At 38.9% G+C, this 210,143-nt stretch overlaps 15 protein-coding genes and 2 non-coding genes across 42 annotated transcripts; 9 read left to right on the top strand and 8 right to left on the bottom strand.

Annotated features, from left to right (window-relative positions):
• The first annotated feature begins 43,312 nt into the window (after positions 1-43,312).
• On the top strand, positions 43,313-60,048 carry PlexB (plexin B). The gene is made up of 9 exons (XM_014357807.2): positions 43,313-43,637; positions 44,435-44,968; positions 45,261-45,643; positions 45,724-46,127; positions 46,630-47,137; positions 47,247-49,235; positions 53,188-54,291; positions 54,932-55,594; positions 59,263-60,048. Exons 1-9 carry the CDS (start codon positions 43,313-43,315, stop codon positions 59,368-59,370), a joined length of 6,018 nt encoding a protein of 2,005 aa, XP_014213293.2. The 3' UTR covers positions 59,371-60,048.
• A 22,509-nt stretch (positions 60,049-82,557) lies between these two features.
• Positions 82,558-94,747, bottom strand: LOC106647598 (integrator complex subunit 12). 5 transcript variants are annotated; one of them, XM_089589432.1, is made up of 6 exons: positions 84,219-84,596; positions 83,908-84,098; positions 83,482-83,829; positions 83,271-83,364; positions 83,128-83,145; positions 82,558-83,031 (listed from the first exon to the last, which is right to left on the bottom strand). In XM_089589432.1, the coding sequence occupies exons 2-6, from the start codon at positions 84,064-84,066 to the stop codon at positions 82,880-82,882; spliced, it is 771 nt and encodes a 256-aa protein (XP_089445558.1). In that variant the 5' UTR covers positions 84,067-84,098; positions 84,219-84,596; the 3' UTR covers positions 82,558-82,879. The 5 variants fall into 5 exon arrangements, with proteins under 5 accessions (XP_089445558.1, XP_089445557.1, XP_014219558.2 ...); XM_089589431.1 differs by lacking the exon at positions 84,219-84,596 and adding an exon at positions 94,462-94,747 and having other exon boundaries at positions 82,558-83,145; XM_014364072.2 differs by having other exon boundaries at positions 82,558-83,145; positions 84,219-84,591.
• Positions 94,748-94,984: 237 nt separating this feature from the next.
• On the top strand, positions 94,985-103,670 carry lgs (BCL9 domain-containing protein legless). 3 transcript variants are annotated; one of them, XM_089589428.1, is made up of 7 exons: positions 94,985-96,654; positions 97,148-97,389; positions 97,461-97,746; positions 97,888-98,243; positions 98,306-98,891; positions 99,687-99,891; positions 100,110-103,670. In XM_089589428.1, the coding sequence occupies exons 1-7, from the start codon at positions 96,354-96,356 to the stop codon at positions 102,250-102,252; spliced, it is 4,119 nt and encodes a 1,372-aa protein (XP_089445554.1). In that variant the 5' UTR covers positions 94,985-96,353; the 3' UTR covers positions 102,253-103,670. The 3 variants fall into 3 exon arrangements, with proteins under 3 accessions (XP_089445554.1, XP_014219556.2, XP_089445556.1); XM_014364070.3 differs by having other exon boundaries at positions 98,318-98,891; positions 100,110-103,669; XM_089589430.1 differs by having other exon boundaries at positions 97,888-98,245; positions 98,422-98,891; positions 100,110-103,669.
• On the bottom strand, positions 103,623-107,210 carry LOC106647526 (uncharacterized). Of its 4 annotated transcripts, none has more exons than XM_089589434.1 (8): positions 107,010-107,201; positions 106,252-106,942; positions 105,359-105,411; positions 105,182-105,263; positions 104,549-104,912; positions 104,336-104,472; positions 104,229-104,267; positions 103,623-104,154 (listed from the first exon to the last, which is right to left on the bottom strand). In XM_089589434.1, exons 2-8 carry the CDS (start codon positions 106,380-106,382, stop codon positions 104,151-104,153), a joined length of 810 nt encoding a protein of 269 aa, XP_089445560.1. In that variant the 5' UTR covers positions 106,383-106,942; positions 107,010-107,201; the 3' UTR covers positions 103,623-104,150. The 4 variants fall into 4 exon arrangements, with proteins under 4 accessions (XP_089445560.1, XP_089445559.1, XP_089445561.1 ...); XM_089589433.1 differs by having other exon boundaries at positions 107,015-107,201; XM_089589435.1 differs by having other exon boundaries at positions 107,032-107,201.
• Positions 107,211-109,467: 2,257 nt separating this feature from the next.
• Positions 109,468-112,594, top strand: beta-PheRS (phenylalanine--tRNA ligase beta subunit). The gene is made up of 11 exons (XM_014363995.2): positions 109,468-109,747; positions 109,862-109,917; positions 110,051-110,272; positions 110,344-110,610; positions 110,689-110,868; positions 110,929-111,104; positions 111,183-111,387; positions 111,466-111,546; positions 111,617-111,709; positions 111,785-112,064; positions 112,143-112,594. The coding sequence occupies exons 1-11, from the start codon at positions 109,690-109,692 to the stop codon at positions 112,292-112,294; spliced, it is 1,770 nt and encodes a 589-aa protein (XP_014219481.2). The 5' UTR covers positions 109,468-109,689; the 3' UTR covers positions 112,295-112,594.
• A 692-nt stretch (positions 112,595-113,286) lies between these two features.
• Positions 113,287-116,399, top strand: LOC106647576 (uncharacterized). 2 transcript variants are annotated; one of them, XM_089589341.1, is made up of 9 exons: positions 113,287-113,374; positions 113,461-113,708; positions 113,801-114,198; positions 114,274-114,921; positions 115,012-115,306; positions 115,386-115,614; positions 115,698-115,956; positions 116,023-116,219; positions 116,287-116,399. In XM_089589341.1, exons 1-9 carry the CDS (start codon positions 113,287-113,289, stop codon positions 116,397-116,399), a joined length of 2,475 nt encoding a protein of 824 aa, XP_089445467.1. The 2 variants fall into 2 exon arrangements, with proteins under 2 accessions (XP_089445467.1, XP_089445466.1); XM_089589340.1 differs by having other exon boundaries at positions 113,287-113,407.
• Positions 116,400-116,440: 41 nt separating this feature from the next.
• Positions 116,441-118,156, bottom strand: RpL6 (ribosomal protein L6). Of its 3 annotated transcripts, none has more exons than XM_089589342.1 (4): positions 118,085-118,156; positions 117,456-117,632; positions 117,086-117,359; positions 116,441-116,849 (listed from the first exon to the last, which is right to left on the bottom strand). In XM_089589342.1, exons 2-4 carry the CDS (start codon positions 117,630-117,632, stop codon positions 116,503-116,505), a joined length of 798 nt encoding a protein of 265 aa, XP_089445468.1. In that variant the 5' UTR covers positions 118,085-118,156; the 3' UTR covers positions 116,441-116,502. The 3 variants fall into 3 exon arrangements, with proteins under 3 accessions (XP_089445468.1, XP_014219427.2, XP_014219428.2); XM_014363941.2 differs by having other exon boundaries at positions 118,082-118,106; XM_014363942.2 differs by lacking the exon at positions 118,085-118,156 and adding an exon at positions 118,023-118,046.
• A 1,531-nt stretch (positions 118,157-119,687) lies between these two features.
• LOC106646502 (uncharacterized) lies at positions 119,688-122,616 on the bottom strand. The gene is made up of 5 exons (XM_089589668.1): positions 122,528-122,616; positions 122,318-122,433; positions 120,876-121,024; positions 120,277-120,786; positions 119,688-120,188 (listed from the first exon to the last, which is right to left on the bottom strand). Exons 2-5 carry the CDS (start codon positions 122,328-122,330, stop codon positions 119,895-119,897), a joined length of 966 nt encoding a protein of 321 aa, XP_089445794.1. The 5' UTR covers positions 122,331-122,433; positions 122,528-122,616; the 3' UTR covers positions 119,688-119,894.
• A 1,266-nt stretch (positions 122,617-123,882) lies between these two features.
• On the bottom strand, positions 123,883-133,387 carry Trf2 (TATA box binding protein-related factor 2). Of its 6 annotated transcripts, none has more exons than XM_089589665.1 (2): positions 133,294-133,387; positions 123,883-125,535 (listed from the first exon to the last, which is right to left on the bottom strand). In XM_089589665.1, exon 2 carries the CDS (start codon positions 125,521-125,523, stop codon positions 124,684-124,686), a length of 840 nt encoding a protein of 279 aa, XP_089445791.1. In that variant the 5' UTR covers positions 125,524-125,535; positions 133,294-133,387; the 3' UTR covers positions 123,883-124,683. The 6 variants fall into 6 exon arrangements, with proteins under 6 accessions (XP_089445791.1, XP_014219419.1, XP_014219420.1 ...); XM_014363933.2 differs by lacking the exon at positions 133,294-133,387 and adding an exon at positions 129,849-130,473; XM_014363934.2 differs by lacking the exon at positions 133,294-133,387 and adding an exon at positions 129,854-130,473.
• Positions 126,590-127,958, top strand: LOC106647505 (ubiquinone biosynthesis protein COQ3, mitochondrial). Its single transcript, XM_014363936.2, has 4 exons — positions 126,590-126,804; positions 126,895-127,375; positions 127,438-127,618; positions 127,694-127,958. The coding sequence occupies exons 1-4, from the start codon at positions 126,743-126,745 to the stop codon at positions 127,825-127,827; spliced, it is 858 nt and encodes a 285-aa protein (XP_014219422.2). The 5' UTR covers positions 126,590-126,742; the 3' UTR covers positions 127,828-127,958.
• LOC106647596 (uncharacterized) lies at positions 130,634-139,523 on the top strand. 5 transcript variants are annotated; one of them, XM_089589658.1, is made up of 11 exons: positions 130,634-130,753; positions 133,867-134,010; positions 134,093-134,268; positions 134,715-136,690; positions 136,792-137,080; positions 137,155-137,300; positions 137,367-137,831; positions 137,896-138,193; positions 138,303-138,465; positions 138,554-138,813; positions 138,886-139,523. In XM_089589658.1, the coding sequence occupies exons 3-11, from the start codon at positions 134,169-134,171 to the stop codon at positions 138,969-138,971; spliced, it is 3,783 nt and encodes a 1,260-aa protein (XP_089445784.1). In that variant the 5' UTR covers positions 130,634-130,753; positions 133,867-134,010; positions 134,093-134,168; the 3' UTR covers positions 138,972-139,523. The 5 variants fall into 5 exon arrangements, with proteins under 5 accessions (XP_089445784.1, XP_089445786.1, XP_014219554.2 ...); XM_089589659.1 differs by lacking the exon at positions 130,634-130,753 and adding an exon at positions 133,778-133,791 and having other exon boundaries at positions 133,891-134,010; XM_089589660.1 differs by lacking the exon at positions 130,634-130,753 and having other exon boundaries at positions 133,428-134,010; positions 134,736-136,690.
• A 3,845-nt stretch (positions 139,524-143,368) lies between these two features.
• LOC106647416 (solute carrier family 41 member 1) lies at positions 143,369-168,820 on the bottom strand. 3 transcript variants are annotated; one of them, XM_089589663.1, is made up of 6 exons: positions 168,712-168,820; positions 149,959-150,478; positions 149,363-149,542; positions 145,169-145,608; positions 144,678-144,898; positions 143,369-143,839 (listed from the first exon to the last, which is right to left on the bottom strand). In XM_089589663.1, the coding sequence occupies exons 2-6, from the start codon at positions 150,361-150,363 to the stop codon at positions 143,496-143,498; spliced, it is 1,590 nt and encodes a 529-aa protein (XP_089445789.1). In that variant the 5' UTR covers positions 150,364-150,478; positions 168,712-168,820; the 3' UTR covers positions 143,369-143,495. The 3 variants fall into 3 exon arrangements, with proteins under 3 accessions (XP_089445789.1, XP_089445788.1, XP_089445787.1); XM_089589662.1 differs by lacking the exon at positions 168,712-168,820 and adding an exon at positions 160,276-160,506; XM_089589661.1 differs by lacking the exon at positions 168,712-168,820 and adding an exon at positions 152,357-152,538.
• Positions 168,821-176,486: 7,666 nt separating this feature from the next.
• On the bottom strand, positions 176,487-180,687 carry LOC106645739 (solute carrier family 41 member 1). 3 transcript variants are annotated; one of them, XM_014361659.2, is made up of 7 exons: positions 180,371-180,687; positions 178,393-178,821; positions 177,844-178,315; positions 177,584-177,731; positions 177,269-177,462; positions 177,018-177,166; positions 176,487-176,950 (listed from the first exon to the last, which is right to left on the bottom strand). In XM_014361659.2, exons 2-7 carry the CDS (start codon positions 178,783-178,785, stop codon positions 176,765-176,767), a joined length of 1,542 nt encoding a protein of 513 aa, XP_014217145.2. In that variant the 5' UTR covers positions 178,786-178,821; positions 180,371-180,687; the 3' UTR covers positions 176,487-176,764. The 3 variants fall into 3 exon arrangements, with proteins under 3 accessions (XP_014217145.2, XP_089445515.1, XP_089445516.1); XM_089589389.1 differs by having other exon boundaries at positions 180,361-180,381; XM_089589390.1 differs by lacking the exon at positions 180,371-180,687 and adding an exon at positions 179,059-179,112.
• Positions 180,688-189,294: 8,607 nt separating this feature from the next.
• On the top strand, positions 189,295-203,973 carry LOC106645736 (uncharacterized). The gene is given in 4 exon segments (XM_089589511.1): positions 189,295-189,373; positions 193,451-194,320; positions 194,804-195,162; positions 203,652-203,973. Coding segments are annotated over 3 exon segments (1,476 nt in total). The 5' UTR covers positions 189,295-189,373; positions 193,451-193,482; the 3' UTR covers positions 203,931-203,973.
• On the top strand, positions 195,805-195,876 carry TRNAE-UUC (transfer RNA glutamic acid (anticodon UUC)). Its single transcript has one exon. It is a non-coding gene; the product is annotated as a tRNA-Glu (tRNA).
• On the bottom strand, positions 198,908-202,676 carry LOC106645741 (uncharacterized). Its single transcript, XM_089589510.1, has 9 exons — positions 202,126-202,676; positions 201,575-201,886; positions 200,825-201,188; positions 200,662-200,722; positions 200,384-200,560; positions 200,034-200,234; positions 199,729-199,869; positions 199,486-199,668; positions 198,908-199,377 (listed from the first exon to the last, which is right to left on the bottom strand). The coding sequence occupies exons 1-9, from the start codon at positions 202,547-202,549 to the stop codon at positions 199,147-199,149; spliced, it is 2,094 nt and encodes a 697-aa protein (XP_089445636.1). The 5' UTR covers positions 202,550-202,676; the 3' UTR covers positions 198,908-199,146.
• A 4,006-nt stretch (positions 203,974-207,979) lies between the features above and the next one.
• TRNAE-UUC (transfer RNA glutamic acid (anticodon UUC)) lies at positions 207,980-208,051 on the top strand. The gene has a single exon. It is a non-coding gene; the product is annotated as a tRNA-Glu (tRNA).
• Positions 208,052-210,143: the final 2,092 nt, after the last annotated feature.

The raw sequence follows: 210,143 nt of genomic DNA, 5'->3' as shown, positions 1-210,143 counted from the left end.
AATTACCAAGTCGAGAACGTCCCTCTGCTGCTTAAGCTCACCTTGATTTTTTTTCTCTACTTCCTTTTCAGCGGAAACGTACGAGACAAGTCGGCTTCTTCGTTTTTCGCCTTTCCTGCTTTGGCTTCCACTTTGTTGGGTCTTTTTTTTTTTTCTCTTAGTGTTCTCAAGCAGCCGTCACGATATTTCTCGTTTGACTTATTGGGTGGAAATTCGTCGTACTTCCGGCTGTCTACTTTCACGGAGCAAAAAAAAACTTTCGAATCCTGTTTACACTTCTCGCCGTTTTTTAATACTATTTTTTTACAGCCAGCTCCCAAATCCTGGGTGATTTATTGCTTCTCCTTTTTTGGCTATTAAAATTCCGAGCTGCTTTTTTTGCGTTGTACTACTAGTATTCGTTGAAATGTTCCACATTAAGACTTGTTATTATACAGCTCTTTTAAATTTCAAGAGAGAATTTTACAGTTCATATTTAATAATTAATGATGAAAGGAAAAAATCTTAATTTGTCACTAGTCGATTTTTAATTAACGTTGACGTTACTATATTTATTGAGATGAATATTGGAATGATTTTTATTTTCATCGTGCATACAGGATTTTTTTTTTTAACAAAAAAATAAAATTAATCGAATTGCACGATTCTTGTGTGAATTTATGCAAGTAAAATCAAGATCTTTTTTTCATTTATAATCCAGCAAGGTAATTTTTTTTTTTTTTTAAGTAACACAAGTTTAATGATTCCTTAGATCAATGGTTTTATTTAGATTTTTCGGTAACAAGAAAGAAGTAAAATTATCATCAATTTAATGTCATTATACAATGGAAACGAACACGTTTCCATGTGTTTATATTCATGAGCGTCGGAAATAAATCTGATTTCCCATAAAATGTACATACTCCCTGAGCTTCGAAATAAAACAGTAGAGAAAAGTTTTCACCTGTACCGGGCGTGTATAAATTTTCCCTCGAAACGGAAGAAACAGGAGCCCCACGAAATGAATATCATCTTCGGGATGCCTATAAATTGTCAAAGCCTCGCAGCCGCGTGAAAATCAATCGCAAGAACTCCCGCGGTGTGCTACAGGCGGCGGGTCGAGAGAGAGGCGCCGTGCGAGGGTCATTAATTTTGAATTAAAAAACTCCACACGTTCGGTAATATAATGTACGTGGTTTAAATGCATAGTGGCGCATCAAAAGTACAAGCAGCACCGTATCACCGGTAACCACGTTTGTTGCTTACTCATCTGCCTACGTGACGCGACTGATTATCGGGAATCGGATGTGTATTTTTTTTTTTTCCATTATTTCGTTTTGTTTCACAAAACCTTTTTAAATAACCCGTTTCTTTTCATTCATTGTCAATCACAACGAGCCGTTATTTATCCCTTTTTTTTATTCATAAAGTTGTTTGGACTCGCTTAAAATTTGGCAGTGGATCGATCCATCATCGGTAAGGTATTAATATATGTTACATCTACCAATGAAACAGATTTTTTTCCGATATTTATTTATTGTTATTAGTACGTACCATATTAATGGACACTCGAACCCGATGCTATTGAATCATGCAATTGCAAATGTACGCCAACAGAATGATATGGTTAACTAAAATCCATACGCAAGTAACGTGTGAGAAGATGAAATTAAATGACAGTAAACATGAAAACCTCAACTGAAATGAATCGATTAAAAATATAAAATTTTTCAATTAACAAAACACATTGCAAGCAAGGATGACAACTTGGGTGTGGAGAAGCTTTGGAATTTTTTGTACATCTTTCTCGTCACTTTTTTCTATTTTACAGAAGTAGAATCAAAATTAAGCACAGTTTTCGGTGACCAGTAAAAAAAGCCCGCTTGGTCATAATAAAGCATACGTTAATACTTACCCACCGGGATGAAAAATGTAAATTTGCGAAGCTCAAAGTAGATAATGGAGTATAATTTGGACGTGACATCCCAAAATTTTAACTCTATTGTGGTTCGTGGAAAACTTAAAAAATAGCATACTGTATAAAAAAAACTCATTTATTATGCCCAATCATCAATTTTGCGAGACTCGTCATAAAAGCCGAGATTACACATAAAAAAATCGAGAAGTTGCCGTCCTTGTTAGCCAGTGCTAAAATTTCGATTCAATCAAAAATACATAAAAATGCTGCGTTTGCTTATTTTATAGCTTATTAAGTGTACAGTTTTTAACTTTAATTATTTGCACTTGAAAGTAAAATTAAACTCCACAGCATCAGCGTATTTGAATGTAATTTCTTAATATGCTTGTACTTCAAAGGTCAAATTCTCAGTTTCGATGAGTTTCGAGGAGGAAAACTTTACCCGAGTGGTTATTTCATCATTAAAAGCTTACAAAACTCGAAACAGTTTGAGTTTCGGAAGTGGAAGAGAAAAAAAAAATTCTTGGGCAACAACTCTTTTCTCTTCTTTGACACAGGACTCTTGAAAAGAAAACTTTAATTATGTTGCGCTATTTCGGAAATATCACGGTGGATAGAAAAAAAAAAAAAAAGAAAAAAAGTGAACACACTTTGCTCCTAACAAAGTATACGAAAACTATTAAAAGTTTCCAACTTGATTTCAATTGCTTCGAAAAAACTTTATTTTTCAATATACCGCACCCACCTTTGGTTGGCCATCACTTTGATTTTTCAAAAGAGTTTGTCGATTGCGAAAAAATTTTTCATCCCCGAAAGCCACAATATATCCTTCATCGGCGAGTATCTCGGGATTTATTTTTAAAATGTTCTACCGCGCGCTTGCGGAGGCCGTCGCTTAACTTGTATATTAATGAGAAAAGTTGCAGGTAAAGATGAAAGTTGCAAAAAGGCTTATCGCGGGAGGGTACGAAGAAAAAAAGAAAAAAAAAAAAAAAAAAGGTACGACTCGTGCGACGTCTTTTTTCACGGCTTTTAAATTTCCTTATCTATTTGGTGCGCCACATCGCATGGAAAAATATGACATAATTATTGTTTTGCCCAACGGCGCTCGGTATACCTCGGAAACTTTTTATCGCACCCGCCTTGTACCAGCAGTTAAAATAGGTATGAAGTACGTATACACGCGTTGATGAAATTTGCTCGTCCCGTCAGGTGTAAAGGTGGTGACAGAGAAAACACGTGTAAAAGTTGTTTTTTCTTTCATCCAACTGGTGCTTATGCGGAGGGCGAAAAGCTACTGTAACCCTCGTGGCGTCACCCAGTCCGAACTCTGTTTATGAGGAGTGGGGGGAGGGGGAGGGGGTAAGAAAAAACACGTGACGCCAAATTTGCCCGATGAATTTTTCCGCTCGCAAAGATCGGGTCGTAAAAATGTCTACGAAGGGTAAAAGCGACGTGTGGGTGTACTTTTCGACCCAGATTTAACTCGAGGAAAATAAAAGACACACACCGGCTCGGTATGAAATAAATAACCCTGGAGCGGTGATGTCATTCGAGCCGGAGCGGAGAGATAGAGAGAGAGAGTATAATCAAGGAGGGCGATAAAAAAATTAAAAGCGTCTCGCGTAAAAATTTTCGCAGCGAGAGAGAAGTGAGGGGAAAAGAGGAGGTGTATGAATGGGGCGAGGATGGTTTAGTGCACCCCGTGGAGTACAATAAAAAAAAAAAAAAAAAAAAAAAAAAAAGTTAGCGAAAAATGTGAGTATAGTGTATACGTGTATATTTATGTACTTGCTCGTGGGATGGAGTCAACCCCCGTGCGCACGAGTGCCCTCCTTCCTCCCTCCTCTTCCGCAGCTTTTTACAATCTCCTGCCTCTTCTTTATATACTATACCTAGGTACATCATACAGCCGTAGTTCACATAGAGAGGGGCAAAAACTAAAAAATAAGAATTCTCATGCATAATGTACATGCGCTCATATAGATGTGCCGATGTGTACGTATGATACACAAACGTATATATATATAAACGTATATATATATGTACATGTATATGCGTGGTCCAAGGTATGCGTAGTATTCGCACGCGCTATTTGATTTCGCGCATTTCAGTTTTGATTCGAACCGACGCGTGAGGTATGCGTGCTTCCACGTGTACGTAATATGCTTTGAGCCGCCGAGGCTGCTCTATGTATATATGTATATATATATATACACACCGGCTTGTATAAATACTTTGACTTGCTTCCTCTCTCGCTTGTCGCCTTTGCACGTGTACGCGTAATTTTACTGAATATATGTATATTTATTAATTAATTTTTTTTTTCTTCTTAGAAAATGCATATTCGTCCACTTGTTTGTTAATTTGGTCTTCTTATCCGTTTGCTAATTAATTTATTAAAAAATTACTTATTTTATATTAATTTACAGAGACATACACGTGCTTGAAAATGTTTGTGCTGAAGGGGAGAGAAACTGTATAGGTACGCATGCTTATTAAAAAATGTATGTTTGTCTGATTTATTTATCAATTAGTTAATTTATCATTTATTTTTATTTTCAATGATGTCCAAATAACTTTGTGTTCGTTCTGTAGCTGTCACTGCAGTCGCAAGTAATTTTTTCCCTTTACAATTAATTTATACGTTTAGTTACTTGATACTCAGGATTTAATTTACTGCTTATTCACAAATTCGGTGATTTTGACAAGAGTTCGATGATGCTGTTGTTAAAAAAAAATAAATAAAAAAACCAAGGATGTTTTTTTTGTGTAAAAGTCTAATACCTCACACACACGCACACCGAAGCAAGCAAGTGTTATGTTTTGACTCGACTGACTCGGGGCTTCAAAGCTCCCGTCTTCTGAAAAATTAATAACGAGCGCGTGGGTATATCCCGTCGTGGGTCCATTGCCACCGCTGACTTGGAATTTTCCGAGCCCCACCGACACTGATGTGTCCAACACCGACTACTGATTCCAAGCATATATATACACACACTCGTGAGATGCAATTGTTCGTAATACCATTTTAATGTGAGGGAATCTGCTGTACGTCACGTGCTTAAATATTTTTCAAAAGTTCCGAAATATAAGACTCATGTTTTATGAATGGCCGTATTGTGCACATGGAAATTCCCCGCAGGACGGCCCTTCACTTTCACTCTGCGCTGGAGAGACCGATGGCATCGTAAGAACCATAAAATCCATCTTTTCCTACAAAATTTCATTACCATTATATACACACGTGCATACATAAGTAGGTATATGCCCTTGTTTGTGACTAAGCTCCGAACGAAAATTGAAATATATCGGCTGGATGGGTAATCGATGACGCTTGGGACAATTTGATTGCTCTTTGGAGCTTTAAATACTTAACAGGTGAAAAATTGACCGAAAAATACAGATTCATTTAAGGACCACCCGTTGTTCATTCAAGCGTATATTTATTATTTCACGCCGATCTTGTAGATCATAGGCACGGCTTGAGACGAACGGTACAGTGGAAGAGCTTTCAATTGAGACTTGAAAAATAACAAACCGACACTTGAGCGCGACTTGTGGATTTTTCACCTCGAAGCAAAAACCTGAAGCTTGTCGATAAAGAAAGTTTAATATGAATCAAATTTTACGTAATCAGTAATTTTTTACGTTGTCAAACACAAATCATTCAATTCAATCCTCAGAGTAAATAAAACGTAGAAATGTAAAATCCTCGGTAAGTTAAAATGTGGTCGTCGAAATTTTTCCCAATATTATTCTAATGCTAAAAAAGTATAGTTTAAAAAATTGTATTTTTCGATATTTTCGCTGCCTGATCTTCTTCACGTGTGTATGTATTTGTATACAGAATCAGTGTACGCTTCAGGTGCGTTAAACTAAAGAAGCGGAAGATAGTAAAGCGAATCCTATTATGAAAGTAATTTAAAATCATATAATCTCATAAAAATCAGAGATTATTTTAAATAATCTTACCTCACAAGTTTTCTTTTTTTTCGTTGACGTACAATACGTAAAAAAAAATTGTTTTTATACCATCCATATTATTTTTGTAGTACCCTTTCAAGGAAACATATTAGTAGTTCATAAGTAAGTCGTTCTATTTATTGTGCACTTTGTTATAAGATTTGTAATTATGAACATTATTCATGTGTGAATTCAAACAAAAGTCATTGCTTTTTGTTTAACGTTTTTTTTTTTAAATTAATTATCTTTGAAATTTCAAAACATCTAGAAATTAAGAAACCATGTTTTTTACACCAATCCCATGATTTTTCAAACGAGTTGTAATAAAAAAACAACTAAACGTTGATCTCACGACTCCTAACGAGCCCTAAACGCACCTACCATGAAAATTCGTTACCGTTGAACATATTAAAAAATAAGATCCTATCGTAATATTATTCCACGGAGGGGGCAAAAAAAAAAAGATACCATAAAGTAGAAAACCCCACCATCTCCCGAAAAAAACATGCTAATCAGCCCGGAAAAGGGTTTTTTCGTTAGAAAACCCGTCGCTCGCACATCAAACACTCATTCCCACGCTAAAAATTAAACCTGTACCTATGTATAACGAACGCCATTTATTCAGTTATTATTATGATATTAAGAAGCAAAGGGAGGAAACGAAAAAAAAAAAAAAAAAAAAAAAAAACAGTGGCTGAACCGTGAACGCGCATCGGAAGAAAATGTGATGGAAAAATAAGGGGGACCGCGAAAGGAACGGCAAGGCGCAACTCGATTGGCCATTTGCGCTGACGCGCCGTCGTCGCGGGTGATGAATTTCGTCGGAGGTGCTGCACGCCACGCACACCCCATCCCACCCTCCGACTGCACCTCGACGATAGGGAGGCACCTGCGTCCTCCCCCTTGCTTACCTCGTACAGACTCGAACTGGACGTAATTGTATGTGTGTGTGTGCGTGTGACGACGGTACGACGGACGGAGTTTCGCCACCGTTTGTCAGTCTTAACTGCCGATCTAGGTATACGTAGTCTTCGAGGAGAATAATCAATTTTCCCGACCCCCCGGGCTTGAGACGAGCCGCCCCCCCTCCCTTCCTCTGTTCTATTACCACCATACCGAGTGCTCGTTCTTTCTCCTATACTCCTTCTCGGGCGTATACATGTTTATAGATGGTAGGGAAAAAAAAAAAAAAAAGATTCTTGATGGATTTGGCTCCGGGGATTTGGGAAGGAGAAAAAAAAAAGTTACACGTGTATGTGTTTATACAAGAGTAAAAAAGGCCACACGGGCGAGATCTACGTCTCATTATGCTGATATGAATTAATGCGGCGCGAGTGATCGAGAGGAAAAAAGACACGACGGGTCACGGGTCTATGTGTTATTATTATTAGTATTATTCTTTTGTGTCGAATTTTTTTTTTTTTTCTTTTTTTCTTTTTCATTCGCACGAGGGTAAGTCATGGTGTGATGGGGGGAAGGGGAGGATATAATATCATATACGAGAGATGACACGGGTATATCTTGCAAAATCAATGGAGCATACATGTATGTATGTAATAATACACCCTAAACGTACACCTTTTTTTCACGTATATGATTGTTATTACTTTGGTTTTTTTTTTCGTTTTACCTCTTGACGCATCATATTTTCATAAGTACCTGTATACCTACCCATCATCAACAATGATACAAAGGAAGTACTGTTTGTACACTAAGTAACGCGCCACGACCGTACCTTGATTCGTCGAGATATTTGGCGTTCCATTCGATCGACTATATCCATCGTAGAATATACCCATATACATACGCGTGTACAATAATATATAATATACGTGTGTGCTTATGGTTAACCGTTACAAGCCGGAATTCCATATTCATCGTCGAGCCATTACCATCATGTATGGGGGGCAGGGGGGGAAGGTGGGATATCAAAACTCACAACACGCGTCCCGAGGATATAGGAATGCGTGCGTATACCGGCTATTACAATAACTTACGTACGTGTGTACACGTGTTTTTTTTTTTTTTTTTTTTTTTTTTTTCCTAAGAACGTATACCCGAAGATCAATCAAACTTTCCGATCTGTTGGTCACACGAATGTATAAATACGGGTACGACTAATAGAAAAAAAAAGAAGAAAAAAAAAACCTGAACTTTTCGAGAACCCCTTCTTCGATGGAGCGCGTGCGTACCTATGCGTGTATGTTTTATGAGCTATTTTTTTCTTTTTTTTTTTTTTCTTCAAGCCTCCGGCTATACGTATATAGTATGTAGATATTACCGGCTAAACCGGCACATCATCGAATGAACGAAATTGTATATGCGTATACAGGCATTTGTATACGTAAGCGAGATACGAGGGATCAATTTGAATGATCGATACGTAAAAGACACCACCATATATATATGTACGCGGAGGTGCTCTTTGGCGGTGGCGTATTATTAGGCAATAAGTCAAGACTGTAAAATGCAAAAACGTACCAACGCCGCGAGCGCCCGCTATACGTATATATATATATGTATCGTACGCGTGAGGCGTATAGCTAATCCCCCGGCGTCTGATGGTCGCACTTTTCAAAATTGATCCGGCACCCCCCACAGTGTCCTCGCCCACCGAGACATTTAAAAGTCGTATACGTGCAGGCAGCTCTAGCTCCTCTCATTCGTATATAATATTATATAGCCTCGTGCGTGCGTGTGCACATCTATATACATATACACGCATTACGTATGCGATGCACGTACGCGCGCAACCACCCGCAGTATAGACGTGTGTATATAAATATATACACCCTCCCACAGTGCCCGCACGCATTATTTCGCGTATGTGTATATATACGTAAGCCCCTTGGCGCCCTCGACCAATACATATATATGTATAGCTCTACTCCGCCCTTTTGGGTACCACCACCACCACCACCACCACCTCCGTTATAACTACATACTCCATCCCCCATCGTCGTTATCCCTGTGTATTGTACTCGTGCGTGTGGGTGTGTACCACCCCTGCACCGATGCTTCAAAGGTCTTTCACACAAATCCACTCTTGATGAAGAGAGGGGGTGTATACGTACACGTTGAGCACTGCCGCTGCGAAAAATCATATACAACAAGAATATAACTAAACATCTATAGTCGGAAAAACAGAACATCTCGTTCTTTTTTTTTTTTTTTTTTTTTTTTTTTTTTTTTTTTTTTTTTTTTTTTTTCATATACGTGAAACTTTTGGACCTTCCTCTCTCGGTTCTCATTTGTTTGACGTGTATACGATTGTGGATCAAGTGTGGGGCTAAAAGCGCCGATCAGGTACATGTATATACATATGGTTTGTATCGGGGATTTCCATTTGTTTGCAGCCAAGGCGCGAGCTCGCATATCAATGCGTTTCCAACTATATGATTTTAAGTTCGCTCCGAACGAATAGTCGTGATTTTTTGTTTCCCGATCGAGTTAATATTAGGGGTCGAGTTAATATATGTATATATATTTTTTTTAGGGGCAGGACGGGGGGGTGGGATCGGTATTGTGTAGTGTGTTACACTTTTTTCCTCCCCAGGGTATGAGAAAGAGGGGGAAGGGGGTGTGTGTCGTGAAGTATTTTTTACGAGGCAGATTAAGCCGGAAAGGCGACGACCGCGCCCTACAGGGACGTGGATTTTTCGGGGCTTAGGGATGGTAAGAGATGCAGGTGATGTTTGTCGAAATTTCGATACCTCCTGTGACTCGTGAGTTGCCGGAAAGGGGCTTGGATATGCTTGCATCATCGAAGTTGGCAAAAAATCACATATGTACGGTGCTCATGAAAAAGGGGTTCTCGTACACTTGTCGGTCATGGAATGGACACCCGTACTTTTTAACCCTGGAAAAATGTGCGCCAAGAAGAGTATATCGGTATGAAAAAAAAAAAAAAAAAACAACTTACTAGAGGTGAATAAAAAAAAAAAAAAAAGAAAAAAAAAATTTACATTTCTCACGCAACTATATCAATTGAATTGGCCAAACCTTGGATCACCCCTTCGATGGGCGGGGATATTATTTTTCAGAGATCCCGGCGTATACACTGTATACAAGCACTTTACCCGTGCGCACACACGTGGAGGCAAATTTCGAGGAGCTAGAGCCTACGAGGAAGGAGGAGGAGGAGGAGGAACGCTGGCAATGTCGGCGGCGAGCTTTTACAAGCTGGGAATCGCTGCAGCTGCCACCGATGCTTGTATATATATATATACACGCATTGCAGCGGTGAAGTGTAAAAGAAAGGAAGCGAGTAAAGAGAGAGAGATAAACCGGAGATTTCGAGATACGGTTGTTGTGCATATGAGTGTATTTGTACGTAATACGGTACGGTGCTGGGGGAAGACGGCAACAAAGCCGGGGTCACAACTAACTTGAGGAAAGCTCTCCCTCCCTCCCTCCCCCCCCCCCTCGTATGATAAAGAGGCACTCTCTTTTGCGTATGCACGTATACATACACCCACGGGGAAATATTAAGCGGCAAGAGAAAAAAAGATGCATATCTCGTTCTCTCGTATCATCTCTTGCGGGAGACACGAGAGGAGTGAAGTATGCGTACGTGTACGCGTGAAGCAAAGGGTGGCATTATATTGCACATATATGTATATATATATCTCTCTCTACACACTGAAACCCCTACATACGAAAAATAGGTATAAGGGAGGACAAGTGATGCGTGCACGCTGGGAGTACCCATCACTCGGGGAGGAGAGGTCACTGGGTGTATCATGTTATATATGCATACACCCACATCCACGCACATATTATACATATATAAGTATAATATACGCGATCAAATTGCAAAAGAGAAAGAGAGGAGCAGTGACCGTCGGAGTTACGCGATAACGGTATAGCCAGGCCCCCAACGGCCCTTTTCGCGTCCTCTTTCGCATCCTCTATTCGCCATATTATATATACCCTTTCCCTTCTTCTATCTCCCATCACTTTTGTGCCGTGTACATGTATATATGTACACATGTGCCCGTTATTGCCTTTTTTTTTTTTTTTTTTTTTTTACCCTCTGATGCACGTGCGTTATATGTACGCGGTGTGCCATTACTCTGCGTGTGCGTTACGTATATGTACAGAGAATTGCAACTAGGAATAGATAGGGGGAGGGAAAAATAAAAAAATACGAGATCCAAGCTGATTTTTTAGCTGAGAATTGTGTGTAAGCACATTTTTGCGATTCAACCCTCCCACGCGCATCCAACGAGCGGAATGGGAATTTTTCCTATCCGCAGTCCCTGCCTCTCGGCTGTCGTTATACCCCGCGAGAATGGGATTCGTGCCTATACACCTTCCACCCTTTTTTCCGTTTCCCCCTCCCCCCTCTCCTTCCCTCTTCTTCCCTTTCCCGTTTTTTTTGCATTTACATTTATTTGCCGTGTATTTTTATTGGATTCCCCCCCCCCACCAACCCCCTCCTCTACCCTTTCTCTCTCTGATGACGGCGACAGGACTGAGGTTTTTCCTTTCCCTGTCTCCTCTTTCGAATCGCATTGGGATTTTCCTCGATTGCGCCTCATCCATGACCAAAACGCTCTCGCGAGCCACGAGCCATCGTTACCGCGCTATCAACGCGACACGCTCGATTCCAACTAAAACCAAAATTTATAGATCCAACGAAAAAAAAAAAAAGGGCAATGGACATATACGTGACCCGCTCAACCAAGTATATATTATACGCCCCTTAATGAAAGTTAAGGGTTGCGACCCTCAATAAGGATGCAATCGAGCCGATTGATCCTTACACATCCATAGCTTCGAGGGTGTGCGTGTACGAAAAAAAAAAAAAAAAAAACTCGAACTCTGTACAGACGAGTGCATAAATATAATGCTTTTAAATATGGTATGGTGGGGTGTTATATACTATATATATGTATATGATGTTGAGTTTGTTTGTTCGTTTGTTTTGCCCATACGTGTGTACAATCTTTTTCAATTAAATTCGAAAAATTTTCCTGCCCACGTACACACACAACGCTCCCATCGTCGAACTCTCTGTCCGGGCATGAGCAAATAAATATCATCCACGGAGCCGGCGCACACAGGATGAGAAAGAGAGACGAAATCAACTCGTACGGTGTTGATTTTCCAAGGGTACATATATATTTGTGTAACATATACACATACGACTGGGTGCGTCGTGGCTCACTAGGTGTGTGCGTTCTGGCCCCGCTGCTGTTTTGCCGCATCACAGGAGACGCCGGCTCCGAGGGAGAAAAAAAAAAAAAAACAACAACAAAAGCTCCGCGAATAATAAAAAATGAAAACGTTTCTCGTACACACAAAAGAGAAGGAATTCGTATAAAGCTGGGGTTGGGGGGGGGGGGGTGGAGATAAAAATTCGCGCGCCCGAAAACGGAAAAATATTTTCAGAGGAAACTTCAATTTAAATCGCATAAAAGGCGGGCAATTTCGCGCGCCCCCACCCCACCCCCCGTTCTCTCGCACTCTCCTCCGTAATATTGTTTGACAAAACAGTTGCCCTCTCGCTCCTTCTCGTTTTTCTTTCTTTTTTCCCTCTTTCGTTTTCTCTCCATATTATATCCATCCATTGCACGCACACTCGCGCACGTACTACCATATAGTTTTCGCGTCGTGTGGAACGTGCACGGTGCCACACGTGTGCGTTATAGCAGCGAGAGAGAGAGAGAGCAAAGAGTCGCATCAGGACTATCGATTTTTATTATTTTCATCCCTCGGGGTACTTTGGCTACGTACGCGTGTATAGGTACCTGTATATCTCGAGGAGAAGAAACCGTAAAAAGGGGGACAGGGCGCTAACGCGTACTTACACGATGTACGCGTATATCCGTGTATTTATATTTGCGATGCCGAACAAAAAACAAAATTGCCCACGTATCTTTACTTCTTCCAGTCTACGTTTTTATTATCACTCGCTTGACTGTTGCGTACAACTACACCTGTATGTAAAGACTCGATTCCGCGTTACTCGCAAATACCCATATACATATATATGTATATGTAAGTATATATATGAGGAAGGGGGATGAAAGTGTACCTTTTTTCTTTCTCTTCTCTCAAGTGGATATTATTGATATAGTTGGAAAAGAAGAAAAATGAGAGGTATGAGAAAGAAAAAAATAGAAAGAAAGAGGGAAAGATCTGTTTTTGTGCGAGCATGAAAGAAAAAAAAAAAAAAAAAGCACACACGTACGATAAATCGCAAAAGTGTAGGGTTGGGGGGGGGTATAAGGGCATTGTTCGCGATAAAGGAGCTCTTATCAATACAAGAGTGTGGTACGTACGTACGTATATACCTACATACGGGTATGATGTATGTATATCTGCACTTTGCTCGCTTCTCGTCCTCTTTGGCGCCTCGTCCTCCGCAACCCTGGGGGTTGGAGGGGGAGAGTCCTTGTGTTGATTTTTTTTTGTTTATCCTCCTTCCTTGCGTCCATTTAATAAAAATAGAAGGGAGAGCCCCGAAGGAGATTATTTATTAGCCTGACGCACGCGTTATACTCTCGGAGAGCTGCGTCGATGGGGTGTGTGTGGGGTGGCATGTGGCATATATATATATATACATATACATGTACGTATGGTTGTTTCGTTTGCGCGCCCTTTCCACATCATTCATTAGTAACAGGTGCGCAATGCGTATTAGGTATATAAGTACTGCTGGTGTATATCAGCACTTCATCTCTCTGGTCTTCCATTCTCATACTCCCTCTCTTTCTGTTCCCAATATACCACCACTGTTGTGGATCTCTCTGCTTGTATATATATACCTTAAGTGTACTACACGAGAGAGAGGGTGAGCGAGCATATATTATAACAATAGCGAGAGGAGGAGAGATGGAAGGAAAAGCTTTGTATATAAAATAAGGTATATATCTGTGTTAAATCTAGGTATGTGTGAGCGCGTGGTGGCTCAGTCGGCTGGGTCGTGTACACGGGAGACCGTGTACCTCTGTGATTTTTCACATGTGCTTTTTCACCACGCAATGCTCCTCGAGGAGGGTTTAGGCGACCTCCTCGCAGCAAAAATTGCCTAATTTCCCCCTACCCCCCTCTCAGTAATGGGAGGCCTCCCATCCCTTTCCTTGTCCCTCTCCCGAGTGCTAAGTGCCCATAGTAGTACCCTTATTAAAAGGAGCCGGACGTAGAGCACTATAATTGAAAAAAAAAAAAAAAAAAAATCTAGGTATGTCTTGTACATATATGTAGCAAGGGCTACACGCGGCCCGTGCGTATCTCTCGTTACGTAAGATGGTTGGAAGAGAGAGAGAGAGGGAGGATCGGTTTAACACGTCGGAATCTTTGAAAAATCACGAGAAAAATGCCCTTTGTTGTCATTTTATTTTTTTGTTTATTAGTAAAATATAAATGATGATGATTGGGGGGGCTTTGATATTTCATCTCTGGGTATGGAGGTTTGGGGACCCTGCGTTGTTTAAGACTGATCATTATTACGTCCATCGCGTATAGTATTTACAATCTATACGAGATTATTAAGTGTGAGATGTTTTACGTTACATTACAAAAGTGAGCTTTAATTGACTCTAATCGTTTCGAGAGCCGCAGCCCTCGAAGCGAAGACGTTTGCCAGACCTCGTCTCGTTAGGTAAGGGTAAACATTTTTACTCTGTGTTGACAGAAAAAAAAACATTTGTAACTTTTTTTCTACAATTATTAGGCTTGCTTGTGGGCCATTACTACTTACTATTTTTTTTTCTTCTTTCTTTTGGTGAAAAATTTCAATATTTTCGCTCGGGCAAACCGGCTTGGCCGTAACAAGATGATGACCAACCGTGTTTACGGACACAGCGTAAGTACATTGAATTTATGCTTATGTTGAAATATCGACTCCCGTAAGATAAAATCGTCCAAACTTTTTCAAAGACTCCGTCGTATGCGTTGAGAAGGGACAGCGGCCCTCCTCGAATGCAGGTCCCTCCCGGCTCGGCCGCTCTTTGAAATATATATACCAGAGCGGGCGACCTCTCTCCTTTTTTTTCCCCCCGATTCGATAAAATCGTCTCTTCTGCTCGACGCTACACACATGTACTTACGTGCACAGCCCCCGACGAAATTCAATGGATGCCTATACGCGCACACGTGCACCCATCAGCCGACGAGACGTGTTTTTCTAGCCGGCGCGGGTTCCCATATCCTCTGTCCGTTACGCGTATATATACCCACATAGAGGAGGTGGAGTCGCCCCGGCCGGCACGGCGTCTAGGCTATACGTACATGTGCGGGGACTAGGGCTGCTTGTTTAGCGAGGAAATGTATGCACGCACGACAACCTTCCGTACATACTTACCCTCTGCGCGCTGTAATAAATATGCGCGCGTTGTGGATACTTTACATGCTGTGGGGGTACGACGGGCAGCTTCAAACCGAAAAGTTCGGAGCCCGTATTACATATTTTCCGGACTGTTTGCGTAGCCCAGAAATTTCATGCGGAAAACCCTTTTGGTTTCGTTCGCACGGCCACTACAGTACAATATAGGTATAGTTGATGCGTGCTCTTCGCTATAGGGGTTATTGTCACAACTTGTTCGATTGCACGTTTTCACGGCTTGTTGTTTTTTTGGGTGTGTACAACCATTTCTTTTCTTTTTTTTCCCCACGTACGAAAAAACACTCGCACGATTGTTGAAACCTTGGCACCAAATGAGTCTCGAAAAGCACACGCTATTATGTTTATGTATGTATTCACGAGAACATCAATCGAGCCTTTGTTGCGTGACATACAGTTTTTTGCAATTGGAACGAATAAACATTTGTTTTTCCATTTGGCGGGTGAATTTTTTTTTTTTTTTTTTTTTTCTTTCCGTACATTTTATACGTCCGTATACATTACTCTTCCAGCACAAACTTGCCGGTGTATGGCGAATTCATACATAACTTGTGTATATCTGCACAATAACATCGGGCAATATCACAGAGTGCTCGTACAAGATACATGTGTAAGTATAGGGGTATTCGGGAAAATTGACGTCCAAGTGAGTATATATCTATCGTAAATCGTAAGTGGGAACGGGGCAAAAGTTTTTCATGTTATTTTTCAATTACGCTCGATTGAGCTGTAATTCTTTGCGCGGGGGAGTTGCCGAGAACTTCGGGGACTCTACGCGTGTGTATTATATCCCAACATTTTTCACGTACACCTCGTATTACATATTATATATATATATATGTTTCTCCGGTTCTCTTTTTTTTTTCTTTTTCGAGCATGCTCGAAAAAGCATAATATATACTCGAGAATGATGGAAAAGAAAAAAAAAAAATATGAGCGAGGGGGAGAAAAAACTCGAGTTCAAAATTTACTTCTTTCCGCGTTGAAAGTGCCCCTTGAATAAGATAAAACTTCCATTTCACGGTAATAAAAAAAATGTTTGTGTGTGTGTGGGTCTATATAACGCGCATAAAGTCCGAAGTCGGGGGCTTTCGTCGCGTCGACAAAGTTCTCGATGGTGGGCACTTATCCCGAGCTAAAGTATACTTGGGATAATCGGTAATCAACCCTCGCGGAATCGATGCGAATCGTCATTGCAAAATTAAAAAAAAAAAAATAGTAATCGTTTTTTTATTTTTTTTGAATAATCGAAAATACGCGTTGTTATATTCAAAGTTTACGAACCTTTTTTTGTGTACAATATTTCTAACGAAACACCAATGTTTTGAATAATTAAGTTAGTTATAATACATCGAACATTTAATTATAATTGGTAATTAGTAATATAAAATTGAACTGCTATTATTACGTTTTATTTTTTAAAATTTCATATTAAGTTACAAAAAAAATGATTATATTAAAAAATAACGAGATTTTTTAACAGGATGGTATTGATAATTCGAGCTTGAGTAATCCCTTCCAATAAAAATTGAAAATATAATAATATCCAGGTGTTCTTCTATAGACGCACGCCCGAATAAATACACGGTTCCAACCACCTAGCTCTGGCCCTCTTTTGCGATGCTGAATTTTAAAAATCCACTTTTAAACGTATATACGTATAAATTATACGCGCAGTTTTTGAATTAAACGCGTAAGAAAAAAAAGACAATTGTGTATTATTTTTCCATATGTTTTTCATTTTTCCATGAGAAATAATGCATTTAGAGCCCGAGGCTCGGGATACCGTGTGCTCTATTTTTCTTGTCTCGGTCTTTTATATCTCGGAAAAATAAAAACCCTCGAGGGTTCGGCGAATAAAAGCTACGCGAATTTTTTTCTTTTTGATAACACGGCTCGCGAGTCCACCAAAGTATTTTTATCTTTCTGTACATGTACATCGTAAAAAGAACTCGAGAAGCATTAGCAAATCAGTTAGGAGAAAAAAAAAAAAACACATTTTTTCTTTGCCCGATTTGTTAAAAAATGAGTGATTCAACCGGAGTATCACATCATCTATTTTGGTTTGACTCTGATTCCGCAGATTCGATGTACAGTCGACTGCGGTGTCACTGTCGTTCAAGGAAAACATGATTATGTATGGAGCCAATTAATCGAGCCGTTTTACGCTATATTAAGTTTACGAGGTATTTGTACAACAGGTATGAGAGAACAATCCTTTAGATGAGTTTGACTGGCGCAGTTAAAAATTTACGGGGAGCCAAACTTTTTTTTAGCTTCGAATCGATCAGTGTTAGCACGACGATACGGTACCGCACGGGACAAAGCAGAAATGTATATTTAGCGGGTTCGAGGGTTGACACTTTTAGCAATGTATATAGGTATCAGTAAACTCGTGAGTCCATTTCGGCTTTGGAAAAAGCCAGTGTGTATATTCATCCAACACATTTTTGGAAATGCAGATGCTTTCCTTGCAAGGAACCATAGAAGAAAAAAATAAGAAAGGAAAGCATTGACAAATAGGCCACATATACGTGCCATCTATACATAAACAGTAAGGGTAATTTGCCCTCACATTTGCTCTTTCCGACGAACACGCAAACGCAACCATTACCCACGGGCTCTGCCAAGGATTTTTTTTTTTTTTTTTTCCTCGTGCCAAAAGTTATGTATCTCGTTCGTGTGTGCGTGAAAAAGGGCTTAATCCGCGTACAACAATTTTTCACGCGCAAAATCGAACGAAGGAGTCACGATAGCGCGATAAATAAACAAGTGAAAAAAAAAAAAAAAAAAAAAAAAAAAAACAACCTATAGCGAGCATCGGCGCTTAATGAGCGCGCACGTGGAGGTATATGCCCTCGGAATGTATATTACACGAAACACACATTTCGACATTTCGTAATAAGTATAAACGTATGGATGCAACGAGCAGCGAAGCTGGGGCCGTCTGTTAATTTTTAAATCGTGTGCATACCTACCTCCAGTACACCCGAGCCATATACATAATATTACGAGGCCGGCAGCGGGGTCTCGAAAACTGGTTTGTCCTCTTTTCTCTCTCTCTCGTTCGCTGCGCCACGAGCATATAAGCATAGCGCGGACACTGCGCGTTTCGTGATGCTTAATGGCATCGAATTACGTTTTGATTGAATTAATAAGCACCGATTAAGCCCGGCCTCTTTCTCCATCGCCGATGATTTTCTTCCCTCTCTCTACCTCTTTGACAAATGGACACGGGGACAGTGAAAAATCGGGGCGCAAAACTGATGCATCTTACCTGCCTTTTTTCCGTGGCACTTATTACGCGCGTATAAGAGTATGCTCCTTCCATTTACAGTTATACTCTCGCGACTCGGTATAAGTGGGGGAGGGACACTCGACGGATCGAGAGCGAAGAAAAAGCACAAATCGGTAACTGCGATGGCGCTCGAATACACATTCCGCCGTCCCGAACGAGTTAATAATTAATACTCACGAAGCGCTGGCCGTCTCCCGGATTCGTCAGATGTACATCGTTCGGAGAGATAAGTACAGTTTTTCTCTCCGCGGGCACGGGTACGCGCGAGACGGAACTGGAAAATGTAATTTAGAGAGCTCCCTGTGCTGAGGGACATTGATTTATCCGCTACATATATACAAACGCGTAGCTCGGCTTTTTTTTTCCGAATTCCGCTACCGCCCTCAACGCCACTACCAAAGTCAAAGAAAGAGCCTACTTTGATCAACATTCGATAAGACCGGCAATTTTCGTTTACCTCGCGAAATCATCTAAAGAGGTATACAGTCGAGTATAACACGCCCCGAAAGCACGAGGATATACATTTATATTTTTGGCTTTGCACGTGACCGATTTAACATTGCATACGATTAAGTACGTTTTAATTTAGAATTTATTCTCCGATGTTACGAGACGTCGCTCATCATTCGCGAGTCCACATGCACCCACCAATCCGTACTTTCAACGCTTGTACAACAATGTATCTGCTGTAATTCATCATGTCAAGCACTATACAGGACCTCTGAGTCCTTAGACTCCTTAGTGCCAAATAAAGACTTACTTACTTACATGTAATCAACGCAACGTGTAATTATTTTCTCGTACACGCACGTACGCGTGGCAGTATATAGTTCACATGCAAGCACGGGTGTATATTATACCTATAATCGCGTGTCAATTGTGTAAGCACACACATTTTCCTTCGTACGGACACTGCCCGCGTGTACGTATGTATGCGTATTAATCACGGGCATTTATTTTTAATTTTTTTTTGTCAAGTTGTATACATTCACGAGAAATCGGTGGTTATTAAAGAGATGACCCTCAACAAAAGGGAAACGTTTAATTTGGCGTTTACGTCCCTTTGTGCGCGGTGACACGATAATTATGTAGCACACCTTTGACGCAACCTGCACGTGAATCGGTTCATCATCAACCCTCTGTCCATCCCATCACGTGTACCTACCCACGTGACACGACGCTACTGCTCGATTTTGAAATGGCGTTCAATATTTGAATGTTTTCCAAAATCGCTCGCAGTGTGCACTCGATACATCGCGTACGTTTTTCGACGCTATATCCCGATGGTATATATAAGTATAGGAAAAACTTTTGGCCACAACATTTCTATACTTGTAGAGATTTACGGAGCACAATATAATATACAGTTGCGTAGTGTCGAGCATGAAATTGCATCGCATTTCGTTTCGTTGAAAAAATAAAAAAGTACAGCGTATAAAACACGCGCAGACAACGCACTCCGGGTCTGATGGGATTTTCGGGAAAAATTGCGATTAAAACCCCGCACTGGGTTCACGCGAGGGTATTTTACCGAGAATAAGCAAGCAAGAGAATAAGTAAGTATATCTAACCAACGCAGCACGGGGATTACGAAAAGCTCAACGCGACCGTTCGAGCGCACGTAACAATGTACATGCTCGCAGCAACCATAAAAAAGTTATTTTTCTCCGAATTCTGTTATACGATATATTATATTACATTAACGAGAGAGAGAGAGAGAGGAGAGCGCGCGAAGCTCAGCAACTGTTTGAACCGAAAGGGCTGTGTGTATATAATATACACAGGTGTGCGCGCAACACTGCACCCGTTGAGAGATATCAGGTGATGGGGAATACGTTCCCCGAAAGAGCTCCCGCGGTGTAAAATCTATATCGATTATCGGCTACCACTCCCGGGAATAGAGATTTTTTGCTCACCACCACCACCACCCCCCCCCCCCCTACACCCAATCCAATCCTCGAGTTTACGCGTTAAAATATCAAAGTTTGCAATTGCAAAAAAGAAAGAAAAATAGTATTCAAAGCCAAAAGCTGCACCGGTGAGCTTCAAAGTTTCCCAAAGGGTGCTGGGCGTCACGTGGAGCGTGTATTATACTGCAGCTCGTGTAACGAGAGCGCTTGCAATGATTTTATTTCACGCGCGCGCCGCCTCTCTTGCTTTTTCCTTTTCTCCGACGCGGAAGCGCACACACGGGAGTTTCGTCAACGAAACAAAACAAAAACAAAAAAATAAAAAAAAAATAAAAAAATCAACAGAAACGATACGAGAGAACCGAGTGAGAGGAGGGGTTGGCGGTGGTGGGGGGTGAAGCCCGTGAATTTCGGGGTAATTTTTCTTTCATTGCCATTACCCGCTCAAACGGCCTGCCTCTTAACGGGCCCAACCCCCTGCAGGTACTCGTAAACATGAAGTGCAGCAGCGTGTGTACCCTCTATGCGTGCATACGAGAGAGAGCCCTTTCACCACTCCTCCCCTTGGCTATTTTCGCCCCTTACTCTCTACGTGCAGCGCGGGGAGCACCCCGATACACGAGTATAGAGCCCATGCGACGAAGAAAAAAAAAAAAAAAAAAAAAAAAAAAAAAAAAAAAAAAAAAAAAAAAAAAAGAAATCGTCGATCGTTCGCGTAGTATCTGCGCGCCCGCGTTGGCAAAAATCTGCGCCAAGAGCAGCTGCTGGCAAGGGAGGGAATCGGCCCAACTTCTTCAGCATTTTCGGGTCCGGAAACACGTAAGCACCGTATAAATATACCCATCGCGACTACCGATCTTTTAGATAAGCCGCTATATACATATGTAATTTTCTCCGCGCGCGCGCCAATAATGAGACGTGTGGGTACCCATACTCTTTCCGGGATAAATTTTTCACATTTTTCATTGCACGCAAGTAACACGTTTTTTAACCGCTGCGGCTCCCGTGTGATAATTGCAAAACTTTGACTCGAGCGACGGGGGTGTATTTTCGTACAGCTCATATGTATTCCACGAGGCAAAGGATTGGGGAGGCGGGGCAGGGCAAAGTTAAATAATACCGGCACACGGCAGCTTTGAAGTCTCGTATGTATACCTATACGAAACGATGGATTTTAGCAAACTGTAAATTAATCCACTCGCGCCCCCCCCCTATTTTGCATTTAAAAAAGTGGGTGGGGTGTCAACGATCGCGCCCTCTCGCCCCGCAACGTGTATATATACGTATATAATATAGATGTGCTTGGATAAATAATTGTCCCCGTCCGTTGTTTACACAATTAAAGAGCAGGAGCCCAAGTACAATATTTTTCCTGGATGGAGTGACGAGAAAGGGGGGGGGCGTGGGGGGGTCGCGTTGAATTATTCAAAGCAATTTTCATTAGCCCGCGAGGAGAGAGCGCAACTGTCATAATATACGCGACGCCAACGAGCCGAAACGAGCTCGAGAATAAGAATAAGAGAGAGAGAGAGAGAGGGAGTGTACTTTTAAATCACGCGGGCGGAGGATTGCCTCCTCTCGAAACTCGGGCTCGCCCTCCAATTATTCACTAGTTTTCTGTTTCTTTTTTGCTTCGTTTGTGCTTGCATTCAAATTCAAAAGTCGAGGGGCTCGTTCGTACACATGCACGTACGAAAAGTCTCGAATGTAGCAGTTATCCGCACGTATAGGTATACTTATACGTAACGCACACGCGCGTACGTTCAGCTGAGCGTTAAAAATAGAGCCGTTTAAAGGAGGAGCTGAGGAGCTTAGGGAGGATATTTCGAGCTCGTCTGCCTCGAAATCAATTTTTCAGGGTGGGAATCTCACAATGCCTGCGCTTTGAGAATATAAGCGTGCCTTTCACCCCCCCCCCACCACCACCACCACCCCTCCCTCTTTGACCCCTAAATAAGCCGTTTTCTTCACTTTTTTTTTCTTCTTCTTCTTCTTCTTCTCACTTGACAAGCGTTTCCGGCTGCGCACAATAGCCCTCGGTCACGAATACAATGTACGTACATACACGTCTGTCGCATGAATTATACATGATGGACGTGTGCGTATACGTATACACATACGCGGAAAAATAAACAGTGCGCTAACGTTTTTTCTCCGTGGCTATATTTAATATTTTTTGGCTAGTCGCTTCCTTTTTTTTTTTTTTTTTTTTTTTTTTTTTTTTGACATGTTTATCAAAGCACATTTTATCGTTGCAGGGTGTGATGAAAGGGAGAGTCAAAGAACGTACATCTCTAAGTATGTATCGAATGGAGTCTGTCGCGAAATGAAAGAGGTGCTCTCACAGGTGGTGCACATTTTGATATTCATGTACAAACGAGTTCCACCACGCATAGTATATGTTTACCGTAGAGCAGAATATATAATTATGTAAGAATAAAAAAAAAGTTGGATGAAAGAAAAAAATAAGGAGGACGGGTTGCCTCTATTTCATTAAGTTTAAAAAGCACGCAATTCACCGCGAAGACGTCGACTGGGAGAAAAAGAGGGGGGGGGAGGAGGAAGGGGCACTTTAATTTTCCAGAACAAAGTTTACTTGGGACGGTGTTTTCTTTATGAGCAGTTCATTCGTTTAATGAGGGCGTTAGCGGGAAAGTAAATGTCCCACTCTCTCTCTCTCTCTCTCACTGCGGTGTTTAATGTTGGGTCTCGAAAGTGTAGTCACTTTTCTACGTAACCGTATCCACGAGCGAAGGAAAAACTGATTGACAAGAGCACACGTAAGTTGTACCTATACTCACGTTGGGGTGTCATCTCCGAGTGAGCCGTTAAAAAACCAAGGGGCTTATAGGTACATAGCGAAGCGGGCGTGCTCTCTTGGACAAATAAGCCAATCGGAAACACCATCAGCATCGCGGCCTATCAGCGGATAATTTATTCAAAAGTCTCATGTGTCGGCGATAGGAGAGTCGAGATAGAGGCGTACATAGAGAGAGAGAGAGAGAGGACCAAAAGGGGCAGGAGGAATGGGTAATAAACGCTTGGGGGGTGTGTATGGACGCGGTGGTGCGTATACAGCCACCCGGTTCGGGTAGGTCCCGCAGGTGGTGGTATACGTATAGCCGGTATCTAAATATTAATTACCAAATAATCGCTTCGTATAGGTATACATATACATGCGTGGAGTATACGGAACGACGATGCCGACGTGCACGTATCACGCAGGGCACGCATCCAGGGAGGGGTAGATCATCAGAGATGGGTGCGGCGCATCAAAAGGCCTCTCTCTCTCTCGTCCCGTCACATCCGCATTCAATACGCCGCGCGTCGTCCTCCTCCAACCCTTTCACTAGGGTTTAGGGTGTGCATATATATATATGCAGGCAGCAGAGCATCACACATCAGAACAATCCATCCAAGTTCAATCGGCAAGCTCCGGAAATTTCGGAAGCACCGGCAACTAGACAGCGGAGCAACAAGCTGATGTGAGGATACGTGTACTCTCTCTCTCTCTCTCTCTCTGCATATGGACCCTATAATCCCATCTGTTGTTTCTATCTCTCTCGCGGTAAAGCTCATCGGGAGTATAGTAGGTATAGCCTGGCAGTCGTATTAGAGAGAGAGAGAGAGAGAGAGTCCGGGCTCCCGCCGATATAGTGGGTGTGTATGGGTGGGCGCGCGCGCGCGACTCACCGGCTTTGAAAGGCGGCGCGAGAGCGTTACGTACTAAAGCCCGTCGGGGGATATATTAAATGTGCATATAATTATACGCACCTATAAAGATATAGAGGCAGTGGATGGATGATATGCGGCATTGAGAGCTGCCTATACATGGGAGATGTTTGGGCGCTTGTGTCCTCAATCCTCAATAATTGTAATACTTTTTAGTGATATTTATTGCTCATAGCCGATCGATCGTTGTGTATATTATGTGTACATGTATTGTGATCGTAATCGTAACTTGTTGATGTGAAGATTTTTAAACGATTTTTCACAAGGTCACAATGTACAGTAACAACAGGTTGCCGAAAAATAATACACTAGATTGTGGTATAAATACAAGTTCAAGGTTCAACCGTGAATCAGTGAAATCGACAAGTATATATGGTTATCGCAGTTGTGGGAAACATAATCAAGATTGCAGCCTAATCATAAGCCACGGGGGGGGGGGCTCTTGAGTTGGCCTTTTTTCCCAAAGAAATCATTACCAAGAATTCTCATCACACGCTCTTTCCTATACAATAACTATTTATAGTTATTGAAAAACAACTTTTCCTTCGGTTTTTTTTTTTTTTTTTTTTTTTTTCTTGTAAGAAGTACTTTTTAATCCTGAAAACTCTCAGACCAATCTTGTCGCTATATTTGATGCCAGGTACATTGACACATTGCCCAAAACGTAAAAACTATACATGGATATTGAAGTAAATGCTCGAGTAGAATACAATTGCATGTAAATTGAATATTTTGTAACAAAGGACGTGAAAATACACCTTGGCACGTAAATAAATAATCCAGAAAAGAATCCAAAAAAAAGCACGAATTATACGTGCTTCCTAAAATCGTTAACGATGGTACACGCGCGCGCACCTTCCCTCGATATGAGGGAGATGCAGTTTCTGTGCCGAGCCGATAGCTCCTCTCTGTACCGCAATACAAAGCTTTGAGTGCATCGTGATGAGCGCGATAAGTACACACACACACACACGGTGCGCGAGAAGAGAGAAGATGACGAGAGAGGCACACGATATATATTATAAGCCGATCGAAAGCAGCTGGGAGAATCATTAGGCTCGCACATGTGCATGTATGTTATATAATATGTGTATGCACACGACAGCGAGGAGCCAAAAGTTCGCATGTATATACGTATGGAGCCAAGTATCACCCCGTACGGGTTGTTGTTGGGTGTACTTATATATTGGGGGAGGGGGAGGGGGGGTACCTTTGCCAGTCTCTGATACTAAGTGCGCTCGTACACTCGGCGTGTTATATCCAATGTGGGGGCTCAATTCTCTCTCTCTCTCTCTCTCTTTCTATCTGACTTTGTAGGTGTATATATATGGGTATGGGTACACGCCAAAGCTCCAAACTCCGTGCAAACACGAGATGTGTGACGTCGACGACCCGAAAATACACACTCTGCAAGCTACTGCACTCGCAAGCAGCTTGCACCGGGAATACATATATTTGTATTGGGATACACCTATATATACCAGTGTATCCAGAAGTGGCGCGCATTCCTTCAAAACCGTCCATCTGTATATATATATGTGGAGCCTAACTTTTCTCCAGCTCTCGTGTGTGGATGCAGCGAGAGGGCACTCAATTATTTAAGGGCCCAGCCCGGGATGTACGTATAGTATATCTGTATATATAAAGGCGCGGGATAAAAGAGAGAGAACTGTGAACGACTTTGAGAAAACAGCTGCGGCTAATGGGAAAACACCATAAATATATCGTGGGGGGTGGAAGATATCGGATGCGCGCGACCCGCACACCCAACGCCATGTGCGTCTCTGGCTAGTGTCCGGTGTGGGATGAGTCAATGATTCCGTGGATTTTGGGTTATTTATAATACGTATACGTGTATAATCAGCTCGTCACCCGCGAAAAAGAGCTCACGAGCTCGTTCGGTGCAACGTATAGGTGTACTTACTTTGGTGGCGACGAGAGGGAGCGAGTTTATTGGGTTCGGAGGGAACAACTCTCAGCTGTGGCGTTTTACAGCCTTTTTTTGATGATTTGGGAGCTGAGAGATGGCACATTCTATATTCCCTTCTCCGGCCCGGTGTTTTTTTTTTTTTTTTTTTTTTTTTTTTTTTTTTCCATCGAGGTGACGATATACATACCTACACACATTCTATCCACTCGGGGCATCCCAAAACTTGTTGGGAAAGAGGGATGGTTCTCATTGGCTGATGGGAAATTAATTTTATGTTGCGTCAATGCTGATGTTTTATGGTTTGGGTGATAAGAAATAACGATTTTCCAGAAAGCTCTTTATTTCATTACTCAAAACGATTTTCAAAGAAAAAATTGCGCTTTTTTTGTACGACAGCTGATAGTATACGTTTTTTGCTTATCGTCACAATGATAACAAAATTACTACTTACAACGAGTACAGTACGAGGAACCGCGAGTTTTTGTTTCTTAAAAGGTTTTCAAAGTACAAACGATTTTCATTGTTGAAGGCTCACGATTGTGTATTGTAAAGAAGTATGTTGGTACATTTCGACTCGTTTTTTACCATTTTCGTACCTTATTCTCCTTTTCTATACGAAATATTAAAATCAAGACTTTACCTGCACAGTCTTTTGGTCGTTTCGTCGACTTTTAAACTTTATTTGACTTATTATGCGACGTACAAAAAAAAAAAAAATAATAATAATAAAATTCGTTTCAATTGTGCACTTTATTTTTAAAACAACAAGTCAAAGGAAAAAATAAAAAGAGAAAACAATGGAGCTCACATTAAGTAGTAAAAGCAGGGTTGGAAATGTTCTCTCTTTCTCTCTGATGATGATGAAATATTCTATTTGTACCAATTCACAAAGCCGAATCCAATGGGATGAAAATTACTCGAATGAGCACACCTACCTACATGAAAAGTTGATTACGAACTTGTGTGTAATGACGTAATGAGTAATGTAAAAATACCCATTTGTTTCAGGATCATTTTCATTTGTTCCAAATGAGAGAGTTATGTTCATCATCTTTGAGCGTATACTTTCAAAAATAGCGTTCACTTCCCAACAGATTTGAGACATCTCCTTCTCAACTCGAAGCGTCGATTAGTGTACATTTATTGAGACATCGGACTAGGATGAAAAAGGATAAAAAAAAAGTAATAAAAGCGTAAGTAAGTAGATACAAGACGAAATGAATTTACAAAGAGGCGACATGCAAGGGGTAGGTAAGTAGGTACCGTTGCGATACACTTACCTAAGTATATACACTCGAAAACTTTATCGGCTGGCTGTATATACGATGTATAGGTGTACAAGAGACGTACAACGACGTAAAGGATTGAACCCGTAGAAGTTGCAGCTTCTCTTTATTCGCTCTGCCTCTAGGTAAGCAAGTATATCCCTATATCCCGCGAACGCGTAAACTCTCGAGTGTGCAATGCATTCATTATGAGCAAAGGCCCTTTGGCACGCGCACGCACAAGAGCTCCAGCCCTTTTCCTCCTATACTCTTTCGCTCACCCCCTTCAAATGTATATCATACACACGCGCATACAATTTTTCGCACGTACAATATAGTTACATAATACCAAATGCCGAGTGAATATAAAAATACTAACGCATGTAAATACTTACCTCGTAACATGTTACAGTCGTCATTTCATCCCTTGAGCTTCCCCACGTCCAACTCGATGTGCTGGTACGGATGGTTAAGCTGGTGCTCCTTCTCTGATGCCGCCGGCGGTGCCAACGCGCGCATAGATGAGCCACTGCAGCGCACATTCCCCGACCTCGTCCCTTCCCATAGAGAGTAGAGTAAGTATGTACCGTACAACCGGGCAAGAGAACGGCGATATGGCAGTGGCGCACGAGTGCACGCGCGGGGGCTCCACGACGAAAAAGCACGGCACTGTAAACCGCACCAGGGCTTAAAGCACCAAGGGCACGGCACTGGAGCAGACCGCGGCCGCTGCTGCCGGCGGTGTAGCGGTCGAAGACCGTAGCGCCAGTCAGTGAGCACGGCGACGCCGCCAGGGAACGACGTCGTGGCTTCGGTGCGCGGACCGGCTCTGTATCCCCGCGAATGCCGGACTCGTGTAAAAAAAAACCAAGTACCTACATACACAGTGCATGTGTACAAAGGTCCTTGCTCCTTTCCCTCTCGAGTGCAGTGCTATATCTACGTCCTTTCCTCGCTCGCTCCAACCTTCAACCATTAAAGCGTACTTACCCTTATCGATCAACGATAGCTCAATACTCATATTTCATATACTTACTTACTTACCTACTCAATCTAGTCGTGGTTAATGGTGTGATAACGTGCTATGGTTCTTGTTTTTGGTTCATCACAGGCACTTGTACATCAATCTGCAGTTATCTAAACGGGAGAAAGGTGCGCAGTGTGCTGTGACTCTGTTTTTGTTGTCCTGTATATTTATTGGTTCAGAGTGGGCGCGATAACCGGTGCAATTATACACATACTCGATCATTGTAAATATTATAATTATAGATCTGCATTTGACGAGAACAAAACAAACGTCAATTAATAGCCAATTACACTGCCGTTAATCGTAATTTATTATAGCAGCAGTTTCTTTTACAAAAGTGAACATCAACGAGATTGATGTACGGTGCAGGATAGGGGAGTAAAATCGGAGCAGACGGAGCTCCTATTGTTGTCTTATAAGTATATGCCTGACGTAAACGGTTTGCCAGCCAGTCGAACCAAAAAGGTGTGTTACAACGTCGCTGGTTGATGCAGGTTGCAGGGAGGTGGAGGAGAAAAGCGTATAGATTTAGAAGACGTCGACGACGACGACGACGACGACGACGAGGAGGACGAGGAGGAAGAAACGAAGCGAAGGATCAGCAGAAAAGCAGGAGTGAGAGAGAAGAGAGTGTGTAGCAGCCAGCAGCAACGGGAGTATAGTGAGCATCAGGAGACGGTGGAGGAGGAGGAGGAGGAGGCGAAGGGCGAGGAGGAGGCATCTCCTCTTCGTGTGTGTGTATGTGCTTTCTCTCTTTCTGTCTGCATCCTCCATCTCTATTTCTCTCGTCGCCGCTCCTCGGCACATTGTATACAGTTATATATGCCTGTACAACAAAGTCAGCATCATGTCTCGGTGTTGCTGCCGTCGCTGGCTCTGTTACCGCGACCCCGGGGATCGTCGTCATCCTCCTCTTTCGTAGTTGCCGCTACTGCTGTGGCCTATCCTCTCGACGGTTGCTCCGTTACTGTGACGAATATGACTAGTGCTAGTAACACACCCGGCTTAGCGTCCCTTGAGAGTTACGAGGTAGGTACGTGTTTGTATATATACATAAAAAACATATACCTGATACACTTTACCATACACATGATCTGTCCAATCATACAGCATCACACGCATATATCTTTGTATACAATATATATTATACGCAAGAGTCCTTGATACATGTTGTATGTTTCGCGAATATACTAACTCTCTCGCGCGCCCGCGTTACCTCTCTCTCTTTCTCTGTTCGATTCCGCTTTGTTCGGAGGCCGGCCTCTCTTTCTCCTCTCTATACTCACATACCTCATTTATAGTTAGCTTATACATTCGCACGATTTGCACAGGACTTTGCGCGCGAGAGGTATATGAGCAAAACTCCTGGTATACACAGGTATACCTATACAAGAAGCATATAGGGTTGAAACATAATACGCAACATTCTTTCCGCGATTTCACACGTCATTACGCACAGGAGATTCCAGCCGAGAATATCAATCTCTACTCCGAGTCGTCGTTTGTGTAAATGCTTACTCTCTTGTACCTTTGTCCTTTTTTTTTTTTTTTTTTTTTTTATTACAACAACTCAGTAGTACCTATACAGTTGGCTACAACGCGTAACTGTTTACTTGTGCGTTTCGGAGTCGCCTCCCGTCGCAACTTGTTGTCAAATGCCCCTCCTCGTGTACCAGAGGTGGTAGCATTACCCTTTATCCACAAAAATCACGCACACGCTTACGAAATACTTACCAAGCGAAACACCGAGATATAGTTTCGCGGGGGCACGTTTCAGCGTCACAGAGATATGCTTGATGCATATTATATATTATATGCAAAAGAGGGTATGCGAGAGAGAGGAGTCTCACCCCCTTTGTGCGCGAAAACCGCAAGTATTATACAGCCGCAACAGTACGTGTGGGGCTCATGGGGCACCTGTCACGAGCGGCGCGAGATTCCTCGTCCTCGGGAGCTCTACTCTTGTATCCCCCACCTTCCTCTTTCCTTATTCTTTACTCCAAAAGCAACAACGCTCCGATCTGCAGGTCGCGAGTATAGAGGTCTGCATACCTCGGGAGCGCGGAGCAAAGGAACGAAAGAGGGAGGAGAGAGCGGGGCCTGATCTTGGCGTTCTTATGGGCCCCCGCGCTTGTTGGTACGACGCAGCAATGTATATATGAGTGTGTTTGTGTGTGTGTGTGTGTATTATAATCTCTCTGCAGACGAAGGAGGCGAACGGAGAGCGCACTGCAGCATCTCGTGCTGTGCTTTTAGCTGTTTTTTTTTTTCTTTTTTTTTCTTTTACATTATAGGCAGGTATATAGGTACCTACCCGCGCTCTGAACTCTCTCGGCTCCCGCTGCTGATCCCTCTCTCTCTCTCTCTCTCTTGTACACCACACATATACAAGCTGTAGCAGCAGGAGCAGGAGCCCCGGGGCCCTCTTATTTTTTTTTTTTTTTTATTTTTCTTTCCCTCGGCCATCATAGTCCTTTTTCACTCTCAGCTGCGCTGCTCCGATGCAGCAAGCAACTCTAATATCTATACCCCGCGCCGCTCCTCTCCTCTATACTTCTTCCTCTTCTTCTCGCTAAGCTCTTCCTTGTCCTCTATATACACATAGCCAGCGCGTGCAGTGTATATCATCAGATGAGATGAGAGAGGGAGGAAGGGCGCGCGTGCGAGACCGAATTGAAAAGAGCTGCCCGTGGAAAACTGGAGGCATGTGCATAAGTATATACATCACCTTTTACGCTGCAGGTAGCTGGTGCTGGCTGGAAAACTAAGGGGGGGGGAGAGAGAGAAAAGCGGAGCGTGTTTTCCAAATAAACGTCAACTATAATATAATATATATACGCGGGGGTAGTTAGCATATAGAGGGACACACGGGGATGACGTACAACAAAGCAGAGAGAGATCAGAGGGCAATGCCTTTCTTTCGGTCCTTCGGGGTGGCTATACCGAGAGGGAGAATATAATATAATATAGAAGCTACCGTGCGGGAAGGAGGAGGATGCGAGCGGGGACCCTGTATATTCATACACACATCATTATACACGCACAGTGCGTGTCCCTTTAGGCACACGTTTTGCCTATATAATATATTTAATAATACACATATACACACACGTAGGAATAGATCATTGGGTACCATTGTATAGGTACGCGCGAAAGGAGAGAGAGAGAGAGATGAGAACGCAGAAGGGACACGGGAGAAAGAGAGGGATGATTAGTGTGGTGTATACGTGTATACCTATATGCATGCGTGTGGGCCGGATGGTGGTGGTACCTACACGGCTGTTGCTCATTTATCGCGTGCGCGCTCCACTCTCGGCACTTGAATGCCACTGCCTCCTTCTATGCTCTGCTCTGCTCTGCTCTTCCAGTTTTACCTACCCTCTTTCGCCTTATTTACCACCCTCCCTTCGCCTCTTTCCTACAACTCTCTGTACTCGTCGCACCCCCTTCTTTGCGATATCCCTCTCCGTTGATGCTGCGTCTTCTTCTTTCCTTCCGTCGCCTTCGCCGTCTTGTATCACCGTCATCTCGTACAGCTAAACTCTTCTACCCGGCTTAGGCACGAAAACACACACACACTCCCCGACGGAGACGACTATACGGTGTAGGCAGAGGGATTAAAAGCACTTTGTCAAAATCTTGGCAATTGCTCGGAACGACGACTACCCGAGTCAGATACGTACGTATAACATACATATACATACATAGACGCGCAGGAAGGTGGCAAAGGGGGAGACTATATACACGCCGAGTGCGCACCAGTAGCAGCGCCGGCTCTGTTTTAAGTATACACCGGCGCTTTAAGCCGGCTATCAAATATTGTACTTTGGATTAGAAAATAATGTTTAAAGGGGAGCTAACCGGTCTCTCTCTCCCCTCCCCCCCCTTGCGCAGCTTCGTTGCATTGTATACGGGGGAAAAAAAGCCTTTGCGAAAAGTGGCTCATTTTTTGGGGGAAGGGGGGAGGTTGCTGTACGACAGAAGTGGGGGGTGGTCCCCCCCCAGAGCCGGTACAGAGAGAGGGAGAGATCCAAATTGTTTCGGTCCTCCATCACCCTCTGTTACAGATTTTGCGCGCGCGCTTGCTTGTGTATATATATATTATATGGGGGGAGGAAAGTTGAGAAGTCGATTGTAGTTGTGGCGACGGCGGTGGGCTTGGTTTTATTAATGGCATCGCTTGCCCGCCGCCACAGCCAAACACTCTCTCTCTCTCCTGACGTCTAATAAAACTTTACTTCCGCTTCCACCACCAACAACGCCCTGCCTTTTCTCCTCCTCCTGTCTGTCTCTATCCCTCGCAAGGACAACTATAGCCGTTTATCTAGAATCCAACGCCACCCCGCCGACCCCCCCGAAATACAGCGAGTGCGCAGCAGCTGACGGGGGGAACAACAGTAGCCCAGGGGATATATAGCCCTCCTCCTCGTCGGCTCGTCGTCGATCTTGAATTTTTCATGCCCCCCTCGCCGTGTATGGTGGCAATAGTCTAATGAAAAGAGATATCGTCGACGCTAAAACGCTGCCTCTCCCGGGGATGTCGAGCAAGTGGTGGGGGGCAAAGGGGGGGCAAATCTGTTGTGCCCAATTAGCCGCTCGTTTAATTCCATCGCGCCGAATTTTTCACCGGAGAATAGCTGCGTATACACACTACTCGTAATACGTGCATGGGCATATGCAGTTTTACGGAAGCGTGGAATTAAAAGTGTCGAGGGGGGGTGATAAAAAAAAAGGAGAAAAAAATTGAGCCGATGAAAAAGCCCGCCAAGGGGGGGGGGCGAGGAAAAAGGGCGGGCTAGCACGTTCATTCGTCAAGTTTTCGCGTGCAATTTTAAAAACACGCGCCGCGCGAAATGTATATGTGTACCCCCACGACCCCACGAGTGATGAGCCCTACTGTATGTATAGGTGTGCATGGAGAGAGGACCTTTTTTTCACGCTTCCTGCTCCTCTGTGAGTATATGTGTACGTGTACGCGTGTGTGCGTGTGGGGGGTGAAACTTTGAAAAGCCGAGCGGACGTTTCGGAACCGCGGGGGCTTGCGTATAGTGTACTTACACTGTATATATTTATACGCGCGCGTCTCTTTTTTTTTTTTTTTTTTTTCTCCTTCTTTTTTTCAATTTTCCACCTATACGGCGCCGCGTGAGACTGCTCGTATTTTCATATGCCCGGAGAGAGAAATTCGAGACGCGGGAGAAAAATATCCGACGCTAAGAAAGCGAAAAAAGAAAGGAAGAGAAAATAAAAAAAAAAAAAAAAAAAAAAAAAAACAAGGTGCGTCGTAAATAGCGAGTGCCCTTGTATATATTATAATACCAGGAAAGGAAAAAAAATACCTTTGTATTGTACTTATAGGGATGCGCATACATATTCATATTTTTCGACGAAAAGTAGAGAAAAGTACCTCTACTTGTTGCGGAATCCGTGCCACCTATACACTTACCTGCACCATTTTCCGATATAAAAACAGAGCGTGATCCTTAGACACTCGAACGAGCTTACGTTGGAGGCCCTATGCGGTCTGGCTCGAGTGTGTATATACAAGTGCGGTGGCAGCTTAGCGGCTGCAAAAATGTCACTCCTGCCCTCGAGGTTTTAAAACTGTCGAGACCTCAAATAAACCAATAAATCAGCTCCTGCCTTTTTTTTTTTTTTTTGTTTTTTTCTTTTTTCTTTTTCTCGGCTGATGTAGCGCTCGCGGCGATACTCCTCCTCTGTTGTATATATATATACACTCCGCAGCTTGAGCTATTTCGAAGGAAAGCTGCAGCGACGGAACAGAGAGGCCCGTATTGCCGCAGCTATTTTCCCTTTTTTTTTCGCCACTTCCGACTTTTCTTCTTTTTAGTTTTTGCCGTGCAACTTTTCCGGGCCCTCCCCAAGAGAGAGAGAGAGAAGGGAGAAAAAATTGGGGGAGGAGGCGGAGCGCGCTCGAGTGGGTATGGTTACTTTGAATTTTTGATAAAGTGATTCATGATTATGCGCCCAGTCACTTACTCCCTCACTCCCTACCTTCCTCTTCTCTGTGCTGCTTCCGCCTCTCTCTCTCTCCTGTGCCCTGCAGTCCTGAAATTCATTTTGGAGCGCCACCGGGCGGCGGGCGTCCCTCCTCTTTCTCCTGCAACAACGCCGCGGCAGGTTGGCTGGCTTTTGTCGGGAGGAATTTAATTTTGCATTTTCGTGTTTTCTGGTTACGAGGAGAAAAGCGCCCCCCTTTCTGGTGGAAACTCGAGCCTTCTGTTTCCTCTCTCTCCCCCCCCCCATCTTTTTCTTTCTTTCCTTTAATTAATGTGGCGCTAAAAAATTTACATCCTAATGCGCTCCCATCGAACAACTAACGGGGCAAGTCCAAAGTTTTACGTGTATTCCGGTTGCCGGGAGAGAGGGAGACGCTTTTAAAAGACCATAAAATTTGTTATGCTCTCTCCTTGTACACACGGATGGTAGTAATTTTTTTTTTCTTCTTCTTTTATCTTTTTCCCAAAATCGATACGTGTATCCGTTTGGATTTCATCAAGTCGGCGCTAATGTTATGGAGGACGTGGCCGTTAGCCACCCGAAAATTCTGGCGTGTGTATACAAGAGTACGGGCCATTTGTACGGAAGAGAGTCGGGAAATGTATTTTTTTTTTTTTTTGGTCGCGTTCCAACTGTATGTTTGTGTGTGTAAGAGAGAAAGAGAGAGTGTCGAGAGAATATTATCCTGCACCGGCTCATACTTTTAAGTAGTTTATCGACGTACATGTTATACACCACTACAACCGATACACGACAGATTGAACGGATTTATTTAGTAAAAAGGGTTTTTCCGGGTTTTTCCTCTCCACCCCTACCCTCGTATTTTCTCTTTGAAATCCTCTTTTTCATTATACCAAATGTTTTTTACCAGCTAATGCGATTTCATCAAATACAAATTTATTGCATTCCGCGATATTTCGTAATACAACAATTTGTTATTCAGAGTCTCCGGATCGTCTCCGTTTTTCATATTTATTCGTTCATACGAAGGCCTTTGGCGTGCATTTTACCCTCCCGTATAGTATGGTATACGTATCACGAATTTTTTGTATGGCTTATTTGTATTTGGCTTATTTAATTGCTCCCCGTGCACTGGATTCCTGTATCATATTCCCTCTGAATCGGTTTTTTTTTCCTCCAATATATCCATGTAAATACGTGCTCCGTATAGCGCAAAAGTTTTTTTTCCCCGAAACGCGTCAATAGTGTTTTTTCTCTGGGCTCAGCACACGCGCAAAATATCTCGCAAAATATCGCGCTTTCATCGCTCCACATCAATTAGAGCCGTTTGCTCGTTGCTGCTAGTCGTTTATATATATTATATTGTGTGTGTTTTAGAAAAATTGTGGTACTGGAATGTAAAAAAAAAAGAAGAAAAAAAATTCGTTTGTTTGTTGTAAACCCTTTTGGGTTGTTACTGGAATAACATGAATTCCGCGTCCTTTTTTAACTTTGATTTCCTTCTTTCGACAGAAATTCCAGAGTCTCTCCTATTTTTTTTAAGTTTTTTTGTGTTTTTTTTGTCCACCAAAGCAATATTTGATGAAATATATGTTTCTCCCGTCGCACACGCGCGGGTATCGCGAATAATTTGCTAAAAACATTTCACGAGGACGCGTCTCATGTTTAAAACATACACGCCAACTGATAATTATTATTATTTTTTTTTTCCACCGCGCGCCGTGTCACGCGTATAATATATACATATCTCCCTTCTTTTTTTTTCCTCCTCTCGCGCTGCAGTTTCGTATACATTAACAATGTTTTGATTTTTTTCATATTATATATGTATGTATAATATATATATATACACGCACACCGGACTGGATATAAATATACTCACATATTTCAATCTTGACTCTTTCTTTTTTTACCGATACTCGAATACACGCGAGAGTCGCTTTCGAGAGAGGGAATGAAATAAAGTAAAAGAGACTTGGTTTGTCATTTAAATATTTATACACTCACGTCTCGTTGTATCTCTTGTTTTTCGCGAAGAAAAAAAAAAAGTATACGTAAGATACATAGTTGGCCAACAGTGATACCTCCTCTCTCCCTCTCTCTCTTTCTCTTCTCTCCCAAGTACATAAAGCTCAGATGTATAGAGCTTATTTATGTTACACTGCCACACAGTGAGGGAGAGCTCCATTTGGAAATATTTACCATCGCTATTTTCTCATTACCGTCCGGTAATCGTAGCACATACACACACATATGCAACGTGCACCGCAAAGAGCGAGACCATCAGGCAGACGTCTCCTCGTGACTCGTAACAGTTTAGACTCTCTGTATCCTATATATATATACACGTAAGTTAATGTACCTACCTGCTGCTGCGGGGCAAAATGGCTCGTAAATGAATAGTTGCCCACTCTCTCGTAGGTTGTAAGTGTGTGTGTGTGTGCTGGTGGTAGTAGATAGTGGTAGTATGCATATACACTCGAGTGTAATCAACCGGCCCATTTACAACTCATTCGGGCGCTAAGTCGATTGCCGATCGCTTTCTCTCCACCCCAGCCGTTCTTGGAGAGAAAGAGTCGGCCCGGGCGCATCAGTGTTATAACTCCTTTAATTGATTTCATTCGCCCCCTCTCTATCTCTAATCCCTTTTCTTTCCAGCTCCTCCCCGTTGGCGTGCGCCAGCGCGTGAATTTGCATATTTCACAATTACCCGCCCCCCCCCCCCCTCCCTACCGGCAATTTCTCTAACTGGATGATGAAGTTGCCCCGTTATTTTTTCACCACCACTACTTTGACGCTAACTTTTTTTCCCTTACCCCCCGCCCCTTCGTTCGTTGTTCTCCTCCTCTATAAGAATTTTTTCCCCATTAGCAGCCGCCTACGCGGCGAGCTGTTTTCATATTTCGCGCAGATGCTTTTCCGTGTTTTCACCCCCGTCTTGATGCTGCAAACCCTTGGAATTTTTTTTTTTTTTTTTCTCCTCCATCCTCTGAGAGAATAACTTTGCCGAGAGTTGAGATTTTTTTTTCCCCAGACCTTCCTGGCTGTAATTGTCAAGTGTCACTTTTCCTTCTTCTTCCTGCACTCTGTCTCGTAGGAAGATAACACGTCAGCTGGTGGCAACGATGGTACTATTTTTTTTTCTTTCGAGTTTGAGAGCAAAATGAAAACTCTTTGCTCTTTTTTTTTTTTTCGTGGCTGCCGAGAAACAAAAAAAAAAGAAAAAAAAACTTTAGTGCGTTGAGTCCACTATATTTTTTTCATGAACATTTTTCCGTTTTGAAATTAAAAAAAAACATGCATCTTCTTTTTTCCTTCGTTAAGCAGCTGTCCTCCTTCGTTTCCACGTGTGTTTCAGGAGAAAATGGAAAAGGCCGGAAAATGTTTCAATTACCCTTTCGCGGGCTGCTGAAAAGCGGAGCGCTGAAAAATGATGTTCCACGTATATAATATCATCCCATATGCTTTTCCGTGGGGCAGAACAGCGAATCCCGCGGCCACGCGAGTCGCATAAATATTCATAAGTAGGTACTTAAATATGTGCCCCACACCCCTTCGACCCTTTTTTTTTTTTTTTTTTTTTTTTCTTTTTTTTTGTGCCAACTGAAGTACAGGAATAAAAAATAAAAAATAAAAAAAAAAGTATTTCGTATATATGACGTAATAAATCAAGAGTATGGGCGCGCGTATATAGCGCATCGAGCAAATAAACGAAATTTGTTTTTAACATTTTCGAGCGTTTTCGAGTGTATATGGTAATTACCCGCTACATACGACGGTACACGTGTAGGGTTTTTTTTTTTTTATTAATCCTCGCTCCTCGCGCGCGCACACGCAATTGGCTCGTCTGCTTTATCATCATCGCTTGGGAAGTGGGAAAAAAGGAACGCGAAAAAAAAAAAAAGCTCGTCGATAACGATCGTGTGGGAGGGGGGGGAGGTGCTATGGACTGTGTGTTAACGAGTTCCTCTTGCGCGCGTCGTTGGGATGATGAAAATGGCAAATGTGACTTTTTTCCTCTTTTTTTTTTCTTTACCCTTTTTTTAATCATACGCGCAAAAGTTAAACCTATAATACCTTCATCAAGTTGAGGGTGAATAGTGTGGCACAGCACATTCTCCTACACAGTTGGAGGATCTGTAAAGATTCCACCTACACTCAAAAGTACACTGCCCGTGAGACGGTGTTTTAGTCTTTGTTTTACGAGCTGAGGCAAGAATAATCTGGTGCACATAAGCGTAATAGTACAAACAGCCTGATGGACCAGGCGTGACTTGTCCGCGTCGCTTATATAGGGCTGGCCACGTCTTCTCATTGGTATCGAAAATCCTCATTACCTTTAATACAATAAAAAAAGGTCCTCACGTGTATAAAATGGCTCTTACGGCAATGCAAGTGTATAATTAATTGCTAATCGAAACGATGAAAAATAATTAGTACATTGTGATGATGAAAAGAGAGGGGTGTACGTTACTTCTTCCTGGGGCACAAAAAGCAGTGAGAAGATAATTTTTTTTTTTCCACGTTCAAGAGCGCGTCTGCACATAAATTTCCAGCACAAAAAGCTTGATTTGTCAAAACCCGCGAGGATTTTGATACCATGTTCCTCCAGATAAACAACAATTTTTCAAAAACTATACACAAACTTGAAACTATGTATTGTTGGAAAAAGAAAAAAAAAAAAAGGAATAAAAAGCCGAGAGATAAGCTGATTGGAAACTCCTTCCATTTCTCTCTGGCTCAAGGGAGCTATTTGGCTTAGGAGAAAAGTTGGCGTACGTGCGCCTTCGGTAAGTGGCTGAGATAAGGCCCCACGAATTTTTCGAGTTTTTTTTTGTTTGTTTTTTTGTTTTATTTTCGCAAGGAGTCATTAGCGGCTTACAAAGTTTTCTTACTGGTGGCGGGGCTTTATCCCTCGTGTGCATCTCACCAGTACTATATACTTACTTACCACAGTGAAAATGAGCATCTGGTTTCGGTAGTCGCAGTCCAGAGCACGTTTCCGCAGCTTCATGATGCCATTACCGCTTTTAGTCGTCATTAACTCATCAAAGTCCTATGTACTTGATCTGTTGAAGTGAATGCGTGTCTCGTTAGAACTTGATTTTCTTGTAATAAGTATCCATTACCCCTTTAAAAGAGACAAATAAACACTCTGCGAGACACTCTGTATGTCAAACAATACTTGAAATTGTTACAGCAGTGTCACATATATGGCGATAGCCGAGGATACCATTTGTATGCGCAGAGCTTCTTTTTGTTTTCCTCTCGCAAAAGGTACGTGTGTGTTTTGTTCTGCCCACGGGGGGTTCAAGTGTGCACACGCTGTATCTACCCATGCATGTCCTCCTCCTCCTCCTTTTCCGCATAGACATGAAAAATAGCAGCATACACACCACAAAAACATGTTTGTCACCCTTAGATTCGCCTCGGGGAACTAATAAGCACGAAAACCAAGAGACTGCACGCTACTTCGCTTTTGCTTCAACGTGGATGTGCAATGTGCTGTTTGTATCCACACCTCCGTTAAAAATACTGTACGCTTTTCCCGTGATTGTAGATCGATAGCGTTATTAATACTTTCCCGTGAGCAGCCGATGCCAAATATTGTCAACCAAGGGAAGGCGTATACTTTCCACCCCTTGAAAAAAGTGGGAAAAAAAAAATATATATATAGTTTTGCAGAAGGTATGAGGAGAAGAAAAAAATACTGCAATCGTTTACAGCTAGATAATTTGCTATTACTCAGGGGATAAACGTCGAATTAAATATATATATACATATACATATTTTTATCGATCAGGTATGAATAAATCCAAGCCGCCGTGTCGTGTTCCCATAAAAGCCGAACAATCAATAGTCGTCCTAATTTAATTAAGAGGGACCGCAAGTTTAGCCATAAATAAATTCTCGAGCAACGGGTTTCACCCCGAGGAATTCGGACAAGACCCACGGGAAAATCCCTTCTCGCGCGTATACATGTACACAGCTTGTATAGGTCTTCTCATTAGTTATCCTTATACTGCATCCCCCCGTACTATATTCATACATACACTTTTCGCCGTATGTATATGGTTCAATCTCAACTTTACCACGAATATCCATATTGAGCACGTTTTCGTGACAATGACAACAACACTTTTCGCACATGTTTCGATCGTCGTTTCGTGACGGTTTTTTGTCCCCCCACACCTCTGCCTTGTTTATAACGGGGAAATTCGAAAATTGATGAATTGGTAATGTACGATAACTGAAAAAATTTTTTATCTCTTTAGACGTCACTTTACGGGATAATTTTTATAGTGATGTAGCAGAGTTTACCTAGTACAGTTAAAAAAAAAAACAATCACTCTGTCTTTTCTCATCCACCATCTTAGTGTAGGTATCGTGGTAAGGATAAAATCAATAATGGCACTCAAACTTGTACGAAATAATAACACGCCGTTTTGTCAAAAATTATTATCTCGGCATCGTGCGAAAACACACACGAAGAAAATCATTCCTGTTTGCCCAAGCGATGGGCTTTTTTCCGAGTGTTTATTGTTACACTGTGGCCGTCACCCTCGCGTGCACATGTTAACGAAATCGGACGTATACAAATGACCGCGCGTGTGTACGTTGAGTGGAGTACGTAATGTATATACTCTTACGTCGAAAGAAATGGGAAAAAAAAAAAAAAAAAAATCACAGGAACTCACAAACAAGTATTTTTTTGTTTACCCCATCTCCTCCTGTCGTGCGCGTGATTGCATTATTGACGCGACAACACACACACACACACACACACATAAATTATAATAATTCCCTCATCAGCGTCCCCCTTTTAACTCTCGAAATGTTTTTTAAATTGATTCCAACAAATGATTTCCTTACGCCCCTCCCCCTGCTTTACGTGCCATTTTTGCGTGTGTACGCACATACACACACATGCGAGCTCGATTACCGGCGATTTGTTTCAATTAAGTCAGTGTGTTGCCGCTTAGCTGCGAGCTCTGTGTGTACTTGTACCATGTATGTACTTTGAAAAGAACTCGCTCTCGCGCGCTTCCTGGACAAGAAGAGAGAGAGAGAGAGAGAGAGAACACCAAGCGGCGTTTAAGTTTTTTTTCTTTTCTTTTTTTTTTTTTCTCTTATCCGACCAATTTGGCGCGTGAGCGGGAGACCCACGCATACATATATACATACATTTCCACCTTTCCCTTCGAGTGGGGAAAATCGATGCGAAAGATACACACATGTATGCACGTGCAGTGGGCGTACAAGCCAATCGGGTGCATTGTTTTTGTTTTTCAATCGCAAAGTATAAATGTACATACAAATATTACGTATGAATAAATATATGCGTGTTTTCGTGGTGACATATAAAGAAAACGTTTGTCGCGCCGAGCTCGGGCGCCAAGTTACATATGATTTGCTTACCCCCCTCCCTCCCCCCTCGTAATATTTTTTGTTGACGCCCATATTCATACGTATACATAAATATATGGGGGCCTGCACCATCGCCCTGCTTCTCGGAGGTCAGCTCTTGTCCGTTGCGTGTATATGTATACATACTATAATATATCATATTATCCACTTGGTTTTTACTTAACTGCGGCTTTTAGTGCCCGCCCGCACGCGTTTTTAACGCGATGTACATTATTATTCTTACATTCTTCGTTTTGTTGGATGACACATACACGCGCGGTCGCGCGCGCATGCACGATAAGATTGTACCTATATCTTTCATTCTTCGCGTCTCGAGTGTGTGGACGTGCGAGTGCTTCCCGGTACGTGCACGGTGCTCTATCAGCTTGGAGAGCGACTGCAAAAAGCACCATAAGGAAAAGGAAGAAAAGAAAAAAAAAGAAAAAAAAAGTTTTTGTTAAAAACACGATTCGTTAAAGCGAGCGCGCACATCTGCACGTATACACACGCACAATAATTGATCGACTACAGTTGGCGAGAGTAGGGTAGAGTAGAGAAGAGGGGGGGGGGGTACAAATGAAATTTAGATTAAACGCTCTTGGACTCGGTCCAATTAAATCGTATACACGGACTCGCGAAATCGTGATTGATCGATCGCACCCGGGCGCTTTGTGTATATATACGTGTATACGTCCATCCGTGCACGGCAAGGGGGGGGGAAGAGGGGTGGAATATAATTGATTTATTAAACGCTAAAAACGTCAGTCGGAGTATACACATCTTATTGATGGAACGCGCCAACCCGCGTGATTGCGTGATTGATAGTCCGATTTGTATATATACGTATATATATGTATATACCTGGTCTCTTTGGTCTTTCGCGCATAATCCACACGATGATTGCACGCGCGTATTATACATATACACGTAGTCCACGAATGACCTCTCGACACCTCCTCCTCCTCCTCCCCCCCCTTTTAAGGAAAATAATAAAAGTACGCGCGTGTATAATAAGGTGGTACCCCCTCCCATTCTTCGCACGCATGTGTAAACGCCCCCGCGAGTACTAAAATTTCCATCGGCTCGGTGAAGAGCGCGATAAAGAGAGGGAGGGGAAAAAAAAGTAACCATATATAGTACCCAGCAAAGGGGGAGGAGAGAAGTAGAGATTTAACACCTACGTGCATGGTATATACAACGCAACACACACACACACACTCGTACACTTTGTACACGTACTCTAAGTGCTTTCTCTCTCATTATATGTTTTGCAGCCGGTGGCGCACATGTGAACAATGACAGGAGGAGAGCCGCACCATCACCAGATGAGCAGCAGCAGTGGTAGCAGTATAGCAACGACGACGACGACGACGAGCAGAGAAGAGCCGCGCCGGCTCGACAATTCTACGACCCGCCGGCAGCTGCTGGCTCCGAGAGAGCCTGTCACCCGCACAACTCCCATCCCCTGTAACTCAACTCCACTCCCCACCCTTTGCAAATATAATCCATGAGGAGGGTGCACACGCGGACCCAAAAGCAGAGACCAATGAAGCCCCTACCCCCGGCGAGGCCGCTCGTGCCTCCCCCGCCGCGGTTGCCCTTCTCCCTTCTCTTTCCCCTCCTCTACCTCCTAGTCTGCGCTGTCGTCCGGGCCGATGATGGCTCGACGAGCGGTCCACCGACGACCGAGCCCCAGCACATCGTCGCCCAGTTCCCGGCCGCGCCCGACACTAACAATGCGACCCGCGACGAGGAGCTCCGGTTCAACCACCTGGTGCTCGACCCGAGGTCCGGGCAATTGTACGCGGGCGCCGTCAACAGGCTCGTGCAGCTCGACCCGGATCTCCGGCTCAGGGAGCTCGTCATCACCGGTAAGATATTTACCACCCCCTCCCCCCCCCCCTATTTCTTTTTCTCTTCCGCGACACACACCTGTATACTTTTTCAACTGGTGCAGTTGGACGCGGGTGAGGTCAACAATATACCTAACTAATGAGTAAAAACACCGTGAATCAATTGCCTACCGAAAGGTCACACATGCTCCTGTTAAATCTACCTTGCAGTGTACGAGTTTCGCATTGGGGAAAATTGCGCGCCTAATCTCGGTATTGTGGGTACATAGAGCATATCACCTGCCCGCCGTATCTTCAATTGACGGACATTAACTATGAAAATTTCAATCAGGAGGATATTATACGGTAGCGCTGCACTGGAGGTTACATAATATATATACATACATGGTACCACCACACCGTCATCAGCTGGCGGTAATCCATAACTCATTTGCATTTACAAAATCCAGCGGGGCAAAGTCCGCTCTAATGCCAAACAGGGCCCCCGAATGACCTGTTGATTATAGTATCGGATGGATAGCTATAAGCCGCTTATGTGCTTGCGTACACATCACGGAGCCGGGCTCTCTCTCTCTCTCTCTCGATTACGTAAACACGAAATGGCCATTTAAATAATAAATCAGCCGACGGGAACTTTACCCGGTGCGGGGTGTGTGTATATATATATATGTATATTGTGTACGCGCGCCCCGTTTGCTTGGTCTAGTGCTCCCCGAGCTCAATTAGCCCAACGCGGCGTCGACGACGAGAAGCATGGGTATCGCAGTAGACGAACAAACAAACAACCACAATGTGTGTGCCTCCCTCCCCCACAGGTCCGAGGCACGACAATCCCCAGTGTCACGCCCGAGGTTGCAGTTCGGCGGACATCGAGACCACACCAACGGACAATGTGAACAAGGTCCTGGTTGCCGATCCCGACAGCCGTAGCCTCATTGTTTGCGGCTCGGTGTACCAGGGTGCCTGCGAAAAGCGCAACATGACGAGCATCGAGCACCAACCGGAGAACTTTACCTTCGGCGTCGCGGCCAACGACGAGACCTCGTCCACGTTCGCGTTCATCGGCCCGGAGCGCTACACGACCTGGCAACGCTCCAACATACTCTACGTCGGCACGACCTTTACCAACAACGCCGAGTACAGGCACGACGTGCCAGCCATATCCGGACGGCGCCTCGACACCCTCGACATAGCCGAGTTCACGTTCAACAAGCAGCCGGTCCTGCACATCGACGTCAAGTATCGGGATCACTTTATCGTCAAGTACGTCTACGGGTTCAACGCCAGCGAGTACGCCTACTTTGTCCTCGTCCAGAAATCCTCGTATCTTTCCGAGGAGGAAGAACTAGGTGGGTTTCTTTTCTTTTTTCTTTTCTTTTTCCCTTCTTAAAATACCAATACAATCCCCATACAATTTTATGATGTTGTTGCAAGTTAAACGTTCCTCTTTGCGCCTTGCAATTACAGATATCTGATGATTAAAGAGGCAGCGCGTTCGCGTGTTTGCCCACCGTATAACATATTATATACGTACCGTGTCGTGAAAGTTGCCCCATTGCGTTCCATTCGATACATTCTTCAATGAGAGAAAAAAAAAATAAAAAAAAATAAAAAAACCTCTCCCAATGTTTCATCTTCCAGGCTACATATCTCGCCTGGCGCGCAGCTGCATCAGCGATCCAAACTACGACAGCTACACGGAGGTGACGCTGCAGTGCAACGTAGATGGTGGCCGCAACAACGAGTCGTACAAACTGGTCCAGGACGCGAAGATCGGGCCCGCGAGCCGCGAGCTCGCCTCCCAATTGGGCATACCTACGGGCTCGCCCGTCTTTGTCGCGACGTTCTCCCCGAGCAAGGGCATAACCAGCGAGCCCCTGCCCCGCTCGGCCCTCTGTGTCTACAGTCTACAGGAGATCGAGGCCAAGTTCAACGAGAATATACACATGTGCTTCAACAGCAGCATCAAGTACCGGAACATGAACTACATCAGCGGCCCCATCCAGGACGGCAAGTGTCCCCAGGTAATGAGAGCCTATCCCCCTCCCCCTTAATTATGGCGTTCCCTTTGAAAACTCAACCATTTCTGGGTCCCCGTGTGCAGTCGAGCGGCAACATTGGCAACTTTTGCGAGGTCGGGCTCAAGATATCCGGCGTTGCGCCGATAATCGGCCAAGCGGTGCTTCATTTCCCGGACACGTTCGTGACGTCGGTAGCCCTGGCGAACACCGAGAGCCAGAGCGTGGCCTTCCTCGGCACGGACAGCGGTAGCGTGAAAAAGGTCCTGCTGTCGGCGAGCGAGGCTTCGGTCTACGAGAGCGTGCTCGTCGACAAGGGCCGGCGCATCCTGCCTGACACCGCTGTCGCGCCCGCCGGCGACTACCTCTACGTTCTCTCGACCTCGAGGATATCCAAGGTCCGGGTCCAGCACTGCGGCAGCTACACCAACTGCAACAGCTGTCTCACCGCCGGGGATCCCTACTGCGGATGGTGCTCGCTCGAGAAACGGTGAGTTACTTCCTACTCACACGCAATTACACCCTACTCCTCCCCCGGGCTCTATAATCTGTACAGAGGACACGCATTTGTATGCTAATGCAACGCTGTGTTTTGTTCAAGTTTTTTTTTTCCCCCCTCCTTCTCCCACGTTTTAATGTGTATTTTATGCTCGCGCGCAATATAATTGATTTATTTCTATGACATTCAGCGCGTGAGTATTTACTTTGAAAGCTAGTCAATTATAAATGAGCTCGTTTATATTCGCTCGTCGAATGAATATTTAATGACCGCAGCCCGATTGCCGTTGTTGCATCGTGGGAGAAGATAAATTTGATAAAAGTTTAACGAGCGAACCGACACATGCGCGGAGACCGCTGCCGGCGAAATCAATGCCCATCGGTTTGCTCCATCCGTGTCCCGGCTGCCTCTCCCCCCCCCCGCCAAAGTATCAGACTCGGAAACCTCGAAACAACTTTACGGTATGTGTGTGTGGGTGTGTGTGTTTCTCTAGGTGTACGGTTCGCCGCGAGTGCAAAAAGGCCGATCGAGCGGACCGCAGCAGCCCGCGCTGGTTGTCCCTGGGCAGCGGCCAGCAGTGCATAGACTTCGAGCAAGTGTTGCCCGACCGCATACCCATTAGGCAAATGACGACGGTCCAGTTGACGATTCGCACCCTGCCCGATCTGCCCTCGGGCAACAACTACCAGTGCATTTTTGGCGGTGCCGATCCCATAGACGCCGCCATGACCAAGAACGGCCTGTCCTGTCCAACGCCACCGGTCGACGCCCGGCCCAACATTCCCAAGGACGCGGACCACGTGCTCGTGCCCCTGTCGGTCAGGTCGAGCGAGATCAACAAGGACTTTGTCTCGCGGAATTTTGCCTACTTTGACTGCTCGAGGCACAACATTTGCTCAGAGTGCGTCAGGGCGCAGTGGAGCTGCAGCTGGTGCGTCTACGACAACAAGTGCACCCACAACACCACCGAGTGCCAGGGGAACATCATATCCAGCGAGAACGTGAGTCCTCTTACCAGTATATTGTTCCTCCCTTTTCGTTGCCCCCGCCCCCCCCCCCCGGCTTTGTTTGCGAAAATCGTGTTTTTTTTTTTTTTTCCCCCAATTGCAGAGCGTGCAGGCGAATCTCGCGGCCCACGGCGTCCAGTACTGTCCCCGGTTCGTTCGTCGCGAGAAGCCCCTGATGCTGCCAAACAACGTGCCCAAGGAAATAACCCTCGAGGTGGAAAACCTACCGCATCCCCAGGTCGGCCACACCGGTTTCCAGTGCTTCGTGAAGATCGAGGGCGCGCACTTGCGAGTGCAGGCGCGGGTCAACAGTAGCCGGTACATCGTCTGCGACAAGACCGTCTACTCGTACGAGGCCCAGAAAGGTGAGTACGAGGCCGAGGTGATGGTCATGTGGAACACCAACCACTACGTCGACCGCACCACCATCATCCTATACAAGTGCGAGGTCCTCGGCTCGCACCGCGAGCACGCCGATTGTTCGCTCTGCGTGACCCGGGAGCGGCACTTTGAGTGCACGTGGTGCGGCAACAGCTGCGTCTACCGCGACTCGTGCCTGAATCAACTGTCGAGCGAGTGCCCGAAGCCCAGGATCGACATGATCAAACCGCTGAGCGGGCCCATCGAGGGCGGCACCCTCGTCACGATAGAGGGTAGCAATCTCGGTCTGCGGGAGGCGGACGTCGAGGGCAAGATAAGAATCGGCAGCGCTAACTGCACCCTCGTCGACTACAAGATCTCGGTGCGCATTGTTTGCCGAACGAGCCGGCACGAGCCGACGGACCAGGCGGCCGTCATAGTCGGCAACAAGGCCGGATACACCAAGAGCACCGTCTACTTCAATTACAAGGACATTCGGCTGACGGGCGTCCACCCGAAAGTCGGGCCCCAGAGCGGCGGCACGAGTCTCGCCATCACCGGTCAGTACCTCAACATCGGCAGCACGATATCGGCCTACCTCGACGAGCTGCCCTGTCTGGTGAACGCGACCCAAGCCAGCAGCACGAGGCTCACCTGCGTGACCAGTCGCTCGGGCCGCGTTCGTCCCGTGTCGCGGCTCACCCTCAGCATTGACGGGGCCAATCGCACCCTCGAGGGCTACCCGTTCAGGTACACGCCTGACCCGACGATCATGGACATCAAGCCGCTCGAGAGCTTCGCCACGGGGGGCCGCATGATCACCGTGCACGGCACAAACCTCGACACGATCCAAAAGCCCGAGATGTTTGTCTACTTCGAGAAGGAGAGCGTCCCGGTCAACCGGACCGTGTGCACGGTCCTCAACCCCACGCAGATGGAGTGCCCGAGTCCCAGTGCCGTAGGCCGGTTCTACAATGTGGCGCTCGACGGGCAACGCAACGATCGCCGACGCAAACGCCGCTCCGCCAACGGGCGCAGCAGCCCGAGCCTCGCCTTAAAGATCGGCTTCGTCATGGACAGCGTCGACTCGGTGCGCGACCTCGACAAACACGCGCCCCAGAGCCTACGCCGGCGGCTCGTCTACGTCGAGGATCCCAAGTTCTTTCCGTTTCCGCGCAACGTGAAGCTCTACAAGGGCGACACCCTGGTGATCGAGGGCGAGAACCTGAACTACGCGAGCGACGAGTCCGACGTGAACGTGACCGTGGGCGCGCAACTGTGCAACGTGACATCGCTGGCGACGAGCCAGCTCGTGTGCACGCCCCCGGACCAGCAGCCTGCGGGAACCGACGAGTACGGCCTCAGGACCGAGCAAGGCTTGCCTCTCGTGGTAGTGCGGGTCGGGCGTAGTTTGAGGTTCCCGATCGGCTACCTTCGCTACGACGTGATCAAGTCGTACCCCATACCACCCGAGGCCATAGCCGGTATAGCGGCGGGCACCTTTGGCCTCGTCTTCATCTTCATCCTCGTGCTCGTGATCTACCGGCGCAAGAGCACGCAAGCCGAGCGCGAGTACAAACGGATTCAGATACAGATGGACACGCTCGAGAGCAACGTCAGGATGGAGTGCAAGCAGGCCTTTGCCGAGCTGCAGACCGACATGACCGACCTCACTGCCGATCTCGAGTCCTCGGGCATACCAACCCTCGACCACAAGAACTACATAATGAAGGTACACACCTACTTATATACCCCTACGCTATTATTTTGTGTGTGCATTGTTTGTTTTGCGCGTGAGTGAGAGCCGCGCTCAAAATTCAACGATTCGTGCACGCGCGACTCGTTTGTTTTCGTTTGCCCCGCGTGCACCATCACGTATTTAAATCCAAAGTGCAAATGGGCTCTCTCGTAAATTATAGATTCAGAGCAGAGTGCCTTCCCCTCGCCTCTTCTTTTCCCACCCTCTGCTTAAAGAGACTCGCATTTAAATACACGCAGAGTTTGTCGCGCGCGCGTTAATAAGGAACGAGGTTTCTCGCCAAAACTTTTAAAATGTAATTCACTCGACGAAACTATCTTGCACGCGTGAGTGGGGTCCTCCTTTTTTTTTCCTTTCATTTTTTTTTTTTTTTTAATCATCTTAAAAACTCGGGGGCAGGGGGTGAGCGCATATTCCAACAACCACAACCCGGCGACTTGGTGATGATAATTGAAGAGGAGCGGAGCCTGCTTTTGAAAACATTGGTATACCATTATTCCGCGGCCCGCGTGGCACCAGCATCGATTTCGTCGCAATTAATTCGAGGAGACAGAGCCGCGGCTTTGGAAACCCAATTCTTTGCTCGTTAAAACTTTTCGCTCGTCTCGATCCCTCGGCTAATCCGGTTATATTTCCCTTCTCGCCACCGGTGGGTCATCCCTTTATTTTTCTTTTTGCAAAGACGTTGAACGCGAGATTGGCCCACATTCTACCCCGACGCCTCGGTTTAATTTCGCCAAGACACCGCTCAATAAAACACATCAAATTCCCTTAGAAGGGGGGTGGGGGTGGGGACTCTATGGTCTTGAATTTTTGAAAGCGCGCCAAGTATCATTCGAAGATGAAACTTTTATCCGTTTCGCCGATACCTCCCGGGCCAAAAGGGATGGGCACCGAACCGACTTGTACATTATATACGGTGGGTCCATAAAACTTTAATTCCATATCCGAGTGGTGGAGGGAACATAATGATGAAAAGTGTCGCGCGCAGCTGTTGAAAAAAGCTCGCGGGGAGCGAAGGAAAAAGAAAAAAAAAAAAAAAAAAAAAAAAAAGAATTAGAAAGTCGGGAAAAGTTGCTTCCCGGAGGAAGGAAGAGAAAAAAAAAAAAGGCCTCCTTCTTTCCCCGACGGCAAGAAGATTTTCCGGAGGGGGAAAGGGCGGTAAAGCGCATCATCTCCCCGGTTCCTGTGTACACACAACCACCACATATGTTGTCCCGCACTTTATACACATATCGTAACGCGTTGTCCCGAAGAGATTTTTGGACGCGCGTTTGGTTGGAGCGGCGGCTCTAAATTTCCTCGGCCATACCCCAAGTTTCGATTTATGGCTCCTCCGGGAGAGAGAGTGGGTTACGTACTCACATACACAAACTCTTTTCCCAAGTTATTCCAATTTGTCAGCGTCTCGTTCGCCACTGCCAGTGATGCTCGTACACAAGGGCGGTCGCAAAAGTTTTGTTGTTGAAAAATTTAAATAACCTGCCGTATATATATGGGTTGGGCATTATTATCGTCATCGTAGGTCGGAGGAGGGGGATTGGGGGGGGGTCAGCTCCTTTTTCGGTACACACGCGTGCTTTAATAAAACAGAGCTGCAGAGATTGCAGGGCCTCGAGAGTCCGCCCTCGGGGTTACATGTTGCGCTGCGCTCCCGCTCGAGCGATGCGAGGAGGGGGGACGGGGAATTTCATAAAATTTATTAAAATTTCTTTTTCCCGGAAATCGCGAGGTTGTTGAGCTCTTTAGCGGGCGAAAGGGGCATCAGGGATGATTTAATACGGGGCCGTTGTTTCGCCGGGGAGAAAATTTCCAGGCCGGGCCGGAATGAAAGAAAACAAAGAATTAGCTGGGTAAACTAGGAGGGCCGGGGAGAGTCCAGCTCATTAGCGAATTGTCCGTTACGTGCGCTTTCAGCTGATTATTGTTGGCCGATCCTTCTCTCTTTAACGTGTGTTTGTACATCTCTACCGCTAAAGGGAAAAACGGCAAATGTTTTTTTTTTTTTTCCCCTCGCGAAAACCTCGTTTAATTTGGATTTCCTACCTTTTCAAAAAGGTTTTTTCTTTTCCCGTGTCGCAACTCGTCCTTGTTAACAGTGTACGCATGTATAGAGAGATTGAAATTGCAATCTTTGAAAAAAAAAAAAAAAAAGGGGGGGGGGAGGAATCTGGAAAACCAGAGAGTCGCGTTTCAATTACAAAATACTCGGGCGTGGATGTTTCCTTTCGCGAGATTCCAAAACAATTTTCCATCGCCGGCGCAAAGATCGCCGGTCCCCGATACGAGCGGCTATCATGTATAAAGGCCGAGCGAGGCATTTCCCGATAATTGAAGCCTCGAAAGGGAGATGGGCGGTTCGAGGACGGGGGAAGGGGGCGAAATTAAAATTTAATTGCGTTTCGCCGTGAAGATGCCGGTTTTTCCTCCCGTGCATTCAACACAAAAGGGGGTTGGTTGGTTGGTTGGGGGTGGGGGGGGGAGGAAGACAGAGAGCCACTCGAGGAGGAGGAGGAGATGGAACAAGAAGAAGAGCTGCTATCATGGTTTATGAATTACAGATCATTAGGCCATTAAGCCAGAGAAAGAGAGAGAGGGAGCGTCATAACGCCAGCAGCGTCTTATCGTCGCCGTGTTTAACGCTTTTACGTTTTTATTTCTGATAAAAAAATTTAAAAAAGTTACCGTGTATACACGCGTACATGTACCTGCGATGGTACGAGACTCCAGAGCGAGCGGGACGCTGGTACACAAGTAATGCTTGTATGAAAAAGTAACGAGGCATTAAAATTCCACTCCCTCCAGACGTACATACTATACGTATACCTGATGCGCATAAAGGCACTCACGCGCAACGTAAACTCTGCTTTCCCTATATACACACGAGCCGAGCATCTTTCATTCTCGACAAGACGCGATTAGATAATTCCAAGAGAGAGAGAGAGAGAGAGAGATTCAAAAATTAATTGCCCTCCCTCGATAAGAGTATACGGACGTTGCTCTTCTTCTTTTCCGCTGTACACGTTGTAGCCTCTCCTACTCTCCGTACCTACACACCATTTACAAAATCAACCATCAGCGGCTCCGCTTACTTACCGAGATACGTATCTCCGAGCTCTTTTCTCCGCCTGTGTGTGACTTGCCGGGCCGGCGTCGTTATCTCGCGCCACTAACTTTCCCCAAAACGCCTTCCTTTCCTCTCACAAAAATCCCCCCTCTTGTGTATACACACACACACACACCCTTCCTCTTGGCAAAACTAATAATTCTCCCTTTCCCGCGGTGGCTCTCGGCAAAACAACCCGGCATCTTAATTAACCGCGTAATTCTTTGTTCTCGATAAATATTAAAATCTCCGGCAAGTTGTCGCAAAGACCGTCCCCTACTATACGTTGTATATTATATACACACCTGCACACAACGCCACAGAGATAGCGAAGAGACGGTATGGGGTATTGTACGCGGGCAGTGGTCGGGGGTTTTATACATATATATTATGCAGCCGCGATAGCGACGACGAGAAAGATGGCACACCATCTGGGTGTATACGAGACATCGGCAGACGGAGCCCGGAGGCGGGATACCTTTTTCTTCCACCGCCACCGTTGCACACCGCCGAGTCACGGGGGGCTTCTAAACTCCCTCCCTCTCCCTTGCGAAACTTTTGAATTTAAATGTGCGACTATACACAAGCTTGTAGCCACCGCCGCGGAAGTTATACCCCCCCCCCCGCCCGGCTCCCGTGCGTCTACGCGCCGAGTAAAAAGATTTCGGTTTGTTTGCCGCTTCTCCTAAGCTCGGCCGAAACTTTTAATAGTATATACACCTACAAAGGACGCATCAAAAACAAATGTATTCGAGGGGTTGTTTTCACATGATTGTTAACCACAGATGCTCTGTTTTGTTTTGAATGGACCGTGTGTAGGTGTTTTTCCCGGGGGTGATAGACCATCCGATTTTGAACGATCCGAGGACGCGGAGCAACGTCACGCGGACAAACTACGACGCGGCGATGCTGCAGTTCGAGCAGCTGTTGAACAACAAGTCGTTCGTGCTGAGCTTCATCGAGACCCTCGAGTCCCAGAGCGACTTCAACATCCGGGACAAGGTGAACGTCGCCTCGCTCCTCATGATCGTCCTCATGGGCAAGATGGAGTACGCGACCGACATACTGATGCACCTGATGCTACGGCTGGTCGACAAGTCCGTCAACACGAAGCACCCCCAGCTGATGTTGCGCCGGACCGAGTCCGTGGTCGAAAAAATGCTCACCAATTGGATGGCCCTCTGCATGTACAACTACCTGAGGGACTACGCGGGATCCTCCCTGTTTCTCCTGTTCAAGGCGATCAAGCACCAGATCGAAAAGGGCCCCGTCGACGCCGTCACCCACGACGCCCGCTACTCCCTCTCGGAGGAGCGTTTGCTGCGCGAACAGATCGACCACTCGCTGGTCAGCCTGCACGTCGTGCAAGACGACCTCGACGAGAAGATCCAGTGCAAGGTCCTCGACTGCGACACCATCGGCCAGGTCAAGTCCAAGATATTGGACGCCTTGTACAAGAACACGCCGTTCTCCCTGAGGCCCGCGATCCACGAGGTCGACCTCGAGTGGAGGCACGGCCGGGGTGGGCACCTCACCCTCCAGGACGAGGACCTCACGACCAAGGGCTGCGGCGATTGGCGCAAGATCAACACCCTCGCCCATTACGGGGTCAAGGAGTCGGCGGTCGTGTCGCTCATACCGCGGCAGAACGACGGCTTTGCTCTATCGTGCAAGCAACCCTGCCACACGTGCGCGAAATCCGCGAGCCAGCAGCACCTGCACGGCCAACACTACAATCATCAGACAGCCGGTAGGCACCATCTCCACATGCCGGGGACGCCGAATCACGGCTTGCTCAGTCCCACGAGCATGTACTCGACGGGTAACGCGATTTACTTTGACAGCCAGCACTCGCCGCCCATGATTATTGCCAACGGGGACATGGATACGGGCCACGCGGCCAGACAGAGGCTGTATCACTTGGTGAGTGCTCGTTGTTGTCCATTGTATACCTATTAACACTGCGACAAGGTGTCTTTTTTTTTTTCTTTTTTTTTGAACTTGAAAATCTTTTTGGCCCAACATTTTTGATTTATGACAGTTCTTGTGCCTATATCCTCGGAGAGAGCGTTAATTTTTCAGCGGCAAAAATAAATGGACCTCGGGGGGCTGCTACTGTGCTCTCAGCTTAATCCTTTGAAGCTGAATAATAATAAGCCCGACAGGTGAATAATTACCGCGGAAGGGGGGCGGGATTAAAAAAAAAAAAAAAAAGAAGTAAATCCCCTTTCTCTCGTCAACGCTCTTTTGCGGACGACAAGGAAGGGGTGGGCATCAATTTTTCCGGGCAATTCTTCCGTTATTTTTCATTTAGTTTTTTTTTTTTTGTTTTTGTAACATTTAATCAAGAGCACACGAGAAAATTTTTAATTAAAACTTCAACGCACCACGATATTAATTAAAACCGAACCTTTGAGTAAGACGTTTTTGCCAAAAAGTTTTTTCTATTAAAAACGCGAATTCCTTTTAAAGTGTATGTATACATATTTTTCGTTGACACACGGCCCTTTGAAAAGCATCGGATAAACTAGAGAGTCGGTTTGTGTGTTTTTCTCTGTTGCAGGTGAGGCCGATAGAGGACAGCCAATACGCGACGACGGGCATGGGATTCGCGAGTGGCAAACTACCCCCGGGCCTGCACCTCGAGCGGACGCACAAAGCCATACCCGAAATCTTTCTCACGCGATTGCTCTCGACAAAGGGGACCGTGCAAAAGTTCGTCGACGACTTTCTCAACACGATTCTCACGGCTAACGAGGCCCTGCCGAGCGCGGTCAAGTGGCTCTTCGACCTGTTGGACGAGGCGGCCCTCAAGCACGGGATCCTCGACCCGGAGGTGCCGCACGCGTGGAAATCCAACAGCCTGCCCCTGCGCTTCTGGGTGAACTTTATCAAGAATCCAGACTTTATGTTCGACATCAACAAGTCGAGCACCGTGGACTCGAGCCTGTCGGTCATCGCCCAGACGTTCATGGACGCGTGCTCGACGTGCGAGCACAGGCTCGGCAAGGACTCGCCCTCGAACAAGTTACTGTTCGCCAAGGACATTCCCCATTACCGGGAAAAGGTGGGACGGTTTTACGCCGAGGTCCAGCGGTTGCCGCAGATCACGGATCAGGAGATGTCGAGCGCCATGCAGCAACTCAGCTCCTCGCACGCCAACGAGTTTGACGTCATAGCGGCCCTCAAAGAGCTCTACATCTACGTCAGCAAGTACTACGGGGAGGTGAGCGACGGACCTTTCTTTCCCATCATTTCAATTATCATACTCCCGGTTCGGCGTTTTTGCGTGTCGGCTTTTTTCGTTACTTAACAATACGGGGCGAACAATGAAGCGCCAACATGAAATATGCAATTGCTAGGTTTTCCCTCCTTCGCCTTTGGCGCTAATGGGATAATTGTCCGTTTGCCGAATGCGAGGGGGAAAAAAAAAAAAAAAAATCGGTCGATCATCTCGCTGGCACAATGAGCCCTATACTGTATTACGCGTTCTGATTGTCCCTCTGTATTCATACTCTGTACGTGAATTATAAATGGCCATTGTTCGGTGCAGAGCGACGACGACGACGAAACATTTATGCTACAATGGATGAGATTGCGAAAAAAGCTTCGAGGGAAAAATCTTTAATATTTCAAGCTCGTTGATCGCGTTTTCTTCTCCCCCCCCCTCCTTCTCTCTGTAATGTAATACGATTGTTAACTCGTGTATTTTCGTCCTCCGGTTTTCTACCCCCCACCCCCACCCCTTTTCGCTAGCTCGGGAAATAATCTGAATAATAGAGTCGGGATGAAAAAAAAAGGAAAAAAAAATAACAGTAATAAAGTTTCATCGGAAAGCGCGCAGATTGTCATCTGCATTATTATTCAAAACTCGCGCTTAAAAACCCAGGGAAGCGAAGGGGAGAGAAAAAAAAAAAAAAAAAAAAAAAAAAAAAAAAGAAAATAGTTAAAAATAACGATGCTACCCACCCCCGCTCTACCCCTGGTAATGACCCCTTCGTCGATCATTAAAAAAAAAAAAAGAGCGAGAGCCATTTTAATAATCCGCTCACGCTAAGGTAGCCGTCGCGCGGTGGCTAAATCGTCCCTCGCGTGAACTCCCCGTATGGCCCTAAATTACGATTTTTACCATAATCGGAAATTGATGAGTTTTCGACGATATAATTATAGGCGCGCCCAAAACGAACGTCGGCCTGAATTAATTTCAAATTCGAAAACACATACAAGTACCTTGCACGCGCGCACCCGCTCGAATTTTCCGCGCTCAAAATCACATTACCAGCGTAATCGACATGGACATTCCGGGGAACAGGAACTGCGGGGGTAAAAAAAAAAAAAAACAAAAAACAACGTATTTCGCGCGCCAGCGACGACAATAATAATATGTTGGCCGGTGGTGCTCTCAAACGGCGGATTAATCAAATTAGTTATCGGATTTTTGATTTAATTACGACTCGGGCGCCAATTAAAGCTATTACGCACCGGCCCCTCCGACGCGCTGATACGCCCACTGCACCGTACGAGAGAGGGGCGCGCGATATATACCCATGCACGCATCCGTCGCAAATTTTAAAAGGTCCATCGACGATCGACTCCTTCGGGTAACAACTCACTCGTGTATGTACATTGACGACACTCGCGGTGGCTTAATTGCCCGCCCAACAGACCGGAAACCTCGACCCGTGACCCCTGACTTTACCCCCCATTCACCGGGATCCCCCCTCGTTTCGAGTGTACACATACGTGTGTATTCTCTCTCCGGTTATTCGTGCGCTCTTCCGGCGTCTTGTTATTTCTTGCCCCGATGGAACGAAAGGAAAAAAAAAAAGGAAGACTCCATAGAGATACCCATTTGTTCGCGTCTCGTCGAGCGCGCACAATTAAAATAATGTAGAGCACGAGGGGGTCGTGGCACCCGTGGTTTCCATGACAAACTGTGTCGGTCGATCGCGTAAATATTGTTGTTGGTGTATTTGTTGTTCGTTGTTTTGTGGATGATGATGGTATAGATCGGGTGTACGGCTGCTGCTGTAATATTAAAACTCGATTCCACCGAGGTGCTCTCTATTTTTGTACGGCTTGTCGTATAGGCAGCAAGTATTCGTGTCACTTGGTGTGTTATTTTTGCGATCCGCATGAATCTAGTGTACGCCGTAGCGTATACAGTTGGCGCTATTACTGTACCTTTTTTTTTTTTTTTTTTTATTGGTTTTTCGGAAAAATCGCAAAAAGAGGATTCTTTTCGCTAGTTTTCTTCTTTTTTTGGTTTCGAGGAGCGATAACGTGGCGGGGGTTTTTATTTGGGCTGTACACTTTTAAGTGCGCGGACTATTGGGTGGAAAAAAGTTGCAGCGAACTCCATTTCGGGGTTTTGGAAACGAAGAGCGCATTGTAAATTGAAGCGCGAGAGAGAGAGTATACATGTATATCATACACTGGATTTTCGGTATCGGGTGATGAAACTTTAATATCCGAGAGAGAGTCGAGAACTCGCTCGTTTCGCGGGCGCGGATTTTATTAAAATACAATTTTCGAGTGAAAAATGAATACAGCTGGGGGTGGGTTTTTTAATCGAGTGATGATCAAATTCCCTTTTTTTTATTCCTGTAACGATGTTAGCCAAATGGTGTTGTAAATGAGCTTGTAACGGCTAGGCAAAACAAGCAGGGAAAAGACGAGCTCGCGTGTCGTGAAATTTTTAATTATAGTTAACTAAAAAGATTTTTTTTCCTCTCCCTTCCTTCGGCAAATAAAACTTTGAATTATTGTCGGATAAAAATAGTACCTATTCGTCCTGGAAACGTATCGAGCCATTCGCGATTCATTTAAATAATAAAAACCATTGGAACATTTAAAATAGAAGCGTTCGAGTGAAATACCGCCGCGCACTTAATTATCGCAACTTTACCAAAGTTGTTCAATCTGAATCTGTTCTGGGAAGAGAAATTAATGTAAAGCATCGGGTTTTTTTTTTTTTTTTTTTTTTTTTTCAAAGGGCATAACGTTACGTGGGTATAATCAACGCTCTGTACGCGTAAGGAACTTTCCCAGGCCACAATTCAAGTAAATTAAGTTTTTGTTGATCCAACTGTAACAGGATGATGGTTCATTTATTTTAAAAAATTGTATAAAAGTGCAACAGATTGTCCATACTTTCACTATACTCCTCTTTTTCGCTGTAACTTTTCTCTTTGACACTTTACACAACCGTTTTGTCAACGAGCAAAAGTTGTAGAACTTTTTCAAGATTTTTTTTTTCTCACTCTCACCAGTCAAATTAATACTGTTGCACAGAAAACATTTTCATCTGCGAACGAGTTCTTAATCGGCAATCGAGTGGATTTATTTCTGTCCCAATCGACAGTACCGATTATTTAACCGTAAAAGGAGGAAGATTAATGAGATTAACGTTCCGACCCTTCCAAGATCAAGAATTTCCAAAAATAATCATCCCTCCCCCACGAAAAAAATGACCATTACAGTAATGAAAGATGAACCGAGGATACCGTGTATTATACCGCGTCCGGAATGTTTATCAGCTCCCTTCCAGCTCGGAGATTACCTCCGCGAATATTAAAAACGCGGAAAAATTCGATAACCCGAGTATCCGATGCTCCCGTCTGCGTGTGACTATATATACACCTACAGTTGTACCCCACAGTTCATCACATCACGTGCTTGGGCTCCTCAACGGAGAAAAGAAATATTGCCCGATATCGATGAAATTCTGTGGGGCGAAACCACCCTCCCCCGGCAAAAAAAGGCTCCGCCGAGCCGTTTAATTACTCGATGAAAAAAAAGCAAGCTTCCCCCCTCCCCCAAACTAAACAACGCGCCCGCAAATCATTTATTATTATTATTTTTTTTTTTTTTCCCTCTTCTTTGTGCTCGCAGATCCTCGAGACCCTGGAAACAGATCCAGCCTGCCGGAAGCTCCACCTGGCCCATCGGCTCGAGAACGTCGCGTGCACCCTCGAGGGCGAGGAGACGAGCGCCTGCTGACAGCAACACCGAGCCAAGGTGCGCGACCCCGAGGAGGACGACAACGACGACGGTAACGGCGACTACATCGGCTACTACGGGCCGGCTTCTTTCCTCTTCAACAGACACGCCGTCCTTCGCGAGCCGGCCTCGCTCTTTCACTGAGCCATACCGTTATTATATTAATATTATTATTATTATACACGTCTCATCGTCACTGAGTCCTAGTGTGCCTCCTCCCGCTGCCGCGATATTTTTACTCCCCCCCCCCTGCCCCTGACGGCCTTCGTTGTTGAAGTGCTATCCGGAGGTATATATATATATTTGTCCTTGTAGTGAAATATTGTATGCGCGTGTAATGGATATGAGCGTGGCCCTATAGCGCCGAGTGGAGAGATATACACACATATATATTGTACAAACGCGATGGGCGAAGAAGAAAAAACGAAACACTCGTGCGTCGCTGCAGCTGCCGAAATTAAGTATATCAACAATTTATAACACATGATTTACGGTTGCAGCGATTAGCGTAGCCTTTGGTATTAAGTTCGAAAAATACATATATATACATATACATATTATATACAACACGAAAGCACAGTGTTTTCCGTCTTTGATGAAAATCAACGCAAAGTGTGAGCGTGCGTGGGTGTGTAATTATCGTGCGAGATGAGCGAGATGAGGAAGTGGGGGAAAAAAAAAAAAAAAAAAATGAAGCGCCGAATCATATTTAGAAAGGAGAATGATGACGATGATAATGGAACGGCGTAATTTTAGCTGCGCGATTACGCACATGCGACAAGTCTTGCGTATATATACGGTGTAAGCGTGCGTGTGCGTGTATGTCGGATGAGAGACAGCTAGGAGAGGAGAGAGGGACGCGCGGGAGATGGATTTGTACGTAATTATCGGAAGAGCGAGCGTGTGTATAGTATATACACGTAGGTACCAGCTGCGTCGTCGAGCCGCCCGGTGTTATAACGGAGCGCCGTCGAGGGACGACACCGACGAAAGGGGGATGTTTGTCGCTTCTGCTCCACTCGTTAGTTTTTTTTTTCCTTTTTTTTCCTTTTTTTTTTTTTTTTTTTTTTTTTTTTTAATTTTATCAGCGCGCTCGTAAGCTCCTCGTGTGCTCTACCGGCGCGTACACGTAGAATGACAGGAGAGACACAGACGGATGCGCACGTTATTTTTTGGCCCGTGCTACATCGTTCCTTGGTTTTTTTTTTTTTTTTTTATTTGTGTTTGTTTTTGTTTTCTTTGTTTTTCATTACTATTGCTTTTAATTAAGCCCAAGTCGAGTGCGATCGCGCAAACGGTTCCCCTGTTCGTTCAATCGTCCGCGCGTGAGCGAGCGAGTGTTTGTTTGTTTGTCGTGTACGCGATGGGGAGGGACTGATTAAAAGGGAGGAGGATATAAACGGAGGGACAAAAAATTAAACCCACAAAGCTGAGGGAAGAAACAAAAGAGCCATAGTGTCCAACGGAACTGTCCGTGCGCGCACGTACCTATATATGTATGGGTATCGTATGAGCGCGCGGCAGCTAGTAAGTCTGTGATCCGAGCACGAGTGGCTATGCCTATTATGTATAAAATATCGTAACAGTAACGATATTATTATTATTATTACTGGTCGATATGTTGAATAAATAAATAAATAAATATGGAATATAGATATTTAAATACATGAAAATAATTATATACACATTCACACGTACGCACGAGAAGTATAAAAAAAAATAGATGATTAATGGATATAAAAATAAAAATAAATATCGTATGATGACGGGATCGATGACGATTACGTAACAAATAGGAAAAAAAAAAAAAAAAAAAAAAGAAAAAAAAAGTTAAATAAAAATTTATACGTTTATCTGTGTGGAAAGAAAAAAGAGAACGACGAGCTATAGGGGTTTAGAGCCGAGATGATGGATAAAAGCGAAGGAGGGAGGGAGAAAAAAAAAAACAAGCGTTAGTTGGCGCATATAGCGAGTAATGGAGCCGAGTGTTGTGGACGGATATAATCGTATGTATAGCGAGAGTTGCGGGAGAGAGGGTTTATTATCTTATGTGCGTTGCGCGTGCAGTGTATGAAAGAGCGGAGAAGGAAGGATAGGAGGGGCAAAAAAAAAAAAAAAAAAGAAAAGATAAAATAAAAAATAATACCAAAACCCATATACGCGCGCGAGAGCCCCTGGAGGTAGAAGGTCGAGATTGCGAGTACTTATATATATATATATATATATATATATATATATATATATATATATATATATGACACGCGCGTACACGTATAGGCTACACGTGCATATTATGAATGTATACGGGGAACTAAAAGCACGGGCCGTTTAAGTTTTAAGCAGCGCAACGAGCGAGAGCCGAGTCCGTGAATGAAGTAGTAGCAGGAAGGGCGGCGAGGGGCGCAGGAGGCTCCGCGTTAATGGTCTACTTCGGGGAGCGTTGCACGCAGAGTACAACAAGGTGTGCTTGGATGTTTGTTTGTATGCATGATGTGCGTATGCGCGCTAAAAACGTACGTGGGGGGAGGAAAAAAAAAGAAAAAAAAAAAAAAAAAGAAAAGAGTGGAGTAAAAGGAAGAAAGAGAGCGAGAGTTTGTGAGCGCGAAAAGCACGTGTATACCCCTCGTACGTGGTATAACGTACGCGCGCGCGCGTTTATTTTTTCAACCGAGTGACTGAGAGCGAGGGACCGGAGGTGAAAGAGAGAGAGAGAGGGCGAGGATTAATTAAGTTTCATTAAGAAAAAGGCGAAAAGAAGGAGGAGGAGAGCCCCCGAGCGTGGCAGTCCATGTGATATATATACATTACTCAAGAGATAGAGGGAGAGAGAGAGCGAAGATGCGTGCGGAAGGAAAAAAAAAAAAAAAAATGTGAATGTGATACATATATATAGTTTGCCCTTTGGGCGTATATGACGCCCCCGCGGTTACATTCCCTCGCTCTCTCTCTTTCGTTTCTCGTTCTCTCTCTCTCTTCCTCGTCACGCGCATATATTATTATTATTATAGATGTACCTATATGAATATACGTATGCGTGGGGTAAAAGGGGGGGTAGGTATACAGCTCCTCGGCGTGTCGTTTCACAGCCTCGCGCGAGCTCTTGATAGTACAGCTGCATCATATATACGTATATATTATCTGCAGTTTCACGCTCGCAAGCTCCACTCGTTTGCTCGCTCTCTCTCTCTCAATTTCCCTGAGCGCGCTTTTCATCTCTGGCCTGCGAATTTCGTTTCCCGCATATTACACAAGCGATCTCCGGCTATGCATATGTTGTGTGTGTGTCAAATACGTACGAGCGCGTATATTGCCGGTCTACATGTACATATATATATATCTTTGCGAGCGCGAGCTTACGCGCTTGTAGGTGTATACATCAATATTTTTGTGCGTATACGCTACGATACCCGACGATTGCGCGCGATTCCTGCTTTTTTTTTTCTTTCATCATTTTTTTCCTACAATTTTCCTTTTTTGTACTTTTATACGATGTACTCTGCGATAATTATTTATATACGCGCGCGTTTCGTACACATCGTGAGCTCACGCGACACTCGTGTGTGCCCACAATCTTTCTTCTACCGCCGTACATCTATACGGATGCTGTTGCTACTATTACGCTACCACTACTGCTACTGCCACTGTAACTATATATAAAAGCAAATATACTTACGGCATGCGCTATCGAGATTTTTCCACAATTGTCTCTTTATATACACTCTCTATCGTATTACATTTATATATACATATATCTCGTGTACGTATATACAATGTGCTTTTGCTCGTTTTTCCCCACTTTAACGTGTATCTGTATAATAAAAGTCTGTGTATCTGCGTGTGTATATAATATATACATTTATAAAGTTCAACGACTGATGGTCGGTGTGTTTACGCACGTGCGAGGGCTTGCACGGATATGCACACATCACCGAGTGATGGAGTGACGAGGGGAACGGACCCATACGGCTCCCCCCTTACCACACACCCCTATACTGCCACTGCCGCGCCTCGATATTTACAAAAGCTTTCTCTGTATCACGTATTACACGTTCGATCAATTATTTTCATTGACCTTTATCGTTATCATTAATTTTCTTTCCCCGTCTCTTTCCTGCGTCCTCTGCAGTGTCTGACTTTTCTCCCCTTCGTCTTTTTCTCTCTCTCTCTCTTCTTTCCACATACGTATATACATGTGTCTGCGCGTTTTTGCGCCCAACGATTCGTCCCGCGATTTATTTATCCGACACGACCGATGTTGGCGCGATCGAAGCGAAAGAAACAACTGTAACGCCACGGCAAAGCGCATTTCTCCGCTCGCATCTTCACACATTGTGGTTTATTTGTATAAGTTACATGCATAAGTATAATATATTGTGAATACGATGGTGAAAAATTATTATTCATATTGCCGATCGATTTCGCGAGTATATAGGTATACTATTAAGTGTATATAATAACTGTGTTCAGGTGATGAAAAAAAAAAAAAGAAAAAAGGAAAAAAAAAAAACAGAGAGAAAGGGAGGAAATGTTGAGTATACAAATAAAAGAAATATATTAATATACGAAACTAAACGAGCAAGAGCGACGTCAATGCACTTAATACCCCGACTACTCCGTACATGTACACCACCACGATCCACCTATTCTTCTTCTTCTTCTTTTCGCTCCATTATACTCCTTTGTACGCACACACTGGCGCACTCGTGAACAGATGTATATGTGATGAAAAAAAAAAAAAAAAAAAAAAAAGAGCAGGCGAAATCGGGCAAAAAATAAAGAGAAAATTGGAAAAGACCCGCAGGGCTCTCGAGCGCAGCCGCTGCCACCCACCCGGCGAGTTTCGGCTGGAGCCGCGCCTCGTCCACCGGCGTCTGTGTCTCTTACACACCCCCCCCCCCTCAGCCGATCCGCGCTTTGTTTCCACTCCCTGCTTGCTTTTACAATGCTCCCTCTCAACATCTATTACTTCTTTTCTTCTTCGTTATTTATCCTCCACCCCCTGCCCCACCCACATCTCTCTTTTTATTCGTTACTTTATTCTCCACTTTCACTGCGGCCCCTCGTCATGTTGTACACGAGCCTGTATATCCTATATATGAGCCACCAGAGTCGTACCACCGCGAGTGATAATGCTCGCACCCACGCGACACACGAGAGGACGGGAAATTGCATCGCTAAACGGAGGCCGTGGAGGGGTAAAAAACACAATTACAGGGAAGCCAAAAGGAAAGGAGTGAAACAATAAAGCGTCCGCACACCCTCGTGTAAAAACACACGCGCGACCGCGAATGTATACAACACATATATAATTAATACACTGTATATACATGTGTAGGGGGTTGTGGAGTAATTCATGAATATAACACGTACGCAACTCCCCGTGGCATCTCAATTCTCGCCCTTTGATTGTGTGATTAAATTTTCCTCGTCCCGCCGCATCAAAGCGTTCCTTCGTACGGTCGTGTGTATACCCTATCGCGATTTTCGCGGCATACGGCGCCCACATAGCCCGAGTGGAAAGGGAGCGCATACATATTACAGGGGCCAGTCCTGCGGACGCGCTTCGAATGGCAATCCCAGCTTTGGCAAGGTACATATATATGTATAGAGAGAGAGAGAGAGGTAGGTAAGGGTGGAAAAGAAGCCGAGCACCCTCTTGACGTGCATGCAGCGGAGTAACTGCGCGCGCGTGTGTGTATAGACGTCTTTGATATTTCATTATTTCGCCAGTGGCAACCGGCCCGAGCTTTCTCCCTTCCAAAGAGAGCAGAGTCAGCTCCATACACGGGGATTTCGGGGGTGTGGAATACATAAAGTGCGCTACAGCTGCTGTGCATGATTATGCGGCGCTTATTCTATGCCTATATATATGTGCGTGTACGTGCGTGGGTTTTTATTATCTGGCCTTTTTTTTTTTTTTTTTTCTTCTTTTTTCCTTCTTCCTTTGAGCCATACGTATGCCAGGATTTTCTCTTCTCATTTCTGCGCGATTACGCGATAATGGTGATTCGCTCGTTGCGACACTCTCGACCTTTTCGTTTGGACGTGTGTAATTGGTATTTTTTGCGGGGCTAACCGGGCGCCAAGGAAATCAAAACTCAATGGGCCATCGGATCGTTGGAATTCGATGGATTTTCATTTCTCGTTCCGAGTCATGACATTTGGCCGATTGAGAAAATACCCGTGTCGTCACCTTATTCCGATCGACCTGTAAATGTCGTTACAGGCTTACATTGCTATTCATTTTCAAACAAAACAAAAAATGATTAATTTAAAGGCTGCCCTGGAATACCCTTTTATCGATTACTCCAATAGTTTATTGTCTTGACTTTTCTTTCAAATAATAACAACCCACACGTTGCAGCAATCGCAAAACGGAAACAGCCGGATTGCATGAGTACTTGGCGAGTGAAAAAAAAAAAAAAAAAAAAAAGAAAATAACAAAGAAAATAAAAAAATGAAAAACGACGTTCGCTCGCAGCGAGAGTGTAAGTATAACGAGTTTGACATTAGGCTCCCCGTCGTCTTATTTTCCTTAGGCAAATATTGTTAGCCTCGCGTGCAAGTGGCTTCAATTTTATATTTTTCGCGCGAACGACTGCGTCCTTATATTTTTCTGTTGACTCGGCACACATTCGCATCGTGGATATATGATATTATTTCGAGAAACGCAAGCTTGACTTTGCTCTGAAAATTACCCCCCCGCCCGCGTTTGACGAAGACCTATCGCCGCAACTATGTATATGTATGTCACACGTATACCTCCTCCCCAACACGCGTTACTTTCTCTGTACTCGTGGTCGGCGAAAAGTCGATTTATCAAAGCAAGAAAGGCACAAGGTGTGGTATCAAAGGAGCTGCCTCCCTCGCGAATACATAATACGCCCATTCGCGCGCCCTCCCTTTTCTACCCGCACGTAACTATACATATGGTGTACACACAGCCGCAAAGGCTCGAACCCAATGAAAAAGTCTTGAAAAATAGCTTCCGTCTATACCGTGGCTGTACTTATACGCGTATGTTACAACATTGCGACTCTACGGAAGGGGGGGGGCATTTACGACGCACGACTCTCGGCCAACTTTTCGAAATGGCTTTAAAATTCCGGGATCCGCGAGTTGTACCGCGCGAAAACAGCCCGTAACAGCAAAATAAGCGCATCGAGTGTACACACGAGGAAAGTTGTTGATCAAAACACCGACTCGCAGATAAGCAATAACGAACTATGGCAAATTTAAAATCATCAATGCCCCCCTCCCCCCCCCCCCAAATATACTTCCCTTATCGGCGTGTGGGTATACCAAGTTCCGCTCGTGAAGTGCACGTGAGTCCACACGGGAAGACTCTTCGCTTCGTCAGGAGAGTAATCGCGTCCGGACTCTCCGGCTCGCGCTCCACTTACGTAAGATTTAAAGCTGTGGCTTGTTTAAATATTACAAAGCAGGCCGCGGAGCTAAAGGAAGGGGGTACGGGGGTGGAAGAAGATGAAGAGGAGAGAGTATAGTCAAAAACCACCACCTGGGTGCTCGTGGATTATATAATACATGTACATGTGCACGTGCACCCTCTCTCTGGAGAAAATAGAGCCCTCGCGTCGTCTTCCGGCTCTCGCGTGCACCGGTACACAAACAGACGTACCTGCATGGAGGAGGTATGGGTATCGGCGACTCTGCTTCTTCAATTCTGTCAGCTACGTTATATTACACCCCTCGAGTGCAATACAGGTATACCTGCTGTACATCTCTCTCGGTGGAGGAGCAAGTCGCCCACCCACGCAACACGCTCCACAAGGTACACACGACAGCGTGTAGCCGAGCCCGCGGACCCTATTATGTGTGACTATATATATTTTCCGTTTCCTCTTTTACTCACCGTTTATATTTGTCTACTCGCGGGTCTCGTGTGCATACAAGTATACACATACACCTACCGGGTTGTTCTCCGTCGTATTTATTTATATACCTATGACCCTCGGATCCATGTAACTCGACGTTTCCTACTTTTTCGTACAATCTGCAAATAAAACATGAAATCAGTTTCTTTTTTTTTTTTTTTTTTTTTTTTTTTTCTTTTTTCCTTCGCGTATCGAACATGCTTTGGAAATTAATATACTGCGCGGTAGATGAGAAATGTGTGGAAAGAATAAGATACGGGCAGTCAAGAAGATTCGATGAAGTTTTTAATGGAAATTATAACCAAATTTTCTAATAAAAACACACGTGCCACCAAAAATTTTACTGGCAAAAAATGAGACCGTATAGGTACATACAGGTTTTCGCAAAGTAGCTCGACACACATAATATGTACAGAGTACCAACTTCCTCTAATATGCAAAAAGGTAGTACGAGTGTTGCTTATTGTACATATACATGGGTGCATGTAGAAAGAGGGTACGAAACGCGTGGGTGCAGTCACAGTGAACTCACCCCACATACTTACACTCCGGCGCACCCCACTAGGTACACACGGCCTTTGAGCGATGATTCGCGTCCTCCCTTCTTCACGTAAAGGTGTATATTATATATATACACACGTGTATGTATGTATGTGTTACTCGTGTATACTTCATAAAACACACCGAAGCATGTATGTATATCTCTGCACATGTGTATATGAATGATTGTTCACCCATAATAAACATTTGTATGGTGTACGGGTGTACCCACCTATCTGTCGTTTGTCCTCGATCGCGTTCTATATCCTCCGCGCTATCTCTATCCTCGTATATATATATGTGTCTGTCTCTCACGTGTACGTTCCAAATATAGATTTCTCTACACACCTCGTAATAAGCATAGGTGGTGTGTGCATATAATTATGTTCTTCGACATCGCTTTACGTATACCAACGACGCGACACCCTTGTCGTGGGCAATCATTCCACATCAATGTTACACTGAGATATAATATGTACCACGCTTCCAAATGTCATATATAAATACACACCTATACGTACTATCTAACTTGCTGTGCACTCTATAATTATGTACTGTATACTATAGGGTATACGGATAAATCTTGATGACCAGAGCGCGCACATCTATATCTATATATTGTTGTGATGCTGTGCAATTTGCGACATGGGTATTATATACAATTATACATTACGTATATATTTTCGCTTCCTCGGAGGTGACCCACTGAGAGCCGAGGAGGAAGGATGTATATATTTTTCTTATCCGAGGACACGTACAAGTGTACACGCGTATACACACACGGGGGTATAAGTGGCACCCGCCGGGAATTAAGTGGACGTTTTGTTTTTTTCTTTTCTTTCTTTCTCTCGAGCACAGGAAATACCTTTGCAAAAGTAGCTTTGAAATTTGCCGGGGTAAGGGCCGAGCCACTGGTATTATTAATGGTATAAACAGCATCGTACTTTGTACATCATAAACGCGCCCGCACATAAAAAAATATATATATATATATATATACATACATGGGTACAGGTAACACAAAACTGTGATCGAAACAGCCCCGAGTTTATCGCAACGAATGCACGTATACGAAAGAGTAAATAACGCTCTTTGCATGATATATTAATTTCAACGGGGGCGCGCGTGCACCCACGTTACCTCGGCTGCACCCTCCAGTGTTTTCCGCGCCCCGAGATTATTTATTCAAGGGATCTCTCGCGCACACGCGCGCTAATGCAACGCAGCGGAAGGGAATATATACATATACATTGTTTCACCGGATAAACGAGAGAAAAGAGCTGCGATATAATATACGTATACGAATATAGGCCTTTCGGGGGGGGGGGGGAAAGGGGCGCTGGCTAGCGATAAAAACGAATGAAATTAATCAGAGTGGCCAGCTCGGGCGCCCAACTTTTTTTCCTTTCCTTCTCTGCTACTTACTTCTTTCTCCCGAACTAATTATGGAAATTAGTATTGGTCTTGCATAATTGTCGACGAATCGGGGGAGGGGGGCTTCGAGAGGGTGGCTCAGGGGAAAAGATGAATCAAGTTTCGTGGCTGAGCGAGTAGTATATTGGCCGGGTGGAAAACGCAGCGGTCGAGGGAAGAAAGGGAGAAAAGTAGAAGAAAAAAAAAAGGGGGAAAAAAAAAAAGAAAGTTGGGTACAGAGGGGATTTTCCATAGCCCTGATGCGCTCCCGAGAGAAGTCAAACGTCTTCGCCCCTCGATGCGCAAGGAAGAATGAGGTTCCTCGTTCGTTCCAGCGACCCTCCTCCCCTCCCACCACCTCTTTTTTCTCTTCGCCAATCGAATATGAACTTTGCGAATTCAAGCCCCTCCGTCATTATATATATATATATATGTTTACATCCCCTGCACCCTCGTCGTTCCCTTTGAGTGCCGCGGTCGAGGAGTTGACTCTGAAAGCTTATTTATCATTAATTTATCGGGAAGCATCCAAAGTATAAAATGCACAAACAGAGGCCCTTTGGAGCTTTTATTTCAACTATACATACACGCTTGTCGATAAAATTACGCGAGTCTTTGGTATCCACGAGCAGTTTTTGTTACTAAAAAGAAGGAGAAGAAGAAGGGGGGGGGAAATCGATGCGCTTTGATGTTTCAATCGTCGATCGAAGTGGAAAAAAAAATCCAGCCCCGCCGTGAGTATTGGCGCACAGATAATAGACCGATAGAAGCGAGCATTCGCAGTCATCCCCCCTCGTACGCGCATATGATACAACGAGGCGCAGAAACCTCGTCGACGCTCGGCGTGCAATTTCATTTCGATACCCGCGTTTGCGGACAATTGTATAGTATAAACCTTCCGTTATTGGGCTGCAAGGGAGAAGTCTCCCGCCCGGACCCGGACCGGATTATCGGTTTTGCGGCTACCGGGGAACCGTATAAGGGCGCACGTTGATTTCTTTTTCTCCCCTGCTTTCAAAATTTTACACAAATAGTGTATCAGCGAATCCTTCGTGACCCTATATATTCATGTACTATGCGCACTGCAAGTAAATTTTTCACGCGAGCGCGAAAGAGAGAAATCGATGAAAGTTCATTGGGTGTTATGCGCGGGTTTGTCTACATATATTTTGTTGTGCGTGTGCGTGTGGACGAAAAAAAATCAATTGCCGCGTGCATCGGCCTATTATATACACATATTTGAAAGCACGCGTGTGCGTAAAGGTAGTATTGAAAAAAAAGCGAACGAATAAATCAAGGGCTTTTATCGTATAGTTAGTGAAACGAGGGATAGTTTGGTTGAAAAAAAGAGCGTGTGTTGGCGCAAAAAAAAAAAAAAATAAATAAAGAGCTCACGTAGGTACATCGATTCGTTTGGGTATTGAACACCTCACGCGAGAGCCGAACGTTGAGCGGATTTTTTTTTGCACTCCACGCGCATATTAATCGTTAGCTCGTTCGGCGAGCATGTAATTATCGAGTCTTTAATTAACACGGCTCTAGCTGACTTGGCGGGAAAGGATGGGAGTTTTTTTTTTTTTTTTTTTTTTTTCCGTAAAAAAATACCCAAACATCGAATCATATACCTTTTTGGGTATAATAGTGGCGAACATTTGCCTTTTTGTTTACGTTCGCGCATAACGAACGCGCGTACGTTATGTTTGTGAAATGATGTAGTTCATAATGCATATTATTATATCATTATACGGCATCCCGCGAGGGAGAAATAAAAAAAAAAAAAAAAAAAAAAAAAAAAGCGATTTTTGTACATGATAACGATGTAGAGTTACGCGAAGAGGAAGAAGAAAAACATTATTGTATACACTCGAATATATTTATATACACACATGTGAATGGCTAATAAATTATTTTGTACATTTCTCAACGCAAGTGACGTACATGTGATTTTCGACCGACTCTCTGTGTTATATTTGTTGCGTGCGAAAACCCCGTAAAGCAAACACGTATATAAATATGTGTATATATATATATATATATATATATACCGGGATAACGAGCCCACCCTCCCGTTCGTCGGTGGTGCAGAGCTGCTGTGTCGTGTAATAGTAAGTAAGCCACGTACCTATATATATATGCACGGCACTTTTAGACTCGAGCCAAAAGCTGGGAACACGCGGTGGAGGGTTGTTCTTCTTGTTGTTGTCTGTATCGATGAAATACCATATTGACAGCATCATATAAACGGATCGATGCATAAACATATACACGCTGCAGGCTCGATCCGCTTATCCAGCTTTACGTACGTATTTTTTCCTTGTCGTTTCTCTTTCTTTCCTTCGATTTTTCCGCCGCCCGACGCTTGCGGACGTATATTTCATACGCATGCATATACCGATACAAGTATAATATACACTTTTGCACCGGCGACATGTTAATTGAACGTGCGTGTACCTGTACACATATATAATCGGGAAAAACTCACGTGACTCGGGCTAATTAATTTGTTTGACGCACGACGGACCATTTTCTTTTCGCAAATACGTACATGAAAGAAAACGCGCGCGCGTGCTTGTAAATTATACTTGTACGTGTAACGCATAAACATAAATACGTATATTTTTAAAGGCCAAGTTAAAGGATTAACGTATTACACGCATACCCGTGTTATTATCGGGTGGTGCGCACACGCGTTATGTATATACCTATTCGTATATGAAAAAACGCGTTCGAGAACGCGGGTGAATTTTTTTGTGATACATCAAAGACATAATGATATATATATGAAAGAGACGATGCCTCTCTTTTCCGGCCTGCGCATTTAATCGCTCAATTAGAGGAACGATCAATTACCTAATCTAAATATATATACAACGTGCATACGCCGCTGCACAGCTAATAATATGTCTCTCTCTATAATATATTTACATTATATATTTATACATGCGCCTCATACTCTTTGTGTCCGCTGATTTTATAACAAAAAGCAAGTATAATGTGTAGAAAAAAAAAACAAAAAAAAATTTTTTTAAATAAAACAGTGTCTACCAGTGATGATTACGAAAAAAGTTTTTAACTTTACGAGAGAAGCACTAAGACTTGTAAGAAAAAAAAAAAATAATAAAAAAAATTACCAAAAGTAGAATCTAAATAAGGAGAAGACTCAAAGACTGGCAACTTACAAAAAATACTCAATTAAAGCACGCATTTCCTCTATAATATATAGGTATATTGTATTCATATTGAGCATCGTATGATATAAAACATATACCTATACCTCACTTTCTTCTTGTCTGTAAAGAAAAATAAAAAAAATTTTAAAGTTTAATGAAAAAAAAAAAAGCAAAGTTGAGATTGTGTTTAAGTGCACTAGAATGAAGCCTAATGAAAAAAAAAAAAAAAAAAAAAAAAAAAAAAAAAAAAAAAAAGATACAATAGAAAATCCAACGAAGCTATATATGATCTGGTAGACACTCGAGAAACAGTATAATTATAATACAGTGCTGAAAAAAAAGAATTAAATATATATATGAATATTATACAAATGAGGAGTAAAGAGGATTGAAACAAATGAATCTATATATACATGTGGTGAAAATATCGTGTAACAGAGCAGAGTATAAGAGATATACTTGTAATAAGAAAAACGTGAAAAGTAAAAAAGGAATATATACGTATGATAAATATATTATATATACATATATGCACACAAGTGAGATAACGAAACGAAGACACGGATGGAAAGAAAAAGCTTGTCAATTGTGAATCTCGCGTAAGTATAATATTTTAAGGAATTCGGTATGCGTACGGATATGCGAGTGTTTATGCACACAAATGTACGGGAGGGAAGAAAGAAAGAAGAAAAAAAAAAAAAAAAAAAAAAAAAAAAATGAAATAATCCGTACACAGGAGTAAGATGCATGTGCATGCAACAACGTACATCGCAACATGTATACATATATGTATACGTGTAGGGTGTGTAATGTTAGGAGGGAGATGGAGACTATATTATATTATGCCGCGACCTCGGCGCGCGTAATGTAACGCGGGGGAGGAGAAAAGCTATACAATCCCGAGGATTAGTTGCACGCCGACGGAGAAAGAGAGGTATATATAGAGGGTGAAACGAGCTAAGCCGGGCTAAAAGGGACGAGAGACACCTCGATCCTTTACCCGCGCAGAATGAGAAACAAAACGCGTTGGATGCAAATGTACCGAGAGAGAGCATATAGATGTAAGTGTACTTATGCGCGCGCGTGTGTGTGTGTATATGCAGGAGAAGGGATCGGCGAGTGCGAGTGCGAGGGAAAGAGAGATGTGTCAGGATTTCGGTATAATTAGGGGATGCGTAAGCGGCCGAGGGCTCGTGCGTTGTATTGCGGTGTTGGAGGGCACACAGAAAGAGAGGGAGAGATAAATAAGGAATCTGAGTCGGACGGGTGAGAAACGAGGCGATGGGGGAGAAAAAATGATGAAGAAATACACGCGGCGTCTTTGGGCTTCCATACCTACCCCTTTAAGCTGTACACAAGAAAAAAAAAAAAAAAAAAAAAAAAGGGGTCGACGCACTTTTTCTCTCTCGCCATATATACCTTCTACATACAAATATGCTCTTTTACACACATACAAGAGAGCGTTGCACACGGAGAATAAGGTATGGGTACATATAGTATACACGTATAGGCAGAGAGAGGGGGTGGGTATGTTGTATCAACCAGAGGCGCGTGCGAATGTACAAGTGCATAGCGGCGGTAGGATAAGAGAGGGAGACGCCGGCGCCGGGGGATGAAAAATATGAAGGATATCGAGAGTATACATTAGAGTGGATGGGAGAGAGAGAGGTAAGTATATACAAGGAGCTGCTCCTTTTTCTTCCTTTCTATATTTTTCCTGCTCCTCTTTCTCTCTCTCTCTCTCTCTCATTTCTTTAGCCCCTTGGGCGAGTATGCGTGTGACAGAAGGAGGTGGGGGGGGAGGAGAAAAAGAGAGATAGCGGTAGAGAGAGAGAGAGAGAAAAAAAAGGAGTAAGGAGTCATTATACATGTACACGTGTACCCGTGGCCGTCTGCGTTATCCCTACGACACTCAAACACCCGCAAACCCCCTGTATGTGTGCAACGAATTTTTTTTTTTTTTTTTTTTTTTTTTCTCTTCCTTTTTCCCTGCAACGAGAGAGACGAAGGAGGAGAAGGGACAAAAAAGGGCGGAACGAGCGTACAAGCTCGCACGAGCGATTTGAAGAATGGCGACGTTTCTGCGCCCCGCGCTTTTTCCCTCCGACCCCCCCCCTCCCCCACCCATCTTTTTTCTCTCTCTCCACCCCTATACACCTACTCTTCCGTTCGTCCTCTCTCTCTCTCTCAGCCCCTTTCGGCCCATTTGCCCTGTTGGCGGATCTCCGTCCCTCTCGTGCTGTCCGCGTTGTTTTTCTCGTCCGCGCACCCTCTCTCCCGCTGATCCCTCCGACGACCACCACTATCACAAGGGCGGTGGGCGGATGGATACAGATGGATGGATGGATTTGCCCGTCTCTCTGTACGGCTTGCTCCTTCTTCTATCTTTGTGTTTCTCTGCAGCAGCCACCCCCTGGTTCTTCTCTAGCTCCTTTCTCCAAATGTCCCCGTGTCTTGTAAATAGCATGGGGGCGGGGGAGGGGGAAGAAAAAAAAAATAAAATAAAACACCGCTCCTCCGTCGACCCTCGGCTCCCATATACGTGCGTTTGGGTTGATCAGCTCCTTCTCCGGCTACCGGGTACACCTACACACACGCGTACGCGAACAAATGAAGGACAAAAACGAAGGGTGTGTACGTATATATGTATATACACGTGCATGGCCCAGAGAGAGAGATGACGATGCGTCCGACCCCCGCGCGCTCCTTCAACGCTGTATCACCCCCTCGACGTCGTCAGCGCGCCTCCCTCACGAATCGAGAAAGAGAGAGAGAGAGAAAGCCCCCTTATATATATTCGCCACCGCACTACGTCGCCGCTCTCATTCCCTCCATCCGTCTCTCTCTCTCCTCCCCGTGTCTATGTCGATACATGTCGTATAGACGACGACAACGAGGACGACGATTGCCGGCCGGCGGAGAGAGTTAGATTGTAAGCGAAGGCGCCGATCATTATATACATCGTATACTGCATATGTATGTGCGAAGCAAATGTTGTACGTGCCGAGAGTCGAGAGTCGATGATGATGATGATGATGATGATGATTACAAGTGCGTGCGGGGGATTTGTAGCAGCATGGCGTATATTATATATACGAAAATACAAGAGAGTAACGAGTGGGATTAACGAGATGTGAAAGAAGAAAAAAGATAAGTATATATACATGTATAGATATATATATATACCTATGTACAGATATGGATATCGTGTATATGGTGCGTGACGAAGCACGAGGAGCGCGGAAAACTACCCTTGCCAAATTTTCAACGGGGGGCACGCGTCTGTACGTACGTATACATACGCATAAGTGATGCGTATTATTATGATGATTATTATTCTTATTCTTATTCTTGCATCACCATTGCATTGAAAGGGATGCGTATGTGTGGTACGTATACATGTACATCCCCGATGGGATATGATGATGACGATGACAAGTGCGCGTGCATGATGAATGACTGCTGAGCAGTAATGTATGAAACGTGTATAATGGCATCAAGTGCGACGAGTGTGATGGGACGCGTATGTGCAAATGCGAGTGAGATACTTACGCGTTGCAAGATAGATATATAGTGAGGATGATGCGTTGTTATGTGTAACGAGAGACGACTAGCTGCGTGTATTATGTTTTACGATGTGCATATACCTACATAGATCTACGTATTATATTTATATGTATGTATGTATGTGTATGTATGCGACGATATTCGATATTGTACGAGGACGGTGAACCGCAAAAATATATTGCTATATATTATACATACATATACATTATAAACAGTGGAGACGAAGTCACGAAGAAACAAAAATGAAAAAAATTATATATATATACATGACAACAATGAAATAAAAATTGAAAAAAAAAAAAAAAAAAAAAAAAAAACTGGAAAATACTCGTTCATTTTTTTTCTTCCTACTCGACATCGCGTATGTACCTATATACACGTGTGCGCGCTCGCTTTGAGCCGTGTTCTTCAACTGCAACCTCCCCCTTGCGTATACACCAGCTGTGGAGCACCCTTCTTGTCCTCGTCCTTCCACGATAGATGCTCTCGGGTGCTTCTTCTTCTTCTTCTTCTTCTTCTTCTTCTTCTCCCGTTACAATTCAGTTTGACACAACTTTATATACGTATGTATATGTATATATGTATACTTACGTGCATCCACGAGCCAGCCAATTACTCGAGAATGCATTTGTTGCTCCCTCCTGCTCCGCGTATACGTAACTACAGCCGAGAGTCATCGCAATACTCTAGCACATCCCGAACAAGAATAAGGGGGTTGATACGAGTGCAGCTTTTTTTCCTTTCTTTTTTTTTTCCCCCCACCCCATCCGTACACGACTCCTTTATTCCTTTCTTCGGGGGACCATTTTTTTTCCTCCTCTCCTTTCTTTCTTTCTTTCTTTTTTTTTTTCCCTCCCCCAACCCACCCAACCCCCCCGGATGATGTATTTGCGCCGAGTGATGGAGTATAAGGCTCTCCGCGCTGCATTGAAAGTTCACTGCAAGTTGCGCGCTAATTGAAACCCACTCACCCTCTCCCTTACCCCCACATGCACGAGAGCCTATATATTATTTTCCTTTTTTTATTCCCTCTGCACTGCATGCGCGTGGATATATATATATATATATATATATGTTACGCGTCAAACGAAAGTGCAATGCTCTGATAATACATATAATATGTATATATGTGCATGTTGTACCCTTGTGCACGGGGTGTATACGTATACGCCGGGGGTGCACAGCTATTGTTTTGCGGAAAAATCTTTGCATCTCTGCCAAACCGTCGGTGCTGCTGTTGAAAATTGAAAAATATTTCGTATACGGTGTTCTGCTTCGGTGAAAAATCGTCGAGTGCGCAAAAGGGCGTTTTGTTTTTCCCCTATGCGTATACATATAGAGCTGGTAAAAGTGATGATATGGGTTCTTTATTTACGAGGTAGTGTGCATTATATGGAAAAAATTTTACGCGATATCGGGGCAATCGATGAGTGCCTTGTTTATACTGCAAACGGTTCTCGTTGGTATAGCGAAGCAAATACTCGATTGAAAATCAATGTAATCCTCGATTTTGTTGTCGAGCCGCACGTATAAATAGGTATACGTATAATTAATACCTCGAGAATCCCATTCCCAAGGGTATGTATGTGTATTATTTTTGCACGATTGGAAGTATGAACAAGTAAAATAAAACAACAACATAAATACGGTAAGCATACCTCGTAGTGGGCATCGCCATTGACTTGCATTGTTAATGCTCCGTTGCGAATACATATATGTATACATAATCCCCGTTGCAGTCGATAAATACACACTTTTAATCGATCGCCTTTGCTAGTTACTGCACGATTCACCCCTTTGAACAATATTACATCAGGTGTAGTATTAATGTGAAGATTAACTGGTTTTTTTTTATTTTTTTTATTTCATTCGAAAGTACTTGTGTCCATAGTAACATAACGATGGAAAGCTCAAAAACGTTTCACCAAACGAGGGAGAGTTTTCCAGCGTACTCGTTGTTTTTCAAACGCGCGCGGAAGCAGGGTACCTACATGACGTACGGATTCAATTTTTCAAAGATTAAACCATCGCCAAAGAGAGAGAGAGAGAGAGAGAGAGAGAGAGCGCGTGCTAACGAACCTGTCATCGCTAATTGGCACGCGGAACCCCACAACTGCTGCTGCACCAATCCCCCCCCCCCGTTACTACCCTTAGATTACACTCGCATCGTCCCTTTGGGTCGACCACATTCGCGGTTATACGTTACATATACCTACTTATATGTATGTGAGTACGCGTCCACCTTCGTTAAAGGATATAATTATATTCGACAAATATAATATGGTGTTTTATTTTTTCTTTGCCTCCCATTTCATAAATCGTAATGGGCACGGGTGTACACCTATATATGCACACACACGGGGCCGGAGCCTCGACATTTGTTAAACCGTCGCTCCGGTGGTGCAAGTCGGAGGGAGAGGCGAGGACTGGATATAACCAACGCAGTTTGCAGCTCGCGGGGGGTCAGGGGAGACAAAGCACTTGCAAACAGTCATTACAGCGCGGCGCGTACAAATGTAAAGCCATACAGTACACATGCGAGGTGCTATATATATATATACATGTATACTTACAGCCCAACACAGCAAAGTTGGGACGAACGAACGGAAGCCGCCAAGGATCAGCGAGAGTTACAATGCCTCTCTCTATATCCACCCCTTCCATGTGTATGTGTATAATGTAGGTCTAAATCATCCGCGGGTTGTTCCGTCGCGAACATAGCCTGATGTCTATTTTGGTTTTATTTTCACGTTTTTGTTTTTTTTATTTTTTTTTTACCTCTCGAGGAAATAGTTATACGCGTGCCTGCTTCTATTGGCCCGTTGAAAACGAAGGGTTCTACAAAGGTTAAAGGGGTGGTAGGGGGTTGTAGCTGCTAACTCGTAGAAAAAGAAATTTCAAGGGAGGAATTCGGTCGCTGCCGCGGCAGGAATCTTTGAAATTCTCAACATTCCCTCCTGTGTGCGTTGTATACAGGTTTGCCGCGACGAAAGCAAGAGAAACGAAATTCGATCGGGGCCGCTCTTTCATTAAATTATGCCTTCCTCGCTTCGGGTTAATTTGTAAAAGAGGGGCGGACAATGAAAATGGACGGATAACTGGATTGATCGGGCTGGAACGCGCGTGATTTGCACAATCGTCGGCTTTACATTCGATTAGCGCTAATATGGGTATTACGTGTACACACATGCGTGTGTGTGTATTTATCGAGTCGGGAATCGGTTTTTTTTTTTTTCTTTTCAACGAGGTTAACTATGCACGCCGAGCTCGCATGTTCATCAAGTTGACTGTTGCACGTGACGTTTGATAGTACACGGCATTCGATTAACAAACCTATTATTAGATTCTTACAAGTCATCTATACCCCAAAAAGTGGAATTTCACCTACTTTTTTTCATGACTTTTTTATTTTTCAGTTTTGTTTTAAAAAACACACATTTCGAAGCCAATTTCTCACAAAGTTTAAAAAAGAAAAAAAAAAAAGAAAAAAAAACGAAAAACAAAATTAACGAATAACATTGTGCGCTGTTGTAAATACTGAAACACGGTGGAACAAGGAACGGCTTCGTAAAACAACCCATACCGTGTACACATGCACATTAGACGCAGTGTTAATTAGAAACCCAAGCCGGCCGTGTCATGTATACTTACTTGTCTTCGTCGTAGTAAGTATAAGTATATAGTAATCGTAGCTTGCAAAGCTCAACTGCGATAAGCGAAGCTCCGATGTCTTCCTCTTGTCCTTCGTTCCCCGCACCTTCTTCTCCTTCTTACGCGCTTAGGTATCTCTCCCTCTCATTGTGGGTAATCCAATAGCTCATTTCAACTCCCTACGATTAAACTACCACTACTGCAGACATACACCCACCCAACTTGAGAGCAGAGCCGTTAAAATTTTATTTATAGGTATATGCTTGCTACGTACACCGAAACATTCGTACACGTTTTTACCGTCCATACAAGCGTCATTCGAATTGTTTGCGTTATTTGGTACTACATTGTTGTGGCTATCACACTTTTTTCTCCGTCAAATACAACATTGGAGTGTCCTTTTGTAAGTACTTGCATACGTAGATAAAAGCGATGGTTTCCCGCATTCCGCTTCGTTCCTGAGAGCTTTCTTTATGCAAAAACGAGGCAAGGTTTAAAAACAAACATGGAAGCTCCGATCTCGAGGGACTTGCCCGCACACCGGAAAAACAAAACCACGGACAATCGATGCATGCAGGAAAATAAATTCTAAAAAAAAAAATAAATAACCCCCCCAACACCAACCCTTGCTTCCTCCTCCGGTCTACCAATGCCGACTCCGACCAATGGACAAATTGGCGCAACCCCTGATGCAGTCCACAACCACCGTAGTCACAGGGGCTCGGTGTTATCTGCTTCTGATGGCATGGCCGAGATACAGCGAACCGCCCACAGTAAGCCCCAGTTATATGTGCATCCCCCCCTGCTTTACACGAACAGAAGAACAACGACAGATAGAGATCGAGCTTGAACCTCTTGCCTCGACCCACGCCACGCGACGACAATAACGTATAAAAAGTATACTTATTGCCTGTATCTCCATCTCCGTTTGAATATGCGTACACTTTTTTTTAAATAGTACATTATTATCATGTGAACGAGTTCTTCCGCTGATTATTTGCATGTCCCAAAGACAAAGCACGTGTATAATATTATGTAGAGTCGATGGATAATATTCATACGCGGGCAAAAGTACGTTTAATTTTCATTCATAAATAAGTATATGTACGATCGAGCATTGCGTACAATCGTTTACGTGTGCGTTAAAACGCTCCGGGTGTTTATTTATAACTTGAATTGCGATCGAGTACAAGCGAGTGACAACTTGGGCATGATAAATCAACACGCGTGTACACGTGTCATTTGAATTACCCATATACGGTCTGTATTTGCGTCCGGTAACACCGAAACCTTGTAAAAACAACGCGTTAATAATAATTTTTACAATTTCCACAAAATCCAATTTGAATGAATTTGAAAGGCATACGCGCTAATCATCATCATTATCCCATGCTCGGAGTACCGGCAAAGACATGCAAATTTAAGTATACGCTCGGACGCGCGGCCAAAGCTCCAAATTAGACGCGAGCGCGCTCGTTATTATCTCCCCTCCGCCCCTCCCCCTTCCACACGGTTGTTCCAGCACTTGAGCTATAGATCTATGGTGGCTAAATAAGGGACAGGTGACTTTTCGATTGGTTTGAAACAAATAAGATAAAAACCAATTCTTTTCTTTTTTTTTTTTTATCCTTTCATTTGGGGCTGCTGTAAAACCCGAGATTACATTCGTCGGGTGCATACTGGTGGAGGGTGGTGGGTGTATGAGAAACACCTTAGAATTGCGCAACCCAAGCGCGAAAGAGAGAGAAATTCATTTGGAATTTTAAGCCAACTTTTGTACGCGCACCCCAACGTGGGTGGCACACAATGAGATTCATCGTCAAAGAGTTGTATCGCTCTTCCTCCATCTCCGCGGTCCGCATAGTACAATAGAGAACTGTTGACGACGGTGGTGCGTGCCGGCGTATACGTATACATTTAATGAAATTAAAACTTAATCTATCTTGAAATGCTTTGTCAACAATTCCTAGCTGGTCGTTGTGCCTTTTCTCCTCCCCCCCTTTTTACGTATTGCATATACATACACAGAGACACTTCTGCCCTCTGCCCGGCATTATAAAGTTACCCACCTGCCGGGCATGAAATTGTACCAACCCTTTTTTTTCTTTTTTAATTAAAAAGTATGCCCTACCACGTACAGACTGAATTTAATGGCTCGTTATGCAGATTGGAAAATACGCGGGTGTCGTAAATTGAATTGCAAAGAACGATCTATATTTTGCACAGCCAAAAGTCCAGGTAGGTTGTTGTTCTACCTGTGCGGATACTTTTTCACGCTCCTTTTCCAAGCCCTTGCTGTCGTGCCTTTGGATTTTAATCTCGCTAACGAACGGTCCCTTCTTAATTAAAAAGGCGCAGCATCTTTTGTGTCTGCGTACACTTATAATGACAACGGGGATCCAGTGTAAATCCAAAGTATCAGAGCCTTGTAACTAGACTGTCAAACGCAATACTCATTTTTTTTCGTAACATATGGCTCCTCTTCGTGAGGACCATTTTTGTACCTCAAGTGTTATTTTGAGCTCAGTACTGTCTAATGTCCTTGTAATACATCTACTGCATGCTATGCTAAATGTTAATTTTCTTAATTGCCTTTACGCAATTTTCTTAATGGAATAGTTAGTGTTGTACCACAGTCGTATACCTAAGATAATTATATTTACACGAGTTGCTTTTTTAACAGAAAAGAGCAACCTTGCAGTACTTGAAATAAATGTAATCTTTCATTTATGTCGTTGTCCATACATTGTCTACTTAACTTTTGTCCATTTTCATTAGCTCTACCATTAGTATTTGGTTCATTTTCAGTAAATAGAGCTCAAATTACAGTTAGTGTAACGATTTGCCAGAAAAATTTATTGAAATAAAGTTTCTTTCTCACTATTTACAAAAATTATTTTCTTTGTAAGCCACAATAACTGAAAATGTGACAAAATAGTTCTATTAGAAAATTCCCCAATGTTACAATTAATCCATTATAGAAATCATTAAAGTAAAAGTAAAATAAAAATTACAATGATCTTCTAGCAATTTTTGAAATTATTTGGCAGTGGTTGCTCTATTTTTATCATAGTTACGAAGTAAAATTTGTTTTACGTTATTTATCAAGTGAAAACTAAAACTTGATTACCTTACAAAATTGATATTGATCTAACCAGAAAAAAAATTTCGTTTGCTCCTGGAGTTGATATTTACAAAATCAATTTACATACAGTTCATTTACAAATATTTGTAAAACATTATAGTCTATATTTACACTTTACAAAAGTGATTTCAGTCTGATTTATTTCTATGAGACTTATCATGGGAGCTCCTAGAAGAACTGGAAGTAGATGAATGTTTGCTAGAACTGGAAGTACCACTCCTGCCCCTTTTTTCCTGTTTGGCCTTTTTTATCATATCTTTTAGTCGTTTGTCGGCACTGACTACATTGATGTTTGGTACAGATTTTAAATTAGAACCACTAGTATTACTACCAATGGTACTTTGTTGACTTGAAGAGCTAGATGATTTATACTTACCATCTGTATGTTTGGAACCTAAAAGATTTTAATAAATATTTAATAAAGTTTTTTCCTTGTTTTTTTGTTATACGTGATTTAAAAAGATTCTAGGGAATCTCAGATCACAAAAGATTTATTAAGAAAATTGAGTGGACACTTACTAGATGATGACGACGACGAAGATGACTTTTTGTACTCTTTGGTTTTAGATTCATAGACACTTTTGGGTGAGCTCCTTTCTTTTTCCTTTGGAGGCTAAAATTAAAAAAAAAAGAATTTATATCAATGCTAAGTTTTACTAATAGTTCTGATGAATAAATAAAAAAAAAAAAAAATAAAAAAAACCGAATGTGGCGAGTTTTTAAAACGTACTAGTTGTGTCCTTGTACAGTTACAACAGTACCACTCTCCTGGATGGCTGTCAACTTGGGAGTCAAGAATGTGTGGTGTGTGGCACTCCTGGTGATACAAAGAACCACATTTGACACATTCAACCAATCTGTTCCTTGCACCAACGCTCATCTCATTACAAATAACACATGCAACATCTTCCAAAATATCTGCTAAATTATCATCACTCTGAAGAGGATCAGGAGTTGCCTCTCGTATAATTATGGGTGAATCGTTTTTGCTAGACTTTGAGTGCTTAGATGAGCTGGAACTTTTGCTCTTTTTGCTACTAGTGCTACTGTGATCGCTTAGCTGTTCTTCCGTGGCATACTGAACATTACATTGAAAATAATAATGTGACAATTCATAGGGTAATATTTGGTAAATACAAATAATAGACAGTGATACCTTTTTATGCAAAGTGTTGGTTAACATTTTTGATGCTCCATACTTTTGTCGAATGGCTTCATCCAGCAAGCTCCGTAGCTGCTCGACAGAGTCTCTGTTGTTGGAATGGAGCAAACGCAGAGCTTGCAAAAATTGTGGATCCAAATCCAGTGCCGTCATTATAAGTGATCCTTCAAACTTTCAATACTTGGCTGTAAATAATCCCTCAGAATTAGTATCATAGAAGGTGTAGAAACAATCAATTAGGTATTTTACAGTTATAATTAAGAAGTATATGAATCCATGCAATAAAACTTGAGCAAAAATCCAACCTTTGCAATATATATTCAATACAAAGTTATTCCGCACTCATTCACTATACATCACAATAATAATTAAACTATTTGTCGAATTCCCACGTGAGAAAATAGAAGTTACAAAAATTTAGCAACAATAATCTCGGTTGAGGTTAGGATACGCGGGAGAGCTTAATTGGTATCCCACATATTTATACGGAAGCCCCGTCACGAGTCACGAGACTCACGAGTCCGACATCTAAGTATAAAAAAAACACAGAAGAGTTGAAGAAATGAAGAGTGCACAAAAAACAAAAACACATAACATACGAGTGCACGAAAGCGCGTACACAAAGTTGCAAAGCAGACGGTTTCGATTTCATTAACTTTACACTAACTTTATACATATATTTACTTTGGATTTTATCATTATGTTCTGGTAAAAAAAAGCACGGTGTAAGAGTAAGATAGGCTACGTCAAGTGTTGTGTAATTATAGTAATCACTACTAGTAAGTCTAAGTAGTGCCATATGGTCGATTTTGGTAGATTCGGATAGGCGACAAATTGTTAACTTGCCGCAAACAGCACAAACTATGTTTAATTTTTATTTTATATTTATAACAGTAGTTGCGGCTGGTTTATAATAAAGTAAATGGCTCTAGGGCTAAACTGCCTAAAGCTCTCCTTCAGAATTTCAGAAGCAATTTTTGGCCAAAAAAGTTTCGACCGCTAGATGGCGCTGATCCAAATAATTATTACTACTTATAGTAGAGCCATTTAATCAATTATAAACCAGCCGCAACTAATTTTGTATATACAAAATAAAAAGTTAACATTGTTTATGCTGTTTGCGGCAAGTTTGCAATTTAACTGCTACCCGAATATCGACTTCGTAAATATTTTTACTTTCGGATAAAAGATAAATTGTAAACTTGCCGCAAATAGCACAAGCAATGTTTAATTTTTATTTCATATTTATAACAGTAGTTGCGGCTGGTTTATAATTGAGTAAATGGCTCTAGGGCTAAACTGCCTAAAGCTCTCCTTCAGAATTTCAGAAGCAATTTTTGGCCAAAAAAGTTTCGACCGCAAGATGGCGCTGATCCGAATAATTATTACTACTTATAGTAGAGCCATTTAAACAATTATAAACCAGCCGCAACTAACTTTGTAAATACAAAATAAAAAGTTAACTGTGTTTATGCAGTTGGCGGCAAGTTTACAATGTATCTTTTATTCGAATATTGATCTGCTACATATTTACACTTTCGGATAAAAGATAAATTGTAAACTTGCCGCAAATAGCACAAGCAATATTTAATTTTTATTTTATATTTATAACAGTAGTTGCGGCTGGTTTATAATTGATTAAATGGCTCTAGGGCTGAACTGCCTAAAGCTCTCCTTCAGAATTTCAGAAGCAATTTTTGGCCAAAAAAGTTTCGACCGCTAGATGCCGCTGATCCCAATGATTATTACTACTTACAGTAGAGCCATTTAAATAATTATAAACCAGCCGCAACTAACTTTGTAAATACAAAATAAAAAGTTAACTGTGTTTATGCAGTTGGCGGCAAGTTTACAATGTATCTTTTACCCGAATATCAATCTGCTACATATTTACACTTTCGGATAAAAGATAAATTGTAAACTTGCCGCAAACAGCACAAGCAATGTTTAATTTTTATTTTGTATTTATAACAGTAGTTGCGGCTGGTTTATAATTAAGTAAATGGCTCTAGGGCTAAACTGCCTAAAGCTCTCCTTCAGAATTTCAGAAGCAATTTTTGGCCAAAAAAGTTTCGACCGCTAGATGGCGCTGATCCAAATAATTATTACTACTTACATTAGAGTCATTTAATCAATTATAAACCAGCCGCAACTAATTTCGTAAATACAAAATAAAAAGTTAACATTGTTTATGCTGTTTGCGGCAAGTTTACAATTTATTTTTTACCCGAAAGTATAAATATGTAGGTGGTCGATATTCGTGTAAAAGATACATTGCAAATTTGCCGCCAACTACATAAACACAGTTAACTTTTTATTTCGTATTTACATAATTAGTTGCGGCTGGTTTATAATACAATAAATGGCTCTACTATAAGTAGTAATACATATTTGGATCAGCGCCATCTAGCGGTCGAAACTTTTTTGGCCAAAAATTGCTTCTGAAATTCTGAAGGAGAGCTTTAGGCAGTTCAGCCCTAGAGCCATTTAATCAATTATAAACCAGCCGCAACTACTGTGATAAATATAAAATAAGAATTAAACATTGCTTGTGCTATTTGCGGCAAGTTTACAATTTATCTTTTACCCGAAAGTGTAAATATATAGCAGATCGATATTCGGGTAAAAGATAAATTGTAAACTTGCCGCCAACAATGCATACAACGTAAACTTTTATTTTACATGTACGATATTAGTTGCGGCTGGTTTATAATTGACTAAATGGCTCTAGGGCTAAACTGCCTAAAGCTCTCCTTCAGAATTTTAGGGCCATAAGAAAAGTCACACCCTCTACACACTCTGCACTAATGCACTGCATGCGCTACTTAGGTAGTTGCCCCCCCCCCCTCATTTATTAATATTTATCGCTCTTCTCTCCTTCTCTTATTGTCATTAAACAGTTAAGTGGTGCTTTATTATTATTTTCGTTCAAAATTCCATCTCGGTATCTTAGACCTTATTTCCTCTCCTCTCAACCCCTTACATTGTGAATTCACAACGAACAACGAAGGTTGATGTTTAAATGAAATGAAAGAGGCGAGAGAACAGGTGAAAGCTTCGAAAATGCTTCAAGTGCAAGAGAAAGCTTCTTTCGGGAGAAAATGAAGTTTCGACGTTTTAGGGGAAACCGTATAAGGAAGGAAGCTCACGACTTACGAGGATTAATGCTGTGCTGTACATACATACAACGTAAAGGGGGGTAGTACAACGATGCAGATAGGTTGAAGCGCTCACTTGGAAGAGTTGGAGGTGGATGATCGACGAAGCGTTCTAACTTGGGGAATTGGGTTGATTCGAATTAAGTATGCTATCTTCTGTTTGATTAATTTCGAATTGGATTTCGCGACTTTGCTCTATATATAATCTTCATCGTAGGTTAATAAATTACGAATTAAACATTCTTGATTTAAACGTAGAGTAAAAAAAAAAGGCAGAAAGAAAAAAAGCTACAAGAATTTATTTAAAAAAAAATAAAATAAAACAGGTGACAATATTAATAAACGACTAATTATGGGAGATTTCGAGCTAATTTGATAATTCGCGTGTCACACATCGACTCGTTTTCGGCTAATGGGTTTCTATTGTGGCTACTCTAGTTTTATACTAAAAATAAAATGCTAGTCTCTCTCGAATATCGTCAGTTTAAAACGTGAGATATTTTTAGGTGCAGTTCCAATTTCTAATACACGGACATGGGCCGTATACAAATGGCGTATGTAGTATATACATACGAAAGAACATGTGTGTGTACTCAATGTCTTATAACGATATTTCAACGTACGAATTTTCTATTTAAATTCAGATACTTCAAAGTATTCAATGCATATAATTAATCATTGTTTTTATAATTCATCACTCAGCTTGGGTGTTTGCTAAATTGTCACAATATTGTTGTAACAATTGAATAATTTGTGCTTTCCATTGGGAACTCGAAAATGATTGTTGCATAATGAATAAAGCAAAGTGTATTTCCAAGTATTATCAGTGATTTATCACTATGCATGAAAAAAGTATTGAAAAAGTGTAAAAAATCGGATTAATTAAAATTTAAAACGTAATATTAAAATTAAATAGTAGTGTACTGAATTGGCGTAGTATTCATTGCGTTACCAGAAATTATTTTTAGACACAATAAACATACGGAGAGCGCTATATTGTGATAAAAAAAAAAGTTCAACTTTTTATTAAAAATAATTTTACTAGTGTTGTATAAAAATGTCACGGAGTATGTCCAAATGTTATAATATTAAAAATCGGTATAGTATCGATTGTACTTGTTCAGAAATTTCAATAACTAGTCTGTTTGCAAAACGTTGAAATTTATCATGTTCCTGTGCTACATTTACACTTAAAATCTTTCCTTATGTTTTTTACCTTTATTGTTTTAAAAAAATTTTTTCTTATTTTTTTTTATTTTAAGTATGTGACACGTTTGCTGCAAGTCATTGCTATGCATATATCTATGTTTCAGGAGTGTAATTGAAAAAAATAAAATTATCATGAATTTTAAAACGTACTTTACATTTTTTAAGACCATTTTTTACATAACAGTTTTCCGAGGACGTTTGACTCATGCGTTGATTTTTTTTTTCTCAAACGCTATACGATTGACGCTCAACAATTTGTATCAAGATTTTTAATTCCAATTGATTAATTTTACAAAAAAATTACACAAAAGTCAAACATGAAAATTGCTCAAGTATTATCAATTATTTACTCGTTATAATAATACATGAATTACGAACCCTGTTTTTTTTCCTACACTACCCTCAGAAATTATAAAAAAAAAAAGTATTACCAACCTGTGAATTCCTTGTGAATTTATTCTCATGACACATAATGTCAAAGTATTAAAAAAAAATATTTTTCACCGTAAGGAAGAACATTTTTTTAGTTTTATTTATTTATTATTATTATTATTATTTTTTTTAAAACATAATTTTTTTGTTTTTTACTTGAAACTTTTAACTCACAGATCGAAGGGCTTGCAAAAAAAAAAAAAAAAAAAAAAAGAAAATCACTCATTAAAGAGACACACGTTAGTAAATATCGTACATCATTATAGCACTCGATGATCCCGCAAAAATATAACAGAAAAAAAAAAGAAAATTATTCTCGCGCCAAAAGTCCTAATCAACCCCTTTATCGAAAAAATATACCATCGAGCAAGCAGCGCGCGCTCGTTTTATTTGGAAATCGTATTATTTATTTCTCGCAAACACGGGAGGAAAAAAAAAAAAGAAAAAAAAAAATCAACTAGTATAGCAATGAAAAGGAAAATATACAGGGAGAGAGAAAGGGAGTGCGTTTGTAAGCTCGGCTAAATTGGAGCCAGCGCGCAAAAGCTTTTTCTCCCTCGGTCGTTTCCTTTGCACCGCGTGCGCCTGGGCGCGTGTAATCCATCCAAGAGCTGCAGGTGCACACGCAAGCGCCCTTTCAAAGGGAAATTTTTAAACTCACGGATATGCATCGCTCTCCTCTATAAGGTGCGCCGGGCCCGTGCAGGCAAAACGAAGGCATAAACAAACAAATGAACGGAAAGAAACAAAAAAAAATATATGCGCGCGTACTCTGTGCTGGAAGAGAAAAAAGACAAAAAAAAAATTCCTATATTTTATACACTAGAGCAATTATCGGACAAAAGGGGGTGGGCGGATTGTACACACATATCATGCGCGCACTGAGTTACGCCAAGCAGGTAAAGTCGGAGAGAGAAAAAAAAAGAGTTGGTACAGAGCTCGGGTACCACGCGCAAAGCAAAGCGCAAACTCTTTGCGTTTTCCTCCTCATTCTTTCTAGCTGTTCCAAAAGCTCAGCTTTTCACATTTGTATGCGTGTGTTTTGTGTATACACTTCTGTTTTATTTTTCCACTTTTTTCGGCTCATCATCCAGGATATTCCTCTCGGTGTTGACGCACCGGTCGAATGCATACGAATAACGGGAAAATGAAATAAAAAAGTTAAAACTAGGTGTTGTAGTGTAAAATTTTTTTTTTTCTATCAACAACCTTTTTTTCTCTGGTCTATATTAATTTGTTACCAGTAAAAAAAAAATAATAATAAAAATAAATAAATGTACCGAATACTAATGCCGGTGTAGCAGATTGCGTGTAAAAAATCGACGATTTCCTTGAAAGTGCTATGTATGCGCACGAGCCCCGCGGGCCGATCGGTTAATCGAACGCATACCGCGAATTCGTGAAAAATAATATGAAGTTGTATGTACATAACAAAATTTACGTTGGATTTCAATTTTAAAGGAGAGCTTTTACAACATTTTCGCAAGTTCGAAACAATCTGAAAACAAAAAGAAATCGAAGTAAAAATAATAGTCATTCGTACGAGTTTGGGGATGAAAATTGAACTTTCAACCTTAATTTTCGCAAAAATTGTGTAATCTTACGAAAAATATAATTGAATAATTTTTTCTTTCCTCGGAATGCTGTAAAAAAATAGTGGTATAAAGTCTTTCTCGCCGGTTTAAAAGCATATATGTACAAATCGATGGGGTAAGACGCGCGCGACGAACCGCGGAATCAAAAGACACGGATACGTGCACTATACACACGTACATTCGCAGTGGAGCGTATAATGCCCTTATCTGCATAAAAAAAAAAAAGGCAAACGAGGAGAGGAGAGAAAGAGAGAGAAAAAAATTTTTAAAGCGCGACAGAGTGAGTAGGTATTCGGGGTGGGGGGCTGACGCGTGTGCGGCCCAGTCAGTCCGTCTCTCTGTGCTCCTTTCTCTCTCACGCTCACGCTGATGCTCAAAAAAAAAAAAAAAAAAAAAAAAAAGAGTTGGGAAAAAAAGGAACAAATTTATTCAAGAAAAAGTTGCAAAAAAGAGGGAGAGGTGCATGTGCACACACGCCACACACACGGTGTAGAAGCATCCCTCCCCCTCCCAAGCCGTCCATCTACGCTTACTTTGTCTTCTTTTTCGCCTCTCTGTTTCTTTTGGATGGAAGTTAGTCCCTTCTTTTTTCATTAATTTTTTTTTTTTTTTTTTTTTTTTTTTTCAATTCGATGTATAAGTGGATATACGTCAAAATCTTCAAAAACGAATTATAAGAAGAAAAAAAATTTAAGTAACTTCACAATGGATGTATGGTTTAGTTTTTAAGAGTTTGGTCATAAATTAAACAAAAAACAACATATTTAGAGACCATTTTTGCTCATTCCGAAGGTATAGATGAGCCAAGAAAATAAATTGGGAACGTCAAACGTGAATAACAATGATAATCAATAACGTAATCAAAGTATCGAAGATCTACTTCGTTTATAAGTTTATTCTTCAAAATTTTGCCTCCCCTCGTGGCTTTTCGGAGACTTCGACATATATATATTGGGTGCGTTTTCCTGGTAAATAATAGTGCGAGGACGGCAGAAGAAGAAGAATATACGAGGAGGAGGGATAAGAGATCTCTCTCGCCCGGTGGCTGCGGGTGACCATCAGCGACGATCAAGCATATACTTACACGATTTATCGTATCAACGGCACATAGTTACAGCCGCGCAGCTATACTGATGTACAGTATGTAATTTATTATTGCGATTAAATTAAAAAGAAAAAAAAAAAAAAAAAAAAAAAAAACTGTATTTTGTGGAGAAATCACAAAAGTTGTAGACTTTGCAAGTATATATTATTGACAAATTCACATGTATACTGTAATAATACGAGAGAAAAAAGGCGTGGAGCTATAGGAAGAGAGGAAAAAAATGAAGAAGACCACAGATATTTTATGTTTATCAGTATACATGCACGCACACATAATTGCTCTTTTTTGCACTTCAGTACCACTATTTCATCGGACATTTATAGAAATTCTCAAAAGTATCGGTGCAGCATATGTACGTAGGCATTATAATGCATATACATAAATAAGTATGTGCATCATATACATCATAATGTATATTACACGCTTAACTCGAGCGCATTCATTCATGAGATTTTATCAATTTCTTGATTCCTCTTCTCTCGGGTCGGTGAAACATGTCCAATCTCAATTTAGATTTCCTACAATAGAAAGTTACTCATTTCCCTCTCATAAACAAACAACACTCATGTGACTCCTTCGAATCGAATGTGCACTATCTGGTGTCAAAAAACTTAAATTCATCTCGTCACACGAAGCAAGTCAACCAAATGCTTCATTGGAGTAAATCCTATTGTTGATTATTATTGTCTTGGGTATACAACTCAGTTGCGATATTTTTGGAATTTATCATCAATTTATTTCTGCGTATGTATGACATTCTTGTGCAATTTGTCACTGGGCATACAATTATACATACAAGCCATTTTTAGTATAGCAAAAAGTAGCTATATATCGGCTTTAATGTCTCTTTCTTATATTTTTCCTTTGAACTTTATTTTCGCGTTTTTTACAAGTAGTGGGGTGTAGGAGGGTAGAGGGGTGAAATGGAGAGGGGAGATATTTTTTAGTAAACTTTAAAGGTGCATCAACTGACTAGATAACTGAAAAATTCAGCTTTGTACAACATTATTTCGTATGCTCATCAGAAGTGGTTAGTATTAATTTTTTGCGCAAATCGAATCTATGTAAAACCGTGTAAAACAGGTACAAAAAAAATGAAATAGACGCTCTATATAGTAGTTTGTCAGTTATAAGTTAACTCGAGTCCTTGAATAATTCCTTTTTAACTAGTAAAGCAGAAAACTTTTCTTTTTCGCACAAACAATGCACGATTTACTTTTTTTACCCAAAACATGAAATACGGAGAAAAAATAATCGTTGGTGTAAATATTGCGTTATGTGAGAAAAACAGTCTTTATTTTGGCACAAGCTATTGATCAGGAGAAAAAGAAAAAATTTTTGTTTTAGCAATAAAATTGAGATATTTATACAATAAACAATTTAAACTTGCTCATGCAAACGAGTGGCAAACTGTAGTGGGTATAGACAGAGAGAACAAAGTTAACAAAGAGAACTTATCGAGGGAAGGGAAGACTTTATCTTGTATTGTATATTTCCGCAAAGCAGCCCTGTCGTTACAATTTACAAGACGTTAAGTCACAGTCGCAGATAAGTTTAGTTCAGTGCACTGCATGCAGTGGTGCGTGGTGCATGCAAAGAAAAAGAGGCGAAAGAAGAACGGGGAAGAGTGGGGAGGATCACAATGCCATGTAGTTTTCCAAAGTCGTTTCATCTATAGCCCAGTGAAATCACTACTAAAATCGCTAATTCTCATCTTACCTTTTCAACCCAGCATGATTATTATCGACAATACATACAAATCTTTAATGTTCAGGGTCTACGCAATAATAGTTTATAAACATGATTATTGTCTTATTGAAAACGGAGGTACATATTTTGCATTAAAATTTTTTTTTCACACTTACATAGCTTAGAATTCAGACTCACAAAACTTGTTTGGACTATATTTTTGTTCCCTATTGTCAGTGGATTTGGAAATATAAGATACATCCTACAAACAGTAAAATTTTGAGATTTTGTTTTTAGGAGTAATGTTACTGGAATATATCACCATCTGTAACGTACAACATGCACAACGCACGGGATGGGATATTTAAAGGTGTGTAGGTAGAGGATGGGGAAAAAGGGTAGTTTTCGTTGGAAATGAAAACTTGATAATATACCATATTATACATACTTAACTGTTGGTTATATTGTGATAACAAAACATAAAGTGGATTTTATCTGATGCACGGAAGAGAGCTACCTTTAACCAGCGATTGACCATCCGAGAATGGTCCATCTTTCTTGCTTACGCATTTGCTTTGCGATTTGCGATACACCCTCATATAGGTATATCCCTTCCCCCCTTTTTTATTTCGGCTTCAGCAGTTTGTGCAGTTCGGGAGCGGCAGCGGTGGCGACATTCCAAAGAAGAGAGACAAAACGGAGGGAAAGGAAAGAGAGAAGGCAAAAGCTGCTGCTGCATGGCGATTTGGCGAAGAAGGCACATTATAAGATGTACATAAGGAAACTCGAAACACACATATACACACCGCATATGCGTATACGTATACGTATATTATAACGCTCTTCTTTGCTAAAGCCATATTCGTTGTTGCGTGTGTGACCGATGCTGTTTTTTTGGGAATACATGTATATATATATATATGGATTCGCGATCCAAAAGAGAGAGAGAGAGAGAGAGAGATAGCTTGCGTTCCCACGGCACGATTGCGGAGAACGAGGGGAAATCAGAGATTTACACACACGTGTGGAAGGTAGACCCACACAAACCATACATATTCGTACCTACATGCAGGTTTACGACTTAAGTGGCTAAACGTATAGTAGAACTAAGTATAAATAGGCAGATCATGTCGTGGTAAGGATTGCACGATGTGCGTAAGAACATATAAAAAAATATATATGTATACGAGGTACCCTTCTGGCCCCTGTATGTAATTCTTATTATCCGTAGTACGGATTCCGTACTCCATGATTACTGCAGATTGTGAGTTTACGACATTCCAAACAATCCAAACGCATTTTAGACGTGGGCACAGTAAGTACGATATGATGTATGAATATAAGAATTTTCAGTAGGTACTTGCATACGATGAATGATATCTTGCACGTGTCAAAATTGATTATCCCCCGATGCCTGCAGTACAGTACCAAGTACTTGAGTAACCAAATTCCAAGGCACAGGAATGAAAGATCTGTGCTAATAGGCCTATCGCCTCCTATCGCGAGATTTGCGAGAAAGAATAAGATAAAGAGAGAGAGTACCTATCTCTCGATCCAAGGCGAGAAGATTATCGTCCGCCGCCGCGCCGCGGTGCACCCCGTGCACTGCACACACTGCACGGCACGGCACCTTACCCGTGTACACATGCATACACGCATGCACGACGGGCGTGCAAAAGCAAAGACGGTGAAAGAAGAGAGAAGTTTTGGTACATAGGTATACTATGCATAAGGTATAGCAAAAGAGGAAAGAAAAGCGCATATAATCAGCAACAGCAGCAGCGCCGAGAGTTGATTCATGCGTATGAAGTGCGTGTGTGGAGAGGATATATTATATATAGGTATAATCTAGTAGTGCGTATACACAATATACATCCGTGACTCCATTCGGACGCGCGCCGCCGCCACTACTAAGTATTCACCGCCGCCGCTGCCGAGGAAGCCGTCGAGCGCGCGAGGAGGCAGCGGCTGCTCCATCAAGTCACCATCGGGAGGACACATCAGTGTGGTGTTAATGTATACTGTGATGCGCAGTGCTGCTTGGCCGAAAGAAGAATACAATAACCTACGCTACGGATAGATAGATTGCTATATATATTAATAGTACATGAGTATATACCTATACAGCAGTTTATAGCACACGTAGCATAAGCAAGCGCGCGCTGAATACTATACGCGTGCTCCAAGAGGAGGAGAGAAGAGAAATAATCAGAGTTCCACTGCAGGCTTTGCGGCTGTTGTTTTTCTTATTGCTCCGCAAACCCAAGCAATTGGAGCGAGTGAGTGACCAAGTCTCAGCGCACCTCTGTATCAGTCTGTATATATTCGGCGTGCTCTCCAGCCTCCAGCTCTCCACCAGCATCCGCACGCGCCAAGTCTCCAAGTGTGTGTGTGTGTGTGTGTGTGGAGTGTGCATACAGGAGCACCAAAGTGATTTCAGTCCGCAGCTTCCGTGTGTCTTTTACCAGTCGTCTTCGTCGTCGTCGTCGTCGTCGACGACGACCGTCGTCCCCCTTTCTTTCCGTGTATTCGTGCGCGCGCGTGTCTCAGCGTTGTTCAGTCTTCAGTGTGTTGTACGTTGTACCTACGTTGTATTACTTGCTTCGTTTAGTGGTGCAAGAGAGCCTGTGTGTATAAATATATATATATATATACATATGTATACATATGTATAGGTAGCAACTACATATACCCGCCCGGAAAGTTGCAGGCGCCCACGCTGCTGTGCTACAATTATAATACCTATACTTGCACTTGTAACACTACATACTGCCCAGCCAGAGTTCCGTGACGCTGCTCATCATCTGGACTTTGGATAGGCGTACCGGCTGTTCCCCGCACCCCTACCATTTTTCCCGGTTCTCGCTCCTATCTGTACCTGCACGTCCTACCCGTCGTCGTAAACGTCGTCGTCGCGGCCCACGCCGCGGCCAAGCCTGCAGCGACTCATGCACCGCCAACTTTTATTGCTCCACCACTGGGCCACAGGCTAGCGTTTGTTGTTGTTGTTGTTTGTGGTGTTATTGTTTTTGTTGTTACAAGAGCTCTCTGCACTGCTGCTGCTGCTGCAGGACTGCACGCGCAAGGGTAGCAGCCTGCAGGCTCAGGAGTACGACGACGGCGACGATAGAGCAGCAGCAGCAGCAGCAGTAGCAGCAACAATCCTGCGCTGCAGGTCTCGTGGACATGCTCAGTGCACCACCGGGCCCAGCCGTTTGACACGCCGAGCGTGCGAAGGCCAGGACTATTAACATGAAGACTGAGAAGAAGCCCAGCGAGCCCAGCTGTGTGCCGCCCGTGGTCGTTAAGGAGGACCCGGAGCCCGACAGGATCAAGATCAAGGAGGAGTCGGCTACCGGCAACACCGATGAAACCCCCGGTAACGACAGTGCCGAGCACTGTTTGAAGGATGCGGCCCTTGAGGCTGCAGCCAGTGCCGTTGATGGGACCATGCCTCCAGACAATCAGAATGGAAATACTAATCAAGCGTTGCTCAATCCCAAGAAAGAGGAAACGGATCCTATTCTATCCAACGAGGAGTTACCTCCTGTTGGTGAGTATGAGTACTTTATTTTTTAATTCTCAAGAGCTTCTCCCTGTGCCCCTCTCCATACTCGGTTGAGGAATTGTCTATGTATGTCTGTTTTTTTTTTTTTTCACTTTGGTTCTTCCTCACCTTGATCAGCTAACCTATCACTTGTTTGCATCAAATGCATCAACTGATCTTGATGCGCTAAATTAACAAAAATTGCTCAAGTGTTGCAGCAGTAACAGCAGCAAGCTGCTTGTGCCATTAAATATTCTTCAAGAGTGAATTCTGTTTTATTAAATTTCATCCAATTGTCTTGCCTTCCTTGTTCCAACACACAATGTATTTGCTTTAATGAAATGTCACAATCAAATTAGCTAATCTATTTTCATCTTACTCCTACTGTGTATATCATTACAATTAATTAAATTGACGTTCATTGTGCTTGTACCTAGTCATTTAAGTGAAAAAAAGTTTCTCTCCAAGACAAGCTTATGAAACCATATTGTTTTTACAGATATGCCACCAAATCTGGGATTATCTAATGATTCCTTGCAACCATTAGTCAGCAACGTATTGGGTAAACAAATGGGTGGTGGTCCGGACATCAGTGATGCACAATATATGCAACAACACAACACAGTATTTGTTTTTTCAACGAAAATGGCCAATCAGGGTGCCGAATCGGTTATGCGAGGCGAGTTTCCAACTATGATTGCGTACCACATGGCACAGCCAGGAACGAAAAAGATTTTGGAGGTAACACATTTTTTCTGACATTCTCAAAGATATTAGTATGTTTGGATATTAAGCTGTAATATTTGTTTCAGAAATTTCCGCAAAAAATGACAAACTTCCCGCTAAATCCACATCAGTGGATAAATAATTTTGCTGATATAAAGCAGAAAGGTCATCCACCAAATCCAAATATAGGATTTCCTGGAGAGCAACCTCTTGATCTTCCTCCGTTAGATCCAAGCAAGTCGGCATTTTGGAATGAACCGTCAAATATGTGCAACTTGAATGGCAGTAATCCTTTAGGAAACCCCGAATCATCATTAGATGATAAAAACGTTAATGTGCCTTGCCTTGTGCCCAACTCCCCTTGTAATACAGGTGAGTTTTTAATATCATCAATTTGCTGTTGTACTGTAAAAATGCAAACAATTATTCAAGGATCGATCGTCACTGGTACTTTAAGCCATAAACAAATTAAATTAAAACCAGTATAATATTTGTATTTACATTTTGTTGCAGCTAATCCTCAGTCTCTCGGCGTCGGTGCACCGATGGGCCACAGTCCAAATTTGATGGGAGGCACGACTAGTCCAGGTCCTGGAGGTGTGCAGCCTTCGTTACAGGGCGTCAAAGTGCCGGATGAAAATCTGACACCGCAACAACGAGCTCATCGAGAAGAGTCACTGGCTACTATTACGAAAATGCGTCAAATGCTCTTTCCAGAGCAAAAAGAAATACCCGGTGGGCCTATGGATCCAACACACGGTCAAATGCCGGGAGGACTTTGTCCAACGGGTAGTCTTCCACCCGTCAGTGGCCCAAATCAATGCGGGATGGTGATGGATTGGCAAAAGTTTTTGGATGGAAAGAATAAGGTACTCTTCGTCATGAAATTCGAAACTCAATTGCGTTTTAAGCTAAATTTACATCGGCCTAGCATTATTTCCAGGTCGGCGTCAACAGTCCGGGAGTGCCACCAATGCGCGTAGCCGGCGGCGGAATAGTCGGCACGGGTGGTGGACCAGGCAATGTGAATCCAGGGCCTACACCAAGTGGTCCTGGTCCTGGGCCTGGTGGGGGTATTCCCAGTTCCGTCGTTTCTGGAAATGGACCTCGTAGCCAAGGCCCACCACCTCCGTACCATCAAACAACAAGGTCGGCGAGCGTACCGATTGCCATACAGAGTCCCAACCCCTCATCGCCAAACAACCCCACGAGTAATCTGTCGCTACCGTCGCCTCGGGCAAGCTCGGCTCTTAACTCGCCAGCGGACTGTAATCGACAGTTTCAGCTAGGTGGCACGCCTACAGGTGGACCAAGGCCCGGTGGACCAGGACACTTGCCCGGTCAGAGTCCAACGAGTCAGGACTCGCCGAATCCATCGGCGGTTGGTGCCAACAGACTGAATCACAGCAATCCTGGTACGCCCGTGTCGCATCAACACCTGGCCGCCCTCAGCCCCAGCGGTACACCACAAAAGGATCTGACGTCACTTGACTTTCCTACTAATCAGCCGCCAAACGGTAAGATGTATTTAAAATTTTTTCACTTACTTCAGAGTTTGACTTGTTGTAAGAGGCTGTTTACATGTACAACTTAATTTTAAGATTAAGACCTAGATATAAAAAAAAATTGACATTTCTTCTACGATTTCAAGAGTCAGACCCAATAAAATTTTACTAAATGGTTGTTTGTAATGAGTATTTGATAAAATCAATAATCAAAGTAAAATTATAATCTAAAACAAGTTAAAACCTATGTTATTATACAAATATTTTACTTATTCTCCTCAGTGCATTTTAAATAATTTTCGTTCATAAAAACATGCTACTTTTATGACAAAAGCAAATGTTATCAATTTCACTTTCGTATTGATGAAACATTTTATTTAAATTTAAGAAAATTCCGATAATACCTGTCATTAAACTGTCAAACAATATATTGCAAAAAAATATGAAGCTACTCCACTAATAAACGTTGAAGTAGCTTGATTTAATTTATTTCTTGACTATACAATTTTTAACAAAAAAATAATTCTGTTATCTTAAGTAACCTTGTTCTTAAGTTTCTTTTTTATTGATACAGGAAGAACACTGAACTTATCTTATCAGCCTCTTTAAATTGTTTTAAATTGTTATTCAATCTTGCCATGATTAGAGTTTGATAAGAGGTTTTTTGTCTAATATTCTTATGACTGCTGCCAACGTATGTCTCATTCATATCTAGCATTTCAGAAATAAAATTTCGAAAATGTTGAACTAAACATCACAAGACATCACACAAAGTCATAAATTTAATTGGTTGATGTAAATTTTCAGTGGATGGAATGTTCTGCCGATCGTTGCAATCGTTAGCGCAACAGAAGCAGCAACTCGGTCCCGGCGTTGTAAATCAAGTTGGCGTTAAAGAGTTAATGCCCGTGCCGAGTCCTCAACAAATATCGTATCTCAATACGTTCGAGGGTCAAGAGCTTACAATACAAAAACAACCAAACACTAGTTTAAAAGATGGAAGTTTACCTGCGTAAGTATTAAATATTTTAACAATTACACCAAAATCTTTTGTACCAAGTTTAATTAAGCTAATAATAAACATTTAATAGTTAACACTTAATACAGTAACTTTTATTAAATCAGCATATCAAATATTACGTTTTGACTGCATCGTAAAAAGTTTTTCACTTGTCTAGCTGAACCTCATGACTTTGTGAAACAAATATGAATTATTAATCTCTCTTCCAGCAATACTCAAGGCAATAATAACCCAGCAATGGGTAACCAGATGCTGACCGGCAACCTGGACACGAGCAGTTGCGCAGGAGGTTCGGGGGCACCGAGCAGTAATCAATTTGGCGTTACAAGATCCGATGGCGCGAGTCCATCGATCGAGAGTGCAAATCGAAGTGGTTTTGGTTCGATGCATAGTCCGCATACGCCACACACGCCAGGAAGCGTGGCGCCCCACACGCCCGTCGACGCGGGAAAGCAGTCCGGCAATAAGTCTCAAAGCGCTCAGAGCAGTCCGGCTTCGCACAATGCCAGTCTCACGGACATGGGTATAGGCATGGGTCCGCCTCGTACGATTCCTGCCTCACCCAATACAAAATCTGAAACCTCGCCGTCCTCCAAGGATCTTCAACAGCAACAGCAGCAGGCGCAACAACAACAGCAGCAACAACAACAACAACAACAACAACAACAACAACAACAACAGTCTCAGCAGTCAACCAGCATGTCGGGAATGATGCCCGGACAGCCGGGTAACGTTCCAGGGGGTATGATGCCGTCGATGGGAGTTGGTGGTCCAGGTGGCAATGTTCCGTTTGGCTGTGGTGGTGGTAGACCCATGACGAATGTCAGTCAACCCAACGAAAACATACCCTTAAACCCCAATAATATCAGTAATCGGCTCGGCGGTCTCGGTGGTCCCATGTCTGCTAACAGCTTCGATCCAATCACTTCGCTAGCGCAAATGAGCCAGCAGTTGACGAACACCGCAACTAGCAACGCTCTTGGTAACGATGGTTCGCCGATGCACACACCTGGTGCTGTTCAGGGGGGCATGATGCCTTTCACCAACCCACACAGCATGCACATGATGCAGCCAATGCCACAACAGCAAGCACCTACCGGTCCTCAGCAGCAGCAGCAGCAAGTGAACGAGATGAACGGTGGATGCCACATGCCCAGTGCTTCTGGCATCCCAACGAGCGAGTCTGCTGATGTGTCGAGCTTGTGCATGGGTCTCGGTGGTCCGAACAGTAGTTACAGTCCTAATCCGCACGCCGGAAGTCCCGGGATGCCAAACAAAATGGGCCAACACAACCACCCGATGATGTCGCAGGGGATGATGAGCGGTGCTCAAGGTCCCGGCTGCAATCCCAACGTTAACCAGGGTATCAATCAGCCGGGTGGCTTTAACTCAGGACCTGGGTCTGGCATGATGGGCCCCGAGGGTCCGCAGTCCCGCATGGGAATACCTGGTCAGCAGCTTCCGCACCACCAGCAGCCTCATCATCAGCACGTCCACGGCTCCAGTCCGTACAATGGTGCCAATGTTCAAGTAAAACCAAGTGCGCCCAACACGATTCAGTACTTACCGGCGAGGCCGAACGTCGGCCACGCGCCCCGTGGTCCACCCAGCCTTGAATTTCTGCAGCGCTTCGCCAACCCCATGCCTGGCATGGATGCCAAGATGAGTTCGCCTTCTGTCAATTTGCAGTACTTTCCCAACGGCTGCGTGCCAAACAACATGGGACCGGGACCTGGACCTCAGAGTCAGCATGGGCCCATGGGTGGAGCAGGACCCGGTGGCATGCCTCCCGGGATGAGCGGCAACGTGAATCAGTCTGGTATGGGTCCCGGCCAATCGCAAGGCCCTATGCACCCGTCCATGAGGCCCGGAGGGGGCCCTGGGTCGCAAGGTCCAGGAGTCCGCCAGCAACCCAACATCATGCGGATGCAACACATGGTCGCGGGAGGCAGCATGGTCTTCCCCAATAGTCCAATGGATCCAGACAAGGTGTTTCCTCCAGATATGGGTCCCGGTGGAATGCCACAGATGCCTGGCCAAACGGCTAGCCCAGGAATGTACGGTGGCCCCATGGGACCTGGACAGAAGCAGCCGGGTGCCATGGGTCAATCACCACCCGACGCATCGCAACCGCTACCACCGAGCATGGGAGGATCTGGGGCTGGCACTAATTTCAAAAACAGCCCTTTTATGGGTGGTGGTCCGAGCATGTCTGACCCTAATTATGCACAGCAGTATCACAACTTCCAGCAGCAACTTTATGCAACGGGCACGAGAGGAAGCGGGCCTCAGGGCCATCCGGCCATGCATAATCAGCCCAATGCACATCAACAATTCTTCATGCCTAAATAGACTAACAGCGTTAGCTGATGAAGAACTCCCAAGTCTAGAGAAGGAAAATCCAAAAGAAAAGGTCTGGCTTTCGTGTGCGAGCGCGTCCCCTCACCTTCTCGAGCTCTGGAGGTCGCGAGCACCGTGTCGAAATAAGTCGAGGCTTGTTTTTTTTCCCCTCCCTATCCCGCATTATTTGCGTACTTTTTTACGAGTCATTTCTCACGAGGCGTTGTTACGTGCTCATGGCGACGTGTCGGTTTGTACTTGATTCGCGTTAAACACGTCGGCAGAGCTGAAATTATGAACAAATAGAGGTGCTTCCTTGATGAACGGCTAGAAAGGAATCTCTTTTCCCGTCGCGAATTTCAATTAACAGATACTCTTCAATTAAAATAAGAGAAAAAAATCCGGAAAATGCGCTGGTACTGCGATTTGTGTGAAAGTTTGAAAGTGAAGATAATGTGTATTTGCGAGAGTGAGTTGAACAAAAAAAAAAAAAAAAAAAAAAAATTGTAAATTTAAAGTTACTGTACCGAATACGATGCACTTGTACATATATTAATTGTAGACTAAGGCAAAATTTGGGCTTTCGCAATGTCGCTCGACGCATATATAAACAAAAATTTCACGGCTTACGTGACGGTACTGTAATGTTATGCCGATCGTCAAGAGATTCACGCAACCGTCACCGATCCACACTTTGTACTCTTATTAAAAGGTACGGGGGAACCCTCGACGAACGGTGATTCCGAGCAGGACGTGCGTTCAGACCTGCATGAACTGAATTTTGGTTTTCTTATTTTTCTTTTCATTTTACCGTATAATAATTGCGTACGCTATCATTTAAAAGTCGTCGACTGCGAAACTCGCGAATTGTTAAAGTAACACCGCGACCTAGCCTCGACAAAAAACATGCCATCAATTCCTTTTGGTGCTGAAATACTTAAGTGAAACAGCAAAAAAAGCTCAAAACCGACGAATGTACATACATACGATATATACATATTATACATACATAAACATATGTACCCAAACGACATAAGTCCTTAACGATATCGTCCACCTTTTCCTCTCCTTTCCACTCCATATTCCATTTGAGATAGAAAGTAAAGTCTTCTTCCCATTTCACGACCAACTTTGTGCATAATCATTAGAAAGCTGTTATAACATGAATTCCTTCCTTTTTTACTCTATTTAAAAAAAATTGAAAAAAAGGACTCGCACACAGATCAACGCAAACACACCTCATCATTGTAGTGTGTAACAATATTATATATAAGACATAATTGACTAAGAACAATTACGTTGTTGACGAATGATTTTTATTATAAATGAAAAACAAAATAAAGATATTTACAAGAAAAAGAAGAATATGTATTTAACTAGTACAAGAATCGTCATATTCACAAAGTTATCTTTTCCTACACAGATACTTAATGATAAGGTTCATTAATTTTTATTTTTTTCTATAAATTTAAATGCTTATAAATTGCCTAATAATCCATATCTCACGAAAAGTGCTCCAAACTGTAAAAGCTGTTATTAACAGTATTTTAATAATAGTGCCACTATAACGGGAACGTTACTTTTTTTTCCGAAATTATTTCTATTTGTGCAAATTGAAGACTATTCATTTCATATATATTATGAATATACATAAGGTGAAGAAAAAAATTTTTCCATTGCATTTTTCAATTAAGTTGATAATAGTATTACTAATTTTCTTGGAACGACAAGAAATTGAGAAGTAGGAATTTCTGTAACTCATGTCTCATGACGGAATTCATTCTTCTATAAACGTTTTATAACTGGCATTGCTTGTAGGATTGCCGTTGGGCGATTGTTTCTGTTACTATGATGAATCCTTACTTTTGGCAAGCCTCCATACGTAAGCCGTTCTTCTCTGAATTTCCGTTTCAGCTGAAAAATTGTTGAATTTTGTATTTGAAGTAGTGGAACGATAAGTTAGACAAGAAATCGAAAGCAAGCATTACCTCGATTTTTTTTCTTCTGGAGAAGCATTGCCATTTGTGCTACAAAAGTAATATATACAGGTGAAAATATTATTAATAGTGTTAATGAAAACTATCTAGGTACATACTTTTTTTTAGCAACTGCTAAGTCATCCCATTCGCTCAAGTCATACTTTGACAAATCGCCATCATCATCGTCGTCCTCGTCGTCGTCATCATCATCATCATTATCGTCATCCTTACCTTCTTCTTCTTCCTCTTCCCTCTAAATTAAGTAAAAATCCACACAAAATCATACATAAGTTCACATGATTGCGTTATAGTCAACCGAGATAAGTCACCTCTTTTACTTCATCATCATCGTCCTCTTTCTCCACCTCTTCTTCCTCTTCATCAGAATCGTCCTTTTTATTAGAATTTTTAGATCTACTGCGTGGTGGACTGCTATATCTCAACGAATCTTTTGAGTCGTCATCGCTGCGGCTTTCCATTCTCCGTTTCTTCTTTCGCCTGCCAAACTCGTCATATTCATCATCGTCGTCCTCTCTTCGCTCTTTATATTCAACAACGCCTCTGTCGTTGTAACCACCTCCATAGCCAGTTCTCTCCTCAACGTCTCCAAATTTCGGCGCATTGCACATGTTACACTGCTGTCTGCGCGCCCAGTTTACGTTGCCACACTTGTTGCATTGCCAGTCATCTGCACTGTAATGTTATATTGGTTTCAATATGTATCCATGTATGTGTATATGGAATGAAGAGAAAAAAATGTTTTCTTTGCATTTTAATAATTGTAATTTGAAGCTCGTATTTATCGAAATTTGTTTACAATATGGTTTGAATTTCAAAAGTTGCATCTTGTAACTTATTATAACTTATTAAAAATTATTAAAGAGGAGAATAAAAGCAAGATTATAAAAGAAAAATTTATTAGGCATTAAATTAAATTAAATGTAAGAAGGATAAATGATTACCTAAATAAGCCTCTGCTCTTCTCAGCAGCAGCTTTGCCGATCTCCTGCCCAAGTTTCTTCTTCTTAGGACATTCTCCCCGGTCTAAGAAGCACAAATGTACATAATAAGTTTAAGTAATTTGTTTAATGTTCTATAGTTTTTTTTGTTATTTTTTTATAAGTAATAAACAATTTTACCTTTACCACAGCGATTGCAGGAGTTGCGTTTGGCAAAGTTCACATTGGCGCATCTACAACACACACAAAGTCATATTTATTAAATAACTTTTGGAGATAAGTATATAAGACTTCAGATCTATACATTAAAGCAAAAAAGGATAAATAAACAAAAGGTAAAAATGAAGAGATTACGTGGAGCTAGATTGGCACGATAATGCTCTGTATTAATGTCGTGTACATGTATATATAATGCACATAACAGAGTAAGCCTATTATGAAAGTGCACCTGTAATATGTACAACAAAAATTAGCTCTCATACTTTTATCTAGTTGTGAGCATGATACTGCTGATTTGTTACATTATTGATGATAGTTATAAATAACTATTTATAACTGTCAAAAGCGAGGAAAGCAGCTCTATCCTAGCAAGTATCATCAGGTTTGTTATCAAAGACACAAAGAATCAACAGGGCTATCATCAACCTTTAACACCATGTTCTCCATCATCTAATACATTACTGAAATCTAATCTTTCTCTTTGATCATCTCTGTTTCCCTCTGTCGCAGTGCGCAAAATTAATAATTCCGGCGTAAGTAACCTCCAACTTCGGCTCCATCCCACTCCTGCATTTACCCAAATATACACAACCATAGTAATGTGGCAGACACTTTGCGACTTGGACATCATTTTCAATTTTTTTTGTGACTTCGAAATTTTTTTATACGTCTAGTTGTACTTAATATAAATTAGAAAAGACAGTTGGTCTAAATAAAAACATAAAGTTTGTTTGAAAGAGTCACCACATACTGTATTCATATAGAATACACATGATAAAAAATAAAATAAAATAAAAGTATCATTAGTAGATAAGTAGAGGATGACCGTAGTAAAAGGAAGAATAAACACGTACTCGGTATCAGAGCAGACCCAGTCACCGTAGCCGCCTGAGCTCGAGCGCTGCTGACTGCCCTCCTCGTCTCCGAGCTTGCTCCCGGTGTCTATCTCGCTGGACGGCCTTTTGGGCTGCTTCTTGTCCGACATGTCTCCTCCTGGCCTCCTCTCCCTACACCTAGTTTTTTTTCCTCTTGTTTGATAGCTGTAATACTTTTTTCTCAAGAATAGTGCCGGCCAGATTCAACGGTCGTGCACAGGGAGTAAGGTAGAGCTTTCTATCAGAGATTAGTAATCTCTGCTTTCTATCGATGAGTACAATATGATACACACTTGCACACTTGTGTATTGATACTTGTTATTCGCAGGGGCAGGGCCGCGCAGCGCGTGCTGCGCCTCTTCTTTTAAGTGAATCTTTCTCTCCCTCTCTCTCTCTCTTTCTCTTGTGAGAGAAGTTGAACGAAAAGCCGAGTTGAACTACTTACTTACAAAATTTCTTGTTTTAACTTAATGGAGATCAAAGTAAATTGTCTTGTGTTGAGACGTTGCAGGTAATACGGAGGTGGTGTTTTCCAGGTTCTTGTTTCTGCCTTTCCATCGATAATAAGTATGATGAATGATAAGCCTTTTCTTTTTCTCGCTCCAAGTAAATGCTAAAGAGTCATTCACCAGTTTCACCACTCTCTCAGTCGACACTTCAGCAGCTTAAGCTGTGATAAAATGTAAACATACATACATTTGTATAAGTAATAACGTATAAAAATAGAAGATATTTACCATACCAATAATAATATCCTACATTGTTTTTAACACAACATCCTTGGGATCTTATTGGACACATAGGTCAAGGCAAGATCGATGTGTGAAACTGGAGAGAAAAAGTAAGTATATAAGTAAGTACAGGCGCGATCCAACAGCAAATAGTAGACGTATAAGTAGTATCCGTTTGCCAGGAATCACGTCCCATGATTGTATTTATTTTTATCCTGTAAGAATATTTATACTTTTGGAGGTCAATTTTCGGGTAGAAAATAGATTGTAAACTTGCCGCAAACAGCACAGATGACGTTAACTTTTTTTCTTATATCTATCAAATTAGTTGCGGCTGGTTTATATTTGATTACGCCTCTACTGTAAGTATATATAGTATAATTTATTTGCTCAGCGCCATCTAGCGTTGCGGATTTCTGAACTAAAAAGTAGCCCTAAAATTCTCAAGGAGAGTTTTAGGCATTTTAGGCTCTAGAGCCATTTAGTTAGTAATAAACCAGCCGCCACTACTCTCACAGATGTAAAATTAAAATTAGACGTTGTCTGTGCTATTTGCGGCAAGTTTGCAATTTAACTTCTACCCGAATATCGACTTCGTATATATTTATACTTTCGGATAGAAGATAAATTGTAAACTTGCCGCAAATAGCACAAACAATGTTTAATTTTCATTTTATATTTACAACAGTAGTTGCGGCTGGTTTATAATTGATTAAATGGCTCTAGGGCTAAAATGCCTAAAGCTCTTTTTCAGAATTTCAGAAGCAATTTTTGGCCAAAGCCAAAAAAGTTTCGACCGCTAGATGGCGCTGATCCAAATAATTATTACTACTTACAGTAGAGCCATTTAATCAATCATAAACCAGCCGCAACTAATTTCGTAAATACAAAATAAAAAGTTAACTGTGTTTATGCAGTTGGCGGCAAGTTTGCAATGTATCTTTTACACAAATATTGACCACCTACATATTTATACTTTTGGGTAGAAGACAAATTGTCGACTTGCCGCAAATAGCACAAGCAATGTTTAATTTTCATTTTATATTTACAACAGTAGTTGCGGCTGGTTTATAATTAAGTAAATGGCTCTAGGGCTAAACTGCCTAAAGCTCTCCTTCAGAATTTCAGAAGCAATTTTTGGCCAAAAAAGTTTCCACCGCTAGATGGCGCTGATCCCAATAATTATTACTACTTACAGTAGAGCCATTTAATCAATTATAAACCAGCCGCAACTAATTTTGTAAATACAAAATAAAAAATTAACTGTGTATATGCAGTTGGCGGCAAGTTTGCAATGTATCTTTTACACGAATATCGACCACCTACATATTTATACTTTCGGGTGAAAAATAAATTGTAAACTTGCCGATAACAGCATAAACAATGTTAACTTTTTATTTTGTATTTACAAAATTAGTTGCGGCTGGTTTATAATTAATTAAATGGCTCTACTATAAGTAGTAATAATTATTGGGATCAGCGCCATCTAGCGGTCGAAACTTTTTTGGCCAAAAATTGCTTCTGAAATTCTGAAGGAGAGCTTTAGGCAGTTTAGCCCTAGAGCCATTTAATCAATTATAAACCAGCCGCAACTACTGTTGTAAATATAAAATAAAAATTAAACATTGCTTGTGCTATTTGCGGCAAGTTTACAATTTATCTTTTATCCAAAACTGTAAATATATAGCAGATCGATGTTTGGGTAAAAGATACATTGTAAACTTGCCGCCAACTGCATAAACACAGTTAACTTTTTATTTTGTATTTACAAAGTTAGTTGCGGCTGGTTTATAATCATTAAAATGGCTCTACTATAAGTAGTAATAATTATTTGGATCAGCGCCATCTAGCGGTCGAAACTTTTTTGGCCAAAAATTGCTTCTGAAATTCTGAAGGAGAGCTTTAGGCAGTTTAGCCCTAGAGCCATTTACTTAATTATAAACCAGCCGCAACTACTGTTGTAAATATAAAATGAAAATTAAACATTGTTTGTGCTATTTGCGGCAAGTTGACAATTTATCTTTTACCTGAAAGTATAAATATGTAGGTGGTCGATATTTGTGTAAAAGATACATTGCAAACTTGCCGCCAACTGCATAAACACAGTTAACTTTTTATTTTGTATTTACGAAATTAGTTGCGGCTGGTTTATAATTGATTAAATGGCTCTACTATAAGTAGTAATAATTATTTGGATCAGCGCCATCTAGCGGTCGAAACTTTTTTGGCCAAAAATTGCTTCTGAAATTCTGAAGGAGAGCTTTAGGCAGTTTAGCCCTAGAGCCATTTACTTAATTATAAACCAGCCGCAACTAATTTTGTAAATACCAAATAAAAATTTAACGTTGTTTGTGCTGTTTGCGGCAAGTTTGCAATTTATTTTATACCTGAATATTGATTTTTTATATATTTATACTTTCGGGTTACAGAAAAATGGTAAACTTGCCGCAAGCAGCACAAGCAACATTCACTTTTAATTTTATATTGATGAGAGTTGTTGCGGCTGGTTTATAATTGATTGAATGGCTCTAGGGCCTAAAATGCCTGAAACTCTCCTTCAGAGACTTGCATACGGGAAATTAAGGCTTAATTATTCTTAACCTTCAATACATGTATGTTAAAATAACCTCATTGCTGTGTGTTTAATCTGTTCAATCGTGTACAATTTTACAAATTTTCGTTAAAAATGCCGACTGTCGGCGTCAAACGCGACTTGCTTTTTAATGCTCTTGGTAATACATACAGTAAGTTTTCTGTTCTGTATTTTTATGCATTATTGTATTGCTTGATGTAAAACTTTCATTCGATACTGTACCTCTTTTGAACAATATGTGAATTTTGCATTTTTTTGTTTACAGCTGATGATGAGTTTCAAAAGTTGTGTTTCCAATTTGGTTTGGAATTGGACGAAGTGGTGAGTTTTGGCATCTTTTTATTTCACTTTGTAATATCTCATAAATAAGTTTTGTTTAAATTGCTATTATAAAGAAAAGGCGTTCTAATATTTTTTTCTTATATACATTAAAACACCATGTATCTGTTTTTAGACAACTGAACAACAAATGATAGCTAAAGAACAGGGAGTTGAACAAACACAAGGAGCTTCTGATGAAATCCTTTACAAGATAGACATTCCAGCCAATCGTTATGATTTACTGTGCTTGGAAGGTCTTGTCACGGGTCTTTCAGTGTTCTTGGAAAAGATTCCCGTCCCCTGTTACAAAGCCGTAAAACCAAAAAATGTACAAAGGATTACAATGAAAAAAGCTGTAAGTACATCGTTGTAAAAAAAATTTTTTGGCACTTATTATAGATTGTTGACTTTCGATTTTTCATCCAGTGTTTACAAGTGCGAGGGCATTTAGTGGCCGCTGTGTTAAGAAATGTTACGATAACTCAAAGCGCTTATGATAGTTTCATTGATTTACAAGATAAGTTGCATCAAAACATTGGTAGAAAACGTTCTTTGGTATCAATAGGAACACACGATCTAGATACCATTAAGGGACCTTTCATTTATGATGCTAAGCCACCACACGATATCAAATTCAAGCCTTTAAATCAAGATAAGGAGTATACTGGCCAAGAGATTATGGACTTGTATGCTGTAAGAGAAAACAAATATTGTGCATTACTAGTCAAATCGATTAATTTACTTGTTCATTAAAGATTTGTGTCATTTTAGCACCATGCACAATTGAAACAGTATTTGCCGATCATAAAAGATAGCCCTGTCTATCCAATTATTTATGATCAGAATGGAGTTGTTTTATCATTGCCACCCATCATAAATAGTGATCATTCAAAAATAACGCTCAAGACTAAAAATATTTTCATTGAGTGTACTGCCACAGATTTAACAAAGGTAAATTATAGTATATTGTAATGAATTTAGCACAATATTCTAACATGGAAGACCTTTTAGGCAAAAATTGCTGTTGATACCTTAGTTTGTGCCTTCAGTGAGTACTGCTCATCAAAACACGAAGTAGAAGCAGTCGAAGTAGTTTATCCCAATGGAACTGTAAGTGACAGTCCTGATTTAAAATATAGGACTGAAAAAATTAGTAGCAAACGTGCCACAAACTATGTGGGAATCCAGTAAGTTTACTTGGTTGATGGTATTTTTTTTTTATTTCTCTGTAACAATGGTCAAATTGTAATTCTTTATAATTTTAGTCAGTCATCAGAGGATGTTGCAAGACTACTATCTAAGATGTCCTTGAAAACAGAAGTTTTAAACAATGATGACTTGCAAGTGCAAATCCCTCCCACGAGGCATGATGTTATTCATGCCTGTGATATTTACGAGGATGTTGCTATTGGATATGGTTACAACAATATCAAGAAAACAGTGCCACACACTCCTAGTATTGGAAAAGAAGTAATTTTTAAGATTTTAATACAACTTTCATTACAATAGGTTCCGAGATTGTCTATTTAAATTTTTCTAACGTTACAGTTTCCTCTCAACAAACTTACGGATCAACTGAGGGAAGCTATGGCAAATGCTGGATTTACAGAAGCTTTGACTTTTTCATTGGTAAGGATAATTTATAAGTGTTGTACAAATATTTAAAATTGCGTCGTTAACATCTCGATTTGGTATTAAGTGTTCAAGAGAAGATGTTGCTGATAAGCTTGGACATGACATAAAAAAACTACCTGTAGTCCACATCTCGAATCCGAAAACCCTGGAATTTCAAGTAATTTTACTGCATAACTTAATCAAGCAGTTCTTTTAAATCCCAGTTAATATAATTTTTATATAATCGTTTCAGGTTGGAAGGACAACTCTGTTGTCTGGTCTTTTAAAGACTATTGTGGCAAATAGAAAAATGCCACTGCCAATGAAGTTATTCGAAATTTCCGACGTCATATTAAAGGATCCCAAGGCCGAAGTCGGAGCTCGCAACGAGAGGCGTTTGTGCGTGGTCTATTACAATAAAATGGCCAGGTTCGAATTAGTTCACGGTGTCCTTGATAGGATAATGCATATTCTTGAAGTTCCGTGGCACAGCAACAAAGATGATGAGGGTTATCATTTGAGGCCATTGGAAGGTACATACGTCACCATTAAAATTTAGTGAATAATTTGAAAACTGAAGTTATTCTCAATCGTAAATTCGTGACTTTCAGATCCAACCTTCTTCCCTCATCGTTGTGCGGAAGTTGTAGCATATGGAAAGATCATTGGCAAAATCGGAACGCTTCATCCAGATGTTTTAAATAAATTTGGTCTCACTATTCCCTGTACTTCTTTAGAAATTAATATTGAACCATTTTTGTAATTTTTCGTTATTTTGCTATATGATATTTGATCATCACAGAAAATTCAATTGTTCCCTCATTATTTTTTGTTATCTAATTCATCAAAAAAATTCTAAACACGATTTATTTTCTTGTATCAAATATAATTTATGCACTTGTACAAAGCATAACAATAAAAAGGTTTTGTATATACATTCATAGTGAATAACAACTTGAAGCATTTTGAAAACTTATAAAGTACTTGAGATTGTTATTAAAATAAAAAATTATAAAATAAAATGTTTATTTGCCTTCGCGTTTATTTTTTCTTCTGAGTAAAGGATGGTGTGCATCAAACATTGAAAAATCGGACTGGATCGCGTCGTGATAGGTTGATAATATCAGGCATGAGCTCAATATATTTTTCGCTAACGCAAAATGAAGCTCGAACTGTTTTATAACTACAAAATTTTATTGTATCAGAACATTTAAATATGTAAAAAATTATAAATTAAAAAATAATGCAATTATGTAAAAGTATTTCTCAGATTATTTTGAAAAAAACGCGGTAAAATTTTTAAATTTATAGATGTCAATAGTTTTTCGAAAGTCGTGAACATTAAAAGTTTTAATTGACTTTAATAGTGTTAATTATTGTCATTGATGTGATTATTTTTTCCTTGAAACCACTTTAAATAAAAAAGAAATAGCAATTTATCGAAAAATGTTTAATCAATGCCTTCCTTAGTAACAGCATACAAGATTAAAAGTAGCCTAGTCAAAAGATGTAGGAACACGTACTTACATTTAAAATAATGAATGGACGATTGTTATTGTTATGTCATATTTTGCCTGTTAATGAATTTTTAACCTGTTAAGAATAATTAAAAAATCTTTTGTAAATAGTTCACCTAATACTTTGCCATTCAAAATGTACTGTTAAGTAAAAAATGAAAATATTAAAATACTGTTGTAAAAATTGAGATAATAAGTAATATTACGTAATAACAAAAATATTGTTTAAACCATAAAAATGTATCCAAATTTATTCAAGCAACTTGATTTGCCGAAAATCCCCAATGACGTTATCAAGCCAAGTGATGTGGCAGCGCAAATTGAAGGTAGTAGTAACAAGCTTGTAATTTTTTTACCAAGTCAATGCCACCAAAACGACTAATTGAAAATTACGTAATTCGTAAAAATAAAGTTCTTGAAAAAATTCAAGATGAAAAAACGTACCCAGAACTATCTGTAAAGATGTTTTTCGACTTTATGAAGACTGCTTATCAAGTAAACTCGAGTTTCGACGATTTAGCAACTACTTTAACGGCAAATAGTGAGATCGATTGGACCGCCTTGGCTAAAACTACTTTAGATTTTGAAGAATCAGACATTCCATTGAGAGTAGGAGACAATACCAAAGCCGACAAAAATTTGCAAATAGCGTTACAAAAGGTTCTTAAACTATTTATGATTCTCTAAAATCTCAATCAATCCCTTTGGTATGTAGTAAAAAATCTAAAATATTAATATTCACGTAAAAATAGGAGTCAAGCACTTTGAAAATGGGTAAAGAACAATCAAATTGTCCGATAGGCCCAAAAGAAACTGATGAAAACGATAAAGTGATCAAAGACAAAGGTCAGGGCACTTTAAACAAGTCAAGTAGTTCAATACTGGCTGGACCGGAGAATAAAAAAGAACCAATTCTGTCGACCGTTATGAAAAGATGCCTAAGCGACGTTCTCCACGAGGGAATACTTGATTCCGTCCTTCCTTACATGATTTCCAAAACTGTACTTTCACAGCCAGTGATAAAAAAACCCCAAGCGTTTGAACCAAAGAAATCAATTTCAGCTCCAAATATCAGTGAAAGTCGAGCTGTGGGCCTAAACAGTCTCAAAGAAAGAGATAAGGACAAGAGTAAACAAAAAAAGTATTCAGAGTAAGTACATAAATATTTCGAGTTTGTCTTATAAGTCGAACAAAAAAAGTCAAAGTGCATGATATTTTAATGTAGCGTCGAAGTCGAGATCCACGTGTGCGATGAAGCAAAGAACATAAAGAAGGACTTTCGTTGTCCTCAAAAGTTACTGATTCAGAAGATGTGTTACTTTGCGGATGTCACTGCAGGTCAGAAACTCGAAGAAATGGACATATCGGTGCACTGCGACGTCGTCATCTTTGACTGGCTGATGCGATGGGTCAAAAAGGACATAATTAAAAAATCCGAGTGGCCCGTTCTCGAAATCAGCAATGTCATTCCCATCATGGTATCCGCTTCGTTTCTCCAAATGGAACCGCTTCTCCAGAACTGTCTCACCTACTGCCACGACAATATGTCGGAAATACTAAAAACGACGACTCTTCTTACTTGTCTGAGCGATAGTTTGCTAACGAGATTAGCCGATTTGTTCACCAATGCAGAGGTTGAAGCTATAAAGGACAAAAAAGATAAAATTCAGAGCCGACTCTTTTCCAAGCTTATCTTAACTCTGGCTTATCCCAATCCTGACAACGGAAGAGGTCATTTTGGCTCACTGGCTACGCTTTTCAAATGTACAAAGTGTGAAAAAAATGTTGTTAGATCGATTTCGAACTTAGTGCCTTGCGTATCCGGTAACATGAAAATCGACAGCAAAGGAAATCTTCACAGTAAGCATACTAGGTACAAATGGTTCTATGAAAAAAAAAAAAAAAAAAAAAGTGAAACCTGAACGTGGCTAAAACGATTAAGCATTTTATTTATTACATCTAGAGACTTGACTTGGAACTTAAACGAATACATAGTTTGTCTTCGCTCGGAACTGCGCTCCTGGCGCAGAGTTTACTGGAGACTATGGGGCGACTGTCACTTTTTATTCTGCAAGCAGTGCGGAATTTACTTTCCAATCAATCAGATGGACTGGTGTTCGTATCATCCGGAGAATCCGCAGTATTTTATAAACGAGCAGCAAAGGACGACGCCCTTTCCCTTAGGTAGATATCCTTGCTGTAGTCAAAGAGCATACAGGTTTCAAGCGATAACTAATAGAGACGGTTGCAAATTCAGAGTGGGTACTTACAGAATCTTAATAATTGTAGCTTTATGTTTTTAAGAATTTAGAAAATGGCTTTTTGAATTTTATTTAGGAACATGTGCCGAATATAGTTTCAGAAAATGATGAGAGTATTATTAACATTTTTCTCACGTACAGAGAAGTTATTTCTCTCGAAACCCCGCAGCTATTTTTTCCTGAAAAAATCACGAGATTAATAGCGCGCGATGCTTCGCTCTCACCAGGAAAGTTGGCATGTAAAGAAACATTTTGGTGGGAGGGCATGGAAATTTTGCCCGCTCGTCAAAAATTAGGTCTTCTCGGTACGCATTTCTCATCAACACAATTTCATTAAAAGGATTATGATTGTGCTTGTGTTGACTAACTTGTGTTTTGATTGTTGCAGCTAAAATTTGGGGAGGATCAGGACTTCACAAACCTTGTCAAACTTCAATGCAGAAAGCAAAAAAAGTGCGACAAGCTTCACAAGTGACTGAGGCTATTTCATCAGCAGTGTCATCTGAGTCATGCAGTGATGGTGATTATGAGGAAAGCGAAAGTAATAGCAGTTTTGAGGATGATTCTAACGGTGAAGAACCTCACGGCTGGGAGCCAATTGAATACTCTGTTAGAAGAAAAAAGGAAAGAGCAAAAATTCTCAAAAGGTACTAATTTCTTGCATAATAGTAATTGTATTAAGTAATAAGGTACAGATTTACAATAATTTTCAGATGCGAGGGAATGGGTTCATGGAGTGAAAATTTAAGTATAAGGTATAACCAAGACAATCAAAGAGATTTTGAAGAAAAAGCAGCGACGCAAATGATAGCATTATTATCTAAGAGAACGATACTAGAGTATAATCTACATCCCAAGAGTCATTCATTAGTTAAACACAATCTATGGAATAATAATGCTCAACCAATTGGTATATACCTATGCGTTATTTATTTTGTAAATAAGAAAATAATAACAAAATATAATTTTATGTCTAGGTGGTAGTTATGTAAGGCTAGAGGCTGAGTTTTTGAATCAAGTCACTCAAGTTAATAAATGTAAAAGTGCAATGCCAGTTAAGGGATCGATAAGAATTAAATCATCTAAGTAATTGTTAACTTACATGAAATAAATAAAACGAAAACTGTAACATAAATTTTTACAATTTTTTATTAATTCCTTAAGATGTTGTAGGTATTTAAAGATTTTAACGATTAAAACTTCATTCTGTGTGGATATTGGCTACTGCGCAGTCCAAACATGGAGCCTAAGTAGGCAAATACATACTTCTTATCTGGATGTTTCCTAACAGCATCAATGACCTTGTCATCAACGACCTTCTGATCTTCCTTCCTCTTGTCACTTGGTTTGTACCCTTCCTTCTTTTTAGCAAAGATATCACCCTCTTCTTTTTTGGCCCTCTTTTCACGTTGCCTCTTAAAGTAATCGTCATTCAAGTGCTTCGGGACTTTAAAGTCGCTAAGATCAAGTTTTGCGGACGTGGCAATGGTATAGATTTGATTGACTCTTCTTAATGGGCAAGCATTTATTTTGAAAGGCCCTAGAAGGAAAGAGAGAAAAAAATCATGAGATATCAATAATTTATATTTAATATTATGCATTGTAAAAAAGCACTGGATGAAATGATATTTAATAGCACATTGAGTAAATTATTGATGAAAAAAAAATAAAACTACGTGAGCAGTGAATGTGATTAATCAAAAATCATAAAGGATTTAAATCTATTAAATATGGCTGTAGTGCATTAAAAAAACTATGAATTAATAATTAACTCACCTGTGACAAGCAGTAATCCACTTTTAAGTTGTTTCAAAAATACAACTCGCTTTCCCTTGTGTTTACCAGCCAATAGGATAAGGACAGTTCCCTTAGTATAGTTTACTTTGAGGTGCCTTTTGTGATCCTTGAAGCACTTTTTAGATGGGTGAGGCTTGATGGGATCTGTGGTTGGATAATTTGCCCTCCTTTTTTTAAGCAAAACAGTCCTGTTGCCTCCATTTTTTTCACCGCCAATAGTCTTCACGACTGTGCTGCGCTTCTTGGGGACAACCTGTACAAACAAAGTTTCATTTAGGAATTGAAAAACAACTTGTCTAAAAGGTCTTTGAGCATTTGTTTGATCAAAAAAACATCATGTGAAGTTTACCTTCTTGGGTGTCTTCTTGTCAAGAAACTTATAGATAGCTTTTTTGTGGAACATGCGAGTTCTACTGAACCTGTAGACTCCATTTCCTAAACTGTAGTTCCTGGGCTTGCCAATCTTCTTTTTGGGCTTAACTGCAGGTGCAGCTGCCTTTACCTCCTTTGCCTTGGTATCAGCCATCTAGAAGTTAGATCATGCTGATTAGTATGGGTGGATGTGCAGCTAACAGCAGTATTTATCAAAAGTTGCGTGAAACTCTTGTGTACACAATTGCACAGTGTGAAGTCGCGTAATAGGTTAGGTTGAGAAAATTAACAACAGAAAATTTGTGTCATTTGACCAACGAACATGTAACGAATCCGAGCTTGAATAAAAAATAGGTAATGATTTACACTAGTTATACGATGGCAGGATTGTCCGTAATAAGAAAAAAAAATGTTTCGGAAGTAACGACGAGACACTGAACACTTGCTATAACAGACCGTCAAATATTGACTATTTGGATATTTTTAGAAAACGACGGTTTACAATTGGTAATGCAAATATTAAACAAGAGTTTCACATCCTTACAATATTTATTAATATCACAGAAATAAAGATTTTCGCGGATTGTATTTAAGTTCACTCACTACCTTGATAACACGCCACACGACCACTCCGCTAGAAAGAGAAACTCGGCCGTTTCCACAGTACCGTCTGCTTTGTTAAGTACTCTACTACTCTATACATGTGCATCTATAGATGGCGCTGATATCTTTTTTAAATTTTTATTTTTTATTAAAAATTTTTTAATTTAGCTGAGTAGCTCTCAGAAAATTTAGAATCGGGGCTATCTAGGGGCAACGAAACTTAATTTTGTGATTTGAAATGCCTTATTGGTAAACATTTTTGAAGCTCCTATAATGTAGGCCCTTGGGTTTAAAAGTATAATTCTCTAATAGATAGGATATTTTCATTTGGCTTATTTTTTTTATAGTTTGAATGCTTTGAAAGAAGTAAGCCTCGTTGCGATAAGAATTGAAAATTTAAATTTTCATATGCAATGGACATATTTCAATGGGCACTTATGTGTGCTCGAGGTGCGAAAAATGTAAACATACAGTTCCTCTATATATTGACAGTTAAACGTTATCTAAATTTTTCAAATAATTAAATTTATCAAATAAAAATTAGTATAATTTACAAATGACAAAATGTACACCGAACTCATGTTTAAAACATAACTACGTGTCTCTACCATTGGGTTGTAATAAGATGGAAAAATAATACACGTTACTCTTGAGGAATAAATGAGTTTTCGTCACTAAAGTGCAATCGTATCCAGGGCCATTTTGCGGCCCGAGGGACCGTAAGGTAGCCCCAGATATGGATGGCACTTTTGTGCCGAACACTGTTTTTCCTACCAAGGGCACAGCCGGCCTCAAAAACGCCCGAGGCAGAAAAATGTTATTTTCATTGAGAACTTACTTTCATTCATTACAAATGTATAAGGACTTTCAAAACACTACCGTTGATTCAAGTTAGATAAGATTTAGAACACAAGTAACTGACTGATCACCTAAAAAATTATTTACTCCTAATACATACACCAACTCAGCATCTAGATGAATCTTGCGTGATGCAAATAAATTTGTAAACGGATCATATCCGTAACATCTAAAAATCAGGATACCAAAGGGTTGAGGAAGAAATTGACCAAGTTATATTTCATAGATTAATTCTTATTCTTAAATTCAAACAATATTTTGTACAAAATTTTTACACACTGAAAAATTTTTTTTTTTAGAAAACCGTTGAGTCTCATGTACATTGAAAAAAAAACAAATAAATAAATAAATAAAAAAAAGCGGCTATGTTGTTGAATTAAAGTCATACAATTGTAAAATACACAATCATTATTATTATCAAACTAAGCGTGGACCTTACTAGTATCGTTCAATTGTTTAACTTAGTAAAAATTGATTTATAAGTATTTGTACCTAAATTTAAAAACTACAAATTGCGACTCGTAAATTTTTTTATGTTTTAGTTACATTTTCACATGTTTGGCTTGACTGTCAATAAACATTTTTTACATATAAAATAAGTATTTTATTCCTCGCTTGAAACCATTCAACATGTAATGTCTTATTAATCTAACATTATTTTTTAGTAAAGCTCTGTTGACTTTTTATACTACAAATAATTTAAAAGTTACAGTAAAAAAAAATAATAATAAATAAAAAAAACCTTTAATTCAATGATATAAAACGAATAATGCTTGTACAGTTATGAAAACATAAAATTATATAGAAATAATCCTAAATAAATTAGCATGCTATGTTTGCCGATATAAATTTTCTTAAAGAAAGTTGTAATCGCTGATGAGTAAAATATTTTAGTCTTACTATATAAGCACCAAATATCACATTATCAGGCTTTGGCAGTCCACAGTAACTGGTCTTACACTTCTGGAAATTCTTCCACACAACCTGTTGTTAACATAACTTCCTTATTTTTGTACGTTCCACTTCTTCTTTGCCTGTACCAGCAATACAGAACGATGCATAAAATCAGAACTGCAAGCACAGCGGCAAGACTCCAATAAACCATTTCGGCTTTCTTGTGCCGACTTTCTTTTCGGCCTTGCAGTTTTGTCATGCATTTTTCTCGCATGAAGAGCGTGTGATTAAATAACATATCAACGTTTTTACATCCATTCTGGCCTTGACATTGCAGTGGAGTAGTCACAGTTACCTGTACAAGGTAATAATAAAAAGTATATCAGACAAAAAAAACCTAAAGATAATTCATTGAGTAAATTACGAAAATTCTTTAAACTCACTTTAATACTCCACTTGGAAAGTAGTTTGTTGATTATGAGGCAACCGCACCCTTGATCATCAAAAACATTTTTGTCCACGATGAGCTCTTTAAGAGAACACATTGATGCCAGATCTTCGATTTCTATTTTTTTAATTGGATTTCCTGTTAAATTCAAGAGCACAACTTGGAATAAAGACAGAAGTCGTGGCATGCCAGTGAGATTATTCATGCTCAAGTCCAAATGTTCCAGTGGAGACGTTACATTAGTGGATTTAAACGTGCTGTCTATTATTTCGTTATGATCCAAATATAGTTTCCGTAATTTAGGGAGATAAAAAATGTTCTGTGGTAAGTCCCTGATAAGATTGTTGGATAAATCTAAAATTTCTAATTGTGTTGAGGAAGAAAATGTTGTATGATCTATCATTAGCAAGCCAGTAGTTTGAAGGTAAATTTCTTTCAAAAAGGGGTACCACTTTATTGAATCGTTTACTAATTGCGGTATCGTATTATGCCGCGCATCCAAAACCTAAGAGACAAAACAGAAACGTTATTCCTAAAGGAGGAAGAAACTACCGAGACATGCCATAGTTGCGACATGTTTCAAGAAAAACGTACCTCAATTTCTTTGATCAGATCTTCAGGTATACGTTTTAATCCTTGATTAAAACAGTCAGCTTTTAAGGAACCCATTTTTCTTACGTGCCTACACTTTGATTTGGCTTGAAGAATTATTAAGCTAATACCAAGAAGTATTAAACTCATCCCTGAAAAAAAAGTGTTTGATTAAAATATTATAAAGTGTTTGATTCAATAAATAAAAAAATAAAAAAAATAAAAATATACATTTCATCATTAATTAAAAAAAAAAAAAAAATCAAGGCAAGCAGAAGCCTTTTGTGTTTACATCGATTAATTTTGCACTGAGCCTTGCACGCGTTTATGTGCAAATCGCAGTTATGAAAAAGACGGATTTGTAATTTTTTTTACACTGAAAAAAAAAAAAAAAAAAATGTATGCGTCTCTGGACTGGACTCTGGACTGGAGAGTAAAAAAATTATACCAGTACACGTACCGTTTAAATTACTATACAATGAAGTAAATAAAATTTAACGCACTGCAAAATTTTACATCGCAAACCATTGCAAGTACAACATATATATTCAATGTCTAAGTATAAAACACTATCGTCCGTTCTTTAGTACTTAACGCTGACGTCTGAATTCAAAACGCGTCTCCTTATCAAACTCGATCCCCTTACTCCTTACTTATAACTTATCGGCATTAAATATGTGTAAGACGATACACAATCTATCTTCTTTGCTCTCACGTAAGTTTTTCTCTGTTTCAATTACAAGTATCACGTAAATACATCATGTATATATATACACGCGCGCGCGCGAGCAAAGAATCACTATAGTATACTATTTACTGAGAAAAATTTAAGTAATCAAAGTAAGTATATGAATTGTAATTAAAGGACTTAGTTCTTATTTTAATCGTTGATTTCAAATTTCTAAAAGAATTGTCAAAATAACGATCAACTTTTTTGCCATAGTTGGTTTTATTAAATAAATCAAGCCCTCGAATAAGTGCCCAAAGGTAAACATTTTATAATATTTACAGGTTTTTTTGTGTACAGGAACAAATCAGTCGAGACCTTTTACCCGTTGGTTTTAGTCTTTTACGAGATAAACACTTTACGCGCTAGTAAGTACGCAAGCAATACAGTCGCCTTAAAATAATATCAAGTTTCTTTCACCCGAGGTGCTTGGGGCACAATAAATGTAAACAATCATAACATACGCACGTGCTCTTGTATTAATCCCATGATGGCAGTAAAAGTATATACCTACGTAAACACTCCAATAAAAGTAACACACTTGTCCCTTTGTGCAGTACTTTTGCGAGCATGTGAGTCATTTTAAGTATATATCTTTGAAAAGTTATAAATTCCGCGTCGTTGGAAATTTACTTTGGAAAATTCAAGTCTTACGAACTTGAAAAATCTTTAAAATCCTACTTGAAATGAAAATCAAATTTTTTTTTTAAGTACTCACTTGTGATTGCCATTGTTATAAGGTGAATCGCGATGACCCACAGCCGGATAATCGAATTTCCAGTTAGTAGTGCGTAAACACTTCATCAAGCAGTCAAACACAAAAATAATCGTCACCTGGAAAACATAAAAAAAGTATTACTAGTAACGAGATAAGCCTGCAATATGTAGTAAATGTTTTTGAACAATACAAACTTTTACGATGACATACCACAATACGTAACTGGACAGCGAAAGGATTGCCTGATGTACCGCCTGCGGTCAACCGACTTGATCTGGATGTAAGTATTGCCGGAACAATCTCACTGGAAGTGCTGCAAGCCTCTAACTGCTGCAGCGAAGAATGCCGGTGTCGTGTGCAGTCTTTGCAAAACTTGCAACCCTCGTCGCTCGCCGCAGTCGCCGCGGGCCGCGGCACCGCAGCTTAAGTAATCGTCGCTAGATGGCCAATGGGCAATTGTAGCTAAAGCATACGCAACCCATCACTCTCTCCATAGCTTGACATTTCACGTGTCAAGGCTATGTCACGGCAAGTTAGGGGGAAGCTAAGGCAAGTTGCACGTTGAGTTTAATTTTATCTCTAGATCCAAGTTATTTAAATTTAATCATGATTCTTCTTGAAAAAGAGTTCATACGTTCATTTCATTAATGAAACGATTTTGAAATGGAGAACACCATACTTAACCTCTAACTGTGTAAATATCTTTACACACATGGTAAAACTCAAGAAAGTGATGATGGACATGGATTGCATGAGCGTTCTTCAGGGCATAGCAGGGATGTGTCCACTGTTAGATTACGAATGATTTACGGCCCGCCGAAGATTATCATATTCGTATGAAATTCGGTTTGTTTACGGTAAGCCGGTGTGCGATTTAATGAATTTTCCGGCACTCGTGCCTTGTAACTGCCATCCCATTAATTGGAAATCAACAGAAAAAAACAAAATGTATTAATCATACCTATGGCCACGTATATAAATTTACAGCGCAAACATTTTTGTTAAAAAACTATTGAACCCCTCTCCGAGCCGCTTGTGATACAAACCGGAAAGGTACGGGCATTGGTGCTTTGCTGAGGATTATTAATCTTTAATATGTAGTCAATATGTTACAATTATCAAATTATTTGTGCCGCAGAAGCAAGAAGTAATACTGATTTTGATCGAAATCTCAATTATACGTGATTTAATTAAATAAATTATTTTTCAATCAGATAATATTAAACGTAGTTTTTGATTATTAAAAATATGAAATAATCTTCCATAAAACAATCTTCATCATTCACAAAATAATGTATTACAAATACATGGATACAAAATTAATAAAGTAAGTACCAAGTTGATCAAAATATAAAATTTTTTTAAATGGTGAATAATATATTATTTATTGAAATCGACTAAATTGTGGCTATTAAAATAAAAATGTGTCAAAGGAAGGGGAGGGATAACGGTTAAAGTTAAAGACTCGATTAAAATTTTTGTTTACACAGCTATTCATTAACTATTTCACATATTACAGAATTTTACATTACAAATTTAGAAATATTTAAATTGTATCATGTCATCTTACAAACGTTATATCATAGCGGATTCATGTACAATAGTGAATTATATGAAAGTGTTACTTATGTTAAATAAAAAAAATTCAATGGTATCACAAAAACTTTATTATGATTTTTAACAACACTAGATTAATGTTATTGTCGTTTAATGTTTCTGAAAAGTGGTTTTGTTTCAATCGAAATTTCAAAGGTGCACATTTACGTAAGACGTTTGTAGCACCCACTGTACAAAAGTATAATCGTATTGAAGGTGTCACTATTTCTAAATGTACTTTCTTCACAATTGAACGTTAGCTTTTCAGGTCTTAGGGAGATGTACTTAAAATACTACTTATATGTAGCAGAGCTTCTGTAAGGTATAAAACTATGACTCCATTCAGATGTTTTAAATACCGCGGCAATCAAGTAAAACAATGGAGTTTCCGATAAATTGTGTATGTAAGGGATTTCGTAGATGTACGCGGGTGAAAATATCTACGAGATCAAGTTGTTTATTAAAAATATGTATGTGTACTATCATGTAATTATTTAATGCACAATATAAATTGATGACTGGGTTGAGTTCAAGTATGGGACATCTCGGCAGTGCCACCAGTGGCTTTGCTTGCCGAATCATTATTTTTAAATTTCACAATAACAATAAATAAAATCGTAAAAAAATTCCACACATCAAAATGTTTAGCTTGCTAATTAAATAAGTCTACGTTATTTAATTACCATGTGTTACATTTGAATGAAAAGTTTTATTTTAAAATTTAAAAATAATGATGGATTAGAACGATTTTCAGAAACATTTTACGACAATCAAGGATCACTATTGTCATATTCATCATCGTATTCAACTAAAAAATTTTCATCATCTGCATTTTCATCAATGGCAGTTTCTTTGATCCTAGGAACTAATTTTTTTCTTTTTTCTAGAGCAAGTTGTTCATCTACTGATCTTTCTTTTCGAAATTCGTATACTAGAGGATAAATATGTTCTACTGCTGCTTGTACTGAATTTACACTATCAGCAAGTACATTAATACTTCCAGTTGAGAATATCGTTAAAGACGCTTTAGGATCTTTCAATTTGTACATAACTCCAGGATGTCTTTCTGGTTCATACTCGACAAAGTCCTTGTGATGAACGGAAAATGGAATAATCTTGACTGCCCAAGGCATCGTGCAAGTTCCAAGTACGTTTGTAATTTTATAGTTATTAAATCGTACATTGAAACCAAGTTTTTGCAGAGATCTAGCACATCGTCGAGCAGCTTTCTTTGCTTCATCTTCACTCGTAGCGCGAAAGCATGTAACTTTTCCCGAGGAGTAAATAAATGCTGTAGCACGTGGTTTCCTCAACTGCATTCTGACTGATCCATTTTCTCTTATGTACTCAACGTTTGAACCGTTTAAAGCTATTTCTCGTAAATTCAAGTGACATCTAAGACTAAAATTACAAACGACGTTTCTAATTATGATATCGAGTTCTGGTTTGTCATCTGTTTCTTCTGTGCAGCTTCCAATGCGTACATTCAATATATCTGATCCTTTTTTTGATAATATGTTGCTGTCATTGTAGTTTTCTACATTATCACTTGGACATAAGATTCCATGACTTGTTTTATTTGATCCATTGTTTTTCATGAAAGTGTCCATAACACCAATCTCCTGAAAAAAATAATGAAATATGAAAATTTTGGACATTTATAAACATTAAATTGTATTGTGGATTAGGTGGTTTTACAGGAAAAATTAAATAAATAAGGAACTAGATCGCTGAGATCCACAACGAAAAAATCTATACAAAAGAAGAAAATGTTTTGTGTAATAAATTTTTTTTTTAATTTGCTATTATATATATATACACACATTTAGATATTGTTGGCAACAGAAAAATACGTAATGAACGTTTTAAACTTTCTTCATTATTAATTTGTTTTTGTTTTGAAGCTCATTTAACTTCTAAAATAGTTTTACAGAATGTTATGGTGGGAAAATTTTTTGTTGTCTGGCAAAAATTATTCTTAAATTTAAATAAACTTAAAAAAATCAAAATTAAACGAAAGGAATTTCGGCACTAGATAGTTTTTTTACGTTATTAACAATGTCAAGACATTCGGTATAGCCGTCCTTGGATTGCAATGACCTTTTAGTTATTTTAGCTCTCAACAATAAAGTCCATTTAATATTTTAAAATAATTGCGCCTAAAAAAAATAATTGCGCATTCATTTGTACTCGTGCTTACGCCTCACGTTTTTCTCTTTTTTATTATTAAAATGTATCGATCAGACCAAACTTAAAGATACGTTTAAGATTACCCGCAGCACTCACAATTTTTTAAAGATATCGACATGTAGGTAACCAAACACTTGTGGTAGATGTTTTTGAAACATCAATGGCTGTGCGCACGTTTTGCAAGAAAAATTAAAATATCATAATCTTACAATTTCCAAAATAATGGGTCATGCTAAAATTTAATTAAAAAAAAAAAAAAGTTCATTACGTTGAAAACGACATTTATGTATTCGTATATTCGAGTAGTCAACGAATGTACAATAAATGTGTTACTTTACTATGAATTTCATTAAATCGCTAAATATATCGCTTGGGCACATCGGAATATACCCAATATACATGGCATGTATATACACAACAGAACAGAGCATGAGAGTATGAGAGAGAGCACAGCAGACAGAGCAGTCTACCACTGTACCACTGCTGTGCTCTTGCTTGTGTATATATGTGCTTGCGATGCAATTCCACATCATATAAATAGGCGTCCCTTGCACTTTTTGCTGTCACTCTTGAATTTTCTTATGGAGAGTTACAAACCATTTTCGACCAACTGGTAATTAATAACAAATTGTGCCAATAATGAGGGCATTGAGTAAGAATCACTGGTCAAAATTCGGAGCGCAGACGGTCGCCCGATTTTGGTAAATTTTCAATCATAACCTTGAATACTTGGGGCAAATAATTGATTTTCAGAAACATAAGATTAATCAAGTTTTTTTTTCAAATGACAGCACATCAGTGGGTATGAGGCAACAACACGAATCGACAACGACAGTTGATGCTCAAGATGTATCAAATTTCTCGAAATTGAGCGAGAACTGGTGGGATGTTCATGGAGATATGAGGGCCTTACATGCCATGAACCCACTGAGGGTAAAGTTTATCAGGGATGGCCTTTTGAATGCTGGATTTAAAGAGGCCTCACCAAGCCAACCACTCGAGGGGGTCAAAATTCTTGACATCGGATGTGGCGGGGGAATCCTTTCAGAGCCTCTAGCTAGGATTGGAGCTCAGGTCACTGGTTTGGATGCTTCAAAAGAACTGGTTGATATGGCCAAGGCACACGTTTTGTTGGATAAGAATCTAGCATCAAAATTAAATTACGTGCACACAGCAATTGAAGATTTTTCACAGGAAAATAAAGAAAAGTTTGATGCAGTTGTAGCATCTGAGATTTTGGAGCATGTCATTGACCAGGAACTATTTTTAAAAGTATGAAAATAAATGTTAGTGTGGTATGTACGCTATTCTAAATGACATGTTAATTGTTTCAGAGTTGCACAGAAGTTTTAAAACCTAAGGGTTCTATTTTTATAACGACGTTTAACAAAAATTTCATTTCTTGGTTGGGAGGAATCATTGGAGCAGAATACTTGTTAAGACTTTTGCCAGTTGGAACTCATGACTGGAACAAATTTATAAGCCCTGAAGATACCAGGCGAATATTAGAAAAATGTAAGCTATTAGTAATTGAGTTTAGTGTTAAGTTTGTTAAATAAAAATGTTTACTCATGCATGCATTATTTACAGATAACTGCAAAACAAAATTAATTCACGGGATATTTTACAACCCAGCTGCACATACATGGTCATGGATACCATCGACTGCAATTAATTATGCCCTTCATGCAATTAAAACAGAGTCTATTAAAAGTGATGCTTAGTGTGTTACATAAATGTAAATTTTTTTGTTAAAAATACCATAAGATTAAGTTATGCTTATTAGATTAACTATGGCCTTTAAGTATTTTTTTGTGATGAATAAACAACATTGAACAACGTTAAATCCTTTGAACAGGAGTACTTTAGTTGTCATATTTTTTTCACCTTTCTGCAAGCTTTCCAAACAATGCTTCATTTCCGGTTGCTAATCTTTAGGATGCAACATTCTTAGAATTCTCATTTGATTAACTTGTTTACAATTTTACACGAATTTTAAAAACTTATCGCGCTAATGATTTCATTTATTTAAATCTATAGAATCGTCTTACCAACTTGATGCTTAATTGTTGATTACTATTTCTTTTAAACGTCGCATATCATAATTCATTCTTCACAAGCCTTCACTCTTCCTTACCTCTTCTACATGTGCACGATATAATAGTAAAGATATTTCGTTTCAAGTGATTATTGTTATTTAGTTATACTGACATTGACTAGAAGTTGTACCAAACTAATACAGAACTTTATCTATACACTAGGGATTGAATTGCAGAGCTTGACAGAAATGAAATAAAATTGTAAGTCATTAAAGGGTACACTGGGACTAAAACTTAACTCCTAAAATTTGAACGTGTTTGAGTTTGTTTTCCCTATCTATGAGGATTAAATATTATGCGTTACATCAAGTAAACACTCACACTGCTAAAAGACGAGTCACACAATAACATTACAATAATTGTGCACAGTCAAAAGTTTAATAACTATAAAGAGTAGGTAATCATAAACAACTCCAACACAAATAAACAATAATGGTAAAAAAATATGTTTTCGAACTTTATATTCAATAAAAAACTCACATAGTAAAAGGGATGTAAAATTATAAACAAATGAGTCTACACTGTACTTTTCAGAGCACACGATCTACAGGGACCCCTTTTCATGTCGGCAACTGTAGTCGCTGCATTGCCGCAACTTTTAGTAGGCGCGCAAGTTAAAATTTAATCCGTACCCACTCCCAAGAATTTTAGGCATGATTGGTAAGTATTTAATTTAAGAAAATGTTTTTGTGCGCAAATTGAGAAACAAAAATATTATTATTCAAGCCATTCATTCATTAAAAAATAGTTGGAAAAGTTGCAAAGTAAGACACGTTCCTTTTTTGGTAAATATTTCAAACAATTTCATATATCGTAAAGCTTTTTGTTAGACCGTTGCACAGTTAACAACATCAAGGCAATGATTGAGTATCAATTGAGCGCAAGCAACGAACAGTAAATATGTGATCAACTACCACTACCGCGAAAGCAGTTGTAATTAATAATGAATTAGAAAAACTATTACTGCCCACACTTGGACTACATAATGACTTGGTGAATTTTTTAATCAGTTTATTACATTTGTTAGTAACGGTATCACTAATGACATGTGATTGACATTCATGAAAAGGCCACTTTTCATTCTAAGCAATAATCACGATTAAAATGTCCATAGACGTCCAGAGGGATGATCACTTGTACCTTATCATGCAAAAAAAGGACGAAGGTGGAGACTGTAGGAGTAAAAAAAAAAATTTTTAGTTGGGCGCCTGCTTCGTATACCCCCTAATACTAATACGAGTTGCGACAATGAGCAATCGTATACGCCCTCTGGATTTGTATGTGCCCTTGCGGATGATGATGCGACGCATGTATACAGAGCAAAGGCCATCTTATACGTGTATGTAATAGAATATAGTGGTGTATACACAATGCTATACAAAAAATTGTTAGGTGTAAAAATTTTAAAGTCACGCCGAGACCGAATCGGTTCATCTACAAGACTGACACGATGAATGTTCTTGACAGTAAAAAGGGCCCCTCTCGGTCCCTTACCATCCCTTTACGATTTCAAGTTCCAAAAACTAACCACAAGACGAACGATTTACGTGATTCGAAAAAAATTTAATGCACAAACACATTTATAATTAAAGTACCTTTATAAATAAAAGATGTACAACTGTACACCCGATAAAACAAACTTATACCTTACCTGAAGCGAAGTACGATCGTAATCATCAATGACCAGCCTCGTTAGAAGTTATTAGGTACAATGTAAATAAACTGGGCACCACTGATAATTGGGCCGTGGGCCCGAAGGGCCACATCCAGTGACCAGCGTGATCTGAACCCCACCACAGGCGGGCTCAGGGCAGAATGTCCAGGAAGGAGAAACAACGCAGGGGCCGGGTTGTTGAATAAATAAAAAAAAAAAAAAAAAAAAAAAAAAAAAAAAAAAAAAAAAAAAAGGAAAGAGAAAAAAAAATAGATGTCTGCTCAAGTAAAAGACCAAACGGCTTTTGTTTGATGACCACGATGGCTCAAGGGTTGATCAGGGCCACTGTGTTAATGAGTTTGCAAAGCATCTATTCAGCGTGTATGGGCTTGTTCACCCAAGTAATTTTATTACGCTTTGATCCGCTACAAAAGCCCCTGCGTATATTATATGGTCGTCGCAGTAGCCAGACAAGCCCTATATATGACAATTGGTGGCACTATACTTTTCTGAGTTCTCTCTTATACTTAGAAGAGAAAATTGTGCTGTGCAGGGACAACCGAGCTAGCTTAGTGGTCCACGACGACTGAACAGTCTCTGAACTGATGCGTGCGCGGGTCGCGGCACGACTTGCTAGCTTGCTACGACCTGTGACAGTGTGGTACCATGCCCCTCTTTTCACTTTTGTGTGTGTGCATGTGCATGTGAAGGCACACCACGCAGACGCAGGTCGCAGATCGCAGAGTGCAAAACAAAAGAAAGCAAGGGAGAGAAAGAAGAGGGTTGGAGGAAACACACGCAAGCATCGCAAGCGCGCAACCTCTCTGTGGTACAACGGGAAGTGGATACTTAAAGTATTCATCCACTGGGTCAGTTTGGACCTTTTGGACTTGGACGGTAAGAATCTTCCTCTCTCTCACCTCCCCCATTCAAAGACTACTCGGTCACGTGGTTTCTGTTCACCCTCTCTGATGAAGTATGAGTAATTATTTGAAAACTACAGTGATTTCCAATCTATAATTGCCAATGGCGGTTTTACTTTTGAATTGATTATGAAAAAATTCGCTCTTTCGATTAAACTATAACGTTATTAAATCTTCTTTGGCCCTGATGGCGAAAAAGAGCACTATAAAATGCAGAATTGTATATTATCTTCCAATGTGAGGACACCCATTCAGTAAAATAATTAATGTATGTACATACCTATAAACTCATGAAATACAGATAATGACACCCTTGTTCGACCAAATTTGATGTTGTAGTCAGGAGTTATTGCAAAATGAATAATTTTCTATCGATTACCGACAGAGCCTAAGGATCGTTACACATCTGGGGTCTAATTGCGTGCAATACGGTTCGAGATTTACAGTCACAATATACCTTTGAACATCAAAAAGTTAACTTTCTGTTACGTTTTCATTATGAAGTTGGTGGTGTGACGATTAATCTCGTATTGCGTAAATCGAAGCATGCAATTATAGGAGCTGTTCACATAGACATTTTTTGCTTAATTCAATGTGAACGTTCATATTGTAAAGGGGGTTCCACTGCTCCGCTAAACTCAAATTGAGTGAACAGACAGAACAGACCTATGCTGTGTTCTCTGTCAGTCAACGTAGTTGCGAGTCGCAACTTGCGACCATAGGCTTTGTTGCCTGATGGAAAAAGAGGTATAGGTCTGTTCAGTCTGTTCACTCAATTTGAGTTTGGCGGAATAGTGGAACCCCCTTTTCAATATGAACGTTCACATTGAATTAAGCAAAAAATGTCTATGTGAACAGCTCCATAGACCCCTGCTTTTGCTTACATTCCATGAACGAGAGCCGTTTACATAGGAGCTGTTCACATAGACATTTTTTGCTTAATTCAATGTGAACGTTCATATTGAAAAGGGGGTTCCACTGCTCCGCTAAACTCAAATTGAGTGAACAGACAGAACAGACCTATGCTGTGTTCTCTGTCAGTCAACGTATAGTTGCGAGTCGCAACTTGCGACCATAGGCTTTGTTGCCTGATGGAAAAAGAGGTATAGGTCTGTTCAGTCTGTTCACTCAATTTGAGTTTGGCGGAATAGTGGAACCCCCTTTTCAATATGAACGTTCACATTGAATTAAGCAAAAAATGTCTATGTGAACAGCTCCATAGACCCCTGCTTTTGCTTACATTCCATGAACGAGAGCCGTTTACATAGGAGCTGTTCACATAGACATTTTTTGCTTAATTCAATGTGAACGTTCATATTGAAAAGGGGGTTCCACTGCTCCGCTAAACTCAAATTGAGTGAACAGACAGAACAGACCTATGCTGTGTTCTCTGTCAGTCAACGTATAGTTGCGAGTCGCAACTTGCGACCATAGGCTTTGTTGCCTGATGGAAAAAGAGGTATAGGTCTGTTCAGTCTGTTCACTCAATTTGAGTTTGGCGGAATAGTGGAACCCCCTTTTCAATATGAACGTTCACATTGAATTAAGCAAAAAATGTCTATGTGAACAGCTCCATAGACCCCTGCTTTTGCTTACATTCCATGAACGAGAGCCGTTTACATAGGAGCTGTTCACATAGACATTTTTTGCTTAATACAATGTGAACGTTCATATTGAAAAGGGGGTTCTACTGTTCCGCTAAACTCAAATTGAGTGAACAGACTGAACAGACCTATACCTCTTTTTCCATCAGGCAACAAAGCCTAATGGTCGCAACTATGATTACTGACAGGAGTTGTACCATATAACTTTTTTTAGCTTCGCGGGCCTATGTTCTAACATAAGCCGATGTACAGAAAAATAGTTATATGGTACGGCCCCAGAGAACACAGTATAGGTCTGCTCAGTCTGTTCACTCAATTTGAGTTTAGCGGAACAATGGAACCCCCTTTTTAATATGAACGTTCACATTGAATTAAGCAAAAAATGTCTATGTGAACAGCTCCATAAACTTTTACACATTTAGTATTGCCCAGAACAGAGGGTTAAAAACAAGAGGTTGCAATAAAGTAATAGCCTAAAATAATTTTTTTTGTTGGAAATCTCCGGGACTTAAAAAAAATTCTTGAGGCATAATATAAAATTTTCGATATTTGTTCAAACATTTTTGGACTAACTTATGACTTGGCAACACACACATTTACTTTAAGAGGATACTTTATTTTGCATATAATCACACAAAAAAAAATCTCAAATCCAAAAATGTTTTCCAACGAATTCTGGTTTCTGGTATGGGATCTTGAGTATATTAATACTTTTACAAATTTGCAATGCGATTACATTTCGTTGCAGTTTTCCTAAGGGGGAAAAAAGGGTTTTTCTATACAGCAGATTTACGTACTTGGTTTTGGATTGGAAATCATGCGAAAACGTGTTTTATTTTTGAGAGTTATTGTTTAAAAAAAATCGACCGAACCACAGTAACAAAAATTATCGCAATTATCGCATACAAACCTGTTGTGCATTATCTTATTGCGATTTTGATTTATCTCGATGTCTAGGCAAAAGATGACTTGAATGCATCTCTAATGCGATCTGATCGACTTACAAGATATCACGCAACGACGCAACTGACGCAACAAGAAATTGTCTACTATAATTAGATAATTAATTAATTAATTACGTAAATATAAGTACCTGCAGCTGAGAGGTACTAAATAAATACAGAGAGCTTATAATCGGCATGCAACAATGCAGTCGAGTATATATTGTAATGTGTGCGAGAGTAATACTTAACCTCTAAACAAGTACTCCTATACACACCGCTGCATCTATACAGTGTTTCAAAGATCACAGGGAATGAGGGAATCCTGTTGCGAGAAGAGAGAGGGAGAGAATATAGAGAAAAGGCGCGCACCTTGCGTGTGTCCGACAATATCATCCTTAGATCGAGTACACCCCAATTGTCTTAATCCTGGATGCACATAAAAAAATTCGGCCCCGGGAAGAAGCGTGCGCACAGTTATTATACCCTATGCTACGATTTACATATTATAGCTCTTGGTTTCTGTCCTACCATCTTACCAGGAAATCGTTGGGTTGCTACTTCAGCAGGTACTCTCTATTCTGATCGAGTGTTTTTCTCCCATGGATGAGGGCTGATGCTGCTGCTAGTACTTACCTACTCTGCGGCTTGCTGACGACAGTGACTGGCCCTGGAATATAATATAGGTACTTATCATTGTATATAGAGTGCAACGAGGGTGCAGCACAAAACACACGAGTCCTAGAACTCCTAGATACTGTCTTGCAGGTAGCATTAACCACAAGGACCGACGACGATGAGAAACGGCAGATTTCCGAGGCGTGTACTACGATGATTTAGAGTTATGCTTCCCTCGACCGGCTACTTCAAGGCTATCAACTGCCCGTTTTACGACACAGGTTACTGCGAGCGGCCCTACTGTCACTTCAAGCACTCACGTCGAGGTACGCGATGATACACTTCATAATTTTCCATCCTTTTGTAAGTACCATTACAATGAACCTTCCATAACCCTCTGGATTTCTTGGCTAGTCAAAATTTGTAGTTAATATCTATCTACTGAAGTAATCCCAATGTGGTGTTCCATTATTTTAAAACTGCCTTTCTATATTTTAATTTTTATGCGTTTACGTTTTAGCTCTATTTGTATTTGATCACAATTTTTGAATGTAATGCACTGTTAAAGTAATTGATCTTGTAGCATTGAACTTAATATGCATAGTACAAAAGTAGTGCTAGTTGTATGCAGTTGGTTATGTTTACATTAGTTCTACATGTATCAGCTTTTTTGTTGTCCTTAACGTCCCATCTTGCATCCTTGTATGTTGTTTTTAAAGTTACTGTTATTAAGCTTGTTTGTTCATGTATGATTGTGTTTCTTTATTTCAAGATCAAATTGTTTTTCAAAAAGATGGAGCCAGTACATCTGCACTGGTCACAGCGGAGTCAAGCCAAATTACTGAGAAGCCACAAAATGCGAGTATTGCCAGTGTGACAAGTGCCAATTCCAATGTGATCGAGCAGCTGGTCTCTGAGGCTGTGAAGAAAGTATTGGCAGATCAAAATGTGACTGATACCGAGAATATCGTAAACAAAGTTGTGGAAGGCTTGAAGCCGAACCTCGTCTCTTCTGTATTGTCCTCCACTGCTCAGTCCATGGTACAAAATGTCAAGTCTCTGGAATCAGTTGCTCCAAGTCTGGGTGCATCTACTGTTTCAACATCCAAATCGTCCCACTGTGTTTACAATCCAACGCCGTTGACAGATCTGAGAAAAAGGCACATCCCCATTGCTCCTTATGAACTGCAGAGAGAAAGCAAGGCTGTTAAAAGAAAATCTCCTGAATCGGATAAACCATGGATGGACGTTATTCGCAACATACCTGGAATGAAGGAGCATCGATCACACAAAGTCAGGTACAAGCCAACAGCCATAAGTTATACACATGTAGGAAAAGAGCATTCAGGTCATGGTTATAGCTCGTCAGCTTATGCTGTTGAGGAATCTTACATTCCTGAAAAGAGAAGAAAGAAAAAGGATTTGTACTTGCCAAAACAAAAAAAACGTCGAGAAGAGTATGTTCCTAGAAAACCCAAGGTCCCTTTAAAACTTGATCAAAGCTTTGAAGATGATACTTTTGATGACGACATTCTTATTGACGGTTCCGATTCTAATCCCAGTGCAGCGGTTAATGAGGAATCACAAGACTTGGCGGAAGTTGATCTAAAGTCTCACGATGATTATGATGATGCAGCTATAACCAGTGAAACCAAAGAAGACGAAATAGAAGAAGTAGTTTTAGATGTAGATATTCAATCGTCGCATGAGGAAAAAGAAAACAAGGAATTGAAGCGACAAGACGTAGACAAAAGTATTGTCAGTCACACGGATAAGGAAAAATCATACAAAAATAAAGAAATTTCGAAATATAAAGATAGTAAAAGTAAATCATCTGATAAAACGAGCCAAGAAGATTCAAGATCTAGCAGGGAAGACTCAAAACCGAAAGGAGATGTAAAATCCATCAGAGAAGATTCAAAATCTATCAGAGAAGATGCGAAATACAGTAATAAGCACAAAGACAAGGAAGACTCTAGGTCCAGCAAAAGGAAAGAAATTGATTCAAAATACAGCAAAAGCAAAGAAGAATCAAAGCATAATAAAAAAGAAGAAGACTCTAAGCATAGTAAAAGCAAAGATAAGGAAAGAGGGGATGATAAAAAGGACAGAGATAGAGGTGAGGAAAAACGAGACAGGGACAGGGATAAGGAGAAAAACAGGGACAAGGATAAAGAGAGGGAAAGAGAAAAGGACAAGCACAAGCATAATTCAAAGAGCAACGACAAAGAACGTTCTTCCTCTTTAAAAGATAATGATAAAAGTAGAGAGAAGGTTAAAGAGAAAAGAGATAGCCGAGACAGCAGAGACAACTCATGTCACAGATCTAAAAAAGATTTGAAATCTGATAGAGAAAAAAGTTCGAGCTCAAAGGATTCAAGAGAAGGAAGAGACAGTAAAGATAGAGACAGGAGCAAGCATAGGCATGATGAAAAAAGCTCTCACAAAGGCAAGTCAAGCTCTTCCAATTCTAAAAGCAAGTCGAGCAAGTACTCCCACAAAAGTTCAGATAGTCACAGTTCGCACTCTAGTCACAAATCTGATAAATCGAATGAAAAAACTTCGGTGGAAAGAGAATTTGTGGAAAAAGATGACAGTTCGAGTGACATGAATTACGACATATCTGATCAGGAAGAAAAATACAACAGTCCTGAGTATGAAGAATTCTCCCCGATGTATGACGAACACTTACTTGAAGACTCTGACTCTGATCATGATGTTGAGGCGGAATGCAGAAAGATTTTCCAGGTAAATTGAACTTTAGCTGCTTTGAATTTCTACTCACTTGTAATATGAGTCAATTTTGCACATGATAAAGTGAAAAAAAATGTATTTGAAATAAATTTCAGGAATACGAAGTTTCTGATCATCCAAAAGACGTGACGAGTAAGGCACCTCCAAAGCCCGAAGTTGAGGAACTCGAAGATGATGTATCTAAAAAGAGAGTTGCGCATGCAGGAGCTGCCGCGAGTATAACAAAACCAGTTGGTCCAAGTCAGCCCCTGAAAAAGCTATCAAATCCACATCAACGAATGTACGAAAGGTGGAGGATGATGAGAGAAGTGGCTGCAGAGAAGGCCGCAGAAAAAGTGGCAGCAAGTAAATTTTCGAATAGCGATCACCAGGTCAATGGTAATGGTCCGTATTATTTTAATAGTTTAATCGTCAATGTTATCGTAGCGACTAACTATCATTTAATTTATATTTAATAGGTCGGATTAGGATAGCTCAAGTTCCATATGCTCAGTCGCTCGCTCAAGAAAAGAAGAAAGTTTTGGAGCTAGCTGCCAAAACAGAGCAGAAGACTGCGGCTCAAACGAAAAAAGGCCCAACGCGCATCGCGCATATACCTCAAGTGGTGAATATTATTGTGAATTCTAAGGGTAAATTTATTAGCCCAACGTATATCTCGAATTAATTTAAGGTACCGCAACTCATTCGACCGGAGCCATTGCAGACAGCTAACACACAAAAATTTCCATTGAATGTACGTCAATTCTACGTGAACGCAATGCAGGATATCTGCTCTCAAATCTACACAAACTCGGAAGATGCAGCTCAGAGAGCAGTGCGCGAAGAGTTTGCCTGCTACGAAAGGTGCAAGGCTCTCAATGTATACAAGAACTCTTGCATGCTGACAGTGCACAGACTACGTAAGGAAGTTGATCAAAAATCCGAGGACGCATCAGGTGCAAATAGTGGTTCGATGATATCGCATGAGGCTGTGTTGGCTGGTAAAGTGAGAGGCTTGTACAGTATCATCAAGCCAAAAAAAGTGGCTTCAAATTTCGAAGGTGTTGCCTTATACCAGATGTTGGCTAAGTGGATTTTGTCAGAGCAAGAATTCAAGGACAATGGCTATCCAGTGCCGCATTCTGACGGTGTAAAAGTACGTGTGAAAAACTGTCACCGATTTATTTTGAATCGGCTAATAATAACTTTTTTTTTAACAGGGTCGAGCAATGTTGTACACGAAAAATCCAAGAGGTCAATCAACTCCTTCTAAAGTGCCTAATCAACGTTACTGCTGCCGTTGCAATAAGCCGTATATGGTAGATAAGCACGGTTTTGCAGTGAGAAAAGAAAACTGTATTTACCATTATGCGAGGAAATTCACGTTTAGGGGAGAAAGCAAGTACATGTGCTGTAAACAAGATGGTTCGTCGGATGGGTGCTGTGATGCTTCATGTCACGTTTGGGACTTCGTTGACGTGGACAATCTACGAGGCTATGTGACCACTTTTGATAAAGGTTAACAATTTGTTGTATTTTTACAAGTGCATCATAAAAAACAGATTAACGCCTTTTCAATATATATTTATATTTTTATTTATTCATTTATTTATTTTTTTTTTGTTAGATGTCAGTGCTGAGGAACAAGGTGTATATTCGCTTGATTGTGAAATGTGTTACACAACGCAAGGCTTGGAGTTGACGCGCGTTACCGTCATTAATGAAAAGCTCGAAGTTGTATATGAAACTCTGGTGAAACCCTCGCATCCAATCATTGATCATAATACCAGGTAATTATTTACCTATGTTTACCATATGAAACTCTTGTTAAATATGTTAATGTGCATCGTATGAATATGTTAATTTTTTTTTTTACAGATTTTCTGGTATTTCTGAGTCTGACATGAAAGACGTAACGACGACATTACTCGATGTACAGGCGTCTCTTCTTACGATGTTCTCGTCCAAGACTATATTGATTGGTCATAGTCTTGAAAGTGATTTTAAGGCATTAAAATTATTGCACAAGACTGTAGTAGATACAAGTGTTATGTTTCCACACAAAAATGGACCACCTTTTAAACGGGCATTGAAAAATTTATCTTCCGAGTATCTTCGAAAGATTATTCAAAATGACGGTTAATATTATTATACATTTTATGCATCAATTTTTTTTACTACCGTTCATACTGTAATCTCTAATATTTTAGTTGGCGGCCATGACAGTAAAGAAGACGCTATAACTTGTATGGAGCTCGTTCTTTGGAAGGTTAAAGAAGAGGCAAAGCTCCAGTAAAGTGAAATATTTTTTTCGGAAAAGTTATCGAAAAAATATGTTAAATCTACTGCTGTACTGCCTAAATGTATTATAAACATTTTGTACCATACTGTAATATACGCGAATAACTTCTCAAAAAATGTTTGTCTAAATACTCGATTAGTTTTTCTTTATAACTTGGCAATACTTATTTATAGTCAAATTTAAGGAGTAATATTTTGTACTTGGTTGATAATTTATGTAATAGTTCTGTCAACAGACACTAACTATAAAAAAAATTGTCTTTCTTTAATATCATTATCTAATTTAATAATCAAGTAGAAATAACACAAATGTACAAGTTTTGTATTTTGAGAAAACTTGAAGACAAAAACACGTTTAGTAATCCATGAGATTCTTGTACATCAAGATCGATCAAAATTAAATTTTTCACAAGAAATTGTATTTTAAAAAATTTTTATATCATTTGTTCGAATGAATGATAAACTGAAATGTTTTTTATTTCTAATTTTACTTAAGTAGGAATGTATTTTAACCCAAGGATATAGTTGCTGGTTATCTTTTTTTTTTTTTTTTTATTTCAAACCCATACCTGAATAAAAAAATATTTTCACAATAATAGTTTGTGGCTTATTTTTGAAATAAAAATTTGCACAGTTTATTTAATAAGTTTTGGCAAAGGAATACCAACATTTCGAGAAACGTATTTGTCCTGCTGATTTTTATTGTATCCTGTAAAAATATACATGAGATTCTACACATCTTTTTTTCAGTCCTATACAAAATATGTGGGATCTCATTACTCTTGCAATCTTGAAGGTTTTCACGTATAACCTCCTTTTTTTCTTTTTCATCGCGCCTGTTTTATTGTCTGGAACTTTGAAAAGTACAAATAATCCTCGTGAGTGTTGTACCACGTTAAAATGAACCAAAAACAAGACAATTATACAGCTAGCAACGATGTGTAACATAAGGACAATATTAAAAGTAATTTACAACTATCGTAACAGCATAATAATAATAATTCAGTTACTCGCAAAAAAATCACAAGCCGTGAAACGCAGTTGCGGAATGTTCGTTTTTAAAACTATTCAAAGGAAACAATGGTTGAGAAAGGGGAAAAAAACAAAGGAGAAAATGAAGTGATGGATTTTGGAAAAAGGGAAACAGAGACAACAATGAATATTATACAAATTTACAAAAAAACTATAACGATATCGTGTACATCGTACAGATAAAAGGAAACACGAACGCGAAAAGTGCAACTGGATTATTTTCGTTTCATCGCTCGGACCGAATTCCTCTATCATCTACAAAACATTTAAACAAGCAGCTGATGTAATATACACTTTTGACTGATCATTCTCTTACATTTCTTTACTTATCATGAAGTGACTGCTCACTTGAACAATTAGTTTCAACAATCGGAGCGCATTTCTCTGCTTCCCCAAGTAAAAAAAAACTTTATGTACTGATTGTTGTACAGTTTTGGTGGGTCCTCTTTGGATCGTCGATACAAATATTTATATGCCCATGAATAAAAAACGTGAATAATTGACAAATAAAACATAGATTTTATTAAACTCAAGTGGAGAACTCACGTTTTAATTTTAGTTTATAAAATGTTTTACCAGTAAATTATGTTTTTATTATTATTCTTCTTTTCGCATTACTATTTGGTATGAAAATAATTTTCACAGTACAACAATGTTGCCGATTTTTGTTTTATTTGTGTTGTGTGAAATAACATTCCCACAGATGTGATTTTACTCAAACTTTGTAATTTTAAAATGTTTCATAAGCCAAAACTTTTTTTGGTGAATTTTTGAGTCCAAAATCTATAATTTTCAATGCTTTTAATGTTATTTTTTCACTTGGGTTGAACACATGAGTATTTATCATACGTTAAACTAAACATTAAACCATCATCGACTCGTTCTTCCTTTTATCTCAACATTTGAAAAAACGGACTAAATATTAGCCTTTTTCCAATATCTTTATTATCAAGTGTCATTTTTCTAATATTTATAATATTTACACATTTGCAGGCATGATCGAGATTTCACATCTGGAAAAAAATACGTCACTCGTATCTGTACACTTAACGAAGGCTACGGATATATTAAACTAATTGACTATCAAGTCCATTGATTTACAGTTAATGTTGAATTTAGCGGTACAACTGTACGTTTAAGTTACAAAAAGCATTTTTTTTTTTTTTTTTTTTTTTTTCATAAAAATGTGAAACGTGCACCAAAATACTTTTGTATTTTTTTTAATAACATTTTCAAAGTGGTATAGTGTGATTATACTTCCGAAAACGCATTAATGATTTTAAGAAGAGTATTGTTGTTTAAAAAAATAGATGGCAAATATTTATGAATAATTGATTAGATACTTTAACGGTAAATATTGAGTGATATTAAGAAATAGTTAAAAAAATAAAAATGTACATGTATTTACATTATTTCAAATTATTTTCATATTTATGTAATGGAAACAGCATTATCTTTTTTAAAAAATACATCGAAGACTGTGTGATAATACGTTTACGTAAAATTAAACACAAATTTTTTTACTGATTTCAATGTACAGCATAACTTCTATTATTTACATATAAAAAAAAAATGTGACTGCTTTTGTTTTTGATTTCTTTTAAAAATTATTTTGAAATTATCTTGAATAATATAAAAACTGCGTCTCCGTTTTTTGATATCGCCAAGAGTATCGCTTCAAAAAAGTTATGAAATTAATACTTAATACCAACATTATTGTTTTAAATTAAATTTTTGGAGGCTGCGAAATATTCCGAGCTTTTCATAGCTAGCTGTATTCCAAAAATACAAATTAGCAAAAACTAATTTCATTACTGTATGTAATATTCAGGTCTGGGCACTTTGTTACTATAAACTAATTGAAAGCTCTTTTCAATATTTTGTACAAAGTTCTATGATACGTACCAAAATTATTTTGTAGAAAAAAAACATTGTAATCTTACAAGGAATAGTTTCTGATTAAAATATCAAATATTTTGGCAAGTTAAATTACTTTAGTTGGATCTTTTAAGTGTTACTCCACGAAAAATACGTTTAAATTTAATACGTTTTAAATTTTTAAATTTAATACGTTTAAAAATCTACTCTGACTTAAAAAAAAAGCTTTCGTTATTAGTAAACTTAATTTATATTATTATCTCTAAAAAAATACTTTGTAAAGAAATAATAATTATTATTATTTTTTATTTTTGTGTGACACTTTTTTGTATCAATGTTAACTGTAACTTTTAAATAAAAAGTTTAAAAAGTTTTCACATCAACTCTATAATAGTCAATATTGACAATTTATAAAAAGATCGACTTTATTGTTATTTCAAGCATAAAATTATTTAAAAAAATACAATATTTTAAGCAGTAGACTTGACGCATTTCAAAAAAAATTTTTTTTTTATATGAAAGATTTTAAAAATCTTACCCAAGTGTAAAAACTTTGCTACAATACTTTGCAATCTACTTGGACGTAAAAATTAATTTTCTAAAATGCCAAGGTTCAAGGCTGTACAAAAATTAATCAATGAAACGTACATTAGATATGTACAGATGTTTGGTAAAACGTTAAAAGATAAAAAAAAAAAAAAAAAATTTGCTGGTCCTACGAATGTATGAACAACCACGAGTTATCCTATATACGTACGTAAGCGGCGCCCAGTCCCTTGATTTTTCAACGCTATATCTTACACAACATAATACTCCTTGGTCCAAGGCTCGCTGTGGCGCGCGCACTAAGGCATATTCCTTATTATTCTTTACAAAAATATTCGGTTCTTTTTTTATTTATTTTTTACGAACACTTTGACCGACCATCCAACAACAAGACTTTTTTTTCCTTCATTATTCATGCAAAAAAAAAAAAAAAAAAAAAAAAAAAAAAAAAAAAAAAAAATACCAATACTAAACAAAATCAGCAAAATATTCGTAAAAAACAAAAAAAAAATAACAACAATCGTGCGTTACCGCTACACCGCATTATGCATAATTGTTTTTTTTTTTTTTTTTTTCTTTTTTTGTGCAGCTTCAACATGATACGCAACAACAACAACAACAATAACAACAACATCATCGCCACGCTAGACCGAGACACACGCGACTCACGTACATGTAATTGATGAACGTATCAACCACCCCCTGCATTGCAGCAGCCCCTATATTCATAATATATCACTTTTGTCGTACGACTCGCTCGCTGCTTTTTTTTCTTTGTTTGTTTATAAATTCTCGATGTTTGTACACACACACACACACACAAAATAAGATGGGTGGTATATATATATATGCATTAAAGTGTCTGTACAGGATTGTGGTGCAGCGCGGACGAAGGGGGACTACGAAATTATTGATATATTTATACACGCGTATATATACGTCGATCCGCACAGCAGCTAGGAGCAGTAAAGTTGAATAGTCGATGCGAAATAAATGTTTTGGTAAAAAGAAGAGAGGGGGGGGGGGTAAAAATAGTGTGGAGCTATATAGGTGTGAGGGATGATCAAGGCTTGTCGAGCAACTCGTCAAACTCCTGGTCGCCGACGAGGTAGAGGAATTGAAAGGCGATGGCCAGGAGACTGATGCCGAGCAAATCGCCCATGGCCGTGAGGTACGGGATGGCCGAGTTGTCCGGATCGATTTTTCGCTTCCACATCCAGTGTATCATTATGTAGGCGATGTAGAGTAGGGCGGCCACTTGGAGGGTTGCCGCGCACAGGTAGACGAAGACGAAGAGCGCGCTCATCGAGGTCTGGCCCTCCTTCATGTAGTTTATCAGGTAGATGAAGATTATGTGCCCTGGTATGACCATGCTCATTAGCACGCGGGTCGTGCGCGCGTGCATGCCTGCGACGGAATATGGTAAGTATATGGTTCTTGGTTATTTTATTTTTTTTTATTTCTTATTTTATTTTATTTTATTTTTTTTTCATTATTTTTTCAGCAACGTATATTGGGACGTACGGCCAATACGTATAACGCCACCATCGGCTGTGTTTCGGTTTTTTCATTTAAACAACTTACATGGAATTTTCAACAATTTTCAGAAATAATTTTTTTTTTTTTTTTTTTTTTTTTTTTTTTTTTTTTAATAATTTTCAATTCGTTTTTAATTACTTCAAGACAGTAACAAAAGACAATAAAAATTGTGGAATTATTTGAAAAATTTGTTTAGCCTAAAAAAATGTAAAAAAGTTTAGTATAGATAATTCTAACTTACTCAATGTCATTTAATGATTATTCAGGAGATTTTTGTTCGAGATTTAGGGTTTTCATTTCAGGCAACGATAAAGAGATTTCCGTTGGTAATTAAATTTTTCGTTTTTATGAATCGTGTGTAGTTGCAAAAAAATTCTCTCATGAAATAGTTTAATGTCTTTTTTTTTTTTTTTTTTTTTTTTCATGGTTGATGTGCGAATAATAAAATTATCGTGAAATGACCTACGTAGATACACACGATAAAATGTAAAAAGTACTTGTACGAGGTGTAAAAATACGCTTGAATTACCGTCACGCTCCTTGTTACATGCCACCTCCGAGTCACCCAAGTCAGTCAATATATTTTAATTAATTTATACATTATCATATAATTTAAGAACAACATTACATTATATCGGCACTTGAATGCAATTCATCGTGATCTCGTGTGGAAATATAAATAAAAAAGATTGAATGTTGCACATACCTTTTCCAAAGAAAGCAGCGATCGGTGTGATGAAGATGACGGGATGATTGTGTCCTGGTGGTATGAGCAACGTGCCGAGATCGGCTTGCTTGTGCAAGGCCGTCGATATCCGGCTTGCCTGCACGGCGACGAGGTTGCCGCCGACTCCGTTGATCACAGGCTGGAAGACGGTGAGATTTTCGAAGCGCGACACCATGAACTCGAGTATCAATCCACCACAACTGAGAACAAGTTTTTTTTATTTTTTTTTATTTTTTTTATTTTTAGAATTGTTGTTGTGTACACATTGGAGTTATTTCTATCGAAAAGATCAAAATAGAGAAATAAACGCACTTGAGTGGGCAATGAATGGCAATAAAAAAAGAATCAAGTATTTGTTGGGAATCAAGTGGAAAAATACGTTTGTCGACCAAGACCAAGCAGGTAAACACTCAAGTTAAAAAAAAAAAAAGAAAAAAAGAAAATTTGGGACAATTGAGCACATATTATACCTGCTGATGAGCATGGCGACGATGACGGGCGTCCAGCCGGAGTAGAGCACGTCGTTCGTGTACTTGTTTTTCTTGGCGATCCAGACCCAGAGGGGCGTGACGAGGACGTAGCAGGAGATGACAAAGGGCGCGAGCCAGTCCTTCTTGTCGATCGACTCGTAGAGTATCGTCGAGATCCACGAGAGTAGGGCGAGGGAGGTGATGTCCCCGAGGCTGGCGGCTATCGGGGTCGCCACGTTGTCCGGATTGATGTGACAGTGGCGCGACAGTACTATCACTGCGGCTGTGATCAATCCAAGGACGAACGAGGCCAGGGACGCCGTCACGAGGCTGCTCGCGCACAGTAGGTAAGCGTGGTCCAGCGAGACGGTCCCGTTGCGCATTGCGCCCATCACGATGGCCACGATCGACCCCAGGAAGCCCACCACTATCGCTTGGCACTGCAAACATTTTTTTAGTAGTCCGTGTGACACATTCATGGTGTGACGCTTATACCACGGGGTTTTGGGTTTTTTTTTTTTTTTTCGTTTTTTTTTTTTTCTGTTTTATTAACTTTTCTGTCTAATTTTACCATTTTTTTCATTTTGCTCCATCGGACAAAGAAGTTTCATAATGTCATTTTCATGATTAACGAACATTTTAAGCCGCGAAAATTAATTTATTATTTATATATAAATGTATTTGTAATTTCTGTATTTCTAAGTTTCGATCATTTGGATTAAAAAAACAAAAAAAGATTTTAGCAAACCGAGTAAAATAATTAAAAATCCCTTAATATAAAAAATTGTCAGTTAATTTTTTTTTTTTTTTCGGATTTAAGTAAAATTATTTAAAATGTTTTCGTAATATTTTGAGAAAAAAAATAATTCAAGATTTTTTTATTAATAAAATCCTAATAGTGTTTTAACCTTCACTGATAAAAATTTTTTTGCAAAATTATCTGCAGCTTCGACAATACTGCATACATCGTCTCTCACTGATACGTAAAACTATATTTGTTTCTTTGTTATTAAAAATGTGTTTTCGTCAAATAGAAAGAATTAATAATGAATGAAAATCGTATATTGTGATGTAAAAACTGAGGCCAATTTATTGACATTAAATACTGTATGAGAAGTTTACTATTTTAGGACAAGGTTGGGAATAGTTTGATCAATAGAGCATTCAGCTCGCAAATTGGTGGAGTAATGACATAAACCCTGATCTGAATCGTTTATTTCAAAGATTACTATTTTATTTCAATTTCAATGCTATCGTAGTACATTAAATTACGAATAGTTTTTATTTATTAATGATAAATCAAAAAGAATTAAAAATATCCTTGCTCATAACAGTTGAAGAAAAAAAACATTGATTGCTTTTATTTTATTACCAATGAAATGATTTTATTTCCACAGATTATTTTATATTGACCATATATTTTTCCATTATTTTTAAACTTATTATAAATTACTTCTATCTAAAAAATTGTTTCATTCACACTTCACATTAATAATAATTGATGTTAAAATTAAGAAAAATAAAGAAGGTTATAAGTTATTGATTTAAAAACATCAATTGAAAGTAACTAATTGTTTGGTGAAAAAAAAAAAAAATTAAAAAATTAAATTTCCCAGTGCCGTCGTTTATCAGTGTTAACCGATCGTTTGTGATCCCCCACATGATTTATTGCCCTTTTATCTTCAAGTTCGCAACTGATGAAACGTAATAAACTATATTATCTAGTTTGCATTATTTGTGCAAAAAAAAGATGCACGTGTTACTCTGCGAAGCGTAAAAAAAAGTTAGTTTAAAAATAGACGCGTGGAGTACGATCTAATCGAGCGAGCTTGATCGTTTAATCAATGCAAGATTGTATTTTCCCTCCGCTTCTCTTTTTTTCTTGCTTCTTTCCAATTAGGTAAAATTGAAATTTTGTATGGTAATCTAAACTATGCCACTGTTTCGTTACTGTATGCGTCGGATGACTAAATTTTTTTTTTAAATTGCTATTTTTTTTTTTTTAATTTATGCATTCATCATCTAATAAATTTATCCTTACACAATAAGTAGATCGTGTATATTTTCGTCGAAAGAAAAAAAAAAAAAAAAAAAAAAAAGATGTTTGATTTCTGTTTACTCGATAGAGGTAAAAATAATTTGATGAGCATACAAATTAGGTGCCACGATACAATGCGTTCTTCAATATAAAAAATTAATAAAGCGTAGTTACGATTAGCAACATGGTAATATAACCGTCTCAACTATCAGTTGGTTACATAGCGAAGTGTTTTTCTGACTACACAAGTTTTATTGTAATTTAAATTAACAAAAATTATCAAAAAACTAGGATTTTCAAGGGGGTTTAAAAATCCTTCATAAATATAAACAAATTTAAACTAAGTAAATTTAATTTTAATAAATTAATACTTAATTTTAAATTAATTGACATTTTTACAAATAACCCATTGTAATTAAATACAAGTAATACTTGATTGTGATTATTTATATTACACGTATGAATAATCAGCTTCAAAATCATGAAAAAATTAGAAAAAATTTTTTTTTTAAGTTAATAATAGCCAACAGAAGAATTAAAGGATTTTACAAATAATACAGCGAATAACGTGAAACTGCAGTGATGGATATATAACATGTCAACAGCGAACGAATGTAGTAATACCTATAACTACGAGGATAAAAAAATATTGCCTCACTCTAAAGTAATTTTTTTTGCTAATAATCTGTAATTATTTTTTACCATTGAAAAATGTAGTTCATGTAAAAATAAAGTGTTAAAAGTATCCATTAAAAAATATAATTTGAACTTTGGTAAAAAAAAAAAAAAAAAAAAAAAAATCCAATAGTCAACCCCCAACTATACTCAAACAAGAGTACATCCTTTACATAATGACCCGAACGTAATCTAAGCTTGCGATATCCGAGAAGTAGCGCTACACATACACAGGACAACGTGTGCGCGTAGATTAGACGCGGCTCCGAGTGCAACGTAAGAATATCGGCGTGGATGTAATTTGACTTTATGATCACCACCAGCTAATTTATTATTCGTCTCATAATGGCAAAGTACCCAACGCGAAGCCTCGCCCTCTGATACATAGAGATACCGAGCTAGAAGGAGATATCATTTTCATACCCGTACTCTCGCGTGTTCCATCCTTACAATGCTGCATCAACTTTTACGACAATTAAACGTGTCCCAATGTATATATTATCTATATACAACGGTGCTTTAGCAATATGTTTATGAGCCGTTTGTGCAATAGTTAGACGAAGCGCGAGCTTTTAACGACAGGTGGAACTGAAATAAAACGACGCTCGGAGAGCTTTGGAAAGGTGAGATCGATTATGCGCTTGACATTTTAGCACGGCTGTCCGGTTGTTACATAACTGAGGGTTTGTCTGGCTGTTTCGTACTTGTAACTTGACGCTTTTCAATGAATAAAGTTTCGACACATTTTTATTTTTTTTATTTTTTCATATTCAGCACGTAAAAAGCGACAAAAGAGCTTTTCAACATTGACGTTTCATTGGAGCATGTCAGAGTCATCAAACTGATCGAATGTGATCCAACTGGAAACTCATGTGCTTATCAGTCATCGATCGTATCGATGATAACAAGGTAAACTTTACTTTTTGTTTATATTAAAAAAAAAAAAAAGATATACGCTGAGTCATTACTGTCTATGAGACTTTACGTCTGATTTTTCTGTTTAAATCAAGGATACATCGTCTGAATAGTTTTATCGCGAAGCTTCCACTACTTTATTCGAATACTTTATGTAATAATTTCATACAGGCATTTTATTTATTTTTTTTTTTTTTTTTCATTACCTTCGAGCTTAATGAGGTATAGTTACAGTCAATCACACGGTGAATAGACTACATCATTTTAGATTATTTTACATTATTGGAAGGCAAAAAATTAATCAGTGGAGGATAAAAAGTTAGTTTGATCGGATGGGTATTTAAATTCAATATTATCCAACGCGAGTGCTGAGCACGTGTGTGATATAAATGTAAATCACCGCAACGTGACAGTTATCAATTATTTATGATTTTTTTTGTTTCCCTGACATCGTATCGGTGTCCATTTGACGTCATGGAATGATGTATGGGGCTGATCAAAAAATTACTTCTCAACTGAAATTGAAACAGTTGACTAGAAAAAAAAAAAAAAAAAAAAAAACTCACCTGTATGAGAACGAGGTTTCCGACGATCATGTACCACTGCTGCTTGGGCGTGTCCATGTGGCCGAGGTTCGCCTGCGTGGACAGCCGCGACGCCAGTGTCATTTCCAAGTTGCCCTTGAGCCCAAGAAGCGCAGGTACCAAGATCATCAGCTCGTTCACTTTTTCGAAGACCACCCAATACTGCGACAACGAGGTTTTTTTTTTTTTTTTTTTTTTTTACAATTTACAAGCACTCGTATTTTTTGTCGTTGTTGCTACGTCTGACGTAATTTTGATTTTTCTACTTGCGAGACAATAAGCGTCTCTCTATTCAATGGGTTGGACTGTTTTCAGAATTGTAAGGATGAAACTGTTAGCTTAAAAATTATCATCAAGACATCCCGGTATGCTATTGTACGGATTGCAGCACCTTTGAATGAAAATCCAATATTTTACCGTACACTTGCTTATTTTTTTTTTTTTTAAATGAATTCCCATCGAGTTGAATGAAAAGACGGTCACCCTTTTTCTACTGTTATTATTTATTTAGTGTTTTTATTTTTTTTTGCCAGACGCAATGTAAAAAAAAAAAAAAAAAAAAAAAAATGAGCCCTCACCTGCACGAGATCGAGGACGAGACCAGCGCCGACCATACCGAGGCCGGCTATGAGGAACGGTATGGAGACCTGTATGGTGATGGCGAGGTACGACTCCGTGGGTTCCTGCGCCTCGTCGTAGATCTTGCTCTCGGCCACGAGGTCCGGCAGCCGGGGCGACCCGGCCTCCTCCAGCAGGCTCGCCGAGTCCTCCGTGTTGGGCCCAATGGCGATGGCCGTGGCGTTGCCCAACGTTGGCAGGACGCTCGTGTGCAGGGCCGCAGCGCTACTCGAGCAGCCTGGGCAGCCCAGCAGGCCGCTGTTGGCCAAGGCTAGGGACACGTGCGCCCCGACGTTCGACTCGGAGCAGGTGCGCGACCTGCCCCCCGTAGGGGTCATCCGCGCCATCAGCTGGGGCTTTGACATCGTGCTCTGCTGCTGGTTGGTGCCAAGGTGGCTCGCGGCCTGCTGGTTGTTGTGCTGAGGGGGCTTAGGCTGCTGTTGTTTGGCGCCCTGCAGCAGGGGCTCCTTGCATTGCTCACTGAAACGACAAAAAAGATTTTTCGCTCAATACAAGATCAAGTTTTTCTTTTTTCCTTCGCGTGTCCCGTGACGTCGAATGGAAAAGCTATTTTTTTGATTCGCCGAACCTATACGGATAATGTACTATTTCGTGCAGGACGTAAATCATCTCCCTATGTTAACGAGATACCATTTTGGGGCGGGATCCAGAAAATTACTTAACTTGAGATGCATGAGATGCATCCCTGTGAGAGCTGTTTTTTCTCTCGTAGTAGCCATTTCTGTCTCGAAAGAAGAATTCAAAACAATTTTTAACTACTAACATCCGCAAACTCACAAATTCTTCAGTTTAAAACTGTTAATGGTTGAAAAAAAAAAAAAAATTGTTATACTAACATCTTTTTCACAAATATGTAAGAAAGATGGTCAACGCAATAAGGTTTAAAAAACAATGGACAGTTTTTTCTCTGAATTAGGCACGAAATATACCTTGGTGAAATTGTCAATGCTCAAAAAATGCGTATTCACTCTTTTGCAAATTTTTCTGAATTTTGATTTTTCAACAAATCAATCTGTCGTACCCACCTCTGAGATAACAAATTAATCAATATCTCATATCGCGTATTCATAAGACGCAAAAACATTTTCAAACTTCTACCGATGCTTACCTGAAATTTCTCTAATTTAAACACACACGCGATCGAACGTAGTAGACCTTGATTAACTAATTTGTTATTCAAATACGCGAGATAAGGAATTTGGTAGCACGACAGAACATTGCTCGGTAATGAACTAATCGACGGTAGAAAAATTGCGAGTTTTGGAATTTGTAAAAAGCCAATATTTACTAGATTGGCTGATCGAATTGGAGGTTCAACGACTGAAGATATAAACACGCGCGTGTACTTTTGACAATTTGAAAGTTTAAACTATGCATTAACTTTTTTTTTTTTTTTTTTTTTTTTTTATCTAACGCGTATAATGTCGCTCTATCGAGTAATCTCTTGACTACCTCAAATATGTGTCTATATGAAAGCAAAATTATCTAATGAAAAAATAATTGTACGATTTCACTATGTCCAACTTGATTCTTTGTTCGTATTTATATTATATATATACCAAAAAATCGGTAATTTTTTGTGTTTCCGTAGCTTCTAGCACATTGGATACTACTTGAAACAATACCGACACCACAGCTCCATCTGATATATATCTTCCTCAAAACTTCTTGAGCACTCGATTTCGTCACTGCACAACTGTACACACTGCACAGGAAACGCCAGTTTTTCGAGGAGAAAAATCAAAACCAAGAGGGAAAAAAAAAAACAACGCAACTAGTTACCAATTAAAATCTATTTAGCTCATACGTGGTGACAAATAATCCGTGATTGCTGATAAGCGCGACTTCTTTAAACGCGTGTTACACCTATTATCTATTTTTTCATTCGTTTTCTCACGAAACCGCGCACTAATACTAGTCAACCTTGCTGGCTGTATACGCGGCAAACAACGAGCCATCAAGTGTCGGTGCACACACGGATTGTACAGAGCTCGTGTTGAAACACAGTCATAAATGCATTACAGTAAGAAGTACGTACCGATCTTGGAGAAAAAAAAAAAAAAAAAAAAGAAAGAAAAAAACAGCATCAGGTACCGAAAAAAAATCGGTCGATCGATTACAGCAACAAACACCCCGTGTATCGTGTGACAAGCCCCACATTTGTCACTCTCGAGGCACGCGTCCGCACACTCTCACGATTGATGGAGCTAATACGAAGATAAACCATGATGATCGATAAGGAAAAATCGGCGTCCAACCGATCTATACTTGGCAAACGTTCACAAAAAAAGAAAAAAAAAAAAAAAAAGAAAGAAAAAAACCAAAGGGAGTAGGTACTTTTCGAGTTCGCAGTCACAGGCACAGGCGAGGCGCAACCTGGAGGAGCAGGAGGAGGAGCTCCGTTGGCAAGTCGACGAGGGAGACGGCGGCTCCTGTGCCGCCTGGCTCTCTATCATCTTACGACTGAGAGCTTGGCGGGCGGCTCGCGTTATCAATTGACTATATTACGCGCTCTCTCGGCTATGGATGATGATGATGATGATGATGATGATGATAGTGAAACCGAGTTTGTGTGCATATGTTATATACACCTATGTGCGCGTATGCGCGAGCGCGGGGGAGTGCAGGTGCGACTGGTTGGCGACTACGGAGCTCGCTGATAATGCCTATGTAGTATCTATCCGCTGATGGATCGGTAGGAAGGTGCCGATAAGACTCACTGCAGGCGCGTTGTTTGTCCATGTGCTCGTGTGTGCATGTCTATCGTCGAGATACCGATTTTTCTTTTCATTTTTTTTTTTTTTTTTTTTTTTTTTTTTTTTTTTTCCAAACGTCCAACCCTTTGCCGCTCGTAGGCGATGTCTAGACTACCGCTTAAACGTTGTTTACGTTGTTGTGGAGTGGAAGGTAGGTATCGATTGCTATAATTGATGAGTGATTTTTTTTTATGAAGAATGTATAAGTGTCGCACGCGCTTCAAGACAACAGGTGACTCATTGACGAAGATTAAATGTGCAGTTGTAGAGTCTTTCTTTCATGACCAAAAAAAAAGAAAGGAATATTCTCACGGTTGCCATTAAATTTATTTAATGCATACACCGATGTTAGATCTGTATGATTATTGCATAGTGCATCTGAAACATGGAAATTGTAGAAGGAAATAAATAAACATCAGATACAGTGCCGATATTTTATTCCTTCACGGTATCTTATCGCGCGTCGGTCGTTACAGGCGCCACTTACAAAGTCAAAGTCGCGCATATACCTACTTATTGTGGGTATATTTATAGAGACGAGCGACCGTGTGCGTCTGTTTCATTGCGTGTCTTTTTATCGAAGCGATACCATTTGCCAAAGGTGTATGCACCTATAATTTATTCTCTCGTGTTTGCCGATTCGTCCAATTTGGTTGGACGTTTCTTTTTTTCTTACTTTCGAGCCTGTACTGACGCGAGCAATCACCAAAATTACGTGTGATCGCTTTGGTTCAACCTCTCGTACAAATGATCAATCATTACATATTTATAATGATTTGAATTTATGCGTCGACATCGATGATAAACCATGCATGTATGTATGTGTTAAGAAACATGTGAAATCATAGTCGAGTGGAAGATTTGTAATTAATCAGTGACAAAATCGAAATAACCTTATAGACACATCGATTCTAGCCACATCGCAAGCTCCATTGGTTTGAATTAAATTACACGACCTATCGTGTAAGTGTAGCACATCACATGCAATTACGTCGATGGTACGTTTACGCACATGAAGCCTTTACGTATTAATTAAATTCACGAGAATCTACCCGAGATGATGCAATTACTCGCGGTCGGGGAGTTATTTCTTCGATGAACAAATTAATATCGTTTGTGACGGACAAAAAACAGTTGAGCAATCGATACTCGAATGCGTTGTTGATCGCATCAACAACGGGTGAAACGGAAAATTTCGACCAGTTTGCCTTTCGATAAGAGTTGTGTATGCGTAAATTTTGCGTGTGCAAAAAAAAAAAAAAAAAAAAAAAAAAAAGAAAGAAAATATCAACACGCTTGCTTAAAAAATCTTGTCTCATAGATGTATACTATTAATTGCCGCTAAAGACATTCCGATGCAGCATCAGATACCTCATGCATTAATAGCCGCGCACGTGTCACCGCCACCGCAAACACCACCAAAGTTTCGCAACCAGCTGAAATACGCGTGCACGTATACGATTGTCACCTTGTCTCAGCTCGTTCTTTCTTGTCTTTCCGCAATCATCGCGCACTTGCGGTTCCCCGACATCGCGAGCTATATATATATGACAAGAGTGCAAAAAACCGATCGACATCGCCTCATTTTTTTTTTTTTTTTTTTTCTTCACCTGGCGCCGTCAGTGTCACGGCCACCGCCGAGGCCGGCCGCGGCTATCTGCCGGAAGAGCAGCACCTCTTTGACTCCGATCGCTGAGGCGCATTCCGGTGGCAACTCCAACAACCTCGACCCCTCGTTGTACAACCTGCGTAGATTTTTTTTTTTTTTTTTTCTTCATAATCGGTTTTCCCAACAGATGGGTGGTCGTGCATTGGAATTGGCTGGGTGTTGTTGTTGTTTTTGTTGTCATCGGATTATGAGATTAAAAAAAAACCGTATATTACAGATTGCGGTAGGTGATTTTTTCGCACGTCGATCGATTTATCGGTATTACGATCGCGATCTCGGGCCGGTGATTTGGTAGGTTGTGAGGCGGAAAATTAATTTTGGCTCAGCGATTACACGGGTCATTATATTTGTTTACTTTTTTTTTTTTTTTTTTTAGGTATGCTTATAATCCCAGATCGATCGAGACAAATTTTTTTTCTGCCCATAAGAGGATGACCGATGGTTACAATGGGCGAAAAGATGATGTTGTTTGGGAATTGGGTGAACATTTTATTTCGACAAAAATTAATAGCATAGATGACGGTTACGATAACGGTGCCAACTGTTATTTTTAACGCCCACGCGAGGAACGGTGAATGCGCCCTGTACTTGTATTTATGACTACGACGCCAGTACGACCGAAAATTATTGTTATTTTTTTCTTTGGCGCGAGTTAGGGGATTATATTTTTTTACGAAATCTGTATACGATTTATTGTTAAAACGTTTACATAAAAAAAGTTTATGATTTTTTGCTTCGGTTTGTGATATTTATTGTGGTACAAAAGGAAACGCATGTTTGCAACAAATTGCAATATTTTAAGAAGAAAATTGATTAGCCAAAAGCGCTGATAAGTAAATTTTACAGGTATACAAATGCTTTGCAAGTCACGCATGAATTACATGTTATTGCTCGTGAAATGATCTCATTTAATTTCATCATAAGATTTTCGTATGGATTCAAAAGACAAGAAATAAAAAAAAATAAGTAAGGTAATCTGATCATTTCGTAAAAATATATTCACAAATTATAATTAATGATAACTCAAAAGTCTCTTTTAAAGTAAAATTCATTAAAAACTCGTACAGAAAGTTAAATTTTTAAAAACGTTTACGTAACAAACGTCACTTAATTTATTGGTTAATCTGATATTTTTTGCCACTGCACGAAATAACGCTTAGCACACTTAAATATTTAAAAAATAAAAAATAAATGCAACAATTATTCTTAAAAATGTATGCCACGATTTTAACCAAAAAAAAAAATAAAAGTCAATTCATCAAAGGACATAGAAATAAAATAATTTTTAAACAATAATCGGACACATTGACGATGAAAACTACTCTGAAAATTCATCCGACAACAACAACAACACCATGCAACTTCCAAGCAGTGCCGAAAAACGAAAGAAAAAAACCCATCAGCTGCCGATACTTGCGTGCACATGTTATAGCCGCCCGTATATCTGCCGATTTGCCAAACACCACGCGCACACTAGACACGCCGGGAATAAAACCGCGCGCTTCGGACCGATCGGGTATATTATCTCCTATCTTATTATCGTCGGTATAAATATACCTTAGTAAAATCGTTATCGGCTTCCAAGCCGTACATCGCTGACGTCCGTAGTAGCTGTCAGTTTCGAGCGGAAAATTTAATGAGGGAACAGGATGATTAAGCTCGCGAACCCTGCATCAATGATCAGCTTCATGTGAAATCGATAGCAGAACCAGCGGGAAACCAAGCGATGGGACGATCAATGGAATTCACGATATATGATGATTGCTCGATCGCGATATATCGGATTAATCGGTTTGAGAAGGAAAAAATGTATAATTAGCGCATGAGAGTTTTTTCTTCGGATGTATATAATCGTAATTATCACGAGCAGGTGGGAAAAAAGATGATGCTGGATTTTTGAGCTTCGATGATTCATCTAATTGGTAATATCAACAACGAAAAAATTTTGCTTTTTCGTTTGAATGAGTGTATATACATGTGTACGCGATATTGCAAAACCAACAGATTTTTCTCGGGGCACCGGTTTTTGCGTTCGAACACGGGTAATTTGTTATTCAAAGCCGGAAAAATTGCTTCTTCGAATCGTAATACTATATGGTCGGGTAAATATAAATTATTAGACAAAGGTTTGCAATATTTCACGAGCGTTGCGTCATTTGCAATGAGATCATGTTGTGTAGTTTATTTAAACCTGTGACATTTTGACATTTGAAATGTATATAGTGAATCGTGATATGTCATTTTTATTGGATAGTTGCAGTCGAAATTTTATTTGAATTCGACGTACTTTTCATTGTTTCATTTGTTGAAAAAAAATTTTTTTTTTTTTAATTATTAGATCTTCAATCAATATTTGATGGTGAGTATCAATAATAAAATCACTTGGTAAGACTGATTCAGTGCATAACTACTTAGATTTCTCTTTTTAGGGGTTTCATTCTACAACTATTCAACAACTAGATATGTATAACTCTCTGAAATGTTAAAAAAAAAAAAAAAAAAAAAAAAAAAAGTACCATCTCCGACTACCCATGAAAAATATATATTACCAAGTGTGTACACCTTGTACCGCGTGTCAGTTCCAAAGCTCAATGTAACCGTGTATCATATGTACACACAAAAATTGTGAGCAACGAAATAATCAACATATCGACTAAACGACGTAATAGTCCTCTTCATTGGCTACACTTGTGCGCTATTAGTTGATGCAGTCGCTTGGCATTAGGAGCAATTTGAAGTAATCGGTTCGTACGTATACATCCGCATATCGAGTGGTGGCAGTGTTAGTTGGACATTCGATGTCGCTTCGATGACTTGCTCTAACGATTTAATCTTCGCAACGACGTTTAGTCCATTACAAGCAAAAAAACGATAAGGACATGTCGAAGATGCACTACTTTGAAGACGGACATGCTTCGCTGAATATGGATTTAAAATATACCTGTATATCTTGGATTATTCATTAAAAATACATTTTTCATAACGAATTGTTAATATACCTGCCAGCTCAAAAAAATATCCATACTCGAGTTGGATAAGATACATATATTTTTACTGTTAAGATAAACTGTTATTTCTTAACTGATTATTATTTAAACTCTACAAATAGAACAGAATAGTATGTAGCTATTGCGCATCAAAATTTTGTTTGTACTCTCGAAGTTTATTTTCGTACCAAAGCGTGTAAATTAACTACGTAATCTCGTCCCATACCGAAGCCAATGGATTATCCAACCTGAATCCGCTCAATAGATCGAAACCCTACCAAGCTTTGATTGCGCGTTCCAGCGTCAACTAGAGTCGTAATCTCTCCGAGACACTTTTTTTTCACATTGGTATACCGTCGAACACCCACGTATAGTAAAAAAAAAAAAAAAAATCGTAGTTTTGTTATAATGATTACGTGCACATGAGAGCTGTGATTTTTACCCAAGGTTTTTGCGCAATACAAATAAATTTAATTTATTTATATGTGAAAAAACTTGTTTCGCGGGCATGTCCACATGGAAAAAATCGCGCTTGGCGCAACGAAAGCGGCGCATAAAATTAAATTACCGACGCTGCTGCAAAACTCCCAAAACTCAAACGAAAGCCGCATTGCTTCGTCAATACTTGATGGCGCGACGGCAGATAGCCGAATTCCTGAGGGGTGCCATTATTTATTTTTTTTTTTTCCCGGTCGATGGTGGGCAGCGGCGTGACGCATGCAGAGCTTTGGTGTAAAAATCTCGTGACGTCAACGCCCTGGGTGTGCGACATGCTCGCGAAATCTGCCACTATATGGGTACAAGTGCGAAAGAGATCAAAAAGCCAAGGGAGAGATGCAAAAGTGAGCCAAGGTCACGGCCACGGCTATATACATACCGGTCACCAGGCTTGATCCTTGCAATACATCCGCAGTAATTGCTCCGGGAGTAGCGAGTCTGTGCGTTAACTTGACATTTTTCAATGCGCATCTACGTGGATATGATGTTGTGTACGTGCACGATCACGTGCGAGCTCGCCGACCAAAGTTAATTGGATGCACGTGGGTTGCACATTATTACAAGATAACCGGTGTATGTATACTCATTGCATTCTAGAGCAGGTGCGTAGCTTTTTTTTTTTTTTTTTTTTTTTCAGTGTCTACGTGCACGCAGAAAATGCTGAGGAGATCCTTTTTTTTATACATTTGCATGTACGTCGCGTGTTTTACTTGCTTCGACGACTCGATTATTGATTAAGTGTTTTCATTCTTAATGTATTTTATTCTTTCGGTAAATTTGTTTCTTTTTTCCTCGTGAATTGCGTGCACCCACAATTTTGATTGGCCTACGCGTTTCTCAGAATTTTATTTTCAAATTACGAAGCAGAAAAAACAAAGTCCACGCAAACATCATTACTTCAGTTTCGGATTCTTTGGTATTTGCATGAAAAAAATGTGCATTACTATTATTTTCTTAGAGCAACGAATAACTATTCGAAATTTGAATGATAGAATGACAAATAACTTTTTTATACGTGTACCTAATAGACAAGTGTTTTAAAGTAATAATAAAACAACGTAAATTTTCTTACATATTTATTATTTTCCTCCTTAGCTTTTACGGTGATAAAAAAAAGACTTATGTAATACAACATGAGTATTGATTTTATGAGCTTTTACGACGATGAAGGTTTACGTAAAGAGATAAGTTATTGTATCATGCGGCAATATCATAATGCTGCATTTTATTGAAATTAATTTTTTTTTTAAATTAATTTTATGATTAATATCATTTTTTATCAGGATGTCCGTTATTTCCAAAATTTTATTTTTTGCGTGTATTTTTATTCGTTTTAGTATTTTTAGTCGTTCTAATAATTTTTAATCCACTTAAAAATTGTGAAATCATATTTAATACAGTTTGATCTGTCTACAAAATTTTTTTTAGAATTTTTTTAGGTCCAAACAAATTTTGAAAATAATTCAATAGGTGGTGGTATTTTTTGCTATTTTTTTACAAGTGTTATTTTATTACACTCAAACTTATTATGTACTTACTGTCACGTAATTTGGAATTTTTGAAACTTTGGTACGTAAAATTCTATAAACATTAGCTGCCATTGCTACCAAACGCATCGATACTGAAGGTAAACATGGGCAAGAATTGTTTTTCATTTTTTGCTTAAAAATTAATTCATTATTTATGCTTGAAGAAATTTTTTGTACTTAATACAGTGTTCAGCTAACTTTTTTTTTTCAGTCAAAAAATTGCATCACAACTTGAGTTAAAAAAAAAATTTAGAAGATGAAAAGAGCCAAAGTATTTGAAAAAGTACAAAAAAATGCTCTTTACTAAAAAAAAAAAAAAAAAAAGCAAATTTTTTGTTTTATAACGTGTTTAAAAAAACAGTTGTGCCAGAGTCTGACTAGGAAAAATAAGTAAACAAATAAATGGCACACCTTTAATATTTTTTTAAGCGTAAACTCTACACTTGATTAGTGGCCAATCATACCCCACGTGGTTTGGAAAAAAAAAAAAAATATATGAAACAAATGAATTACTCTCATTTATCCAATATATACACTCTGATGGTCGTAGTCGATTCGTCAACTAAAATCACCCTCTGCCTGTATATATGTATACATTCACCATACAGTACACTTGCAGCCCACCGACCGAATTTCAAGTAGCGTAAGCCCCGCTACAGTCAGACGACAAGCGCCACGCCACCACGCCGTATCTACTGTACTCACTGCCACCCAGTGCCAACAATGTGCACTACGTGTGCACACCCCATAGCTTACGAGTACATATATATATACACACAAAAGCTCTTTCTTTGTACATATTTGTGTTGTTAGTTACCTGTACAAAACCCCGATCAAGTCGACCTTGACTGTCGAGCCCTGCTTCCTCTGCCCGTCCATGATCCGAATCCCACCAGAAGCTCCCCTTAACGTGCAGTTAATTAACCAGTTCCACCACCCCCGTCGAGGACGCGTCCTTGGATCTTTTCGCAGGCTGCCTCGAGCTCGACTGCAACGCTGCCCGGGGCTTCAACCATATCCGGGGGACTTGCCTTTGCGCCGTCCAAGGGAGGACTCGCTCCGACGGATAATTTCTCCAAAAGGGAGATTTCCGGGACAACGGCGCGCACAGGGTTTCTTGGGTTAGCGAAATACTTAACTGAAGGAGGCAAAAAAAAAAAAAAAAAAAAAAAAGAAAAGTACAACCGGGGTATAACAATATACTTTTGTATTTTCAAAGAGACAGAGATAGATGAGATAGATAGAAAGATAGATTGATAGAGAGAGAGAGAGAGAGAGAAACACGAGTTGGCGCGCTCTCGTGCACCCTCGCGGCTTATGCGCTTACATGGCGACTGATCCGCGCTCGGTGCCCACTCTGCCTCTTATACACTCGTGCCCCTCTGATGCCTCGCTTGCTCTCGGGTGTTACTACTGGCGTGGCGGCCGCCGATGTGCGCCGGCGTCACTATATATGCATACAATATACCAATGCTATTTCACGCAAGTAATCCTATATCACAAAACGCACGCGTGGTATTAAGGGTACATACGGCGCTAGCGTCTAGGGGGAAAAAGGAGCCTGTTGTGTAGCTTTCAAAACTCGACACGAGGCGTGAATTTTTTTTTTTTTTTTTTCAAATCTAGTGTCTATCGATCCGAGCGCACGTGGTTGTACGCGAGTTTACGCACCGTCTTTCTGGACGCGAATTCAATGCTTTCATGGCCATCGCTCCGATCGAGGGGGTTATTCGGGACATCGGGAACACGTGAGTTCAAAGCTCGTGCGCGTTTACCAGTGTACACGATATTAGGGGTATATGTATATATATATATGCACAGGAGGGTCCTTTTGCGTCACGAGCACGTTATATATTCCATTTGCATCATTTTTTGCTTGTTGCGCAATTCAGGGAGAATGTAAACTCGCAATACCGAATACTTGGGGCACGGCAGTTATTTATTTATTTATTTTTTTTTTTTTTTGTTTCTTCGCAGATCGTTAAACTATACTCTGCAATATGTATTTTATTTAACACTAGTGGTTGCTTGTAATGCGATGTTCGACAAACAGTTTTAGAGTTACATTTACTTCATACATATATATCTTTAAATGAGTATTTGCCATTTTCTTACTCCCTTTATTAATACAGATTATTATTTTATTTGGTTGAATGTTGAAAAATCCATGACGAAAAGTCTTCCTGATCTATAAACACTTGATCTAATCTATTACATGATACCCGAAAGCTTTTCCCCTCGGCGTTGTTGTTCTCGGCTCCTTCTTAATTTTTGTTTTGTTTTGTTTTGTTTTGTTTTGTCGATCCTTTTCCAGCCGAAGCGCTCTCGATTCCGTTAGGGGGAAGGAAAAACAACTTTCTCCCCCTTCCTCCGAATCTGCACAATTATTGCCTGCTACGCGCTGCTTCGACTTTTCCCAGCGTTTGCCAGAAATTACTCCACATGACGCCAAGTCCACGACGCAATGAGCTACGCTTGAGGTCTATTGGTATATTTATCAGTTCATCCCCCCAATAGTTGTGTAAGTAGGGCACGAGCCGTCGTTTCGAGATTTTTGTTTTTTTTTTTGTTTTTTTGTTTGTTTCCTCCCGTTTACGAAATAACAACAAATGTGCGTCCAATTTGTGGGAGAGAAATTTTAGTACAAAAGCCACTCTTGAATATCACTTGATTAACTCGGCACGAGTAGTTGTTTTTCTTTACATTGCTATTGCTTACTACGTGTTTTTTCTGTATTAAATTCCACGTGAAATAATTAAGAATAATCGTTTTTACACTCTTTACAGCTCGTCTTCTGTATGACATGCACAAAAAACAATCGAAGCGACAATGCAATGGATCGATTTTCCTTCAATTCATTACGATTCATATATAGTCAAGTAGATTCAACCTAATTTTAATATGCAAACAGACCGTAGTGCACAACATAGTCAGACTCTCGGAAAAAATTTACATGAAAATTGAAAACTGATGATCAAATTAGATGTCTCTCTGGGATTCCTGCAGCTTGAGCATCTAAACTAATTATATATATATGTATACAAGTGTATGTATACGTATACAAATCAAGCGAGCAAGTAGTGTCGATCGATGTAAGGTCGGACGTGAGATAAACTTACAGTGAAATACACACTATTCCTGGGACGTATGGCGAGCTGTAGCGTTTAAAATGATTTTTAATTGAGAAAATTAAGAATTTTAAAATATTTAGTTTGTTTCGAGAGCAATAAACTTTCACACGATTTTGGACGAATTTCATGTTTGATGTATATATACCATTATCAATTAATTGTCATGTTTCTCAAAGCCTCGTCAAAAATTACCAGGTGTGAAAATCCAAGTAGGGTTGGCTGCATTTCCCGACTCATTTTAGAGCCGTGAAATAGCATTACGACCATCATGATGATCAACTAATGCTTTGAAATCAGCTGCGGAAAATGGATTTATCAACACTGATACAAGTGAATAAACAATTTTTACGTGCATTTATTTATGTTGACAGTTTCGTAATATAATGTACAGTAATAGGCCTCCTAGACTTTCTGGACATTCAACTAACAAATGGGTAAACAATAATTTTTGTTTATGAAAAAAAAAAAAAAAAAAAAAAAAATATCAAAGATTCATCAGTCGTAGAATGGAGTGTTGTCAAGTGCAGTTTTTTGAGGCCATAAACAAAAATTTGTTTCAAGTGCTTGAAAAAATATTGTGATTCAAAATTAATAACAAAGTAAATGGCATAAGGAGTACATAGTGATCTTAAAATCTTAGGATTTTTAATAAAAAATCAAGTTCCAATTATTGCTTAGACTAATTAACAAATTATTATTATTTTTTTTTTACAATTAAATTTACTTTAGTGGTGTCGATAAATACATTAATAGTATAAGTATGATGAATCTCAATTGCCTATACCACCCTCGAACAAAGACACATTGCTATTGGTAAAATAAATTTGTTTTTCTAAAAAAAAAAAAAAAAATAATAATAATAATAATAAAAAAAACAAATATCCCTCTTTCGCATGATTGTTAGGAATAATACATGATTGAAGAAATAATGCAAAGTGCCACCTGCCATTACGGATTACCCAATCATTATCAGCGTTATTATCTTGCGCCCATGTAACAGTAACCAAACGCATTGTGTATACCAGCTCGAATCGCCTCTAAACGATGACATGTATACACCCACTACGATTCATACTCTTCTTTCTTCCTCTTTCTTTCTCCCTTTGCAAAGCACACAACACATATATACGATGTGTATCACTTGTATGGCTATAGCTTTGCAGGCCAGATAACAGTGTACAACTTGTGTTGGAGGTGCGTGTAGCGGCAGCAGCAGAGATGAGCCCGTCAATTTGTATTCTGGTAACTTCTGGACTAGGTCACATCTATGGAGGCCCACTTTTCTGATTACCCGGTTAAACGTTTGCATTTCTCACTCGACTGGACCACCAGCACGTCTCTCGCTCCGATACACTGCACACGTCCAGATGCCCATACGTACGTATGTATACAATTTTATCGGTGGGTACACACATTTGTACGTACTTGTATGAATTTATTGTCGAGCACGAGTGTACGTATATCATTGTCTAGATTACGTTGGTAGATGTAACCATACGTACCTACCAACACGTCGGTTGCGGCTCTGAGCTGATCAGATTTCAAGCAGAGACCGGGTGGATCGTTAGAGATCGGTTTATTTTGTAATTGCGAGCGAATGTACTCCAACGATTTTTTTTTCTTCGAGATACACGAATTAAAATCTTTTTTTCTTTTTGTTCTTTTTTTTTTTTTTTTTCATTTGGTTGGTTCGACATTGACTTCAATAGTGCAATGGCAAACTTTGTTTCAGGAGTCTCCAGTGTAACAAAAATTATTTTCTCCTACCGACAACATCACTGTGATCGAATCAATTGACACTCATACAAAGTATAGATCGATTTTCTCTGGTCTTGGTATCTCTCGAAAGAGTCTCTATAAAATGAGTACGCATTTTTTCGAATGTGAAAATCACATATACTTAATAAATAGTTTAAATTAAATAACATGTTTTTTTTGCTAAAGTAAAGCTTAACATTTTTTAAAAATCATTTTCCCATGCAAATAGTATTTTTTTATTCCGTGTTTCTTTATTTGCATAAACAATTATATCGATAAAAGTGATGATTGTTTACATATTCACAGATCCGTTCATCATAAGTAGACATAATGAAAAGGTCGAGGATGGATGAGAAATCGATCGACTTTGACCTTGCGATGCACCTCTACTTCCCTCTATCTCTCGCTTTGGGTGTTTACACACAAATTTCCTCTATAAGCTCGGTCGTTTCGTTAAATTGCAAAATAATTGTCGTTCCACTTTTTGTTCGGCTCAATCTGGTCATCAATAACGAGGATAATTCTTTCGCGCGAGTTGAGCACACGAGGCGACCTCGGCTTTGCACAATGTATTACCTCGTTTTTTTATAATGCATGTGTCTACCTGTATACACATGTAAAGTATGATAATAATATTGTACAAGTATCGCAAAGGGTAGGGTCAGGACCGAAGACTCTAGGGCCATCGATGAAACGTCATTAATATTTGCAGACCCACATGACTACGTAATAAATATGGTGATTCAGCTCACCGATACCATTCATTCTTATCTGTATTTTTTTTTACTTGAGGGCTAAAGGTGTCGAAAGATCGGTGCTACTAGCTGCCCTTTTGACATTTATATAAGTGTGCTATTATTGATGAATGCTTAATCATTGCAAAGTTTCTGAATCAATGAATCGTAAAATTAATTTATTTTTTTGCCCGTGGATAATCAAGTAGGCATTGCTGCTTTCAATTCTCAGTCGATTAATGTTTTATTAATCCACTTATTGCAGTTATTATCGATGCCAATTTCAAATCTTGGACAAGGAAAATTTTTTGCTTAAAAACGATTAAAGTGCTCTCATTAAAGAAAAAAAAAAAAAAAAAAATTAATAAATAAATAATCCGCCAGTCGTTTATTACTTTTAACTGAACATGTGAAAAAATATTCTTGTTGGACGCTTGCTGGGTAGTTATTTCAGTACCGTAGATACAGTACATCGAAACATGATTAAATTATTTTATTACTTTGTATTATTATATTGCTATATAATCATATTATATTGTTTAAATAATAATTGAACGAAAATGGATTTATAACATATCTTTATTCATTTTTTTTTGGTTTTAAAGTCATAAACGTAGCATAAAGTAAAATGAAGTATTGTTTGCTATATTAATTCATATATCAATGATAATACTCTCTAATATAATTTTTATATCATACTTTTAACATTTATTGTTCATCAATGTAATAATAACAACTAAATTAAATTAAATTAAATTTATAGTGGGTATACCAGTACAGCATTAATTACTGTTATAGTGGATGTGCACATTTGACATGTAATTTGTTAAATAAAATTTTTAAAACAAAGTAATGTAGTCGGTAAAAAGATTAGGGATTCGACCTTGGCATACTTGGGAAATTGTGAGTAATCTTTTTTTTTTGTAAGCGCTCGGTGATTTTACACAGCCGACCATTCGCACTGAAATGGAGTATTAAGATACAACGAGAAATTACACTTAAAATGGCGATTATGATAAGGTCTAGAGCAATGCTCGTTCCCGCTACTTCGAGATTATTTTCAGCGCTATATGGATTGCTGTTTTCTGAAAGTGTTTATTCGCAATACAGGATACGTCCATTTATGTTAAATGGAGAAAAAAGTGTACAAGAATCATTTTTCAAAACTCTTCTATGAATTCCAAGTTCTCTGACTAAAAAAATCTTTTTTTTTAAATACATTTTGGTAAAATATTTCACTAACCTACTGGAATATAAGAAAATTTTAAAACAAGGCAAATGTTGCAAAGAAATTTATTTTTTTAGATTTTTAAAGATTTAAACCAAAGTGAAAAAAAAACTACTTCAACTCAATTTTTTAAGCAAAAAAAAACGTATAATTAAAAAACGAATTTTTAAAAATTTTGCTAATTTTCCAAGTTGTAGTCATTTTTATTCTAGTCTAAACACCTTAAAAAAAAAAAAAAAAAGAAAAAAAAAAGAAAAAATTCAACAAAGGCTGAAATCGTCTTATCTCGGCACATCGACTGCGTGAGACGGAAAATCCAAACGTCCACGTGTAAGTACGCATCGTGGATCATCCGGAGCTCAGCTGCTGATGCTCGTGATGTAATTGACATTGCACGGCTCGTGGCGGCTCTTCGTTATGTATCTACGTACCTACCCATACACCACCTACACCGTATATATACATAGGCACTACATGTCAGGATGTCAGGGCCGACAGCTGTACACGCACCTAAAACAGATATATAAGGAGAGAGGGTCGTGGATGTCCCGGAAAATTCGTCGCCGGCCGGTACACGCCACTGTACGGGTGCATTATAAGCATACATTACACGCAGAGAGGAGGAGGCCTTCGACGGCCTTGGTGAGGTTGCCGCCGCCGCCGATGTATGAACCAACTGCAGGGGAGCCCATGCACTTTAATAACGCGCACTCTGTCTTCTCCTCGCTTATTGGAGCCTTGCGTCTTTTTCTCTTTCACGGCGAGGCTCTAATTAAATTTCCTGTGCGACGAGCACGACGGTGATGACGCTGGTCATACGTATGTATATGTATATGGGGGGTTGTGGGGTGGGGAGCGATGCACTTGAAAAAGATTTTACACCGCCGCCGCCAGAAAATGCGCGTGACGCCTATATAATGCTATCTGTGTGCTCCACTTTTCGAGCTGATTGCATGGATATGTTTGATGGGCTATTTCGTTTGCCCCACTGGTGGTGGGCTTTATTTTTGCGATGCGAGCTGACTTCAAAGGATAATATGGCAAAATAATCGAAATGCCCTTGTTTATTATAATTCCTTCTTAGATATTATTATTATTGAATTTTTTTCAGAGGTAATGAGATGATTCTTTTAATTTACACTCTCACCCCCACCCTCCATTGTAGCTTAATAATGACTTTTTTATTCTTGATTTTTTTTTTTCGTTCATGTTGTATTTAAAAAATGAATAAAAATTTCTAAGCATTATTTACGATTTTTCTAATATTTTAGATTTTTTTATTCAGTACTCTAAACATTTTTAGTGATTTTTAATAGCTACATTTAATTTTTTGTAAGTCCTGGTTTTAATTTTTTTTTTTTTTTTATTTTTTTTTAGTAAATAAAAATACTACATAATTTTTTATTTATTGTAGTGGTGGATGTTACCTCAAAATTCAAGAAAACTAGCTTTTTTTGACTAACATACATTTGATTTAGTTTTTCAGATTTTTTATAAAAATTAATTCAACTAAAAAAAAAACTTACCATCCTTAAAAAAAATTTTTATTTGCTTACCTTAAATAAATTTTTGATTTAAAAACATTTTTTAAAAGCATAAGGTATTACTGAAAAAGTTATTCAAAATTAGCAACTACCTGAATTCGTTTAATTTAATGTGTAACAGGAAATAATAATTTTTTAGTAATAACTCATATTTATTAATCTTTTTAATTTTTACAGAGATGAGCTTAGTCTAAAAAAGTAATAAACCGTCCTGCTTTTATTTTTTTGCTACTTTCTCTTGTATGCACAATTGATTTAGTTAATTACAGTAGACGTAAATTAATATTTAAGAAATGGAGACCTAAACGACAAAAAGTTTTTACCACTAATGTTTTTTTATTTTTTTTATTTTTCTCTCTTATGTGATGTATTAAATTTTTTTTGTTTTAATTAATAAGTTTTTCTTATACTTAAACCTAATAACCGGGTCTATTTCTTCACTTTCATAGGTACGAGGAAATTTTTAATTATTAATACACGCATAGGTATTTTTTTTTTTATATTAAATTATTTTACAGTAAATGAAGTAAATAAGTTTTTAACTGGCAAACAAGTTTCATGAGATATTTTGCCAACCAGATAATCTAATCTACCGTAAAAAAAAAAAGACATGATGTAACATAAAAAGAAAAAAGAAATGTACCTCAAAGAACTAACGACCCCGTAAAAAAATCTTTCTCGCGTCGTTTCGTTCTTGCGCATCAATGCGCGCTTACAAATAAAAATCATAGCGCGTGTAAGCGCGTCACAAAATTATTTCCACCCCAAGGCTCAGCAAGACGATACTATATACATACGAACCATCGATGACGCGCTTTCCCACCTCAAAGTGTATTCGAAAAGCGATTGTTTACTTACACGCATTACGTAAAACATTACACCACAAGCCGCGTGACGGTCCGCACCGATTGGGCCAAAAGTTCGAAACGGCGCCTTCTCTCTTTATCGTGTCTGCAATTGAGCCATCGTCTATTGGCTCGCTTCCTAATCCCTGAGGCACATTATCCCGGTACTCGACGAGCTTGGCATGCACAAAAAACGTGTATCTCTTGGGTGTGCAGTGGTGCAATTGAGACGACCACAGAAGAAGAAGAAGAAGAAGAAGATTTCGATGCCGAGCTTTAGCACCTGCCACGCAAGATTACGTAAAAAATCACGGCTTTAGTTGGCGCGGCTTTGACACACGAGTCGCGAGCGGCGGTTTATGGTTTTTCTTTCGCGTAGCGTGTGACTTTCCGCGTACTACGTACGGAAATTTATTGTGCTGGGCAGCATCACCGCGAAGGGATGACGTCGGTGCTGGAAACATATCGTTTTTCGTGTCGCATTGAAATATGGTTCGATGTACAGAGTACAAAATTGAATGGGCATCGTGGAACAATTCAATTTTTTCTTTTTTTCCACTCCACGAATACATAAATCAAAATTTATACCTGTACAATTGTTTCAGCGTTAGTTGTTGCAATTGTCTTTGAGAAAAAAACGAACCGTAAAATTAACTAGTTTTTTGATATAACATCTAATATGTTGCGAGTATATTTTAGAGATAAAATTACCAATGTCATAAATTCATGTAAGAATTACAAGTGGTTAATGGTTAATGCAGCTTATTGTGTGATGAAATTTCAAATGCATCGATACCACGGTATTGTCGCGATCGGATGTCGGTACTTTACAACTCTGACTTTACTACAGACATAAAAATTCTTTATCAAAGTTTCCCTATACATCAGATATACTTTATGTAATTAAAAATACAACAAAGTGAGAATAACAAAAATAAATTTCGTGTATCCCATCAAAGATAAAGCTGTACGGAAGATCTTATCTGTCACTAGGAAGTATTTATACTTAACTACGCGGGTTACTCTTACAAGTGGCAGTACACGTATATATATATATATATACACGACACATAAACACCACACAGATTAAATCAAATCAGAATATTGCTCCAAATTATCTTTGTACTATTTTTCTGAACAGCAAGTATAGCATAGTGGAAATTATTATTTCGACCCGCCGAATTGGTTTATTTATAGAACAATTTCCGTGATATGACGTGTGTGCAATCGTCTGGTAAATCTAACATGTATCCGATTATTTTCGATTTGTACATAACTGATTTTTTTTTTTTACTATGTTACGTAGGTAGGTAGGTACAATAAACTATTTTTTTATTCGATCTAACTGATGAACGATAAAGCTGGAAAAGATGGATTATTTACCATTACCCTCCTGTACATGTACACGTAAGTATACGAGATGTGTCGGTTCGTTTATGGAATTTGCATTCACCGATAATAAAAGATCACTTAATAATAGCTCTTTCATTACATCCCGATAACTATGATAAAATCAGATTATCACTACAACAACGTCCCGCCGCTGATATATTGTATGTATACTCACGTCGAAATCAGCTCCTCGACCTGCTGCTGCTAACTTTCATTCTTGACCCTTGTGGTGTCATCGCTACCATTTCACATATCACTTACAGAAACACTAGAACAGGCGCGCAATACCTGTACCATTTAACCCACTGCACTACCGATCACACTACCGATCTCCAACTTCTTTCGCTGTGAGTACTGCACAAAGTACATCCGTAAACATCCCCGCACACACTAAACACACATATAGCACGTGCAACGGCTCTCTCGAGCGATTGCTTACGCCAACGGTGTAGAATCGGTGACTACCGATCTACAACAATGACTCTCGCGCCGGGGCGGAATTTTTCTGGATCCAAGCTTCGTGGGACATCTCGGAGATGACGATTTATTTTTCGATTTGTCTGTTTTGCCTAAAGATGCGCGCACGTGTGCACTGCCGGATGCGGCCAAGATCACAATGTGACATCCGGTGGCAGCGCGCCGTTCGAAATCGTTCCTTCGCCCGTCATTTTGCTCGATCTCGCGATTGTGCTTCCCCTCTCTCCTTCCTTCTATATCGTATTGTTGCTCTATCGAGTTGTCAATTATTGTTGCACGTGCTTTTAACTGATTGTGTGCAGAGCAAGTCGATCGGCGAAAAAATCGGCATGGACTCACTTGCAGGCACTACGAAGGTAAAGCAAGGTATGAAGGAAAAAAAAAAAAAAAAAAAAAAAAAAAAGAAAAAAAGAAAGAAAGAATAAAAGATCGGTAAAACCAAACGACGATCAAAAAGTCTCGCGCGCGTGCGACATATGAGTTTATACTAGCACGACGGTCTTTTCGGGCGACGGGCAATAAGGATTAGCCAATAAAAGTTTGTCCGGCGCGAGCGGAGGGATTGTTGGCACTGGCAGCATAACTAACTATTTTATTGAGCCCCCGAGAGCGAGCCGAGCTGGCCACCTCGGGCTAACGTGCCCAACGCTCGTTGCTTTTCGCTCGCTCGCACGCACACGAGAGATGAGCTTTGGCAGCTCGTATACTTACGTTAGATTGTTAGCTCTTGCGTGCGGCTATGCTGCTGTAGGTGATGTACCTCTACAAAGCACACACCGGGTGCTATGCCTATGTATTATACATATATCCGCGGCTAAGCTTTCGTGGGAAGGTATATGGGTGTGCGTTTAGGTACTTTACGTCTACGTGTACGTGGTATATACATGGCACCTCGGTGTGGACGCTCGAGCTATATACTGTCTTAAACTCGGTAAGCTTTAGCGCGAGATCGGAGTGGTTTGGACCCATACTTTTTGAGTCTACTTATGTTGAAATCTATGAAAAATCAAGGGCTTAGGGTGAACACAATTTCGGATAGATATTTTTTCACGCGCGTCCAGTATTTGCAAAGCTGAGGGTCAAATTGATGACATTATATATTATAAAATGGCTAAGTAACTTACACACATTTTTCAATGTTTTATAGTACAATTGTTTACTAAAAATGTTACATATTTTTTATGTTAAACAAAAAAAGGTTTTTAATTACAACTGAAAACATAGTGTTCAACAAAATTTAATGTTTTTAAGAAAAACATTACAATTTGAATGGAAAAATAATTGAGAAAATGAAAAGAGCCGACGTATTTGAAAAAGTATTTAAATACCTTCAACAGATAAGTATAATGTATTGAATTTATCTGATGAAAAGAAAAAAAAATTTTTTTTTCTCTATATTGTATTATAAAAATAGTGATGAGTAAAAAACTTTCTTACAAAGAAAAATGCAGTTCATTTGAATAAAAAATGTTTTTTGTAAAATGTTTAAATACTCAAAAAATAATTGTTACCAACTCGTGAATGATTTTCACGTATGTGTGATTTTCTTTACCGTCACTTAGGTCGAACAACAATACATTCAAACTATTTTTCAAGCACAAAAATCACCTGTTTTACGCTCAATATGTCATTTTGAAATTCGTAATTTCCTCTAACTCATGATTTTTCGGAGATTTTATACTGTACCATTTAATGCAGCTAAGCGGCATTGGATCCACGTGCGTGAATGAGAATAAAAGCCGCACCAAGCGCATTTATATGTGTGGATGATACCTACGTACTTGATGTGTGTATATACACAAACGGGCCACAATAATCGGCTGATTATATAACGTGTGTCCCGCCGTCGTTTTACAATGCATTTATACATACAAGTGTTTGAGAGGAAGATTAGGTCGATAAGAAGAGAAGCTGATGAGTTCGTGATTTTGTCGTCGCGTGGACCATCAGTAAAAGTAAGTATATGTATACATGTGGGAGAATCTGAATTATTAGTTGCACGTAATTGAGTACACAACGTAAGATAGATTTAACACGTAACACTTTTTGATATATAATTATTATTATTATTATTATTATTATTATTATTATTATTATTATTATTATTATTATTATTATTTACTTTTTTCTATGAATTATAACGTGTTTTATTTATTTTGTTTTGTTATTAAAAAAAGTAACCGATGTTATAGAATAGTTCTGATTTATTCTACTGTGTGTACATGAGCAATATTTTGTAACTTTTTATTGAACATGTAGACAATTTTTTGTTTGAGCACAGCATTTTTCTAAACCCTAATTTTATTCGACAAAAGCTCACTATTATTTTTATTTAACTATCCGAAAAAATAGGGCTCAAAACAAATTTATTTACTATTTATTACAATCAAATCTACAATAACGATTTTTTTTCAAATCCATCAAATGTCGTAAAAATGTTTTTTTTTTTCGACAAGAGTTATTAACCATGGTGATACTGTGGGTGTTTATTAAATTATCCTTATGAGTAATGTCCGGGAACGAGTTACCAAGAAAATTAATCGTTGAGCGCTTGCATTGTTTGTATACGCTGGAGCTTTTACATTAGCAAGAATAAGACTGTGACTTGTTTTTTTTGAACACGTAAAAATCTAAATTTGACAAATAGAATTTTCAAGTTTTTTTTGACAAATAAACATTTCGAAATCTCAATTTCAAGGTATCAATAGTTTTTTTTTTGGTGTACTACTATTTTTAATTCGATAGGATCTATAGGGTCTAATAAGATATCTGGTTCTCACATGGGAGACTCATTTACGATTAACGGCATTTTTTACGGGATAGAGGCTGGTTAATATAAGTGTACTACAATTAATTAATTGTACGCACAGTTCTTAACTAATTGCCTGGAAATGTAGCAACGTCCAATTTGTCTAAATCATACTTACTTTGAGACAGAATTCGTTCGAAGCCTACTTAATTATAATAATTAGATTTTTGATGAAAAATACTTATGTGAATTATAAATTAGCATCAAGGTATGACAACTTAACGAAATTATTTGTAAAAAATTTGTCAAGCGAACTGTTATCATCGAACAGCACCAGGAACATTTTCATATCTGAAAATCAAATAATAACGGATCAAGTTAATAATTAGTCCATTGAGTCGCAGCTCAAGTCGCAACTAGTAAGTAAGTAAGTGTCAACTTTTGTGCACGATGTCGCTCACGAATGTGGCTGATGGGGATAGCAGTTCTCATTTTTGTGGGGTAGGTTGCAGAGCAAACAGCGCCCTTAAGGTGCACGAGCGTACCCACACCGTTGATAAGCCGTACAAGTGCCAACTGTGCCCGAAAACTTTCACTTACAAATCGAATCTTGAGGTGCACGAGCGCATCCACAAAAGTGATAATCCCTACGGATGCAGACTATGCTTGCAAATGTTTACCCGCAGAGATCATCTAGAAAATCACGTACGCACCCACACCGTTGATAAGCCGCACAAGTGCCAACTGTGTCCGATAAGTTTTACTCTAAAAACAAATCTTACGAAGCACCAACGTACCCACACCGGTGAGAAGCTGTACAAGTGCCAACTGTGTTCCAGGAGTTTCGCTCAAAAGGCAAACCTCACGGTGCACGAGCGAATCCACACCGGCCATAAGCCCTACGGGTGCAAACTGTGTCCAAGAAGTTTCGCCCAAAAAGGACATCTTCTCGTGCACGAGAGGCTCCACACCGGTGTGAAGCCGTACGGCTGCCAACTGTGCTCGAAAAATTTCACTCGAAAATCCAGTCTTACAAATCACGAGCGGATCCACACCGATGATAAGCCATACAGCTGCTTCGAGTGTTTAAAAACCTTTGCTCGTAATAATTATCTTACGAGGCACATGGGCTCCGTCCACGCCTACCATTGCACCGAGTGTTCGTTAACTTTCGTCCGCAACACAGAACTTGGAAATCACGTGCGCGACCAGCATTGTTTATTGTAGTCATTGGAAAAATTAATTAATTAATTATAAAACGAACCCCCATCGGATAATCGTGTCACTTTTACCTTATGGTTATCTAACTCTGTGTAATCGATTCAAAACTGATCGTTTTTTCGCTCGTGCTTTTACCCCCTAGTACATCATAGTTTTTGCCGATCCTTTGTTTTTTTTACAAAGCCCTATTTTTGTTCATTACAATTTCCTCTTGTACAGCAAGGAAAATATTTTTTATTGCAAATCATGAAAGTGTACGAAACTTTTTTTTCCTTTATATACAATTTTGGTCTTTGTAATATACATGTATACTTTTATGTGTTACAGTACATATTTAATCAGAGATCGGAAGTATTTGAAGAATTTTGAAATTAATCCGATACTACTTCTGTAAACAAACAAAACAAAAAAAATAATAAATAAACAATGCTAATCTCAAAGGAAAATCTCCGTTTTCTTTAATACAAGAACATTTTTTTACTAATCATTAAAAATTATAAAATACAATCAATTCAATGATATTCAAAATTTTTGAAACTCTTGAAAAAAAAAAAAAGATTTGTAATTGTAAAAAACGATGTTATGAAGGATAACTAAACCATGTTTTACGTTGTAGGATGGGGTTATCATGTCGTATTTTTTCTTCTTTTTACTGTATTTTTCAAACCCGTAAACTAATTGATGTACTTACGGGCCCCCTCTGCGTGGAGGGTGTTGACTCTAATCGCACCCCGTCTTCTCTCATTCAAGTTGTGAACTAGTGATTACTGACCCAATTTTTTCAGACCCAATAATTAATCCCTTCCAATATTCTTGCCATCTTAACTGATCCACACACTATCTCAGTATCTCAACAGCTCCTCCCACTCCCAACTGTAGTCCCATACCTAACTAAAGCGCCCACGGAGCCTATCCTCGGGTCTTATCAAGTACCTCAAAGCCAATGGAGCTAAGGCTGCTCTTTTAATATATTTTTTTTTTTTTTTATTGAATTTCATAGTTAACGAAATTTATTCGATTCCCAATACTCGTGAATTTTGAAATGTGCAGAATCGTAGTTGAATTATCTTGTACATCTTGCATAATGAATTTGCGGAAATGCTATAGATGACCCTTCTATGATTTCAGACCTAATTAAAACTCGTTGCGAATGTAATAATTAAAAAATCGTAGTTATCAAAGCAATTAATTTTAATCACTATTTTTCCGTACATTCAAATGAAAAGTTTAAATATGATAATATTCATTAACATATATGAACAGGCTAGAATTACTAAGTAATTTAGCGTGAGAAATTGACTGAAAAAAAAAAATATTGTGAAATTTTTCAAACAACAAGAGCTGTGGTAATCAGTTAGTTACTCGGTGTGAAAATTCATGCTCGCACAGATATGATTAACGATACGGAAAATGGAAATTCCTAGTTATTACTCGTGCGAATGCTTCCGTCTGCGTAATTCAATTTGCAAACATCTACATTTTGGTTTCAGTCCGTTGCGTTCTTATTCTTGATGCATACGTACATCATTCAACACGAATTTTTATTGTAAATATTTTTAGTATATGATTGTCAATACTAAAATGATTTTGAACATTATACAAAACCGATGAGCACAACATCTTGAATATGCTAATACAAAATATGTGAATACCGTACAAATATTGTTTTTACAGTAATACCCGGATGACGTATCAATGCATTATTGTTGAATCGTATTCAAAATCAAGTTTATGTTCAGGAAAAGGAATTTTGATTACATTTGTACTTAACTTTCGACGTGTGCGAAAAAAAAGTTTTGGAAAAAAAGTAAGGAGGTAATTCGTAGGAAACTAAAGAATTCAAAGTAAATGGTTTTCTTGTAACAAACGTGTATTTGAAATATAATTTGAATTGACTTTTTTACAGTACAACAAGTACCCAATACTTAAAAATAAGTACAGGTTAAAACTATTATTTACATATTTACTTTACAGTCGATCCAAGTTCATAATTCTGTAACAATCAAATAATCACATAAAATCAATACTATGACCGATTGATTATTTAACAATAAAACATTTTTGGGATGTAACAATATTTTTAATTTACATTAAAATAAAATCAAACAATTTTTGAGTTAATCCTTTTTTAACAAATAGCCTTAAAATTTTTCGTATTAGTCATTTTTTTAACAGATCAGTTTTTAAAAATTTTCAGCATTAACATAAAGTAAAAAATTTTGGATTCTCAGTCTCCAACGTCCGAATCTCCGTCTCCAATGGCATTAAGGAAATTGAACGCTATACCAAGTAAAGCAGTTCCAAGTAAGTCACCTACTGCTGTTAAGTACGGAATTGCGGAACTGTCAGGGTCCATACCGCTGGCCCACATCCAAACAACTAGTACTTGAGCAATATACAGCAACAATATGACCTATAACATTGTTTGTCCAAATTTATAATGTTATTATATTTTGATTTTCATAAAAAAGACGGTTTACCTGTGTGAGTGCAGCAATTAAGTAAACGGTCATGAATATTGGGGTAAAAGAAGTATGGCCAGCTTGTAAATAACTTATGGTATAACTAAAAATTAAATGACCAGGAATGACCATCATTAAAAGTACTCTCGCCGTTCTTGCATGACCACCTTAAATTTATCATTAAAACGAGTAGAATTTTACGATATCAAAAAAGATACATGTACTAGAAGCATTAAAATGCTCCGAGTTGGTAGTTAATCTTAAATTACCTGATGAAAAAAATGCATAAAAAGGACTGATGCATACAGCAGGCACTTCGTTTGTTTGTTCTTTGTGCATCGACGTCGAGATTCGACTAGCTTGAACAGCAGCAAGATTGCCCCCAACTCCATTTATAACTAGCTGGAACACAGCAATGCCCTTATAGTTTGAAATCGTATAATCAAGAATTAAACCTCCAGCACTGAAACAATGATAATAATATTTAATTAGATCTTAGTTATTGATATGGATCAAATTAAACTTAAATTAGCTTTTGTAAGTGTTGATGCTTGAAGTATTAACGATATTTAACAATTACTGACCTGCTGATCAGCATAGCAGATATCACAGGTGTCCAGCCATGATCTAAGACTTCTCTAGTGAAAGGATTTTTGTAAGCAATATATCCCCAAATTGGAGTTGCAAATATAAAAAATATTATCACAGATGGTGCTATCCAAGAAGCAGTACCTAAAATTATGTTTGAGTACACCAATAAACACACATAGACAATAATTATATTTAATTTTAAATCGTTTTCGTTCGAGAATAGATAAATAAATAATATCAAGTTGCCACTAACCAATAAAATTATACAAAAGAGACGATATCCAAGACAGCAGAGCTAAAGTGGTCAAATCTCCTAAAGAGGCAGCGATTGGTGTAGCGACATTGTCAGGATTGATGTTGAACTGTCTCGAAAATAGAATAACCGCAACCATGACTATACCTAATAGAAAACTGGCAACAGATGCTGTTAACAATGAACTGGCACAGAGAAGCAATCCATGATGCACGTCAAAGTGTGCCTCTGGTATCCACCCTAGTACTACTGCAGCCAATGACGCCAACATGCCAACTACCATTGCTTGACACTGAATCAATGCTAAATTTCCAATAACTAAGCTCCACTTTTCTTTTCTCGTGTCCATGTGCCCAAGATTAGCTTGTGTAGACAGGCGGGAGGCTAACGTCATTTCCAGATTGCCTTTTAATCCTAATAAAGCTGGAACCAGAATGTAAACTTCTGAAACTTCTTGGAAGACTGGCCAATGCTGGGAGTGTAAATACAGTTGATGAATAATTGATTGTTAATTTATATTATTTTGGTTGATACAATTTAAAAATTCACCTGAACAAGATCAAGAAGCAAACTGGCAGCCACCATTCCAAAGCCAGCAAGTAAAAATGGAATGAACATCTGAATTGAGATGGACCAAACATTTTCATCATCTTTGCTAGAAATATCGAGGTCTTTCAAAAAGCTATCTGATTTTTTCACAGTAACATCAGGTATGGGGGTCGATATGAGACGTTTCGTGTCAAATTCTTCACTGAATTCGTCATCTGAATCAAATTCCAGTAACTCCAATCTAATGCCATCCAGGTCCTGACCAAGCGTCTCTCCACTGCCTGAACCCACCATTTTTCTTCTAGATTTAGAAGATGGTTGTCTTTTGGATTTCCTTTGGCGTAGTACACTAGTATTGTTTTTATTCTTTGTTTCTGACTCTGCATTGTGCATTCTAAAGTCCAAAAGACCAAAAGTCAACACAAAATACTGAAAATAAAAATAATACATGTCGTTGCATTTCACAACAGTAATAATTTATGAAGTATGGAACTTATTATGCAAATTTTTGTATAACAATAAAACATACATAATTAACTGGAAATTACAAGGAACGTTTTAAATGGATTAAATTATCAATAAATATATGATGTAGTTTACTTTGAGGCTTCTCTATTTTAGTCTATTTCAAATAACTTTTAATAACCCACGACTTAATTTACATACAGATCTTAGAAAGTTGACTCTAAATTGGCTCTACCAGTAGAGGGAACATTTTTCTTCTGCAAGTACTGGAAAAAGTTTTTTTGACAAAACTAAAACCAGAATTAACTGTTTACAAAAAATAATGATATCCTATAGATATTTTCAATTTGTATCATCACAAAAGAATAACAGAAACACTGTATGAGTACTGCTGTGCACGTACCGAACCAACTATACACTGTATGTTTGTAATAAGTACAAGTTTTACTATGCGTATGCCTGAAAATATATTATACGATCTTGCAAAGCAGTATGTGACTGTATGTACATATGTTACATTTTATTAAATCTATGCACAGCCAAGTGAACAATGTTTGTACAAATGGTGATTAAGATCAAATATAATTGGGCAATGAATGATTAAAAAAACGTAATTTTATTGTAGAGAACAAAAAGTATGCTAAAGTATTTTCTTATCAACATAAATTTAAGATTATTATTTTTTTACTTATCTTGAACTTCTCTGGAGCGGTATTTACGTTAAGCGTGCTTTTAATCTAATAATTGAGTGAACTAATGAAGAGAACAATGTATATTCGAATTTACATTTTTAAGTGATATATAACAATTAGTATACTCACTTTTCCACAATAAATAGGCTTAAAAATTAATAAACAACACTTGTGAGAAATACATAAAATGTAAGTTACAGTTATTACTGTTTATTTCATGGTTTGGCACAACAAATTTTCGTTAGAATTGAGGAAAAATATTAATTTGGGTTACTATTAAGAAAAACGTAAACATATATTTGAGCTATGCGCTTTAAGGGCATAATCTTAAATCACTTTAAATTGGATAAGTCAAAACACAAGTGATAATAGTATCAATGAACATTGTTTATCAATAAAGCAAGGCCGTTATCTATTAGTTATCATGGTGCTACTGGATGTAAGTGTGTATGGATAATCTACAAGTGTATAATAAGCGCTTACGGAATACAGATTGTACTGTAAAATAATTTTATTTTATTTTATTTTCTTACTTCTTTGCAGCAGATACTTAAATTTCTTTCTGGTTTTCACAGGTATTAAGTATTAGTATAATCCTATTAGCATGAATTAGTGTTCTTTATAACATATATTTAAAAATGTATCTTAATAATATAGAATAAGTATGAATTAAACAAGTTTAAAATAGGAACAGATAAATGAAAAAAAAGCTGTCAAGATTGGTGTTTACAGTAACAACATTAACTTAAGTGCGTTGTAACAGAGTAAATATACATGAGTGATGGTACGACATATTACGATGTATAAGTACCTCCACTTACCTCGACTTATCAATCTTATCATCTCTTGATGTACTTATGTGAAGTTCGTCGGTACCACAGTCTTATAAAACAAAGGATCAATAACTAAATTACCGAATAACCGTATCCATGAGTGTAATGTAGAAGTATGGACACAAGTCAAAATACAAAAAAATAATGCAGAAATGTCAAGCAGATGTTGTTTCTTCTGCTAAGTATATTTGGGTCCCCGGTCTATTATATAGTTATTAATTTGGTCCTTCGGTCTGTGATGTATATAGGTATTTGTTTAAGTTTTGTCAGAGTACTCAGAGCTCAGAGGTCTCAGAGTACTGCCGCACACCACACCCGCTGGTGAGTTCCACGTATACGAACCGTATACGAGTGCACGAAAGCGCGCACACAACAAGTTGCAGAGCAGACGGTTTCTATGTCATTTACTTAAGTACAGCTTATAATTGTGACATCGTTAAGTGGGAAAGAGATTTGTTAAAAAAAAAAAAAAATTTGTACCAAGTAGTGCCATATGGTCGATTTGATTAAACCATTAGAATATTTAAACTTTTGGAGGTAGATTTTCGGAAAAAAGATAAATTGTAAACTTGCCGCTAACAAGACAAACGAGATCATCATTTTTTTCATATCTACAAAAATAGTTGCGGCTGGTTTATAATTAACAAAATGGCTCTACTGTAAGTATAGTAATAATTTGTTTGATTAGCGCCATCTAGCGGTCGAAACTTTTTTGGCCGAAAATTGCTTCTGAAATTCTGAAGGAGAGCTTTAGGCAGTTTAGCCCTAGAGCCATTTACTGAATGAAGTTTATATAGCGGCTAGTATATGTTTTACATCGTGTAATTGAATTGCAATTTAAAAACTACTTCTTAAAGATAAAATATTAATTAATAATGCTAAATTACTCTGTTAATGTGCTTTCTTGCCTGGTTAGGATGCATTTTTCGTTCTTCCAAATAAAATCAAGGAATAAGTAATTGTTTTACTTTTCTGTCGTAAATTTTATAAATTTAGTTTTTTTTTTTTTTTTTTTTTATGTCATGGGGGAACTATTCGGAAAAAAATTAATGAATCAAACGAAAAAAAAAAAAATTGTCAATTTATTGTTTGTAATGGTAAAATAAAATTTAAATACTTTTCTTATGAAATGCAAGTGCCATCCTGTTAAATGTTGAGTGATGATTGTTGTTTTATCTTGCAGAGTATGAATTTTCAAGGTTCCATATATAATACAGAGTGGATAAATCTAAGCACTTCTGCACGTAAAAGTGTTGTATTAGTTATGATGCGTGCTGCCAGACCCATTGTAATAAAATGCGGTCCCCTGATACATTTGACACTCGGCTCTTATATTTCCGTAATTAAATCATCCGTAGTATTTACCAATATTGTTCGATTTATAAAATTCATGATTACATTTTTGTTTGCAGATTTTGAAAGTATCATATTCCATTTATAACTTACTGAGAAAATCAAATCAGTGAGTCGATAATTTTCATTGAATTTTTAACAAGCCACAACATCACAAACCAAATTGTGCGTGTGTTTAAAAAAATGGGTTGTACTTATTTAAAATAAATGTATTACAATTATAAAATTGATGCTGTCAACAATTAATAAAAACCCCTCTAACAGCTTGTCATAAATATTTTTAAGAAATTTTCTTTTCTTGAAATACGTTTTACATGTAACCACAGTTAAACACAATTAAAATTAAAAATCGATTTATTCTCCTACGTGTTAACAACGTCAGTGGTTGATTCAAAACCAAATTTCATTTTACGTCACTACGTTGCTGCCTAATATTAAATACTAAGTAATCTCGGATCGAAAGTAGCGATGAGTAACGACTTGTACTGCTCCTCTTTATTTAGACATTTAAGCACCGAAAAATATGTTTATGTAATTTATTGAAATCGTGTCATTAATTTATTACCAATATTTATTATAAATATTAACTTGAAAACTCCTTTTTACTATTTTAAGTATTAATGGATGCCTTTTATACCTGCCAGCAACTGCATTAAGTAGTGACAAATATTGGGCTATATTTGGGTTATATTTATATAACGATTGGGCTGTTTGCGTCGTATGTGCATTTATCAGTATAGCCATGAAGACAGTTGTCGATGAACGCATAGAAAGTCGAGAAGCGAATTCGGACTAACAGTTGACGTAATTTTTCGCATGAAATTTGTACGCCACCTCATAGCGAAAGCGCACGTGGAGGTCTAAAAGAAAGGCCCCGGGGCCAAATTCATTAAGCGCTTATCAGGTAGCTGACCAATCCCAAGACCGACTTGGCTATTAACGACCAACTAAATGAACGATGATAAATATCCATTTTCACTTCGTTATATTTGTACGTTGAAAATCATTGCAAAGGCATCAGTCGTAGCTTATGTTCTCCACAATAAGTTAGTGTCAAAGAATAGTTGTCTGTTCCACGAGTATCACCTCGAATATTCACTTTTTGAAAATCATCGCAAAGGCATCAGTCGTAGCTTATTTCCTCCACAATAAGCTAGTGTCAAAGAATAGTTATCTGTAGTATCACCTATACGAGTATCACCTCGAATATTCATTTGTTGAAAATCATCGCAAAGGCATCAGTCGAAGAATACCAGAACAAACAGTTGACCAAGGACTGGTTGTGCAGTGCGATTTCAATACAAGAAAGAAAATGGCATCATTCAACTTGGACACCGATTCCACGTCCGGCGTGATTGGTCAGAAACTGAACCACTACCAGTGGACGGTATTCCTGAGCGACATCAGCCAAAACGGGAGAGTAGTGTCGCCGGTGTTCAAGGACCCTTGTCTGGGCCACAAGTGGCAGCTCCAACTGACCACCCAATCGTTCCCATTTGCTCAGTCTTCCGAAAAAACGGAATACGACCAAATATTGCATTGTAATTTGAAAAACGAGGAAAAAATCGAGGGCGACGTGGAAGTGCAGTTCCTCAACAACACGGGCACGCGGAGCTTCCAATTCTCACGGACCGAATGGTCGAGCGAGTCCACGATGCTGGAGTGCGATTGCTTCGACACGAGGGCCGGGCCACAGGTGTTCATGGTGGAGTTTTGGTTCCACAAGGTCGACGTTTATCTGACGACGGATGTCGAGGAGGACGACGATTCGGGAAGCGACTGGGAGGAGTTGGACGAACACCCGAAGAAGTACGCTCTGTTGCGGCAAAAAGCCAAGGCGTTCGACGACTACAAGATGCTCCTGGACAACGAGCAGTTCAGCGACGTGGTTGTCGTGGCTGGTGGTAAAATGTTGTACGCCCACCGGTGCGTCCTGGCGGTGAAGAGTCCAGTGTTCGCCAGCATGTTCCGCACTTTGATGGTGGAGCAGAAGACGAGCACCATCCACGTCGATGACATTAAGTACAAAACTCTGCGGGAAATGCTGCGGTTCATGTACACCGGGGAGGTCAAGGGTTTGGGTGACGTGGCCGTTGACCTTTTGTACGCGGCGGACAAGTACCAGATCGAGCCGCTGAAAAAGATGTGTGTGGACAAACTCGTGAAAAAAGTGAGCGCCGACAACGTTGTCGAGTACATGGTCCTCGCGGATAGACACAACGTGGACAGGTTGAAGCACAGGGCTCTTCGGTTTATCGCGACTAATGCGAAGAATATCATCAATAAGCCGGATTTTGTAGATTTAATGTCGACCCAGCATCCGATTTTTTTTGATATTTTCAAGGCAGTGGTCTCCCAATGTTGTTGACTACGTTGCCAAAAATGGACATTTTATGTTTTACCCGTTGTGCGTGACTTGTATAGTATGTAAATATAAGAGAACTAAATCGGTACAGATCGATGTACTTAATATATGTATATATTTTTTTTTGTAAAACAGAATATGTGATTTTCTATGTCATATATTTGAATTGTATTGTAAGACTCTTTGAAAAGTATGTCGTTACATGTAAGATTTGGTGCAATTTGTTTTTTGCTCCAAAATGATGTACATCTTTAGTAACACAAGTAGTCTTTGCAAAATTTTAAAACCAATTAAGTTCTACAATCGACACAGTTTGTCATGAATACGTATCCTGTAACAGTCTAATATTTATATATGTATATATTTTTTTAAAATAAATTTTACACCACTTTACTTATGATTTTGGTTTTTGTTTCACATCTGATAAAAATTTTATGCTGTGCTATTTAATTTTTCGTATAATTTGGTACAGTGACTGTTGTACTGATAACAAAAATATATATGCTTTAATATACAAACGTACAATCAATCCATTTGTCATCCAAGAAAACAAGTGTGATTATAAAACACACATAAGTTTTCAATTAATCGCCACAAGTTGGGTTTTTTTGAGTAAAGGCAAAATATTTTACACCAAAGTTTAAAAATATTACTTGAAATTAACAGAATCAACAATAACTTTTATACAACCTCGTAGGTAACAATATAAATATATTTTCTTAGGCGCATAAACTTTTTTTTTACTTGGATTAACAAATTTCCCGTTTTTTCTTAAAATATGTCTAGATCACGTGGTAAGGCCTATTTATTATTTTATATTCTAGCCGTGTTTTAAGAAACAGTTATCACATCAAGTAGTACCTATTTATGAAAGTACACATTTTTCAAAAATACCATTGTGCTGCGCACTTTTGAGTGATCGACCTCCTACATATTTACACTTTTGGAGGTAGATTTTCGGAAAAAAGATAAATTGTTAACTTGCCGCAAACAGTACAATCTGAGTTATTTTTTTGTTTTATATCTACAAGATTAGTTGCGGCTGGTTTTCAATTAATAAAATGGCTCTTCTGTAAGTATTAGTAACAATTTATTTGATCAGCGCCATCTAGCGTTGCGGATTTTTGAACTAAAAAGTAGCCCTAAAATTCTCAACGAGAGTTTTAGGCATTTTCGGCCCTAGAGCCAAACGATTAATTATAAACCAGCTGCAACAATTTGCATAGATGTAAAATAAAAAGATGATTTCGTTTGCACTATTGGCGGCAAGTTTACTATTTATCTTTAACTTGAAAGTACAAATATATAAAAGATCAACATTTAGGTAGAATATGTATTAAAAACTTGCCGCAAAGAGCACAGACATGGTTAAATTTTTATATTACATCTGTAGAGGTAGTGGCGGCTGGTTTATAACTAACTAAATGGCCCTAGGGCCTCAACTTGCTAAAGCTCTCCTTTAGAATTTTAAGGCCACTTATTAGTTCAGAAATCTATTGGAGCCGATATGTTAGACCCTACACTCACTTTGAAGAAATTTACTATGAAAATGCGCTAGCACTAGTGTCCGTAGCGGAGGGTCTATTGGAGCCGATTTGTTAGACCCTACACTCTATACGTATTGATAGCGCTGTCTAGCGTTGTTATTATCGGATTGTATCTAACTAGGGAAAATCATATTTAAAGAACCCTAGATTTTGAGCTGTATCTTTTCGACCTAGGATTTTTTCCTAGAAAGAATTGATGGTTTATCGGTATCGACGAAGAATTAGGTCCCTGTCGTACTGACAGTCAACTTACTTACTCGTTAAAAAGGACGGTCAAGTAACAACTGTCGGTTCGATAGAGAGCTAACTAACCCATCTTGGTAGGTATCTATCATGTCGACGGTCGACATTGTTTATACCTTTTTAATTGGTAAGAAAGTTGACTGTCAGTGTGGCAGGGACCGTATTTCTGAATTAATACCGACAAACCATGATTGGTAGTGAATCTATAGGAAGAGTGTGGAGGGTCTAACAAGTCGGCTCCAATAGACCCTCCGCTGCGGACACTAGTGCTAGTGCATTTTCATAGTGAATTTTTTCAAAGTGAGCGGAGGGTCTAACAAATCGGCTCCAATAGACCCTTCGCTGCGGACACTAGTGCTAGTGCATTTTCATAGTGAATTTTTTCAAAGTGAGCGGAGGGTCTAACATATCGGCTCCAATAGACCCTCCGCTGCGGACACTAGTGAATGTATAGGAATAGAGCGGAGGGTCCAACATATCGGCTCCAATAGACCCTCCGCTACGGACACTAGTGCTAGCGCATTTTCATAGTGAATTTCTTCAAAGTGAGCGGAGGGTCTAACATATCGGCTCCAATAGATTTCTGAACTAACAAGTGGCCTTAAAATTCTAAAGGAAAGCTTTAGCAAGTTTAGGCCCTAGAGCCATTTAGTTAGTTATAAACCAGCGGCTACTACCTCTACAGATGTAATATAAAAATTTAACGTTGTCTCTGCTGTTTGCGGCAAGTTTGCAATTTATCTTTTACCCGAATATCGACTTTTTATATATTTTTACTTTTGGGTAAAAGATAAATGGTAAACTTGCCGCTAATAGTGCAGACAAAATCAGCTTTTTATTTTATATCGATGAGAGTTGTTGCGGCTGGTTTATAATTGATTAATTGGCTCTAGAGCCAAAAATGCCTAAGACTCTCCTTGAGATTTTTAGGGCCACTTTTTAGTTTAGAAATCCGCAACGCTAGATGGCGCTGATGAAATAAATTATTACTATACTTACAGTAGAGCCATTTTGTCAATTATAAACCAGCCGCAACTAATTCTGTAGATATGAAACAAAATGATGACCTGGCTTGTTTTGTTTGCGGCAAGTTTATCTTTTTTTTAAAAATCTACCTTTAAAAGTATAGATGTTCTACTTATGATTTAATAAAATCGATCATATGGCACTACTTAAAAGTGATTACTATAATTACTACATATAACTTCACGTATATCTTACACTGTGCTCTCTTTACCAGAATGATAAATCAGAGGCTGTATTTCGCAAACGCTGCCAGCAGTTAAGTTACGTAGGTCGAGTTATGCAGAAGACGAGTAGACCTCTTGTTGTCGGTATCGTTAGACAACTGTCGATACAGCAGGGCCGATAAGTATTATCGTTGCTGTACACTCACAGTACCTTGATTCGCAAACCGCGAAGTTTGAATTCTTGAAGTAATTTATCGTATTAAAACACGAGGAACAACCATAACCATAAAATAAAAATATAATGATAAACAACTATCATATTAACAACTATTGAACAATCTTAAAATCATACTTTATGTTTATTTGTCAAAAAAAAATTTAAGAATTTAAACTTCGCGGTTTGCGAATCAAAGTACGGCGAGTGTACTGCCGGTTGGCTGACTCGGTCGAACTGCAGCTGTCCCCCTGGGGGGGTCTGTTTGCGGGCTTCGATTTACGCAATTGAACCTACGCGAGACATGCATAAACGGGTGACAATTGTTATATTTTGGCAAATTTTAGTATTTTTATTATGCATGCGACTATCACTTAAGCCGTACCTACATTGCGTGCGTATTTCGAAGCACGCAAACAGACCCTTTACGTCTGCAATTTTTGACCTTATCGCTATAGTCGAAAAAAATTGTTATCACTGATGGGAATTCTGGCCAAAACAAAATAATGAGTTACGCGGAATGCACAACTAATGATCGATTAAATACAATGAAAGAGTGCATAAACAAGTAGCACCGCAGAGGATGTAAATAAAAAAGACAACATTCAGGAATCCATCGGGGCACCATCAAGTAATGTAAACAAGTAAGCGGTCAAGGAGTAAGTACATGCAGTACTTAATTAAGTAACCATTATTGAGGCATGGCAGGGAAATGAGAAAGTGCTCACTGCACCGATTCCATACCGAACAAGCGAATCTTGAAATCATTGAAGGACCTATATATAGGTACATAATATTTACACTGTACGCATGGCCCCGCTTGCAGTGAGCGAAAAAAGAGAGCAGAATTTATAGGCATTGTGCCCGCACGCAAGTGCCATCGTCCCTGTGTCGAGTCACTTTCAGTACCCTATTATTTTAATCCGTAGTATACTCAAGTTAAAACATATTTTTGGTTTCGCACGCTGGTTTTAATTTGATTTATTCATTTATTTCTAATTCCAGGACCATTTTTCTCTTCGTGAACGATGTACATACAAAGTTAAAGGTACCATCGACGATGGAAGGGAAACCAGGCTATTTTCATTTTTCAAATATTTCCTTTTTGTTTTTTTTTATAATACATAGAAAATCATGTTACGATTATGCCATTTTTGGTTTAATTATAAGCATACAAAAAAAATGAACACTTTGTAATAAATTAATCGTTAGGGGGATATTGATTGATATTTCATAAATATAATATTCATAAAATAAAGAAATGAATAATCGACTGATGAGTAAGAAATGAAAGTAAATTCAATTAAACAATCAATAATCAATTAAATATTTATTTATAACTACATTAACTGAGTGCATTTACTCCAGCAAATGTTACATTTTTGAAAAGCCGTAATTTTTAATAATTAACAAAAGAATTGTTAAAATTTGTTAAAAACAATATCACCATTTTTTAAGTAAGTTGTATTTTTCAAGTAACATTAACTAAGTATACACTAAGATATTTCTTATGTGGGCATTAAAAAATTTAATTTTTAATTATAAAAAAGGTTGTACATGGAATATTAATTTCTCAAAGTTAGTTTTTATTCATGCAACATTATTTTTTAAATTTAAATAAAATAAAAAAACGACAAAGGGACTGGTTTTTTATATAATTTTTTTCAAGAGTTGTACCATAAAAAAAATGTGATGAAAAAAAAAAAAAAAACTTTCCGTACGAACAAACAGTATCGCGTTATCTCGTTTACATATGGATCTTACACAAGCCCTTGGACAAAATAAATTTAAAACCAAGCTTTTGTCACGTCCCGAAGCCGTTTCACCTCTTCGAGCCCCTGGTCAAACTGCAACTGTATATATAGAAAGGGTTTTAATTGTAACGCGCTCGTCTTCTTCCGTGTACATTTACAGGTGCAATCTAGACTCTCTCTCTCTCTCGATCTTTTTATGCCTTTTGGCGAGTTATTTATACACGGGCTTGCACTGCAGAGCTCGTGTTGAAAGCGCGCGATTGTGCGGATGGGACCGTCCCTGTCGAATCAGCTCGCGAGAATTATTGTGTCTCCCTCGCGGGAGGTGAGCGCCAAAAGCAAGCCTTTATATTTTCGCGACCGTCCCTGCACTAGCTTTTTCTCGAGAATTGATTTGAATTGTGAGCAGCTTGGCGTTGGACGCAGTGGAGTTTTATTTGTTATTTGTGACCTTTGGGTCTGGTGATCAATAGCTAATTTATTTGTCCATCTCATTGAGTGTGTTACTTTCTTAGTGCTATTTCTATTCTAATACAAGCCAGTCGTTTAGTTGCTGAATCGCAGAATTCATGTCTTTTTATAGGATGAGGTCTTTCAGATAATATTAGGAGGTATTTAATTATTTAATTTACTTGATGACTTTTTTTTTTTTTTTTAATTAGCTTGACCAATTAATTCATATCAGCGCGGTACCAATTGCAATTCAAGTTTGTGATAAATTGACTTCTTCAAACGGAAAAAATCGTGCAATAAGTTTTTTCTAAATTGTAGTACATTATTTAAAATTTATTTTCAGAAATACTTCTTTTTAATGTTTGTAGTCTATAATTTTCAACTGTCGTTCGAGAAAATTGACTTGAATTATTTGCAAGAGTCTTACGAGAATAAGGAATTCACGTACGGTCTTGGAATTTTTTTTTAAATTTATATAATTATAATTCTTAATTAGTTGATACTGGTAATAGTCTATAATTATTAAAAATTAAAAAAAAACCCAAAGATTTAACCAAGATCAATGCTTTAAACAATAAATTAGTTTGCAATTATAAACCGTCAAAAATTGACACGAACACTCTTCGTTTAAACTTATTATATTAAATTTTGTACAATATAGTTAAATTTAGCTTTGCGAGTAAGATTATAATTAACTTTTTAAATTATTTCCATGCATACGGTCAAATTTAGTAACTATGCTAACTACTACCTGTAAATTCTGTACAATTTATGAATCGAAAATTAATTATTTTTAATGAGGTGCGCGTACTCAAAGCGAAACATTTCGAGAATATTACATCTTGAGATTTATTCGAAAGAGGAGACAATCGAGCGAAACGAGAGCCAAAGAGTATGTATGTCTGCGACTTATAACTTAATATTTTTAACTATTTTTAACCTCTTTCATTTTATAAATTTCATATACGTATACCAAAATTCTTTCGATCCCTTTTTGAGTCCAATTTTCTTCTTATCCAAATAACTTTAGCATAAAATGTATGTAAATCAACTACACTTTCAAGTACCGCAATTACGAATTGTTAAAAAAATTATTGACATCTTGTTCAAACGAGTTCTATTATTTTATTGTACTTTTATTTTTATTAGCCATATCTCTACGGATCCACATCTGTTACATAACTTATCCATCAGGTATTGCGCAATGTCTTGTATGTCATTGATAAAAGCTAACGAACCTAATGGAAGCTATGTTTAATCTTACCAGAGAAACTATTTCCAACCCCGTATCACTCCAAATATATTTCAATGCCTAATCACAGGAACTTATCATCTCAAAGTAGATAAAAAAAAAAAAAAAAAAAAAAAAAAAAAAAAAAAAAAAAAAAAAAAAAAAAAAAAAAGAAACACAGTGATTCATCATTTGAGCTGATTTGTTTTTAAAATACATTTTTGAGATTACACGTTATTCAACTTGGATATCGGTACACACGAAAATGTCAATGATGGCAGGGATGTAATGTTAGTTGCATTGATAACAATACCTTTTTAAAAATTATAATTTAGTTAAAAAAGAAAATACTGCAACTCATCCATTGGTAAACGTTAGTTTGGCGAAACGAAGACGACCATCGCGAAAATTCATTTTCGACCGAACCTTGACATTTCACTCGAAGAACCAAAGCTCCATTATGAAACAAAACATGATCGTTTCAACTCAACAAAATACACACGAAACGTCAATCAACAACACGAGCACACCTACGCATATATACCTGTACAAAAGTGTATCCAACTCGACGAGGAGCGAACAAAACGCATAAGTATAGCCGTCCCGCTGCAGCACACGCGGCGCACGAGAAAGCTCGGCTCGTTTAAATTTAAAAAATGCGCTCTTCTCGCGACGCGCCTGAAAGCTCCTTGGGCCACGTCCAGATTAATCCGGGTGTAAGGTAAAAGCACCAGTACGTGAACACTTCCTAAAATTGCACCAGTAGATTGAACAGCTTGAATAAACTATTTTCAATTTAAGTGGATAAAAAAAAAAAATGTTTCTGATATCCTTTGATCGTTCTTTAGATAAAACAAAATTTATATTTCAGTAAGTCTTTATACTCAACGAGAAAAAAATTATTTATTTGTGCAACTTGTATGAGGTGGCTTGAGAGACTGTTCAGGTACTGGTACCATTAGGTTTTACCTATACCCAGTACTCGAACACATAAAAATGATTGAAATCACTGTTAATCAATAATAATAGTATGTCAAGCCAGTCGTTATAGTTTTCATAATATGTCACCAATGAAATTAGAAAGAAATTTTTCGATTTGGTTATTTGCAATACATAATAAAAATAGAAATCAGTAGAAGGCAGCTAACATAACCTCTCTCCCATTTAATTAACATGGGATGTTCAAGTACTCGGTCAAAAATACGAATCAGTACCAATACCTGAACACGCTGTTCATCTACTGGGTCATTGGTAAAAAAACTTTAAAATTAATTTATTAATTGTACACATGACCTAGAAAAACTTTTTTGTTTTTTTTTTAAAGGAAAAAATATAAACTTACTGGCGCAATGACTGTTTTGTTGTTATGCAAATCAGAAATTCAATAAAAATGAGAAAACAAAGACTTTCTGGAAAAAGTGTTCACGTACTGGTGCTTTTACCTTACGTAAGAAGGTGCCGTTTCCTCTGCTCTCTTCAACTTTCAGTGTCGGCTCTCTTCGTCCCATGTCTCACGGGCCAGTTACCTTTACCTTTTTACGTATTTGTTTTTTCGACGTATAGCCATCTCTGATACATGCATTCACATATATATATATATATATATATGTATATATATATATATATATATATTCACGTACTTATGTCACGTTGGTTTTGATGAATGACTTTGCAGTGTGATGTGATGTTTAAATTAGGAACATTGACACGTAACTTTTCCTCGAGCCAGGTATCGTGTAGTATCAATCTTAATGATGGATGTGCCAAAGTATTCGAAAAACCGAACTGCGTAAAGATTTCTACCTGGCGAAAAATTTAATTTTAATAAAAACTAGTAAAAATGAATTCCTTGAAGGAATCCTCGTGAGAATTATTTTGCTAGAAATTTTGAAAGCGGCATGACAAAATTTATTCTACGTATATGTTTGTGTAGAGTAATAAGATTCGTGTGACTTTACTAATTAAAGTATATTTAATTAATTTAAAAAAAAATAGTAATAATACATAAAAGCTTATCGGAAATAATATGAGCACGACGAATGCGATTATGCCGTTTAAATATTTTTGAGGAGTTGTATTACCTTGGTGATTTTCTATTTTATTTTCATCCTGTATGACATTCCAAACGTGGAAAAAACAAATTAAAATTAGTAGTAATTGTTATGAATTGTAAGTAGTTATAGCTTACAATATTTATTGTTTGTTATCAATTGCTATGAAAACACCGAGTAAATAATAATAATAATTTTTATTAAGTAGAATTGATTGTTAATAAAAATTATTTATTGATGTTATTTAATGACGCGAAAATCGAACCTCATTATTCAAGTCAGATTTTACGAGTATGAAAAAAAAAGTAAAAACTATTAAAAAGATTAATTAATAGCAAACAGCAGATAAATGATAAATATTATTCTACACTAGTACTCCAATCACCGACAAAATACGAAAACAAAAATAATACGCATCCAAGCCAACTATAACACCTGAATCGTATAAACTCCGAACTTTCAACCCTTTCGTCAACTGTCATATTTTTATGAATCAATAATTCACAAAAAAATAATTGAAGTGGTTTAAAAAATGAAATGAATGACGCGAACATTAGCGTCCTTGTCCCCCTAAAAATGAAAAAAGTTCAAACGAAGTAATAAAAAAAACTTGAGTAAACTTTTTGCACCGATGCTCTTATTGTTCTCATGAAATTGCACTGTGTAGCTCCACGATTGGCCACGCGGACAGTCATCAAAATGGGTCGAAAGTCAAAGCACCGGTCCAAGACACCCAACGAGCCTGCACCAAAAGCCACCCCCACCAGCCTCGCCTGTCGTACCAACAAAAAACCCTCAATCCCCATGACCGATCGCCTCGATCTGCCAGCTTACCACGACGACGAAGACTACGACGACGAGGATGAGGTTCAACTGTCGTTTCGCCCGCGAGTTTACTTCAGCCCCAGCCTGTGCCACCTGTGCTCGAAGGCTTGCATCGGCGAGCTCGGGCTCCCCTGCGACTCCTGCCGCATGCTCGTGTACTGCTCGGCCAAGCACCGCCTCGAGGACGCGGCGCGCCACGCCCAGCTGTGCGCCGTGCTAACAAGGCTCTGCCGGGACACGGACAGCCTCGCCCTGGCCAAGGACCTCGGGCCCGAGGAGTACCGGAGCTTCCGCGTGGGGCTGCTGTCGGTGGCGGAAGCCGCGCTCTGCCGGCCGATGGAGCCGTGGGAGCGCGAGGTCCTCCTCTACCCGAGGCTGTGCCGGCTCTGCCACGGCTCGCGGCCCCTGGAGTGCTGCCCCGCCTGTGGGATGGAGTTTTTCTGCCCGGGCCACGGAGCCAGCCACGGGGCCCACTGCGACCAGCTGCGCGTCTTCAGGGGTGTACTCGAGGCCCAGGCGGAGCGAGGATTCGAGGCACCCAGGATACCGGATCTGGTGGTGGCCGTGGGCGGCGATGGGCTACCGGGGGACTTTGACGCGCTGATGGGGGAGGTTTTCGCACCCTGCGACTACGAGAGGATGGACTGTTGCTCGTACGCCGCGCTGTCGCAAGCCGCCAGTCCGGCGCTCACGGCTTTTCACGGGCTGAGGTGCTTGGCCGGGCTGGACCCGGCTGGACGAGGCGTCCTGGTGGGTTCACCTCGTGACTTTTACCGAAACTACATTACGAGGCCTACTTTTCTCGGATTCGCCCGAGTGCACGAACAATCATAATCAGAAAAGTACACATGATTGTGTGTGAAAGTGTGATTGTGTTCGTAGATGAAAAAAAAAATATATATATACAATTACCCACCCCTACGTAAATTTTGGGAATAAAATATCTACAAGAGTAAATTTTCTATACCATCGAATTGAACGTACAAAGTCAACGGGTACTTTGTTATAATTATGTGTATTAAGTTTAAAATTAAAAGTATATTGTATACTTTGGGATGAAAATTGCTTATTGGCCCCGTATCTCAATGATAATTTGTTTTATTGAAGATTGAGTGTAATTCAACCCAGTATTAATTGCGTTAAAGCATAAATAAAATTAAAATCATGAATTAGGATAATGCTGTAAAAAATACAGGATGGAACGAAAATTGCGAATGTTTTCAGAGAGGCGAGTCTTTAACGATTCACGTGATCGGCGCGGAGCTGCAGTTCGAGTGCGCGAACCTCTCGGTCTGGGAAAAGCTGTTTTTACACTTGCTGCCGAGCATCCGTAGTCTCAGGCTGGAATTTTGCGGTCCTGAGCTACAGGTGCCCCCGGACATTGCTGAGATTCTCCGACATCCGAAATTGTGCGCCAACTGTCGAACTAAGAAACGCAAGATCGACGTTGCCTTCCACTGCGACAAACTTTACCATCAAATTGAAACCGGAAGACCTGACATGGTCTGCTTGTTCAATCCGGGATTATATAGGACGACTGGATTTGCTAATCAGGTTTGTTTCATGGACAATAATTTGCCTAGTATTCAAGTGTGTCATATATTATTAATTACGCGAAAGTGTGGATTAACAAATTTATTTATTTACTTAATTTGCACGCACTTGAACCTGGTTTTTAATGACTCAAGTATTGTTATTTTCTCATGTTTTCCTAAGAAAAAATATTTATTTAAAAGTTTTTACTAATTAAATTTTTTTTTTTTTTTTTTTTTTTTTTTTTTTTTTTTTTTTTTTTTTTTTTTAATTGTTCGGGTAACGTAAAATTGGTCAGTAAAATATTTATTAACATTTCCATATATACTTATATCACAAGTGAAAAAGTGGTTGATAAGGTAGTAATCAGTTTTGTCTTACCGGCAAAAGATACACTTGACAATTGAAATGCCTGTTGTACACAAAATAATTTTCTTGAAATGATAATGCAAAATTATTTAATAGAGTTTTTCTAATTTTTTACAACAGTGAATCATTGTTTTAAAATTTTTTCCCAAGTCTTTTCATTTATGATATAAAAATAAACTTACACAAAATACAAGTAAATTAATTTTTTAAGCAAAATAAAAATTTCTTCTCGATAGTCAAACGTTTGGCGATACTTCTCTGATGTTGAGTGCTATGTAGCCCTCCACTTCCATCTCCGATATGGTCTAGTGGCTAGGATACCTGGCTTTCACCCAGGAGGCTCGGGTTCGATTCCCGGTATCGGAATATTTTTGTTTTAGTACTCAATATTCTCTTTAATGTGACGTTTCTCACAACTTCTATAAATAGGAGGATGATGATTTATTATGTACTTACTAATTATATTTGTAAGGCAAATTGTTTATCGACGTGTTTAAGCTTATTAAACTTAAAACAAGCTAGAATTTGTATTGCAATTTGAAATTATCAAACATAATTACTACTGTCCTAATGAAAAAAAGATGAAAGTTTGAATTGTTACATGTTATTTACAATTTCAATATGAGGTTGAAAATAGTAAACATCAACAAATGTAGCAAATAAGTAATAAAATAGATGGATAGAGGCAAGTAGGCATGCTTCGTACATATTTTTAAAATATTTTTCTGATGTCCGGAATATTTATAACAAATATTTTTTTTAGTTTGTTTTACAATCTATGTAAACGTTTTACGATGCAATACGCGAAAAAAATTGTAAAATTTTTAGAGAAAATTAATGAGCTCAAACAAATATTTGAACATAAAAGTTTGAGTCATTTAGTCATAATTTCGTTTTATAAAACTGTAAATATAACAATCGTCACTCTATCAAAAATTAACACAACCTCTACACACTAAGTGTAGATTACTGCAGACTGCGGGAAGGTTGGATGTTTAAATAATTTTTTTCTATCTTAATCCTTAGGATTAAATCTTGTCTTTATCGCATTTTAATATCATAAAAAGCTCAAAGTAGTTAAAAATAATTGAATTTTTTTCCAATTATATATATATTCAAGCACATTGTAGATAATGCTTTTATATTTTTAAAATTTTACTGACAATTTCGTTGATGCAACTTCAATGATGTGAGACTGTACTGTTATTATTTAAATAATTTACAATTTTAATAAAACACATCTACAACGATAAGAGAAATAGAACAGTCTGAAATACATTTTTACACGTTTATTGTTACAAAAAAATTTTCTTCATTTCAATTCAACTAATTTTTATTTACAAATGGATTAAATGATCACTTTTTATTAATTACTTTTTAATAGCATGAATAATAAAATTTAATGCATTCGATCGTATCCATGACCATCTACCCGTAACTGGATTAAAACTAAATCCACGAGTCAATTTTATTTTGCAGCTATCTGTAAGAAGTAAGCGATTTAGAGAAGTATTTCTTTAAACTCGTATGAAAATCGCAATAGCTTACATTTTTCCAATATTTTTATGGTATCTTCGGGACTTATGAATTTCTTCCAGTCGTGAGTACCCACTGGTATTATCCTCAACACATACTCTGCCAGAATAATCCCACAAACCCAAGAAGTAAAGGTTTTGTTCACCGTTGAAACCATTATCGATCCCTTGGGTTTTAAAACTTCCGTACAACTCTGCAACAAACCAATAAAACAATATATTGTTCAGAGTTCAATATCAGCTGTGCACATAAAAATATCATCGTACTTTTAAAAATAGCTCCTGGTTGTCGACGTGTTCGAGAACCTCACACGACACAACAGCATCAAACTGCTCCTTATTTTCCATCGAAAAATCCTCGATAGTCGAATGAACGTATTTTAAATTTGACGCTAAGTTCTTGTCCAAGGATGCGTGTGCCTTGGCTATGTCGATCAATTTCTTGGTAGCATCCAACCCAGTAACCTGAGCCCCTTGTTTGGCTAGACTCTCCGAAAGAATCCCTCCACCACATCCCACATCCAAAATCCTAACACCCTCAAGTGGTCGACTCAGCGTAGTTGCGTTCAATCCAGCATTCAATAAGCCATCCTTGATAAATTTTACTCTCATTGGGTTTAATACGTGCAAGGTCCACAAATCGCCGTGAACTGTATCCCACCATTCATCGCTTAATTTCGTAAAATGTGAAATTTCTTGGTCATTAATTGTTGTTTTTGATTTACTTTGCTGCTTAGATCCCACCGATGTGCTAAATTGTTGAAATATTTTTTTTTAAAATCTTGTAACGAAGAAAATACCTCGAAATATGATACAACTTAAAACTTACCTGAAGCAAGCAGCTATTTGGACTCGAAATTTTGACAAGCTATTTCTACTTAATGCCTTCATTTTTTCGCTGATTTGTTGCTATGCCTTAAATAACAAACCGAGTAATGAAAAATCGTGTTCAATATTGCTTTTAGTGCGCGGACTGTGTGGTGATGATGTGGTTGAAATTTGAAAGCTCGTATCAGTGAGTTGAAAGAAAGGACATTTCAAGAAATTACCCCTACGGTACGAGTACGCGTAGAAAATAATGTTTAAAGACGCTAACTAATAATTCAAGTATATTTATTAATTTTGGAGTTACCAAGTAGAGTGACGATTTTTTGGCTGCCAACGTGTTGATTAATGAGACGCAGACGGTACGACTGACTGATAAGCTGTTTTTGCGGACCAACGCGCGATAAAGAACATAATATGTTACGTAATAAATATGTAACAAGTTCACAATATGTAAAAATATTTGCAACACATTAGAAACTAAACTCGTGTGTGTATTTCCACGTAATAAAGAACGACTATACAATGAAACACAGCATGAAAAGACAAATTGTCAGTTTGAAGAAGTATCAATTCGGTTGAGTTCTAAGACAGAGTAATTAAAACCATATATTTATAAACTCACTATTGCTTTAAGATTTATCAGTAAAGTTCTACTATAAACTTAAATTGATGAAAGACCTTAGAACTTGCTATTTATTTTACTAGAAAACTTTAAACAATAAGCATTTCAGGGTTCATCACTAAAAAAACTAACTATACTCTTAGCGGACTTACATCAACAAAATTTACTATTATTGGTGTACTCCCTTTTCTCTATTACACCATTGATGGTAATAGTATTTTTAATTTATTATGTTTCTGTTTTAGTTATTGTATGAAGGTGGATATAATCAAGGTTAATATTTCTAGTAGAAAGTATTCTTTCCGATTATTTCTCTTGTTACTTTTATTTTATTTCATCAATTACAAATACATACATTTGTTACATACCCATGTAATATTTTACAAAAAACATTATCCTCTGTTGAATGATTTGAATGTCATAAAATTGCATGCCTCGTCAGAATTTCATATTTCGAAGTATTACTAATTTATCTATAATTTCAATATTGACATGAGTTTAGTACAAGAGAGAATTCCTTTAATCGCTTTATTGGACAATTTAAGTATTATGTCACTACGAGTACTGCAATGTGTAATTCGAAAATAATGTACGTCATTTTGATAAGCTTAAAAAAATTTTACTCGCAGATTTTTTCACGTTTAATTTCAATTAGTGTACTTCTATAATCAAATCATGGTCACTGATGAATTGTTTAATTGACCGGGGCATGTTGGAATAATCTATGTTATACTTATTAACAGCCTTAGCTGAAAGTATACGGAGGCTCAATGATTGAAACATCCGAATGTTATTTCCATGAATGGAAGCCTCTAACTCATCCATCGTATGTTCATTTATTATGTACACATGACCGCTTCCATTGACCAATATTTTGCAGATCTGAAAAAATATCATCAAATTTTCAATTATGACCAAAGTCAAACATATACATATATATTCTATATGAACAAAATAATCTGTGCATTTCCAAATGTTTATTCTACTCACGCTTGAACTATAATTATGCACGACTGCAAGATGAAGAGAAGTGTATCCGTCCTTATTTTTAGCGTTGATAGGTACTCCAGATTCAATGACAAATTTGAGTACGTTTTCAAAGCATTTAACATAATGCATCTTGTCCACATCCCTAGTATTATCTCTAAAAATGCTTGTGTCGGAATTCTGAAACTGTTTACCATGAAAATTAAAAAAAATCTTTTCTTGGTAATTTAAACAATAGTTTCTTACCTCAGTAAAATGTATTAACCGTGTTTCAATGACGCGTTTCACTTCGATACCATTAAAAAATGGCCAATCCCCGTCAAGATTTTGAGCTTCATTTCCATCAATATTATTTTCAGGGAGATTGTTGTCGACATTGCGGCTATCCTAAAATTTTTTAACAACAAAGTGTTTCATAAATATTTTTTTATTCATGACATTTAATACATGCCTTATATTTTATTACGTAATAAATTAATAAAAATAAATTATTCGCTCAATTTTTATTTATTGTAGTGAATTTATTTAAAAAATTTAATTCTGAAACCTACTTCTATAAAGAAACAATGCAAAAACGTGTCTCCTGTTGATTGTGTCCTGAACTTATTTTTTGCAAAATCCACAATCAACTGTTTAACTTCTAACTGTTCTTCTTTAGATGTTGCAGTTAGAGCAAGTATGTGTGATAGCCTTGCCATCCATTGTAAAACTTTTTCAAACTTTGAATCTTGATCCTCGTGATTTGCGGTATCCTTATAAAAGAAATTATAATAATTAGATAAAAATTTGACACATAAGCCTACGTGTTGGTCTACTACGTATATCTAAATATTGTACTGTCCCGTGAAAACACAGTTATGCCTGTAAAAATGATGAAAAAAAAAAAAAAAAAAAAAAATACCTTATTCGCTTCAACGAGTTTTGTAGACAAAAGTTGAAACATTTTTTTCACGTCGCAATAATTGAGAATGAATGAGGGGCGTAGTGAAAAGTCCGTACCACTGCGTAAATCATTATACAAGTTGGTTAATTCATATATGATCTGACATATAAATATTGGAAAGCTGCCACACAAGATCTGTAAATTCGAGCGAAAAATATTTGTAACAAAGGACGAAAATTTTATGGGTGAATGTATAAATGAAAAAAAAAAACAATTAATAATGTGAGATAACTCACGGAATGTTTCTCCAAGCGACTTTGTAAGGTCTGTATCCACACTTTGAATCGGTACTGGAATCTGTGGAAAATAATTACATTACATTGCAAATTTCTACCTAATAAAAAAATCTACAGTAGATAGTTGAGTTGTGGTCAATTTAAGACAGTAATGTTCACCTACAGGGTCATTTGAGACGTATTTGTGATAGGTGGTTGGGAGTTGAGCACATTATTTAAAAAATAACCGTGCTGCAGTCCCAAAATCCTCATTTCAATTGCTAAATTTTCTAGTTTAAAATCAGAACTACTGTAGCCATCTAATTCCTCAGCAGTTGTGGACTCTGGCAGATTTAGTCCTGCCGTTGTTCCAAACTGTTCGGTATTTTCATCAAGACGTTGGCGGATTAATAGGCTAGTTTTCTTCAGAGCTTTTCGTAATGTTTTGTACTGTATGCTCGATTTTTCGAACCACGCCAAATCCATGGAGGTCCCGTATAGTTCCCAAGCTTCGGCAATTCGTTCCTTTGGGTATCTCACATTTTCAGCTGCAATAGTATTTAAATCTTGTTAGTTACTCACTGCCAAAAAATTGTATCATAGAATTTTGATATGTCGAGAAGATTTGATGGAAAATTTTTTGTCTTAAAACGAAAACCAGTCTGGAATAAAAAGATTCAATTTTCTAGGAACATTTTCCCTAAAATTTTTAATTTTTATGTTCCATCAGTACTTTTGAAAAAATTGCTGATATTTAACTTTGAAACGATTTTTCATAAAGGAACGTACTCGTTAAAGGTTTATCACCCTATTTTTCTTCACCCTACACCTGTTTTCACCTACTGGTTTTTGCATCGTACGTCGTAATGTCGTTAATAAGAAAAAAAAAAAAAAACCTTTTTATTATAATTTCTCATTGAAATATTTAGCTCACCAAGTAACAATATCATCTGCTTGTATCCAAGAGAAGCAAGTACCAGTGCATCCTGATTCTGATTGTCCCTTGCGTAAGGATCGGCCTCATTGTCCAGTAAAAACTTGACCATTCCCATGTTATTGTCTCTAACCGCGTAATGAAGAGCAGTACAGTTTTCATTGTCCCTGGCATTGACGTCTGCTCCATTTTGCAACAAAAGCGTGATAGCCTCCCTGAAGTTTTCCGCCACGCATTGCATGAAACACGTCGCGTTGTTGTAAGCGATTGGGTAATAACATTCCGACCAAGGATCCATGCTTTTGCAAGCATCTGCAATAATGTAACGCGTTCGAAAATCAATAAAATAATCTCATCAAAGACTGCAGTATGTTTTTCTATTGAATTATAAATTTATTCAACTTAAGCAATCAGATCTTGATCTTGGGAGTAGAATATCATTCAATATAGATTAATCGAACAAAATTTTCCTTGAGACTAAATAACCAATTTTATTTCAATGAAATTTACGACAAACATATCCATATAAAAAAACAATTTTTTCTACTTACGCCAAAAACATGTTCGGCAGTCCCGAAACTCAGCAGACGGTTCCACCTCGAATCTCGCGTTGGGGTCAGCGCCGTGGTCCAAAAGGCACCTGACAACGTAAATTTTTTCAAATCGGATGGCGCACATCAACGGCGTCATCGAGCACTCGTAGAGATGAAATCCGCAGGTACTCCTCTTCTCAACGTCAGCTTTGCAAAATCTCAATAGCAAATCAACCACGTCCGTGTGGCCATTTTTGCAAGCTTGGAAAAGAAGGGTACGTCCACTTGTTGTTCGGTTGGTTAAATCCAAGCGCTGGTCTGGCGTTAAATTCATCAGGGACTTCTTGAATTCTTTGACACAATTTTCATTGTAAGCTGACATCTTGTTTTGCTCCTTGCAGTACTGATGAAGGCTGGTGTACAGTTCGTTCAAATCTTCCATTGTCCCCTTGACTCGTTGATCAACTCGATTTTAAGGAATTGAAGCTAGCCTCGCCTTAACTGTGACGGAAATGTCGTCTATGGTGCAAATGAACTTGGACAGAAACTGTTATATTAGTTTAGCAAGTATTGTCGATTGAAGCTAATCTTCAACTGATACAGAAACGATGGATGGGATCGGTTTTATAGCTACTTGCTGACCCTCCTTAGTGGGGGTCATTAGTCGTATGTGTCATTATGAGACATCTAATGGAAAAATTTGACGCATTTCTAATTTTTTGATAAATTTATCCAAGAATTAAAGTTAATCCTTTTTAAATGATGTTTGTGATTCATTTACGGAGCATTGAATAATATTTGAGAAATCGTATGGTTGATAATTGTTTTGGTATTGAAAATTTTGTCTCCATAGACTCAGGGTCATTAAATAATCATTGACTCTCGAATTGTTTTCACTAACCTATTAGTGTATCTCGATTTCATCGTAATATCTTAATCTAGGCTAACTTTTCAATGAGCTCACATTCAAAGGAGTTATTTAAAGTGAAAAATATTTTCACTTTTCTACGGAAAATTCTTAAAATATAAAAAATGGGTAAATGAAATATTAAGCACAAGATAATTTGACTAATAGTCATTTACCGATTTAACCTCACACGTACATAGTGAATACCTCATTCTTCATCACTATCATCGATGTATAACCGTATTCCTTTCATGTATTTTTAATGGTAGTACATGGAAAATTGGATTTTCCGCGCCACCATAGACAGGAAAAAGCTATTTCTCATATGAGTATTCCTAAAAATACTTTTACTCATTAAAAGTCAATGTATACTAAGAAATCCACAAACAATATCCTGTTTTTGTCCCAAATTTTCAAATAAAATGTTATTTTTTACGCCTACCATGAAGATGGGGTTAATTTTTTAATGGAGGTGATACCGTTTTTCCGTGGTCTATACGTAATTATTATATCGATGGATAAAATGTGTACAAATGTATTTTTTGCACGTAAATCACTGAAATCTGTGTTCATGATTTGAAATAGGGAAGAAAAACGGGATAGTTCCTCATGTGCATTTTTCCATTATAATTTTCAGGACACGTGGCCCCAGACGATCGAAAAGTTCTGCGACTACGGAGTACCCGTGCTGGTGACCTCGTACACGGAGATGGAGTTGCCGCACGACTTGGTGCGCATTCGCGAGTACCGTAATTTAAAAATCGAGTTGGAGCCTAGGAGGAACCCATTCGCCTCGCAAAAACCGGAACGCAACTTTGTCAGTGACGATGTGACTCCTCTCATCTACAAGAACTACTTCTTTAGCCTAATCAGGGGAGTCCCTGGAAACGAGCACACGAGTGCCGATTCGAACTGATTTTACTATTTTAAGTCTGGTATAAATGTGGGTTGTTCTCGAATTAAAATACGTTATAAAATATAAAAAATACGTTATAAATATGTGTATAGACCTACTCTACACGCAATATGACGTTGGCCTTTTTAGCATTTATATCAGTCCAAACTTATATCAAAATATGTGCATATGTCTAGACAAATTTTTTGCCATTCAAAGAGAAACGCCATTATTTCATAGGCTTTATGATGCTTTATTTTTAATGTTTTGTTAGAAATATGGTATGATTATTAAAAAATATTAGTCAGTAAGGTTATTCAGTATCTTATCATTTACTTAATTTTACTAGTAATTGTTTCATAAGTAATATTGTTAGATGACTGGAGACAGCTAGAAATTTTTTAAGTTTAATAAAATATGCTTAGTTTCAAAATGTATTTGTTATTGGGAAGTATAAATTATTTATACTCAAGAAATGTTTGGTTAAATATTAAGGTAGTGAACAAATAAAAAACGTGTATATTTGTTTAAAATATAACTTTATTTACAAATTATATATAATTATTTTTGGAATGTATCTGCTTTTCAGAAAAGCTGAAAGCCTAACAAGTTTGCTATATTAAAAAAATTGACTCTCGATTGTATCAATGATTCGTGAATCATATATAAACATCTTATACATGAATAGGAAAATACTGTTTAAGGTACAGGAAAATTTACAGGGAAATCTGCCATCGCCTCATACTAATATATATATATATATATATATGGTACGTCAACATCGAGTCACAGCTAAAGCTGAAAAATAGTATTTTTACGCATAAACGAAAAATTTACACATTTGTTGCTGGTTGCTTAATAAATTATAATCTGTTCAATTCGTTGTGTGGATAGTAAAATTCGACACTTAAAATTAATCCTAATTTGCTAGATTACTTGTATAATTGAAAGTATACAAAATGTATAGCGCAATAGGCATTTCGGAATGCAGTTATGTACATGCTATTAAAATATGACTACTACGCCATCACAAAAATCACATAAAATTAATGATGATAAAATTTTATGATAAATTTATCCAAGAATTAAAGTTAATCCTTTTTAAATGATGTTTGTGATTCATTTACGGAGCATTGAATAATATTTGAGAAATCGTATGGTTGATAATTGTTTTGGTATTGAAAATTTTGTCTTCATAGACTCAGGGTCATTAAATAATCATTGACTCTCGAATTGTTTTCACTAACCTATTAGTGTATCTCGATTTCATCGTAATATCTTAATCTAGGCTTACTTTTCAATGAGCTCACATTCAAAGGAGTTAATTAAAGTAAAAATATTTTCACTTTTCTACGGAAAATTCTTAAAATATAAAAAATGGGTAAATGAAATATTAAGCACAAGATAATTTGACTAATAGTCATTTACCGATTTAACCTCACACGTACATAGTAAATACCTCATTCTTCATCACTATCATCGATGTATAACCGTATTCCTTTCATGTATTTTTAATGGTAGTACATGGAAAATTGGATTTTCCGCGCCACCATAGACAGGAAAAAGCTATTTCTCATATGAGTATTCCTAAAAATACTTTTACTCATTAAAAGTCAATGTATACTAAGAAATCCACAAACAATATCCTGTTTTTGTCCCAAATTTTCAAATAAAATGTTATTTTTTACGCCTACCATGAAGATGGGGTTAATTTTTTAATGGAGGTGATACCGTTTTTCCGTGGTCTATACGTAATTATTATATCGATGGATAAAATGTGTACAAATGTATTTTTTGCACGTAAATCACTGAAATCTGTGTTCATGATTTGAAATAGGGAAGAAAAACGGGATAGTTCCTCATGTGCATTTTTCCATTATAATTTTCAGGACACGTGGCCCCAGACGATCGAAAAGTTCTGCGACTACGGAGTACCCGTGCTGGTGACCTCGTACACGGAGATGGAGTTGCCGCACGACTTGGTGCGCATTCGCGAGTACCGTAATTTAAAAATCGAGTTGGAGCCTAGGAGGAACCCATTCGCCTCGCAAAAACCGGAACGCAACTTTGTCAGTGACGATGTGACTCCTCTCATCTACAAGAACTACTTCTTTAGCCTAATCAGGGGAGTCCCTGGAAACGAGCACACGAGTGCCGATTCGAACTGATTTTACTATTTTAAGTCTGGTATAAATGTGGGTTGTTCTCGAATTAAAATACGTTATAAAATATAAAAAATACGTTATAAATATGTGTATAGACCTACTCTACACGCAATATGACGTTGGCCTTTTTAGCATTTATATCAGTCCAAACTTATATCAAAATATGTGCATATGTCTAGACAAATTTTTTGCCATTCAAAGAGAAACGCCATTATTTCATAGGCTTTATGATGCTTTATTTTTAATGTTTTGTTAGAAATATGGTATGATTATTAAAAAATATTAGTCAGTAAGGTTATTCAGTATCTTATCATTTACTTAATTTTACTAGTAATTGTTTCATAAGTAATATTGTTAGATGACTGGAGACAGCTAGAAATTTTTTAAGTTTAATAAAATATGCTTAGTTTCAAAATGTATTTGTTATTGGGAAGTATAAATCATTTATACTCAAGAAATGTTTGGTTAAATATCAAGGTAGTGAACAAATAAAAAACGTGTATATTTGTTTGAAATATAACTTTATTTACAAATTATGTATAATTATTTTTGGAATGTATCTGCTTTTCAGAAAAGCTGAAAGCCTAACAAGTTTGCTATATTAAAAAAATTGACTCTCGATTGTATCAATGATTCGTGAATCATATATAAACATCTTATACATGAATAGGAAAATACTGTTTAAGGTACAGGAAAATTTACAGGGAAATCTGCCATCGCCTCATACTTATATATATATATATATTTATATATATGGTACGTCAACATCGAGTCACAGCTGCAGCTGAAAAATAGTATTTTTACGCATAAACGAAAAATTTACACATTTGATGCTGGTTGCTTAATAAATTATAATCTGTTTAATTCGTTGTGTGGATAGTGAAATTCGACACTTAAAATTAATCCTAATTTGCTAGATTACTTGTATAATTGAAAGTATACAAAATGTATAGCGCAATAGGCATTTCGGAATGCAGTTATGTACATGCTATTAAAATATGACTACTACGCCATCACAAAAATCACATAAAATTAATTATGATAAAATTTTATGATAAATTTATCCAAGAATTAAAGTTAATCCTTTTTAAATGATGTTTGTGATTCATTTACGGAGCATTGAATAATATTTGAGAAATCGTATGGTTGATAATTGTTTTGGTATTGAAAATTTTGTCTTCATAGACTCAGGGTCATTAAATAATCATTGACTCTCGAATTGTTTTCACTAACCTATTAGTGTATCTCGATTTCATCGTAATATCTGAATCTAGGCTTACTTTTCAATGAGCTCACATTCAAAGGAGTTAATTAAAGTGAAAAATATTTTCACTTTTCTACGGAAAATTCTTAAAATATAAAAAATGGGTAAATGAAATATTAAGCACAAGATAATTTGACTAATAGTCATTTACCGATTTAACCTCACACGTACATAGTGAATACCTCATTCTTGATCACTAAAAGTTTTTACTAATTAAATTTTTTTTTTTTTTTTTTTTTTTTTTTTCAATTGTTCGGGTAACCTAAAATTGGTAAGTAAAATATTTATTAACATTTCCATATATACTTATATCACAAGTGAAAAAGTGGTTGATAAGGTAGTAATCAGTTTTGTCTTACCGGCAAAAGATACATTTGACAATTGAAATGCCTGTTGTACACAAAATAATCTTCTTGAAATGATAATGCAAAATTATTTAATAGAGTTTTTCTAATATTTTACAACAGTGAATCATTGTTTTAAAATTTTTTCCCAAGTCTTTTCATTTATGATATAAAAATAAACTTACACAAAATACAAGTAAATTAATTTTTTAAGCAAAATAAAAATTTCTTCTCGATAGTCAAACGTTTGGCGATACTTCTCTGATGCTGAGTGCTATGTAGCCCTTCACTTCCATCTCCGATATGGTCTAGTGGCTAGGATACCTGGCTTTCACCCAGGAGGCTCGGGTTCGATTCCCGGTATCGGAATATTTTTGTTTTAGTACTCAATATTCTCTTTAATGTGACGTTTCTCACAACTTCTATAAATAGGAGGATGATGATTTATTATGTACTTACTAATTATATTTGTAAGGCAAATTGTTTATCGACGTGTTTAAGCTTATTAAACTTAAAACAAGCTAGAATTTGTATTGCAATTTGAAATTATCAAACATAATTACTACTGTCCTAATGAAAAAAAGATGAAAGTTTGAATTGTTACATGTTATTTACAATTTCAATATGAGGTTGAAAATAGTAAACATCAACAAATGTAGCAAATAAGTAATAAAATAGATGGATAGAGGCAAGTAGGCATGCTTCGTACATATTTTTAAAATATTTTTCTGATGTCCGGAATATTTATAACAAATATTTTTTTTAGTTTGTTTTACAATCTATGTAAACGTTTTACGATGCAATACGCGAAAAAAATTGTAAAATTTTTAGAGAAAATTAATGAGCTCAAACAAATATTTGAACATAAAAGTTTGAGTCATTTAGTCATAATTTCGTTTTATAAAACTGTAAATATAACAATCGTCACTCTATCAAAAATTAACACAACCTCTACACACTAAGTGTAGATTACTGCAGACTGCGGGAAGGTTGGATGTTTAAATAATTTTTTTCTATCTTAATCCTTAGGATTAAATCTTGTCTTTATCGCATTTTAATATCATAAAAAGCTCAAAGTAGTTAAAAATAATTGAATTTTTTTCCAATTATATATATATTCAAGCACATTGTAGATAATGCTTTTATATTTTTAAAATTTTACTGACAATTTCGTTGATGCAACTTCAATGATGTGAGACTGTACTGTTATTATTTAAATAATTTACAATTTTAATAAAACACATCTACAACGATAAGAGAAATAGAACAGTCTGAAATACATTTTTACACGTTTATTGTTACAAAAAAATTTTCTTCATTTCAATTCAACTAATTTTTATTTACAAATGGATTAAATGATCACTTTTTATTAATTACTTTTTAATAGCATGAATAATAAAATTTAATGCATTCGATCGTATCCATGACCATCTACCCGTAACTGGATTAAAACTAAATCCACGAGTCAATTTTATTTTGCAGCTATCTGTAAGAAGTAAGCGATTTAGAGAAGTATTTCTTTAAACTCGTATGAAAATCGCAATAGCTTACATTTTTCCAATATTTTTATGGTATCTTCGGGACTTATGAATTTCTTCCAGTCGTGAGTACCCACTGGTATTATCCTCAACACATACTCTGCCAGAATAATCCCACAAACCCAAGAAGTAAAGGTTTTGTTCACCGTTGAAACCATTATCGATCCCTTGGGTTTTAAAACTTCCGTACAACTCTGCAACAAACCAATAAAACAATATATTGTTCAGAGTTCAATATCAGCTGTGCACATAAAAATATCATCGTACTTTTAAAAATAGCTCCTGGTTGTCGACGTGTTCGAGAACCTCACACGACACAACAGCATCAAACTGCTCCTTATTTTCCATCGAAAAATCCTCGATAGTCGAATGAACGTATTTTAAATTTGACGCTAAGTTCTTGTCCAAGGATGCGTGTGCCTTGGCTATGTCGATCAATTTCTTGGTAGCATCCAACCCAGTAACCTGAGCCCCTTGTTTGGCTAGACTCTCCGAAAGAATCCCTCCACCACATCCCACATCCAAAATCCTAACACCCTCAAGTGGTCGACTCAGCGTAGTTGCGTTCAATCCAGCATTCAATAAGCCATCCTTGATAAATTTTACTCTCATTGGGTTTAATACGTGCAAGGTCCACAAATCGCCGTGAACTGTATCCCACCATTCATCGCTTAATTTCGTAAAATGTGAAATTTCTTGGTCATTAATTGTTGTTTTTGATTTACTTTGCTGCTTAGATCCCACCGATGTGCTAAATTGTTGAAATATTTTTTTTTAAAATCTTGTAACGAAGAAAATACCTCGAAATATGATACAACTTAAAACTTACCTGAAGCAAGCAGCTATTTGGACTCGAAATTTTGACAAGCTATTTCTACTTAATGCCTTCATTTTTTCGCTGATTTGTTGCTATGCCTTAAATA

This window comes from Copidosoma floridanum, unplaced genomic scaffold (assembly GCF_036245765.1).
Source record: "Copidosoma floridanum isolate Cflo_tuat_1 unplaced genomic scaffold, Cflo_Japanese_pri ptg000009l, whole genome shotgun sequence".
NCBI classification, from domain to species: domain Eukaryota; kingdom Metazoa; phylum Arthropoda; class Insecta; order Hymenoptera; family Encyrtidae; genus Copidosoma; species Copidosoma floridanum.
The sequence above is the reverse complement of the archived record's forward strand: the minus strand, read 5'-3'. Positions and strand labels throughout refer to the sequence as shown.

Coding starts and splice junctions, on each gene's coding strand:
- LOC106647576 (XM_089589340.1), top strand. CDS start 113,287: ATGTATCCAAATTTATTCAAGCAACTTGATTTGCCGAAAATCCCCAAT. Junction 113,408..113,460: donor GCTTGTAATTTTTTTACCAA/GTCAATGCCACC, acceptor GTAAAAATAAAG/TTCTTGAAAAAATTCAAGAT. Junction 115,307..115,385: donor GAGACGGTTGCAAATTCAGA/GTGGGTACTTAC, acceptor AATTTTATTTAG/GAACATGTGCCGAATATAGT.
- LOC106645739 (XM_014361659.2), bottom strand. CDS start 178,785: ATGCACAATGCAGAGTCAGAAACAAAGAATAAAAACAATACTAGTGTA. Junction 177,732..177,843: donor TCTTTTGTATAATTTTATTG/GTTAGTGGCAAC, acceptor ACATAATTTTAG/GTACTGCTTCTTGGATAGCA. Junction 176,951..177,017: donor TAATTGCTGCACTCACACAG/GTAAACCGTCTT, acceptor ACAATGTTATAG/GTCATATTGTTGCTGTATAT.
- LOC106647526 (XM_089589434.1), bottom strand. CDS start 106,382: ATGTCGGACAAGAAGCAGCCCAAAAGGCCGTCCAGCGAGATAGACACC. Junction 104,913..105,181: donor AAGAGCAGAGGCTTATTTAG/GTAATCATTTAT, acceptor ATAACATTACAG/TGCAGATGACTGGCAATGCA. Junction 104,473..104,548: donor ATGATGATGAAGTAAAAGAG/GTGACTTATCTC, acceptor TACTTAATTTAG/AGGGAAGAGGAAGAAGAAGA.
- LOC106647416 (XM_089589661.1), bottom strand. CDS start 152,475: ATGATAGAGAGCCAGGCGGCACAGGAGCCGCCGTCTCCCTCGTCGACT. Junction 145,609..149,362: donor GAAACCTCGTTCTCATACAG/GTGAGTTTTTTT, acceptor AAATGTTTGCAG/TGCCAAGCGATAGTGGTGGG. Junction 144,899..145,168: donor GTCGCCATGCTCATCAGCAG/GTATAATATGTG, acceptor ACTTGTTCTCAG/TTGTGGTGGATTGATACTCG.
- LOC106645741 (XM_089589510.1), bottom strand. CDS start 202,549: ATGGAAGATTTGAACGAACTGTACACCAGCCTTCATCAGTACTGCAAG. Junction 200,723..200,824: donor AATACGTCTCAAATGACCCT/GTAGGTGAACAT, acceptor TATTTTCCACAG/ATTCCAGTACCGATTCAAAG. Junction 199,870..200,033: donor TGCATTGTTTCTTTATAGAA/GTAGGTTTCAGA, acceptor AAAAAATTTTAG/GATAGCCGCAATGTCGACAA.
- LOC106646502 (XM_089589668.1), bottom strand. Junction 120,787..120,875: donor ATCTGATCAAAGAAATTGAG/GTACGTTTTTCT, acceptor TTTGTCTCTTAG/GTTTTGGATGCGCGGCATAA. Junction 120,189..120,276: donor TTTCCAAGTGGAGTATTAAA/GTGAGTTTAAAG, acceptor TACCTTGTACAG/GTAACTGTGACTACTCCACT.
- PlexB (XM_014357807.2), top strand. CDS start 43,313: ATGAAGCCCCTACCCCCGGCGAGGCCGCTCGTGCCTCCCCCGCCGCGG. Junction 45,644..45,723: donor AGGACGGCAAGTGTCCCCAG/GTAATGAGAGCC, acceptor CCCCGTGTGCAG/TCGAGCGGCAACATTGGCAA. Junction 47,138..47,246: donor ACATCATATCCAGCGAGAAC/GTGAGTCCTCTT, acceptor CCCCAATTGCAG/AGCGTGCAGGCGAATCTCGC.
- Trf2 (XM_014363932.2), bottom strand. CDS start 128,553: ATGTTATTGTGTGACTCGTCTTTTAGCAGT. Junction 125,536..128,523: donor GTGACTCGTCTTTTAGCAGT/GTGAGTGTTTAC, acceptor TATTTTTTTCAG/GAGATTGGTGTTATGGACAC.
- RpL6 (XM_089589342.1), bottom strand. CDS start 117,632: ATGGCTGATACCAAGGCAAAGGAGGTAAAGGCAGCTGCACCTGCAGTT. Junction 117,360..117,455: donor ACAAGAAGACACCCAAGAAG/GTAAACTTCACA, acceptor TTGTTTGTACAG/GTTGTCCCCAAGAAGCGCAG. Junction 116,850..117,085: donor TGGATTACTGCTTGTCACAG/GTGAGTTAATTA, acceptor CTTTCCTTCTAG/GGCCTTTCAAAATAAATGCT.
- LOC106647598 (XM_089589431.1), bottom strand. CDS start 84,066: ATGACGGCACTGGATTTGGATCCACAATTTTTGCAAGCTCTGCGTTTG. Junction 83,830..83,907: donor CCAACACTTTGCATAAAAAG/GTATCACTGTCT, acceptor TGTAATGTTCAG/TATGCCACGGAAGAACAGCT. Junction 83,365..83,481: donor ACTGTACAAGGACACAACTA/GTACGTTTTAAA, acceptor TTTTAATTTTAG/CCTCCAAAGGAAAAAGAAAG.
- LOC106647505 (XM_014363936.2), top strand. CDS start 126,743: ATGAGGGCATTGAGTAAGAATCACTGGTCAAAATTCGGAGCGCAGACG. Junction 127,376..127,437: donor ACCAGGAACTATTTTTAAAA/GTATGAAAATAA, acceptor TAATTGTTTCAG/AGTTGCACAGAAGTTTTAAA. Junction 127,619..127,693: donor CAGGCGAATATTAGAAAAAT/GTAAGCTATTAG, acceptor CATTATTTACAG/ATAACTGCAAAACAAAATTA.
- LOC106647596 (XM_089589658.1), top strand. CDS start 134,169: ATGCTTCCCTCGACCGGCTACTTCAAGGCTATCAACTGCCCGTTTTAC. Junction 138,194..138,302: donor TGTGACCACTTTTGATAAAG/GTTAACAATTTG, acceptor TTTTTTTGTTAG/ATGTCAGTGCTGAGGAACAA. Junction 138,814..138,885: donor AAAGATTATTCAAAATGACG/GTTAATATTATT, acceptor CTAATATTTTAG/TTGGCGGCCATGACAGTAAA.
- beta-PheRS (XM_014363995.2), top strand. CDS start 109,690: ATGCCGACTGTCGGCGTCAAACGCGACTTGCTTTTTAATGCTCTTGGT. Junction 110,273..110,343: donor GGATTACAATGAAAAAAGCT/GTAAGTACATCG, acceptor TTTTTCATCCAG/TGTTTACAAGTGCGAGGGCA. Junction 110,869..110,928: donor CTGCCACAGATTTAACAAAG/GTAAATTATAGT, acceptor AAGACCTTTTAG/GCAAAAATTGCTGTTGATAC.
- lgs (XM_089589428.1), top strand. CDS start 96,354: ATGAAGACTGAGAAGAAGCCCAGCGAGCCCAGCTGTGTGCCGCCCGTG. Junction 98,244..98,305: donor TTTTGGATGGAAAGAATAAG/GTACTCTTCGTC, acceptor ACATCGGCCTAG/CATTATTTCCAGGTCGGCGT. Junction 98,892..99,686: donor TACTAATCAGCCGCCAAACG/GTAAGATGTATT, acceptor GTAAATTTTCAG/TGGATGGAATGTTCTGCCGA.